This window comes from Phyllostomus hastatus, unplaced genomic scaffold (genome assembly GCF_019186645.2).
Source record: "Phyllostomus hastatus isolate PE091 unplaced genomic scaffold, TTU_PhHast_1.1 phas_contig_402, whole genome shotgun sequence".
Taxonomy (NCBI): Eukaryota; Metazoa; Chordata; class Mammalia; order Chiroptera; family Phyllostomidae; genus Phyllostomus; species Phyllostomus hastatus.
The window spans coordinates 9,558,615-9,846,972 of record NW_025333873.1 but is presented as its reverse complement, the minus strand read 5'-3'; positions in this window follow the sequence as shown (position 1 = coordinate 9,846,972).

Here is a 288,358-nt window from a genome sequence, read left to right as displayed (position 1 = left end):
TTCCATCAAACGAGAGCTCAGAAGCAAGGTGCATTTATGTTGTGGGCAGTCAGGAGCATGGATCCCCCCTGGGGGAATAAGATGGGAAGGGACAGGAGGGGCTCAGGGTCACTGGGGAGGTTCGTCTCCATGATCTGGATCCTGGCTTCCACAGAGATGCCCAGTTTGTGAAAATTCCTTGAGCTGTATCCTTAAGAGCCAGCAGTTTCTCTTAGCACTGTTTTTCAATGTATATCAATAAAATTTATTTAAAAAAGAATAAAAGAACAAGGGCCACTGATCTGAGTCTCTTTTCAGCTGAGAGTTTGAGCCTCAGTTATGGTTTCTGTCATTTTTTTACCTTGGGACTTTGTGTCTTATTTCTCCCTTGTTGGCCAAAAATAGAAGAAACAACCGACAGAATGAGGAGATATACTACTATAAGATGCAGATTCTGTGCAAGGTCTAATCAAAGTGAGGTTTCCAAACAACCAGTGGGGTGTTCTGGTCTCCACGGTTGCACCTCCTCAGTCCCGAAAGCGGGTCCCTAGGGCACCGGCCTCAGTCTCTCTCTCAGCCCTCCAAGCGTTTGCCGGTGGAAGCTCTGTTGCCCAAGTAGCTTGCAGACCTGGATTCCCCATCCAACAGACTGCAGAGGATGTTTTGTGTGTGTGTGTGTGCATGTATATGAATCAACTTTACAGTTTCTAGGTAAATGGAATTTTCAAAGCTGTTGTTGGTCACAGACCTGGATTGTATCAAAAAGTGAGACAGAGCCATTATTCACTGAGTTGCAGCCCTGATGTTTTAGTTAACAGAGTAACCCTGAAATCTCAGCTGCAGAACAGGTAAGACCTAAACGCTCAATATTTCAACTGGATAGTATACTTCTAGCCGCTGTAAAGTCTAAAGGTAACAGGGAGGTGGGCTGCGGGAGAGAGGGCTCTGGTCCTTTCGGTCATCCAGGTGCTGGTGTCTTCAACATGTGGCTTCCAAGGCCACCTTGGACACTGACATGCAACTGTCAGATGTGGAAAACAGGAGGGGAGGGTCGTGTAGTTTTCTGGGCCAATCCTGGCAGTGAAAGCCTCCATGTCTTTCCACTTTTCATTGGCCAGACCTCGTCATATGACCACATGAAACATCAAGCGGGGGATCACAAAGTGTGGTCCCGCTGTGAGCATGGAGGAAGCAAAAGTAATTTGATGAATACCTAGCCTGACTCTGCAATGCGTGGATTTAGCTGCAAGGAGGGAAAACTGCCACGAAGGTGAAAGGTGAGTGGAAAAGCAAAGGTGATCCTCTGCTGGCTGGAATAAGTCACAGGGGAGGTATCAGGAGAGGGAAGACTCTGCCTGGAGGGCCGAAGGGAAATGGAAGCCTTCTTGTAACTCAGAATGGATGTTTTTAAATTAAGAAATATGTATTAGTGTCATGGACTGAAATCAGAGCGCTGGATAAGGGGCAAGGGTGTGTATACCTAAGGGAGCAAGCAGGAGAGGAAGCACGACTTGTTAGATCGTTCTCCCTCTCCAACCTTCTCCTCGTCCTGTTTTCTCCCTCATTTGCAGAGTCACCCGAGCCTGATCCCGCGAGCAGTTTTCCCATCTATATTCATCCGAATTTCTATCAGGTTTTGTCAGGTTCACAGCCTAAATTTTATCCACTTCATTGTATCATTTCATTTCTGCTAATACTGTCCCATTGCTGGATCTCTTTGGCTCTCGAGTGAGTTGTCGCCATAGGTCTCTAATAGATCTTCTCATTACAATCCCTCTACTTTGCTCGAGGCTCCACACATTGTCAAAATAATCTCAGAGTGTCATTATTCAAGCATTTCAATGACTCTCCACTGCCTGCCAAATTAAAATGTAAGCTTCTTAGTTTAACGTTCACAGCTTTTCTCAATCTAGTCCCCAAATGACCTATCCACCCTTATTCCCTGGCAATTTAAAACCCCTGGAAACGCTTGTATTCCAAAACAATTCTAGCTCCTTGTTATTCTCTAGACACTGCTCGAGTCCATTCCTCAGGCTTCCAAGCAGGCCCTTTTGGGCTCCAGGTGGTGACCTCCTCATCAACAATAATACCTGATTCATGTAACACCCCTTCCCAGAGACTCCCAGAACTCCACCAGGAAGAGTTCATTTCAAATATCAATGTTTATCTCTCTTCTGGCACTTAACACTTTACTCTGCATTTTCTTGTTGTCTACCTCCCTGGCTACACTGTGCTGGGAGGCACAGCAGTGTAGTAGAGAAAGCAAGAAGTGAGGAGGCAGGTTAGGTCTGGACTCAAATCCCACCTCTCCACATTACTACTTGTGTTGCCTCAAACTGCCCAAGCTCTCTGGACCGCAGGCCCCTCTTCTGTAAGGTGGGGATGGTAATCTTACCACGTGAGGTGGTCGTGGGGACCAGAAATGTGCACATATCTAAGTGGGACCTGACACCACGTGCCTAATGCATTTCTTCTTCTTCTCTTCCTCCTCTTTCTCCTATGTTTCTTCCTTTCCTCCCCCTCCGCCTCCTCCTTGTATTTTGTCTTATACATAATAAAAGACATCTTAAATATTCAGTAAAGATTTGTTTAATGAATGAACCAGGAAGCTCAGCAGCCTGAGGCTATTAATTTTGTTCTACAATTCATATTTGAATTAATTTTTGCATGTGATATGAGATCTAGATCAGGGGTAACTTTTCTTCTGTATATGCAAAGCCGGGGTTTCCTGCACCATTTATTGAAAAGTCCAGCCTTTCTGCACCCAGTCGACTGTGTCAAAATCCATGATCTATACCAGCGTGGGTTAATTTCTGGGCTCTGTTCCGTTCTACTGATCTATCTGTCTATCCTTAAGCCAAAAGCAGCATTGTCTTGATCGTTGTAAGACCTCTTTGGAGGTCTGCCTCGTGAATTCCAGCTGCACAGACCTCCTCTCAACTTCCCAGATCCGGCTTCTCTCCTTAAAAAAACAGTCCAGTGCCTCCAGAGATCACTCCCCTGACAGCAGCCTGGGAATTTTCTCCAGCTCTTCAGCTGAAAGATTGCAGTGCTCACCTTGTTTGTTTCCTCTGTCTCGGGATCACTCTCCTTTATTGCCTGGTTTCCATGGTCTAAAAACTGTTCCATGTAATTTGTCTGTTTTTTAGTTGCTTCATATTGGAAGGGAAAGCCTATCTCATTACTCTAGTTTGGCCAGGAGCACACGTGTGTATTGATTTTTTTTTAGGTATGTGTTTTTTTTTAATTTATTTTACCAGTTGCTTTAGATATTAAAATTTATTTTACTGGTTGCTTTAGAGAACATAGATCTTTATAGTATCATGGTTAACCTTCAAATAAAATTATGTTTTTTGCTGAATGTTTAAAAAATTACTACTATATATTTCCATTCACTCGTCTGCTCTTTGTGTTCAAATTATCTTACTGATTTTCTCTGTATATGTCACACTACAGTATCTTGGCATTATTTCTATTTTAAACTGTTAATAGCCTATTTCAAGATGCTAACAAAAATGACTTATATGTACCCTTTTTGTGCTCTTTATTTTTTCCTATAAGCATGGAATTTCATTTGTTTTAATTTTCTGTCAATTTGAAGGAAACTTACTTTTTGTGTAAGATTAATTCTTCTTAACTTTGTGTGAGTGAAAATATATATTATTTGCTTTCATTTTTGAAGAATATTCGGATTGGATATAGAAAACTAGATTGACAGGTTTTTTTCAACACTTCCAAATGATTGTTTCACAGTATTTTGGTCTCCACTGTCTCTGATGAGAAGAGAAGGCAGCTGTTATTTATATTGTTATTCATTGGTTATTTACTTGGGGTTCATTTGAGATTTTCTTTTTAGATTGGTTTCACATTTTCTACTTGTGCCTAAGTTTAGTTTTCTTCATATCTGTGCTACTTGGGGGTGACTTTTTGAATAGTTGGGTTGATGTCCCTCAGCAATTTTGGAAAGTTCTTGCCGTGTTATTTTAAAATATTTTTTGCACTATTCTTTCTTCTACTTCTGGTATTTAATTACATACATGTTAGAACTTTTCATATTGTCTCACAGATTTCAAGTGGTCTGGTTTATTTTTAAAAAAATTCTTGTCTTTTGGTCTCATTTTGGTGACTTTATATTGATCTATCTTCAAGTTCACTGGTTCTTTTCTTTGCTGTATGCATTTTAATTTTAAAGTCATACATTGAATTCTTCATTCTGGATACTGTATTTCTCATTCTAGTGTTTCCATTTGATTTTAAAAAATGGATTCTATTTTTCTACTGTAATCACTCAACTCCTGTTGTATACCTTTTCCACTAGAGTCTTTGTCATTTTTATCTTAGATATTTTCAAGTCCCAGGGTGACATTTCAGTATGTGGGCTCTCTGGTTCTGCTTTGACTGTTTCCTTTATTGTCCATGGGCCACATTTTTTTGATTCTTGATGTATCTTATAATTTTTAGTCATATGGCAGGCATCTTATATCAAAAACAGACTGAAGCAAAGAATATTTACTTCCAGAAAAAAAACACACTTTTCTTTCTGTCAGGCTTTTAGATTGAAGACCGAAGTCACTCCGATCTGTCACTGAGCTGAGTCTGGACTTTGTAGCAGCTTAACTTTAATGAAGTTTACTCGCTGCAGGTTTGAGGTGTTCAGAGGGTGGCTGGGGACTTTCTCTTCTGCAAAATTTATGCCTTGGACCAGCCACAGCTCTGGCTATCTTTTGAAGGATTATAACTCAGTTAACAGCCTTCCAAACGGCATAAAAGCTTGATTTCACAGTTTGAATGTAAGCTTTATGAGTTGCTATGGGGTTCTCTTTGTTTTTCTAGACCACTCCTTGTGTTTCTGTGGCTTAAGAGTACGATTTTTCCCCTGCCAGCCTGCCCAAACCTTCTGAAGGCGGCTGCACTCCGTGCATCCTTGAAGTGCCTTGTGTTCCTCCCAGCTGCCTCGCCTCCCCTCAGGAGTTTGGTGTCCGGGAACCTCTACTGCCTCTGATGAATTTCTGTGAACTCTCTTGTCCTACTTCTTGCCTCTGGAGGGTGTCTGCTTTGTACCTGGAGGAGGCCCTTTGACCTCGTGGGTGATCTCACTCAGAGCTCCTGGCCCAACCTGAGGCTTTGGCATACTCCCTCGGAGCACTCGGTGAAGACTTGTTGGGAATATTTGGCAGGTGAATTCAATCTCACTCTGTGCCTGGGGTTTCTCAGAATATTAATCTGTCATCCCAGCCAGTTAAAGTTTCAGCTGGCTTCTCTTCATCCCCAGCTGTGTTCCCTTCCCCGCCACCTCCACTCTGTCAATGAGACAAACAGCTGGGTATCTCTTCCGTTTTATGAAGAACTTGTCGTTTCTTGGAATTTAGTTCATTTGGAAAAAAAAAGATGTTGATTCTCTGGCTTGCTTTGTTTCTTGGGGTGAGAGTAACACTCGCTTATGACATTGTGCATCCTAAATAGCTCGAGAAGATGTATCTGTGATATATTTTGATTTTTCCTTATTTCTTCAGCCTGCCTGGCAGTTTCTGCAGTTACCACATTGCAGAATTATCATGAAGGGGGTGTTCCCCTTCATAACTTTCATGTGATTAAGCAGAACAACTTTTCTCTTCTGTAACACCATTCCCCAAATCCATCTTGATCTTCCTCTGTCCCCTGACCTTAACCAGTTCTTGGGATGGGTAGAATCACGTGGTCCTGGTTGCTCTAGAAATCCCACTAATAACATAACTCATATTCGTGTGGTACCTTTACAGGGATTCACTCTTACTTACTGCTACGCCCTCCAAATCTGGAACAGTATGTACAGAGACCAAACATTTAATAAATATTTGTTGAATGACTATACGATCCTTTAATTGTTCCCAAGGAGCAACAGAAAGGGAAACGAACTCACACTTATTAAATGTCTATTCTGTGTTAGGAACTGTCAAACATGCATGTAAGATTATTTCACTTAACCCATAGAATACCACTGTGATGCATTGTTACTGATGTTTTGAAGACTGGGAAAGTAAGGTCTCAAACCTGCCAATGGCGGCTCAGCTCCATGGGGAACTCAGTTGATCTTGATTCTTCACTTTTTCCACCACCTCTCACCTTGTGTGTCAGAAAATGGCCCTCTGTATGTGAGAGAATGAGGAAAGCACTACCTCTGAGCATCATTTACCCTGAATAATTGAGACATCTTTTTTTGGTTATAATCAAAGTTTAAATGTGGGCAGCAGAGAATAAAAAAGACATGCACAAATTTAGATTCTCTTTATATGTTTGGCGTCCAGGATGAAAATGGACACTTTTTTTCCAATAACAAATTCTGCTATGTAAAAATGTGAATGTACTTGAATGAATAAAAATACTACTAAGGTTCTAATACTATATATTACTTAAAAACTGATTGTTTAGAAAAAGTCCAAGATCAACTCACAATTCCAAACACATCTGTTATCTTTAATTGAAGGTTCTGGTTTTTATTGATCCAACTGAGCAGTATCCCTTGCACTTGAAGTGAATTTAAACTACCAGTTCCTGAATTTGCTACATGTAATGGCTCTTTCATAGAGGTACCATGCATGTTTGCATTAAAGCAATGTTAAATGGTGATCATTTGCATATTTGCAGAAACTGAATTTATTGAAAGTAGATACTTCATATTTGAAATGACTACATAATCCGTAATTCTTTATCAATAAATGCATTTCCCCATTAGCAAAATATATGTAAAACATTTTTAAAAGAATCCCATATATTGGAGTTTTAAAATCAAATCTCCTGATTGCTGATTTTTTCTTTCAAATATTTAAATTAGATTAAATTGATTTCTCTACATTGCTTCCATTTTGAGTACCTGTTTACCCACATTTTTTAGAGATAGCATGCTGAGATCAGGAAGTGCTGAGCAATTCTGGATCTCCATGGGAGGGAAGGGAGATAAGGAGTCACTACCTAGGTGTGGGGCAGTATTTCTTCAAAGGCACCTCCGTCTTAGAATCTGTGCAAAGGAGTTCCATTACCAAAGCATCAAGAGGTTCTTATTACCTGACAGCACCCCTGGAGAGAATCAATATTTATAACAAAATTGGAGGAATATTGTGTAGAACTTATTATTAGGACATATTTTGTTTCCACCAAATTGCTAGTCTGCTTTCTCCCTCCCCACAAAGAAAGTCATGTAATTCACCCTGCTTCTTTGCCTTGATTCTCAGGAAGCTCTGTATCAAATTATGCAGAGAGCTTACCAACATGCCAATTATTGTCTCTCTCACACACACATACCATATTAAAATATGTATGTATATTACATGTATATACATATGCATAATTGAAATATTTGCACATATATGAATGTGTATGTATGAAGAGAGAACACCCTTCATTAGTCAATAGCATGTTTGCCTCCATATTAATATTATACCATATTAATATTTGCCTCATTCCATATTAATATTATGGGGCATCTTTATTGCAAGACATCTTCAACCTTTATAAAGAAGTAGGATATAAATAAATATAGAATACTATATGAAATATACATCAAATAATAATTTAGTAATGGTTGAAAAAGCTCCAAGAGAAGAAACTGAATCTACTTACGGGATTTGGGGATGGAGGTGCTGGTCGAGAGGAGAAGCTAACGATTCAGAAGAGAAAGTACAGTTTATGGAAGCAGACTCCAGGAGACAGACATGTGTGGTTCTAATAGCTGTGTGAATTATGGAAAGCCAGTGAAGTTTTCTGAGCTTCTTGCTTATGCCTCTGTAAAATGGGGTTAATAATACCTATCTCACATGATTGTGATTGGACTCAAATGAGATCATATAAGTGCTTTACGATCTGTAGAATACCGCTCACAGTAGTTTGCTGTTGTGTCCAGGGAGGGACAGAGCAGGAAGGCCGGCAGCTCCTCCAGTTGCCCCATTTCCACCCTGCTGGCTGCGACTTCAGCTGGGCACCTGGGTTGAGGGTCAGGGTCTGGGGGGGTGGAAGATGGCCTTGGTGGGAGGCAGCACTGCGAGACTTCAGTGATGGGCTCCCAGAGGCCGGGTTTTGCCCTCTGTCTTTTTAGAGGGGACTCTGCCATCTTGTCTGCCTCCCAAGTGTAGTTCTTGCTCAGCCAAAGAGTCCATGCCCCCACATCCTTGCTTGAGCTCCCTGTGCTCTGAATAGTTCTTCCTGAAGAGTCAGTGCATTGCTGGTCATCTGTCTTCATTTCCACAGTGCCATGTATCAAACCTCACTGACCCATCCTCATGGAGGTGGGGAGGAGGATTGGGGACCTTGGGTGAACAAAACAGCCTAAAATAACAGAAATAGGAATTATTGTCTACTTTTAAAGCAACTCAGTTTTATTTCTTTCAAATATGCAGACTGCCTAGAACAAGATGAATAGCATTGTCCTTAAGGATCTTCCTTTGGTGAAGAGCCAAATAACATCCATAATTTGCACACTCGTTATAGTTAGGAACAATTAAATGGTTTAAATGCCTGCTCCACCCCCTCATCTTGATTACATTATTAATTTAATCAACTAACATTTTCATCAAAGAATACAAGGTGAACATTAAACCTATAACTTAAATTATATTCAGGGGTCACAAGTACATTTCCAGATGTTTCCCACTTTGTAATAGTATCATATGCTTGCAGATGACAAAGTACTGTATTGTATAACAACCTAGTTTTCCTTCCCAACAACCCTATGAGGTGAACTGGAAAGTTCTCTTATCTTTGTTTCCCAGAGGAAGACATAGAGACTCTAAAGCATTAGGTTACTTATCTAAGGCCACACAGTCAGATCGTCCAGACTTTTCTGATTCTTCTGAGTTTTACTCCGTCCCTGTTAATATTGTGAAAGAACCCAAACAAAACAAATACTGGGCATGCAATGTGGCTCATTTTGTTCATCATTCATTGATTCATTCATTCATTTTTATTTCTACAGACTGCTACTATGCCCAGAAAATAATAAATATCTCAGTAGAGTACTCACTGCATGAATGAAAAGGAGGATAGATGGAAGAATTACTGTATGTAGTGGAGTGAAAATACCTTACCTCTTTTCACATTGTCACTATGTCATACCTGTATACTCTCCAGCAGGGCCAGTAACGTGGGGAAGAACCTTCTCGTATCCATCCTTCCTTCTTCAGGTACCTGTGGAGGGTGCTGGATGACTGTGTGAGGAACTGCCACATTTGAAGTGTTCTGAGGGTCACTTTTCCCTCCCCCCGACCCCACAGTTCTCGTCAGCTGCTTCACTTTTCTAGTGGTTTTTGTTCTTATGGTTAACCTCCTAGGCCATTCATGTCTCCTTCTCTCTCATTTTCTCTTTCCTCCTTTTCTTTTTCTCTCCCTTGTCCTTTTCCATTTACTCTCTCTCTCTCTCTCTTTCTCTCTCCGTCCAGTGGGAACTTATTCAAAGACATGAATACCTTTAGGTATTGCCACAATATCATGATGCAGGTTTAGGTCATTTGAGGAGGAAGACATGATAAGTGTCCCTTGGGCTAAAATCCATTTCCACATGAAATAACCATCTTATTGTTATAATATTTTGGGGATGAGTTTTCCAGATGATTGGCTTAATTTTCTACTCTATGCAGTATTGAGAATTTTTTTTTTACTTATTGCATTATTCTTCTGTATTAAGGACCTTTCTAAGAAGTATCAGATAACTCCAAAATACATTAGCTTTCTCTTAAGCTGAAATTGAGCGAGATTTCTGAGAAGCACCTTAATTAAAGTTATTAAGAGGCAGCTTTGGACTCCATATATAAATTCTGAAACAGTCTCCCTGCTGGGGATCATGTCAGCTTCAGCATGTTTCACAGGCTCTTAACTGGCCTCTAAGCTTCTAATTCTTCGGCCTCCCCATCACCTCATTCCCAAGAATGATTTTTCTAAAACATCAGATTTTATGAAGTTTCTATTTAAAATGTCAGTTGGTTCCTTGTCAACAATGAGGTAATGTTCAAACTGGTTTTTGCTGTACAAGGTCCCTCATGACTTAGCCTGATTGATCTCTTGAGGTACTGCCTGCAGCCCCCTCCCACGCCTCCATTGTCCCCGGGATATACCTTTCCAATGCATTTTTTTTTACACAGATGATTTTTCTTTTCCTGGAGTGCTTCCTCTGCCCTACATGCCCTTCCTTTACCTGACCTAGTGATGAAGGTGGAGAGGCGTGGGTGTATGTGAGAGACATCTCCCAGATTCCAAATCCATCTCCTCCCCAAAGCCTAGGTCTGTTTTGCTCTTCAAAGCAAATCTCTCCATCTCCTTGATATGTTCCTGCACTATGGCCTGGAAAACTCTGTCTTGTATTGCAATCATTGTTTTTTAATGTGTTTGTTTCCTTCCTGGTATGAGTTTATATCGTATTCACCACCTTCTCAGGGTACTGCACTCAGTGCTCGGCACGTACTTTCGGGTCAAGAGTAGGTGGCCACTACGTTGTTGAACTGAACTCTCTCTGTGCTTTGAGTTGAAACGTTCTATGAATGGTAAGACCCCCTCAGTTCTCAGGAGCCAGTCTTTTATGTCACAGCCTATGAGTTCAGTAAGATAGGAATGTTTAAACTTCATTTTCTCACAAGTTAAAAGTTTTGGTTGAGACTGTATTTTGGAAACATGTCACAGAAATGCCAAGAATCAAAGTATTTCTTTTGCATCTATAGAAGATCGTACTCCACAATTACACCTTCTCTTCTGGTGGCCCAGTATCTCAGAGCATGCATTCCTCCCATCCCTGGGGGAGTCCCGAGGGTAGCTTTCGGAGTTTCTATTTTCTTCCTGGTAAATCATTCATTTGGGGCTGTTTTCCCCCATAAAGGAGAGCATTCACCATCTCCTTCACTATGGAACATCTAGGTTGAGTTTAATTTTTCTACAATCACAGATCACATTTCTGGATGTTGTTGATAACTTTTTTTTTCATGTGTATGCAAGGCTGATGACTAACGTCACTAAGTGAGATAACAAGAATTAGGAGTCAGGAGACTTTGGTTGCGGTCCTGTGACTTTGAGCAAGTCATTCATCCTCTCAAAGGTTCAGTTTCACTTGCATAGTGATGTCCCCACCTTGCGGGGTTGTTGGATGGATCGTGCAAGGTGCTGTTTGTGAACGGGCTTCTGGGCCTGCTGAGTAGTTGGTGAAAGAGCCCCTATCCTAGAGATGAGAGGCTGGGAGGCTGGGATAGAAAAGTGAGAAGGTCCTTCCCAGCACTGCCCTTTGAGGAGTTATTGTACGTATCCTGTACTTTCTCCTCATTTGGATCAAGATGCATTTTTATGTATTTAGTGCACATGCGCACATATGTGCCATTCTGTCTGGCACTCAGTCTGATTTCTGCCATGAATCTTTCAGGCACTGGTGGAGCAGGTCCAGAGGTGGAGAATAATATTATTAAGGGCATAAAATAAAACACTAGGCTGGCTAAGAAAAAAATACGATGAAATATAGTCCTATCTATTGATCCCTTGGGGACTCATGACTACAACTTAAAAATTCTGAGTGTGCCTTAAACATTTTTAACCCAGAAATAAAACTTAAGAGTCACAGATCCTTGTACTCTGACTCTGTAGAAGGGGGCAGTGGAATCCCAGGGACAGTTCCCCCAAACTAGTCCAGAACCGCATGGGGAGTTTTGTGCAGTGGATATTGACAAAAATATAACTTTTCTGGTTCCTCTGCTCCCAGCCCCAAAGAACCCTTGGGATAATTTATGCCTGGCGTTCTTGTTTCCAGCACCTAACATCTCAGACCTGCCGTGGTGAACGCCATTTGGAGTGATTCACTGATCATTTCAACCCAAAATGGAGATCACAAATGGAGTCTTCCTACATTCTCAGTATACCCCACCCAAGTGCATCTGCTCCATCAAGGTTATCCTAGCATTAATTATTCATGGACCGAGCACTGACAAATGAATTCTAATTGCGAATAAGTGCAATTGCTGTCGATTGCATAATTTATGATTCCATTTGTTAAACTAAGACGATGGAACTTGATGAAAGGCATTAAGTGGCCCCAAATTAAAGGTAATTTGGGCTCAAAGGCATGGATCTGTGTGCGTGTAACTTGAAGTTGTCGGCTCCTCCGACACCCTCTCCGCACACTGGTGATACGCACACCAGGTAAGCTGTGTTCCTTGGGGCACTGTGTCTGGCGGGGTGTGCACTGGTCTGCACTTCCCGAAGGCCCGAGGTCCGGCCAGTCGTGGTCTCTTTCCCACGTGAGGCTTAGCGGTCCCCATCTTCCTCTGTGGCTCAGGGCCCGTCCTCTGGGTTGTGGCTGCCTGACAGCCTGGCTGAGCAGCTTTGTCCGCATTGCACTCTGAGCTTTGCTGAGCAGTGTGTGGACAGGAGGGCACACTAGGCACACTGGGGAGGTTCACTGGATATGATTTCCTTGAAAATGAGGAAGATGTTTTTCTTTCCATGGGACAGACCCTCCCTCAGACCAGCATCTCTCAGACGTTAAGTGCGGTCTCTGAAATTGCTCGCTGCTCTTCCGACAGCATAACCTGAGATGAAGGCTGCAGTGAAGATGGAATCTTTTGCATAATAAATTTCAAGATAAGGCTGTCAAAGGAAAAAAGTGATTCTGGGGAGATGATTTACAGTGTGTGCACTGAAGTATTTGAGATTCAAAATATGCATCGTGAGAGCCCATTCCAGGGTGTCTGACCTCCCTTTCTTTGAAGAAACAGAGCTGTTATTAGGACACATATTTGGCCTTTGAGTCTCGCAGATTTGTCCTGTAAACATGCAATTTTATCCAATCATGGAGGAAAGGTCTGGGAACAACGAGCATTGATGTGACTGTGTTTGTGTCATGCTCTGTGATGAATTAATGGGCATGATGATGGGTGATGCGGTCATTGACTTCCGACTGCGTGGTGTGTACTGAACTGGGACAGGCAACTGCCCAGACTGGGGGCCATCTTGCCAGCGATCGCAGGGTGGGCAGGTATGCAGAAGTCTGTTCCTTGTCAGGGCGATACACTTAGCAGTTCTCTGACACCCAGGTCAGGCCAGGAGGCATGAGTCCACCAGGAAGTTGGGGGGACGCCAGAGGGGCCAGCACACCTAGGACTGCCTGCGACAGAGGAACACGCTCAGAGGGAAGGCAGTTCGCTTGGGGTTGGGGAGCCCAGGGCCTGTTCCGACTGCTCCCCGTACATCTGTGCGGAGAGATCCCTGCTCCCCATTGCCTGGTTGCTGTTGCTGTGTGCAAAGCAATTCAGGAGGGAAGGGCTCTTGAGAGAAGGGATGCCTGAGAAGAGATTCATGATGGGCTGTGGGGGGGCCTCGGGCAGTGCCTGGGTCAGCCGGGCTGTCCTGTGCTCTCTGGCCAGAGGGCCTACGGGGGTCACAGTGGCCCCACGTCCACGGCCAGTCTCTAGAAAGTCTTGTTTATCTATACATTGTTACTTAGTGCTCAGCACTGGGTGTACCAATGAGAGCTAGGCAGGGTCCTAGTGCTGGGGAAATTCAGTCTCCTGAGTGATGGGGTCCATCTGCCACGTTCCCAGGGTATCAGGCACTTTCAGGTATTCTCACCAATGTCCATGGCCGCCCTCAGGAGAGGTATGCCTGCTCCTTAGATGGAGGGTTGCAGTGGCTTTGCCTACAGCTGGGAAGGGTGAGGCCTGGCCTAATGCCCTGTCTTCTGACTTTGAGCCTAGTGCTTTGAAAAAGGGAAGGGGGAGGAGGATGCAGGTGGTGGAGCCTAAGCTGCCTGTGACGGAGGCCTGTACAAAAGGACAGGGAGGCACAGTCTAGAAGTGGCAATGACGTGAAGCGGTGTCTGAGCTCCGTCCCCAGGAGCAGCGAACCTTGACTGAATTGTCCATCCTCCCCAAGCTTCCGTTTCCTCGCCTGTGAAAGGGGCTGTGACAAAGGCCCCTTTAGTAGAGCTGCCGGGAAGACCAGGCAGGTCATTGAACGTGCTGATGTGGCTCCATGTGGCTCTGGAATATCCCCGCCCCCTTGACTGAGTACCGTCTGGCCACCCTGTCAAGATAATAACACGCACAGAGCTTGTTTCTTTACTTTAAACAATTTCAAAATGCTTCACAGAGTTTCTTAAGAGAAAAAAAAAAGCAGCTAATCTCATCTGGAGGCAGAGAGGGCTAAATGAAGTCATATTGTGTTAGGTCATCCCTGGGGCTAATTAACTGATTGTCCCGCTGGTGGCCTGAGGAGTCAGCTGAGCTTGCAGCTGTGCTCGTCACAGAAGTACTCGGTTCGCGCATTCTGATATTCAGGGGTTCACGTGTTCTAATACTCAGGCTCGTGAGTTGCAGTTTACGTGGTTTTACAGAATTGGATTTTCTCAGAAGCCCAGCAAGGCAGGTGAAATTATGAGTCTCTTTTATTAAGGAGCAAACCAAGGCTCAGGACTAAATATCGTGCCTCAGGGAGCACCCAAGTTCTGCCCAGCTCCCAGAATGCCAGTCTCTCTCAAGGCTAGCCAATCTCCCTTGGACCCCACCCAACACACCATGCTGGGAGCCGAGCGCTCAGTGCTGCGAACCTGCCCTCCTGAGGTTGTCGGCCCCCCTTGGCTTTCATGACACCTGGCCATCCCCATGCGCAGTGCAAGGCGCCTGACAGGCTAGATGACCTTCAGGGTTTCACAGCTTTCCCAGCTCCTCTGGCTTAAGTATCTTGGCGGAGAACAGACATGATCATGACCCGTGTCTTCTCTTCCTTCTCTTCTTTGTGCAACATTTCTAAAAGCTACACCAGGGCTCCTCCAAAATGTGTCCAGGGTATTACTGTTGGTGCTGGCCTCTCAGAGAACTTTCATGAGTAGGGGTACCAGAAATAACTGTGCCTGTAGTGGGATGTAGGCATTTTTCTGGGTTTGGTCCTCTGTGTAGTATAGATTGTTGAACATAGCAACAGTTCTTGTACATTTTGCTCTCAAACTAGAGGTGCTTTTAATTAGACAAAATGACAGGTCTCTTCACATAAGAAACCACTGCTGATGGAACTGATGTGGTGGGTGATGCACTCACTGAACTCCTGGAAGGCTGGGAAGGAGCTGGGGTGCCTGGAAATGCAGCAGACGGGCTCCTGGTAGAGCTCCTCTGAGTCTGTTGTTTCTGACCCCTGAGACATAGGCTTATGGAGATTCAATGTGAGGGTGATGGTGCTCTAACTTCACATAGACTGAACCCTGTGCTTGGATGTGGGAGATGCAAACAAGAATCCACTTGTCCCTCCATGTTCATTCTATAGGGGCAGAGATTGACCTGTGGGCTCAAAGGACCCTGAGCAAGAACACACATCAGGCACGCCCCTCTGCTTGAACATGGTAGCTCTGGTCAGACTCCCCCCTCACCATGTCCCTGCAGCCGCGGTGATAAACCGGGAGCCCTGTTTGATATGCTCCTTCCGCAAACATTTGCTGAACACTTGTGATCCGCACAGGAGGTTGTCTGTCTTGTTGGCATTCCTAGCAGCTGGTAGGCACTGAATCAATACTTGTGAAGCGAGTGAATGAATGAATGAGCGGACAAATGCCAGGCGCTGGGCCAAGCGGAGCCCTGGAGATACAGAAGGAGTGTTGTGTGAAGAAACGAGTTCAGGACCCTGCTGTGGGAGCTTAAAGAAGGTAACGACCAACTCTACCAGAGGTGGGGGAGGATACCAGGGAAATGGGCCTGCAGAAGGGGACACAGAAGTTTACTCTCTCCTAGCACTGCCCCTCTCTCTTTCTCTGACACATGCACTCGGATTGGGCCATTCCACTTGAGCATGGCATTGACCCTACCCTTCCTGGGTTGTCACAATCACCGATAATGTGGTCATCTTTCCATTCATAAACAAGAAAGCCAAAGCTGAGAGAGAGGACTTATCAGTTCTCTAATGTCACCCACCCAGTTAGTGGCAGACATGTCACTCAGAAGGTATTTCTGTTTAAAAAAAATCACAGTTTTACTTAACTATGAGAGGTCTTCACAAGCCATAGCTTTGTGCCCTTGCACAAAACTGAAACCCAGATATTTCTCCACCTCTCACGCCCACCCCGGCTTGGCCTGGGGAGGTGTCTCTACTTTGGGAGGTGGGGCAGGGTGGTGGAGGTGGAGAGCCCTGTTCCTTATTACAGTGTTACTGCCAGGTTTTGCCTTGTCTCAGTCTTCTTACATTTTTGGAAAGCAACATCATCACCTAGAGTCCTTGATGTTCTTCGGTGGCCTGGTCACACCCCTTGCCGGGTATAGTGAGCACTGAGGGTGTGGCTGCTTCGTTAGTGTCCGCAGCGCCCCTGACGCAGCGTAATCAATCCTGATAAAAGCTGCCGTTCGGAGAGTGCTCCCGGGGACTGCTCTGTGGGTGCTCTTTCTACCCATGACCAGTTTGACCACTGCAGTGACCAGGTGTGCAAACCTTCCCTACCTCACCTATGAGAGAGGAAGCTGCCCGCTTCACACAGCTGGTCGGTGGCAGAGGTGAGAGCTGAACTGTGATAGGAAAGTCTGGCTCTTTCTGCTGTACCAACATAGCTTTTGATTGAATACGAGAGAGAGATTTATAACACAGAGGTGGCATGAGCCTAGTGCAAGTCCTTCTAGGCTGCTCTGTCTTTATTGGTTGAATCAAAATGGGCTAAGTGGGCAGTTTGCGTGCCTATGCCTGATGTTGGGTAGATTAACTGCATGTGTAGAACTTAATCTGGCAATATTTTTGTAACATCCCAACACCTGGGGTGCCATAAGTGTGGACAATCCAGTCCCCGTGAACTTAAAAGCTCTGGGGCTTTGAACTTGGGAAACTACTAAAATACCTGGAGCATTCTTCATGAAGGGATTAAAAGATATAACATCAAAGTTATTTTCACATTCTGATTCCACACTTCGGTATCCAATAGACACCTGCGATTACATTAAATTTTAATTCAAGGTCTACTGAGAGCTAATGGGCATCTAAGAACAATATGGAACTTGGGGTGGGGGTGGAGGGGAAGGGATGACAGCAGCATGAAAACTGAACTTGGGTCTGGGGTAAAGAAATTTCTGATATTTTGTCTAGGAAGAGGCATGAGGATGTATATAAAGGAAAGAGACCCAGATGTGAATAAATGAGTTAAAATCACAAGGAAGAATTAGTAGAACTAAGAGCAACTATTCTGGTGTGCAAGGTTGAGAACAATGTAAGGGATCTTGATATATATATTACATAGAAGAAGTGCTCTTCCACTTTTTAAAATTGATATAATTAACATATAACATTATATGAGGTTCAGGTGTACAATGTAGTGATTCAGTTTTGGTACATACGGTGAACTGATCACCACCATAAGTTAACATCCATCCCCACACATACTTACAAATTCTCTTTCTTGCCCTTCTTTCATGGGGCACCTGACACCTGTATCACGGCACAGATGAGAAAAACGGAGCCCTGGCATTTCCGGGAATGGGAGGGGAGGAGGGGCCTGGGTTGTGATGGGCAACCATGCAGCAAGGGTGGGGTGGACGGGAATGCTGGCTCCTGACCCCCCCCCCCCCGCCCGCCCAGGATGTTCCCATGAGGAACAGGAGAGCTCGTATTTAAATTCACATACTAGATAGGATTTTAGGTCAGTTACTTAAAGTCTCTAAGTGTTTCCTCATCCATAAAGTGGGCATCTACCTGTGGCCACTGAATATGCTCTGTGGTCACTCAGGAGTGGGTCACAGAGGAGTTTCCGAATACACTTCCCAGACCTGGAGAATTTCCCTACGTCCTAATTCCCGGAGAAACTCCTTACGCCAGCTCCCTGGGCAGCCCTGGCTCCGCCAGTCAGGTAACTGGTGAGAGACACGAAAGTCAACATGCACTCATCAGAATAAGGGCATCGGGAGGAATGAATTTTCTAGAGACTGTGGTGGCAGTGGCTTTGGGCTTGGAGGTCACGTTGATCCTGCCTCAGCCCAGCATCAGCAGGTCAGGCGACCGTGTGTTGTGCGTTAGGGGCCTGTGGCCAGGGAGACTGCAGCGAGGCCCTGCAGTGTGACTTGGGGTGGGACCCAGCTGCCAAGTCTCCAACTTGACCTTCTGGCATGTCTGGAGATTGAGTGAGTCTCCAGACATTAAATTAAAGAGTTTAATGTATGATAGGTAATATCAAAAAATTAAATTTCACATCTGTTGAAACCACCTAGAATGCACTATTTTAGCAACTGAGAGAGCATTGGCTAATCCACTACCTGTCAGGGTACGGGGGGATAAATTTAGAGAAGGTATGTAAGGCACCTTGTACGGGCTTTTAGATAGCAGGCACTAGACAGATGGTAACTTTTAAAAACAATTTTTATTTTATTTTATTTTTTAGAGAGGGAAGGGAGGGAGAAAGAGAGAGAAACATCGATGTGTGGTTGCTGGGGGTCATGGCCTACAACCCAGGCATGTACCCTGACTGGGAATCGAACCTGTGACACTTTGGTTCGCAGCCCGCGCTCAATCTACAGATGGTAACTCTTAAAGTTCATTTTATTATTATGTCTTTCTGTCAGTGTCACTTGGTATCTCATGTGAAAGTCAAATACAACTGCACGCTTGACGCGCAGACCAGGGATCTGGACCCTGGGTGGTTTTACCTCCAGAGAGTGTTGGGCAATGTTTGGGGACGTTTTTGGTTGGCGCACAGGAAGTGGAGTGCTCCAAACAGTGGGTAGAGGCCAGGGACACGACTGAACATCCTACCCAGGACAGCCCCAGAGCAAAAACTGATTCTGTCCGCTCTCCAGGCAACGCTGCGGAGGATGAGAAACGCTGCTGTAGATGCAGAAGCAGAATGAAACCGGGCCACCACTCTCCACTGTCAGAAGCTACCTACTGTATTTTGCCGAGACAGGTTCTAGAATAGGACATCTCCAGGTGCAAATTTAATCACACAATTTCACAGCCCCGGAAAGAACCCCCAAAGCTGTGGGGGCAGGACATAGAGTCGTATGAGTTTTTGTTTCATTCCTGATGTCCTGGGGAAAGGAATGAGGAAAAAAAAAACAAACTAAAGAATGTCTCATTTTCTGCTTGGTTGAGACGATTTTTGTTTGTTTGTTTGACTTTGCCAACACTGTTTGAATTTCTGGGGTTTTCTGTGCCAGGAAATCTTGGTATTTCCCTCACACGCTATAAATCTATATTATGCCCACATACAATGATATGGAGTTTCTCTGCAGTTATGAACTTTTATTAGTGCACAGAAAATTGAAACATAAAACATCAAGTAGTCTATTTCTTTAAATCACAGATATGAGTTGAATACATTCATATTGTTCTTCAGCTTCAAAATGACTTTGGCTCGTTCCAAACGGCAGATGAACCCACGGGAAGACCATGGAAATGCAGTACGGGTCACGGGTGTGTGCCTCTTTCCCTGAGCCTCGGCTTTCCCTTCCTGAAAGCATATGTGGTTTGCAAACATTTTCGTCCATTCTATGAATAGTGTTGAAGTTTCTTTGTTTTATTTTTAAATTGCAATTGATATACAATATTATATTAGTTTCAGGGGTACAAACACTCCGATCAGACATTTACGTAAGATGTGAGGTGATCACCTGGATAAATCTAGCACCCATCTGACACCATATATAGTTACTACAATATTGGACTGTATTCCCTATGCTGCACTCTACATCCTCATGACTATTCTGTAACTACCGCTTTGTACTTTGAAATCCCTTCACCTTTTTCACTCATCCCCCTAACCCTTCTTCTACCTGACAACCCTCAACATTTCTGTGTCTCTGAGTCTGTTTATTTTGTTTTCTAGATTCTACATATAACTGAAATAATCAGGTACTTGTCTTTCTCTCTCTAACTTATTTCACTTAGTAGAATACTCCCTAGGTACATTCCAGTTGTTGCAGATGGCAAGATTTCATTCTTTTCTTATGGCCGAATCATATTCCATTACATACACAGGCACCGCATCTTCTTTGTCCATTTATCTATTGATGGACACTTAGGGTGCTTCCATATCTTGGCTCTTGGAAATAATGCTGCAATAAACACATGGATGTATAGTCTTTTTGATCTAGTGCTTTGGGTTTCTTCATATAAATAAATACCCAGAAGTGCAATTGCTGGGTTCTTTTTCTTGGTCTTTTGCTATAGCCTTTGTTTTAAAGTCTATTTTGTCTGGTATAAGTATTGCTACCCAGCTTTTTGTTTAGTTTTGTTTTGTTTTCATTTTTATGAAATATCTTTTTCCATCCCTTTACTTTCAGCCCATGTGTGTCTTTTGACCTGAAGTGAGTCTCTTGTAGGCAGCATATGGAAAAATCTTGTTTTGTTATCCATTCAGTCACTGTATGTCTTTAGACTGGGGCATTTAATCCACTTGCATTTAAAGTAATTGTTGGTAGGTATGTATTTGTTGCCATGTTTTTATTCATATTTTAATCTTTTTTCCTTCTTCTTAAAGAAGACCCTTTAACATTTCTTGTAATACTGGTTTGCTTGTGATGAACTCCTTTAACTTTTTTTGTCTGGGGAGCTATTTATTGGTCCTTTGATTCTAAATGATAGCTTTAATGGGTAGAGTAACTTTGGTTGTAGGTTTTTGATTTTTATCACTTTGAATATTTTGTGTCAATCCCTTCTGGCCTGCAAAGTTTCGGTTGAGAAATCAGTCTTATGGGAGCTCCCTTGTAAGTAATTAACTGCTTTCTCTTGCTGCTTTTAAAATTCTCTCTTTGTCTTTAACCTTTGGCATTTTAATTAGGATGTGTCTTGGTGTGGGCCTCTTTGGGTTCATCTTTTTTAAGACTCTCTCTGCTTTCTGGGCTTGTATGTTTATTTCCTTCACCCGGTTAGGGAAGATTTTCATCGTTGTTTTTTTTCAAATAGGTTTTCAATTTCTTGCTCTCTTCTCCTTCCAGCACTCTCATGATGAAAATTTTAGTATGCTTGAAGTTATCCCAGAGGCTCTTTACACTATCCTCATTTTTTAATTTTTGCTGTTCTGATCAAATGCTTTCTGCTTCCATATAATCCAAATTGTTAATTTTATTCTCTGCTTCATCTGCTCTTCTGTTGATTCCCTGTAATTTAGTCTTCATTTTACTTAGTGTACCCATCATTTCTGGCTTGTTCATCTTTATGGCTTCCATGTCCTTTTTTAGGTAGTCAAAGTTCTCACTAAGTTCCCTGAACATGCCCTGGCTGGCATAGCTCAGTGGATTGAGCACGGACTGTGAGCCAAAGCATCGCAGGTTCGATTCCCAGTCAGGGCACATGCCTGGGTTGTAGGCCATGGCCCCCAGCAGCTGCACATTGATGTTTCTCTCTCTCTCTCTCTCTCTCTCTCTCTCTCTCTCTCCTTCCCTTCCCTCTCTAAAAAAATTAAAAAATAAATAAATAAATAAATAATATTTTTTAAAAAATTCCTTGAATATCCTTATAACTGTTGTTTTGAACTCTGTATCTGGTAGTTTGCTGGCTTCCATTTTATTTAGTTCTTTTTCTGGAAATTTCGTCTGTTCTTTCATCTGGGACCTGCTTTTTTTCTCCTCATTTTGGCAGCTTCCCTGAGTTTGTTTCTATGCATTAGATGAAACTTCTACATCTCCCAGGCTTGGCAGAGTGTCCTCATGTAGTAGGTGTCCTGCAGGGCCCAGTGGCATGGCCTCCTGATTCACCCAATCTGGGCACACCAGGTGCATACCCTGTGTGATCTGTGTGCACTGTCCTGTTGTAGTTTGTGCCTTGATTGCTGCTGGCATCATTGGGAGGGGTTGACCCCAGGTGACCTCAGGATGTTCAAGGAACTTGGTGAGAACTTTGACTACCTGAAAAAGGACATGGAAGCCATAAAAATGAACCAGCCAGAAATGATGTATACACTAAGTGAAATGAAGACTAAATGACAGAGAATCAACAGAAGAGTAGATGAAGCAGAGAATCAATTGTAAGGACTGGCTGCAACTATATTTGAGGAGCTGCTGTGCAGGGGCCAACCCATGGAATAGGACTCACTTCAGTGGGTCTTTGGTGTCTGCTGAGTTAGCCCTTTCAGTGTATCACTTGTGGAGGTGTTTAGATTGTAATCTAGTGTGGTTTGAAGCTTTCCACCAGGTGCACTGGCTCTGGAGCCTCCCAGGAAGTGCAAGGTCAGACACCACATGTGACCTGCCAGGGGCCACCCGGCATGAGCCACAGAGCAATCTTCAGATGGCAGTTACTTTTGTTGAGCTTGGAGGTGCCCAAGAGAAGCCAAGCTGTGAACTGAGACTGGATGCTGCTAATGCCAGGCCTGGGCCACTTAGCAGGAAGTATGCAGAGGCCAGATGCTTCTTGTCTGAGAGATTTTAGGAACATTTGAAGCATGAGTCAAGAAAGACCATTTGTATGGAAAAGCCACTAGAAACAGCTCATATGGACTAGCGAGTTGGGTGGGGTGGGGTCTCAGAAAACCACCAGGGTGGTGAAAGTGTTAGCCAGGCTGATGGAAACTCAGATACGATGCCCACCCACCAACTCTGTAGGGGGAAGTCTCAGCCAAGGGAAAGAGGCTTCTGCCAGCAATTCTGTCTGGGACAAAGCTGCCCATTCAGCCCTTGTCTTGAAGCCAGACAATCAGCTCATCTCCTGTGTTCCTGGAGCTTTTTAAGCTGCTTCCCTCATGCTAGAGCTGAGAGTGAGTGAGTCTGAGTAAGTCCGTGTATGGGCCCTTTAAGAGGAATGCCTGGGGCTTCAGCAGCCCTTCGTCTCAGCCACAATGTCCTTTGCATTTTATAGCCATAGTTACAGGGACTTTTCTTTCTCATCCGAACTCTGGGCTGGGGTTCTGAGGTGGGGCCTGGAACTGTTGCTTCACTGTCAATGTACCCTCCCGATTTTTAGCTGCCACACGTAGGTGTGGGACCAGCCTGTTCTGCACCTCCACCCCACCTACCAGTCTGGATGTGGCTTCTTCTGTATATCCTTAGTTGCAGGACTTCTGTATAGCTAGGTTTTAGGCATTCTGGATGATATTTGCTCTGTAATTTAGCTGTAATTTCCATGTGGTGGTGGGAGATTCCAAGTACTGTGTTTACCTACGCTGCCATCTTGACCAGAGCTCTGCTTTAGCTTTCTTGATGGTATAGTTTACCTGATAAAAGTTGAAGTTTTTGGTGTAGTCCAATTGGTCAGTTTTTTTCTCTTTTCACTTACACTTTTCATTTTGTATCAAAGAAATCAATGGCACGTTTCACAACGATTTACTACTATGTTGTCTTCCAAGAGTTTTATATTTTTGGCTCTTACATTTAGGTCTATAATCTACTTGCAGTTGAATTTTGTGTATAGTGTGGGTGGATATTCAGTTGTCTCAGGGCATTTGTGAAGCTTTGATTTGTTTTTGGAAGTTAGGTCAATTTTGCATTCCTATTGTAAGTATAACTGTGTGTGTATGTGTATGTGCGTGTATATGGTTGTGTATGTTTATGTATTGTTGATTTTGGATTGCTATTTTGTTTAGAATTTTCCACCTTTTATCTTTGAGTACGATAGCCTGCATTTCCTCTACATTTATGGGGTGCATAAGGACATTTTGGTCAATGATGGACTGCAGATATGATAATGATCCTATAGGACTATAATGGAGCCGTAAAATCATATTGCCTCGTGACATTACAGTTGTTGTAGTGTCATCGTGCAATACATCACTCATGCATTTGTAGTGATGCTGGCGTGAACGAACCTGTAGCACTGCCAGTCATGTAGGAGTGCAGTGCCTACAATTGCAGTGGTTGTGTACAGCATCAAGGTTTGTGTAAGTACTCTGTGATGTTCACACCACAACATTGTCTAACCATGTGTTTCTCAACATAATCCAACTGCTAAGTGATCCATGACTGTGTTCTAATTTCCTTGTTAGTATTTGATATCAAGGTTATATTGGCCTCATGAAATGAGTTGGAAAGTGTTCCCTCTTGCATTAACCGCTTAAAGAATTTGTGGAAGATTATTGCCCTGGTTGGCATAGCTTAGTGGATTGAGTGCGGGCTGTGAATCAAAGTGTAGCAGGTTCGATTCCCAGTCAGGGTACATGCCTGGGTTGCAGGCCACGACCCCCAGCAACCGCACATTGATGTTTCTCTCTCTCTCTATCTCCCTCCCTTCCCTCTCTAAAAATAAATAAATAAAATCTTAAAAAAAATTTGTGTAAGATTATTTTTATTTATTTCTTCCTTAAGTGTTTGAAAAAAATTCACCAATGAAGCCATCATATCGTGAAATTTTCTTTTAAGCTATATTTTTAGGAATCTTTTAAAATATAAATTCAATTTTTTAAATAGATATAGGATCATTGAGACTTTTTATTTCTTCCTATACCAAGTTGTGTTTTCCTAGGAATTTGCCCATTTCTTCTAAATTTTCAAAATTTTTTCGTATAAAATTATTTTTACTATCCTTTGATCTCTGTAATTTCTGCCCAAACTATAATTCTGTGCCATGTTTCACTTTCATATTGGTTGTGTCTTCTCTCTCTTCTTTTATTGGTCAATCTTGCCAAGTGTTTATCTATTGTATTAGTTTTTTGAAAGAATCATATTTTGGCTTTGTTTATTTTTTATTCTTTTTGTTTTGTATTTGATTAATTTTTGCTATTGTCTGTATTGTTTTTCTCCTCTACTATTTTTGGATTTAATTTCCTATCCCTTCTCTAACTTCTGGAGAGGGATGCTTATATTATTGAATTTGAGCTTTGTGTCCTTTCCAATTATGCAATTAAAGTTTTAAATGTTGGCATCCCACAAGTTTTTACATTTTGCGATTTTCAGTATCATCTATTTCAAAATAGTTTTATGATTGTTTTTGTCATTCATTTGTTGATTCATGATTTTTTTAGCAGTATATCACTTAATTTCCAAAAATCTAGGGTTTGTCTCTCCATGCTTTATTACTGATTTCTACCTCAATGTTGTAACTGTGGAGAGAGCATACACTACGTGGTTTCAGCTTTGACATTGTTGCTGCTTGCTTCACAGATTAGCATAGGGACAATTTTAGTAAAGAGCTCATTGGCATTTATAACAAATGTGTGTACTGCAGGCACTGGGGACAGCTCTGTCAGGTCATTTATGCTAATTGTGTCGTGTAAATCTTCTGTACTTGGCTGATTTCTCTGCTTGCTAATCTGCTCTTAACGCTCAGTCCTTACTTTCAGTAATATAGTTAAAAATTACTGTTTGTTGTTCGAACCACTGTTATTTTGCTCAAAATACTATTTGTTTTATATTTTAAAGTACTATTATATTGTGGGATTCCCCCCCCAACCCCCCTTTTTGGGTAGCTGTACCTAATCTTAATTGCTGCAGGAGCTGTTAACAAGAGGAGTACTGAGAAACATGGTATGTCTGTGGATGAGCACAATTATAAACAACTTCTGCGGACCCCCTGGAGCTACCAGCTTTGGGTGCCTTGATTCTGGTGAGCATTGGTGACACTAAGGTGAGCTGTTACTAGGTTCTGCCTTGGTCTCCCTGATGCCATGAAACTACCACAGAAGCTGAAATATACAACACAATCATTGTTCCTTTGGAAAATTCCGTCTCACAGTATTTTATTCTTTGTCAGATTTTGGGAACACTATGATTAATTTCTGACGGGTAGGTTTAAAGTTAATTTGAAGGGAGAGGAGAAAACAGGATTGGGTGATGTTTTTTTATCATTTCTCCCAAACCACAAAATTGAATACATTGTCTAATGACAGATCATTTCCCTGATTTGTGGAGTGGTTTACTTGAAAATCTTGTGAACATAGAAACTTAAACCCTCTTAGCAATCATTTGAACAAGAAATCACTATGGACAGAAAACAGTTCCTTGGAAATATATATACAATGCGGGGATATAATGTTTGAATACTGGAGATAAAACTGTTCCCCCAAACTCAGACCATCTGGCTGTTGTAAGTATGCAAATTGTCCTCTACAAAACATGTTGTCAGAATAAAGGTATGCCCACCATATTTCACTACACATCAGTATGTGCCCTGGAAGATAATGACCTGAGTAAGTTCACAGGGGGAAAGATAATAAATTGAAGGAAATATCTGAACAGTCTTTCTGTCTAATAGTAACAGAAGACATTATTGCTGTTCAGTTACTTGGGAGAAAAGCCACTTCTGCAGAAATGAATCCTTCCCTCCACCCGCCCCGGTATCACAATGTGGTGGAAAAAGGACTGAATTAGTGGTGGGGAGCTCAGGGTCCCAACTCGCATTCGGCTACTCACCTGCTCTGTGATCTTGAACAAATGACTTCCCCTCTAGGTGTTAGCTCCTCATCTGTAAAAGCCAGGTGCTGCTGTAAACAGAAGTTCAGGCCAACTTAGCTGAGAACCTACATGCTAAAGAGACAATGAAGACGAGGAAGGAGCCCCCAGAACTAAAGTGTTTATCTTTGAGAATGTTTCCCCAGCAGTACGTTTCGTTCCAGAGTTATCAATTTAGTTGAAAACAGATGACATTTTTTAGCGTGGTTTGCCACCTTTCAATCAAATCGTTAGGCTCCAAAAAGTGAGCTTTGTTTATTCCTGTGTCAAAGGGGAAGCTCTTGGGCTGCCATCAAGTGGTCACCGGTGTGGGTTCCCACACTCACTCACTCCCCTTCCGTGGCCTCGCACATCCTCCCCCGTTGCCAACTACGTATCGTGCTGTTTTAGGACGGAGCGGCCCCCCACAACACATTCCCCGGTTCCCACACTGCTCCCACTGGTACTTGGGCAGGCCCCAACAGGGTACTCAAGTGGCACAAGAGCATGTCTGGGCCAGCCACTTAGTGGCTGTAGGTCCCTCTTTTCCTTCAGCACACTTTCCTCAGGGTCACTCGGAACCCCTTTACATCGGAGACCTGACCGCAGTCTCCTAGCCTCCTAGATCTCTGACCTGCTCTTTTTCTCAATACCTGCTTCTGTTTCCCAGATGTCCGGCTCCTGGTCTGCCCACTTCATCCGGTCTATCAGCTCCCTCTTGACTTATTGTCCTTATCTACTCGGTCTTCCCTGGGTTGCTGAGCACTTGAGCTGTTCTAGACAATCAATTGTGAATTGATTGTGAGTCTTATTATTTTGCTGCCCCATCTGAGGACTTCCCTCATTGTCTGCAGACTTTCCCTTTGTTTTCATCAAGAAAAGTGAGATTATCTATGTGATATCCCTCAACTTCACGTTTGTCCCCATAAACTTTATCCATGTTGTCTTGTATCTTGATTTATGTTGACCTTCCTTCCTTGAGCTTAAAGAGAGTTACTCTCTAAGTTTAGCGTTCCTTAAAATAAAATTAGAAATAATGGAAGAAAGGAAAATAAAAAATGGAAAAAACCCCCCCGAAAAGATATTAAGGAGGGTAGAAAGGAAAACTACATTCTTGATTCCAAATTTCCCTGTAGCGACTATCTTGTTCTTCTCGTTTAATTTTACTCAAAACTAAATTATGCTCACTGATACCACTGCCATGGTCATTCATTCAGTTCAGCCATTCTTTCAAACAGCACTGGTGGAGTGCTGGCAGGTGCCAGGCATTGTGCTAAGTGCTAGGAATTCAGAGTTGAATAAGGCACAGTGCTTTCCCCTAAGCTGCTAATAGCTTCAGTAGAGGGGTCAACACAGAGCTATCATCATACAATGGGACCGATGCAGCGATGGAGATGAGTATTGCCCGGGGGTCAGGGAGAGGAGGTGTCGGAGTAGAATGCAGGTGTTGGCCCTTGTCGGTGAGGACACCTTGGGTGAGGAGCAGCTGAATGCTGTCAGGGCACAGTGAGGCACAGGAAATGTTAATTCTCAGGGCTGATGAATTCTTAACTTGAGAAGTGACAGATGAGGGAAGACTTTGTAGACCCAACTAACACATTCACATTTCATATCACTCCCTGGAAACAGAGCAGTGAGCACAGGCATAAAAATTCCTCCTGTGAACAGGGAGCTGTACTGTACCCATCAGAGGGCTTCTGCCTTCCCTCTTGATAGAATTCTTCCGTGAGCCTAGTGGAGCTTGCACACAGGATCTACATGCAGGGAGGCAGGGAGGGCTGTGCGTGTGCCTGGGAATCCGGAGAGGTAGTTGGGGAGGGCACAGAGCTGGTTCACTGGGCTTGGAGGCTGGCAGTCTGAGCAGCTGCATCCCATTCAGCCTCTGGCTGGAGACAGATACAATGCCGGTGATTGGCTTGCCGAGGTCAAGAGGACACATTCCAAGAAACTGGCCAGGGTGGGCTGCATGCAGCTGGACCTGATGGCTATTAGTTTTGAGCAAAAATGCTTCCTCCTCTTCTCTCCTCTCCCTGCCTTCCTCCTCTCCTTCTTCAGTGGGAACTGATCAGAGAAGGTGGCTGGGCTGAGCAGAGCCATGTCAGGCACGGAGGTCAGGGCCCTCTCATCCTGTCAGGTGACCTACTCTCTGGGTCCTACATGAGGACAGTGTGGCAGCCCTGCAGACGTAAGGTCTTGCCAGTGGATGGGGCTTTGGGTGGATTTAAAGAGACATCTTTTCTGGGCTTAAGCTGGGCACCCCCGTGGCCCTCAGGTGTGTGCCCTTGTGCAGGGCTCAGTCTGAGACACGCAGCTTCCTTGTGCCCTCTGGCTTTGTTTCAGACGGCAAATTCCTACCACTGTGACAAGGTGGGGAAGCTCTCCTTCCATTGCTACAACTCCTCCTTAATGCCAGTCTCGGCATTTGCGGTCATACTTTGATGAACACAGACCCGTTTGCCAAAATAGGAATTTGGCTAATTCAGGGCATTGTTTTTTATTTTTATTTTGCTTTTGGTTAAGGCAAGAGTGATGCCTGACATATTTTTCTTCTGCTTAGAGGGTTTTCTACAATTCCACTTGCAGAATGGGGGTCGATGGGAAGAAAGAAAGCATATCCCAGCCTGTGCAGGGAAAATTTCTGCACATCATCGTTAGGACTATATTCCCTGGGGAGATAATTAAAAGTTATGTTGCTTGTGCTTAGGGTTATATTCCAAGTCTGTTGTGGTTTAAAATCTACAATAAATTTGAGATGATTTTATAGTGGTTTGTAAGACCTCACCAGGGGAACGTCCTCCTTTGTAGTGTGACTAGAAGCAAACTGTCTCTTGGGTTGAGAAAGAGCAGTGGAGTCAGTGCTGATTGGCCCACCTGCTGACTGAGGCTTAAAGAGCAATAACCCAACGAGAGACAAAGCAGGAGCAGGAGCACAATGAGAGGACAAGTCAGGGTCCCGCTTGTCCATGTCATAGTCGGGGGGAAACCTTCGTGGCTTCACTTGGGAATCAGCAGCCTAAAATGTGGGGGGAGGTGCACAGCGCAAAAATCACAGTTCAGAGAGTCATAACCATCACCTCCATTTCTGATACATGAGAGAAGAAATGCTTGGACCCCAGTGTCCCCCAACCCAGGGTCAACTGAGGATGGGCAACAACTACTCTAATTTCTACCTATTCCATTTTTGTGCAAGGAATTCAACTATTTCTTTGACCTTTAAGAATTTTTTGAGTACCTATTATTGAGATTACTCCATTCTACTAAGCCAGGAGGAGAGGCTAGAGGATTTAGACAAGCTGATTTTTAGATCTTTAAGCTAGTAATAAAGCCATTTTGCTGTAAAAAGCGGGAAATACACCAAAACCACTCTTTGCTTTTTGCTCCCTGATGGCTAGAAATGTGTAAGCTCCCCATACAACAAAGAAAGAAAGCACAATATGATGCCTGTGATTAATAGTGATGGTGGTGATGTCGTGGCTTGGGAAAAATGAAGAAAAAAAGAAAAAGAACCTGTTAAGCTTTAGATTTATGAAGTACTGAGATCCCCTGTTTAAGCCCTTAGCAACTTGACAGATACCCTGCCGTGCGTACGAGCTATATCTTAGATCACTGTCTAATGAGCATTCATGGGAATTACTAATCAGAGCCTGAGGAGGTCTGAAAAAGCTGATTCTTGCCACCCTGAGAGATGTCCAGAGACTTTTAGGGTCAAATTTCAGGTTGAGATAAAATGCTATATTGTTGTCACTCAGTTTTCTGGGGTGGCCATAGTCTGGCTGTTCATAATAAGGATATCATTCATCATGTTAGTCGGATAAATGCCTGAGTTTGTGCAGCACACGATGGAGCTACACATGGTAGGTAGTCAATATGTTCTGTGGTGTGCTCTCTTTTGTGTGGAAGGAAAGAAATTGTTTTGAAATTGATGGCATGAGTGGCAATTCCTGGAGTAATCAACTACCTGTAAGTTTTATGACAGGTTGAAACTGGTTAGTTGTTTTTTCACTAAAGACTTCTGAAAAAGTATGGCAATGATGTAGACATAGTCATATGTTGTATTTGTATAATACATTGCTTTATAGCTTGTACGTATTTTATTTTATCTAATCTAATTCTTACAATAATCCTATGATATAGTTGCTATTAAATCCACTTTATAGCTGAGGAACTCAGGGAGATGGAGTTAACAGAAGCAACAGAATCAGGAACTTTTTAAAAAAAACTTCTTATCTTGGGTTCCTTGTGCTTCATGGCTATTAGGAGACCCTCATTGTAGTTCCAGAGAAGCTGTTCCTTAGCTGGCTGGCCTCAAGTAAATGACTTTGCCACGTTGACCTTGGTTTCCTAATCTATGCAACCAGGTAGCATACCTTTTTGAACAACCTTAGACTCACCGAAGTAGTCCAAGAAAGTCTAAGGTAGGAAATACATCAGTGTCTCCCCTTTCCAGAAAGGTGGGAAGCATAGAGCCTTCTTAGAACACTTTTCTTCATTTGTTACTATCTTTCTAGAAAGTTACCCCAAGTCCTCTTATGCTTCAACCATCCCTGACTATGCTGCCTTAGAAAGACAGATCTTGGATTCTTAGTTTGGGATTTTCGCTGTCTTTGTTAGAATCCTTCTTCCTCTATGCCTATGGTCATATTTCTGCATTTGAAATCTACCTCTGAACTCACGTCTCTGCCCCATGAAATCATTCTTCTCAGATCCTGGCCTCTACCCAATCCCAAGGGTCTGCCTGGATATCCGACCCTAGACTCCATCAATGTGACCTATTCTTTCACTACTATTACCCTGATTTTCTGGGCCTGATAGACACCTGGTTCTGCAACCAGTTGTTGGCACTGTAGCCATTGGTATTAATAAATTTCAGACCCTCTTCTTAGTGGATGAGTTCAAAGACTTGTATCTCTCTTCAAAATGGTTTTTCCCATTTGAGGACGCCTCAGGAATCTCCAGTGTCAGTGTTATCAGTTAGAATGCATTGTGTCCTGCATGAATAGCTCAGTCTATCTATTTTCCCTCCCTGTCCCACCATGCAGTCGGAACACGTGGAGCTGATGCTGTCTCTTCGGAAAGTCAGGGACAAGGGCGTCTGCACGGAAGTGCCACAGATGGCAAGGGAGGTCCAGGGAAGTCACTGTGGGGAAATTGATTTGTAAACATTCCAGTGATAATGGCTTCCCTTTTGAATGGCTATTCTGGAACCTGTTTCTGTGAATGTGTTCCATCAAATGCCATCTTGATTCACAGAGCACTCTCTAGGCCCCCCGCCACAATGCTCACAAGCAAACAAGCACACCAAGTGGCCTCAAAAATGGGGCCAGGTTTGAGCCTAGACTTTGGCATTTCTCCACATGTGGAAATCCAAAGGAAGGTCTATCGGTGATTTTTGCAATAAACTTGTAATTTTTATTGGTGGAAAAAGAGGCATATCTTCTGTTGATATACTCTCAAGAAATGTTCTCATGTCAGTGTGACCTGAAGAAGCGTGGGCACCCCCTCTCCCAGAGCTGCCATCTCTCCAGAGGGGTGGGCCCTGAGAAGTGCATGTGATCCTGTCTGGACAGGAGCTTTCTGGGACTACAGGGAGCTGCAGTTTAGGGCTGGCCTGATAAGACTGGGTAAGTCCTTAATTCATTTGGGACCCCAGTTTCCTCATGTGTCAAATGGCAGGTGAAGGAAATCGGCACAGGAGATATTCGTGGCTTCTTCCTGCTCTAAACTTGTACAATTTTCTGTGTTTCCTGCTCTCCTTTCCCTGAAAGTGTGACTCTCTGCATCCCGAGATCAGTTCTGTGTGCCTCGCCTCGCTCTGCCAAGTGGGCTGGGAAAAGTCTGTCCCCACCTGGGCACCCACTAAATAAACAGATGGTTGGCCAGGTCCACCTGACATTGAATAATTTCAAGTACAAAACTGTAGCTTCTCTGGGTTCTAAAAAGAGACCAGCAATGAAGACCATCCTTAAGAAGGATGGGCTCAGGATACTACAGATCTATTGTAATTAGATTTGTCTAGTACTTACATTAAATTAGCTCATTAATTACAGATGTTTAATGCTTCACCTTCAAGTGAACTACAAGGTTGAGTGGAGTTCAAGTTTGTCAGTCGCCCAAGAGGGACTGCCCACACTTGTTTACCTTCCCTTCTCTCTCCTTAGGTGACTCCCTTACCCTCTCCAGTGATATCTCGGAATGACTCAGCTCTCACCTCTTGCAGGGTCTCTGCCCCTGCAAAGCACGTGGCAGGGATTGCAGACTTCCCCCGGCAGGTGAGATTGCCATCATGGTTTCCAGGGCTTTGCTCCTGGTCCTTGTAAGCTTCCCATGTCTATCTCCCTCCCTGTCTGCACACTGTGCTCTTTTTTCTGCTCTCTGCACGTGGAGCCTCCTCCCAGCTCCCCACCCCCTCTCCCTTTCTCTCTTATCTCTCTCTCTCTCTCTCTCTCTCATTGCTCACACCCCACATGGATTTCAAGACTGCAAACACTTTTTGTCTGAAGTAAACATCACTGTTGTCGATTTCTGCACACTGAGAAGGCGTTCCTCCCATTATGGAAAAGAGAAAGCTGACTTCAGAAGGATAAGTACCCCCAGGGCCCAGTAGGGGTATTTTTGTCTTGGCACAATTCTGATGACAAGATCAAAGCCATCAGAGTCATCTTATAGTCAGAGTCATGGCCTATTTAAAGAGGAGTGGGCAGTATTGCGGAGGGGTGGCGATCCTGAGGGACTGGCAGCAGTGGGAAGCCATTGCTACTTTCCGTCTGAGGGCTGGGGGAGAGGGACCAGCTACTAATGCAATGCCAAAGAACTGCAACTGCTCATGAGGCCACCCGACAGGGGCTGTGGCTATAGGAAGGGCAGCCACACCCAAACTGGTCCAGCACAGTGGGAACGGGGGAAAATGACCCCAGCTCCCTCTGCTCCCGCTCTCTGCCAGCCTGTTGCTGCCCTTCTCCCACGGCTGAGCCCCACAGGAGGCCAGGAGGCTAGGGGGCCAGAAAAGCATCCTAGAGTTGGCCTCTTAGGCACAGAGCAGGATGAAGAGGACGGAAAATGGGCCTGAGGGTGCCAACAGGGACTATCTAGTACAACCACTTTTGTTGTTAAAACTTAGCTCCTCGTTTTGCTTAGACATTTGACACTTTGCAATATCTAAGATTTCTGAAAACCAATGAGTAATAGGAAGTCTAAAGAGGGTCCTTTTTCTCTTTACTTTTAAAAGAAATCTTTCATGGCTTCCTGCAGAAATAGTTTATTTGATAGTCTTACATTTTAAAGAGGACTTTCTTGGAGAAATCAAAAAGAGAAGTGTATGGAGCTATTGCCAGACTTTTAAATAAATTTCTATGTGTCTGCTGAGAATGCTGTCTTAACAATGATTTATTAGGCCTACCAGAGTGGTTGACTGGAATTATATTTTGTAAAATGCCTTGAGCTCCTTGGAGGAATGTTTCTCCTTGAATGCAAAGTCCTGTGTGTGTAGTGAAATAATGACATGCAGTGTCTTTGATTTCAGAACATGTGCTTATTGTTACAATTCTACATCTCAGATATTCCTATCCCAGAAGTCTCTCTGGAAGAAAAGATGTAGGAGGATTTAGCTGCAGAAATATCAGGAGTGATAGCCCACCCCCAAGAAGGCAATGGTCCTCCTGGCTGTGGTATATTGTCCCCTAATCTTTTCTCTTCTCCTCCTTTCTCCCCTTCTTTCCACATCTCCTACCTCATTCCTTCTCTCTTTGCTTCTTTCTAGATAGAAGGACCAGCTTTTGATAAAAAGAAATTGGTATATGAAGTCAAGCATCCTAGATCTATGCATTTTAATATTTGTTGGGCTATTCCATAGATTTAATTTCATATGAAATAAATTCATTTTCAAGTTGGTGATTTTGATAGCAACAATTCATACCATTAGATTTGTTAAATCTATTTACAATTTTCTTATGGTTTTTGTTTTAATTTGCTTTCCTTGATTTTTCTTTTCCTCAATGACCATCAATCTTTCTTTATCTGGTGGTTCCATGCTGGCTTGTATCTGGTCCCTAGTCCTCTTACTTCCAATGCAAAACTGGGTCTTAAAGTGGCATGTCGAATGTCTTACCTCATATAATATTGGGAGCATTGCAGATGCAATGCTTTAGCTAGCGGCTAGCCAAGGCAAGAAAAGTTTCCACATCTAAGAATTGGGAGGACTAAGATAGTCTTATGACCAGGAAATGGGTTGGTCAATCTAAACTGTGACCAGCAGGGAACCAAAGTGCCAGTTTACAATGTCCTTGCCAGCATTTAAAAATACCACTTGCTCTGGCTCACGTGGCTCAGCGGCTTGAATGCTGGTTTGCAAACCAAAAAGTCACCAGTTCAATTCCTGGTCAGGGTACATGCCTGCGCTGTGGGCCAACTCCCCAGCACGAGAGGCAACCAGTCACTATATCTCTCTCTAGGTGAGAGATATCTCTCTCTGTGTGGGAGACATCTTTCTCCCTTCTCACATTGATGTTTCTCTTCCTCTCTCCCTCTCATCCCATCTCTCTAAAATAAATAAATAAATCTTAAAAAATATAAAAATATAAAACATATTTTATTATAACTTCAAATGTCCAAAGTACCCAAAGCAATCTATAGTTGCAACACAATTCCTATCAAGATTCCAATGATGTATTTCACAGAGCTAGAACAAATATTTCAAAAATTTATACGAAGCCACAAAAGGCCCTGCATAGCAACACAGGACAACAGCCATCCTGTAATCAAAACAGCATGGTAGTGGCATAAACACAGACACATAGATCAATGGAACAGAACAGAGAGCCCAGAAATAAACCCACATCTTTATAGTCAGTTAATATTAGACAGAGGAAGCAATCATCTGCAATAGGCTACAGATAGTTTATTCAATAAATGGTGTTGGGAAAATTGGAAAGATACATGCCGAAAAATGAAACTAGACCACCTTTTTACACCACACACAAGAATAAATTCAAAATGGATCAAAGAGTTAAATAAATGTTAGAGCTGAAACCATAAAAACCATTGAAGAAACATAGGCAGCAAAATCTCAGACATTGCTTGTAGCAATATTTTATCAGATATATCTCCCTAGGCAAGGGAAAAAAGGAAAAAAATAAATAAATGGGATTGCATCAAACTAAAAAAATTTTACACAGCAAAGGAAATCATCAACAAAATAAAAAGACAACCCACAGAATGGGAGAACATATTCACTGATACATCCACAATTTATAAAGAATGTATACAACTCAACCCCGCAAAACCAAACAACCTGATTAAAAAATGAGTAAAGGACCTGAACAGACACTTACCCAAAGGGGACATGCAGATGGCCAATAGACATATGAAAAGAGGCTCAATGTCACTAATCATCATAGGAAAACAAATGAAAACCACAATGAGATATCATCTCACACTGGTTAGAATGGCTAGCATCAGTAAATCAACAAACAAGTGCCAGCAAGGTCGTGGAGAAAGGGGAACCCTTTTGCACTGCTGGTGGGAATGCAGATTGGTGCAGCCACTGTGGAAAGCAGTATGAAGGCACCTCCAAAAATTAAAAATGGATCTGTCTCCTGACCCAGCTATCTTACTTCTGGGAATACAGCTGAGGGAACCTAAAACACTAACTAGAAAGCGCATAAGCCCCCCCTGTGTTCACTGCAGTGTGATTTACAATCACCAAGATGTGGAAGCGGCCCAAGTGTCCATCAGCAGATGAGAGGATAAAACACCTACAGGACATTTACACAATGGAATACTACTTGGCCACAAAAAAGAATATTTTACCCTGTGTTACAGTGTGGATGGACCTGGAGAGCATTATGCTAAGTGAAATGAGCCAGTCAGAGAAAGACAAATACCACATTTCACTCTTACATGGAATCTGACGAACAAACTGAACGAACAAGGAAAATGAGGACAGACTCACAGATGGAGAGCAGGCTGACAGCCGGGGTGGGGGAGTTAGAGGGAGGAGGGATGGGGCAAAATGGGAAAAGGACTCTTGGACATGGGCAACAGTGTGGTGATTGCTGGGGGTAGGGGATTATAAGGGAACTAAGTGGAAATTGAAAGGAAGTAAAGATTAAATAAAAAATAAAGAATAAAAACACCCTTTATTATAACTTCAACATAAATAGGAACAAAGGCATTACACTGAAAGATGTTTTAGTTTAAGAATAAATTGGGTGATAAGGTGAAGGAAGTCTTAAAGTAATTAGATGGTTTATTATGAACTGAAGAAAACTGATATTCTAGGTCCATTGTTTTTTTCTCTCCCAAAGAAAATACAATTGTCAGATACAAAAATGTATTATATTTCTTTTAGGAATTTTGAAGCTATCTTTAACTCTATGGGCTTACAAAGTCTACATATACATGCTCAGTATTTTGCCTTCTGAAATGTGGGAGTTTGATATAGAAGTTCTCCGCCAACCAGAACTTAAGTAGTTTTTGTTTCTATGACATATGTCCAGGAGTTCTTTGGAACTTTGAGTCAGTGAAATAGTTTCAAGTTTTGATACTAAGATATATGGCAATATATACAGTTCCTGAGCACCTTAGGGGGAAGTAATAGAGATTTTTATCCCCCAGTTATAAAACATCCCAGCTGTTGGGTCATTTGGTGTTATTGTGTTTTCAAAACCTAATATATCTCAACAGTATCCCAGTTATTAACTTCTAAATAATGACTGAGTTGGCGACGTTGAGGAGCTATCAACCATGTGCTCTTTACCTGTCCCGGAAGTAAGGCCTCATCAGACTAAGACACATGTACATGAAAACTTTACAGTGGGGCATTTGGGTGAGAGATGCGGGCAGTGGGGGAATAGAGGGGAGATTTTTCAAGACTTTAAGGATACAGTGGCAAAGGTCATGGAAATCACAATTCTATGTTGCATTGACCCAGTGGCATCAAATAATTTTTTCAGCTAATTCTTCGTGTGTTTGATGAATAGAATTTCACTTCTCCCCTCTGCCTACTACTGTCCTCTCCACCTGTTCACGCATATCTATTTGATTCGCAACTTCCCTATTTAGATACAAACAGAAAAGTGATGTTCGTATTGCTTTGGTTACAGTGGTTGTGGCTAATGGCATGCTTTCTATAAATTCAGTTTTCCTGCGTCTTCTTGTACGCTGTATGCTGAGATCTGCTGGCATCTGTACTCCTCTTATTTGACAAGTTGAAGTGCCTTCTCCCCACGTCTTATAAGACGGTATCTGTAAGGCTTAAGAACCAAGATCCTTTTCCAGTAAAAAGGCTACAGATGCACTTGCAGGCGTGCAGGGAAGGCCCAAGGGCTTCTGGAAGGAGTGCTGATGGAAACAAACACTGTCAAGTGAAACTGCACAGGACCAGTTGTACTGGAATCTTAAGTCCCCAGTCGGGCTGTTTTTCTCTATTGCTCCTCTCGAATCCCAGGCTGTTGCGTGGATTCCTTTTTCATGAATTTTCCCTGTGGAATGCTGTCACCTCCAGTGTGATGGCCTAACGTCCCGCTCTGGATCATAATGGACTCTTGTGATTTCCCATCTGCCCAGCCCGCCCAGGGCCTTTGCTTTGATCTCACTGGGCCTGGACTTCATAACGCAGGACAGTGCCGCCCTGTCATCTAGCCCATGCTGGGCAGCTCTCCCTCGGTCCCAGTTTTCTGTTTACTGTGTGCCACTCAGAGGAGGTGTGGTGAGTCTTTGGGCTGGATCTCTTTTGTATTTCCTTGAGAGCATCTCTTTCAGAATTCATCTCTGTTTGATTTCATGACCAAACTGTCCCTTCCTTGTGTACCCTCTGGGATACATATCCATATCTTTCATTGATCCACAGTTCTGCATTTTATCTATGGATCTGCTGGCATAAAATCACGTTTAACTCACTTTGTGTGTGTTGTGTCGGTCTTTATAATCACCGACAGTCCTCTCACAAACTGTTGGTACCACCTGCTCTGTTCCGCTGAACTGGGAGCTCCTGAGAGCAGGCAGGGGTCAGGCTACTCAGCAGTTGCTCTGTGTCACTCGAACTGCCTGGCATATAACAGTCATTTCTGAGTCCCACTTGTGCATCTATATCCACGCTGCTGCTTGCCTTAATAGGAGCCCTGGGAGGGATTTATTTGGCATGCATTTCAGGGGGAGAGAAAAGATCAGAGAGAGGAAGTTATTTTCCACAGAGCCCAAAAATTGGGAAACAGTAGAGCCGGGATTCAAATTCAGGTCTCCTGACTCTGAGCTGACGCTTCTTCCACTCCACAATGCAGATGGGCTTAGAAAGGATTGACCCAGACGTACGGCATTAGAATTCTTCCCCGCAGGAGAAATGTCTTTGTTTAGAAATGTTCTGGACGGACGGGCCTGATTTTAAACCTTTTGGGCTGGGGAGGGGGGTAGGCCCCAGACCAAGAGAAAACTGGGTGCCTGCATGAGACACTGAGCGACATTTGGGTTGGGCGTGGTGGCCCCAAAAGTATGACTATATTCTGCAAGAAGTAGGGAGGCATTACACATACGTGCAACTGAAAAGTCCCCTAAGGGAGGCTGGGCAGGAGGACTTTGAGAGAACAGGAAAGTTTAAACTTTTCTGTCCTAAGTTTAGTATCTGTGTTGTCTGTGATCTCCTAGTCTCAGTCTGGCTGTTGTAGGAAATTTTACTACATACAACTGCGTCAGTGTTTGACTTTGGAGGAATTGGTGAAACGTGGTGATACATTTTGGGTCAGTGGGGCAGAGAGATTGGCTAGAGTGACGGACAGCAGGGGATAGACGAGAACTCAGTGGGGGAAGGCTCAGAAGGACAAGGAGATAGGAATAAGAGGAAGCGTGAGACTGTCACGTCACCCGTGTCTTGGGGAGAGTGCTGAACCTCACCAGGAGGAAGGAGGGCTAGAGGTTAAAGCCAATTTTGTTTAGATGTTCAAAGTCAGGGTGACACCAGTTGACATCTTTGTTCTGATAGAGTGACAGTGGCCCTCCCTCCATTTTTCAGAATGAGGAACTGGGTGGATAATGAAGGGAGCATCGTGGTTTTTGAAAAATAAACAAACAAGCAAGCCCAAAATATATTCTATAATTTGGGGGAGGGAAGGTGTTAGGCAGCTGAAAACTTTCCTGATGATGATATGAATCATCTGTTGAAGAGCAAATTTGCAGCATTAAAATGCACGGTAAGGTTTTATCTGCAGTGCGGGCATATGGAAGCTCTATATGCCTCTTAGCAACTTCCAGGCTCTAGGCTCCTGTGCACAGATGTAATCTCTGAAACAAAACACAGTTATCTTCTAGCGCGACTGTTCATCTGAGTCACAGAGTGGGAAGGGGGCAGAAGGTGAGTGGGTGAGAGACAAGTTCCTGCCTTTGGAGGCCAGCAGAGCATCTTCCCAGGAACTCCTTGTGTTTTCAGCCAACCAGGGTCATGGAGTTTACATCCTGCAGCTGCTGACGAGGGCCCCAGTGCGCAAAGAGCTGCAGCCCCATTCGGTGTAGTGCGAGAGATTCGTGGTGCCTCTCTGTCCTCTCTTTTGCGGGAGCTCTAGTTGTGGGTCCAGGTGATTGGCACTGCAAAGCGTCTAGCGCTTCTGAGAGACATTGCCGTAGAGATCAGATCACGGGTCTAAACCACGGAAGGCAACACGGCTCTTCTACCAGGTCTTGATGTAGCCAGACCAGTGAGTTCTCACTCCCTTTGGAGGGAATGATGCTGCTGGTTCCCCGGCTGCCGTGGCTGCTGCCTTTACTCCCACTCTGACCCGCTACCACCGCTTATCGGAGGCCAGGCACCGTGGCTACAGGCTTCCACACAACAACTCACTGGATCCTCGCCGACACCTGTGGGATGGGCGCCTAGGAGAAAACTGAGATTCAGAAATGTAAGGTATCCATTTCCCGTCTGAGTGGACTGCTCAGGAAAACAAAGGGAAATGAGCATAAAGCTGCAGAGGAAGTACTGAATTATGGCTTTGAGTAAGGGATTTCTCATCAGACAAATGTGAGTGGGAGGCCTGGCTCTGCAGCTTCCCGGCTGTGTGAGGCTGGGCAAGTCACGGACCGCTCTGAGGCTCAGTTTCTCCATCTGGCCAATGGGGATAATAATTATACCTATTCTAGCCCTTCTACACTGCAAGCGATCAAGAACTGCTATCCAATTGTATTGCTATTATTAACAGTTATGATTTTTTTCTGTACCCACATATCAAAAAGGCTTGTCATGTCGTTCCCTGCAGAGTAAAATGGTCTTTAAGGTAATGAATGATTCCCTTTAAAGGTCTCCAAAATTTAAGCAGAAAGTGGCTTTGGAGGACATTGTTTTTTCAGGTTAGGGGTGATGGTGGCAAGTGACCAAATGGCCAGGTCGCAGTCCTACTAAGTTTCACTGTTTTGGTCTCTGACTTTGTGACCAGTGTCATCACTCCACAGCACAGATGAGACTGACTGGAATGTATCATAAAAGGAACATTAATAACTACGGTATCAGTTATCCATGGCCATGTAACTAAATACCCCAAAACTGAGCACTTGAAACCAAATTATTTATTATTGTTTGGGATTTTGTGGATTTTCTGCTGGTGTGTCCTGGGCTCACTCTCATGATTCCAGATGACAAATGGGATTGCTAGATAGACAGTGCAAGATGTGGGCCTTGGTGCTGGCTGTCGTCCTGGGCACTTGGTCCTCTGCTCCCTGGCCCTCCACCCTCCACTAGACTGCACCAGCTTCCTTTCAGCATGGCCTCCTCAGAGCACAGTTCCCAGAGGACAGTCCCCATGGCATAAACACTTATCAAGCCCCCCGCTTGAGTCCTGTTTGTCCATATCTCATTGGATAAATCAAGTCACATGGCCAAGCTCAGCAGAGGTGACTTAGACTCTACCCTTTTATGGGAGAGGCGGCAAAGAATTTGTGGTCATTTTTAATCCATCACAGTTACAAACATAAGACATGATAAATAAAGAGAAGGCACCTATAATATATAATAAGAAAAAATGGAATCTGACTCCTAAGTATGGATTTTGGGTCTTGCCTGGTTCCAAGGGCTTTCAGACCTTGCCCAATCCCACGTCCGGTCTGAGTAAAGCACCACCCACCAGCCCCTGGGCAGGCGAACTTAATGGGCACCTTGCCTGTCCCCTTCCTTTGTGTCTCCTGCCAGGTTGGGAAGGTGCCATCTTACATTCTACACTGTTATCCTCTGGAAACTGGCTGCGGGGCTTCTCTATTCCCGAGACCCTATTCAGGGGACCAGTTTTCCTCTGTAGTACCCCATCCCCCATTCCCAGGTCACCCAGCCTTATAACGTGCTGCTGGGACTAAGGGACATAATGTGATTGACTGATCTCTTAATGCTGTGATAATTTTTGCTGATTGAAATTGCAATGAAATGATTACTTGTTGTTGATCCTGTTAACATTTTGGAGACTACATTCAGCTTTATTTTAATTAATAGAGACATGTAGGTTTTCCTTATAGAAATGGTTTATTATTATACTTGCTATTGCCTATTACGACTTTTAAATTAAAATGATAAACTAGGCATCTTTCCAAATCTCTCTCTGTATATAAGTGGTTATATAAATATCAACATATTTAACACAGTATATGTAACACATATTTCATATTTGTGTAATAGTGCTAAGATGTATTTCTCCAATTCCCTGATAATGAATATTTAGGTTGTTGGCATTTTTAAAATTATAACACACCATGTTGCGATGAATACCTTGTTACATATAACTTAATACACTTATTATGATTACTTCCAGAAGATACATTCCTGGAAATGGGATCACTGGGCCAAAGGATATATACAATTTATAAAACTGATTTCACCAGCTTGTCCATCAAATAATGTTACAGATTTATATTCCCAGCAATTGTGTAAAAGAACAAGAATGCTCCTTTCCTCCTAGCTTCCACGTGCTTTTCTTTAAACCCTAAATTATTTCTTGCCTTGTTTTTCCAAAAGAAGAAGCGAAGAACTAAAAGTTAATTACGTCCAACCCAGGAAAAGAGCAGAACCCTAAACTAAACAACTTCGTTTCCCGACAGCCCGAGCGCAGCCCCGCTGAGACTGTCCCAGCCCCAGACTCCCTGGAGACAGGGGAGAGAAACGTCAGAAAGGCTGTGAAGCCGAAGCCCAGACCCCTCTGCTCTCTGGACTAGCTGTCCCTTCACCGCAGGCCAGGCCTCCCAAAGGGGCGTCCAAGGCCAGACTGTTGACAACCTGTGCTCTGCAGGAGGACCCCTACTCCAGAGGCTGGAAGTTCTCCAAAGGGAACTCGAACCCCTGGTTGTCCTGGGAAGACCATACGGTCCTGGCACAGCCTGCTCTCCTGAGGGGAGTGATCATTTCCAATTAGGCCTAAGCCCTGCCTCAGGCTTTGAGACTGATAGGGCCTGGCAAGGAAAAAGTCCTTATTTGTCCTCTGGCAAGCTGAACAGATATATTCCAGGAACCCACCACGGACACAGCTTTCCCTTCCACTGAAAACCCCCAACTCCCTCATGTGCTCTTTGCTTTCCCCTATTGCTTTCTTTTAGTTACACTTAGAACTGCAGCAGAAAATAATTAAAGGTATTTTGACGTTTGGCAACGCCTTCTGACTAGTGGTAGGAAAGGGCCTTTTATCTCTTTGTGATGCTCTGAGTGTCTGACAAACGTCTGAAGTAACTCCAGGGAGTACTTTGTGAGAGGCTTTGCCTGGGATCTTAATTCCAAGAAAATGCACACACTGGGGCTTCGGGTAGACATTGTAGAGACCCAGCCGTTTTGCTCCTACAGCCCTTATGAAATAGAGTGCGTCTACATTTTCTCTCTGAGACCAGGGAACAGTGCTGTGGGAGCCGCTGGCGTCTCAAGCCTCACCCTGTGGTGACCCTTGGGTAAGGTGACGGCCTTCCAAAATTCTGAATACCAAATGAAATCTTTGTTGCGATAATATCTTATTTCTTCACACTTAAATGCAAAAGGTTTATGACTTTTCATTTTATTATTCATCCATGTCAGAGCAGGGGGTGCCCACAGAAATAAATAAGCCTTCTAATTCAAATTCCTCATTGGGAAAAGCTTCAGCCCAGAGAGGACATGAGTTGCCTAAACTCACATATATCTTCTTGGTACCAGGCTCTGGTCCCAAGGTATGTCCTTGGCCTCCTTTTCCAGGCTCTTTGGTGGATCTGTTTTGAGCCTATTGCTAAGGAACCCCTGGGCACCAGGCAGGTGCTAGTCACTTTATAGTTTATCACATCGAATCCTTAAACAATTCTGTCAGTACCATCATCCTCATTTACAGGTAAGGACAATAGGTTTTGGAGAGGTTTGATAAGTTGCCCAATGTGATGCATCATTTTTTATGGCTTCCATAACAAATGATCACAAACGTACTGTGTCTCAACAAACTTGTATATCTTAAATAAGAAAAATTTATCATCTTACAGTTTAGTAGCTTATATTGAATTTTTCCATGTATAATATGCACCCGTGTATAATGTGCACCCACTTTTTGGCCCAAACTGTCAGGAAAATAATCTTGTGCTTTAATTAGTTAATTAATTAATTAATTACTTTATATTTAGAAACAAAACTAATTCTCATATTCCAGGCCACTATTTTGCATTATGGATATCATGATTGCTTTCTAGAGTTACACTTTTAATGCATAAGCATAAATAAATGAATTAAAAACATTTATATAGATACAGAATTAGTACAACCTATGTATAATGCACATCCTTATTTTTTCCTCAAAAGTTTGGGCAAAAAAGTGCACATTGTACACAGCAAAACACGGTAGGTCTGAAATGGGCTCAAACCCAGATGTGGACAGCACTGAGTTCCTTTCTGAAGGTTCAGGGTGAGGATCAGTTCTTTGGCTTCTCCAGCTTCTAGCGGCCCCCATAGTCCTTGGCTTATGGGCCTCTGTGTTGATCCTCAGAGCCAGCAGCAACGGGCTGAGTCCTCACATCGTATCTCTCGAATGCTTCTTCCTCTATCATCCCCTCGCTCTGTGTCCACAGCCAGGAAGGGGTCTCTGCTTTTAAGGGCTCATGCGCTTAGGTTGGGCTCACTCAGATAGTTTAGGATAATCTCCCCATCCTCAAGGTTAGGAATCCAGTTGTAAATTCGAAAACTTCTGCCATGTAAGGTTAAGAGCCTGCACATGTTGGGAGAAGGGGTATGATTGTTCTGCCTACCACTGCCTACTCTCTGGTCCTCAAGAATGCATATCTATCCCACGTGCAAAATACCTCTGTCCTTTCTCTAAGTCCCCAAAGTCTCAACCCCCCATGGCACGAAAGAAGTTAGTATGTGACCAGGTTAACTGCTGGTTTGCCGCACAGGCTGCCACTTTGCTCTAACATGGGGGCTGTGATTTTCTTACTGATTAGCATAAGCTCTTCAACTTACAGAAAGTTCCACTGGAAGCTCCGTGAAGGCAGGAAGACTGTCTGTTTTGTTAACCATTCTATCCCAGTGGCTATCACGTAGTAAGCACTCAAATATTTGTGAAGCGGAGGAATGTTCAAGAAAACAAGCATCTGAGTAAGCCAATGGCACAGACAAGATGTGGAGCCGTACAAAGTCATTACAGAAATACACATTTGCTGTGCCAGTAGAACCTGTGCTCCTTTCAGTGTGTTTAAGAGCCCCTTGGGACAGGTTGCAAACTTTACTGGAGCCCAGGTTGCCTTTCCAGGTAAACTTACAAAGCTGCCTGTGCTCCACCTGCATTTTAACTGCAGTAAACCCGTGAATCATGTCACTCCAGCCAATGTAATTTTGTCGTAATGTTGATGAGGTGTCCTAGCAACCTAACTCTTGTTCATATCAATCAGCCTATGATAACGTTGGTGTCATTGTACGTCATTTTGCTTCAAGTCAAAGGACTGATCAACGACATGAAGTGAGGACTCACTGTACCAGTCAATGTCTTTTCAGACACCGTGATTCCTGCCAAGATTAACTCCCAGCCAAACATTTATTATTCTTGGTGTACACTGAGTGCACACATCCTGATTATTTTTGTAGATAAATGCTTTTCTTCATTTTCTCCTAATATTCTTTTCTATGATGATTGCTTCAGTGATACAAGTATCACTTTCCCAACAAAGGTACTTTAAAAAAATTTGATTTAGATTAGTACTAGCCAGGGTTTAGGGTAGGAATAGGGATTAACTGTAAATCAACACAAGGGATTTTATTGTAATGATAAAATGCTCTGTTGATTTTGATGATGGTTATACCTCTGAGTAATTTCTCTAATAATATTGAATTATACCCTTAAAGTAGGTGAAATGTATGGTATATACATTATGCCTCAAATTATTAAAAAATAATTTGTCATTCACTCAAAAGCATATGTTTAGTGTTAGAAGCATTTTTTAAAAACAGAGGCAGTCTCTAAACACATCCCTGACAGTAGTAAGACCTAAGGCTCTTCGACTGTGTCTTTGCCTATCAATAAGCAGAGTCGGGCATGGCCACACTTCGTTGCTCCAGAAGTAAACACATCGACTTGTTTGCCTTTTGCAAGAGCAAGTAGAGATTCCCTCTTAGTCTTTACAAAATCCTGATATTTAGTTTAATGTACCTTAAATTTATCAGAATACATGTTGCGATGCAATTCAGAACCATGCACTTTTATGTCCTACCATTCATTTAGAAGCAGTTATTTAACCCCCAGTCCATCAGCAGACTCCTAAAGAGACAAGTCAGTTTCCCATGACAAATAAAGATTAATATGCTGGTGTATACACAGTGGGCAGGTAAACAACAGGAGAAAGGAAGTTCGTGTCAGCTTTTTAGCATCTGTGGACTTAAACATCAATCACAGAAATGCATTTCTGGACATCCAGCATCCGGCAGAAGTAACGCCTGCCTGAGTGTGGTTGGTAGGGAATAATATGGGTGTGATAATTTATAGTTTTAATTTGAACATTTCACCTAAAATGTCATAGGGTATGCTTGAGTGTTATATCATTATGTGACAGAATTACATGCTTATGATTTTGTAATAAAAGATTTTGTAATAAAAAAGGCATTATTTGTGCCAGACCCTGTATATACACAGCATCAAACAGACACGTGTGCACTATTGCAAATATAAAGGGTTTAAAGCAACAAAACTTCATTTGGAAACTGTGTCAGTAACTCACATGCTTAATGGAAGATTTCATGTTCCTCAGACAAAGGAATATTTCATGCTGAGAGAAAGCCTGTCCTACAATTTTAGTCATGGGCTTGGTTTCTACGTCAACCAGGGAGGGGAGCTCTGACCTCAGCTGCATTCCTTGTTCCCTGTTCCCTCGTCCAGTGCTTCTTCCCTGTGAGGCTCAGTGGCACATCTGCTGGTGGTTCTAAATGTGCTGATTCCAAACCTCTGAGTCGGAATCTCCCAGCTGGAGTTCTAGGAATCTCCATTTTTAATGAGAGCTACAGGTAACTGTCATGCACATTAATATCTAAAATATTTGATCTGAGGATCTCAATAATATTTGGAAGATTCAGCATGGACTCTTTAGATTTATTAACATTCCACAAAAAAGTGTTGCAAAGTCGTGTTTCTTCAGCTTTAATGCACATCCAAAAATCACCTGGGGATCTTGTTAAGATGCCGACTCTGATTTTGTAGGTCTGGAGAGAAGCCTGTGTTTCTGCATTCTAACAAGCCCCTTGCTGCTGCTGGTCCATAAACCACACTTTAACTAATAGGGCTTCAAAGTGAATGCACGCCATGCGAGCGGATCAGAACCCCTCCCAGAGGAGAGAGCGGCATGAAAGACAGTCCTGTGCAGATGTACTTCCAATTGGAGAGGGGGAGCAGGGGTGCTTCTGGGCATCTGGGCTGCACGTAGTGGTCTGATGGGAGGTTCTCTTGGGCTGTGGAGAATGGAGTCCAGGGAGGACAGAAAGTCACTGTGGAGAGGGCGGGAGAGGCAGAAGCTGGGGGTTCCCCAAAGGCTGAGGGGTAGCTGCAGAGGACGTTTACAGATCGCCCGCCTGCTACTTCCTCCTAGGTGGGGAGCATGCCACCACAGTGAATTTCATATCCTCAGTTTAATCCTGGATGCATAATGTTTATATTTTCATGGGGCTATACGTGGACGGTGTTTTAAAAAAATTATCTATTTAGCCTTTGGCTGGCGTAGCTCAGTAGACTGAGCGCAGGCTGAGAACCAAAGTGTCGCAGGTTCGATTCCCAGTCAGGGTACCTGCCTGGGTTGCAGGCCATGGCCCCCAGCAACCACACATTGATGTTTCTTTCTCTCTCTCTCTTTCTCCCTCCCTTCCCTCTAAAAGTAAATAAATAAAATCTTTTAAAAAATGATCTATTCAAGTTACATGAAACAGTAACTCTCAAACTGAAATATGCCTAAGAATCACCCAGGCAACTTGTTACTGGACCCTACCCTGTGAGATTCTGTCTCCAGTAGCTCTGGGGTGGGTCCAGGAATCTGGGTTTTCATTAAGCACACCAGGTGTTCATGATGCCGGTGATCTGTTGTCACGCTTGGAGGAAAAGGGGTCTGCAACGACAGAACCATCAGCGTGATTATTTGGCCTTTCCCTGGTTGAAGTTCAGAGCATTATTTGTCCTGCAGGAAAACTGAAATGCAGAGTTGGGTATGTGGAATGACACAGAGTAGAAATGAAGTAAGAGGAAATGAAATAAATAGCATTGATTGTGTCATACTCAGCAGTGCTGTCTGTCTTGGTCAGTTCTTCCTCTTGTACCTTAGTTTACCTGTACAAATTCCCCTACGTAATAGTAACTACTAGGGGTGTGTGTGTGTGTGTGTGTGTGTGTGTGTGTGAATGTGATTTTATCATTCCGCAGTCAGCAAGTTCTTTTCTACACCCATTGTCTCATTTACTCCTCAGAAAAACCTAGTAGGGTAGGCAATCTTATTTGGTCTCATTTCACAGAGGGAGAATCAGACTCAGAGAGACTAAGAAACTTATACAAGATCGTGTAACAGATTGAGTCTGATCTCAGATCCTACTCTGACCACCAATGCAAGGTGCCCTGTGGGCCCTGTCTGCCCGGTTCGACAAGTCCCCCCCTCTCTCCCCCTCACAGCACGTGTTAGTGTGAGTTTTGTGTCCTCAAGGCTGGTTTTGCTGTGCAAAGGGGATTATTTAGCAATAACTCTGGTTTCAGATATTCATACTTAAATGTTTATAGTTACAAATTCCAAACCTAGTTTTTCCTTAACCTTTTAAGTTTATTTACAAATATTATTACACTATTTATATAGTTAGCATATTTAATAATCAGTTTGAGTTTTAACAACTTCAGTAAATTCCCTTGATATTTCAAACTGTATTTAAGGATTTAATATATCTGGTAATATAGCTGGTTTTATTTAGAAGTATATCAGTTCTCTGACTTACAAATAAAAGCTTTGCAAGTACTTAAATAGCGTATACTCTAATAAATTAAAGTTATAAGTATGGTGAATTCAAATTCTCTTAAATATTCCAGTGCTGTAAATAAAAACTGGGAAAGTTTTCAGTTGTAAAAGGTCTAAATTAATTATTCACTTGTGCATTGTAAATGAAAATTGCAAGCCTCATCTGCAAGAAAATAGGTCACCTTTTTAAAAAATATTACAGAATGCTTCTTAAATATAAAAATGTTAAAAATGTCATCTTCTTATACATTTTCATAGTTAATTCTAAGTTTCCTAGGTTGAAGGCTGACTATCTGCTGATTAAACAGTTACATCACCCTAAGCTCATTTAGAAGGTGCCTTTTGAAGTGGTAAGGCTGTACAACAAAATATTTGGCCCCCAAACTGACTGGATTTACTGTTAGTGACAGTACCCAGGCCAGGGCCCTATTTATATCTGTAACAAGGCCTCCATAATTCAGAATTGGTCACACAGCCCTCCTTCCTTATAAAGTATATTTGATTTAATTCTACTGGCCACTCAAGTAAATCTTCATCATCCCTTAGGTGAAATTTTGCATTTTTGGCTGTTAAGGCACTTAAACTTCCTCTAGTCTAATTCAAAAGGTCTTCAAGCATGACCAAATTTAATTCCTCTTATGCCTTCTTTTTAGTATTCAGGCTCAAATGTTTTTTTTTTCTGGGTATTAGAATTATTTTTGACTAATTATTAGTTAACTTTCTTGGCTTTATTTGACTGGCAACCTCAGATTTTAAGATCCTTGTCCAGGGTGTTGGATGCCGACCAATAGAGCAATAGGAACGAGAGAGGCGGAGACGTAAACGTCCCCTGTGTTACCGGGGAAGCCCGATTGCAGAACCAACCTTGGGGCCACGGCTGTGCTCCCCGCCCCCCCCCCCCATTGCCTCTCTCCCCCTCTTCCCAGTCAAGACCTTGGAGCTCGCCATTAGAGGGAGGGCCTGAGAAGCAGAGGTTTGCTCAGCTGCGCTACTGGCTGGTTGCAATAGGGTCGCAGAGCCTCCAGAGCAGGAAAGACAGCAAGGTTACACATGCGCGTTGTTTTTAAGTACTGACTCCGCCAGGCCAGAAACGTGGCACTCACCAGAGAGACACATGTTCCTCCAGACAGGCTGAAAACTTTGCTCTAGACACGACTTCCACTCGTTGAAATAAAGGGACAGGGCGCCACTATCCCTCTACCAGCTCTGAGCATTAAGTAGGAAGAATAGTTATTAAACCCCTTTGCAAATTGGAAAGTTTTACTCAATGATAAGTGACATTGGTTATTGTGTCTAAAGGGACGTGAGTGTTGACGTCGTGTCAGAAAAGTTATCCAGGTTGGACTCTTCACTGGCAAAGAGATATTTACTGTTCTCTGTGCCTTGAGTGACCATTCTGATGCATGGGCATAAACAGAACGGAACAGGAGAGATAAAGACGTTGGATGGACAGGGATGCCTAGTGAATGCAGTAGCAACAAATAGGAGGTATTTGGATTATCAATGACCTTCCCGCTCTAATGATGCAGCTAACGAGAGCTGACTGTGGAAGTTGTGAGTCAGCTGTGCTTTCTCATCTTCAGGATCGCCCTAAAGCAGCGAGACGCCGGGCTCGCCCGTCCGGTCTGACTCTCTGTTAATTGTACGGGGTTGATAGGTCTCTGCAGAGCTGAGTGAGGGCGGTTTTCTTTAGGACTCCGGATCTCAAGTTCCTGGCAAAACGTCTGCATTTTAACTTGCGACTGATCTGCACCAGGCCCCTGACTTGGCCTTCACTAGCACAGAAATGCCACCACCTCTTCGTAATCGCTGGGCCAAGTCGTTTAGCCTCTTTCTCCTGGACGCTCACAACAGCCTCCGAATGGTCTCCCTGCTTCCACTCTAGTGCCCACTGGTAGCCCAGAATGACCAGTTTAGAATGTAAACCAGAACATGTCACTGATCTGCTCAAAACCCTCCAAATCTTTCTCTCCCCAGATTTCAAAACCCTCCTGCAACATGGCTTATACACCCTATGCGCTCTGGTCCCCCTGTCCTCTCCACTGTCATCTCCCACTGTTCTCTTTGCTTACTTTTCCAGCCCTACCTACCTCATGTACGCTTTCTAGAACATTCTGATCTCTTTTGCTCCAGATAGCGCCCTTGCTCAATCCAGAAGGGCATCTAGGTCTCCATTCAAATGTCCCTTCATCAGAATGACCCACTGTATGGGATGGATTGTGCCCCCCCCCGACCCCCCCAATTCATACATTGAAGCCCTAAGCCCCAGGACTGCCAAATGTGACTGTTTTGTGAGATAAGGTCTTTGAAGAGCTAATTAAGTTTCAATGAGGCTGTTGGAATGGGTCCTCATTTGGTTAGACTGATGTCTTTATAAAAAGGGGACTTTGGACAGAGAGACACCAGGGATGCACGTGCACAGAAAAAAGACCACGTGAGGACACAGTGAAAAGGTGGCCATCTGCCGGCTAAGGGGGAGGACTTAGCACAGACCAAGCCTGAAGCACCTTGATCCTGGGCTTCTAGCCTCTCACACTGAGAGAGAACAAATTCCCGTTGTCCAAGCCACCCGGTCAGGGAAGCCTGGAAAAACTAATATATCCACCCTGAGAAGTCCAGCACTAGCCTGCCTCCATTTCCTTAACGTGCTTATAATTTCCTTCATCGTACTTATTCGGCGATGTTATATTATATATGTATTTATTTCCCTCTCCGTTGATCTTCTGCCCCCGTGAAGACAGAAACTCTACCATGCTCATGGTGTGAAGGCCCAGCACAGTGCCCGGCCCACCGCAGGAGCTCGGGAAAGGTTCATTCATGCATGCATGAATGGAAGAAGTTGTTAGGATTTCTTGTCTTCCTGGTCTTTCTCCACCTACTGGTCTTCCATCTCCAGGAAGGCTTCCTTGACTCCCACACAGCTTCCTGACTTTCTGGGTCCCCCATGTCCCCAGGTCTGCCACTGAGAGCTCTGACAGTGGACCTGCCTGTTCGGGCCCTGGTCACACCTTGCTTCATGATGGCTCCATGATGCTGCTTTGTCTGGCATTTATTAGTTTCCTTCAGAAAAAGGAAGGTTTGTCTGAAAAGGCGTTTTGCACTTGGTCTTAAATGCTGTGCATCTATCTCTATACGGATGGCTAAACTTCCTGTTTTGAGCCCTTTTCCTGTCACTTGACTTGGACAGCCTGCCCAATCCTTGTCCTGCCGAGTGAGGCTGAGTGTCCTGAGACAAATGCAGCTAGCGTTTGTCCAGCCAAGGAGACACAAGGCACCAAAGAAAGCACTAATCAATTACTTTGCCTAGCTCCAATGAAAACTTGCAATTTTGATGCTCTCAAGCCTGTGTTCATTCTGATAGCTGAGTGGCGATGCCACACACAGAGCTGGGTCCGCCTGCAGGGCTTGCCAGATTACGGCAATATGGGTGCCCGGGTTATTATCTGTAATGGAAGCATGGGAAAGGGCCAGGAATTTGTGCAAACTCTACAGCTGGCATTCAAGGCCCTCCACACACTGCCTTTGAGCCTGGTCTCCCACATTTCTATGTGCAGCTTCTGTTTCCCTGTCAACAGGGTGGGCTCACTGGGCTTACTGCTTCCTGAGCACACTCTTCACTTTCCCATGCCTGGGTCCTTTACAAGGTAGGTAGCTGGGCGAGGGCACAGATATTAACCTTTGCTTTGGTGATAGACTGCACTTGTCTTATAGAAAAAAATGAAGGACATTTGGTTAATAACAAAAATTAGCTAACAGATATTAAATTCTTACTATGTGCCAGGAGCTATCCTTGGTTTGTAGCATGGGGTAACTTATTCGATTCTTATAATATAGGTGCAAATATTATCTCCAGTTTATGGACGAAGGGACAGGAACAGAGACACCATCTCCACGTCTGCAAGAAACCTCTCCAGGTCTCTCCTGTATGATCTAATTGTGTTGTTCTTTAAACTTCAAAGCAAACATTTGTTTCTCCTTTCCTGTCACACAGCTGTTTTGGTCTTGTAGAGCAGTTATAGATACACTGGTCCAACTCATGCTGCTGGTCTAGGAGCTCCTAAAGAGCAGAGACCATGTCTTAATCGTTTTACCCATCATACTCTGTCTTACTGGACACAAGTGCTTAGGACCTGTTTGCTGCATTGGCTTGAACTGACTTGTTGGCCCTGGAAGCCCTAGGCTTGCTCTTGAGAGTATCCCCAGGATGCACACCTTGCTGCAGAGAAGAGGGCCAGCCTAATTCCAACTCAGCTCCTAGGTCACGATTCCTAGGGATTGGCATTGTTTGGCCCAGGACCAGGGTTCTTTCTCAAATCAGACCCAGCCAGCTGCTCCTGTGTCATTGTCCCTCCTTGGTGATGGAGCAGCTTGGAATGGTTTTAGGAATGCAGTGGAGATAGAACCTATTTGGGAAAATTTGGTTCCTCCCATCTGCTGGAGTCTGGGCTGGAGGTTTTAAATACATCTCCGTATTACTCCATTTTGTCTTCCAGTCTAAGTAAGCAGGACATAACCTGAGTTTTTACTCATATTTAAAGTATAGCCCCCCTGTCTTTGAAGGGTCTTCTTCCTTCTTCTCTACCTCTGATCTTCTCTAACACCAACATGCATGCCACTCACGAGTCATGAGGTACAGATGGGTCTGTGTGGCGGTTACCTTTCTGTGGGCATGTACATTTCATCTCTGAACATTGCCCCAAACTCCCAGAGACCAGCAGTGGAGTCTTAGCTTCCCTCAAGTTCCACAACTGGGCACAGAGGCTGGACACACAGGTAGCTTTGTGACGGACCCACTAATCATCCACCACGTGCTCACAGACACTGTGAGGGTCAGACAGGCACTGTGAGATCAGACAATCAAGCAGATAATGAAGTAAGCCAGGGTGCCCCACAAGTATACCTATGATCAATGAAGGAAACCTCAGGGAAGTATTTGGAGAGGCTAATATCATACCTTAATGGCCACTGTGCAAATCTTCCATAAATTATAAACTGAGGCTTTACAAATGTTAAGTAACCTGTTCACATTGCCCAACTAATAAATTGCAGCATCAAGGTTTAAACTCTGGTCTTTTAAAACCACTTTGGCGTTTCACACCTGTTACTCTTACACGTAATTGTTAGGACTGTGGACCTGAAATCAGCCCTGAGCTCATGCATGGGGGAAGGGCTCAGTGTTCTCAGAGCTCTGTCTTCTCTTCCTAATGGTCCTTTCCCCAGAATGCATCTGCACTAGGTTCCCGTTTCCTTTAGTCCTTGGCTTCGTCAAGGTGCAAAGGCATATGAAATTAATTAAATTGATTCTTATCTTAAAATGGGTCCTGGATAATGTGTTTGGAGTTGCCAAAGGAGCTTCCCCAAAGGCATGTTAATGATATACTAGTTTTCCATTGTTCCCCTTTTTTTTTTCTTTGGATCCCATACCCCAGGCCTTCCATTCCCAAGAACAATCATGTGGCTGTTGTTATCATGGCACAGGAGGAAGCCAAGTGTTCCGTCCTCCCAGAGAGATGGAATCCCCATTAAGCTCTAGAGACAATGCTGTAGGCTCTGTCCTTTGTCTGGGAGCTTCTCAGAGCCAATAGTGGGGCCTTGGTGATGAATTCATTATGACTGTTACCTTCCAGGGTGATTGATGGGAGCCTCGGTTACCGCAGTCACGCACAATGAAAAGAAAATGACAAATCCCAAATAGCTTGTAAACCCAACTTTATTTTATTTTGTGCTAAAGTGCCTTCATATCATTATGTGAGACAATAAAACCTATTGCATGCCCTAATTCAAATCTCTTCTTTATTATAAACATCCTCAGGGGTATTACAGAATTGCTTTGGTGTTCCATGTGTCACCTTCTTTAATTCCTCCGCCTGTAAAATGAGGCTGGGCCTTTATGATCCAGGAATAAAAGATGTGATGAGATGGAAATTATCAAAGCATGGTGACTTGCGGACTTTTCTCTCTAAACTGAAAATACTGGCAAGTCTGGCCTCCAAAGCTTTCCTTTGAAATGTGCTGGGAAGACAAACAGTGCAGTACGTGGCTGGAGACGGTAATAGATTAGCACGGAGAAGTCTAACTGGGCTGATATCGCCCAGCAAAAAGATGGGACACTGAAGAAGAGAACTCAGCTCTCAGGCTAGTTAACAGCTACTTCGTCTTCATCATGCAGCTAAACCCATGTACTGAGGGCACTTTGGAATCCCCACCCAATGGGTCTCCTCCATTCTGCTGAGTCACTGTAGAAGCTTCTTGAATCTAACAATGAGGCAGAACTTCTGGGGACAGAGGCAGAAGTGGTTCAGTGAATTCCTGCCTGAATTCAGGGAAGCCCATAGGCAAGGTCCAACACCTGAGTCTGGGCAAGAAAAGGCAAGTTCACTTTAACTGCCAACCCTTCAGTTCATTCATTTGCTAGTTGCCCTTAAATGACTCCTCATCTTTGTAGGGCTTGGCCATGGGGCTGGTGCCCCGTGCATCCTGAGTCTGGGAGATGTGGGGTTACTGGTTCTGGCTCTGCCATCAATAATAGTGAGACTTGCCCAATCTGAGCATGGACTTTCTTCTAATCAGGATATTGGGCTAGGAGATCTCCAAGGACCCCCCCCCTCCCCTTGACTAAAATGTTGTGATATTCTGACGGAACTCTCTTTGTGACTGTGAGCATTTCATAATAGAGTCCCGCATGGTGAACAGCATTAGAGTGTTCATCACATTAAATATATGAAAGAAGATCCACACTTCCTTCACATTCTTCAGTCATCTGTCCCTCATTCCTTAGCTCCTATCTCCTTCCCTGTTGCATTTGTTTTGAAAATACTCATTCATGTCTATACACCTGTGTTACCCAATTTCATTTGTAAGATCCAGCTTTCTCAAACCTCCATTTTCCTTTCTTCTCACTCTAAACAGGTCTTCTTTGAGCTCAAAAAGGAAATTGGAACCATTGTAAGAGGAAATTGTGTAACTTCTTTCCATCAAATTTCAGAATTCATCTGCATTTGTCCCATCCTTTCCCCTTTATTTCTGTTACAATAGAGGTGCCCTTGCTATTCAGATTGAGGCCTCCATCACTGCTCTGCTGCGCACACCTGGGAAACTTCGCCTCAGGTTATCTTCTTTTTTCTCCTATGTATTTGGCCTTTCCTTCCTGAAATGAATCCTTCCCATCAACATTTCACGGTGCCCAACCTTTTCCCATCTGAACACAAAGCAATACTCCGTAAACACAATCTTTCCCAGGAGCCTACTGTGCCAGCTGATTGGCACACTGTCTCTCTTTGTATCCCCAGACACCTTCTCTAAAGAATCACCTACACTGGTGGCCCTATTTCCTTACTCCTCAAGTACACTTCATCTTATGCCAACCTGCCTTCCGCCTCCACCATTAACCTGGACTGTAACAGGGTGCAGCCGAGAGGGGGGCCCCAAATAGGGATTTGGAGTTGGGTCTAGAACTCAAGGTGTTCAGGAAATATTAGGATGTCCTCACCGCCCTTCCCCCCACCACAGGTGTGGGTTGGGGGAAGGGACACATGGAGCAGGGCCATTGAGAACTGTTTTGCACAGCAACAGCTTGGCAGCTAACCTCTGGCATGGTCATTTAACATATCTATAACCTTTAACTGGTTACATAGATATGTTAAATAGCTGTGGTCATGCTCTGAACCAGGGGAATGGAAGTAACTCCCCCCCAAATACTTAACTGGGGGGCAGGCCCCCGAGTTACAGCACCTGCATGGGAGCTTGGAGATGATTGGCTCCATGATTTGGGGCCACGCCTGCTCAGACTCACGATGGCAGCCCAGTAAAGCTGGAAGGATATGAGAGGGCTAGCGAGTGTAGCTGATGGTGGGAGGAGTCGGAAATGGGGCTGCAGAGGAAGATTGGCGAAGGGATTTAAACCGAGACATGGCAGCCACTGAGGAGAGGGAGAACCACGTGGCTTTGCCAGAGTGGGGACCCCCGCAGCTTTAGAAAGGGGAACCACCACCCAGCCTTAGCAGATATACTGGCAACACAGCTGATGGTGCTGGGAACTGAGAGAGGCCTACCAGCTGAGACGGATTACTGAGAAGAACCGGGGGCTGCCTTAGCCTTGAACTTCTATTTCTTTTCCTGAGATATGATACCCCAGACTGGGCAAAGGGGGAAGGAAGAACTGTGTGTGTTTGTGGGTGTTTTAAGGGACTTTGGGATTTTGATGAAGACATTAGGTCACTACTTTAAGTTTGTACAGCATTAAATAAACATTTCCTTTCCTTTTCACGAATCTCTGGCATTGAGAGACGTCTTTCCTCTGGCGGCAGACATAATGAACCTGGGGGGTTCCTTTCGGGTAACAGTATATTGCCCTCAGCCTGCCTTTGCTCCCCCCTCCCCCGTTGTTCTGTAACAGGACCACCTTTCATTAAATGACTATGCCTCTCCACGTCATTAAAATGAAGGCAGCTGCCACCTACTTCTCTTTCTTCCCACTAGTCACAGTCTCATCTGGCACTCTCTGTCCAGTCTCTTTACCAGTCACCTCACATCTGTTCTTCTCTATGCTCCCCAATCTGTTCTCCATCCTGCAGCCAGGGTTTTGAGGGTATCCACAAAGGTAGGGGTGGCAGATTGGGTGGCTGAGTTGGGTGACAAGAAGCAGAGATTTGCTGCGTGGGTGGCGTCTTGGAGGAGGTTATGGCAGGCCCCCTTACCCTACGAGAAGCCACACGGTTCTCTTTGCCTAAGTGTTTATTTGGCAAAGGGGTTTTTAATTAGTCCAAAGAGCTGGGCAGGACCTCAGTACCCCGAGGCAGTGATCCTGTTCCAGAATGGAGAGAGAGGCAGCGTGCGAGCCCAGAAAAAGCTAGAGCTATCAGAGCCGAGTGTCAGGGCTGAAAGACACCTAGCAGTATATCTGGCTCAGGCCAAAGCAAAGTGGACCGTGTGACTCCCATAGCATGAAAACAGTGGTCCCTTACATATTTTGGTAAAGTTTCTTGTGAGTGGGCCAGCCCGTGCACTGGCACCTGCGTTCGGGTTTTCCAGATGCTGTGTGTGAGCCACATGGCAGAGGGGCAGCCCTCACACTGAAGTGTGCACCAGAATCACACACAAGCTTGTTAACACAGTTTCTGTGTCCACCACCAGGAAATCTGATTTTGAGAATGCAGAGGGGGTTGAGAAATAAATCTGCATTTATTTTTGCTTTTTAAAATTACTATTTTTTAAAAAACTCAAAAGGACAATAAAAAGTAAAAAAAATAAAATTATAATAAAATGCAGATACCATAAAATTTGCCATGCTCACCATAGTTAAGTGTACAATTCAGTGGTGTTAAGTACATTCACACCGCTGTGTAACCACCACCACCATCCAGCTACAGAGTGCTTTTCCTTTTGCAGAGCAAGCACTAAGTACCCCTTAAAAACTAAGTGTCCATTCTCTTCTCCCCCCAGTTTCTGGCAACCGTCAGTCTGCTTTTTGTTTCCATGACTTTGACTTCTAGGTCCCTCATACCAGTGGAATCATAAGTATTTGTCTTTTTGTAAAGGGCTTATTCCACTTAACAACATATCCTCGAGGCTCGCCCATGCTGTAGCCTGTGTCTGAGTTTCCTTCTTTTTTAAGGTTGGATAACATTCCATTGTCATATATATCACATTTTGTTTATCTATTCATCTGTTGATGGACATGTGAGTTACTTCTGCTTTTTGGCTATTGTGAAAAATGCTATGTAAATATCTCTTTGACGTGCTTTAAATTCTTTCTTGGATCTGCATGGTTTACCACCTTCTGAGGTGACTTCGGTGCAGGTGATCCTCAGCCCACACTCGGAGAGTGTGGGTGTGGTGGGAAGCACAGCTGGGATGCAGATTCTGGCCCACATATAAGGCAGTGTGTCCCTAGGCAGTGACCAATCCAGGCATTCCTCAAAAAGGCCTCTTTGAACTAGAGCATTTATTTAATGTTACGTCTCAATATGAAAATGTCAGAACCTATGTTGTAGTCTCAGGGCTAAGCTCTTCAAGGTGATATTTGTCAAAGAGTTGTGAAAAGTGTATTGACACAGAATCAAGGTTCTCTGTTCCACTATACAAGGAAAAAGATATTATTTTACCAACCAAGGATGTGTTAGTCTATGCCAGACATAGGCAGGCATTTTCATACGTCTTCCATGGATCGTCTGTAAGTAGGAGCTCTGTTATTAATTCTCCCATTTTCTGGGGTGGAAATTGAAGCTCAGAGAATGTATATAATTCATGTAATGTCACATAACTGGCTTTGACTAGACTCCTGACTCAGAGCACTCTCTGCTATATTAGAACATAAATGGAATTGGAAAAAAGGCACCTCTGAACCTTACTGCTCAGGAATTCGTAGCTAAAGGAAGTCCGTGGACTTGATCTTTGGGGGCAGTTCTTACCAGTGAAGGCAGGGGCAACCCTGGGAAGGCCTAGCAGAGGCAGAAACAAGAGCTGCTGGGATGGCCGCACTGTAGGCGGGAAGCGTAGGGGACTTTCCAAGGCAGAAGCCGTGAACAAGACGGAGACACAGAGAGACGGCAGTTGGATCCTACCCAGTGCAGAGGGAGGGGCTGGAGTCTTCCTGGGTGGGCAGAGGCCTCCCTGGTCTGGCCTGCAGGCTCTGCCAGTGCAGCTGGGCCGGAGCGCTGGGAGGACGGGCCGGGCAGGTGACAGGGTGCTGTGCTCACTGGGTTTGCCTTTACTCAGCCCTGCCCTTTGTTTTCTGACTTCTCCTCTTCTGTCCTTCCTTGAGACGCAGAATGGGGGACCTTTCAGTCTCCTGCTCTGACCTTCTCTGGGTCTCATTTTCACCTTGGGGCTGTCTCAGAGCAGCCGGTGGAAGGGGCTTCTTCAAAGCTCCTCGCTCTTCAGTGGGGCAACATCCCTTCTGCTTCATGACACGCCACGGACACCTCCAACCTCTTCTGAACTTAGAGTGTGATTGAAGTCCATGGGCTGTAAACTCCAGGAAGTCTTTGGCTGCTTTGCTATAAACACTAGCAACCTTGGCTATTTGAGAAATGGAGAGGAACCAGGCTGTCTCTGCAAGAAGCGTCTCTCCACTCCCGGGTAGTAAAGGGGTAAAAAGGGACAGGGCAACTTCTAGAGAGAAAAGGCCCCTTCCCTCAATAGGAGTGCTTCAGGGGCATGAGATACAGGAAGGGTACCTCCTCTGATCCGTTACCTTGGGGCAGTGTGGAAGGAAGTGTCTGGGCTATATTTTTAGAAATTCAATTATACTTAAAAAAAATGAGGCATTGGAACCCATGTACTTGGACTTGTCCTACTCATCCGAGGAGAGGATTGGCTGCTGTAGGAAGCCCACCTCGCTAAGTGAAGCGCCTATTAAACTCCCAAGTTAAGGCACTTTCCTCCCAAGGTTCCTCTGTCCCTAAGTGCTGCTCAGACCCCTGTGGCCCCTTCCGGTGCCTCTAGAATACTGAGGTGCCAGCGTAGAAACCAGCATTCCTCTGGGCTCCCAGCAGCAGTAGGATTCTCAAAAGACTGCACCGGACCAAAGGGACAAGCCTAGGGAGGCTGACCCAGGTGGAAGGGCATAAAGCAGTATGAATCACACATTATGGGGTCTCAGAACGTCTGACTGTGGCTGGCTGGTAGATGAAGCCCCTGAACTTGTATATCCCACCCTCTGTCTGGTCCCGTTTCCAGGCTTCTGCTCAGAATGGCTGGCCCCATGCTTAGCAAGCTGACCTCTCTGATGCCTCCATGTCTTCATGGTCAAGAACAAGAGGGTGTTTTAGCCCTGCTGCCCTTTCTCTCAGCTGTTGTCAGACATAATCACTGTGTCAGTGGTTAACTCCGCCTTGCACGTGAGACCCCAACCCCATCTAGTGTGTTGCCTGGTCCCTAATATGGAGTAAACAATATCTTAACCCTACAATGACCATAAATAAGGACCACTATTCTAGCATCATTGCACATGCCCTGTGTTAGTAGGGTCCTTCTGACACAAGGACACCGTACCAGAACATTGTGTCAGTTCAGACTACTGAGAGATCAGGTTGAATTTACCTGCAGGCATTTTTGGTTACCTTAAAAACACTTGCTGGATGATGGTAGTAAATGAACTACAGCAAGTGACCTATTTAGATCTGTTTAAATAGACCTTTGAATGAGTTTCAGTCACAAAGATTCTTTTGTTTATAGCAGGAGTGGGAGACAATGCCTTCTTGCAGGTCAGGGTCACAGTTTCTTTCTTTCTTTCTTTCTTTCTTTCTTTCTTTCTTTCTTTCTTTCTTTCTTCCTTCCTTCCTTCCTTCCTTCCTTCCTTCCTTCCTTCCTTCCTTCCTTCCTTCCTTCCTTTCTTTCCTTTCTTTCCTTTCTTTCCTTTCTTTCTTTCCTTTCCTTTCTTTCTTTCTTTCTTTCTTTCTTTCTTTCTTTCTTTCTTTCTTTCTTTCTTTCTTTCTTTCTTTCTTTCTTTTTTTCTTTCTTTGTCACAGTTTCTTGTCTTCATCAGCAAGTAGGGCAGACGTAAGAACAATCAGCTGCTTCCCCAGGCAGGAGACCCCCAGCCTCTCTGAGAATCAGGTTTTCAGCCCAGAGCCAGTGCCTCAGGCCCCATGCCCTGCCCCCAGCCGGTGCTGAGGGCCTTGATAAGCTCTTGACTGAGTCTATTCCCCCTGGGGTGCTGGTACTTTCTGCCAAACAGGAGTGTGGGGGCTGGAAAAGGAACCAAGTACAGGGTCAATAGTCTGGATTCTATTTCTGGATTTTTTTTTTCAGGTAAATTTGGGAAAATGTTCACCTCTTGGAGCTCCAGTTCTGCCATCTGTGTTTTTTAAATGAGAAAAAAAAAACCCCAGTTTGCTAAATCACACTGCTTCTAGGTTCAAATACTTCCTGTAACATCGTTTAAAGTAGTTCACACTACAGTGTCAGTGACTCATCAGTTTATTGCTCCTCCCGTTTTTAAAGGAACCTGAAGTATTCTGATCTCTCCGATTTTCTGAACTGAGAGCCAGGCTCGGCACTTTATAGACATAATCTCATCTCAGGCTCAAAACCGAAGACAGTGACTCTCCATCTTTGCGCACCCCGGACTCCTCTGGAGAACCTGTGGGTGCAGGTGTCTGGGCCCGCCTCCAGAGTTTCTGAGTTGGCAGGGCTGGGCCCGGGCCTGGGGATCTGCATTTCTAACAAGGTCCCAGGGGCTGCTGCTGCTGCTGGTTGGGGCCACACTTAGAGAAGCAACGCTGTGAGGTGTGTGTGTTGTTACCTCACCCATGAGGCCGCTGGGAAATGCACAGTCACTAGGTGGCCGAAGAAGGATTTGCAGCCAGGTTTGCTAAGACTCGTTCAGAGACTTGTTCTTGACCAGCGAGCTATGAGGGCTCCATGGGCCCATGTAGAAATAGAATTCATTCTTATGCTGACTCTGTATCTTGCAAATTTGCAAAGCTCTCCAAATAATTCTGATACTGACACTGTAGCTTTTCTTGCATGTCAACATAAAAAATCCTATTGCTTGCAAATAATGTCTTTTGTTTCTTTTCTCCTAGTTTTTATACCTTTTATTTCTTTCTGTTTCTTGGTTTTTGTTCAGGCACTGACAAGAGGCTAGGGGAGTTCACGGGGCTTCTTCCTAGTCCCACACCTCTCCCCGCTGTCAGATAGTGCTCTGCAGGGACCTTTTTTCCCCTGAAACTCCTGCTGGGGGGATCCTCCCCTCTCACAGTCTGAGGGAATGCGGTAACTGGGCTTGTGAAGCAACCACACCAGCTGAAGTAAGCTTTTACTTCTGGTAGGCCTGTTTCCTTGAACTGAAATGCAGGTTTACTTTTGAATGGTTGAAAAATGTCTTTCATTAAAGGTGATAGTTATACCGGAGGTAGTAATTCTGCTGTATGTATGCATAACACTTACCTAGCCAAACCCTTCTGGGAGGTGCCAAGGTCCCTAACCTGGAAACATCATCTCACAACCTGCCTTCATGGGACTCCTGGGAGCAGCTGCTCTGCAATTCCAGCAGCGGTCAAAGCTCAACACTTCTCCTAAGAAGACCTATCAGGAGAAGATCGAATTAATAAGTGACTGAATTAGTAAGTGGTGAAGGTCTCACAATGTTCCTAATTCTATGATGGCCCCATGATCTTCACAGAATTCACAGGCACTAAAGGTGAAAACCAAAGAAGTAATGAAATGGACAAGCAAACAAAAGAAAAATGGACCCGTAGATACAGAGAACAGACTGACAGCTGTCGGGTGAGGTGGGGGCGCTGGGTGAAAAGGTGAAGGGGTGAAGTAGTACAGGTTGGTGGTTGCAGAGCAGCCACCGACGCGGACTGCAGTGTGGACAAGAGTCAGTAGTGTCGGGAGAACAGGGTAAGGAGCCAGGTGGGTGCTTGGGGCAGCAGGAGCATCTACAGTAAGTACATGGTTTTCCAGCCCCTCTGCTGTACCTCTGAAACTGATGTGGAATGTTATTGAATGAAAATTCTGGTGAGAAAAAAAAACTAAAGGAGGAAGGGTACAGCGTCCTTCTCCACCTTGGGCCTGCTGGTGCTCAGCCTGGCCAGCCCTGGCGCTTGCCTGTGCAATCGGACCGGTGTTTACTTGTTTCCAAATTACACAGTAACGCTGCCCAACTTTTTCTTGTACACCTTCAACTTGTCCCTAGGCCAGTGCCTCTCAAAGTGCTCATTGTTGGTCCACAATGAGATCCATACAGAAGTGAGAGAGCATTCAGAGCCTTTTATAGCAAGTTGGTGTTGTTTTGGCATTTCTACTGTATTTACCAAAAGTATCAGCCCACAGTGGATTAGACGTTTAAAAAATGGTTCTTCAAAAAAAGCTGAAAAGAATAAAAAAATGGTCCTTAATGGTACAGTGTCACGGACATTCAGCCCATTGTTTGGGAGGAAGAGGCAAGGAGGTAGGATCATCACAATTTTACATATTTTCTACCATCCCCTCTGACGGTAGCACTCATGGAAGAATTTGTTCTTGGACTTAAAGGCTCTGTTCCAACTGTACTTTGAGACATGTTCTGTGACTGTCTTTCCCAAGTCAGACTTAATTGTTTCTTTCCTGAGCTGCTGCACTCCTTAAAACTTTATTTGCTATTACATTATTCTGCTTTGTTTTATAGACAGTTGTCTGAATTTCCATCATGTCAGACTGAATGGCCCCCAGGGTAAGGTTCATGTTTGGCTTCTACCCGTTAGGCAGCTTGTGTTAATGGTTTCTCCAACTTCAACACTATGATTCTGCCTATTTTTGTGTGTATCTGTTGGTACATGATACATGGAAGGTACTAAGCAATTCTTGGTGGAATAAATGCATAGGTTTTCTATATTCATTTATCCGACAACTGATTTTGAGTGCTGACTCAGAATCCCTGGGTTAGGAGCCACTCTGGGACCTGGTGAACAAATGCCCGAGATGCCAGGGATGTGACCATCCCATCCCTGTCTTCATGCAGCATACATGCTAGTGGGTAGGAATGAATGAACTCTAAAGTCTGTGTGCAAGGAATATTTGAAGAAATGCAAGTCTCCAAGAGCAGCTAATGTACCTCTCTAGCTTCATCACTGAGGGACAGCTTTCCCTTAGCTCGGCCAGCAAAGCCATCCAAGGACAGTCAGTCTGATTCCATCAGCAAGAACAGATGGAGGAACTGCACTCAGAGCGCTCCAGGCATAGGTACGAGCCCCAGGGTCCGTGGGCCCCATCTGATGTACGAAATGCTGCCTAGTAATCTTGTCACGTTGGCAGTGCTGCTCGGAGATGTCCGTCTCATCGTGTCTCAGCCTCACTGTGGGAACTTACAGAGTGTGCTGCAGAAAAAGACCATTTAAACACTGAAATGGGGGAGGGAGTAAAGCAGTTGCTTACTCCTGAAACCAGGGCCTTTGCTTCAGATTTCAGCCTGTCACTGTCAAGTGCAGAGCCTATGATACCCTGAAATAGAGCTATTATTTCAAAACGTTTCGAAGTGATGGACTAAATTGTTCAAGTAATAGCTTCTATAAGCTGGGCAGTGTTTCAGACTTCACTTTTTTTTTTTTTTTTTAAGGAGCAACACCCTGCATTGGAACAAAATCTTATGTGAAAGCTAAAGTTGTAAAATCAGATTAAAGTATTTATTCACAAGATATTATTTGATATCACAGCCTACAAATGCCAGTCACTGTCTGTCTTGCCTTATCCAATAGTATGGAACAAAAGAGACAGAAGTCTGGTTTTCAAAGAGTTTACATCCAAGTGTGAGGAGGAGACAATAGCAATAGCATCAACCAAAGCCACGTGCCCTGGAGAAAGCTGCGGTGGGAAAGAGAGTTCGGGAGAACCAAGTCTGATGCCATAGGTAGGGTGGTTAGGAAAGGCCTCTTTGATAAGTTAACACTTTAAAAGATCTGGGGCAGGTGAGGGAAGAAGCCTTTGGAATGTCAGGGGGGAAGAGTATTCCAAGCAAGGAAGCAAATACGAAGATCCTGAGGTAGATACGTGCGTGCAGAGCTCCAGGAAGAGCAGGAGGCTAATGGAGCCCATGGACAGGGCCAATAAGGAACAAATGAATCTGGAGAAGAAGTAATTAGTCTGAAGGATGGGCAGGTTATAATTTCAAGCTCTTGCTCTCCGTCGCCCCCCAGATTTTGAGTGACATGTAAAGTTATTGGAGACTTTTGAGCGGAGGACGATGTAACTTGGCTTACATCTTAAATTGTGCCTCAGGAAGCAGCATAACTGTGTATGTGTAGCGACTGTAAGACAGGCAGGGTCTCTGGGTATGAACGCAGGTAGCGTGGGAGATGTGATGATGGACGTTAGGGAATGTCGCTTCTGATTGCTTCTCTTTCTTCAGTGAATGAAGAAGCAGTCATCAGCCAAGAGCAAGCGGCGCAGAGAAGTTGTGGCAGGGGTCAGACAGAGGAGAAGGGAAGACAAGAAATGGCATTTCAGCAGAGTGAGTGGCCTAGGAAAATGAAGAGGCTTGCCAGGCAGCGCAAAGTGCTGGCCATGGACTCATTGTCTGTAATCCTGAATGTCAGAGAAGACCAGTCTCAAGTGTCGTGAATTATTCTCTACCTGCAGCCCAAGTTTGGCTGATGCCCCCTTCACCTGTCAGCCATAGCCCGGTGCCAGGAGGGAGGAAATGGAGCACCCCCTCCACCCCCACTCAGTTCCAGCAGGGATGCTAGAATTGAATGAGGAGGAGATGGCAAGGGAGTGATGATAATGATGAACCATATGAGGTTTGTCCGGAAAAAGTGCAGCCATTGTCAATATAACAAGAACGGTTTGCGCAATGTTGACGTAACCTGGCAGCCCAGGAGAGTGGACTGGCATGCGTATGCATGAACAATGATGACTGGACTGTACTAGTCAGTGGGGGTGGTGGACGCCATTGAATGAGCATGTGCACTGTGTGGGCATTGCATTCAAAATGACTGAGTGAGTAGAGCAGCAAATCTATATCAAATTTTGCACTAAGTTTGAACATTCCTCTATGGAAACTATTTAGATGATTCAGAAGGCTGCGGCTATGAGCTATGAGCATCTGGTGATTGGCAGCTTCATCACGACAGTGCGCCCACTCACGCATCAGGTCTCATGAAGGGTTTTTTTGTAAAACATCAAATCACTCAGGTGACTCAGCCCCGCTACAGCCCAGATTTGGCACCCTGTGATTTCAGCCTTTTCCCCAAACTAAAATCACCTTTGAAAGGGAAGAGATTTCAGACCATTAGTGAGATTCAAGAAAAGAGACCAGCAGCTGATGGTGATTGGGAGAACCGTGTGAGGTCCCAAAGTGCCTACTTTAAAGGGGACTGAGGCATCACTGTCCTGTGTACAGTGTTTCTTGTATCTTCTCCAATAAATATCTCTACTTTTCATATCACACGACTGGATACCTTCTGGACAGACCTCGTAGTATCCAATTCTTGTTGTGGAGGAAAAAAAACTGATCAAGAAAAGGAGCAAAATATTTAATGTTCTCATGGGGTCACCGGATTGTGGAGATTGTTATCAGAGGGGCGTTAAAGGAAGTGAGACAGAAATATATGCAGAGGGCCAGAGAGGGAGCGTGTCTGATAATGAGATTGGGGAGGGGGCTGGAATATTTCAGGTTGAAGGAGCAGCAAAACTTTGAAGCAAGGCATTTAAATGAGCATTTTGGACAAATGCACGCCCTACAAATTCCTTGTGCCCATTGGTCTGAGTTTTCCTCTCCATTGAAATAACCTGGTCCGTCCTTTGTCTCCATGCCTACCTAGCACTCCAAGCACCCACCCCTGTGGGCAGTTACATGCAGCTTTCAATGACGGCACCCACTCTTGTTGAGGGGCCCGACGTCTGGTCTCCACTGTCCACCAACTGCTATTCTGGCTTCTTTGGAGCCCCGCCTCTCTGCCTCTGGGTTCTATAGGGCTCCCAATCTTTGGACCCTTGATTTGTTCATCCTTCTTCTCTGGCTTACCGGACCTCATCTCTTGCTCCCTTCCCAGCTTGAAGGCTCACCTGATCTCTATGACACACAGTTTTGGCTTCACCTGTCAGCCCTGAGCATCTTATCAGGAAGGAGGAAGATAGCGGGGCCTTTTGCCTCCCAAAGTAGTATCATGATATTCCGGAGGGACAAAGACTTGATAACTCAGACCTGATGGAAATATCACAAAAATGAAGCTTTGTGACAATGTAAAAACCTCACATCAAGATAGATGGTAAAAACCAGAAGTATCCATTTGAGGCGGGAACTCTCTCTACCATATTAGCATCATTTTTTCCCCCTCTTAACTAATCTTGACAAATAGTGTCTCTGTCAGGACAACCAGACCAATTCTACCTCATCTCCCCACCCACACCCCAATCACACCCCAAGGAGAGAAATTTGCAGACAGGACTTCCTTCTCGACCTCCTTTCAGATTCTTCCTCGCAAGGCCCCAGTCAGGCCCCAGGTCCTTCAGAAAGCCTTTCAGAAAATTCTTTCCCTTTGTAAACAGCAAGTTGCTTGGTACGATGTGATTGAATGGGCTTCTCTGATGGAAGATTGTCTGCTGAGTTTTACGATGGCCGCGGATGCGGTGCACGCTCCTGGCGCAAGGACCAGCATCCAGAAGAGCCCAGTGCACCGCTGGTACCGGATTCCTTGGCCCCCTCTGTTCTTCCCACTGGAGAGATGGTACCCAGATTCTGCGCAGAAAACCTCGTGGCTCACTGCGATCTATCCTTTGCCGAGGCAGGAGGTGGTTGAGATCACAGATGCTGGAGAAATCTGCCTCATTTCAGCTCTTTGCTCCCCTGCTTAAAAGTCGTGGTTCTATGGTCTAACAGCTAATACTCTTGTGTAGCGTTTTCTCCCCTGTAAAGTGGGGGTGATGACAGTAGTGGGGGTGATAGTGAGGATTAGACGCATAACCTGCTTACAACAGTGTCTGGAATTAAACACTCAGTGTATATCTGCTACTGTGATTAATTTCTCCATTTCTCCTGTGGTCCCTAATCTAGTTCCCTCTGCAGGTCCAGTGGCTTGAAAGGTTTCCCATCCATACTGGTCAAGTTCTCGGTTGCTGTTGTAGAGATCCAGCCCCACGGTCAGTTCAGGCTGCTCAGGGCCCAGTCATGCCCCTGGCTTCACTGTCGGGATTTCAGTATCACCTTGGATATCCCAAGCAATAGGTATAAGAATTATAAATAGACCTTTACGGTTTACAAAAAGTGGTTTCCTGGCTTTATTCCCTGGATCCTCTTTCATTTGGTTGTGGAGATTTGTTCTACTCAACTCCAGCAGCGACGGTTCACGGTGTAATCTACGTGAATGGCACCTGCCGGAGCGCGGCACTGCTCCGCCTTAGCGTGGAGAGCCTGCTCGCGGCTACCCTGCGAGGTCAGTGCTATTATTCTCATTTTAAAAATAAAGAAACCAGGACTTAAGAAGATTTTTTAAAAAATCTAAAATACGACAAAAGCGGTTTTACAATAAGTCCGTGACTGCTTCTTATAGCCTGTGTGTTTTGTCGGTTTCCAGAAAATTACCCTGGAGAGAAGCAAACAATCAATTTCAAACTGTTTGCCTTTATTGCATCTTCTTCTCCACCCCCACACTGAGAAATGGAAAATCCAATAACTAATAAAGAGCAAGGTAAAGTCCCTTTCCTTTGTTGAAAGGATTTATTCATTGGGGTGAACTCCACAAATATTTGTGCAGTGGATGAGGCAGTGAGTCAGCAAATATGGTGCCTCCATACTCAAGGTTCCTTGGAGTTTCCTGCAGGACTTTGACTGGCAGGACGGTCCGGCTGGAGTGGGTCTGCCCGTTGGGAGGAAGGCCCCAGAGGACTCGGCCACCCTCCCAGCACAGGGCTCTGCCCTGATGCTGGCCAGGCTACTGAGGAACGAATGCACACACTGGTTGTGGTTATATGCAGGTGGCCTGTCTGCGTCTCAGGTCCTCTCTCTATCTGTTTGCCAGGACGCATTGGGACATTGACTGGAATTGGAACAATCCACCCAGTATCTATTTTCCAAGAGGAAGGCTGTCAATTGGCACAGAGGCTATCTCTATGTTCAGTACCCCAGCTGTAAAGGACCCTACCCTCCTCTGGCAGTTTGCCGTTGAGTGGGGTCCACCAGGACCTTGGCAGAAGAGACTGTTTCTCATCTTTCCTTGACTTCTGGCCAGCAGCAGGATTCCCTCCGATCCAGGGACCTCAGGGTCTGCCCTAAAACACAGCTACCTGCGTTCTGTACTCTGTGACCTTGTCAAATACTAATTGCTTACAAACAGACAAATAAATAAAAGTTTCTTAGCGGAGCCTCCAACCGCTCCATAATCCATAATCTGATCCCTCCTCCCCAGCCTTCTCTCTCCCCCCTCTCCCATGAACTCCCGTGTGACAGACTGGGGGTAACTCAGCGTTCCCATGTCTATCCTGCTCCAGCTGTTTGCTCTGCTTGCGGTGGGTGCCCAGCCTTCTCTGCCTGCCTCTGGCAATGACTCTTCCTCCCATGCTTGATATGGTCAGAACCAATTCCTCCTTCCTTTTTTTTTTATGTGGATTGGATTCCAATTTAGAAAGCATTACTTTTTATAAATTTTTCATTCTGCTGCATGTTAGAAACCCTCAACTTTAATGTGTTTTCTGATCAGACGTCTATTAGGTCAGGGTATGTGTTTGAAACGTTCTTTTCCACTGGGCTGCAAGTTCCTTGAGGCAGGACCATTGTTTATGTACCTCTGACTTCCCAGTGAGGGTCTGGCCAGGCTTGTTACATGGCTGGCCAAGTTCGATTGGATTTCTAAACCACCTAAACGTAGCTCTTCTCCTGATGACAGGTGAGATTATCTGCATGCATTTATTAGCTGGCTGGTGTCAGGGGACACTGAGGCAATCACTCTCGGTGCTGATCTCTGGCAATGAAGCAGAAGGCAGCTGGATGCTGGAGAAGCACTCTGGCAGCTAGACGGGCTGGTAATCAAGCCCAGCAATGGCAGGAGGGAGTCTCATCAGATCCCGCCCTGTGTCTCTGTCTGGCTTTGCTCCCAGGAGAATGCCTGGGTGGAGGCAACACGGGGAAGCCCATCAATTCAGAATGTGGTCACCAAGTCAGGACAAAGTGGGAGGGGAGGCTTATATCCTCTTGGTTCCTGGGTGGGTTAGTGCTGCAGGCAGAGTGGGATTCATGCGACCCCAGAGAATGCAGATGGAGACAGGGCAATTTCTGCCTGCCGTGGAAAGTTCCAGGTGGGCCTTGTGCCCGTCCCTCACTTAGTTGATCATTTCATCCACCAGTGCGGCTCTGTGACAGTTGCTTTGGAAACTTTCCCTTGAAAATGTCTGGGTTAGGACCAACTGGCCTCAGGTCCTCTAGCTTTCCTGGTCCTGGCTCTCTGACCTCCCCCCCGTTTCCAGGGTCCCCACTCTCTCCCTTTATTCCAGGTAAATACTCTTGGGCTCCTCCATTACAAAAATTTTTTAAAACCTTCCATGGCAGTTTCCTTCTGACTGGGAGAATGGTCTCAAACTAAACAAATGGCATGTGAATGGTTGAGTTCCAGGCATCAGCCATCGGAAGAAGGAAAACGGGACCGGGCAGCCTGGCATTGCCGGTGCCCTTGAGGTCACACCAGGGACTGGCCTCTTCTTCCATCTGTAGGTGCGCAGGTGGCTACCACAGCTGTTGGCACAGTGGTGTAGAGGGTCAATAAATATTTGTTAAACTCAACTCTTAAGTTTCATAAAAATAAACCTGATTGGTAAGCTTTTATAAAACATCTGTTGTTGTCATATCAGCAAGGATTAAAAAACAGGGAAAATCACTCTCTGGCTCAACTACTGAACCAACCGATAAGTCAACACAGGCAGAGAGGAGACAATAATGGCAATAATAAAAATAACATTAATAATTGTAATTCCCATTTTCTGAACAACTACTATTGTGCTAGGAACTTGACATGCTTTTTCACATTCATTTCTCAAAACAACCCTCTGAGATTATTACGATGCCCATTTTACAAATGGCAGAAATGAAACTCAGAGAGTTTTGATAACTTGACCAAAAACACACAAGTAGCAAATGATGGAGCCAAGATCTTAAGTACAGTCTGTTTGACAAAGCTCGCGTTCTTTCTGCGTTAAGCACGGCAAGGCTAAGAAACGAGAGGCTAAAAGAGACACAGATTCTATTTAAGGGTTTTGATGGAAAGGAGCCTGCTGCAGAGTAGGGCTGACCCAAGGGGCCTTTGCGGAGAGTTGGCTTTATACCGGGAACGGGCTTCGTTCTGAATGTTTCTTTGCAGTTCTGTTTATCCTTGGATGTATCCTTCCAATGATGATTAGTTAGGGAACTGCATTCAGCAGTTACTTGAAATAATACATGAAGAGCTCTTTTGGAAGAGCTTTCCGTTCGGAACAAACACAGAGGCTGGCGCGAGGCTGCGTTTTGGTGAATGTTGACTAGATGGAAGGGGAGAGAAATACGCCAGGAGCAGACGGAGCACCTAGACCACCTACATTGTGTCTATGGGTTGAGCTTGCTGTTAGCATTGGTTTTAAACATTTGTAAATCTTTTCGAATTTGAATCTTTCAAGATCTTGCTCCCAGTAATTAGTTATTTCCATTATAATAGGTCACAGCGCAGCCACTCAGGCTCACCCTTGTCTCAAACCTCGTGGCCATCTGGAACCAATCCCGAAGGCTGCTTTGCTCCTGAGGGCCTCAGCAGCTGCCGTATCCCCAGTGCTGGGGAGGAGTTGGTTGACGGTGGAAGTTCATTTATCATCCATTTCACAGATGTGTATGGAGTCCCCATTATGTGTTGGCACTATTCTAAGCTCTATAGTTCAAGGCAAGATGAAGACTGTGCTTGGAGGGAGCTCATATTCCAATGTGTGAGCTAGATAATAAGCGAAGAGCTACACGAATATTTGTTAGGTGGATAGAGGTAAGCACCATGAAAACAGTCAAAAGGTGAGGTGAGGTCAGGGAGTCCATTAAATGGGGGTGCCCGTGAAGTCCTCTCTGAGGAGCTAATATCTGAACTGAGATCCAGTTGGTGAGAAGGAGAGGCCCAGAAAGAGACACAGGGGGCAGTGAGCTGGCAGAAAGCATGGCAAGTAGAAAGGCTCTGAGGTGGAGAAGAGTGTGGTGGCTTTGAGGGACGGAACAGCTGGAGCTGGAGGACAGGCCGGAGAGGTAGGCAGGGTGGAGCCTCGTCAGCCAGGGGAAGGAGGAATCGTGGGTTATTCCAGTTGCAGTGGGGAACCACTGGGCAGTCCGAACAAAGGAGTTCCCTAATCCAAGTTTAAAGATCACACTTGCCTGAGAAATGTCTGCTTCAATCTGATTCTAATTTCAGTAGCATTTACTGACCCTGCATTTTGGGCCAGTCACCACAGTAGGCCATATATATATATTTATATACATTATACATACATGTGTGTGTATTATATATATAATATCTGTCTGTCTATCTGTCCACACCATCTCCGCTCTCCAGCCCAGTATTTGAAGCGAATGCTATCCCTCCTATCTTGAAACGGAAGAACGTGGCACAGACTGTGACTCACTCCAAGCCACAGGAACCTACAGCTTACTTTAGAACCAGGGTTTGAACCAGGATTGGCTCAACGTTCTCTACTATTTCCACTCTGCCATGCTATCTCACCCATAAAATTGTGGGATATAAGGAGTCTTGATTAATACAACTATCTCAACAATGAAAACGCCAAGATATTTCTGCACCAGCTTCCATGCGTCCAGACCTGCCCTGGCCTCAGCCGTGCTGCCCCGTAGAGTGGGCGCCAGGTCTTCTCACTCTGTGGACACTGCAGATGGACGTGCTCTCCGAGGAGGCTGCTCCTGGCCCCCCGGGCCACTGGCAGGCATACCTCATAGTGCACTGCCCTACAGCGGGCGATGGGCCCCCACTCGGGGCTCGTCTGTTGCACAGGGTTCCACAGGATGCTTCAGCACTTGAGCTCGAGCAGCCTGGACTTTGGAGGAGTGACCGTTCCGTGGGTGAACTTGCGTGGAGCCAGTGGATATGTGTTTCTCACTTCTTCCCTCTAGAAACTCTATTCAGAGATTCAGTAGCTTCAGGACATTGCAGAGGCTGTACCAGCTTTGTAAAGTGCTTCCTTGAATTTTCCTTTTGTCTCCTGCTCCTTGGGATTGCACTCCCCTGTAAACTGTTGGTGCTGAACCGTTACCTTCGGCTCTCTCGTCTAAGGCACCCCTTCTCCACACCTGTCACCTTCTTTTAGCTGTTTTCTTCTTACTCTCTTCTCACGGCCAGCCCGGGTCTCTTTCTAGGTGTGCCGAGAAGCTGGTTGTGGCTTGCCAGGCCCAACAAAACCTTCCACCAGATATTGCATCAAATCCTAAACTCCAGTCTCAGAACTGGCACGTGGGTTTTACAGAATTATTAACCAGAAAATGTAGGATGTATGGGTGGGGCACAAGATGTGATGCCCTAACATCTGCTAACTGAAAGCAGAACTTTTTAAAGCACTAAATCCAAGGCACCATTTCTAGCCTCGTGGAGAAGAGGAAGAAACTGATATTAATTGAGCATCTGCTATGTTCAACCATTTCCTCACACCTTTGTTCTCTAGGTGCTCGTCGTCTGCCTCCCATTTGCTGAGTGACAGAGCCCTTGCCTTCAAAGGGCTTTTGGTCTAATGAGCGTGAGGCTGGGCAGTCTTACTGAAGCTTCCCAACCAGGCTTTGCCATTTGTTAGGTGTGTTCTACCCATCATCTCACTGGATCCTGGCAACCATCTGGGGATGGGGGATTGTGTCCATCTGGTGAGAAAACTGAGGCTTGGTGAGATTAAATGGCTTCTCAGAGCCCCTCCACTGAGTGAGGTAGGAACCTAGGTCTCTTCCTCACCCCCAAAGCTGACCTTGCCTGTATGACTTTGCCAGAATGGCCTTCTAGTTCAGACTGTGCCCTCTAGTCACCCATATGTCATCCTGTGCGGCCCCGTCATACGGGGAGTTCGGGATGTGGAACCTCCATTAGAAGTGGGAAGAACACGCTCAAATGCTAGAAGTACAAACCTCAGCATTTAACAATCTCTAACAAAAAAAATGTTTTTGCAAAGTTGGAATTGAGTATTGAGTCCCATCCCCCAAAGGAAAGAAACTGTTAACTTATGATTGCTTGTGGCGAAGGGTTCAGAAATGAGAGTAAAGCTTCCAGAAGGCTGTGCAGGGCCGCTCCCATTCCAGGGGAGGGCAGGCGCATCTGCACTCGCCCCGCAGCCATGCGAACAGCTTCCCCCTTCGCTCAGTCAATGACTTTGCCTCTTCTGGAAAAATTGTTTCCTTTAAACAATATTTAATCAAGTTTTTCACAAGTAAGCCAGAAGGACTTTTAACGTTAGCAAAACAGAAACTTAACCTCAGATACAAAAGGTAAACTGTTAACCAGACACAGAGCTCTGTGGTATTAGAATCTATTAGTATAGAGAAAAAAAAATAAGACATGGAATTACTTTAGCAAAGTTTACTCAGGGACAAAATTCATTTATTTATCAAAAGCAAGTTAATTCACCATCCAAGAGAACTGTTGTTCCTTCCCATTTACGAAATCAGGGCTCCCTTATTAAGCCAGAGTACTCTTCCAGGACAATAATGAAGAATAATGTAGCTCTTTATTTTCTCCGGGGTATGTCTGTGCACAGGTGGCCTTGAAAATAAAACAGTATTTTGGAGTGAATTCAGTCCATTTTTTCCCCCGAACCCAACCCCCATGAATGGGGGCAACACCATGTTCTTCCGCACCCAAGGAGCCCCTCAAGAGACACGGGGCAAACATGCACACACCCTGTGCCTGTGTGCTGACAGCCTGAAAGCGCATGCCCATGCACCCCCCAACTGGTGATGTATTGTGATGATCTCAAGAAATCACTTGGAGACTGCCTGGATGTTACCTTCACTGCTGCTGCAGGATTTTGAGATACCGCCCTTGGCATGGCTGATACTCAGTCTCTACAGCCTGAATGTCAGGAATTTTGCTTCTCCGTGGCCTAAGGCAGTGCAGAGCCTACAATGTCTTCTGTCCTCCAACTTACTCTCCCTTCTCCGAAAGTGGGGCTCAGACGAATGCTACTGAAAAGCATCAGGTTTTGCAGCTGACTACCATTGGCATCAGTGATGCTAGCCAACCGGGCTCCTAGTATTCCAACACAAGACTCCTTTCGTGCTTAAGATCATTGTTTTTTTCCCCCCATTTATGAGCAGCAACCTAAGAAGTGGGGAGAAATAACACAGACATTGGAGCCAGGAGTCCATTAATACAATCTGATACTGCTACTCACTTGCCTACCACACAGTAGGCCATTAATAATACTTCTTAAATGATGAGTGAGTGGATGAATGGATGAGTAAAAGAATTGTCGTAAGGTTTCCGTGGGATAAACAATTTATTATGCGCTTGATATATAGTAAAACTCAGAAAAGTCGGTTTCTTTCTTTTTCTTTAGTTCAACAAATACCCTCGGGCACCAAAAAGGTGCAGACCGTATGCAGACTGCTGGGTTTCCATGATGAACAGGGGTAGCCATGACAACTCATTGACATGATTCCCCAAGAATAGTTGAAATGTTGATAAAGAGGAAATGAATTACGTTAATTAATTCAATACCTGTCCTTTGCCATGACCTTTTTTATCAGATAAAATGAATTATTATTATTTTTGAGAAAGTTCAAACATAGCCTTTGAATTTCTCTGTGTTCAGATTTATATTTCACTCCTGACAAAACATAATTTTCTATTTCTATGAAAATAAAACTAAAAGGTTTTGTTTCATATTGCCTAGTTTTTAAAAATACCATTTAACAACTATTAATTTTCCCTTCAAAATATGTGACTGGTTCTATTCACTTGGTATCATCAGTCCTACAGAATCTACGAATGACTCAGAATAAAACATTTTTACTAATTTCATATTTATTTCTATTGATTTTTAAAAAGAACAGCACTGCCACAACAACTCAAAATTCAATTTTACATAGCCTGGGAGGATGTTGTACTTGAACTGATAGAATGAATGCAAATTACTTTATCAAACATTTACTGAGCAACTGCTACATGCCAGGCCCTGTGCTAGGATTCTGCAAGATCTAGAGACAAGCAAGACATTGCCCTCACTTAACAGAAATCCACAGCCCAGTAAAACACAGAGACAAATCCACAAACATCTGTTATGTGAGACAGAGTAAGGGCCAGCTAAGCCTCATGGGGTATGTGGGGGGAGCAGGGAGGCTGGCAAAGGTGCTTCCTGTGCACCTTTATAAAGCAGAGCTAGAAAGATGTCCACGTGAGTTTTTCCCGGAGAAATAATTTGATCACAGAGGCTACTTTCTTAATAAGAAAGTGAATGATGAATTGATCTTGTCATTTTCCCCCCTAATGTCACATCTACTAGTTAGCAGTTTCAGGTTGCAAAGGGACCGAAAAATCTCATTCAAAGTAGCTTAAGCTAAAGAGACAGTTTATGGCTAATGAAGATGAAAACTCTCCTCGTGGATCTGGCTCCAGCGGTGCCCTCAGAGGCGGTTGTTCTCTGCTGCATGGCTGGGACCCTGGTCGCGATGCCCTATTCCCAGGGCGACTCTCCTCCATGGTCACAAGCTGGTCTCAGGACTTCCTGGCCTTGCACCCCCCTGCCTCCAGCTTCAAGCCCATGACAGTGTCCTTTCCAGAGGACTAAACAAAGTTTTCATGGTGTTGCATGGCTCCGATTGTGTGTTCGAACCATCTCCAAACGAGTTGCTCTGGCCAGGGGAATGAAGTGTGCTGATTGGCTCAGGCCAATAAGGCTCTGCCTTTAGAGCTGGGAATGGGTTCAACTCCAACCACACTACATGGGCTGGGAGTAGGTAAAATTCAAGAGCACTTTACTGAAAGAAGGGCAAGGAGTTTGGGATGGACACTCTATGTAACTAAGCAGACCGATTAATAAAATATGTGTTAGAAGTGATCACAGCAAAAAAGTGATAATTCTTCCAAATTATTTGTAAGTTAATATATGACTGGTATACTCTGCTGTTATTCCCCATCATTGGTTTTCAAAACTAAGGCATCTTCTCCATATGTCAGTTTATTAGACATTTGCTGAGACCTCATGTGGCTGAGAGCTGTGTCGGATGTTTGGGGTGTCACGATGTTTCCACTTTCACTAGCTGTCCCTTGAAATAAACAGGAAAGACAGAAATTTCCAGGGTTTCTACTTTTCTCTTTTTAAAGTATTTCCAGATAATACGAATATCATGTTAAAGATTGGAAAAGAGACTTAGTAAACTAATAAGCACACTGGTATTAGACTGCATGACTTGTCCCTGACATATGAGCTCTTCAAACATAATCAACACGATATCTCCCTTTAATCCAGATGCCAAAGTAATCCCCTTTGAGAAAATAGGTGCATTTGGGGATTTGCTGATATGGTCGATTCTAAATTCCTAGGCATAGTTCTCAGTTACGGCCTCATTTTTCACAACTTCCTGTTGAGACTTAATATTTTAGGCCCAGTGAACTCCTCAGGCCTTGTGTAGATTTTTATGCAATTACACATACTGTTTCCTCTGTCCTACTTTTTGCACACCTTAAGCTGAAGATCTAACTTCAGGTTGTGTGTGAAACCTTCTTGAATTTTCCTGCACAGAGTTAGAAGTTCCCTCCTAGAATCTCCCATACACTGTATAAAGGTCTTTGTTGAGCACTCAGACATTGCATTGTGTGGAATTTTCTTTGCTCATCTCTTACACCTTGAGACTAAGAGCACCTTGGGCCAAAGCAGTGTCTTATTTATTGGTGTCCCTCCAAAAGTAGCTTGGCATATGGCACATAGGCATTAGTTGAGGGTTAAAGAAATGTGAACTAAGGGATTGCCTGAAGATTGCTGCAGCAAAAGAGTCATTTCCAACTATTGCTTTCAGCAGAAATCTATTTTCCCACTTGTTCATCTGGAAAATGCATTTAAGTGAATTTTTACCTATCTAGGGTTATTTTGAGAGTTGCTCAACCATTTAAAAAATAAGCTTGCTGGATCATTGATCTGAATGACTTTCACAAGCACCAGGGCACAGAAGGAACACAATTAGAAGGGTCTAGAAAGATCTGGCTACTGCCTCTACAATAAGCATGCTCTGTAACCTTTCAGTTAATCCCCAGGCATCTCAGTTTTCTCATCTGCAGAATGGGGTTGGAGAAGGAATGGCTTACCTAAGCTAGTTCACATCAGCACAATACCATAGACCGAGTCAAAGAAACCTGAGGGTTATAAGGAATTCTAAGGTCGCCTCTTCCAACTTTCTCCCCAGATACAGAAATCTGTTGATCAGCTGTCCCAGGAGGTGACACCCAGCCTCTGATGGGTGGAGCCTCCTGGGGACAAGGAATTCACTTCCCCTAACACTCCACAGTCCATTGCTGGACAATGATCATGTTAGAACGTTTTCTGCACTGAGCTGAAATCTTCTTCCTCTCTGGGACTCTACTCATTGATCTTGATCAGCCCTCTAGAGTCACGGGAGTAAGTCAATTCCATGTGTGTCCATGACAGCCCTTCAATCACAATGAGGCACCTGTCACAGCTCCCTGGAGCCTCATCTTTAGATTAAACAGTGCAAGCCCCTTCAAGCATTCCTCACAGGTCTCGGAGGCTGATCTCTTCATTACCCTGGCTACAGGCCTTGGGCCGTGTGTCAAGGCCCCTCCGGAAGAGAACAGAATGCAAAGAAGTATCTGGCCCACACAGATCCTGGGAAACCATGGCTGCCCTGGAGCTGGGCACCGCATTTCTTTCCTTACTGTCTAATCACGCAACAATTTTAATTTAGTTTTTTTTTTTTTGGTCATCCTCAGAATCCTATTGGCTCATAGTGTGGTTGTGGTCAGTTGATATTTGAAATACGTTGTAATTTAAAATAAAAATATCTTTAAAAATCCTCTGTCAGTCAAAGTCACCCATTCTACTTATGCAATTTATTTTTAACCCTAAGTGGAAGTGTCTGCATTTATCTATATTGTTCTCAACCCTTAAATACTGCAGCCCTCCCATGAATCACTTTACAAGGCAGCAACCACAAGGGATGACTACTGGTTGAGGTACTGAGCCGGATGGCCCCCGGTGAACCTGTTTAACCTTTCACTCCCTGGCCTCGTCTACTTGGCCAGCTGACAACTCGCTTGGAAACCTACTCAGGCTCTTCCCTGCCTGCTTCCTTCTCCTCCTTCATAGTAGTGGACTCATCACTCTTCATAACCCTTCTTCTCCTTCTCCTCCTCTCCCTCCTCCTCTTCCTCCTCCCCCTTCATCCTCCTCTGCCACCTTCTTCTTCTCCTTCTTCTTCACCTGTGTTTGCAAATAAGAAATAAATCTCATAACCAACCTCAACCTGCAAATCTCCCACTGCCCTAGAAAGCCCTTTACTTCCCTCTTCCTAGAATATGTACTATAGATTCTGTAATGTGGTAGGTGCTCAAAATATATGCTAATTAAAAACTGGATTCAGTGTGAGGACTCTAACAGAAAAAAAAAAGTGAATAACAAATAGTAGCTAAAAGAGGCTCAAACACTGAGTACCACAAACATCAGAGAATGAGACTCTTTCTAGTTCAAGAGAACTTGAAAAAGAGACTTCAGACTCTCAGTTTCTGGGAACTATGTGCTGCTTACAGTTAAATTAGGATAACAAATGACAATTTCAAATGTGAAGCTGCTGAAATAAACTATGTGAGAAAGGATCACATCAAGAATTTTAGAAAGAGAAGCCCCTCTTTGATAAGGTCAAGCTCCTTGCTTTGCTACATCAAGGCCAGTGGAGTGAATGCATTGTTCGAGGTGGTATCACTTTGGTTGGAAGTCCTGGGTGGCGTTCAGCTTCTCCTCTCTCCATAGCCCAGACCTTTCAGAGTAGGTGAACTCAACCTTGCCATTAGATGACTCTGCGCATCTTACATTCTCCAGAGGAAGTGGAACCCCATGTGGTTGTTATGACTGAATGTCTGTGACCTCCCAAAATTCATGTGTTGAAATCCTAACCCCTAATGAAGCTGTATGAGGAGGTGGGGGCATTTGAGAAATAATCAAGCTATGAAGATGGAGGCCTCGTGACTGGGATTAGTGTCTTTATTAGAGGCCCTGTCGAGCTCTCTGGTTTCCACCACGTGAGGGTACAGGGAGAAGACAGCCATATACAAACCAGGAAGGGGGCCCTCACACAACGCAGCTATAGTGACAGCCTAGACGCAGAAGTCCAACCACCAGAGCTGTGAGAAATAAATTTCTCTTGTTTATAAGCCACCCGGTGTATGGTGTGGTTTGTTGTAGCAGCCAGAATCAGCCATGTTGAATGTAAAGATTGCCATCAAACTGTGGATTCAAGTAGCCCACCCTACTGCATTCCTTGTTGTAGCTCTCGGGGAATATTGAGGATTCTTGTCCCTGACGCCACCATACTCATACCTGTATTGTTTTAACTATTAGAGGGATTTATTAACCAAATCTAGAATTAGAAGAAAAAAAGAAGGATGTTTTTAGCTCCTTCTCTCTCCCTCTCTCTCTCTCTCTTATTCTGTAAGGATTTGCTAAGTGCTCACAAGAGTTCAAGAAATGTACTTAGCCCTGGGGCAATCGGGATTAATTAAATAGAATCTCAGAATCATTTTAATGCATAGAAAATCCACTTGCAGATGTACCTGCCAGCTAAGAAATGCAGAGCACCTGTCTGGTCAAAGATGGTAGGAGAGTCACCCTTAGAGGCAGGGATTCTGGGAGGAGGGAGTTTCAAGTTGTGGGCATAAGAATGATTGAAGGATACAGGCAGCCCTATAACTGCTCCAAAGGCTGTCTCCTACATTACTTCTGGAATGTGCTGTCACTAAGTGTGCTATTTCTCAAACGCGTCTCACTCCTGGGCATTGGAACAAATACATGGTTCTTGAATATGATGTCTCAAAGAATTATTTCATAACTTGTCAGCGACAAAATAATTCTGTGCTTTAAAGAATGAGTCGAAAGTGATATAGTGACAGAAACACTTTAAAAACTCCACCAAATAGATTAAAAAAAACTGCACACAAAAAAGTATATTTAGATAGCAAATTTATTGAGGAGCAAGTTGTCGAATATTAAAGGATGCTGAGAGAACACGTTTGCCACATCCTTTGAAACTTGAAAATACAGCTCCCTGTGCTTTATGGAGCTTAAACTATTTGAATGAAAATGAAATATCTCTAGGTTGGAAGTTATATAGCTGCGGTCTGCTTTTATTTTCTTAGGACTACAATTCCGATAGAAAAAGAGGAGATTTGGAAGGCTGGGTTTTTCAGTCTTTCTTTCCTGCTGGGTCGGATGCTGAGAGGAAAACCAAAAGAAAGGACATAGAGCAGTTTTGCCTGAGGGAAGAAAGTAATACTTGAAGTTTGTGACACCTTCTTCTGGAGATTAGTCGTTAATTCCCTTGAGCGTCCCGCCCCCCTACCCCCAGTCTGAGCGAGTAACTCCCTCCAGGGCAGGATTTAAATTACACAACTTCAAAAAAGCGACATGGCCTCTGCTTAAGTCTGCTTGACACACTAAAAATGTCCCTTCGCTAGGACTTCAATGATGACCCTACTGAAATACTTTTGCAATGCTGGGCGATTACATTCTACACAGATGGGACATGAGTCTAAATTTCATTGTTTTTTTGACAATTTGTATGCCTCAAAGACTCAAAGTCTTTTGTAATAGTCTCATATATCTTTTTACAAAAACGAATCAGAAAACTAGTTATTTGGGAATTGTAAAAAAAAGTATAATCTTTAATATAATGTTAAAATATCATTTTCTTTTTTACTACAGAAATAGTGTTATGTCTGATATCACAACTATTTGGCTGTATTCTATTCTTTTCACTTCCATGTTAGCATAAAATTTCCTTCAAGAAAAGGGTCCTATCTCCCTCAAACACCCAACATGGAACATAGAAGGTATTCAGTGAAAATGCATTTACTTAATAAATTAATGCATGGCTATATCTTCACATCTTTTAGCATATTTGCAGTTCAGTGTCCTGAAAAAATGAGCATAACACCTGCCCTGTGTGTTGCTGCCTGCTTTTTGGAAGAGAAGCTGTCGGGCATGACTAGATGCGTGTGAGAGCTTCCTGTCATATCACAGAATCATGTGTTTGCATTCCATAATGTTACCGTGTTTATCATTCTGCCTTTTTGGAAGGCCTTTCTTGTATTCATATAAATGTTGGATTGGAATAATTTAATTTAAAAAGTTTTCTGACATCCCTGGCTGGCGTAGCTCAGTGGATTGAGCGCGGGCTGCAAACCAAAGGTGTCGCAGGTTCAATTCCCAGTCAGGTCACATGCCTGGGTTGCAGGCCATGACCCCCAGCAACCACACATTGATGTTTCTCTCTCTCTCTTTTTCTCCCTCCCTTCCCTCTCTAAAAATAAATAAATAAAATCTTAAAAAAAAGTTTCCTGACAAGGAATTCTGTTTTGGGTGTTACCCTGCATCCTTCATGATTTGCCATAAATCTGTGAGCTCACAGACTAATTCCAAAGGAGAAACCTCCTGGTTCCCTGGATAGAATGAAGCCTTGGGCACAGTCTGATCACTTGTGCCTTAGGGCATGTTTGCTAGAAAGCACAGTCTTACAAGCAGTGAGCTGAACTCACTGTATTCTTGACTTTGGTGTTGAATGAGGATTCTTGCAATCAAGATTATAAAATGAAATAAAGCGTATTTTTGGCAGAATGGCAAATATATCACTCTTTGAAATGACTAGAGCAACAGGTCATGGCTAACATCTTCTTCGTTCAAATTTTTTGTCATGATCCTTTACACTGATTCATTCACTCCCTCATTCACTAATTCATCCCTTCATGCTTTCATTGATGCAAAAAATCCTTCACTAACCGTGCACCAGCACGAGTGTTAGAGTGATGAGTAAGACACCCTGTCTGTAGGCAGCACGCGGCCTCAGGGTGAGGACAATCCCAGGGACATGACAAGGACTCTGTTAGGAGAAAACCCGAGTGAGCAGGAGAGAGACCCAGCTCAGCCTGGGAGAGTCAGGGACAACTTCCTGAAGAAGTGAGGCCTGGTCTTGATTATTATTAAAACAGGAGTTTTGATTGAAATGCTAGGGGTTATTCTCAGAATTGTAGCTACCCCCTCATCTATGATGAGCATTCGTGAATAATGTTGTTGCAGAAATTCTTGCGTGGAAAAAACCCTGTGCTTGTGTGTTCTGCAAAGGACGGTATCTTGGACTCCCACGTGTATTCTCAGGGAATATTATGGACGAGTGGTTCTCTACATGGCTACATATTAGACTTACCTAGTGGGGTTAAAGTGTCCAGGCTGATCAATTGTTTCAGGCCAGGGGTGGCATTTTTAGAAGTTACGCCACATAAACCTGATGTGCACTGGGTTTCAAACCATGGTTACTGATAGAACTGTGGAATGGCCCTGCTGTAGGGCCCTTAGAAATCACTCAATGTCACTTGCATCTCATAGATCAGGAAACAGACCTGGGTTGCAGCTCATGTTCTTTGGAAGGCATTTCTTATGGGTTGAATGGTGCCCTCCCCAAATCTGTATGCTGAAGTCCTACCCCTCAGAACCTCAGAACGTGAGCTTCTTTGGAAATGGGGTCATGCAGGAATAATTAGTTAAAATGAAGTCAGGTGGGTGTACAGTGGGCCCCTGATCCAATATGGCTGGTGTTCTTTTAAAAAGGGGATATTTGAACAGTTGTGCACACAGGGAAAAGGCCGTGTGAAGACTGAAGTCATGCTGTGGCAAGCCGATGCAGCCGGTGTTTGCAGAATTAATGTGCATGTTTGCGTCTGTATGCATGTATGCATGCATTATGGAAGGAAGCTGGAAATCATCTTGACTGAAATCAGAGCCGAAAACTCTGGCTTTGGAAGGGGGTGAGGTTTCCTAACAGCCACACATGAGGTGGGTGGTATTGCTGGCTGTAGCCTTGGTCTGGGATGCGCTGTCTGGTGCATCTCCCCACCCCACCCCCGCAGTTCAAGCTTTGCATCTACTGAGCTGCAAGGGCTTGAACAAGTCTTCCAACAGCCCCGAGCTTTGCATCCTCATCTGAAAAGTGAAGGCGTTTTATTTAGGTGGCAAGATTAATGCCTGTAAAAATACACGCAAAGTTCCAGCTCTGTTATTGTTGCCCGGAAAACATTCAGCATCCAGGTGGACTTCTTTAAGAGTGCTGCGAGAGCAGATGAGGGCGATATTCCAGAAGCTGGGAAGCTGGAAGCAGATACAGAGTTTATGCAGCATAACAATACCCACCGTTTGTTCCTCTAAATAATCTGCCGGTTGAAGTGCTTGCTTATCAACTCCTGAAATTATGAATAACCCATGTTGCGTCAGCAGAAAGGGGGAAAAAAGAACAAAACAAATGTTCAACAAATCTCTAGCCAGTCAATCTAACCATTCAAGCTGGCTGATTTTTCATTTTAATATGTATATTCTTTTTGATTTGTCTCATAAAAATGTAAGCAGAGGTATTCATTCTCTCTCTCTTAAATATTTCCGGAACTAGAATATTTGAAGATGGAGGGGAGGGAAGGAAAAGAGAAGGCGGGCAGGTTACCTTGGAGGTCAGCCTGTGTTCTGGGGAGGATGTCAGGGCAGGCCCAGGAAGGTGCAACTGAGGTACAGACGGGGCCAGGCTTACAAGTGGTCCCAGAGCAACGGATTAGGTCCTGCCCAGAGTGAAGAGGTGCAGATGAGGCCTCTCCATCTGTGCAGGAGTCTCTGGGACTGAAGTCAGAGTTTGCAGGGGCCTAGAGCGCATCTTGAGCAACAACTTCCTTGCACGGACGGACGGGAGTCAGAGCCTGCAGAGGAAAAGGAGGGGAGGGTGCTCGTTGCTCTGCAAACCCCGGAGAAACCCTTCTCGCGCATGTCTTATTCAGGTGTTTTTTTTTTTTTAAGCAAAGCTTATTTTTTTCCCTAAATTTTATTTTTTAATTACAGTTTGCATTCAATATTGTTTTGTATTAATTGCAGGTGTACAGCATAGACCATCACATACTTGACAAAGTGTTCCGCTGATATTTCCCAGTACTCCTCTGGCACCATACATGGTATTACAATATTATTGACTATATTCCCTGCGCTGTGCTTTACATCCCTGTGACTGACTATTTTGTGGCTGCCAGTCTGTACGTCTCAACCCCTTCACCTTTTACAGCCAGCCCACCAGCCCCCTCCCCTGTGTCAACCAGCCGTCATTTCTCTGTACCTGCAAGTCTGTGTCTGTTTTGCTTGTTCGTTTGTTTTGTCCTTCCGATTCTACATAAACTGAAATCGTGGTACTTGTCTTTCTCTGGCTGACTTATTTCACTTAGGACAATTCCCTATAGGTCCATCCACGCTGTCACAATGGGAAGATTCCATTTTTCACTCCTATTTTATAGGGCTGGAAACCTGGGGTGAGATCACTGATGGGAAGGGGCTGTCCCCACCTGTGGGCCCTGAGGGTCTTGACAGCACCTACCTTCTCACCTAATCCCTGACCAGGTGTGAAGGAATCTTCTTAAACTGCGAGTGTTAATGTTCCTCTCTGTGGGTTGATGGAAGTAAAAATAACAGTCTTAACAACTTGGCACTTAATGGAAAGGGGATTTATCATTTAAACAGAGAAGGACACTTGATCCCAAATGTGTTCAACTGACCACTGCCCTCCCCGATCCTCCCCCCACCCCATGCACAAATCTTAATCCCTGCAACTCTGAATGTTACTTTTATGGCAGAAAGAGATGGTGTAAAAGTGACTCTTGTGGATATTGAGATGGGATTACCTGGGTAGGACCTAAATTTAATCACAATGTCCCTATAAGAAGGAGGCAGAGAGAACTTTGACTACAAAAGAAAATGCAATGTGAGGATCAAAACAAGATGCTATACTGCTGGCTACACTGATATAATAGCTTCGGGCCAGCTGATGTCAGGAATGCAGCTCTAGAGGCTGTAAAGACAGAGGAGGATTTTCCCTGGGGGCCTCCAAAGGGAGCTGAGCCCTGCAGACTCTGATTTTGGCCCAGTGAAACTGACTGCAGACTTCTGATCCCGACGACGATAAGAGAATAAATACTGCTTTGTTTTAAATCACCATGTTTGTGATCATTTGTAACAGCAACCATGGGAAACGGACACACCAGAGGACTGCTGTTCACATCAGTGCAGATGCGATTCTTGGGGCAGGGTGGTGTTGTGAGGCTGAGGGCTCTTGGAACATGCCCGCTTCTTGCCATAAGCATGGAGTCAGTGCTAATGTTCAGTGGGTGGCATCTGGGCTGGGCATGGAGAATTGGAGAACAGAAAGCAGTCACTCAGGGGACCCTGGCTGTGGTTTTCACTGGTCGACCTGAGCATGGGTGCCATTGCCCTCCGACTGCTAGCAAGCTGTCTAAGGGCAGGGGCACCCCGTTGTCTGGGTGTGGGTGGCATTTTCAAGGCTGACTGACATCACAGCAAGCAAGGAGTAAAGGAGTTAAGATTTAAAGCATCACCCAATGAAAGAGGAGTGTAGGGGGCAGCTTCTCCCTGTTCTTTATCATTTGTAGTGGAAATTCCCATTAGCTCTTGCCTAGTTAGAGATGAACTTAAAAGGGTTGAGGGCAGGAAGGGGGACCCAGCCCAGGCTTTCTGATGTGCTGGTGCCTGCCGGATGCTGGAAACCTGTGCTGCAGCTTTGCACACTGCCAGAGGTGGTATTCGAACCTGAGTTACCTAACCCCTAGTGTTTTCCTCCTCTGCCATTCCACGTGGCTTCCTACAGGAAGGAACATGCGCAGAGTTAGAGCTGGAACTCAGGTTTCCCTCATCTGAGTCCAGGGTCCTTCCTACCTCCCTAGGCAGCTTTCTTTTGTAAAAAGGAAACCTTTTCAGCATCATGTCCTGCTTATCTGCATCCAGGATATGATTTTTGTTCCATTTAGCAGAAATATCCATTTAAGTCCCCATCAGGCAAAGAATTAAATGTGTTAAAAGCAAAAAGTTCAAAACTTTGCAAAGAGAAGGGATAGATTTTTTTTTTTAAGAATTCTGAGGCCGAGAATGATGCGATAATTTGCTGACCGCTCCTTTGAGCAGTATGCCTGATATCCATCTTCTCGCTAGTCCCTACGGGGCTTTGAGATCAGGTTCCGTTACGTTCATTTGCCAGTAAGGAACACTGAGGTGTGGAGAGGTGAGGCAACTGGCAGGAGCTGCCCCTTGGTTAGGCAGTGGTTCTCAGGGAGTGTGCGTCCTTGGGGGCTTGTTCAAACAGACAGATGGGCCCGGAGGAGCCTCTGGGGACAAGAGGTTTCTCTATGGTGGGGAGGAGTAAGTGCTATGAGGATGCTGAGCATTGCAGCTTGGCCTTGGGATGACGCCTCGAGTTTGTGACTCTGTTTCCTCTCAGTCCCTGGGAGACAGCTGCCCTGTTTCAATGGCAGCTCCCGAGAGCATTCCTCAGTCCTCTGCAGACGCGGGCCTCTGCCTGGGTCACTGACAGGCTTCACAATGGAATGGTGATGCCGCTGGTTTATAAATTGGCACCGTGACTCCCCAAACCCATGGACATTTGAATTTGTGTTGTGTTTCTCATTTCTGTTTGGAAACAAGGAAAGGTTCACTGGATTTCTCTCACTGCCTTATGCACAATTAGAATCTATTATGGGAAAAGAATTCTTATTCATCCTTATAATTGCACGTGATGTATTGCATGAAAAGACCTCATATATCAGAAGGCACATGATCCTGCTACTTCTCCTTTACACAGTTCTCCGTCTCGGCAGGAAATGTTTGGTACGGTGGAAAGGGCCGCGGACCGGGAAGCATTAGACTCAGGATTTATTTTTCACTTAACTTCTATTTTGGTGCCTCTAGATTTCTGTCTTTTTGTCTGTAATACTAACGACAATAACATGCTACCTCTTACTGAGTGATAGTAACGACTGCCTTTTCCTGAGAGACAGTAGAACTGAGTGCCTATGGGGCGCAGACTCTGGAGCCCGGCTGCTTGGGTGAGAACACTGGTCCCTCATTCGTGAGCTGTGACCTTGGGTGAGTCACCCAACTTCTCCAGGTCTTGGGGTCCTTATTTAGAAAGAGAATATGCATTACTTTGTAAATTGAGTTAGAGTTCATGATATATTTGGAATAGTGCCTGGCACATAAAGAAGTGTCCGTTTAAAGACGCTTCTTTTAGAGTCTGTTAAAAAATAAATTACATAAAATACTAGATCCTTTATAACTGCCACAATTACTATAGTAGTAATTAGACTCTACTATGTAATGACTAATAACATGCTAGGCTTAGTTCTTTGTGTGTTCTGTCCTTTGATGCTGATAACAAAACCACGAGGAAATTATTACTAGACCAAATTTTGCACCTGAGGAAGCAGATTCGGAGAGGTTAACCAAGTTTTTCAGCATCACACAACTAGTAAATGAAGAATTACTAGTTTCCAAAATTACTTCAACTTTCTTATGTCAAGCCTTTGTCAGATCTAACGCTCTGGATTTGATTACTGCCAAAGGGGCCTGGCTAGTTGCAGATTTCACCCATCAGACTTGACGTGAGTCCGCCTCTTCCTAAGTCCTTGATTTGCACGGACCCTTGAACCAATGGCCCAATTTTTCCACTCTTCAGGTATCTCAGAGAGAATAGAGAGGCTGCTAACCTACCATACGAGGGCTAGCATGAACATCTGTCCATTTTAGCCTGTGCTGCATCTGTTCTCCTGGTTCTGGGAATAACAGCTTAATTTTCCTTTGGGGAACCTCTCTGTTTCTGGCCCTCAGTCTGTGTGATTCAGATAAAGCTGACTCCACCCACCTGGCCCTGGTCTGGGGCCTTTAACCAACCCCTGATCAAACAGAGTGTGACGTCCCTTTAGCCAGAGGAACCGCTTCAGAATGAGCACGTGCATGCAGGCCCCTGTCTGTATAAACAATTCCATTTTAAAATGCATTGCAAAGGAATGGGCTTGTGTTCGATGCGGCGACATTGATGGAGATTTAGAATGATGAGTAGAGAATAGGTAATGATGTATTTGTTCTTGTGTAATCAGTGCACACGAAGATTCTTTATAAATTCCAGGCACCGTCTATCTATTCTGGGCCAGAACCCTCTCTTTACATCCTTCTTTGTCAGGTGTGCCATTCCGGGCTAACTCCGTACCTTCTCACCGTGAGAAAAAGATAGCAATGCAGCTGTAACAGTGCCTTGGCTCTTCAGAATCTGCTTGTACTGAAACAAACCAGCACTTCTGATCTCTGACGTTTCCTAACTCCATTTATTTAAGGCTGACCCTGCCGGGGCTCCTGACACTGCATTGCCACACATTGCTCTGCTTCTGAGCCCTGTCTCTCCGGCACCCCCTCAAAGGTACTTTGTTGACCGTGGCCACCAATGCAAGTCTCACCCAGGGCATGCCGAAAAATGCCATTGGAAACAGGCTCCTGGCCGTGTTACACTGGCTGTTTGGAATGTTATGATGTAAGTGGGGGATGATGCATCTTCCCACCATGTCTTCTCTTGAACCCCTTAGCTCGCAAGCGCTGCATTCCAAGAGCGTGGTCCCTTTCAGGGTTGATCACACCCTTGCTCACCGCAGACGGCCGCCAGTAGAAAGGACGGGTGGGAACAGTGGGCAGGGCAAGAGCAGGCCCGTTTGCTCAGAGAAAGACTGCTCTTCGTCCTGCCTGGCCTGGGAAATCAACCAGGGCCAGTCTGGAGGGCACGATGTTACCATGTGGATCAAGAAAGGACCTCGACCAAGGGGCTAGCTGGCAGGGCGGAGCAACAGCCTGGAAGCCTTCTGGGGAAATGGGCATGTCCGTCCACAGAGGACTGCCTACCTGGCCCGTGGTGTGGAGCCGGGGGCGGGGGCGGGGGCGGGGGCGGGATGCTGCCTTGGATGTCAGAGTCAGGGGTCAGGGAGCACAGCGGCTGGGAGAGAGGGTAAGTGCTGTTTGCGGCCACTGGAGCTGATACACATTTCAGAGGGCTCGGATTCTGATGGTGGGTGACATTTGAATCTCTAATTCCCGATCTCCCTTTGGACCCGAGTTATTATTTCTGCAGAACCAGAGCACTGTCATTCAGATGATTTGGGCCCTTTCTATTGGTTATTTTAAGCAAGTGATAAATTTACCTCAAATGACTAACAGAAGGGTATGGTGAGTGAGCTCCCGGCTGGAATGGGCCCACGGGCTCATGGTGGGCGGGCCTGCTGTGCTGGTGGGCATGACGAGCATGAATGGGCACATGGGAGTTACGATTTCCAAACAGTAGATTTTTTTTAGGAGAAAATATACAATCTTGTTTTAGTGGTGGCGGGGGAGGTTTGAAGATGTTTTCCTTTGAAATGAGAAGCAGGGCCTGGTTACAAAGACAGGGTGGACTTAGACCTTCATGATGGCAGATGTCAAGTGACATGTGTGTGACATGTGTGTGTTTGTGTGGATACAGTATAAGCATTTGAGACATACCCTCTGACCTGTGTAACAAATAAAACTGACATGTCACTCACGCGCTCAAAAGTCTGACTTTGGCCCTATACAAAAAATGCTGGAAAAATACATACCGGAGGCTAGTTTGTGTGAGGAGGGGTGGTGGGGGCGGGAGGCATCCGTGCGAGTAGGAAACTGGGAATAAGAAAGCAGCCATCAAAGGGGGGAAGAGGGATCTCGTCTACAATACTGTGATCAGCTGACGCAGTGACAGATTGTTACTAGGATTAGTGGGGTGATCACATTGTAAGGGATGGAAATGTCAAATCACTCCATTGTACACCTGAAACTAGTATAACCAATGTAAAATAGTATACCGACTACTGTTACACATAAAACAAACAGTCAGACAAGTTCCCGCACGTCCAGGGCTGTGCTCAGTGGTGTGGGGGACTCAGATTCTAAACAAGGTCTTGAGCCTCAGAGCATCAGGGAGACCTGGAGGGCACAGCGAAGACCCACGGAACATTCGAGACCAGAACTCGAAGCCCCGAGCCCCAGGAAAATGGACGGATACTTGAGCATCCAGAGAAAGGACGCAGTTCCCAAGGAGGAAAACGTGGTATCCTGGAAGCCGTGAGGAGGAGGCTGAACTTTGAGCGTGCTTCAGGCAACACCGTGAGTGTTGAGTTATCAGCAAAATTAACTGGGCGGGGGGCGGGGGCGGGGGAGAAAAACTGAGCATTGTTCAAAATGACTTTTCCTCAGCACAATTACAAGCCACACGATGCCACCCTTTGGCTGAAACTGGGATTGTGGGTATTCTCCGAGAAGAGCGTGAAAGCAGAGGGGATTTGGGCAGCAATGGGCACTGGGAGAATCTACACGGCTATAAAGATACAAGGTGAAAGCAGAGGGGATTTGGGCAGCAATGGGCACTGGGAGAATCTACACGGCTATAAAGATACAAGGTGCACCAGCCCGAGACTGGTGTTTTCACTGGGAATAAGGGACAACATCTCTGCTTGCCCACATCACCTAAGCAGGTTTACAGACCTGTTTTCCTGCACGCAGATACAGATGCAAGGACAAGGCAGCTGCGATGCACTTTTTTCCCCCCCACGGATCGAGGATAGAATTCTAATCGTTAGGGAAGTTTCTGAAGAGCATGGTAATTTGTTATCTTGGCAAATTCTTCAGCGTAAATTTATATCCTTTATCTCCTTAGTCTTTCAACAGCAACCTGCCTGATTACACAAAAGGGTTGAACTGAATAGTATTGATTGCAGATTGATTGGTTTTGGAATATTTCTTGCAAGATTTGAGGATGGCTTTCATTGTAGATACTGACATTCGGGCTACTTGAAAACCGTGAGACAATTCTTGGCAGTGGTAGAAAATCCAAAATGTGACCCCTGGAAGAGGTTTTTGTGTGCTCTTACATACGCACATGTGTGTTAAACGCAAAGATCAAAATTCGAAGTCTTATTATTATATCCAAGTTTTCTACATTCCCAATGCAGACCTTACACAGTAGCCCTGTTATATACAGATAAACATACTGAAAATCTAGTTATAAACAGACATTTCTAATCCTCACTCAGAAAAGACTGCTGAAGCACAATTAATCTTTCCATACCCAAATTGTTCGTTTTTCCTCATTTCCTTCACTCTGAACCTATTCGACCACATCAGGGGCTGGCAGCTACATAGAAACCAAAGCATAGATTGTTTTTTAAAGATTTTATTTATTTATTTTTAGAGAGGGAAGGGAGGGAGATAGAGAGAAAGAGAGAAACATCAATGTGCGGTTGCTGGGGATCATGGCCTGCAACCCAGGCATGTGCCCTGGCTGGGAATTGAGTCTGCATTGCTTTGGTTTGCAGCCCATGCTCAGTCCATTGAGCTACACCAGCCAGGGCTCAAAACATAGATTTTTAATGTTTGGAGATCTTTAAGACATAGTTGCCAATCTCCTGAACAGCAGAGTGATTGAAATTCAGACCTAGTGTGGCACATGGGCAGGGTACATACTGAAATCTGCATGTGAGGCTGTCTCATAAATTCTTCAGTTGGAAAACAAGCTGAAAAAACACCCAGAGAAGTATTTCAACCCCCCAGAATGGCGTTTGTATTCAAAGAGGGCGAACAGAGCAGAGATCTAAAACACTAGACATTGGTCAAAATTTGGGAAGGTGTCTCGGTTTGGAGACACGTCTGGGCTCCCCTTGGTATCTTCCTTCTATCCCTTGCTTTCTCCTTATAAGCAACTGTGAGTATATGAATATTATGGACTTCAATTTTTTTCTTATTTTGGCATTTTATTGGAAAACAGACCTTGAAGATTGTGGGGGTTTTTTTTTGAACATTAAACTCAGCGTAAAGGCGTTTTCTCTCATCCACACCTGAATGGTTCAGTGCTATTGCCCGGTATTTCTGTCTTCTTATACTTAAATATTTCTTCAGTGGCACGTCTTTTAGAGCAAAAAATTACCTCTTTGCAGGTGGGGATGGACGGAGCTCTGGAGTCCTGGCTTTCACAGCAGCGATGCCTGAAGCGGTCGGAGACACGGATTACCTCAACAATAGCTTCAGAAATAATAAATAAGATAGTTCCCTCCCTGCAGAGTCTCTATGAGATTAAAGATCGTATTTGTAAAATGCTGGGCAGAAAGAGATAATGGTAGTTTAAAAAACCCCTCTAATCCAAACTAATATTAACTCAGTTTATTTAACTTGTGTTCAGTAAGCGTTGCTAAGAGACGGCCTCAGAACTCGGTCTGTATCGCAGACCACTTGTCCCTTCCTCCTCTTATTGTAGTTGTTTGGGTCTTCGCATCATCAGCGACTCAGACTGTGGGCCTCCCACAGGCAAAGCCTGTGACTTCACCATCTTAGTAACCTGTGGCTTCTTAGTACATTGTGGCTTCCTGGTGTCCCAACATGTCACCTGCAAAATGCTGGTCCCAAAATATGCTCCTCGGGGGGAAACATGTTCTATGAGCTAGTGAGTTTGGGGAGTGTTGCATACATGCTACACTCTCTCTAAGAGCTTGTCAACTTGTGTTAACTCATTGAACGTGCTGAGAAGCCCTGTAATAAAGAAGCCCCAACTGTTTAACACAGTGTTTCTCCAACTGATTAGACCACGTAGGACCACCTATGCTTCCGAATAACATCTATTGGCTTTGGGAGTGACCTTTCTCTTCAAGACGACTGGCGCAGTGTTTGCGGGACAGGCAGGCAGTAAACGTGGATAGCGTTGTGGTTTATGCATTGATATTATGTTTCGTACATAAAATTTTATATTTAACAGCTATCTAATTCTGTTCATGTTAAATAGGTCTCATATTTCTCATTGGTTTGGGAGTGTCTAAGCTTCTGAAAGAAGGGTTGAGCTCCATATGCTAAATGTGCCCACTGAGAGTCAAATTTTAATTGAAACAGTAACAACCATTGCAAAGACAATGGCAACTTCTGTTCTTTTGAAATGAATTGTGTTGGGTGAAGCTAACTTTGAAAGGTGAGATTCCATTTGGTGCCGCATAAAACTATTAAAGTTAAAACATCCAGCCCTCAGCTCATGAAAGTTAGAGTAGCATCTTTTTTGATGGTTCCTCCTCTTAGGGGAACAATAACAGATGGAGGTATTCCCATAGCTGAGTGATCCAGAAGGCAGGGGCGTAGCGTGAAAGCATGAACACTAAAAACAAACTCAGCTACGACAAAAGTCTTTCCTGAAAGTTTTACACACTTCTCATCCTCATTAGTAGTTCACAGAGAATATAATTGGGCCTCCTCTCGATGACTCAGCAGCAAAGTCCTACTAGCTTCCTCGCCAAAATACAAGTATTTTTGTTCTCAAGAATCTGCAATGAGATGCTTAGAGCTTTTTGCTTCCTGCTCTAAATGCTCCTACACTGCAGTGCTCTTGTTTCCATGTTACCAGCACCTCATCTGCTGCCAGTGTGGCCTCCCCAGAAGCTCTCCCCTCCTTGACATCTATGTCCCAGCAACTGGACCCCTCCCCAGTGACTTTTATTCTGAAGACAGTGGAGAAGTCAGACAAACTGTTTGTTAAATCAGTAGCTGTTTTTCAGCAAGCATTTTATAAGTAAACAAGTTTATGTGAGAACCTGTATAATGGTTTTATATCAGTTACTATTAATGTGTGTTAACACACTAACTTAAGGTAGCACTCACAGGTTGTTTCCTGATAGGTTTAGGGTTCCATAAAATTCTTGTCGCTTTGTGTTTTCTTTGTGATAACTGTTTTCTCACCTCTACTTCATGCGCTTTTGACTTTATTCAGTCAATAAGCAGTTAATCAGTGTTGGCTTGTGTCAGGCCTAGGGACAAATGCTGGGTGTTGGTGGTTTCTGAGGAGGACTCTTCTCCACCAAACGTTTAACCAGCTGGAATTGGGAATCAGGGCTCAGAAGAGCAGTTTAGGCGTTGGTAAACCTAGATTGGAGAGCAGAGCTTCTACCTGCATCCCTAATCTGGCTGCTGCCTCAGCCCCTCCCCAGCTGAACTTAACCTCTCAGCACAGACAGAGCATCTGAGAACTGTAGCTTCCCCCCCTCCCCGATAAGAGGTTACTTTTACCAATTTATGCGATGTGAGGCTAAAGTGATCATAGTTACCAATTGCTGGGCAGCCGCAGTGGGCCCAACGTGGTGCTCAGCCTCGCATACACCATACCTAATTCTCATGGCCCAGGGAGGTATTTTTACAGGGGGAGAAATAGAGGCTGAGAGAGAAATTAGTTACCGAGCTCGGACAGTTAGTCGAAGGGGGAGTTGGATGTAAGTGAGATTTTACAGGGCTCCAACCCGTACGCTCCTCTTCCTCTCAGAGAGTGATCTAAGGTGCAGACTCTGAGGTTTCCCCATTGCTGTCCCCTTTGCACAGACTTCCTCACCCCCACGATGCCGTTGTCCCCCCTTTACTCTTCAGGAGTTGTCTTGTACACACTCGGTCCTTCCGTTGACTAGATGCAGCCACACGATTCCAGCTGCTATTTGCATAAAGACCCACGTCGTTTAGCAGAGTGCCTCCCAGCACACACTCGACTGTTCAGAGACCATTGACCTTCACTGCGTGATAGTGGCAGAGGAACAAATTGGATTGGTTGAAGAAAATAACATCAACAGCCACTAAACAAACAGAGCACCGTACTAGTTGCACAGGAAAGGCAAGAGACAGGAATGACCTTCACTGAGGGCTTCAGGGTGCAGCAGTGGAGAAAGGTAGCAAGAAGTAATTCTTTCCTAGGAGAGACCCACCTTTTGTAGTTACTGTTCTTCCCTGAGTACAGTGATTCCCTTGTGGGAGTGCCTGTCTCATTTCTGTAGCTACTGCTGCTATCTTTTTTAAAAATTACTTTATTGTTCAATTACAGTTGCCTGCATTTCTCCCCACCACTCCCCCCAACCCCAGCCAAACCCCCCTCCCTCCCTGGCTTCCACCCTCCCCCTTGGTTTTGTCCATGTGTCCTTTATAGTAGTTCCTGGAAACCCTTCTCCCCACTGTCCCCTCCCCCCTCCCTCTGGCTATTGTTAGATTGTCCTTAATTTCAATGTCTCTGGTTGTATTTTGTTTGCTCTTTTCTTTTTTGATTATGTTCCAGGTAAAGGTGAGATCATATGCTATCTTTTGATTTTCTCTCCCTTGTTTTTCGAATGGGAAGACAACAGCTTGCTCCAGATGCCGCTGCACTGACGCCCAACTCTGGGTTAGCACTCCCTCTAGTGGCAGCTCCATGACTCTCCCATAATTAGCCTTTATTAATGAGACCTGGTCAAAATCACAGGCGAGTTTATTCCCGTACTGTTGACAAAGTCTTTGTTTTATACTTTTCATGTCCAGGAAAATAGGTTGAAGTTTATATGACATGATTTGTCTTCCAGTTATTTCAGTTTTTACAATTATTAAAGGAATTCCCCATGGGCTATATTAATGTACGTGCATAAAACATTTCCTTAGGTTAAATTCTCAGTTGTTGGAATTGGGAGGACAGAGCACCCCATCTGTTATGGTCAGGGTTGTGTTCCCCAAAACTCATATACTGAAGTCCCAACTTTCCCTTACCTCAGAATGTAACAACATTTAGAGATCATCTTTAGACAGATGATTAGTTAAAATAAAGCCATTAGAGAGGACCCTGAGCCAATACAACGGGTGTCCCCATGTGAAGGGGAAGAGATCAGAGGGACCCACAATTGCAGAGGGGCCACCCTGTGCAGAGGCAGCAGGGGTGGCCACTGGCCAGCCAAGGAGAGAAGCCTCTGGGGAAACCGAACCTGCTGACACCCTGACGTTGGATGTCCAGCCTCCAGAAATGTGAGAAAATAAATCTCTGTCATTTACGCCACCAAGCCTGTGGTATTTTGCTATGGTGGGCCTAGAACACCAATACACGATCTCTTTCACCAGATATCCACTCATGAACTCTAACCTGTCTCTTTATATTAAGTCAAGGTCTCTTTAACAGGGTTTCTGAAGGATCACAACACAGTGTCACTGACATTGATCTTGGTTGTGGTGTATAATTCTTTTAAAGCTTGTTAAATTTGATTGGCTAATACTTTATTAAAAAGTTTTACGTCTCTGTTCATAAGAGATATTAATTTGTAATTGTCTTGTAATGTCTTTGTCTGCTGTTGGTATTAGGGTAACACTGGCTTCAAGGAAGTATTCCACCTGCTTCTAGCATCTCAAAGATATTGTAAAGAGTTGGCATAATATCTTACTTAAATGTTTGGAAGCATTCACCAGTGAACCCATCTGGGCCCGGCGCTTTCTAGTTTGGAAGGTTACCAATTTTTAAAAAATATTTTATTTATTTATTTTTAGAAAGAAGGGAAAGGAGGGAGAAAGAGAGGGAGAGAAATATCAATGTGTGGTTGCCTCTTGTGTGCCCCCTACTGGGGACCTGGCCTGCAACCCAGGCCCGTGCCCTGAGTGGGAATTGAACCAGTGACCCTTTTGTTCCCAGGTCGGCACTCAATCCATTGAGCCACACCAGCCAGGGTAGAAGGTTATCAATTTTTGATTCAATTTCTTTATTATCCATAGGCCTTTTCAGATCATCGATTTCTTCAGAGTTTTGGCAGATTGTGTCTTTCAAAGAATTGGTTCATTTTATCTAGGTTACTACATTCGTGGGCATACCGTTGTTCAAGATTAGGTTTTGATAGAAATTAAGATAATCAAAGTATGGCCTTATCCTGAAGAGGAGGGGAGAAGAGGTAGCCCGGGTTGGTGCGGCAGCCTGGACTCGGTGAGCACTCGCTAAGTGACAGGTAAATCAGTGGGTGTCGAAGGAATTCTCAGTGCAGATATATTCCTAGTCAGCTGTTGGTATTTTCCTTTGCCTACATAAGTGTTACACATTTTTATTTTTATTTATTTTATTGTATTTTTATTGAATGTATTGGCATGACATTGAGTAATAAAATTATATAGGTTTCAGGAGTACCTGGCAACATTTTTAGTTCTGTTTCCTTTCCTTGCTTCAAAATTTAGAAAACTGTCCATTCAGAGAACCGACAGATACACAATTCTGTGTTAGTGGTTTTTCTATCACAGATTTGTATCTGATTATTTACTTCACTGGGAGTTCATTTTAGTGTGTGACAAGAGAAATCATATTTTTTGAGTAGGAAAACTAAACGTTCCTTCATTATTGTCACACATATTGTTAGAGGAATCATTTTTTTTGTCATGTTAGCAAAGTTCTGTGAAACAATATGTTGTCTTTTTGTTATTAAAACTTCAAGTTATTTCTGTAAGCTTTTGATGACCATCTATTATTAACTGAACTGTGTCCCTCTCAAATTTATATCTTGAAGCCTCCACTCCTAACGTGGTGGCATTTGGAGATGCGGCCTTTGGGAAGTTAGGGTTAGATGAGTTATTTAGGTTGGACGCCCTACAATGGGATTAGTATCCTTATAGGAAGAGACACCAGAGAGCTCACCCTCCCCTCTGCCACAGGAGGACACAGCAAGAGGCCCCCCCAGGGCAGGATGAGAAATCTCACCGGAACCAACCATGCTGGCAGTGTGATCTCAAAGTTCCAGCCTGTAGGACCCTGAGAATATAAATCTCTGTCACTTAAGCTACCCACATTTTATAATATTTTGTTATGGCATGTGTTACTTAACTTGGTCCAACAGCAGTCTGTTCTTCTTCTGACCAAAGTACCTCTATTCCCCTTTGGGGAACTCCTACCTCCGTTCATGTCAATTGCCAGGAGCTGACTTCCTCTTTGGCTCTAGGGACGGTCAGGAGCTCAGGATGGGAAAGTGACATTTTGATGCTATTGGACAAAATGTGCCCTTTTGCCTTCAGGGTTGCGAGACTAATAAGAAGCAAATTAGAATTGTAACCCTGGGAAAACTTGGCCAACCCTTGTGGGACCCTGCCTGGGAAGAAAGCTAACATAATGAAAGCTGAACTGAGGGACAGATTTATTTGAGCCCCTGGATTCAGTAATGTGTCTCCTCTTGGACTTTTTCCATTTCAGGAGCCAATAGATTTTTCTATTTAATGGAATCAGTTGCCATTGGCTTTCTGACACCAAACCCCCAAATGCCCTCATTGATATAGTTCAGGTAGATTTGTAAACTCTAATTCATTACAGCTAATTTGATTTCTGTTTAGTTGATGCAGATCCAGAATGTTTGTTTTTGTAGCCACTCTCTGTGATCAGCAGGGATGAATGGCTATGTAGCTTAGGCTGGCTGGATGTCTACTAGGCATTTCAGAACTGACATGGCCAAGGATGGGTTCTTGACTTCCATTCAAAACTGATTCTTTCCTCCAGCATCCCCCATCTTAACAAATGGCATTTGTATTCCACCTAGCTGCTCAAGTATCACCTAAAGGTCATTCTTTATTTTTTTCTCTATTTTCATGTTTCACATCTAATCTATAAGTAAATCCTTGTCAATGTACCTTCAAAGCATGTTACAAACCCTCTTCCTTAAAGTCATCCTCATCTCTTGCTTGCATTTCTGCAAATCCTTCACAATGCTCTTTCTGCTGTGCCGATACAGGAGTATTCTGCAAGATCAACCATAGTGGTCTGTGAATACACCCATCAAAACTGAGGTCACGCCCTGCCCAGACCCCTCCAGTAGCTTCTCATTGTCCCAAAGATAACATCCCGATTCTTTACCCCACCTGCAACGTCTCACATGATGTGACACCTGGATATGTCTTCAAATCTGCCTTACACCTTCCCTGCCTGTTATGTTCATCTGTGTGCTACCTGGCTCTTGAGGGGCTATCCCAAGGTTGTTGTGACACATGAAAACCAAACATCCAAAAGCATGTGTAACTGCTGAGCATTGTCTGTATCCTACCTGATGTCAACTCCGCTGGAGATTTCCAGAGAGCCACGATGATTTATGCAACCTTTCCTAGCTCCCTGGGATCCTCTGTTTTATCTCAATAAACACTTACAATATCTATAGTCAGGCACGGCCATGTCATTTTCATTATTGTCAGGGAAGCCCGATGAAGCTGATGAAGGTTTTAACTTGCCCAGAATGACAATGATTAGTAAACTACCAAGACTGGAACAAAAGTCTCTTGTGTCTGGTGCATGGCTTTTTCTCCTCTTGCTTCCTGGCAATAATTACATTGGAGTCAGAATGACCATCTATGTAAACTTTTATCAGAATAGAAAATGTCAAAACATGAAATAAGGGATTTCTTTCAAGAGCTGCTTGAACCAAGTATATGATGCAGTGCTCATCCATGCGCAAACACTGCCCGCGTTGCAGAGGCAGAAAGAGGCCCGCTCTGTACTGGGGGACAAATGTGTAAGGACTTTTGTTCCAACGAATACGAAATGCAGAAGGCCTCAATAAAGAGATGTGTAAAAATCAGGAGAAGTCAACCATCTTTTTTATTGTGACGATAAATGAATTTTGCAATAGGCTTTTTAGGAATGCGGTTGCAGGGGGTTTGATGGATGCACACCAGCTACATGCCCTGGTACCTCTCTACACACCCAGAGACTTACTGCTTCAAAGCTCAAGTCTTATTTCGGACGAGGGGAGGCGGATCCCAGGAGGCACACACCAGCCAGGTGTTTGTTGCCTTCCCTGCCAGTTACTTGTACCTGCATGCTCCCTGATGAGACCCTCGGTCTGTTTATTTAAAAATGTATATTATGTATATATATATATCCCCAGCAGACCAAGTGCACATTAGTGAGAAAAATGTCTGCAGCTGCCCATTTAGAAAAGCAACTGTTTACCACGGAGGTTAATAAAACTGCACCATAAATTCTCAGTGTAAAATTGTTTCCTTTGTCTTTATCATTGAAAACCCTGGAACGAATGAAAACATTCTGACACCACGTGTATCAAGTTTATTGTGGCCAGAAGTCTTAATCTCGTGAGGCAGTGACATGCGGAAAAACGGGGCCCGTAAAAGATATACTGGCGGACTACGCATGCTAATGGGCCTGCCTTTGGGGGAGTTCTGTGGTTAGAATGAGGAGACAGCCCTTCCAGTCCCCCCCACCCCTACAGAGAAAGGCAGAGGTGGGACAGCCACACAGGCACAGGCCCAGCAGGTGGGCGGCTGCACGCAGGGGAGGCTGCATGCAGGGGATGGAGCAGCTGGGCTGGCAGTGCTCTAGGCAGGGTCATGGTGGGAAAATGATGAAGGAGGCAGGTGAGAGGCTGTCACTAGGTTATAAATCACTAGTCTGCAGGGACTCTGACCTGTCCCTCTCCGTACCTGCCTGCTCCCTCTTGTGTGACAGAGCAGGAAGCCTGGATAGGATGCTTTGATTGGCAGGGGTCTTACAAACCAGTCAAGAAGGTGCTTCTTAAGCTGAGATGCAAAGCTAGTAGTTTAGTGGCCTAGAACTGGACCAGACCTCTTATAGAGCTTACAGTATGGTTCAATGATGTGTGCATTCCTCCCCCTGAAAGCACCTCTCTTAGATCTTATTCCCCTGATTTGGGGTGTCATTAGGTAAATTCTTGAGCAAGAAAGTCTCCAGAGCCAGGAAGAGCCTGGATCAGGAGGCATGTTATCAGGTAAGAAACTGAAGCACAGAATAAATCCCCCTTTTTGATGTCAGGAAGGATTTTAAGTCATGGTTGAGTTAAAATTCAGATCTAGTATCTCCAGCTTGGGGTAAAGGCAAGAGATAGTGATGAAACACAGCAAGGCATGGTGACATTATCACTGTTGCCTAGTGTCATTGTCACCAATGACATTTCCTGGCCCGGGTCATTCCTACGGATGCTCTCAATGCAAGGGACAGGGAGCAGGTTCACAAATGGACACTAAGATTCACAGCCCACCTTGCTTCTCTCCAGTGACCTCAAGTGTAGGTCTTGGGGTCAAAGTAAGAGGGTATGAAGGTTTGAAGGGAGGGATGATCGCATTGGTGGTGGGGCTCACGATGGGTCCTGGGCATCAAGGAGAAGGGTCTTAGAACTTGGTGAAGTGCTTAGAGCTCAGAACTTAGGCTGCTGCTGAAATATGAGGTCTGTCTGGAAAAAGTCCAGCCATTGTTAACATAACAAGAATGGTTTGTGTGACATCCATGTAACCCGGCAGCCAAGGAGAGTGGACTGAAATGTGCATGTGTGAACAATGATGACTTCACTGTACTAGTCAGTGGGGGCAGTAGACAATGTTGAGTGAGCGTGTGTACTGCGTGGCCAATGCATTCAAAATGACCGAAAGAGTGGAATGAATCTGTTTCAGATTTTGCATTAAGCTTGAATATTCCTCCTCAGAAACTATTCAGATGATTCCAAAGGTCTCAGCTATGGGAAACTGGTGATTGGCAGCTTCATCATGACAATGTGCCCATTTATGTATCACGTCTTATGCACAGTTTTTTGGTGAAACATCAAACTACCCAAGTGATTCAGCCTCTCTACTGCCCAGGTTTGGCACCCTGCAACTTCTAGCTTTTTCCACAACTAAAATCACCTTTGAAAGGAAGGGATTTCAGACCATCGATGAGACTCAGGAAAATACAACGGGGCAACTAATTGTGATTGACATAACTGCGTGAGGTCCCATGGTGCCTACTTTGAAGGGGACTGAGGCATCCTTGTCCTGTGTACAATGTTTCTTGTATCTTCTTCAATAAACGTCTCTATTTTTCATAGTACATGGCTGGATGCTTTCTGGACAGACCTCGTATTTCCTTCCTGAGGCTGGAGTAAAGACCTCTCACAGCTAGCCCTAGCCTCAGAGGGAGGGGTGCCTCATTCCCCATCTGATATTTCTGTGGGTTATAGGCATGCTCAGCTCCTCATTCTTCCTTGAGTAGGCCATCACGTTCCAAAGTCAAGTGTTTGTCCATACTGTGACTTCATTTCACTCTTGGGCACATTCCTTCGCTTGGACCCTCCGGACCCCCTCTCCACTCTTCTCCATCCTGACCAGACATCACTGGGTTTTCTTTCCCTTCAGCTTCCAGACGAGTTTGGCCAAGAGCACACCCCCTGCAGGAGATTAGGGGGGGTAGAATAAAGTCAGACTGTGTATTTCTGACTCCTGTCCTACAGTCACCTCAGGCTGGCTTTGTCCCTCCACCAGTGGTCCCTGTTCCTTTCCAGGTGTCCAACAACATATGACTACCTCTCGTTGGGGTTTGGTAATTACACATCCTTTCCAGCCTGTGGTTGGCAGTAGTGCAGCTTTTACAGCCCTGGGTTACTGCGCTCTCACCTGGGTTCTCGGGGCTTCTCTCGCCCACACCTTTGGAAATTGTCCCTTAGCAATAAACTCTCCTGGAATTGCTCCATTTGGAGAGTGCCATCTGTTTCCTTTTGGCAGATTGACGGATACAAATGACCAGTCACTTCCTCCTTTATGGATAAACTTTGACAGGTATTTCAGGTTCCAGCTCAAGTGCTACCTTCTTTCTAGAGCACTTCCTGCCATTCCATTTCACCAGCACACGCAGAATTATTCGGCTAATTCTCTGATGTCTCATGACACGGTTCCCTCCATTATGGTGCTTACATGTTCTATGGGGGTTATTTTTGCATGTCTAGTTTATCCCTCCCTTTTCACACCACACTCAGGGTGCTTCAAGGCAGGCGTATGTCTTACTCACCTTCCTGTTTCTGGTGTTTTGCTTGCTGCCTATTCCTTTTGTGAGTTTGAGAAGGCCAGCCATGGGGAGCTGGGCAAGAGTCACTGTAAGTAACCGTTTACAGGGGGCACCATTTCTTCCTAGAATTGCTGCTTATGAGGTGTAATGTACATAGGGCCCTGCAAGTTGGATTTTCTAACTTGGGTGAGGATCTGGGCATGATGATAGATGTAGAATCAGGGCACCAGAGGAGGTGAGCTTGTCTGATGGGACTTGAAGAAAAATGCTGCTGCAAATTGCATTGTGATTAGTAAACCCAATCAAGTCATGTCGTATCAGCCACTGTGTAAAATGAATCTACTATGTGCTAGGAACTGCACGCACCCTAGTAGGGGGCCATGACTTTCAGATTATAATTTTGAAAACTTGCCAAGAGCTTTGGAGAAAATGCGAGCAGAGGCAAAACACAGTTCCTCTTATGTTGAGCTTCATGCTAATCCTTGCTATCCCCTCACAGGCTTGGGTGATATCCCAGCTCAAGAAGTCAAAAGATCTCTCCCCTTTCCTCCTTCATTCCTTTTCTCATTCTTCTTGGCAGCAGATGTGCACGGCCTAAAATACCAGGGCAAACAGACCCCTTCTTCCTCCCCAGAATTTTCTCATGACAAGTAGACTCGCAAGAAGCCATGTAGGACTCATTCTAAGTTTCTAGGTCATGACTTAACTTGGTCATCATGGAGAATCCAGGACTTGTGTGAACCTCCATAGTACACATGCACCAGCATTTCTTGTCACCACCTCCTTCTGTCTTCTATCAGCCCTGCTCTTCAGGGTCCCCAGTGGACAAGCTGGAGTCCTCCTGGTGACTGCACGTGTCCCAAAGTCCCCTGATGCTGTTCAGGTCACTGCATGCACGAACTCAAAGGAAGCTGGTTCAAGAACAAGGTCAAGAGTCCCCAGAGCAGAGGCAGGAGTCTCTGGTGACTCCTCACCTGCGTGGTGAATGTCTCCATTTGTTCTCTCTGGTTGCTTCTTTGTGAATTCCACTCATCTCTCTTCTTTGAGAGACTTTTTGATTAAAAATGCTGTCAGCAGAGCAATTTGATGTCCAAGAAAGATGCTGTTAGTGAGGCATTTTTCTTTTTGGAGTCATTGGAGTAGAAAATTCTTTTGGTATTGTTTTTTTTTTTCCCCACCATGAATGTGCAGAGGAGGCTGGCAGAATGTGTTAACCTTCCCGTCCCCGTGTGACTTCATCTGCACTGCCCTCGGCCCCTGCACACAGCCCTGCGTCCCAGAGAGGTACGAGGTCCGCACAACAAGGCAGCTGCTGCTGGGTGCCCCAGACGTGGAGAAGCAGGACACCCAGGGGAGAGGTGCCTTGCCCTCCCCCCTGCCATGGGGTGCCTGCTCCACATTCGGTGACTCCGGGGATTGAAAAGGAACAGGGCAACAGCACTTTCTGTGGGGCGACAGGGATGCAGAGGAAAATCGCAGCCTCTAATTCCTTCTTATTTACCACTCGTCTCCATAGCAGTCCTCCTCTGAGCTAATCTAAAGACATGACTATTATTAGTGGGTTTGAAAACCATTTAGTATGAACCTATTATGTGCCTGGCACCAGGTTAAGTACTATGGGAAAAATTCATCAATTACTGTCCTCAAGAAGTTCAGGTCTAATGGGGGAGACAGATGTGCACACCAAGTAAGCACAGGACACTGCAGGAGCCAAAAGGAGGGCCTTCCGAATCTGGGTGTGGCAGGTGCTCCAGTCCCAATCCTACCCACTGACAGCAGGGCCGCCGAGGGGAGAAGGTGGGTGCAGGCAGTTGGGTGGGCAGTTGTCTTATCCTCTTCCTCCGGTGTGAACCACTTAGCGTAGTAAAAGGCTTGTTGTCCAGTGAGATCGTTCCCTGAGGCTGACAAAATGAAAAGCCTCCAGAAGTTTTGAGCTTCAGGAAGGAGGCACTGGGGTGCATAATCTTCTGGCGGGCAGGGACTGCTGTTGGATTGAGTAGAAACTCAGGGATGTAATGACTTTCTTAGTGGCTTTGTGAGTGCAGAGCTGAGTGGTCTGAGTTCAAGCTGGGTGGCCTCTGACCTGTCACTGTGTCCTTGTCTTGGTTCCTTCATCTGTGAAATGAGGGTTCATGCTTGAGGAGCTCCAAGGACTCTTCTACTTCGATATTTTCTCAGTCAATACAATAACATAAAATAAAACAAAAACCTGACCTTTTAGGAAGGCTGCCTGACCGTGCCCAGAGAGGGCAGAGCAGCTCTCCAAAGGGTATGTGGCGTCAAATAAGCTCAAGGTCAGTGTCTCTCACAGTTGAAAGTTTGAAGTTGATAGAACAGTGAAGAAGTTGAATATTCAAGGTTAAAGATCCATTTTCATTAAGGGGGCCCACATCCCTGTTATACTCGAGAGGACTCTTCCCCTCAATGCTTCACGTTTGTGAGTTCTTTGGAACTAAAATTCCAGGAAGAAGAAAAAAGTGGAAAGAAATGACTTCTTGAACAAAACTGAGATCATTTGGGAAATTAATTGTTATAGTTGATCACAAGGAGTCATGAATGGAAATGGTGTCTTGCATCCTTATTCCATCTACCTACTGGACATATGGAATAGTTCAAGGCAGTAAGTGCCTTATCTGGACAAACACAGGGTCACAAAGGCACTCACTTGCTAACCATGACCCTAGTTCAATGGGAAGGACCCCTGTTGATGTTGGGGACGCTGAGGCTCTGAATGGAGGGCCCAGTGCCGCCCTCCAATATTCATCCTCCAAGTGTCTCACCTAAAGTTCAGTCCAGAATTTTCATGTGAATCTTCACTGATATTTAAGGAGCTCTGGAAGAGAAAAAGAGTTGTATCTCAGAGATTATTTTCTTCTTTCTAGATTCAGGCATGTAGAGACATGAGTTTGAAGTTTTGTTGCAAATTAGGTGAAGAATATAGTAAGAAAAAATAGGCAAGACACTGGAAAATATTTTCAATCACAAATTAAAACTTTTGCAGAGTTTGTCCTAGGTGGTAGTTGATTTGTTCAGAGGAAAAGAACATTATCCTTGGAGAGAAAGAGAAGATACATAAGGCAGAGGAGGGCTCCTTGGAAGGAACTGGAGCTCAGGATAGGATTCTAGTCACGAGGAACAAGAAGGTCAAGGCAGAAGACTAGTCCTTACATGCATTGCTTTGGAGCAGAATGGCCAGAAATGCTGAATAAATGAGCTCTTTCCATTGAATTTAAGAGCTAACACCATTGCCTTTGACTGACTCTGTGTTCCCTCCCTGCCTGCCTCTGGTATGGAACCCAGAACCCAGGTCAGGCTGATAGAGAAACCAACTAGTTTCAACCTCCAAGGATCCAAGTCAGGGATCCTGACACATTCAATCCTGTATATTCAGGAAAATGCTGTCTCTCAACACACCCTCTTTTCAACACTTGAGCACTTTGAAAGTCTTTAGAAAAGAATGAAAAGTTGATTGTGCGTATGAACCCACTGAGAGTGCTGCTTCTGGAAGAGTTAGCTGCTTGGCGTTAATGACATTAGTGGGTATGTCGTCTGTCAGGCCCACCAGTATGAAACTGTCATCTGTGCAGGACTGACTCCCCGCTTCCCAAGCTGCCTTAAAAGTGTTGCAGCTTGCAGGCAGGGGCCCATTCTGTGCAGGATGACTGGGGAAATGTGGGATCTCCAGCCAATCTCTCAGGGCCTGCAACAGTTAAATCCATTTCAATTTCAAGTGCAATAATGCATTAAGATGGGAAGAAGGTTTTAGTTCTCAGATCAGGTAGTCATTAGCTAAGCTGTTGTCCATCTGCTAACTGCAAACTTATTGGCTTCTTTTGGGAAATAAAACCAGACAAACAAAAGTTTTAAGGAGAGAGCGTAATAAATTTCATGCGCAGCCAACCGTAACAAACACCATCTGAATTTATAAATAATGAAGAGAATGGCTTTCCCTTGGATTTGATTGCTTTGTCTGCTACCAAACTTCCCCATGAAACAAATAACAATTGACTTCTAGGCTGGTCACCTCTCAGGACACATTGAGAAAGACGACAGGAACGCTAGATGGTGTCAGGAATTTTTTTGGTGCAAAATGAGTCATACTTTATTACTTCTTGAATTTCTCGCATTTATAAAAGTCTCCAAGTAGAGGGAAATGCTGAAACTCTTTCAGGAGGAGAGCATGTGCTGATTCAGAGCAGCTAAGGGACATGCAGGAGAGTAAGTCCTTCACCTGATGCCTTGCTCTGTTGTACTTAGGGCGGGAGGGAGGTGGGTGGTTGGAGGGCTGATGTGTTGATGCTGTTTTATAGCTGTTAGATCTTTGATAAGCCTTCAAGTCTCCTCTCCTCATTGGCAATATTATAAAACGTACTTTCAGGGTTGTTTTGAAAATTAAATAAATGAGCAAAAAGGTACATTGTTAAACTATGATGCTGTAAGAGTATTCTGAAGTTTAAACCCAAGTCTTGTACACATTAGAGTGCCTATATTAAAATTTGAAAGTACACACACGTTTTCTGGAAACCAGGAGTGTCTGGGTCTATCAGGATAATGATTTCAGGAGAAGTTGTCAAGAAAGAGAACACGGCTCATAGGGGAACACAGGTTTCCCCATTTTACTGGATATTTGTTTATTTGTGTTGCACCAAATGACTAAGACAGGAGCCATTATCCACCACTTTTTTCTTTCTTTTTCTGTGATGCGAGGGAGAGAAAGATGATGTGAACTCGGAACAGAAGACCTCTGGCCAAGGCCAAGGGCAGTAGCCATCCTTGCATATCATCTGTCAGGAGTACGGAGACGGGTCCTTACCATGAAGTTGCTGTCAGGTCTCTGTGGTTGTAAGAATTCAGGGAGCGTGACAGGAGCCTGCAAAGGAAAACCTACGGGCGTCGGCAAAATTTGGACTTCAGTTTCCAGGCAATAAAATCAGATTCATTCATTCATTCTTGATATTTGAAATTTGGAGCAACATTTCAAAAACATGTTTTAGACTTGATTGTGCTTAATTGCGCTCCTTTTATTTGGGAGAGGAACCGTGCCGAAGAAGAAGAATGCTGTTGATCTCGAATTTTTCTCTGGTGTGGCTCTTCCTGGGAGTAAAGCCCAATTTACTGAACATATCTCATTATTCCTCATAAAAAAATGGCATCTCCTGTGATTGCCTTTCTCCCAAATGTCTTCTAGAAGAAATAAGATTGGAACCACTTGTGAGAAATTGAAGAATTCAAAGAATTTCCAAGATCAGAATGAAAAGCACTTAGGTCTGATTTTCTGGCAGAAAAGAAAAATCACCAAGGCCTTGTGAGAAGCAGAATCTACTGTTCACCTTCCTCTGAGAGACATGAATTTGCTAAATCGAGATGTGCCAGGGGTGCACTTCAAGAACTATCTTGAAACTGAGCCCAAGCTTGTTTCAAAATTAAACCAGACTTTTCAGTTTCTGACATATGCATATCATTAGCGTCAGGGAATGATTTGGAAGCAGGGTTCTTATTTGCTAAATGAGAAGTTGTTAAATCCATGTAGTAAAAGATGTCAAATAAATTTATCTGGGAGCCAGTAAAAATGGGAATTGAAATCCTTTAGGCACGAGAAATATTTTATTATCCTCACCTTTCCGAAAGGAATTTACGAAAATTATATAATCTTCAAGAATTGTTGCATCACCCTGGGGAATGATCTGTGATCTACTGCAAACTTCCTCTCAAGACCACCCCCCAAAGGTGGTCCCTCCACTTCATTGTGAACATATCCAGTGCCTGCACCTGCAGCGCATTGCTGGGCAGCTTCCAGGTTAAAACTTCTCTTATGGAACCAAAATTTGCCTCAATACAACTTCCATCTACTCTAAATTCCACCTAAAATATATATATATATTTTTTTCTTGCAAATTACAGCCTCTCAATAATGTGGAGACAGGTCCTTTATTCTTTGCAAATCTTGTTTGGAGGAATCTGAAAGGAAATTACATGTTGTTACCTCCAACACTTTGTATTTGTTTGGTACATGTTTGCTGAAGTCTGGAAGTCTGCTTCATCCTAGGGATGATACCTCCGACTTACTGTTTCTTTGAATGGGAGTAGAATGTTGCCACTGACAAATGTGTGTTCTCCGTCAATAGAGGTGTTGAGATGTCTCAACCAGGGATAAAAATCACAATTCCTCTTTCCTCCTGGCTCTTCAATTTTCTAGGAATGTGTATGTATATGTGTGTATATATATATGTACATTATATATATAACTGTATGAATATATAAATATATATTTATACATAAAATTCCAGCTGTCTCGTTCTCCCCAGTACCTATTTATTATCAGAATGGCCATGGAGGTTGCATCTCCAGAAGCCAAGTCCAGATTTTCTCTGATTATCTGGACTCCAGTCAATATTGGCTTTTTTCTCCCCTTTGTACTTGATAGCGATAGAGAGTGCCAATGGAGCAGCCAGTGATGTTATTGATGAGCTTGGACTGATCAATACACAAGTAGCCAAGGCCTGATTTTCTCATTAGCCTCCCATGAACCCAGAAAAAAAAATCAAAACTGTTCTCAGGAAAGACACCGGTTGGAGCAGCTGGGATCGGAAACTTAAGGTCAGTGTGTCATTCCACTATAGACTGTGGTCCTGACTTCCCCTGTTTGGGGCCGGCTGTCTGCGCTGGGGCAGCTGTGCCGAGGGCCTGAGGGTTCACACACTGCGCTGCTTTGTTCAATGAGCACAGTCTCCCTACTGTAATGTGTCTAGTGGGAGAAACCTCCTTCTGTTTAAGGGGTTGGGATAATTTTTTTTCACATTCGGATCTTTTTATTAAAAGAAAAAATTAACCCATGATCTGGAAGGGGCAGAAAAGTTGAATTCTAAATTCAGGGCATAAGCCCTGAACACTGAAGTAGAATGTAGAAGAGGAAGCCCACGCATCTTCTTTCTTAAATCAGATTTATTGAGTTGCAAATCACAGACCAATATGCGCAATGCACTCATTTTACGTGTGCCTTTCTATGAGTTTTGAAAAATGTTTCCACTGTCACAATGAAGAAACAGAACATTTCTATCATGTTAGAAATTTCCTTTGCGTCCCTGGCCAGACAATTCTGATTCCACCATCCTTGGCCTAAGGAAACGCCAGTTGTCTTTTTGTCAACTAATATCATACTTGTCTGTTCTAGAGTTTTATGCAAACAAAAATCACAGCATGTGCGTCCTTTGTGTCTGGCGTCTTTCATTCATGGTAACGTGTTTGAGAGACATCTATGCGGTTGCAGGCATTCTTTTTCTTGCTGGCCATTATTCCATCGACTGGACACATGACATGTTGTTTATCCATTATCTGCTAGTGGGCATTTATGTAAAAGCACTTGAGTGGGTATAGGCTTTCATTTTGCGCTTGGGCAAATACCTGGAAATGGAATCACTGGGCGATATGGTAAATGTTATGTTTAACTTGATAAAAACCTGTCAGCTTGTTCTCCAGTGTGGATGCAGCATTTCTACGTTACTGCCAACGGTGTAGGAAAGTTCCAGTCTCCACACGTCTTTGCCAACACTGGCACCATTAGTCCTCCTGATTTTAACATTCAGACGGGTGGGGAGTAGATACATTTTACTGTGATTTGTACTACTTTGATGACAGATGCCAGTCATAGCTTTGGTATGTATTAGTCATTTATATACTTTTTGTGAAGTATGCAAATCTCTTGTCTATTTTTTATTGGGTGTTTGCCTTTTAAGTTGTGCTTTTACGTGTTATGGACGTAAGTCCTTTTTTGTATGTACATAGTTACAGGTGTGATTACACATGTGAGCCATGTATGCAATATCTCTGTCTCTGTCTCTATTTGTATCTATAAATAGTTTTCAGGAGTGAGTGGCCTACCTTCCCATTCTTAAAAAGGAGTCTTTTGAAAAACAGAAATTTTAAACTTGCTTTTTATGTTCTACGTTTGCCTACTCCAGATTTGCATATACTATAACAAAATAGAAATAAATATATTTATTTATATAAATAAAACATAAATAAATGTTTAACTTATAGCAGTCTACCTTTCATTAATATCCTACCACCCCACTTAAAATATAAAAACTTTAAAGCATCATACTTTCATTTCTCCCTTCCCTTTCCTGTCCTTCTCTTGCTAATTTTTCCTTCCACACATATTATAAATCTAACAATACATTTTTATTAATTTAAAATCAATTATTTCTGAGGGAATTAAAATTTTAAATTTATATTTATATACATGTTTACCATTTCTGGCACTTTTTATTCCTTTTAATAGACCCAAGTCCCCAGCCGGCATCATTTTCTCTTTAATGGAAGAATTACCATTAATTTTTTTTGAGTGCAGATTTTCTGAAGACGGAATAGCTCAGGTTTTGTTTGTCTGAAAGTTTATTTTGCCTGAGCTTTTGAATGTTATTTTCACTGTCAATAGAGCCCAGTTCTTCTACTGTGACCCCAGGCTGGTCTCTTCTGAATGTCCCAAGTTGTCAATGAGTACTTTCTTCTTTGGCTGGTGACTTCTCACCTTGTGCACCATTTGGAAATTGTTCAGCCGGTAGCTCCCGAGTCATACCTTTCTTGGCCATGTGCAATGTAATCCTATAGAAGCACAGCTCAGTATTCAACAAAGACTCAAGGAGACTCCAGTGAGATTTCTGGAGTTCTTTTCTGTTGCATGCACTTCTCTGGAACTTATTCCTGCACTTCCTGCTGCCTCATCTTCCCTGGACTCTAACTTAATCTCTGACTTCTCAACTCAGGAAGATCACCTTGTACTGCTTGGAGTCCCCCTCTGTGCACTGTGGCCCACAGTACATTTCTAGATGGAAATCTGGGGTAATTGTAGGGTTCACCTTGCTCTTTTTACTTTGTGGCTCGTAGAAGTAGCCATATTCACAGTTATATTATGGCTCTATTAAGGTCTGAAATGATACTCCTGTCATATACAACTAGAAAACTGGATGAAATATATAAAACAACTATTTATAAATATTGCAAAATAAGCAAGCAGAGGACTATGCTCCTAGAGAGAAGGAGAATGATACTCTTGCCACTACACCATTGTATTTTTCCAGAACTCTCTATGTCTTAACTTCCTCACCTTCTCAAGTACTAGTGTGCTCATTTGGTTTTTTTTTGGCCAATGGTTGACATTGGACCTTTTCCATAGAATAATGGTTAAAATTTAAGTTTTGAAACCTGAAGATTGAAGATTGGTTCCACGTTTAAAGTATAGTGTGGAATAAGTATATTTGCAAAAAGTCATTGATGTCAAAATGAGGGATTCTCTGGGATAGTTATTAGATTTCTCATTCTTCTCGGTGTCTTTTATAAAGTCATCCATTCTTCTTCTTCTGCCTTTGAATGTCATGATATGTAAATAAGCATTATTATTTTTTTAACCCTGAAAAATAGGAGTTTTAAAATATTATGCCACTGAAAGTCTAAAATAAAATAATTGCTACTTAGAAGGTTAACTGTTTTTTGAAGGTGCCACTTTCCCGTGCACTATGGGCTCCTGGCATTTTTCTTTCTTTACTCTTGTGCCTGGTGAACATTGGAAAGGGGAAAGATAGTACAACATAAACTTCCGAAGAAGTAAGGAAAATTAGGTCTCTGTGAGCACACCAGTGCTCGTTGGATGCTCACACTTCACTGCGGGTTGAGGAAGGGATCTTGATGCGATTTGACCATGTGAGTTTTTTACTTTCCTTTATCAGTGTGTGGATAACATAATCAAAACCCCATATCTAGCTAATTGCTAATCCTGAGGGCCTATCAAAATTCAGATCCTAATGCTTAGGCATCCACACAGTCTTTCTGTACATGTAGGTCATTCTTAAAAGTGTCTCATTTCCTTCTGTGCCCTAGACCCCTGAGAGCCTGGAATGGCTACCCTGTGTTCTCTCAGCTCACGGTGTTTTGGACAGCAGAGCTGCTCCTATGTTTTGCCTTAAAAAGAAAGGGTAATTAACCTAAAATTACTCTGTGTTTGCATTAGATTACTAATTTACATTTACATGTAATCGGTTGAATTACTGAGACTCCATGCATAGCATTTATTCTTGCAGTCACAATAAGTCTTCCCATGTAATAGAAAGCATAGAGAATGTGGCACTTGATTCATTTAGATTTTCTTTGGCTCAGTTTGCTGTGTTCTCAGTGTTGGAAGAGGTCATCAGGAGGCCATGATGGCCGGATGACCTGTGTGTGAGCTGGACCCCGGCAATCGAGGCTCTTCACCCCGCCCCTATCCTTGGAGTGTAGGTGCCGCCCACTGCTCACCCCGCCCATCCACTATCCTTGGAATGTAGGTGGCATTCCCACAGTGCCAGCCATTTTCAAGGACACGGTTTGGAGAGATAACTGTCTTCTGGAATGAATATGTGACTGAAACCAGTTAAGGCCTCACTACAAAATTTTAAGATCCTGGCCGGCGGGTGTGAGGATCAATTTGTCCTGTGTCCCGGAGACAAACCTCATATATGTTTTGTTATTTGTTAAACCTGCCCCCTCCAACCTATCAATTCTTTCTTCCTTCTCTCCTTGCCCTTTGTGTGGGAAAAGCAGTTTCAGATTTTGCCCAGGAAGCTCCCAAGGGTGAGAACCAACACCGAAATAACAACTGTGACCTTATGTCCTTGCATTCTACCGGCACTCACATTTTACAGGGCCCCTTCGGGGCACAGTTTCAACTCACAGAGATGCTTTGTTGCAAGCAATGTGCTTGGCACCTGTAGCACAAAGACTAATAATACAGGGCCTCTGCCCTTTAGAAGTCACCATGAGATTGTATAAATTACGGTATAATAGCTTATAAATGCACTCACACATGCACACACATACCCACACACAGAGGTACACAGGGGGCACACCTATGAGAGGGAAATACATTCTATCAACAGTTGACACCTAATGACCTTGATTACCTTCTCCTAACTTTGATAAGAATCCTGTGAGGCAGGTGCATTAATTACATTCATGTTCAACACTGAATGACAGATATCCCCAAACTAGAGGCTTAAGCTCAATATGTATTTATTTGTTTGCTAGATAAACAAAGCCAGGCAGTAGGAAGCTCAAGCCCCGCATAGTGGTTGTCTGGTCACAGAGGAAGCAGGGTCCTTCTAGCTTTACTCCGTGATGGGATTGCTGGGTTGCCACTCCCAGAGCAGCAAGTTTCACAATGAATGTTGGTGCCTGGAGCGGAGGACAGCTACTCTCCCTTTGAGGAGATGTTTGGAAGTCTTATGCTCAACTCCCACCTTGGTAAGAATTCAGCATCTGCACCAAAACAAGTATTGCCAATGGACCTTCCCGTGAACACCTGCAGGCTTCAGAGTGACGGGTGGGTGCGAGGGGGTAGAAGACCTGGATTCTCCATCAGTTCAATCATTCACTGAAGATGAGACTTGGAGCCCGTCACTCTGTTCTGCGGATGCTAGTCTTCTCACTGAGAGCATTGGTATTCTCATGTCTGAGAGATGCTTTGTAATGGTTAAATGTCAGGGCAAACTCTAAAGTACCACACTAATTAGTTCTAAGTGGAGTTGAAATTTTGGCTACCTGGTCACCATTAGGTAAGTCACACAATGAAATATAAGGTGCTGCTTAATGTTTTCGAAAGCCAGCAGATTGAGTTTTCAGGAATTATAGCTGTAGAGTGTCAACCAATGGTCATTGGTGCCGATTCAAATGCCAACAGGAATCCCCAGTTCGGGGTGTGGCGAAGAAGGAAACTTTATTCAGTGCAGATAGCTTGACTGTGATACGGTACAGCTGCAGAGCAGCCCCACAGTGTTACAGCTCGATTATGAGACAGCACAGCTGTGGAGCAGCATGGCCGTGAGGTAGTCCTCTGGGTAGACAGCTCTGCTCTGCTGTTCCTCTCCGGCCCAGCGAGATGTCTTTGTGTTTCAGCTCCAACCTGGGAGAGAAAATTTTAAGTGGAAAGGGAAAGTATGCGCCCCAAGGGAGAAGGGAGTTGAATTATACATACAGAAGTCCTACTTCTGGTCCCTGACTGGTCTATCCTCATGCAAATGAGAACTCTAAATTCTCAGAGTTCTATTGGTCCAAAAGATATTGTCCTGACTGGTCAGAATGGAACTGATCTGATTGGTTGGTGAAGATGCTGATGGTGATGTAGCTGCATGGCTCTGATTGGATAGAGAAAGTCTGAGCCCTGTTGGATGAAACACACTTCCAGGAAGTCCTTTATAGGGGCAGGCTTTGATGGTAGGAACACAGTGCAAGTAGGCAGTTCAGTGCAGGAGGCACCAGGCTTAGTGCAAGCTTCTGCCTGAATTGCAGTTTGTGTGAGTGGCCCCCGTTTAGAAATAGCTGCTAGGCACCTTTTAAATCTGAGACAAGTTAGCCACAGAAGTCCTTCTTGGAAAGTATCTTCTTTCTAGGAGTCAATAATATCCACTTCTTTAACAATCTGGCAGGTTTGATTCCCCTTTCACTGTAGGGCTCCCATATGTTGTTCATATCAAAGCATGCATTTGGCGGTTGGGGAAGCTTCTTAGAGCAAGTGTTTAGAATGAAAGAGACTGAGAGAACTTGCTTGTGTTTAGAATGAACGAGGCAGAGAGAGCTTCTGGATACCAAGACCACATAACTCCAGAGAAACGCCAGGACTTGCTGACCTGGCCACTCGGTGAGAGCAGAGGCAGAGCCAAGGGCCTTGTGGTGGCGCAGGATTCTCCAGCAGTCATGCCCCCATCCTGCACCCCAAGCTCAGAGTGGTGAGTTTTTATTCGAGCTCTGCTGGGCAATGAGGACTTTAGAGAATGCAACTAGCTATTGGGGGACTTAATGTCCTTTAACAAGGCATAACCATTTCTCCTTGATTTATCAGTTGTTCCTTCAAGGTCATTTTGCATTTTTTTGCTGATTTAATTCTTACCTTTTCTGATAGAGTAAGTTCAAAATAAAGGAAGTGTCAGTGATTCTACTCCACAGGGGAGAAATTGAGGTACAGAAAGTAAGAATGCCTAATTCCTAGGAGGATTCCACAGTTCTGGTTATGCTGCTTAACCTGAACTGGTTCAGGTTCTTAAACAGGTTATTCAGCATTTCTAAGCTTTGGTTTTTTTCTTCTGTAAAGTGTGCCTGACAATAACTACCTCTCAAAGCTACTGTGAGAATTAAACAAAAGCACCAGTGTGGTGCCTAGCACACAGGAATCCTCCATCATTCAATAGTTGTGACTGTTACCATTCAGTCAGGTTAGGGCTGTATTAAGGCACCCAGGAATCCTGATTGAAATCTAATCGTCTTCCTGCTTCATGACAGTGCCCTTCCTGACCACTGGCTGTGACCACAGTCAAAATGTGGTTTGCCATCCACTCCTTCTTTATCTCAGTGGGAGGTAGGGAGAGAGAATCAGGATCTGCCTAGATCATGCATCCTCTGAGATGGTGAGAACTCAGAATGGTAAAAGAAGAAGGGACCTAAGCTGTTGACTCCCCAATCCCTCCATTTCCAGATGGAGAACCCTAGAGACCCAGAGAGTGGAGGGGCCTTCTAGAAATCAACAGCTTTGCTTTTGCCTTAGTGATTTGTTTGGACCTTTTTGGATTGTAGCAAAGCCCAAGTATTTATGGATTTGTCCGTTCTGCCTTGTCTGGTCCTACAAGCAAAGGGCTGCATTTGTCAGAGAAGGAAAGTTAAGCCCAATTATGGCTGTCTGCAGCAGCTGGCACCGTTAGAATTGTAATATACACTTAATAGCGGTTTTATGACTCTCTGTTTGCAGCAGGCTGGCTTCTCCTGCATGCCACTAATGAAATGTGCTAGTCTGGTTCACCATGGGCAGGATGGGTCGATAAGGTGGGGTTCTCTGAAGGAAATAAAGCACTGTTCAAGTGCTTCATATAAAATGTCATCGGTGGTATCTCTATCTTGATTGTTAAAGTTCTCAGCACTGCACAGCTTCACAACCAGAATTATTCTTTGAAATATTGTTTTCGTCTACTAGTCAGGAAATTGGCTTTTGATGGGGAAGGAGTGGAAGGAGGTGTGAGCCTGTAGGAGAGGTTCTGCTGAAAGAGTGCCAGATCGTAGTCCTGAACAGAACCTTGGAGAGCTCTGATACATCTCCATAAATTTTCAGGGAAGTAAAATTCAGGCCTAGACAAAGGAAGATGCGTGGGTTAGGTCCCATAACCAGATGGTGACAAAACTGGGGCCAAGTCTGATTTGGAAGGTAATTTACAGAATTTATATAAAGTTTGTTATTGTTCTTTAGAATCCAAGGGAAGCAGTAGGGAATGAAGTAATGCATTACCTAACAATTTAAATTCAGATGAGTAGCCCTGGCTGGCGTAGCTCAGTGGATTGAGTGCAGGCTGCAAAACAAAGTGTCACAGGTTTGATTCCCAGTCAGGGTACATGCCTGGGTTGCAGGCCATGACGCCCAGAAACTGCACATTGATGTTTCTCTCTCTCTCTCTCTCTATCTCCCTCCCTCCCCTCTCTAAAAATAAATAAATAAAATCTTTAAAAAAAATTCAGATGAGTAAGTACATAAGTAGAAAAACAAAAGAAGGAAAACAAAACAAAACAAACAAACAAAAACCCAAAGCTGCCTGGTGAATGCTTTTGAAGCAAAATACAAGCTACGTTATCAGCTCCTTGAAAATGGGCATTTTTACCCTCATAACATTGAGTTGAACACTTAGAGCATATGCAAATGATTGACCAATCAACTAAAAAGTTTTGAGGTGAGCTAAATCATTTCATTTCTTGAATAACAATTGTCATTTTGGTTACCTGGGCAAGCCCAGAGAGCGAGGGCACTGCCTGCCCGCTTCTCCATATCAGGGCTGCAGGTCAAAGGGCTGGGGACGGTGACCAAGTTCTGCCGTCCCGAGCTGAGAGGTCAGGTCTTCAGGCATGCAGCTCACTTCACTGAGGTGCCCTGCAAAGCGTGGAGTTGGCTTTGAGGGCCCTGGCTGTGTTTCATGTGGTGGGCATAAATCCCTATCTGGTTTTCTGGTTTAGAAGGGCAAACAGGCAAGCTAGCTCTTCCTACTCCAAATGCCCAGAACTGTTACATCTGGACTGTTGCCTGCCTTTCCTCTCCAAAGTAGCCCTGTCCCTAATCTGCCAGATTGTCAGGGCTCTTCCCTTGTCTCCTACTCTGTTGGCTTTTTCCAAACCTTTCAGGAAACCAGCAATCTCAGGTCTCCTCCCAGGCGTGGCTGTTGATCCTTTCGTTTCTTTCAGGGCCACCGTTCTCTGTCTATTGTTGGTAAGTGGCACCAAAGATCCGTGAATTTATCCAATGATTTAGTTGTAAAAGTATTATAAAATTGAGTACCTTCTAGGTGTCTGATTTTGCACATAAGAGTGACACAGTATCTTGGTAGAATCAAAGAATATTTACTGGGGAAATAGCTGGCTGTGGAACTAACCTCAACATCAGGATCAATACTGACGCAGGGATGGGAAGTGATGTGCTTTATGGAAGTGGCCAGCAGACTGCAGCTCAGACCGACAGATTCCAGCCTTCGCCACTTATCTGTGTTTGTGCCAAATGCAAGTGAAGTCATTGGTGTTCGGCCTGTGTTGTAATTCAGCTCTGCTAACTAGACGTGTGCAGGATGAATATTTAAACAGCTCTTACATGCTGTGGATCTGGAATCTGTGGTGTGGGGTTATTGGCAAAAGGTGGAACAGCAGATTGCCTGAAAAGTCCTTGTCCTCCTCGTTTCTGAAAGCTCAACTTCAGCGGCTTTTTTCAAACTTTAGCTTAAATAGCATCATCTCTCTGAAGCCTGTCCTGATTCCCCTGTTAAAGTAACTCCTTCTGTCTTTCAACTCCTGATACATTTCAGTGAGTGTAGTATGTGCAACTTAACACTGTCTTATTATTTTTTAAGATTTTACTTATTTTTAGAGAGGGAAGGGAGGGAGAAAGAGAGAGAGAGAGAAACATCAATGTGCGGTTGCTGGGGGCTGTGGCCTGCAACCCAGGCATGTGCCCTGACTGGGAACTGAACCTGTGATGCTTTGGTTCACAGCCCATGCTCAATCCACTGAGCTACACCCGCCAGGGCTAACACTGTATTATTATTACTATTGACCATATTCTAGTCTTCTATTAAATTTGTAGAAATCCTCAATAGCAGGATAAACATTTAATCCTTTCTGCACCTGACATAGTTCTTGGCACACAGTGGGTATTTGTTAAGTGTTTGTCATGTTCTGATTAAGTAAATCAGTGATTGACTGACTGAGTTCATGAGTGAATTGCACACATAAATGAAGAAACACATGAAAGAGTATGTGCGGGCAATAGGAATGGACTGATGGATACAATGTCTGCAAACCCAGTATTCTTCAGTACTATATAGCTCTTACTCTGTGTGAGACAATTGTGCTTAACACTCCGTATACATGATCTCACTGAGCTCCACAGCATGCACAGTAAGTATTGTCATTCCCACTTTAAAAATGAAGAAACTGAGATTTAGAAAACACTAAGTGTTTTACCCAAAGATTTGGAAACCCAGTGTGTCTGATCATAGGGACTATGTGTGAAGCAGAAAATTAGGAATGGTGTTTACAAGGGTGGAGATAAATGTCTGTGTCTTCTCTTCAGTATTTATCATTTGTGTCTTCTTTCTTTCTTTCTTTCTTTCTTTCTTTCTTTCTTTCTTTCTTTCTTTGTTTCTTTCTTTCTTTCTTTCGAATCTTATAAAACATGACAATTTCATTTTTAAACAATGTTCCAGCACTATGTGGTTATTGTTCCTCAAATGAAACCACAGACACACTTAAGGCTTATTGGCCAATGACCCATTATATTGGCCCAGTGTCGCCTTTGGTGTTTACCTTGGTTGTACTTTACACTGACCATTCTATGCAGTTGAGTATAGTGTTGTCACCATTACGTTAGGGAGTTCCAGAAATGCCCTCTATTTGAGTAAGATATCAGCCTAGGAGATCTAGTGTGGGGAGACCCACATCAGCTCAGCTTGAGAATGATTTCCTCATAGTCCCTGGATTGGGGGCTCTGTAATTATTCTTGATGAACTCTCAGCATGGAAAGCTCTGCCTGCACTTATGGGGGTGTGGTGCTTTTGAGGGTGTCAGGCCATCTGGGTGGGCACAGGGAGTCCTAGAAGAAGGATTCATGAGAACAATGTCTTCCCACCCAGCAGACTCCCCAGCTAGGGGCAAGGACTTTTAATCTGACAGTCACTGGTCCAGAGGACAAGTCATAAATACTGGCTTTCACGTAGTCTCAGGGATACTTCTTTTCTTCCAAACTGACTCTGGGGGTTATCTTATTGTTTCAGGGATGAATCAAAGACACCCAACTAGTCTTCCTCATATGTCTGTAGGTGGCCAAGGGTGCTGTCCATAAGGCTGTTTATTTGCCGTGGGCCCTTTTCTTAGTTATAAACAGATACTAGCCCAGCCACAGTGGGGCCAGGATGTGGGGCCAGGATGTGCAGCCAAGTTCTTGTCAGTCCTCTTTCCCTGGCTTGGTCCCATCCAATGCCCTTTGGCTACTAATCAGAGCCATGCTGTATATGGATAGATTTCCCGAACAACGGACAACCGCCATCCAGCTCTGGAGCATCTGCCCCAGACCCAGATTTCCTGCTGTTATTTCTCAGCCTCCCGGAGGTAAGGAAGAACGGAGACTGTGACCACCTCTCTTCCCACCATCCCACTGCCTTCCGAACCTCCCAGATGGCCTTTCCGGAACCAGCGTTTGCATGAGTTTGTCCTCAGTTCTGGTGCTCTCCATGGCCCCGCAGGCCTGGCTTGCATCAAACCTGTGTGAAGACATTACGAACATCTATGCAGGACAGGTGGCCGAGTGCAGGCCTTTGACATCACCTCTCCTGTTCAGAATGGCAAGGAACGAGCCTCAGCCAAGCTGTCCTGATCAAGAGGTCAGTGGGCATTAGGACGACTTCCTTATGAATCCTTTCCAATGTGTCTGTTTTAGTCCTGGAATGGCTGAGATTTTGGATACGCTCAGACATGTTATATTTAAATGACTGCATCAACAGATGACTACTCACTAATCTCACGGAGCACCTAGACCAGGGCAGTGTCAAGAGCAGTTCAACACTGCTGCCAAAGTAGTCCAGGCTGACCCTGAGAAGGCATGATCCTTGGCTGTGAGTAACTCCTGCCGCTACACAAACACGCCTCAGATCTATTTGTTTCTCTAATCCAATTGGATTCTACTGGGACGTGTTTTCATTCGTACACTTCTATGATTTATGTTTGCAGTGATAAGTCTTCTATAATCCTGAAGCTTAAAGGGCTTCAGCACCCTGGCCTGGGGAAGTCATCAGCCTTGGTGACAGCAGAGTTGGTCCTGGCTTCAGAAACCGTGCTCAGGCCATGGGGCTGCAGATCACGAGGCTGCTGTTCCTCCTCCCTTCCCTCCTCCCTTTCCACATTCTCTCTGGGAAATGGAGGAACAGCATAACCTATTGAATTAAAGCTAATTTTAGTTCCAAAGCCATCAGGAAATAAGATCCTGGGGGAATCTTAAGTAATTTGATTTCAGCTGATTAAGATGTTTAGGTACAATGCATCACATTTATATTTAGAAACATTGTCAAAATTGTAAGCACCCTAGGTATATAGAGTCCTACAAGCTAACTAATTGGTGGTGGGATCTATTTAAAACTTTTGATGACTCAAAATTTCCTTGAAAACTCTTCCAATTCCTTGGTCATAAGGGAAAGGTCTAAGGTCCCTAGGCACATGTGAAATGATCTGTTTGCATGTACTTATTTTTACAGTTTGCTCTTGACGTAGGCCTAGTCTGGTTTCTGAGCCTGTTCTTTGATCTTACTCTAATGTAATGATTTACATTCCCTGTATTTCAAGAAGCATATAGCCATGTACACAGAGTTTATTACCAACCAATCCTGTGTGATAGGGAGTAAAGAGGCCCCCAAGAAAAGATCTTAAAGTTTTCTATTCAAACACTAGTGTCACATTCTGAGATACATAGGCACTTTTCTAATCGCCACTAGTTACTCTTTATGCCCCAAGCCTATCCGAAGACCAGGTCAATATTGGTATCCTCAGGGCGCTTACAGTCTTCTGTGAGATGCCCAATAAATACAGCTCACATTTTTTAAAGTTTTTCCTATGTGTCTGACATCTCATTGAGTGCTGGACATGGGCTATTTCGTTTAACCCTGCCAATTGTCCTAAAAAACAGGAACTATGATTACCCCTGTTTTAAACATGAGAAAGCTGAGGCTTTAAAGGTATTATATAACTTATATATGCAGTATGCTTATATATGATAATATATGCAGTATGTTTTGGAACTGGCATTTGAACCAGGTCAGTGTGACTATGGGGCCCTTGCATGGAACCACCATAGGACACTGCTGTGTGGAAGGATGACATGTAATTTCACAGGGAAGAGGTTGTGCAATGCTTTTTGAGCTCAGCAAGGAGACATCACCTGCCTCTGAGCAGAAGGCTGGGGGAACTGGTGGGAAGGAGCTCACAAGGCACAGGTTATAGGAAAACCCTGTTCCGTGAGAGCTGGACACGAGGGAGAGACGGCAAGGATGGAAGTGAGAGAGAGTCACGCCAGGCAGCGGGGTCAAAGGGAGGTCCATTCAGAGCCCCCACTCCTCTTTCCTAACACACCTCATCCTTACTGGGACATCCTTCCATCTGCTCCCCTTAAGGAAGCATTTGTGTCACCCCAGTGTGGTGCCACGGGTAGGGAGCTTGCCATGAAGACACAAGCTCAACTATCCACTCCATAATTTGCTAGCTTCATTATCTGAAGCATATTACTCCAGACCTATGACTTTTAATGTTATCATGTGTGAAATAGGGATATCAATACTTACCTCATGAGCATATTATGAAAAAGAAAGATTGAAGGAAGCAACGAGTAAGATTTGACCCGCTGAGCTCAGGGCCAGCAATGGATGTGCGTTCACTCAGCGGCAGCTTCTCCCTATCATACTCTGCTCTCGGGGGAAGTTTTGACCTCACTCTTGTATTTTGGTAAATCACATTCTAAAGTAGATTTTCCTTCTCAAAAGGACAGCTGGGCACCAAACCTGACCTTTTTGTGGCTTCTCACCTTCAAGGGATTTCAAATACCAGGGATTTTACTAAGGGTGTTGTTTTTTTTCTGGGGGTGAGGGGTAGGGGGTGGGGGTTATATTTTGATGCCGTGAAATTCAATCCCAAAGCAGGCAGGTTTTCTGCTTATCATTTGGAGCTGGGGCCTTCTCATCTCTGAGACAGTCCTAAGCACTAAAGGGAATAAAGATGGGACAGCTGAGTCCCCACACATATCCTGAAGGAAGCACAACCCAACTCCTGGGCCACAGTCTCTGAACCTGTACTGAAGACTTGACCGTCATGAACATCACCAACGGTAATGGGAAGTTTCCATCTCCCCAGACAGTAATACAGGGCTGAGTGCTACTCAGAAAAAGTGCTTTGAAGTCACGGCATTTCCACAGCCTCCATCCCATCAGCAAGCAAGCAGTCTTGGCTGTGATCAATAGATGTATTTAGAGAACTGGGAGTGGAGACTGCATCCCTTCGGTTATTCACCATAATGCCATTCACAGTTCATTGGCAGCACCTGAAAAGCATCTTGATCATCGTTCTGGTTACTTGAATACGTTTATTTAGTGTTAGAGTCTTTGGCTTTGCCCAAAGACCAGCTCCACACCCCAAAGATCATCACATGTCATTCATCCAGCTAACAGCTTTCTTTCCATTTATTCTTTTTTACCTTCTCCTCTACTGTCTCCTACTTATTCCCACCTTCTCCCTCATCCTTTTTCTTTTTTTGAGAAAGGAAGGGTCAGCATGCTTAAAAATCATTATTTTCTCTATTCAGACTTCAGATCTTTGGTAGGACTTAATGAGATTATCATGGTAGTTCACACTGGCTTAGTTTTCTGATGTGCAAAATAAATTGCTTTTCCTTAAAAACGTTGTGTTCCTTCAGTCTTTTCTTCCGCGGGTACACACTAAGCACCTACTGGGTGCTGCCCAGGATGCAGTTGTATGTATCATGGATTGCAGCCATGCAGGAAGTGTCAACTTATTAACAAAACAGAACAGAAAAAAAATGCAGGGACATCAAAAGGGAATCTAGTCACTTTTTGCTGGATGAGGTACCATTGGAGCGAGGTCTTGAACATGTACTGAAAGTAATAAAACCAACGCTTTGTGCTCAAGATGCAAAGGGGGATGGACAGTTAGAAATCAACCCTATCCCACAACTTAAAGCTGCGGAGCTTGTCTGGACCCCCGAGTGCATGAGGGAAGGTGGTGAAAAGAAAATAAGGGTAGAAGAGGTCGATTTGTGCTACTAGATCCAAGGTGCTAAAAACAAACATGTAAGGGGCAGAGAACCCTCCACCCCCAACGCCATCCCTATGGGTCTCTTCTCCAACCCAGGCCCTCTTTTGGGTGCTCCCTTTGATGTGGTCTGTTGAGGGACAGTTTCTGATGCAGCAACCGCACAGGATCACTCAGTGTCACAGGGTTAGTGGGGAAACCCCCCAGAAGGAGAAATCGCAGAAGGCAGGATGTGGCGTGAGAACCAGGATGATGCCACGTCTTGCCCCCCCCGCCCCACCTCTGGGTTGTAGTCATTTTTAACCACCTGCTATAGAGGGACTTATTTTGTAATAAATAAAAGCTGTGATTAGGAAAAGAGGAACTATGGTAATTTGGGGACATTTTCTGCAAAAAAACAACAACCAAAGGTCAGTTTGGTTATTGTCAGAACATGAATTTCCAATTCATAGTCTGAAATCAAAGATACTATAAACATTGTACGTCTTGTGAATAGTGTTTTGTATTCAAGGTACAGCAAACCATCTTCTAACTAAAAAGGTTTTTTTTATTGACAGACTGTTGATGTTGATTTAATATATCAAACATCAACATAAAAATTCACTGGTAAAACAATGCATCCTAGTGAAATTGTTATTTTTATAAACTATGGTGTACTGGGATACTTTTTCAAAGAATACCTGACATCCATGTGTGTGTGCAGTCAATGCAATGAGCCCAATAAACTCAATCTGAGTTACTTAGCATGGCCAAGAAAGAACAGGCTTAAAAAGTAAAAATATGTACAAAATAGAATGATATGTGTAAATTTCATGCTGCAATTCCTTTCTATGTGTGTTACTGAAGGAAAGTATAGTAAAATCTCTATTAGTATATTATTAATAGCCATTGAGAACCTGTGCATACTCCTAATCTAAAACAGCTCTTTTATTTTGAAACATTATTTGACTTAAAATTTAAAAAAATTCAGACTGCTACTCTTTTCTATTAATCTAAATTGGCAAGGCTTAATACTCCACAGTATTTTCCATTATATCAGGGGTTGTTGAATGAAATAAATAACACTTGTAAATGAATTCAGTTTCACTGTTTACATAGATCAATAACTTGCCTTGACATCTATAAATTCTTTGTTCTGGAACACAGTCAGAAAGGGTGTGTTTCTTTTATTAGTTAAAAGAAATCAGTGGTTACATGACTCAGTGTTTTATACAGGAAAACAATTGAATGAGGTTTGTTTCAGACATTAGTAACAGAGAAAAATGATGGAGTATCACATTACTGATAAGTAGGAATCTAATAAACTAGTTACTAATAGGAATACATTTCACTCGATTGAGAACAAAATCATTACTATCTACTCAACTAATGTAATGTTCATGTGACCTGGAAGTAATATCTCTTTCCCTAAATGAAATATTTTCTCCAAGTGAATTAAGAATGTAACCTAAAAATGTAGATTTTGATTTTAGTTTGGATGTGTATGGATAATAATGACTTCCACTTTGTCACAATGCTAAAATAATCAAGATAAAAGAACAATGACATTTATCCATGAGGTAACTGAGGGAACTTAAATGAATTGACACCTGAAGAAGGAAGGCCCCTTCCTCCATGGGTGGTGAGCTGTGGCAACTTCCCGGGGGGTGACAGCGGGCATGGTTCTGGGTGTGCACTGGCCGAGGAGGGGGCCTGCCAGACTTCTCGTGGTTGAAGGGATGCCAGCTGGATTGTCGCTGATAGTTCAGGCAAGCAAGATAAATGGACTCCTGGAGGATGTCAGACAGAGTGTTTTGTGTGGCCTGAATATGCTCCCTTTTATATTTTGATTTAGCAAAGCAGTAAAGGTAAAATTGTTATCCCAATATATAATCCCAAGGGATGACAGGTCCCAACCAAGTCCAAAATCTAGCCAAGGCAAATGCCATTAGATGTTAACAGTCAAAACTCTTAGCAAAACTCAGTCTCCTCTTTGGTTTGATGTCCTGTCTTCTGGACCAAATGGGGCAACTTGTCTTCCCTTCCCCCAAGCTGAATCTTGAGCACCCAACGGGATGGATCAAGGTGGCCGTTGCTGAAAGTCGAGGTGGCTCTGACAATTTCTTAAAATAAGACAATGCAATTTGCCACATCTATTGATTCTTCTTTCATGACCAGTTTGCCTGATGCATGTGATGCTGCTTCGTGTCATTTTACCAACAGTAGAACTTCTTTCAAAATTGGGGTCCGTTGTCTCAAACCCTGTTGCTCTCTTATCAATGAAGGTTATGTAATATTCTAAATCCTTTGTTGTGCTTTCAATAACCTTCACAGCATCTTCACCAAATGTAGATGTCAGCTCAAAAATCCACTCTCCTGCTCATCCATAAGAAGCAGCTCCTCATCCGTTCAAGTTTGTATCATGAGGCTGCAGCAATTCAGCCACATCTTCAGGCTCCACTTCTAGCCCAGCTCTCTCGCTCTTGCCGCCATGTCTGCAGACTTCCTTCACTGAGGGCTTGAACCCCGCAAAGTCACCCATGGGGTTGGAATCAACTTCCAAACTCCTGTTCACGTTGATATTTTGACTTGTTCCTATGAATCTCCAACATGCTTAATGGCATGTAAACTGATGAATATTTTCCAGGTTTTCAATTTACTTTGCCCAGATTCATCAGAACAATCATTATGTGTGGCAGCTCTAGCCTTGCAAAATGTGTATCTCAAATAATAAAACTTGAAAGTCAAAATTACTCCTTGATCTATGGGCTGCAGAATGGATGTGTTCTCGGGCGTGAAAACAGTGTTAATCTTGTTGTATATCTTCATCAAAACTCTTGGGTGACCAGGTGCATCGTTAATGAGCAGTACTATTTCGAAAGGAATTCTTTTCTTTTTTTCTGAGCAGTAGGTCTCAATAGTGGGCTTAAAATATTAAGTGAGTCATGTCGTAAACAGATGGGCTGTCATCCAGGCTTTCTTGTTCCATTTATCGAGCACAGGCAGAGCAGATTTAGTGTAATTCTTAAGGGCCCTGGGATTTTTAGAATGGTAAATGAGCCTCAGCTTCAACCTAAAGCCCCCAGCTGCACCAGGGCCCTGAGAAGAGAGTCAGCTCCGGGGCCAGGCATTGACCTCTCTCTAGCTGTGAGGAAAGTCCCAGGTGGCTTCTCCTTCCAATATCAGGCTGCTGTGTCTACACTGAAAATCTGCTACTCGATGTAGCCACCTTCATTAATTATCTTAGCTGGGTCATCTGATAAATTCCTGCAGCTCCTACATCAGCACTTGCTGCTTGACCTTGCACTTTTATGTTACAGAAATGGCTTCTTTTCCTCGACCTTATGACCAGCTTCTGCCAGTTTCTTCTACAGCTTCCTTACCTGTCTCAGCTTTGAAAGAATTGAAGAGAATCAGGGCCTCGCTCAGGATTTAGCTTTGCCTTAAGGGAATGTTGTGTCTCGTTTGATCTTCTAGCCAGACCACTAAAACTTTCCACCTATCAGCAAGAAGGCTGATTTGCTTTCTTATCAGGCATCTATTCACTGGAGTAGCCCTTTTAGTTTCTTTCAGGAATTTTTTTCCTTTGCCTTCACAACTTGCAAACTGGTTGGCACGAGAGGCCCAGTTTTCAGCCAATGTCAGCTTTTGTTTGACATGCGTCTTCACCAAGTTTAACCCCTTCTAGCTTTTGCCTTAAGCTGACAGATGTGTGACTCTTCCTTTCATTTGAGGAACAATGAGAGGCCACGGTAGGGTTACGCATTGGGCCACTTTCAGTATTATTTTGTCTGAGGGAGCAGGGAGGCCCGAGGAGAGGGAGAGGGAGAGAGATGAGGGAACAGCTGGTCAGTGGGACAGTCGGAGCGCATACAGCCTCTGTTGATTAAGTTTGCTGTCTTCGTTGGGCACAGTTCATGTCACCTCAAAATAATTACACTAATATCACCAAGATCACCGGAAATGTTTCAAGAGTTTCCAAACTGTGACTCAGAAACACAAAGCGAGCAAATGCTGTTGGAAAAATGATGCCAATAGACTTGCTCAATGCAGGGTCGCCACAAACCTTCAATTTGTGAAAAAGAAAAAAGCAGTTATTTGTGAAGCACAATAAAGCAAAGAACAATAAAATGAGATATGCCCGTATACATATTTTCAAGGATGTGTACTGCAGCATTTTTTATGCTAGTTCCCAATTAGGAACAAACTGAATGACCATCGATTATAGAATGGCTAAATAAATTGTGAAGCAGCCATAGTATGATGTGGCCATTAAAAAAATGAATAAATGAGAGCTCTATCAGAGGACTTGTGTAATTTTTACACTGGGACAGTTGAGTAGGAAAAGAGGCATACAGAAAAGTGTGGCTAATTTCATGCCTTTTTTATAAAACAGTTCATTTTAAAAGTTGTGTATATGTACTGCGCGTAGTGCTCTATCAGGTTATTTTAGTATTGAGAAAACATGGAACAATATCAGGTAAAGATGCAATCCTCTGAAGGATACAGAGCTCAAGCTCAAGGTTTGGCACATGAGACCCAGGTGAAAGCTGGGTTTGACCCTTTCCTATCACTTAGACCCCCTTTTGCTTAGTCACGTTATGGAGTTCTCATTCTCTCGATTTGTTTGTTTATTTACGTTAGCATTTCAATGTGTTAGTATTGAGAGGGTGTTTCAGGGATATAATCTGTCACTCTGCCAGAATAGCAATCTTTTTTAGTTCTTCTTTATTAATAAAGTTTGAAGACATGCCAGCCCTACAGCTGGGTTCATGTTCAGGTTTAGTGAGTCAAGATATCCAAATCTCAATCTCTCCTAACATCTTGCAGTTAAGATGAGGGATGCAGAACCAAGGCCCGAACCTTCATTGACAGCAGTCTATTTCTCCCATGAGACCCAGATATAGGGCATTTTGAAGGGCATCCAATGTCATGGCCACAACTACAGGGTCAGACAGACAGATCTCAGTTTGATTCCTGATTTCCTACTTTTTGTAATAGTGTGAATATTCTCAGGTTATTTCACCTCTTTGCACTTGTAACTCTATTTGCAAAATGGGTATAATCATACCCATGCTTCCTATGAGGATTACTCCCAACTGAAATTATAAAATACCACTGTGTCGGCACAAAGTTACCACTCAAAAGGGTGACTTAGAAGTCTGGTTCTGTCCTTCGGCAGGTCCGCAAGGTGGTATCTTCCTAATATACACGAAGGCCCAGTGGTATAATGAGGCAGTGGCCCTACTTTCCTGCTGAAGAAGAAATATTCTGGATCTACATTTACAGATTTAATTTATGACCTTAGGTACAAGTACCCTCCGCCAATTCTCAGCTTCTCGTGGAACCTCAGGGAGGGAATTTGTGCAATGTCTGTCACGGCCGATCTTTAAGCCCTCTGATCTTCCATTGTACCTGAGGTTGATGGGCATCTTATATATCTGGTGGCCTCATCAGTGGATTATGATCCCTGAACAAGGAAGACAGTTGGTAGTAGGCTTTGCCATGTGGCTTAAATTTGAAAGAATGGTTCTTTCCCTCTTTTGTGAAAAATGGCTGTCGAAATGATTCTACTTGTTACAACATTTCTGGGATGGCTGTCCTCAATGCCTGAGCTGCAGTGATGTGGATAAATAATTTAGTGGCGTATTGACTACTTTCATATCAAAGGATCTGAAGCGATTTTTCAAGGGTATTCCAATGTGGTCTATCCACATCAAAGTGACTATGGAGATGATGTTGTAACAGTGGGTAGACACAGCAAACCTGCATTCTTCCTGCTGTACCTTTCACAGGCAAAAAGTTCTGAATTAGGCATAAACAGGTGAATTGGATAATATGTTCCTCGGCAAATTGCTTTTTATACTTCACTTTAAATAAACGTAATTTTTAGTCAAAGAAATTTTCCAGGTGGAAAGATTGTATTTATGAAATAGAGAAAGGTAATAACCCGTTCTTGCGCTGCTTGGAGGATGATTAAAAACAGTTAACATTTCATTGTATTTTGGTCTTATAGGTTGTAATGTTATGTGTGTGTTGATCTGTGAATAATTTTCCTTCCTTTGTCATTTTGTTGAGTTAACGGAGGCCCCTACCCTGTCAACCCAGTTTTATTAAAAATAATCATTATGGAGCACACAGCGTGCACCAAATGCTGGGGAGAGGAGTGGAGGAGACCTTGTCCTGTCCCTAAAGGAGGTGGATAGGAGGGTCAGGGAGCCTGATGAGCAACTCAGAGATGGAAGAGACTAAACATAGAGGAAGGAAGACAGCTGGGGCTTCGCAAGGTGATGATATTTAAACTCATCATAAAGGGCAGCCAAGACAAAGGCGAGGGGAACGCTATCTCAAGAAGAAATAGCAGGCATGAAAACAAAGAAGCATATGAGACCTCAATGAGTTTAGGGAATTAAAGGCCATAGTTCAACTTGGTTAAAATTAGGGATGCAGCTCAAAGACAAACCAATAATGGACAAACCTATTTAGGTTTGCTTTGTAAGGCAAGCTTAGCATTTGTTATTTTCATTTCCTGTGTCACAAGGAGCCAGCAGCAGCATGGCATGATGAGATTCCTGTTTCAGAAAGACTCTTACAGCTCTATGGCCGACTGCTGGGAGGATTTCAAGGGATTTAAATAAGATTTTAAAACTGCAAAGCACTGCACAGATGTTGTTTGGGGTGGTATGAGAGACCAGGGAGGGCAGATTTCTCCGTGGTCTCCCCCTGGCAGGAGCTGGGAGTCGGTGTTGGGTCCCACAGAGGTGGACGGAGACCACACAGGACCTGACATGTAGAGTGTAGCTCACGGTGCTGGAGGAAGACTGTCGGGTTCTTCCAAGCACTATTCCTTAGGCGACTTTGTGTGGCATGCTGTAATCAGGGGTGTCCAACCCGTGGCCCGTGGGCCGCAGGCGGCCCAGCATGGCTATGAACGTGGCCCCACACAAAATCATAAATTTACTTAAAGCACTGAGGTTTTTTTGTGTGGTTACATGTTACAATGTATTTAATGTGTGGCTCAAGACAATTCTTCTTCCAGTGTGACCTAGAGATGCCAAAAGGTTGGACACCCTGCAGATGGATGGTCATAACCAATTTGAGCGTCAAAATTAACATTAATTTAGAGGGACAGAAGGAAAAGTGCTTCCTTATGGTAGGACTGTGTAGTCCTAGTAAAGCACTAATCAATGTGGACAGAATGATGGAGATCAAAAAATCGTTATTTGTAAACAAAATAATCAATCAGGCAAGACTCATTAATTGATGCTAAAACTACTTGGTAACTGTTTGATAAAGAACAGTATGTTTATAGAATCTGAAAATACCTCTTAAAATTACTACTAATTATGAAAAGAAGATGGTAACTTTAGAGAGGAGAAACCGGGGGACACTACCCTCCCCAGCTGACGAAGGATAACATCACCACCACTGGGAGAGACCGACAGCTTATACCTCCTGATGCCATGGACTGGGAAGGCCACAGCCTCACTTATGTAGTACTCCTGTCAAAAATGCAGTTCTGAAGCACCGAACAAATGTCAGGTGGGTGACATCCCACTAAATAAAAGGCCGGTTCTCTTTTTAAAATATCAAGGTGATGACAGAGGGTCTGAGGAATTGTTTCAGAGCAAAAACTTAAGAGTGTGCATACCAAATGCAATGTGTGATCGTGGAATGAATCCTGGACTGGAAAAAATATTCATAAATAACTTTATTGGGACAAATGGATAAATTAATATGAGCTATATACTTTTTTATTTTGGTAACTGCATTGTGATTTTGTTAGAAACTCTCCTTATTGTTAGGACATGTATTTTGTTGGATTTAAGAGTAAATGTTGCTCTGGCTGGTGTGGCTCAATTGGTTGGGCACTGTCCCTGCAAACTGAAAGATCTCTGGTTTGATTCCTGGTCAGGACAAAGGCTTGGCTGCAGGTCTGGTAGTCAGTGTGGGCACGTGCAGGGGGCAACCAGTCAGTGTTTCTCTCTCACATCAGTGTTTCTTTCCTTCCTTTTCTGTCTCCTTTCCCTTCTCTCTAGAATCAATAAAGGAAAAAAATTAAGACTAAATGTTATATGATGTTTGTGCAAACATAGAAAGAATAATTAAATACAAAAATATTAAGAATAGCTAATGCTGAGGATGTAAAAGAAATTTTTGTACTATTTTTGCAATGTTTTTAAAGTGCTTTTTCTTATACATTTCCTAGATGTTTGGAAATAGATAAATACAAAAAGGTGCAAAATAAAGTTATAATAAACTCCACATCCCTCCAAAGAGCTCCAATCCACCGTTGGTGTGCATGCCACGGGGGGAGCAGCATGAGGGCACGCAGCGTGAGGCTGTGTGTGCCACTCACAGGTGGTGTCACTCCTGCTGGGTCTGCTCACTCTTCCCGAGTCCGGGTCTCCTCTTGGGGCAGAGGAGATAGGAACTCCTACCCCACTTACCCCACAGAGCTATTGTGGGGACCGATTTAAAATGTACACATGAGGCGTTCTTAAACAGGGTAGCAAACTAAACAATATGTCATTATTGTTCATTGCGATGGCATAGATAAAACGTGGTAATACTTGCTCATTTAAACCAATACTCCTTCACAACTATATACGTATATTTAAAGAAGCAAAATAAGCAAGAAAGGCTAAAACCAAGAAATAAGTTATTTTTAAAATAGGTAAGTTTTGTCTTAGAGCTAAACCCTCATACCCCACAGTTCATCAAAGACCTTTATTCTGATTGAAGGTAGAGAAGAAAATGTCACTGCACAGGCTCCATCCTTAAATTTGAAGGCGATCTGACATAACCCGTTCGTTGTACCCGTGTGGACGGGTATGAGTGTGTGTGTGTGGTGTGTGCGTGCAGCGGTTAGGAGGATGTTGGGTGGTCTCTTGTTGGAACTCAGCAGGGTGAAGTGAGGATGGCAGAGGATAGTTCCAGAAGAAGGGCGATCAGCCAGGGCACTTTTTTGTCACATTCCAAATGCCATAGGATTGTAACGCTTCTGTCTGGCGTGTGTGTGCTGGACGGAGGGCGGTGACATTGGGGGAAATAAAGGCAAGTTCAGCTCTATCTAGATTATTGTTAGTAATATGCTTCTACCCTTATAGAATAACTGGTGGAAAATGGCAAATTGAGACTATTATTCCTGCGGCTCAGAGATGATTCCCTGGATGTCTGTTAGATACTTTAAAACATGTATGTCCTGCCTCAATGCATCATTCACTAGCCCGGCTGCCAATCCCAAACCTGTTCTCGTTAAGGAGTGGCTCGTCCCAAGGAATGGAGCTGTGGCTGAGAATTATTAATACATTATTGTCTAGCTGCAGTGTCTAGGAACTGTGATACATGTTTTATAAAGATATGTTCATTTAATTCAGTTAATCATTCAGAAGATATTATTATCCCCATCTCACAGATAAGGGCCCTAACACTTAGGAATAGTATGTAACGTTTCAGCTCTTCAGCCACGGCCAAGAGGATATGCTGACTCCAAAATCTATGCTCTTCGATGCCATTTGTTCTTCACAAATCTACATGGCAGATTTCAAGGAAAAAAATCCCCATCCCATAATAGGGTTATTTGAATATATTGTTCAGTTAATATAGCAGCTTTTCTTCTGAATGTAGGAATTCAAATCACTATTCCAAGGGTACTGTAATCTTATCTAAAAATATAGGAAGTGTTTTCCATAACAATTATTTAAAAATGGTATACTAAGGTGCCTTGTGATGATCATTATATGGTAATTGCATAATTTTATAAAGTAATTAAATGGTATGACCCTCAAATGCTGGTCTCATTGTGGAATTCTTTATCACTTGTGATTTTGTTGTAATGAGAGTGAAAAAATAGTTGCTGACAGCCTTAATGAACTTATTTTTAGAATCCCTAATAGATTAACACTAATGGCCTCATCAATCCGCTTGAGTGTCCTTGGCATTTATAGTTCTCGCCGATGGGCGCTGTTTATAACTTCAGCCAGAGCTGCTTTCACGTCTTAAGTGCGAGGAGTTATTCGTGTTGAAAATATGTAAGATGTGGAGCATAATTTCAAATGTATAAATTAATTTTTTTACATTGCTTGTCATTTTATTCTTAATCATAAATAAAATAATTATGGCAGAGATATGAATGTGAATAAGAAACACTTGCCCTTTAAAGCCCATTTATAGGAGAAGGTAGCGATTTATCCTTTAAATCCAGAGACATTGCTGCCAAGAAATCGCTTGCAATGGTTTACTTTTACTGAGCACAATGGTCCATTGTACCTTCCTTTACTATCTCGGCCATCAGCACTAGTGAGTTAGGGTTAAATATGTTCTCAATTCGAATAATGGTCTGCAATGTTAGCAGTGATCTGTGGACCTACCTGGGGAAACGTGCCACTGTCCTTTGGCAAGGTAAAGCAAGAGCAATAGTGTGGACAAAATCCTGACGTTAATTAAACTCGCTGGAGTTCCCCAAGTCCTTGGGGCTCTGAGACTGACTTGTCAGCTCTGGCTGCTGCTCAGTGCTTTCTTCTCGCTATCTGCTGTCCTTTAAGAGCTGGCTCCAAACACCGTTTCTTACCTCAAAGCTTTATTTTTAGTTTTAAATTGCTGCTGTCAAAGGGAATCTACAGATCAATAATGTTGACCACCAAAATTTTTTAAAAATTAAAATAATCAAATAAAAATAAAATTAAAATCTTCCTTGGCTTTGGAGTCGACATCTCTTAGGAAATCCTGTTGTGTATTTACTCTAAACCCCTAGGCTGTCTGTATAAAGCCTGGTATTTCATATTTGGTCAACTAGAGAGCATGGATAGCTAGCTAATTTAATGAAATATGTTTTTTTGCCTACTACATAAGACTATGCTTTTGAATTTGTTATGACAAATAAATACAATTGTTTTCCTGAGGCTGTCCCTGGATGACAACCCTCACCATTTTAACACCCACAGTGGTGGTCAGTAGTGATATTCCCCACGTTTCTAGTTCTCTCTCAGTCCACATAGGCTTGCTAGGATAGCTCTTCTTTGTCTAACTTTTTTCTTTCTTTCTTTTTCTTTCTTTCTTTCTTTCTTTCTTTCTTTCTTTCTTTCTTTCTTTCTTTCTTTCTTTCTTTCTTTCTTTCTTTCTTTCTTTCTTTCTTTCTTTCTTTCTTTCCTTTCTTCCCTTCCTTCTTCCCTTCCTTCCTTCCTTCCTTCCTTCCTTCCTTCCTTCCTTCCTTCCTTCCTTCCTTCCTTCCTTCTCTCTCTCCTTCTCTCCCTCCTTCTCTCTTTCTTTCCTTCTTTATCTATCTATCCTTATTATCTCATTTAGCCATCTGCTACTTTATGAAAGTAGTATATTTACAGGGTCAAACATGTATATGAAGACATATAAATAAAAGACTTCTGCCACATTTTGACCTGTCTCAAAGTGTACTTTTTTCCAGAAATAAATACTTTATTTATGTATTGAGTTCTTCTGGAGTTTCTGCATTATTTTAGATAATATTCAGATGTAGTCATTAGCACATTAACTATAGGCACGGATTATTGACTTCCTGATGAGGATTTTATTCATTGCAGTAGTCTTTATATAATGTATAATCCTTATATATTTATATCAATATTTTTAGTTTCTGTTAGTTAATTCTGTATTTTAATATTTTAAAAATTCTGTTGCTTGCCTGTTCCATCAGTTGTTGATAGTAACCCTTGACCGCTCACCTGGTGAAATGTAGATATCTCTTCTCCCCTCTTCTCTTCGACTTTAAAATTTTTAACCTTTACATTTTTATTTATAACCTTAATTAAGTCTCCTTTCTGTGCTTTGTCTAGAGGGCCATTCTAAAAGTTTAAGATCAATAAAATGCATTTATTTTATTGACTAAGTAAAAGTGTTCACTGCAGAGTCTAAGTCTGTGATTTAATTTGTTTCTCCTATAACAGTTTATTTTCGCCTTGTTGTTTCCAATGGCATTAAAAACATCTAGCATTGTTTACCTTTTTGAGAATATAATATTTTCCCCAACATCACAGTCATTCTGTCAGATCTAGGGACTCCCCCTTGGCAGGAGGCCTGCACTGTAATGACTCCTTCCTAAGCCTGTCTCCTTTCGTTTCCGCTCTCCTGGGTTGGGCTGTGAATTTCATGCTTGAATCTGCATTCTTTCACTTCCTTGATTTACTTTCTCATTTCACTGGAGCATATATTTAAGCAACGCTCTAATAAAGAATTTGTAAGAGGAGCATTTTCTGAACTCTTTCATGTTTAAAAAAATGTCTATTCTGAACTCACTTTTGATTCATACGTACATTGTCTAGGATGAAATTCTAGATTGAAAGTCACTTTTCTTTAAGGATGTAAAACTAATTGCTGTGATAAATCAGATGCTAGAGGGATGATTCTTTATATTCTGCAAGCTATTTGTTCTTCTTTCTATGCCCATACCCCCCCCAAGTTTTACAGTCTTCTCTTTCTCCTTGGGATTCTGATATTTCATAAGCATATCTGAGCATGAATTTTGTCTTGAAAATCTTTCTAAGTACTTTGTGGGTAGCTTTAATTTGCTTTGTTCATTTTTGCAAATTCGATTCTATCAGTATTTGTTAACTTCCTTTCATTCATTTTCTATGTCCATCATTTCTTAAATACGGATACTCTTGGTTTAAATGTTTGTCTTTGATCATTTTTGCTTATTGGTTGGTCCCTTTGTTCTTCATTTGAGATTTCTTTGCTTTATATACATGTTTCTATGGAATATTTTTTCACTTGGCAAATATTTTAGTTTTAAATAAAAAATGTTGACTTTTTATTACAGTGATTTATCATTGCTTTTTTATCTTACAGATACAGTGGCTTCTGAAATTACATGTAGAGTGGCTCTTTTGTGCCACCCTATAGGGAACCACTCACTCCTCCACTCTCTGCACTCAGCCCCTCATGGGAATGGGAATTATACGGTCCCCTCTGCAGACACCCTGAGTCCAATAACTGACCCGTGGAGGTGGAGAGTAGAGTGTGATTGGGATGTATAAACAGCTGGCCTCTTGGCTTTAATTCTACAAACACCCAAGGGACAATCCCAGCTATGGGGCACCCCCTGGGACTGCCTGGGTTGCTGTTACGATTGAACACGTGTCCACTTCTCCTTACCCGCGCCTGCTTCCCTGTGGCCTGACTCCCTTCACTGGGAGCGTGCAAATCTCTCTGTCTGTTTCCCATGGAGCCCGGCCTAAGACATAATGTGAGGGCACTCATTTGAAGGTGTTTTTCATGTTTCTGTTCTCTGACTTCTATGTCTCCTTCAGTCACTTATTTATCACGTGTGTGTGTGTGTGTGTGTGTGTGTGTGTGTGTGTAAAGTATCTAAATTCTGGAGCACTATCATGCATACCATATTCTCTCTAGCTGGTTTGTTCACCAGTTACCCACAAAAGATTTAAAAAATGTGTTTTAACTGTTTTGATTCTTTTCAATGACCGTTTATATTCAATATTATTTTGTGTTTGTTTCAGGTGTATAGAATAGAGGTTGGACAGCCAAATACTTGACAAAGTGCTCCCCCTGTTTCCAGTACTCACCTGGCACCACACGCAGTTTTCACAGTATTATTGACTATACTTCCTTTGCTGTACTTGACATCCCCAGGGCTATTTTGTGGCTGCCAGTGGGGAAAGAGGTTGGGAGACTGGGTGAAAAAGATTTTTTTTTGCCTTGGGGTAAACATCTGGCTGTTTTGCATTCTGTGCTTATTAGGGGGTTTAGGCTGGCGGTGGGAGGCATACCGCCTAGCGGTTAGACTGTCATACACTATACATAGTATCTCCCCCTTGGTATTTCCAGTGCCTGGCACAGAACCTGCTGACACATTCACTGCTGGTCTCTAGGCTGTGTCTTGTGCTGCTCCGTTCTTTCAGCAAATATGCTTAAGATGCTTTCTGTGTTCCAGAAATGTATTAAAGTACCTCCTTGTTGGTGTTTCCCCATTCTTTTAGATATAGTTGTTGACTTATATCTTTTTATCCTTTACATATTCAGCATGATCCTAAGAGGGACAGCATGCTCTGTGTTCTCTCTTGAACCCAGAGTCTTCTGCTTGACTCTGCCTTTCAGTGGGATAGCCGTGCTACTCATTGTCCTTCAGGTAGTTGGATTTCAATTCTGTATGGTGACATAAAGACCCCAGACTTTCCCAAATTCCATGGTGGTCATTTAATATCTATAGGGGGACTTGAGACCAGGTAAATTATAACCACTTAACTGTGTTGCCCAATATTATTCTGGGCACAGAGGATGTAGCAGTAAACCCCAAAGAAACATGTATATCCTAATATACTAACAGTCTAGTGGTGGCAGACAGATAAGAAATAAGAGCGCAAATAAATTAATAACGTAATTTCAGGTAGTGCTAAGAGCAATGAAGAAAATAAGCAGTTAGTGGACGACCAATGACTGGGAAAGAGGGTGTGGTGGAGGCTTCTCTCATGACCCCTCCAGGGTCTGCCCCGGGGACTTACATTCAAGGTTCTCAAGACCGCGGGTAATGCCCTCCTAGAGTGTGGACAGTTCCAGCAGCGTGCTGCTCATGAGGGGAAGGGACATCACTGTCATGATTAAGTTTAAGAAACTGTAACCTCTGTCTGGCTAGCTGTCTTCCTCTACCGCCTTGGTGCAGTGAGCTGCCATCTTGGAGATGTCCGTGTGAGGAGGAACTGAGGGGGTCTTGGACTCACAGCAGTGAGGACCAGGGGCCTTGGTCTAGCAACCCTCAGGGAGCAAATTCTGCCAACAATGCAAGTGAGACTGGAAACAGATCCTTTCTGAGCTGAACTTCCTGCGACTTCAGCCAACAACTTATCATAGAGAAACTCTGAAGCAGTGGTTAAGCCTGCCTGGGTCCTGACCCACCGAAACTGAGATAATAAACATGTTGTTTTAACTCCCAGGTCTATGGTAATATTGTTAAGCAGTGGTAACATTATTGAGTTATTTATTTATACGCTTAAATCTTATAGGTGTCTCTTTTAAGTTGATTACAACTGCATGTACCTCATTTTCCATTAAGAGCCTACTGGTATACAACTGAGTTTGCAGCCTCTTTGTGGTAATCATTGATTTTTATTATCTGAATTGGATCCTTGGAATGCTTTAAAATATCAGGTACCTCATTCATTAGTGCTAAATTATGTCAGTTGCTAAGAAAACCAGCTTTAATGAAGCCTTTTTTTTCCATTTCCACATTTGTTAGCTTCTCTTTCAGAGTTACAAGATTATTCTTGGAGCATTATCATTAATAATGTTTAAATGAGCTAAGATGTAATACCTTGTCATACACCAATTTTTCTTTAAGGCATTTAAGACTTACTGGGGTTCTTGATCTACAGAAAAGCCCATGCTTACAGAAATAGTAACAGTGCTTATGTATCAAAAGATAATACAGGGGGTCTATTCTGGTAGAGCCCCTACGAGGGGCTCTATGTGCGGCTTGCGTGTGACAGGTGGAGGTGGGTTTGTAGATGTTCTCATCTAAACATCTTTGGTACCACTTTCTACAGTGAATTCTAGGTAACATGCTGCCTGATAGCTTCCAGGCACAACTCCTAGCAGAAAATCTTCCGTGGAAAATTACCGGGCCTGCATCTGCTCCGTCGTATAAGCAGAGATGGCTCTGCAAGCTGGCCTGCAGGGGGATGGGAAATAGTCTTCTGGGAGGATGGGAAGGGTGATAAACAGGAGCAGCAAGACCATACATACCCTGGGAGGGAGGAAGGGGGGAGAGACAGGCCAGGCAAAATGTTATTTTAGCCAAAAGTTTTTTTTGTATTGCCCGCTCAATTCTTCTCTCCTTGGGGACCATCCAAAACTAAAATACAGAGCTGGTATTTGCTCTCCCTGTACTCTCACCTCTATTGGGATTCTCTATCCAAAAGCAAAGGTTCCTTTTTCCTACAGAGCTGCACCTTCCCCCTTTATAGATTGTCAAAAGCCAAAGTCATAACACCAACCATTATCACTTAAATAGGAAAAGTTTATTTTAAATACAAAATGTATTTGTTAAAAAATATTTTTCATGTATATGTTAGACTGAAAAAAAAAGGATTTTAGCTGCTACCTCCTGACATCCATTGTGTTTCCACTTTTGTCACAGCTGTGTGACCTACCTACCTACCTGGGTGCAGCACCTGGCCCCCAGACAGCACCTGCAGAAGGACGTACAAGATGGACACTTTCTTCGTGGGATGGCACATGGTTTCAGGTCTCCAAGCAGCGTTTGCCAGGCTTATATTTTCTGTAGAATTAAAACTTATCACTCAGAATGTATTCTACATTATCATTCCTTCTCTAGTCACCAGTTAGCAAAGATAGTTGTTTAATGCAGGTTGCTGCCCAGTCTAGAGGCAGCAAGAAAGCCCCAGGGTTGGCTGCTGCCTTGGGAACCTTATTTGGTATGAGAGACAGGATGGAATGAACAAGATACCTGGAGGCTGAAATTGCATGTGTCATCTCAGAAGCTGAGGCTTATGAAACAGTTTATCACTGTTGACACAAATATACGAAGACCCTTTTACCGCTGCAAAGGGCACGGTGTCCCTGCCATCTTGGATAGTCAGCAAATGGCAAGTATAAGTTTGCATGATGTGTCTGTGGAAGTCTGAGTGCATATGTCTGATGAGGCTACAAAGTAGTCCTATGAACTGCTCCTTTGAGAACATTAGAGACCACCTATAACAGTGTGTGACCTTCTTACGGATTTAAAGTTAACTAGAGACTTCCTCAGAAGATACATCATGTCTATTCCCTTAGATTCTTCTATGTGATGCTCACAAACTTCTCTTTATATAGATAGATGATAGATGATAGATAGATAGCTAGATAACATATAATTGATGATATATGAGGTCTGTCCAGAAAAAGTCCAGCCATTGTTAATACAATGAGAACAGTTTGCGCAACATCGATGTCACCTGGCAGCCAAGGAGAGTGGACTGGAATGTGCATGTGTGAACAATGACAACTCCACTGTACTAGTCAGTGGGGGTGGTAGATGCCCTTGAGTGAGCATGTGTACTCTGTCATTGTCTCATTTAAAATGACTGAGTGAGCAGAGCAATGAATCTGCATCAGATTTTGTGTTAAACTTGAACATTCCTCTGTGGAAACCGTTCGGATGATCAGAAGGATGTAGTTATGGGCAACTGGTGACTGGCAGCTTCATCACGACAGCTTGCCGTCTAATGTGTCATGTCATGGGCAGAGTTTTTTTGGCAAAACATCAAATCACCCAGGTGACACAGCCCCTCTACAGCCCAGATTTTTTTACAAAGGTCCCCAGCTAGTGGAATGATTCACCTCACAACACACCTTAGGCCAAGCCTTGAGGCCAGAGGCACCTACTGGAGGAGGGGAATCTTCCATCCTTATTTCCCTGTACGAAGCAACTGAGTCACCCTCGCACTCCTCAAACCCTTTCACCTCCTCACGGGTGGTATACTGCATATACCTTTCAGTACAAGTGGCCGAAGCCATAAGAATGAGCCAGCAGTGACCCAGGTTGCCGTGTGAACAGATGTGCGAGAACCGCACCAGGGCAGAACATTGCAAAACGGATCTAGACCATTAAAAGGCTTCTGAGCAGGCAATACCATTGTAGAGGAAAGAAGGCGATTTCTTTAATGGAGTTGCTTTGTCAGCTTTTTTATCAGCATAAAAATAAAGCAGTTGGACCAAACTGACAAATTGGCAGAGGCTAATGGTGCAGAAAATCAGAACAGAAACACCAGAAGGCTTTAGTTATTGGTAAAAAAATATATTTTTTATATATGTGTGTGTGTCTATATGTATATGTATATACACATACATACATATAGTACAAGTATATAATACAAATATATATGTTTCAAATATATAGTACAAAATAACCCACCGTCTAGGGAGGAAGTAACAACACTATTATTTTCTAACCATTTGTCATGGTTCTGTTGGTAAGAGGCCTAGGAAATAGACTTCTAGTTCTTATGCTTCCAACATGCATTGTGACCTTAATCAGAAGTGCACCATAAACTGCATTAAATCATCTCATAATCACATTTAGAAGCTAAGGGAAACTGGGCCCCCATGGTTTCTTTCTTTTTTTTTTTTTGAAGTTTTGTCATTTAAAAAATTTATTTATTTTACAACAGAGAGAGGGGAAGGGAAGGAGAAAGAGAGGGATGGAAACATCAATATGTGGCTGCCTCTCATATGTCCCCCGCTGGGGACCTGGCCTGCAACCCAGGCATGTGCCCTGACTGGGAACTGAACCAGTGATCCTTGGTTTGCAGGCTGGCGCTCAATCCACTGAACTACACCAGCTAGGGCCACAGTTTCTAAAATACATGCTAACAAAAACAGTCAGCATTTTTCATACCATATGCTTATGAATGTTAGTCTGCAGGGAAGCAATTAAAACGATGGAATTGTTAGAACGCAGACATACGGGATGAAACAGGGCAACTTATCTTGTCACTGCAGTGCTTTTTCAGTACATCTGTTAGGGAGCTGGCATACAGAATTATTCATTCCAATAAAGGCTATCTTAATTATGAATACCGAAAGCCAACACGAGCACGTAAAGCTTTTGCTTTGGTCATGGCATTATTTAGAGTACTAAATGGAAGGAGAGACTACTGCCTCCAGAATTACATGAAATACTAGTCATATTAAACATCAAAAATATAATCACTACAGCAAATTGTTAATCAGGCTAGGTCTTGGGTTTGCTCACCTATCACCCTGGGAAAGAATAACAATAACATTCTACAAAATTCACAGGATTTCTACTTAAAAAAACATTTTAAAAGTGCATGCAAAATCATGTTGGGAAGCATAATGCCTTGAACTAGTGTGTATTGTTTTTATTGTTACTGATGAAAAGAAAATATGTAGTTAGTAAAACATATGCAATTATCAAAAAAAAGTTGCTATGGTTTTGAGCCTTTTTTCATATTTAAATTGGGGATAAGGTGAACTAGGTATCTTCCAAAATCTGTTCCTATGCAAACACCCAGACTTTACAAGTTTTGGTTTTGTCATCTTTGCGGCCTGGGGTAGGGCTGCAGAGTTGGAATTTAATTTGCATGTGAATTCAGGGTACTAAGGGTTGCTGAGGGCTGTTAAGGCATTCTGCTAAGGTAGGGCCTCCAAGCCTTCCCTCAGAGAAAGACAGAGAAGCGGGCCACCTCGTGTTCAGCAGACCTGAATGCAAACACATCTATCAGAGTGTGGAGAGCTCGTAGGGTCAGCCTGTAGGGCACCTGCTCGGGAGGGTGGCTCAGGAGCTTGGGATCATCCTGGATAAGAATCAAAAGATGCTAAACACCTAGATGAAGCCCTGGCCACATCAGGGGGCTGGAAAACAGATAATACAATGAATACAGATTAATAGGAGCTGAGGCATTGCCAAACTGGTACAATGAGAGGGTCCAAATTCCCTGAGGTCAGAGCAGAATTATAACTGGAAAAGACACCGGCGTTCGGGCTGCCTGTCACTACCAAATCCAATAAGCAATGACAGTGATTGAATCTTTCATGAGCACTTTATTCAGATGGCCGGCGATCTAAGAAGATGGCGGGTTTATACCCTAAGAAACCACCTTCCCTTCCCTTTCCTGGCCAGATCTTTTATAAGGGGGTGGGGGAGGACGAACAAAGTGCAGTGAGGGCTTTGAGATTCAGAAGCTGCAACATTCCTGTCCTGAGAAGTTAGCTGTTTCCAAGGGGGAAGCTGCTGTCCCTGGAACAAAGGTTCGGATGTCCCCAGGTGGTAATCTTCTATCAGTGCTCCAGGAGATCAGCTGTTTTCCCCAGGGGCCAGGATGGGCCTTATCTACAGTTTCTGAAACAAAAGCTTAACATACACATTACTTTCTAGACTTACAGCTTTTTACCTTAAGCTAAAATTTTCCACGTCTTGAGTCCCCTATCAGAATGATCTTCTTCCTGCCCAGAGAACCAGGCAGTTTTATCATGTACTAAACATCTTATTTCAGATTCATTTATTCTCCTGGGCAGCAAAGTAGAAATATAAAATAGCCTCACTTTGGAACTGTGAGAGTAAAAAACTACGCAACACACCTTTGGTTTTCCATAAATCTGGAAGGTACCCCTACGGAACCTGGTCCTTCTTGGCTTCCCTGAGGCAGCCTGACATGGTGATTAAGAAACCAGAAGCAGTAGGCCAAAGGGTCTATTGGGTCTATGAACTCATCTGGAAGGTCTTAGCGTGCTGTTGAAAAATACTTTTAGAGGTGAGCGTTTCAAAATAAACTGGCTGACAATTTGGGTATGGAAAAAAATGGAAAGGGCTTCAAAGTTCCTTTCACGTTTTCCAATGACCCACCCCCCACGCCCCAAGTAGCACTGTACAAGAGTTTATATCGGTGTGGATTTGTGTTTGGTGATGTAGACTCTGAAAACACATTGCCTATCTGGATCCCAGCCTGCCATCTTCTGGCTGAACAACCATGGGCAAGTTACTTAACCATTCTGAGCTTCGGTTTTTCCTATTGGACTGGGGGTAAGCTGTAATTAGACCTACTTCATAGAACCTGGTGGGGATTAATTCAGAGGCTCTTTTAATAGTGCTCAACACATAGTTACCCCTTGGGAAAGTTAACTTTTGCAAGAGTAAAGAGCTTTTCAAGATAAAAATGGTGAAGATCAGCTCAGCCTGTTCAAGAGACTGGTCCAGAAAATCCAGCTGCAAAGTTAATAGGGAACTATCTCCCCAGGTCAAGCAGCTGCTATTAAATCCCATATGACTGCCTCGTCGAGTGGTTACGTCTTCCTTACGTATTATGCCCCAGACTCTCTCCGCCGTTCCCATGTATTACCAGGGATATTCAACTGCGAAATCACCTTCACCTCGGGACCTAATTCTCAGTGAATCCCTGCTTTTTCTAATACAGACTCAGAGAAAGCAACCAAGCTATAGAACCAGACTCTATTGCCGTTAGGTTTTCCTCCAAGTCCTTCATCAGGAACGCAAACGTTACAAAGGATGCCTTCTTTCTTTTTCTTTTCAAGTGGCATTGCGTGTTCCTTTGGATGGCCCTCCTTCAATGCACTGAATCGATAAATGAATCCAGTAGATTTGTGCCTGGTGCTCTTCACCTGATAAGACTTTGGTACCGTGGTTGTTGTAGTGGCAGTAGAAATAGCAGGTATAAGATGGTTGGGGTGCTGGAGATGTTGTTGCATGTATTCCAAGACATTTCATTAATTGATCACTTACATAAGTCTAAGAAGATTTTGTGTGTATGAGTTACGTGTGTGTAGGCACACAGGGACAAGGGTGGAGAAAATCATAGATTTTTGTTAATGGACCTAACTTTCATGTTACTTTGCCAAACTTAGGCACTCATAAGAAGAAATTAGCCATTTACAGTCTGACAACTGGTGAGCAAGTTCATTACAGAGAACAAACTCTTGTCAGAGAAAATGAGAACGACTGAAAGGTGGGGTTTTTTTAAGGGAAGGGCTATAGAGGTGAAAATAGCATCATATCAAGCAAAATGTGTTTGCAGAGCTTCTGCCCTGGCTCAGTGTTGGGGAATGGAGATGAATGGAGATCCTTACAGCCTTGATCTCTGCTGTAAGGATCTCATGGGACGGCTGTGGAGACAGGCTCACGCCACAGAAAGCCTCCGTGACTATGGGGAAACCTATGCAACCAACTGCTAAGACATAGGTCAATGTGACCTTTGTATGGAGACATTGGCAGCTTTTCCCCAAAAGTAATATTGGTAGTCCATGCAGAAAAATCAATGTTCCCATCTTGATATGAAATGAGTTCACCTGTCAACAGAAGGAGGTAGAAAGAAGAGTGGGAACAAAGAGGCAGTATGTAATTTCCTATTTGTGAGTCCTCTTACATTTGGGAGAAACACAACATGCTACCTTCTGTAGATAAAACATGTCATAGCATGTTGCAAGAGGTGAAACAATGAGATAAGGTGCCAAGAAAGGCTTTGGGAAGAGACAGGCCCTACAATGGTTTTGAATGATGGGTAGACCGGGGCGGGCATTCTGGACTAGGGGAGAGTATGAAGAACAGCAGTATGAGACCAGGCATGTAACAGTGCAATTTCTCTAATTAGTAATAATCCCTCTTTGGAAAAGTGGGAAAACAACATCTTAAATGAAGTCTTGGTCAATTTTTTTAAAAGCCCAGGTCTACCTTCATTTCTACACCTGAAGCAGATTTCTATTGGAATTTTCTGTGATGATGGAAATATTTTATATCTGTGCTATCCAATATGGTAATGATGAGCCATGGAGGTATAGCTAATGGGCCAAGGGAACTGAATTTTGACTTTTTGATTAATTCTGATTTAAGTTTATACAGGCACATATGGCTAGTGGCTACCATACTGGACAACACGGAAAGGTCTGGCTGGTTTCTGGATTCTTTGGCAGGATGCTACTTTATTAATGATCCATACTGATGATCCTTTCATTGAAAGCAGCATCCAGGAATAATAGGTCATCTTTATAAATCATGCCTACCGTTTCAAGAGGAATTAAAGGCAACACAAGCTGCCAAATTCAGAATCCTTTGAGCTGCCTGTTTCCCGTTCCTGACCTCTGCTGCATCTGAAGATAATTATCTGGTAAAACAACTAAGCAAACAAAACAAAACAAAACAAACTAACAAGCAAAACACTTTAGAAACAGGGATTGATTTGCCTGGATGGTATCAGTTTACATAGGTAATGATTTGGGCATTTATTTCTTCTTTCAAGTCTCAGGATCTAAATCCATTTTAGCAATTGAATGATTTATTATTCAATGGAATGATTTATTATTAGGTTTTCATACCGTCAATAATTCAGTCGCTGAAATGATTATTTATTAAAAGAAGTATTCAAGGTATGCATTTGGAAAATCTTAATCCTGTCATTGCTTGACTAAATTCTAATGTTCTGTTTTGGTTTAAATTGGAACACACTTGATTTTTTCATATTCATTGAGTTGTCTACTATTTTTTGGGTGGTGGGGAGAGGAATGAATTGAATCATGACCCATGTTCGGAGGGCCATGCAAAGCGCCCAGCTGGCACTGGTGTTACAAGAGGCATTATGATTTGATATGAAAACAATCCAGATGGGCCTGGCTTGCTAAACTTTCCCACTCCCCTCTGAGGGTGCGGCCTTGCTCCTTTCTTTGTAAATGTGGTACTGATTTTTAATTTTAACCCCACACACCTGAATAAATGAATGAGCAGTAGGACCCACCTTGTAGCTTTCCTTTGGGCCTAGTCTTCCAAGCCAATTACAATATCCATCACCAGGACCGAAGATCCTTCTTGTCTTTGCTTGGGAAGTAACTTGATGGGAAGTATTTTTTCTCTGAAAAGATTTCCTTTAGTAAAGATAAGGAGCGTGTTATGCAAACAACAAAAACAAAAAAGCAAATACTGATCCATTATTGATTTTGATCTGTCTTCCCTGGGAATAAAATAAGGCAGAGTCTTAGCTGGCCAAATAAGGCTCTTAGCAGAATCCTCTCAAGAGATGGTACAAGACTGATAACTAGAAAACTAGAAGGTTTCTCAATTGCCAGGTGTATTAATAAAAGCTGGTGTTTCCTTTGCTCTTAGCAAAAGCGGAGTCTTATAAAAATTTCTGTTTTGTGTTCTTAAAAAAGATCTTCTGCAACACAAGGTTTTGTTTGTTTTATTTTTCAAAGCTGTTTAGTTTTATGTGGGAAGTAAAGAGACATGTTAGAAATGACACCCTCTCAAGTAATCGATAATCTTGTCGGGCAAGACGGTTTATTTGTCAGATGCTGGTTCTGCTTCCACATTTGTTCTGTGAGTTTTTATCAAATTTCATTTTAATAAGTGTCTCTTTTCCTGGGTTATATTTGCCAGAGCTATATATTTACTTTTGCTTGTTATTTTTCAAAGAACAAATTCTTGGGTTTTCAAACATAAACTTTAATATTCTATTTTTTTGTGAAAAGGAAAGGAACTATTTATTCAAAAGTTATAGAGGTTTAAAGTAATGGCAGAATGTCGCTGTTATATTCTCAAAGTCCCTTAAAACACCCCCCCCCCGCCCCCACACACACACAGTCCTTCCTTCCCCCTTTGCCCAGTCAGGCCAGTCAGAGGTACCACATAGTAATCCGTGTTCAACTGGGCAGCTCTCCCACAGTTCCCGGCACCGTCAGCTGTGTCACTGCTGTTCCAGTCCTTAATCCAAAACCACATGGCACCTCCTCACACCAGGCAGCAAGAGTCCTTTCACCTCTATTCTTACCGCAAGGTTTCACATTGTCCTCTCTCATTGTCCTGCATTGCCCCCATCCCTAGCCCTGCACTGTCTCTCCCGCATTTCTCCAAACTGCTAAGAGAGCGCTCTACGTGTCCCGCTACATCTGGCTTTCCTGCTTCCTAAGCCGTGTGGTTCGAACCCCCAAAACCATGTGGTTCATACCCTAATATTTTAATTTCTTAACTGTACCTTATTTAAAATGTTTTCATTGCTGTTTCTCTTAGGGTTTTACTTATTTATTTACTGATTCTTAGATTTAACAAGTAGCTTCTCTTTTCTTCCTTCTTTTCTTTCCTCCTTCTCTCCCTCCCTCCTTCTTTTCTCTCTCACTGTTTCCAATATGTTTACCTATAAGTATAGCTTATGTTCTAACCTTTAAATCTGGATGAGTGATATTATTTGTTTTATTTTTCTAAATTATTTATCATTCTATTGAATTTCTTCATTAGCCTAGTATAACTTAGAGGGATATTTTAATATTTCTCTGCACTTGGATTTTTAATTTAAACTTTGATGGCATTGTTAGAATGTGTTCTCTACAATATCTGTCTTTTGGAGTTTATTGAGATCTCTTTGCTTTCCAGTTAGTATTCAATCAATTTTTATAAATATTCCATGGACACTTGGAAAGGATGTTATATTTTTTGTAAAGTACAGCATTCAATAGGTACCTATTGACTAAATCTCATTTTATACTTCATTATTGATGGCCATGTTATGCATTGTGAATAGCATGTAAAATTCTTCCTCAATATTGTACTTTAGTTATTTTTTCTTAAAATTCTAAAGAGCTACTTTATAGATTTCAAAACTACACTATTTTTCACATAGCTTATGATTCATATCTTTGTTATAAATTGAACCAGTGATAAGTAGTAATTTGTTATCTCTGCTCTGTTGCTTTATATCCTAAATTCTATTGAAACTTGTTTACCACTACTGACTTTCTTATACATGCTTTTGCACATCTAAACTTGTATTTCATCTTTCATAAATTTCAAGTGTCTCTTATAAGCAATGTAATTTTTAATTAAATGCAACATATTAGATTTTTAAAATAGACTGCACTTAAATTATTATAAGTACTGACATGTTTGCAAAAACAACAACAAAATAGCCAACAAAGCAAACACAGATGCATTATTGATTATGATCTGTCTTCCCTGGGAATAAAGTCAGGTAGGGTCTTAGGTGACCAAACAAGGCCCTTAGCAGAAGATGCTCTGATCATTTTGCCCTTACTTTCTGATCTTCAGGTTTTCTTTTCAGTTCTTGTGTTTCTTGATCATTGTATTATCTCCTTTGGTTTTAGTTCTTTTAATAATTTGAATGGTGGAATCATATTGCAAACTTAAAAATTATGGTGTTTTAGGTTTCTAAAAAATAAGTGTATAAACTTCCTTTTCAAAATAAGGAGGATATAAATAAAAGTAGTGACCCGAGTCTCTTTTTTTATCTTTTAAGAAGACCATTGGCATAACTAGTAAAGATCTCCATTATCCTACATCAACTTGTTTTACTTCTCATGTTGCCGTTTAAACTGTGACTCTCAGACTTCCCAGACGGATTTCTCCAACGGCTCATGCTTCATCAAAACTATAGTGTGTGTTACACTGAAGAGCTGAGAGAGTGGTCAAGGTCACTCAGCTGGTTGATAGTGGAGGTGCAATCAGAACCACCTCCTGATCATACTGAATATTTTCTTTATATCTTAGGACAGAAATGATTAAAACTCTCAAGGTCAAAGACAGCCTCTGGAAGATGACATAAAGCAACAGATGAATAATTTTTGCTTTAACAGATTTGATAGATATCATAATAAACATCCCTAATGTCTTTGGAGAAAGGGTAATCCTTTGATTTTAGAGAAGCATGAAAAGACACACATTTGTCAATGACAGATGACAAAGAATTCAGCCTTGCTATAATTAATATTTTTATTTTTATTGAGTTATAATTGATATATTATTATTATTCTTCAGTTTTCCACTTCTGAACATGATATAACTGGCTCAACCCTGGAGTGAAAATGTGAAAACATACTATTGCTTTTTAATCTGATTTTTTAGACACTGACTTTCTCTTTAGTCTTTGGAAAACCATAAACAGTCTCATAGAGAGAAACCCTGATGTAGGAAGCACATGATTTTTTAAATATATATATATATTTTTAAAGATTTTATTTATTTATTTTTTGACAGAGGGGAAAGGAGGGAGGAAGAGAGGGAGAGAAACATCAATGTGTGGTTGCTTCTTGTGGGCTGCCCCCTGGGGACCTGGCCTGCAACCCAGGCATGTGCCCTGACTGGGAATCGAACCAACAGCCCTTTGGTTTGCAGGTGGGCACTCAGTCCACTGAGCCACACCAGCTGGTGCATGATTTTAATATTTTCATCGTGTTGTATTGATTCATTGTAGATTAAGAGAACCACCTTTTCTGTTGTCAAACAATGCAAACTTCTAGAAACTTACCTCTGCTGATACACCGTGGCTGGAGGCCTGAGGGAAACTTTGGGACTCTGTCTGTGCCAGTTCTCAGCGCATCTGGAAGCCTGACCTTGCACACTGCAACCTGCCTCACTGTTAGAAAATGATTTTTTTTTTTTGCTCTGGGAATCTTTGGATAAAAGATACCTATTTTTGCTTTGCTTTTCTTATAAAACTATAAATGCTTTGAAAGGCATTTTTTTTCCTGATGTTTCTAAAATCACTTCCATCTATTGATTTTTCAGAATGCCCTTGCATTATTTCTTCATGGTCTAGAAGAACAAGGGATTTTCCCAGTGTTCCGCAGTGAGTTAGAGGGAGAGTTAAGAGGGAATTGTGAGTCTCTATGACAATTAGTTTCATTTTTGAATCCCCCCTTGGGGTACTTTATTACTTCATTATACAACTTCAATGTCTGGAAGCCCTTTTTATCACTTTGAGATCATCACCTTTTCTTAAGAGCGTAAGAAGTTACAGTTTTCTTCTGGAAACTATACAGACACAGTATGGAAAATTCTCGTACTTCTTTTGGAATACTCCACATCTGTGTGTTTTAAATGTTCTTGGAAAGCTGCAACATGCTCTAAGGCATGGCGTCTCACAATAATGGTTAGTTTTCTTTTTGTTGCCTGCTTGGATAATAATAATAACTTTCCTAATTTCAAAATAGGAAAAATTCACTTGTACGTTGGTAGGTCTCTCAATCATTCCACTATTATCTCCTGCGTGTCTTTCTCAGATTGCCCCTTGCAGACATGCGTCAGAGTGAGGTGTCTCGAAGGCTGATGTTTACTTAGTGCACTGATGGGCATTCTTAGATATGTACCACCTTATTTGAGAGGAGAGAGGAATGAAATCTTGAAGGTTGTATTTGCCAGACTCTGAAACAATCATAATTCTACTGTCAGATCAAGTGTGTTTAAAGATCACGTCAACCAGACAGCTGCCTCATGTTTTGCCTTACTGTGGAGTGCTTTGATGTCATCTATGAACAGCCTGGATATTCAGTCTTTGCTTCTCGGAGTGTCTCTATGGTTTGATGCAACAGAGTACAGGTTGCCCAGGTTGTAGTTTGGGCCCATACTTGACATCCCAGTTACAAAGAGCAAAAGACACGCTCAGATTGGTTTCAGAGAGGTAGTACAAGGTAGAGGTCATAGCACAGATTGAATTAGATCCTTGTTTTTGTTTTTTAACTTTTTTATTATCTTTACTCTTAAGGGCTCCCCACCTTTTAATGGGTATATTTATACCATTTAAATTTAAATGAATACATGAGGGCTTTGTTCAACCATTTCGTTACTTGTTTTCTTGTTGTTCCCTCCATTTCTTATTTCTCTGTTTCTTTTTTCTTCTCTTACGGTAGTTACTTGAACATTTTTCAGGATTCCACTTGGATGTGTTTGTAGTGTTGTTGTGTGCATTGCTTTGTATAGTCTTCTTAGTGGTTGCTGTTGGTATGACAACATACGTGTGTGAGTTACTACAGTCTGCTGGCATCAGTATTCTCCTGCGTTGATTCTAGCATAGACACCTTTCATTTAGGCCCCTTTGCCATACCCACTATTGAAACATCATTGTCTTGAATTTTGGATGGGCTGAATGTTTGTGCCCCCCAGAGTTCATATGTGAACCCCTCTCTCCCAGTGTGGCTGGATGTGGAGAGAGAGCCCCTAAGGAGGTCATTAAGGCTGAATGAGTTGGTGAGGGTGCGGCTTTGATCAGGTGGGATTAGTGTCCTTATAGGAGGAGGCAGGAGAGAGCTCTGTCTCTCTTTCTCCTTCCCTATCCAACACCTGTGCCCTGGCCACCCTTGCAAGCACACCCAAGAAAAGGCCATGTGAGCCCGTGACAAGAAGGGGGCCACCTGCAAGCCAGAAAGAGAGTCTTTACCAGAAAGTCTACTGAAAACGTGATCTTAGACTTTCCAGCCTCCAGAACTGCGAGAAAATATGTTTGTTTAAGCCACTCAGTCTATGGGATTTTGTCATGGCAGTGCAAGCTGATGGATACAGATGGTGATAAGAGTAATTTTTGTTTCAATTCTCAAATAAGATTTAGAAAATTCAGCAGGAGAAACAGTCTATCGTAGTCTATTATTCTTGGCTAATAATTATTAGCCATATTTTGGGTCTTTTCATTGTTATATTTTTTCTTCTTAATGTTCTAAGATTTTAATCTTTTATTATTTTCTTTCTGTTTAAAGAATTTTCCTTTGCCATTCTTTAAGAGTAGGTCTGTTAAGTAACAAATTCTCATACCTTTCCTTCATTTGAAAATATTTTTATTTTCCCTTCATTTCTAAAGAATAGCTTTGCAAATTATGAAATTTTAAAATTATGAAATTAACAGTTCTTTGCTTTAGCACTTGGAAAACATCGTACCACTTCTCTTTGTCCTTCGTTGTTCAGATGAGAAATCTCTGTAATTCAAACTGATATTTCTGGCTTCTTTCAATATTGTCTCTGTTTTTATTTTTCAGAAGTAAAATTATAATGTTCCTTGGCATGGATTTATTTGGCTTTACCTCCTTGAGGTCCTCTTAACTTTCTAAAATATGTAGATTTATGTCTTTCTCCAAACTTGGGAAATGTTCAGCCATTATTCCTCAAACATGAGACTAATGGTATGAAATTGCCTGTATTAGACATATCTTGGTTCAAATTCTATTTAGGCCTCTTCATAGCCAAATTATGTAGACAATCTGCTTCAGGTTTATCTGTTTGTTTATGTGCTTATATAAAATGAATATTGGGCCCCTGTTGCTCTGATTGGCATCCCCCATTCTCCTGACCTTATTTATATACATGGGCACATGCTATTTTCTTCGGGGAACTGCTCTTTCTTCGCTGTGTTTGCTGGGGTTCCCAACCATAATGTTATTGCTACTCTTACCACACTCCACATGGATTGAATTTTGCTTACCCTAGGACATAAACTACAGGAGGCATTAGCATTAGCTTGTTCAGCCTCCTCCATGAGACTTTAATTATTATTTGTTGCATATATAAATAAATAATGAGTGAAATCCCTTAATATTTCTTTCCTAGTGTAGTGAAGGTGTCAAAATACTTAAAGATTTGTAATGCAAGTGAGCAACACGCTCTGTGATGAAAAACAGGAATTTATGGCATTAGCAATCTAGTTTTTTGTCTCTTTATTTCTTGCTCTTTATTTCTCCCTCTTCCCCTGGGTGCGTCTATTTTACTCTGTGTGTTGTCTAAATTGTCTGGTGTTTTTCTCCCTAAGTCCCCGAGCTTCCTCATTTCTCCTCTTTCTCTCCTATAGTCTCTTTTACTTGCATCTGCTTGGATTCCTAATTCTGTACTTTATTCCTACTTATTTTCTGATTTTAAGCTCTCTTTTTGCTTCTTATCTGTCTTTCCAGTGCATCATTATCAATTCTGTATCAGATAACAATGAATGAGACTCTAACTTATTTATATTTATTAGTGTTTTGTATTTATTCCATATTTATTTGCTATCCCTTGGAATAAAGACCTATCTTTCCAAGAGGGCAAAAAGTGAAAAATTAGGAAATTATAATAAATAACAATAAAAATGATTTAATAAGATATATGTTTCTTTTCCTAACTGAAAGAAGAGTCATTTAATCTGTTAAATTTAATATGTAAACTAAAATATACTATATAATCTATTTAAATATTTAAATATATTTAAATTAAACACTAAAACCTAATATATTTAAATAAGGAAGATATAATTTTTACTCATCTCCAAATCTTGGTTAACTTTGCTTTTCTTAAAGGCTTTTCATTAGAAAAAAACCCTCCCAGTCCATCTTGTAAATATGGGCCTATAATGTCTTTCATTAAGCTAAAGCCACAAACAGTGACTGTGACAAACAGATCTGATGACAGTCGTGTTGATTGATCCCCATATGCCAGAACATCTGGTTTTAGGAAACTGAATGGAAAACAATTCTAGTTCAGCATCTAGGGCGGGGGTGTCAAACTCATTTTCACTGGGGGCCATATCTGCCTTGTGGTTACCTTCAAAGGGCCAAATGTAACTTTAGGACTGTATAAGTGTAACTACTACTCTTTAACTAGGAGCAAGGAGCTTGGCACTGCCTCTGGGTAGAAACAAGGTGCCAGGCCAGATAAAACAAGGTGGAGGGCCTCATTCTGCCTGCGGGCCTTGTGTTTGCCACCTGTGATCTAGGGTGTTCATTGACTGGTGAATAGAGGCTATGTATGTTAGTCAGGATTGTCCAGTGAAAGAGCACATCATGACCATGACCAGTCATCTGGCTGTGTGGACAGATCTATTCTCTGGGTAGAGAATGACCCCTCATTCAGCCCACTCTCCAGACCTCAGTTCTTCCCCTGCCGATCGACAGCTACAGAACCTGGCACAATGGATTGGAACAGTCCCTGTGTCTCTGCCTGAGGGATGTCAGGTGACGTGGCTACACTCCTACCTCCCAGGCGCTGTCACCAACAGCCCTAGACGATCCCCTGGGCCATTTTCCCTCTCTTTGCCTTTTCTCCCCTCTGCTAAACCATCCCGTGCTCAGTGCTCTGTCCCTCTGCTCTAAATCACAGGCCCAGGGGAAGATGATCTTTTTCTTATCATGGAGCGACACATCATCTCTCCTAAGAAGATTTTCAGCCTGGAATCTTGGCTTACATTGCAAGTGAACAGACCTGTTCCCTGGGGCCCTGCAATACTAGATGCTCTCAATTTCTGCTCCTCCTGCCACACCATGTCTCGTCTCTGACTGTGTGTGCCCTGGGCTTGCAAACATTTCATTGGACAGCTTGCTGGAGTATTTTTCTCATCCTTAGATTACCCTATAAATATTGACATTGGACAAGATCTTTCTAACTACTTAAGTGGCATTTTGTTGGTATACACAAAGGGTGAATAAATCTACATCTATTAGACAATGATTTATCAGCCTAATTGGCCTCAAACCCATCAACTTCTGTGTTGTTTTTGTTGGTAAAGCTTAATACTTGCAAGGATAAGTTATTTCTTCCAAACTTGGGTTCTCCTGGGACAGTTTGTAAAACTGGATTCACAGACTGCAAATGTGCTTTATTTCCTTCCATAGCGAGGAAGAAAGGCAGAGATTTCCAGCATTGAACAATAATTCTATTGCGCGAAACCTGTGTGTGAGTTATGGGCAATCTATTACCATGATTGCTCAATTAATGAAGCCAATTAATGCACACTGTGCTCTGTAGTAGCATCAGCAGGAACTAAATGAGCCTTTTGGGGGATGTTTATGAGTTTTGTCGATTTCAGAAAAAAGAGTTGATTGGTAACTGTAGCTGTTTGTGGGAAAGCGTTTGCGCCCAAATAGGACTGAACCATGAGAATGAACAGATGCTCTTTCTCCTTCTTAGTGCCGGGAATATGATGCAATATCATCACTTTCCTACCAGGAAAGTCTAAACCATAGTCAAAAGAAGTCGTCCGAGGCCTGCCACAGCGCGCCACAGCCGCAGGCCGGTGTTCCCTCCCCAGCAGCTTGCAGTCATCGGTGTCTCAGACGCCTCGCCCTGATCGGAGTGGGCATCTCGTGCGGCCTGTGTGTCTTATGCGAGGCCTGCAGGTACAATGAGATGTCTCCCAGGGTCTGCTGTGTAACCCAGGCTTAACCACTCATGTTTTCAGTGAGACCAATACAGAGGTTTGTACAAAAATTGTATTCATTTGACTATTAAAAGAACATTGCCAGCACAATATATAAATCACAAACCCAAGAAAATTTACTGTGCGTAATTATTGTGAAGCCGATTTCTGCCCTCACGCCAGTGAGGAGTGAGGTTTTATGTGCGCTCTGCCGCTTTTCTCTGTCGGGAGACCGGGCTGCGGAGAGAGCTTGGAGGGAAGAGAGCTGCGCGGTGGCTGTAAACTTACTTGCTAACATAGCTGTACTAATTTATTCTGCTCAGGGCCATGGATTTGGAGCTAGAGAAATCAACCAGGTCCGTGCTAGAAGAAATGGGATTTAGAAACATTGGAGACAGTTAGAAATCTTGAAATTTTGAAGACAGAGAAAGGGGAAAGTACACATTTGTATTAACAAATATTTTAGGTATACTATATATGATTAATGTGTCTATATAAATATGTCTGTGTACATATACTCACATACTGTCAAAAATATAGATGTGATGGGTAGACAGACCATACAAAAACATTCTCTCTAGGAGGCCTAAAAACTCTGACCCTGTGAGGGCAGCTCTTACCCTCCCCCTCTATAGTGTCTCTGAGGTCCTTAGTTCAGGGGTCCTTGCAGTGCTTTTTGAACCCAAGCCATGTGCCCACGCATGCCCACCCCCTCGCAGGGCTGACACGGCTTTGGTAATCATGATCTGAAATCAATGTCAGACTTCCTGGGTGATCTAAAGTGCCTCCTTTTTTGAAATGGTTGGAAAGAACTCTGCCACGATGTTTTAAAAAGAAATTTTACTTTTCTTTATCATTAACAAATAGGCGTAAATACTAAAGCCCCCATTTTATGAGAAAGATGCTATTATCGCCATTTCATCTGGGCACGCAGAGATTGATGGAATAGCATTGTTAACAGCCAAGGTGTTCAGTGGATGAACATTATCATTTCATCGGTGGAGCCTGAGCGAGCTAAGAGAGGCAGAGAGATCATTAGGATGACTTAATCCATTGTTCCTTTCGCAGAGCAGGAAAAGGAGTTCTCAGAGGCAGAAGTGACTCCACCGTGGGCTCCCTGGGGTGTGCACTGGAGCCGGGGAGAGAACTCGGGGCTGGTGACCATTGGCCCACAGTCTTTGCTCCGAGACCAGGCAGTGTCTTGGAACAGAGTGACAACAGGTCACTGAAGTGTGGGCAGTTGTGAAATCCCAGACTGCTGATGTTCTGCCCGTGTTCCCGAGGCAGCCTGGGCCCAGAAGAGGAGGAGGAAGTCAGGGAGTTGCTTATATTTTTCCGGGTTAGAGTGCCTGGTCACTTGGACCCTTCTCTCTCTCTGGGTCCCTTTGTCTAACTGATGCCTGATGATGCCTCCCAGAGTGAGACGTGAGTGGGTTAGCTCCAGGGTAAGAAACGGGATGTGTGTAAAAGCATGTTAAGGGAAGGACATAGAAAGTGGAAGCATTTTAGGGACATAGCGAACCCCTTTTCTCACCTCTCACCCCTCCATGGCTTACTGTCGCCTTTGCCTACCTTAACTTCAAAGCACCCAGTGAGAAGGCGCGAGTGCTAGATGCTGGACACAGTGTCCCCTAACACTCCCACCCCCACCCAGCCCCAAGGAGCCCAGGACTTTCCTCTGTGATGCAGCAGGGCCTCCTTTCTCTCCCTGTGCTCAGCTTGGGCATCCAGACTGACACACACTCCCTTCTGGAACTTTCTAGGTGGAGTATGTGAAAAGCAAAGCATATTTTTTCTCTTCTTTGAGCTCTTCAGTCTTTGAGCATGTGATAGGAGTTTGGCAGGGGCAAAGGTGAGGGTTGTGGAGGTGGGAAGGTAGAGAGAGGTGAAGTGACAGCTGTCACACAAGGTGAGGAAACAGCAGCACCAAGGTTCCCAGGGATCCTCAGAAGAACTAGAGAAGACGCTGCCCTTGTCTTTCCCTGTCTGTGACTCCACGTCCCAGACTCATTAGCACTCTCGTCTCTTCAGAGACTCTCTCTGTGGTCCATCTACAGCTTTCCTCCTTTACTGAGCTTTGTTTACATGCACATTTTTCATTCCTAAGCTAAGTGGTTATTTGTCCACATGTTCTTGTTTCGTTTCTGTCTGTTTTTTTCCATACTTTTTTGTTCTATTTAAGGAAAGAGTCTAAACATTTGTTTCATAGTATTCATTAGATTATCCCATACAATTTACTGTCTCGTAAATAATGTTCCAAATGTTGATGCTATCTTTCCTATATTTAATTTTTCTAAATTTTTATTTATAAACTAATTATGAGCAGGATTCAAAACTTTATTTTTTTATCTCCCTCATGCTCGGTGCTCACTGCTCACCATCTAGCAATTTTGTTTGCCTCCACTGGGTCCCTGCACGTAGGTCAGACTTAGGTAATCGAGTGCTGTGTCGGTGACGTGGGGATCACAGCCTGAGTGGCAGGTGTGGTTCATTCCTGCTCACCAGGCAGCTTGCGCAAAGGTACAGCCTCACCTGTGTTTGACAGTAGTTTTCAACACCTACTTTTAATGGTGGGGGGCACTGAGCAATGCCTGGTTTTAAGCAGTGGCACTGACTCAGGTCCTGACTCCTTTGTGGAACAGGTTAGAACACTAATATCATCAATTTTTGAACCCACGCCAGCCTTTACAAGGGTGTGAGTTCAGCTTTGAAATGTCCCCACGTGGTCCCACTGATACTCAGGGAACCTTGTACAGATTGAATTTCTTCTCGGGCCTCTGGGAAGACTTTCTCGCTTGCTATTTCCCATCTCTCCCATCATACTACACACTCTTTGGTTTAGTAGTTTTATCTTGACCTTATCTTGGTTCCTCTTGGACCTGGGGGATGAAAATATGTACCTTCTGCATCTTCATTACTGAGAGAGGTAGAAAGAGAAAGGGATCCACGTATTGTGGATATTGAACCTTTTCGCCTTGACCCTTGTCTTGTCAGATGGTGGTCCTGGTCACTGTGGCCACTCCACAGTTGGCCCATTGCTGCTCAGTACACAGCTCTCTCTCAGCCTGGTTCCCCTTCCACCAGCTGGCCTTCTTGGTGTATTTAATTTCACAGATGGACACACACTGAATAGCTCTTGACAATAGTTATTGAATGTATATCCAACATTTTCTCCTCTTATACGTTGTATTATTTGGATTTTCAAATCATTTATATGGTTCATAAGAAATCACAAACATCATGGGAGAGAAGAAATAGTTCAAACTCCCTATCTTTTTTTGGACTTGGTTTTAACTGAAACTGATACATCTGTAAAAGCAAATACTAGCTTATTAACAGACAAAGGTGTGTAATTTATTTCCAGTAAAACAGAGACAGCAGATGAGCTTTGTAAGGCATACGTTTTACCTTGCAGTTCCACGCCATGTGTAATGTAAGTGCTTTCACAGGAAGTGGCTCCGAGGAGTTAGGACCTGACCACAGGGAAGCAGTCCATCATTCCTAGTAGGCGTGTGTGCCAACCTTGCCCATGATGGAAGAGCAGCAATCCCCAGGTTACAGACCGGCCACAGAAGTGTGAGCGCCTGCCTGTGCAGGAGTCCGTGGTCACAGAGGGAGCTGGGGGCAGCAGGAACGGGCTGGAGAGATGCAGAAAGAGTTCTCAGGTTGGTCCCTAGGGTTCATACTTCTTGTTAAGGATAAAGAATCTCACCACTGAGGATCTTGCTAAAGTCATGTCATTCTTTTTTCTCTTAGGAAAGATATATTATTTTAATTAACATGTCCCCATAGAAACTTAGATGAGTCCATCTAAAACGGGTCACTCACTCTGTCTTTCTGGATTTCATGTCAATTCTCCTTTTAAAAAAATGAATCTACACACTAATTTTCTATTTCCTCTCATCTGTTACCAGAAGCTCATAGACAACATATAGCTATCAATCATAGTTACTAAAAATTTACTCTTCTCGTCTCATGGGATATATTCATGGGTATGTGTATATGATTGTGTTTCTAGATTCACATTATCCTTATTTCTGTGTTTCTCCTCTAGATGAGGAGAGAAGTAACATGCTTTGCAGACATTGATTACCAGCCCAAAACTTACAGGACAGTGAATTCGAACCTCTAAAATGATCAACAGTCTTGAACCATCACCTGTCATTTTCAAGCAACTTCTCTGCGGGCTGGATAGAAATAGGTTCACTTATATGACTTTGCATCCCTCTGTCTTGTAGCAGAATAGCCCTTACAGAAAAGTCTATGAATAAAGTCCAAGTCCGTGCATCGAGTCTGCTTAGTGACCCTACGGGGGAGCTGGAGCACCTGCGGGTGGGCCTCGTTAGGCTGTAAGCCTCTTTGCTAGCAAACTCTGCTGGCTGCTTTTGTAATGCATGGTATAACACAGAAACAAAACAAATGCACAGCCACTGAAAAAAAATGTTTCTAAACCCATTCTTTCAAGGGAAATAATCTTTACTCTCTGACTAAAATATTATGTGGAAGAAACACCAAAGAAATAAATTCTGTAAAATTACCACAATGCTTTGATTCCTAACTAATAACCTGAGAAACAAAACAGGAAAGTTCATTCATCTGTGTTCCAAAGCGATTTATACTGTAATAGCCAATTATCTTCAGCCTCACTTTTTAGTTTTGCTCTCAGCAACTATACTGGGTGCTAGATTTCGAGAACTATAAAATTCGGCATGAATAATAACATTGTTTTACTTGGTGAGGATGGGTGATAAACCCCTCTGAGTTTGCCACAGACCTGCTGGCTCATTGGCTTTTTAAATTCTGCACGGTAAAATGAATTCGTTGTTTTCCGCACCTGCAGCATTCTGCTGTCACCTTGGCTGTGCTCTAGTATTTAAAAATTTAAACTCCTCTGGTGAATAGCTGATTTTGACCTTTCTTTTAATGGAAGATGTATTCTATTTCTGATTTTGCTTGAGCAGCAGCAGCTTCTAATACAAATGAGTGCACGCCTTATAAAATGTCACTAATAAACTCCCTGTCATTTAGCATCCGAGTAAGATGTCACACAAGAAATCACTTTAATGCTTCAACAAATATCACCAAATGAAAACCTAGATTAAAAATAACTAAATTTATTATTATCTTGCTAAATTAGAGTGAGTGGTGTGTGTGTGTAGGGGGATTTATTGATGTGAATTAAATTGTTGAGCCCAGGCCATTATTTTGCATATTAGGGAAGATGGTTATTACAATTAATCTTTTTTTCTACATACAGGCAACAGCAAGAAAGGTGGCATGAGCCCAGGAAATTAGGTATCATTATGCAAATCAGTAAGTGCTATATTGGAGGCCAGAAATCTAGGTTTTAGCTCCATCCTAGCTTCTTGCTTCCTGTGTGATCTTCAGCGAATCATCGTTTCTGAACCCTTATTTAGTTTAGGGATGTCAGCACCCTCTCTATCTTCTTGGTTTTTCATGTGAGGTGATGTCCTTGGATCTGTGAACTGCTATATAAATATGAAGTGAAGTTAAAGTTGAATTGGATTATCTCTGGTCAAAGAGGAAGTCCATAACCAAATCACTGTTTAGATCAATGGAATCTATCATCTATGGGTATTTTAATTCTTCATGTCACTTAAGGAATAACAACAACAGATAGAAATTATTTGAGACATATGTTTTGCTGACTCTGAGGCTGGTTGCTGGTAACAATTAAGAATCAGAGTTCCTGATCACTCTCTGAAGTGCTCCAGCATTGTGCTTGGGAGGGGGGCTTCACACACGTTATTTCTGTTTCTCACCAAATCTCTGAAAGCTACCGCCACTGTGCAGTTAGCAGATACGCAGGTAAGTCAACAAAGGCTGTGTATACAGTTGGTGCCAAGCGGAGCCAGAATTCACACCTGGCCAGGAGAGCAATCCTGTTGATGTGTCAAGCATCTGACAAAGTCCTAAAAATAGAATGTTGCTGCTAGATAACTAAACATTGCTGGACTTCGGAGACATCCATGAACAGGCCACCATCCTGAGGGTGAAGAAGGGTGCCTCTCTCTGGGAGAATGGCCGTTAGCAGCTGTGAGAAATGTCAGTGTCCCTTCAAGTTCTCTTACCTTAAGCTTTGTGTCTCAAGAGCCAATATCATCCAGACACTATCCTTCCCTTCCCTTTCCCATTCCCTCTAGGACCCCTGCCTCCACTTACCTTTTAATTGAAATAAACTGATTTTGTTACATTTGCAAAGGAAAAGCTCACATTTTTATGATGACTAATTTTTATGCATGAAGTTGTTCATTTGTGCTCAGTTCTTTGAAGTTTATAGCCACACGCAAGGAGAGAAGTGGGCTGCATGTAAAGAAAAACTGCTGTCAGCATAATATATTTGGGGCATATTTCTAGCTGACAGGTTGTTTGAATTCTAAGGTGACTTAAGCACTATCTAGCGAAATTGCTTTTTTTTTTTCCTTGGTTGGGAGAAGGAGGTACAAAGAGAGGAAGTGACCCCTATCCGTGGTCACACAGCCGACTGTGCAGGTTCCAGAGGCACCCAGATATTTAACACATTATCTTTCTCAGGCTCTTATTTCCTTTGCTTTAACCAAGTCTCTCAGCACAGCAGCAACTGTTTTACTTGCCATAGGGGGAGTGATAGGTTGACTCCAATCCCCAACTGCCATTGTTTGCGATGGGGGCCACACGCTGACACCTCTCCCGACACACAAGCCTTGTCAGCTTTAGAGGACCACCGAAGTCTCTTCCAGGGGTTTCCTGTGCTCACAATGAAGGTTTCATTTACTAGAACCAGAATTACATCAAACAAAATATGTAATTTCTTTCAATTATATGGATCAATCAGTGTACATTTCAGAGTTGAGAAGGCCAAGAGTTGTTGAGCAACCCACTGCACTATCTCTTTTGATCCTCCCAACAAATATGTGTCCAGTATTGTTACTCATATTTATGATGTATGTGTGTGTGTATATATAGATATGTACACACGTATTAGTATAAAATATTTTCACAAGCTGTCAGTCTGTCAGTATGTGTATACATGGGAAAGTGAGGGCTTAAAGTAACTTTCTCAAGGTCACACTACTAGCAGGAGATTCAGTCCCACTTATAATTTCAAATCTCATTGCTTTTCTATCCATAGAAGAGGAAATATGCCAAAAAAAAGAGGAAAGGTTGCATCTGCATAGCCAAAAATAATCATGCAATTTTACCAAAATCAAAAAGAAGTGCATTTTTATAGGAAACGGAGGAGAGATATTACTGGGAAAAGTCGCTTAGTAGCCGCTCTATTTAGTTGTTTAAAATACTTTGCTTTATAACATTTATACATTTATATATAAAAGCTGTGTTTTCTCAAAATGACCGTGACCCAGTTTAGGATACCCCTTGAGACCAGGAAGTTATGAGCCAGGCTCAGTGGCAGTCTGTCTGCTTTTGCCAACCTTTATTCAAACTGGAGGGTAATTTCTGGAATGGTGGTTTTTCTGTTGTTGTTGTTTTATTACAGTTGTTCCAACCCCACCCTCCTGCCCCTTTGCTCTCCCCTACCCTGCCTACGCTTCCACTCCCGCAGTCAATGCCCACCCTATTGTCCATGTCCGTGGGTCCTTTATAAGAATGCTGGGGTTCTGATGTCTTTGAAGCTCAAAAAGTTTCTTGTCCTCAAGACTGTACTTTTATAAAGGCAAAGAGAAATGATTCAAACTAAACTTTCAGAATTCACACTGCATAAATGCAGACAGTGTTGTTTTGGGATGAATGAAAAATGAATACAATACTAAGATAAAATAAAGGGAACCGGCTCTAGGGTGGTCCATCAAAATAATTATACATAAAAGCTCATGAGACAAATATAGGCCATGTAAAAGTAAATTCTGTTAGAATGCCTGATCAATATCTTTGAAGCAGTTGCATAATAGCTGTTAGGAAATTAGGTGGCAGCTTATGCATGTTTTATGAGGCCTATATATCACCATGTCCAGGCATGCACACATATTTAGGAATGAGTAACAGGCCAAGCATTCATTCATTTTTATTTTACTTAATACAAGTGTAGATGTGACCCCCAAATGCACTTCATACTTCTCCAATGTGCTCTTCCCCCAAATTTCATTGCCTGTAGAAAATCACCCTCATCCTTCAAGGTCTCAGCCATAGCCTTATCTGTGGTAGGCCATCGATGATTATTCCTGATTCAATTAGAAAAGAAAACTTTTAAAATTTGCACATATCTAGTACTCTTGATGAAGATCTGGCTTTCGGATTATCCAATTTTATGAACCACGACAGATCTCTTCAGTGTAAGCTGTATGGCTATGGAGCTGTCTGTTAAAAATACAGTAAACGCTAACTCCATGGGAAGTAGGGGTCCTTGTCCTGACTCCTCACTGACTCTCTGTCCAACTTCTAGTTAGGTGTGTTACCTTTCTGATTCCCAGAGCAGAAACTTAGTGAGTCACTCTGCAGCACACTTAGCTACTTGTCCTTCTAACTGGACTGTGGTCGTAGGCATCATTGTGCTATTTTTACATCCAATACCTTCCAGTACTGTATGTACACTGAAGGAAATAAGATAAATGAATTGAGTTGAATTTTCCTCAGGTGGAGAGTGTAAATAATAATCCTTGCTCTGTGTCCTGCATATTTTGTCATGTGGCAAATCATTGCATGCCAAGATATTTTAGGGGAAGTATCCTGTAAAGCATTAAGCAAATAGATTTAGACCTGTTTCATCCCAAGATTACCTAAATGTGACTTAGGTAAGGGTAGGCTGGGTAGGTCAGTTGGTTAGAGCATTGTCCCAATATGCCAAGGTTGGACCCTGGTCTGAGCACATACAAGAATCAACTAATGAATGCATAAATAAGTGGAACAATAAATCAAGGTCTCTCTATTTTCCTTCCTCCCTCCCTCTCTCTCTCTCTCTCTTTAAAAATCAATCAATAAAACAATTTTATAAAGAAACTGAAGGAAAATAAATCCCTTGTAAACTGAAAAACAGCAACTGGAATACCACGTCCAGAATCTGAATGCTGAAACCTCACATACCGCAGCAATATCCCTGCAGCAATATTGGAGAATGGGCCTCTCATATATTTTTCTGCTTTCTTCTGTAGCTGACTATAGTTGATTCATAAATCTGGAAAACTGATGGTCTTATTTAGGATCAAGGCCATGACATTGTTCTATGTTATACCATTTTATATCACAGGGACTCAATACTTTATTGACATTGTTGCTTGAGCTTTACCAAAAGTTAGTGATTCAAGCAAGAAGATGTTCCACTTCTTTGGAAGACAGACACAGTAAAATGAATTGATTTGCCAATAGTAAAGAACTTCTTGGTATCAGCCAAGATGAAAGCTTTTGTGGCTCAGTTCTCAGCCGCCATCATGATTCCTTCCCACCACAGTGCCTTGGACCACCATAAGATACTGGGAGACATGGCTCATGTCACACGGACCCTTAAGGTCTATAGGAGCCAATTTCTGGCACCCATGTTTGACTTCTCATCATTGACCTGTGGCTAAAGCTGTTAAATCATATCCTCTGTCTCTTGAGTTTCTGTTTAATGTCTTGGTTTACTTCCAGCAGAGCACTCAAGATAGATGATCAGCTATTAAGCAGATATGACCTTCCTAGCCCGAGGCAGCTGAGCAACATGAAGTTAAACCATCTCTCAGCAGGTCATTAGCTGTGGTTATCACTACCAAGATTTCCAAAGACCTTTATTCCCAGGGCCTTCCTTAGCAGGAGTGTTTGGTGCTTTGGATTCTCAAGAAATGTAGGCTATTTTATGGGGTGGGGTGGGGTTTTCAAGAAAACTACATTGAAGATATCTTCCTAGAAAAGTCTCCAGCCATTGCAGTCTCCATTTTGTTCTTTCATTTTTTCGCAAAGTCTTTAAATTATTATGCTACTATCAGCAATAAAATTTCTTCCCCATCCCTCTCCACAACATGACAGATGGTGAATAAATAATTTTTTGGATATTTTTACATTCTGTGACTCATTTTCAAGCTAAGTATAGTTTTATCCAGATGTTCATGACTCTGATCTAGAATGGATAGCAAGTAACATTTAGCAAGCCACTCACGGCCTTCTAACCACCAATTTTTCCACATGACCATGGCACGCATAAAGACTTTAAAATTAAATTATGTTTTCCTATCTTGAAGTATGTACAAAATAGTTTATTTGCATGCATTCATGGCAGACATTGATTGATGTGAGGTCTAGGTAGAGCACATGCTATCTCATGTATCAGTAGGTTAACAGTGTTTTTAAAAATAGATATTTGTAATGGATCTATTCAGAAACATACTTGCAAAACTAACAGAATATGTGAGATAAAGCTATCCCCCTTTGTAGCAGTCAAGGTTGCATCACTGTTGTGCGTGTCGATATAGTAAATTTATTGAGGTGTGACTGTGATTTTTCTTACTCCTTCCTGTTTCCCAGTAGAGTCATAGGCACAAAGTAGATTCTGTTTCATGACCTTTTCAATAAATAAATAAATATTTAACACCAAATGCATGTGAATCAGTTGTTTGGGTTCTTCATAAGCAGGTATCCATAGTATAAAATGCATTTGATTTTCAGTAATTCAGAGCGTAGATGCCGTTATGCCCGATGTTTACAACGTGTTGTGTGCTTTGGTTATTTCATCTCACTCTGATTACGGAACCTCAAAGAATTATATGTTAGAAGCTGAATGCTGACGAGTAGTCTATGTTCTAGGAACGGCACAAGCGTAGGATAAGATTCAATGCCTACTTTTACAGTTCTTACCATTTGCACTGAGGGACTACGTGAGGAGCAGATCAATGCCTTTGCAGTTTCAGGCCTGGCACCGGGAGGAGCATTCTGCACGGGAGCTATCACTGTTTGGGCCTCCAGGATTTTGCTGCTAGAACAGGGAAGCCTCTTTGTCGTTAGTCAACATAAACGTGAGGTTGAGGGAGAGAGCAGCCTCACTTCTGAGGTGGGTCAGCTGAGAGAAGGGCCAAAAGTTGGTTCTGGATCTTTTAGGGCACCAGCCCCCATCGATTCTTCTCAAAGACCATGATGATTCACTATAATAAACTGATCTGGAACAAACACTAGGATCCCAGTTACAAACCCATGACATCTGTACCTAATACTTTGATGCAGTACATATCTTTTCCATATGGTTCCTCCACCTCAGCCCTGGGGAAGCCGCTGTCCTTCACTTTCACTGGCCACCCAGACCTCCTCAGTTCCTGGGGAGAGGGCTCTCTCCCCTCTGAAGCAAGCAGGCAGAATGAAATGCAAGCCTCTTCCTTGGCTTTCTTCTTTCTGCCCAAAGTGATACACCTGTAGGGAGTTTCTTCAAAGGGTTTACTCTTGTGGGAAAACACATAGTAAAGAATTATAAAACCAAGGAAGTGCATCACCAAGTTCTTCCCAAGGGCTTACTGAGTTCTGCTGGTCCTTTTTTCACACCTGACACCTTCTGGGAGATCAATGTTGGCTTTGATTCTCTTGGGAGTAAGATTCTCTACTACCTTCTCCAGACCCTGGGCCTCTTTCAGGTGACCTTTAGGAAGCCTATGGTGGACCCTTTAGACCCTAAAAACATTTTATCTAATCCTGAAGTTAAAGTACAGACAGAATGATGTTAATGAGCCTTGTTTTATGAAGGGCATAATCAAAGGAGAGGGACCCAGATATTAACAGGAAATAAACTTCATCTGAACAACATTTATTGGAAGTCTACTGTACGTCAAAAACTGGTTTGGTGATAGCTGGGTGAATGAGACAAGGCCTTCGTCTCTAGGAATTTTAGTATTACAGGGAATGTGAAAAAATGTATTCATGTAAGCAGTTGGAGTCATGTGGCTTGGAGAATAAGAGTCTGGGAGTTAGCGGGGGAAGGGGAGCTTGGTGGCTGTCTTTGAGTAATGTCAGAGCAGTTTTGGACAAAATAGTGTGCTCGTGGTACCAAGGGCTGGAACTAGGACCAGTGATTCAAAGGAGCAGAGGAATTTTGTTTCCGCTTAATATCATGAAAGAACTTTCTGATAATCAGAGCTGCCTGACTTTGGATCTGGCCTCTCAGTATGGTGGAAGAGAGGTAGTCATTCATTCACTGGGACAGTAGAGGGGTCACATGGGTAGCAGGGGCACCTTGAGGCATTTAAGCTCCTTGGGCTGTGTGTCCTACCACTTTCTGTCTTGGGGTTTTAGAGCTATGGGATCTGAGTGGGCAACTCCTAAACCTCAAAGCTCATTTCTCACCAACGATCTCTATCCCGCTCTATTCGCATTAATGCCTGCCTTTAGAAAGCAGGACTCTGATTAAGCAATGTAAAAGCATTTCTAGAAATGACTTTTTTTCCAGCTTCCCTTTATGAGGCTACCCTGTTTCTTTTGGCTGTTCAGTATTCAGCCTTTGGATTCAGTGTATTTCGCAATGTTCCAATCATGATTTCTTTACTACTGTTAAATTACCCCTAATCCCAAGACTTTGCTAGATAGAACATTGATAAATATCTTTACTGAAAAGCTATATTCTCTAGCCTTAGAGAATAAGCTATATTCTCTAAATGATTTTGTAAAGCTAGTTTTATTACAAGTCAGGACTTGAGTCTCTAGTAAATCTAAATGCTCACTCTTTTCTCACCACTGCTTACAGTTTTGCTGATTATACTTTGGAACTGTATAATTGTGTGATTAATCTTGACAATACCAGAATGCATGTTTTTAAAAGTAATTTTCTTAGCAAAATACTACATATCTTATTCTTTTTACTGTAATTGGTATTCATGGTCTCTTAGTTTATAGGTATAAGCCCTGCCAGGGTTGGCCTATATCGGTGCTGTATGTTATTAAAATGGGTTAATTTTTCATATATATCTTCTGTTCAATTTCTCATTGAATGAGGCATTGTAAATTCTTCTGTCAAGAAATACAAATAATGTGATAATACAAAACTCCTCTCAGTTGGGATGGTTATCCACCATCAACAATGGTTCATTCTTTATGGAGAGGCATAATTCTTCTCAAACTGACCAAGAAGGAGCTGAGGCCCAAACCTTTGATACCCTCATTGATTTCACAAGCAAACTGTTTGTGATCATTCACCTAAGAATCATGTCTGGGGAGGGACCTAAAGTCAAATTTACCTACAGATAGTTTTTGTAACTGTGTACTACTTACTTAAGGACCATCCTTTTTGTCTAACACAAATGTGGACAAATGAAAGGATGAATGAGTTCATCAGAATGAGTAAGGGCAGAACGATATATACAAATAATATATACTGACATGGGCAAACTGCAACAAAAAGATGTACATCGACCTGGGTATCTGATGCTCCCCCTGAACTCACACACATAGGCCATGTTCTGCCGTCTACACATGGGATGCTGCTCTGTAGGAAGACATTCAACTACTCAATGATAAAAATGTTCAGTGCAAATAATGAAGCATTAGCCCTAAATGAACGACAGCCATTGGGCTATGCTAGGTTAACTAAGAAAGGGTCTTGCTGTTAAGGAGCTCATGGTTTCATGGGATAGACATGTAACTGAGCATAATTAATTTTAATACAATGTTCTTGCAAGTGCCAGCAAATTGCTTTATGTGTCTAAGGAAGCCATCACCACCACATCCTGTGGGAAATAGTGGCCAGTAAGGAAAGACTCCCAGAGAAGGGAGATCTGAGCTTTGACTTGGAGGATAGAGAGGACTATGCCTTTAGAAAAAGGTGAAGGGCACTCAGTCAGGACTGAGATCAGCAGGTGCAGAGGCAGGAGGTTGGAATGGGCCTGGCATTTGCAGGAACCAACATTAAGCCCACTGGGGCTGGGACAGAGCCATGGTCCTACCCTGGGATCTAATCCATGCGCACTGAAATGTGCCTGGAGGCTGTGGTGGAGAGAAGCATCACGGGACTGCTTTCCACAAGGCTTCTCTGAGGGCCAGATAAAGGGCATATTGGAGGATAAGAGTGAGGAATATTTTAAGCACAGTGCCAGGAAAATGGAAATAAGGAGGTTGATTTGAAAGGGATACCCAGGAATGGAATCAATAGAATATTGTAACTGACAGATTTGAGGCATAAAGGAGAAAGAGTGGAAAATTAATTTTGGAACAGGTAGATTATTGGGACACTAATGAAAATCATGAATGTACAATGAGCAAGACTGGTGAGCAGCAGGTGATACCTGTAGTTTGGGGCATGTTGCGGTTGAATTGCTTGTGGCGTTCAGGCAGAGGTAATGAGCTGAAAGTACAGAGAGCCCCCACATAGCCCCCACCCTCCCACCCAACCTCTTCATTATCAACATCCCCCACCAAGGTGGGACGTTTGTTACAATCAATGAGCCTACATGGTCACATTATCACCCAAAGTCCACAGTTCACATTAGAGCTTATACTTGGTGTTGCACATTCTATGGGTTTAGAAAAATGTATAATGACACGTGCCACCATTTTCGCATCACACAGAATCGAAAAACTGCCTTCAAAATCCTCTGTGCTCTGCTTACTTATCCTTCTGTCCCCCTTAGCCCCTGGCAACTGATCTTTTTAATGTTTTGCCTTTTCTAAAATGTCATGTAGTTAGAATCATACAGTGTGTAGCCTTTTCAGATTAGCTTCTTTTACTCAGTGATAATGCATTTAAGTTTCCTCCATGTCTTGTATTGGCTCAATAGCTCTCATTAATTTTAACACTGAATAATATTCTGTTGTCTATCTGTCGGGTTTCACAGTAATTATAAGTACAGTAACTGTGAAATTACTAATTTTCCCTTTGTATGTTCTGTTCGTTAGGCACAAGTCACTAAATCCTGCCCCATTAAGGGAGGAAAATTAAGCCCTAGTCACCAGGGATTTTTCCAAACTCTAAACAGTAAAGGTCAGTACAGTTATTAATAATAATAAAATGTATTTTCTTTCTTATTATTGCTGTCACTATCACTGCTTTTTTCCAATGAAGATCTAACAAATGTATTGGTTACTAAGAAGACATCATTAAAAAAATCTTAAAGAATTCAGGAGCTCAGACCAAGACATACTTTTCTGCCAGTTGCTTGAAGCTCCTCAGAAGGAACATTTCCTTGAACATTTGATGCTATTTGTGTTGACTATATATCAATTAGTGGACATTGAACAGAATGACAGTTCTATAGTCCGCTATGTGAGCTCAGTCTAAAGCTAAACATTTTCACTATGTCAACTTCTTTTCAAACTTACCAGCTGAAGGTCAAATTGTATGCTAACAGGCTAACCTGGATAATATGCCTGGAAGCACCTTAACTAGGAGATGCTGAACCCTAATATATGAATGAACTAATATATGAACTCTAATACATGAATGAAAACAACCCCCTAGTGAAGACTGCATAGATTAACTGGATTCTAATGTGAATGTTTATTCAGTTTCACAAGAGTACATGTTTATAGAATAAATGTTTTATGATCTGTGACATATGTTCAAGCCAAAAATTGGAGTAATAAAAACTTAATTTCAAGCTGGATATAAATAAAACTATGCACAAATTTCTAAAGCAAAATAACCTAACCATATGGCTTCTGGGCACCATATATGATGTATAATGTATGTACCCTCTCTCTGTTTGTAAATGTTGGCTTTATTTTTCTCCCTAGTTCTTCCTTCCCTTCCTTCTTAACAATATTTGACATATTGCAATGTGCTGGAATTCCACTGAAGAAGCAGCCAAACCTTCCAAACTAGCTTGAATGAATGTGCTGTGTTCAACCATAAAGAACACATTTTGCCTGTGAGTCCACTGTTTACAAGGTTCAGTGGGAGAAGCAGCAGGAAAAGATGGGAACACCTATGAGGCAAGGACAGAATGGCTCTTCTTTGTATGTCCTACTGGGCTCACAGGGCCACCTCTTCCAGGACCGAGAGTAAGAAATCATCTAGCCAGAGAGTCACAGGCCCAGGGCAGAAGTTGGCTGAGCCATCAGCCCTTCCCTCCCAAAGCATCTACGGCTGACAGCTTCTCACATCCAATGAGAAGCAGACAATCCAGCATGAGTTGAAAAGCCAGTTTGAAGGCAAGTCCATCTTGCCTTGCATTCTGTGATTCTTGACCCTCTGAAGTACAACAGCTAGTCTAGTCCCTCTTATCTCATTTTGCTAATTACACATTTTAAGCTAAATAGTAATAAACACTTCCCTCTAAACACAAGAATTTAATCTTAAGTGTGCTATCCACTAATCTGGTCAACCCTTAACATCATTAGAAAAATATAAATAATCTGTATTGAGATCCACTTTTTACTATCAAAGCTGCTGCTCAGAAGTTACTGTGAACTAGTACAAAGACTATGAAACTTGAAATTAAATAACCTGGCTTGAGTAGTGGCATCTTGTCACCTGCACGAAGGTTAAAAATGAAACAAAACGGGAGATTGTGTTTGTCCCGGACCAAGTGGACTAAGCTGGGTTGCACTGGGAAAGGAAAAGAACATGCAAAGACATGAAGCAGACAAATGCTGGACAATGCCTGTGGAGGGAAGGAGAAAGCATTAAAAATTACATATTGCCAGCTTTGAAAGTATGCGCAACGCCATGTGAAAAAGTTTGTGATGTCACTGTAGGGCATGGGAGGTCACTAGAGGTTTCTGGGTAAGATAAGCTGTGATGCCATTCATGTGTTAGGTGGGTGATGTTGGAGAAGTGTGAGTCTCCGTCGGACCAGCCGAGACAAGGCTGTTTCCATGGCCCACATGTGGGAGGATGCCCAGAGGGAACGAGAAGGTGAAACAGATGGGAAATCTGCAAAATCTGTGATATGCGCAGATGTTCCCATTGCCCCTGGGTGAAATAGAGTGACAGCGGGTTGCAGAGTGTGGGGACAGCCAAGACACAGTGGAGGGGTGGGATGGCTGGGGCTGACAGCAGAGCAGATATGAAGGAGAGTTCTCGGTCTGTGACTGGGGCAGCCAGGGTGTGAGTGTGGGTGGAAAATGGGAAGTTTCAGCTTTGGAGAGAAAAATGAGAAAACAGAAATCAGTTGCAAACAAAAGTGTTTTGAATTTTCCTCATTTATAAGAGGGCTGGGAAGGGTGCTTGCTCTTCCCTCCTCCTGCATCTGCGGGAGGAAGGGGCTGGTCTGGATGGCCTCTCAGGACCTTCCTGGCTTCGGCAGCCAGATGCCCTATTTTTCAGAGCGTCCTATGAGCTCACACTGCTCTCTGAGGCCCTCAAGGGCTCCAAGAACTTTTGGCTGCTGTTGGATGATTTGAAACTCAGTTATGAGCTCCCGCAAGTGTTCTTTGAGGCCAAAAATATTCACACACTAGGAAAAAAAAAAGCTACATGAAGGGAGAACAACCTCCCACTTTGGGGAATGTAATGAGAAAACTTGAACATTTTTAGCTAACAGCTTTTTATGGGCTATGAATAAGTAAACACGGAGTGAAATAAGAGAGTTCAAGCATGTGCTTCATTGGAGAGAGATGTTGTTTCGTGGGCCGAGCAGTGCCAGCCCACTTGTTCCTTCAGAAGGGCAAGGTGGGCTCGTTTGCCTCTGGATTCACGTCTGACGGAGACCTGCTGTGGTCCAGATTACACCACTGGATCTTTGATTCATTTGTGCATCCACATATCAATCATTTCCTAAACATCTACGTTACGCTGGGCTCCCTGCAAAGTCCCCAAACACAGATAGGCACGCACAGCTTAGAACTTTGGAGAGTTCCCAATTTCGCGGGTGAGATAGGCTGACGTGTAATTAATTACGGATGCCATCTGGTTGGTCTGATACTGGAGACACTGGCGTGTCAGCTCCCATCTTTCCGGCATTCTCGTAGAAGGGTGACTGAGCACCTCGGGTCCACGGGGATTTTTCTGGGCTGGGAAATAACATAGAACACCCGAAACACCTTGCGTGTCTACAGAGTGTGCAACTGTGCTGTAAATAATCATTTCACAAGTGAGCGGCTAAAATAGAGAGGTTAGATGTCTTTCCTCAGGTTATAATAAGTAGAAAAACCTTGATATGACCTTGATGTCTAGCTCCAAAGTACAAGTATTTTTCTCCTATGCTGCATGGCTTGGAGATGCGCTCTTCAACTCTTGCTATACACAGCCCGTGCAGCAAGGAGGGAGGCATTCAGGGCCCCACGTGGCTGAGGGGCTACTCCAACATCTCCTATTTACTCCGTGGTTTCTCTGTGCCCTTTCACGTCCACATGGGTAGACCAGTCATCCATAGTCACGGAAGGGCCGCTCCGTGCAAGATGGTTCTCACTGGGCAGTGTCTGTCTTTCAGAACTGTTTCATTGGGCAGCTTGAGCTCTTTGAAGACTTTCCCAGGACCAAAAATTCAAGAAAATCCAACCTGGTGGGGTTATAAGACCAAAGAAGATGGTCAGGAGCAGCCTCCCTGCTGTTGTTAACCATCCACATCAACCTGGGCACTCGGGGTGAAGCCAGGCGTCTGTCTCTGTGCCGGCTCCCGGTGTTGCATCGGCCCAGGCAGGCTCATGAAGGAACCCTTGGGAACCTGGAGGGCCTGGGTGCTGAGCACTTTTGTAGCAAAACTGTCAGCTCAGTGTAATTTTGATTTGAAATCCCCACTCCTGTGTCTGCGTCTTCTCCCTCCACTGTTTCCCACAGGTCAGTGGCTTTGTGTTCTTCCTTCCTTCCTTCCCTGTCTCAATGCTCCTCACAGAAGGCTCTGCAGAGAATGTCTTGTAGCCGGTTCAGCAGAAAGAGCATAGGTTTTGGGGGTGGGCAGGCCTGGCTCACAGTGTGACAGGCAGGGAGCTGAACCTCCCTGAGCCTCATTTCCTCACCTGTGACACTGGAGTCATGGCCCTTATCTTGAGAAATGGGTGATTTTAATAACGTTAGGTTGGTAGATTGCCTGGCACAGTCTCCGTGATATTATAGTTTGGTCTATGGATGGCAATTTTCCAGCCAGTATTGCTATCCACTGTGAATTAGTAAGCAGTTGAAATGCTTCTCACATGATATATTCAGCTTTAATTTTTTTTTATCTTTGTAAGGAATGTTTTGTTCTCAGGACTATTATCATCACCTTGGACAGTCCTAGGAACAATTGTTTTGGCCAGGTGTCCCTTTCGCTTGCTCTTGAAATATACAGATACTCAAGGAAGTGTTTGCTTGTGCCCAGACCAAGTACCCCTCCAGCGTAATACTCCGCGCTCACCTCCTAAGTAGCCTAAGCACATTGCTGGCCTCTAAGCTGTTTCTCTTGCTCTTCCCCTCTGCCGCCACCCCTCAGCAGCAAGATCATTGCTGCCTGGTTCTGCTCTGATGGGCAGCCCTCTAGTGGGCATAGGGTAGAGAGCGGGAAGGCCGAGAAAAGGCCCTTTTCAGGACTTAATTACAACTATGTGATGATTAAAGATGGTGTGACCCCTGGAGTATTGAGCTATTTGAAGGTAGATACACAAAATAAAAATGAAAATAAAGCACAAAATCCCAATCACTTCATCCATGCAGTAAGCCTTTCAGTGTCCATCGCCATGCTAGGAACTGGAAGGAACAAGTCAGATACACTCCTGCCCCTGAGAAACTCCTGGTCTTTTGCAGGAGGTAGGTAAGTGCAAGGACATCCATAGTACGCTGTAGTGAGTGTTAGGGGAGAGTTCTGCAGAGCGCATCAGTGAATGTGCAGGAGAAGGCGTTCTAATCCAGACTTCCCCCAAAGAGGCCAGGCCTGTGCCAGGTCAAGTGGCAGTCAGCCAGGCTGTCACAGGATGTCCCGGGGAGAGGAAGAGCACCACAAAACTCAGGAAGGCAGGATGTTTGTCACTGTCTGGGACTCAGGGTCCCTGTTGCTGAGTGACAAGAGCTGGCCCTGGAGGCAAGCAAGGCTAGGTTCCACAGACTCCTATGTGCCAGGATGAAGAGTTTGGATTTTATTCTGAATAGGAGAGCGTGCTATTTAAAGGTTTTGAGTAATTTATTGCCACCTTCGTTCTTTTATTTGGCAGTGCATATTGAACACTTGCCATGAGATGTAGAACGGAAGACAAAAAGCAAGAACTCTGCATTCAAACTGCCTGGGTTCAAATCTTGTTTGTGCTGCTTGCATGCACTTTGGCCATGGACCAGTTTTGTTTTGTTTGTTTTGTTTGTTTTTAAATCTCTCATTGCCCCAGCTGCTTCATTGATAAACTGGGGACACTATTAGCACCTACTTGACAGGATTAAGAGACTCACACAGTACGATGGTCATTGGTAACCATGCACAGGAAGATACTGGTGTTTGAATAATTCTCCTGCGCGTGCTGTATGCACGTCATCCGGTTTTACTGTTTCGCAGATGATCTCAGATGATCACATACAGGTTCTAAAAGCTCACAGATCAAAGCAGTAGCATAAATCCCATTGGCAGTCAAAGGAAAAAGGCATTTTAGAAATGGACACTTACCGTTGTTCTGAATGATGCCTTTGAGGGTTACCCTTCTCATTAGCCAAGAACTTTTCTGCTTGGGCTTCCATTGGGCCATTTTTGGAACCATGGCCTTGAAAGGTAGGGGAGGCTGAGGCTGATGGAAGAGTTCAATAAAAGTCAAGAAGGTCAGTGAGCTACATTGTAAACATGCCCCTAAAGTTAGCACATTCATATGGATTAAACTCATGATGTCTGAATGTTCTGAAGATAGCTTCAGAAACAGTCTAACCCCCTAGTCTTAGGACTCCTAATCAGGTGTCTTTTCCATCATAATATGCTTCTTAATCTACAAAATGTCACACGAAGCCATCTGCAAGATCAGCCCATTGGAGGGTGGACATGACATTTTTATGTATCTCCTATTGTTAAGCACAGTTGATATTATAACTTTCTTTGTTAATTTGTTTAAAACATGGAAACCACCTTTTGGCAAAAAAAAAGATAAAAAGAACATTTGTTGTGACTTATCAGGAAAAGTTAATTTTCTCACATTTATGTTATTTCCCTTAAAGGTACGAGCTCCTCAGGAGTAAAGTGATTACATTTAAATTTGCCATCTGATGTCATGAAATACTTCATGGAGTGTCCCAGAAACAATCAAATAATTTGTTTTTTTCTCAATTATGGCTGGGATTTATTAGTTGGCAATGCCTCTAAGAAACAAATAACCCCCTCAAAGGAAATAGAGGCTGGACTTTAAAATGTCATCATTGAAAAGAAATTTTTTCTATGACATCTGGACTATAGCCTAGTGAAGCAGGTGAGTCTCTTGCCCTGTTATTTTCAGAGTATGAACTCACGTTGTAGAAGAAGAAGACAAATAAAATCATCCTAAGACGGTTGTGTTTGGTATGTTATGGCTCTCACGTTGGCCAATATGCCAATGGACAGGTCTGTCAGCCAAAACCTGTCCATCGAAGCAGCCAATCAGAGCTGCCCTTGGGCCCAGCTTGCTTCGGTTTCTGGAGTTACCAGAAACGAGCGAAGAGGGTGCTGGCGAAGAGGACGGGTTCTGCAGTGAGAGAGCCTGGTACCAGGGCCCAGCCCAGCCACACACGAGCCAGGAAAAGATACGTATTTTCTCTCTGCCTCAGTTTACTCAGCTGTGACATAATGATGATAAGGGTTGTTACATGGATTGAGATAATATATTTAAATATTCAGAACAGTTTCTGGAACATAGGATGCACTCAGTAAATGTCAGCTATTATAGGTTCACATTAAGTATATAAACATAATCTTAAATTGTGTGGGTGTGAGAGTTACTGTAGCTCAGATCTCCCATGTCACAAATGAGAAAATTGAGGCATAGAAGAAGGAGGCAATTTGTTTAATGTAACATAATTAACTGATGCTCAGTGGGAAGTCTGCTGACTGACCCCCGTTATAGAATTATTTTTACTTTGCAAGATTTTTCTTCTATTTATTCTGAATAAGAAAATGGAGTAAAGAAAAAAAATCAAGTTAATACAGGTGTACCTTTGATCTTCAGATTTTATAAAAGTTTTTAAAAGTGAATTTGATTGCTTTTTAAAACTACTATCTGTTATTCTACGTAGGTGAGTTTAAACATTAAAATTAAATGAACAGTCTTAAACGTATTGTTTTGGAACTCATTAAAAGCGTAATTTAATAACTTGTGTAATATTTAAGGCCCTGGAGCAAGCTTTTTGCAGTGCTTCGGCTGAACCATCTGCCAACTTGACGAATGATCCCTTTCTGCCCACAGACCTGCGTTCCTGCAGGTAGAGAACAGGCCCCGCTCTGTGGGGTGAAATCTGATGTGTGGCACATCGAGGCGGTGAGCAATACTGCTGCGTGGCGATTGACTCCAGCTAATGGCCCCTTTATCAACAATCTGGCAGTGCCAGCAGCTCGCATCCTCTCTCGGGTCTGAACAGCACCTGCGCTGTGGACCCGCCTCCTTCTCAAGCAGACGCCACTCAGCATGTGGCAGCTCTGGCTTGGGGTCAGCAAAGTTATGCCGTTGAAGCTTTCTGTCTTTATCTGTATGTTCCTGTCTACATACAAACTTCCTGGTGTTTACATTGTCTAAGCTTTTAGAAATTCCTCTAGTGTCTGTCTTCTAACTGTTGAGTCGTTAATCTTTCAAGTGGATATAGTTGTTTATCTTAGAGATCTTCCCAACCTGGTGGAGGTGGAAGAACTAAGAACTAGAATTTAACAGACAGGCCTCAATTTCCATCTTTGAACAATGAAATTCAATGAAATTCAAACTCAATTCAGGTGTTATTGAATACCTACTATGTGCTAGGCAACTTACTGATCTCTGTCAATGGAGATACAAGAATGAATATAAAACAGTCCTTGATCTCAGAAAGTTCACAATGTGGTAGGAGCCATGGGCCCCTGGATTGTGATCAAGCTAAAAGCAGCAGCGGTGATGGCCTCCATGGTCCGATGGGAACCTGAGGTGGATGGCTTGACCCCGAGTGGATGGGAAACAAGGAGAGGATTCCTGGGGGCGGTGGCGCCTGGCTTGAGTTCTGAGGGGTGAGTGGACGTTTCATTGACAAACCAAAGATGGGGAGGACCAGAGGAAACAATGTGATAAGAGGGAGAGAGACTAGAAAGAAAACAGGGAGATCCGAAAGGCAGTTCAAGATTTCTGAAGCCAGAGTGTGTGGGGGATGGTGAAAGGTGTGGCTGGAGCACGCGGTCTTGTTTGCCACCGGAGGATGCTTGGGCTTTACCTGGAAGGTGACAGGCATTCCCATGCAGTGGTGAAGACAGGAGTGGCATGACCACAGCACAGTTTAGAAAGATCCCTGGTATCCGTGTGAGGAATTGATTAGTAGAGTGACTAGCATGGTGATAGGACGAATATTTAGGCTAATATTATCTCTGGGGCCTGAACTTCAGTGGAAAAATGGGGATAAAGTGAAGTATGATGGTTCAAAGGTATTTAGTTGATAGAATCAATGGACTTTGATTGCCTGTTGCGTAAAGACAGAGAAACAGGGAGGGAAAACTCGAGGAGGCCCCCAGGGCCTCCAGGGTCCTTGCAGATAAGCAATGAGGTGGATAAAGGGTCCAGTTTCTGAATAAGAAACATAGGAAAAAAAGGAGCAGGAAGAGAAGAAGGAGGAAGAGAAAGAAGAGGAAGAGGAGGGGGAGAAGATGGAGGGAGAAGAGGAGATGAAGGAGAAAGAAGAAGAGGTCATGAAGGAGGAAGAAGGCTGAGTTTGGGGAAAAATAGTGAGTTCAGGTTTAAACATGATGAATTTGCTAGCTGAGATGACGTCTAGTAGGCGTATATGGTATGAGACATGGGGGAGGTGGGAATCACTGCATGAGAGTCACTGGCACAGACATGATGAGTAAGCGTGAAGTCATGCTGGGAGGTGTAAGAGGGAGTGGGAAGAAAGATACTGCTAAACCTCAGGTGTTAGAATGAAGAAGCCCCTGGGACCTGTTTAACACAAAGACATTCTGAAATAAAGGGAGCTATTTCATTTATGAATAGAAGAATCAGGGAAACTATAAAAATATTGGAATGATTATATAGTAAACATAACCATTTTTGCAGAATAACTGAGAGCCTTTTTCCTAAACCTAAAATGAGGCTGCTTGGTAAAGGTTGCAATATTAGGTCTTATATATGGAAACACTTTTTCAAAACAGCTTTATTGAGGTATAGCTGATATACAAAACTGTATACATTTAATGTGTAAAATTTAGTAAGTTTGAATGTATGCAAACACCTGTTAATGTCATCACCAAGATCAAGGTCATAGACATACCCAACGCCTCCCCAAGTTCCCTTGTGTCCCTCTGTTTTTGGTGCTGTGGTAAGGATACTTAAGATGAGGTCTAGCTTCTGAACATGTTTAGAAGTGCACAGCATCATGTTGTTAACTGCAGGCACTGTGCTGTACAGCAAAACTCTAGAACTTACTCATTTAGCGTAACTGGAGCTTTATGCCCATTGAACAACTACACCCTGTTTCCTCCACCTGCAGACTCCTGGCAGCCACTCTTTTCTCCTCTGCTCCTGTGAGTTTGCTGTTACAAGTGCCTTGCTAAGTGGACTCATACAGTACTTGTCTTTCTGTGAGTGGCTTCTTTCACACTCTTCCATGTATTCAGAGTGGCCCAACAAAACTACCCTGTGAAGTCGTCAACTCTCTGTTGATGGAATTGCTTTACACAAAGAGGGATGACTGTTTACCCAGGGAGAGGTAGAGCAGTGAGTCCTACCCTTTGCTGCTTCCAAACCACCTCAGGATCTTCAATAAGAAGTTCAAATTCCAAATCTCTACTCTACAGCTACTGAACTAGGAATCTTCATGTGTGTGTTTTTAAGTAATTTTTCCATGGTGTTATTTATATTGCCAGTTTTGCACAAGTTCATGGAATGACGTCAAATATTACTAGTTAGGAAATGTTCTTGTGGTTTTGTTTTTTTTTAAGATTTTATTCATTTATTTTTAGAGAGGGAAGGGAGGGAGAGAGAGAGAGAGAAACATCAATGTGCGGTTGCTGGGGGTTATGGCCTGCAACCCAGGCATGTACCCTGGCTGAGAATCGAACCTGCGACACTTTGGTTCACAGCCCAATCCACTGAGCTACACCAGCCAGGGTTGTTCTTATGTTTTGAGTACATATTTGTGAGTTTGTATGTGTGTGCATTTCACTCATACACGTGTGTGTGTAGGTAAGTCATGAAATAATTCCAACCCTTCCAAAGGAAAGCACTATTCTGGCCCTGAGTTTTAAGCCAGGCTTCCTTGGTGTGTTCACACGGTGCGGTTTTGCTAGGTTGAGCAGTGGTATACCTGGCCGCACACAAGTAGGCACACTGTGCTGCTGAGGGCTGTCGGGAGGTAAGATGAACTTTTGCACATCACCTCCATGTCTCTGGGGATGCCACTGCTCTGCTTCCCCTGATTTTTCAATAATTAAGCATCTGTTTCCATGTCAACTGCCCCTACCCAGGGGTAGACCAGGTGGCCCAAATGCCTCTTCTGAAGTCCACATCTTTCTCCATGCGGCTTCTCCAGCCGAGATCCTCTTACGTACATCACAGCATCTGCTCTAACAAGATCATCTCATGCTGAAGTCCCTTTTCTGGGCTCTTAGAGTCATGCTTATTATAGCACAGGCCTCAGATCTCGTATCTTCTCTAGTCACCTCCAGTACAGGCCCCTAGAACAGAGCATCTCATCCATCTTCTTCTGTAGTATTTATAATACTTGGCATGGTAACTTCTATGAATTACTTCTATGAATTACTTGTTGGCTGATTTTTAAAACTTTCTGTACCTGACAAATAATATATTGCAATTGGTTCCTTTCTTTTGTAAAAATGATAGAACTTACTATTACTCATTGATCTTGCAAACTTAGGGACATTTGCTTGTATTTCCAATGGGAGGTTGGGTCCAACGAAATAAATTGGAAACTGCATATAAAAATGAATAATCTATTTTTTATTGAATACACATTTTCACGTTAAACATCTTTAATACTTAACATGCATTCCTGCTAGCTACAGAAATCAACATGGTTTATGGATTCAATTAAAAAGCTTTCATTGAAAGGAAATCTATTTTTAATTTTCGTTTTCATCATTTAAATATTTAAAGATGTTGCCTTTGTTCTCCAGACTTCGTTTAATCATACCGGGTACATATACATAGGGATTTTTGAAAGAATGGACATTTTTATTAACAGGATATTCCAAAAAAACGCATTTTTTCAACTTAGGAAATGCATTGCCTGACTTCTAGTTTCACTTTTGAATTTCATCAGAAGTATAAGCGAGTCCTATGTTAATAAGCCCGTGAGGAATCCCTGTTATTGCCGGAATAGATAGTAATTTCAAAATGCCGTGACATTTAGCATTTTGTGACCTGAATGGGACACCTGCTTCAGCTCTTGCTTCTGCTCAGCCCAGCTCTGGTGTCTGTCATTTTCCACTCTCTCAAGTGCTTAAATTAACCTGCAAGAATTCGCTTCAACTGCACTGGGCTCTGCAGGGGGTGGTCTCTCAGTGGAATGTATCCAGTATCTGAACTTCTAGCCTGTTGAGGAGCCTGGGATGACTCTGCGTGGGCCTCATAGGGAGTTGGGTTCCAAATTCAGCTTTCCCTTTATTAGTTGCATGATTTGAATAGTTTACCTAAGTTCTTTGAGATTTTATTTCCTCATTTAAAATAATGTCTACTCTGCGGAGTTGATGTGTGGTTCAGGGAACACACGTCTGGCTCATATAAGGTCCTTGGTAAATGGTCACTGTTGGCAATGTTGCCAACGTCTTGTGAGAATGGGAACCCTGGAATAAGGAGATGCTGCATGGCTACCAGGGGGAACCTCAATTTGTCCTTCACAGACTATTTTCTTTCCTTGTTTTTAAGGCTAAGTGCCCATCTTGCATCTAAGTCTTGTACCTAAGGGACATCTCGCTAGCCACCTGCGTGCATGCTTAAAGCACAGATGTATTGGGATTCTGAAAGCCTGTGAACAGTGAGATCACGATGCTGTTCTACTACGGACTCGCCTTTGCTCCCAAGAAAGGACAATCTGTGCAAAGAGATATCCTGGGCTGCAGATCGCTGTGGCCTCTTTCCAGCCCCTGCCTATAACAGGCTCTCAGAGCCTGGGCTGTTTCCACACTCTGAGCAGGCCAGCCATGCATTTGGGGTTGACGGGGGATGACTAGGACATCCAGGCAGGGGGTGACTTCAAGGGTGCTGGGAAAGGTCCTCAGTCATGTTTTTGAAACTACCCTGTCCCCTCTTCCGTCACCTTTGAAAGAGAGAACGGGGCTTTTCTTTCCCAGTTGGAAGGATGCAAATATTTCCATCCAAGAGGAACTTACCTCTACTCCGCCTTTTTTTTTTTCCTTTTAGGCCTGTGGTTCTCCTAAGGAGGGAGATTGTTATTCAAAAGACATTTCTCCTGTCTTCGGAATAGCAGTCAGAAGGCAGCCACCTTTGGCAGCCTCCTTTCCAGAGCAAACCATTTTCCGTAGTCCCTTATTTTTAAAATTCACTTCATTCACAGAATGAGCATGTATTAAATGCCCACTATATGGTATCTGATTATGTAATCAGGTATAAAATGTAAAATCAGATATGTGAATCTGATTTTATGCCAATCCCACAAAGATCCTCTTGGATAAGGGGGATAAGCTACATTTTTATACCTAAGAGCACATTCACTACAAAGTTTTGAGAAACATGGGCAAGGCTATAAAATGAGAAATAGAACAAAATTGAGATTTAAAACCAAATTTGTGTGACTTCAAAGTCCATGTTCTTTGCGTTAAATAATGATGCTATTTGCTTTAAGGAAAAAAATAAGAACCTCTGCATGTTCTCTCCTCCAGCCCAACATTATAATGACTTGCAGTTTTGAAAATTGCCTAAGTGACAAGCACATCTCCAAACAGAGTATCTATTGTTATGCTTTTTAAGTTAAATTACTGGGATCATTGATTATTACCATTTGTCTAGTTTTGATGTTTTTTATTTATCAATATCCATGGAAAGTTTGGAAATATAGAAGGAAGAAAAAGATTTCGGAAGCATATGCAGTAGAAAGAGTGAAAGCTTGGGTTGGCCAAAAAGTTCCTTTGTTTTTTTTTTTAGGTAAGATGGCTCTAGTAGCACTTAGTTGTCTTTAACTTCATTTGAAACAATTTTGTTAGACTGTATTGTGACAGCTGTCATATCAGCGTGCATTTAAAAAAATCAGAATCAATGAATTTTTGCATAACCATTTTAATATTGAAGATGGAAGAAAATAAGCATCATTTTTGGCACATTATGCCTTATTATTTCCAGAAAGGTAAAAACACAACTGAAACACACACAAAAAATGATTTGTACAGTGTCTGGAGAAAGTGCTGTGACTGATTGGACATGTTAAAAGTGATTTGTGGGGGCATTGCCTGAGGGAGTGAGGGGTGCTGGATGGAGGGGGGAAATCAGGACAACTGTAATAGCATAATCAATAGAATATAATTTGAAAAATAAAAATAAAATGTTTTAAATGTATAGTATAAAAAATAAATAAATGAAAGTGGTTTGCAAAGTTTTGTGCTGGAGATTTCTCACTGGACGATGCTCCACGGTTGAGTAGGCCAGTTGAAGTCGATAGCGAGCAAATCGAGACATTAATTGAGAACAATCAACATTATACCACACTGAGACAGCTGACATACTCAAAATATCCAAATCAATAAAATTATTGCTGAAAATGAAGTGTCTTTTATTTTCCAGAAAAAAAAACAATATGGATTTTGTGGCCAACCCAATAGATATGCATCCATTTTGGTCATTGGCGCCTTGACCACAAGCAGGTTGTCTGATCCATTGAAGTTTCAAGTTCTTTGTATGTACGATGGGTACAGTGGCAAATATCTTACATGATTGTTGTAAAAATTAAGCTAGTAAAGGGATGCGATGTCACAAAATCTGACACATTGAGTCTGGTATTAAACAATGGACATTGTTAGAAATATTACTATCTTATTATCGATATAATAGCTTAAATATGTTTAATGTATATAGAGAAATAATAATCAAATATTATCCAAAAATCCTCCTATTTCCCATCAAATTGTGTCTTGTCTACCACCATATTCTCAGTCCTTCACCCGATACCCAGTACCTAAGAGGTGCTGAGTTGGTTGAATTGAATTAAGGCTGAAGTGGAGATTTAAGACATCTAGGTTCACGACCTTGGGCTTCACTAGACTGTCATCTATTTCAAATGCAGAAAATAAAACTTGGGGGCTAGATATTCTGGAAGGTTTTTAACATTCCAAGATGGTACATTCAGAAGTCCTAAAAGGAAATTTATGGGGCATTGTGGTTTGAGCATTAATGAAGAAGTATTAAAGCCAAGTAAGAGAATTTGGAATATCAGGTAAAATCAAATTTTCCTATGTTTGCTTAATCTATTTAATAGCAAGGGAAAACATGATGACTTTTCAAGATTGAATTTGAGGTCACCAACCACATAACAAAACCAACCATCTGATCAATGTATAACAGAGTGCAGGTAATGCATGCTGCTGAAAGCGACAACCCAAGATGCTGAGGAAGGGTGTTCAATTCATTAGCCATCTAATGAGTTGTGTGGAGATGTGGGAAGGAGGAGTTAGCCAGCCAGCCCACAGGCCTGAGCTGGGTTTTGGCGACTCAGGAATGAATGGAGATCTGTAGTATCCTCATGTTTATTGTCTTCTAATTATGTATCATGCTGCAGAGTTTTATTCTTGATTGCACTTCTCATTGTTCTCTATGTATATGTACATATTATTTTTTCCTTATTCTGTTGTGTGTTCTTTGAGATCAGGGACGATGTGATCTGTCATATATATTCTTCACACTTCTAGTGCCATCACGAGACTGAAAACTTTAAAATGGGCATAACCTTCCTTATCGTGTAGAATTTTTCTGTTTGAATAAGTAAAACAGCTCAGTGTCTGGCAGCTCAGGGAATAAACTTACTGTTGTTATTATTATTTACTAAAATTATTAGTGAGCTAACGAGATAACAAGGGTTGACCCCCTTCACTAAGTTATCCTTCTTAAAGATCTTAACAGAATAACAGGAATTAGAGAGACACACAATGAAGGTGATCACAAAGCATCAGCTCCACTAAGGCCGTCTTCCTGTCTCTCCTCGTCCCCAGTGCTTTAAGCCCTGGGGCTCTCTCAGCTTTGAACAGATTTGGGAACTAAAAGCCCCTGGTTTGCCTCCTCCCAAAGAAAGGCTCCTTTTTCTCCCTCATTTGAATGACTGCTGTTGCGCGTGGGTCACCGGCCAGCAGTGACCACGGAACGCTGTGGATGGCTCGACGATAAACACGCGAGAAAAAACGACACATGCACAGAGACAGACTAGTTTCTGTGGGGAAGTAGGGACGAAATGGCCACCCCCCTAGTGGGGAGCGCGCTGATTTACCGTCCATACCTGCTTTTATTAGGCTCATGCTGCATAATAATTCAGGTAAAGTACAGTACTCATTAGGGGAAGTAAGGAATCATAGAAAACAAAGAACTCTGCCGGTCTATTGAGTTGGGGGTCAAAGAGCTGTAAGACTGAGGAACAAACTAACTTCCTCCTAAGACCCTTCTCATTCAACTGAGAGCATTCTAAACAAAGAAGGTTTCATAGTAATTTACATATTCTTTCTTAGGCCTGATCACCCCGGGAAATCCGCACTTCTCAGTACTGAGCTGTATCACCCTGTCATTGTTTCAGGCTTAGGTGGAGCAAGGGAACTAGGTAACCGAGAGATAAGGAGATTTTCTCCCAGACGCTGAGAACTCAGGCTATGTCAAAGCCGAGGAGCGAGGGTCCATCACCCCCTTTTTGCTGCAGCCCCCCAAGTCCTTCTTTTGGGGGGCCTCCCAAAAGTGATCGTGCCTGGCTTAGGTCATTCCCCCGTGGGGAATCTTACCCGTCTTTGGCTAACCGACCAAGCTTTTGGGGGGTTCAGTCATGAATAAAGCAGCAGAAGCAGCATTCCTGCCAGGGAGATAAGCTTTTGTCTCCTTGCTGGCTTACAGTTCCAAGGGCGTTCCCTTAGCCTTAGCTAGGTGGGGGTTTCAGCTTCTGATACCAGTCAGGGGGGTTCCCAACAGACTGCAACAATTGGACCTTCTTACTTTATTTCTTAATGAAGACAGTGTTTTCTAGTGAATGAAGCTTCTCGTAAAACAGAACTGTAGTTACCCCTCTGCTGTCTCACCCGTACTCCTCACGGGACGAGGTGAGAACTCAACAACTGCTTTCTGCCCCAGAGATGTTCCCTAGAAACCACGGGTGCTGGGTTGTTCCCCCTCTGTGTGCCCGGGACTTGGGTGTGGACCAAAAGAACTTTGGGGCAAAAAGCAAAACACAGAGTCTGGCAGCAGTAGGGCCCGCTTGAGTGTGGTTGGTAGAGTAATAGTAGGGGCGTAATAATTTACAGTTTTAATTTGAACATGGCACCTAAAGTGTCATGTGCCTGAGTGTAATATTGTTGTTACAGAATGACATGCTTATGATTTTGTAATAAAAGATTTTTATATAATAAAAAGGGGGCATTGTTTGTGCTGAGCCTCGTGTTTAGTACAGGCCTGCCTGTAAGCCACTTAAGTGACACTTTAACTCAACTCTAACAAAGCACGGGGAATGCAATTTTGTGAACCTTGTCATTTATTCTAGAATCTGCATGTTTAAGCACTTAGATAAAACTATGTAATGGAGATGTACATAAAAAAGAGAGGTTGAAAGACCATAAAAGACTGTTTTGTTTTTTTAAAAAAAAAGCAATAGAGAAATAATGAAAAATTATGGGAAGAGAATGCTTTCTCTTCCATTACCCTTCCTCATTTTATTGTAACTTTATGCTCACGTTACACAAAGAATTGTGGGAAATTTGTTTTCCAAGTAGGTGTCCTACCTTTCACAAAGCATATATTCCTTTGTCTAGTATTTTTGATGCCATGGCAACAGGAGGCCCTTCTGTCGTCTAGACACTTGCAGGAGAATGCATTTCTCTTTTAAAACAGTGAAATTCTGCTTGGGGACTGGTCCGGTCTCAAGGAAACCGATCCTTGCTTCACCCAGACGGTCTCTGTGTTACAGCAGAACACTCAGCACTCTGTCGGATATTGCCCCATTTCTCTCTGCGGCGCAAGCCTGGGGAGCAGAGCCATTTTCAGCTAACTCTTCCCTGGAGGCTGTATCTGTAAATGGAAAGGAGAAAGGAGTAAGACGCACTGAGCTCTAATGGAAAGGTTTCCCCTTACAAAACTTAGAATGGGGGCTGAGGCATATAAATGATTCAGCGGAGGTTAATACCCCGAGGCTCGGAGGCCGCTCGGAGCTGGAGTCCCTTTGGAATAAATAAGTCTGCTCCTGCCCTTCCACAATGTCACCCTCCTGAGTGATTTCGGTTTGTTCCTTTGGCACAGACTCAAGTTTGATGCGCAGCCAGTAAACTCAGTGGAAGGCATAATGGGATAATGGGGGGGGGGTCTATAGGCATTCGGGGTGTTTGTCGTTTCTGAGTGGAATAATACTCTCCAAGACTTGCTTATTGAAATCTTTTTAAATGTTCATTTTCTGCTTTATAGAGAATCTGGTATACATTCTCCAGGTTACGATCTGGTGGAACCTTGCTGTAAACATTACTTCTCATCATGCAGGAGCTCTGCAGGCAGTATTTTGAAGGTTGTTGCGACTCACAAACTCCTTGTGTGGCTGTCTGTCTCGGCAACTTCAAGAGCTAAGACCTTTTTGATCCCCGTATACTTAGCCCACAGCCTGCTCCACGGTCAGCACTGTTCCCTGTGATGGGTAATTGGGTGGGAGCTTCCAGCCAACATTAAGGCAAAATCTTTCTTAATTGTCACTGTGATTTGTTTTTCCTGTGTCCAATGTTCCATCCTGTAGCCCCGAGTTCTAATCAAGCTGTTCAGTTGTAAGAAGAATGATCTCCTTCAGACACCCCAAATTGGAAAACTACGTGAATTATCCCCAAAACAGCAGTCAGCAGAAACCACAGCAATTTCAGGGGCCAGCTTACCTCCCTGAGGGGCCACTTGCTTTTGGTTTCTAAGAGTATCTCTGCTTTTCACTGTGAACCAATTTAGTTCTCTTCTCTCTACTGACTAGTGTCCTCTCCTTAGATTTTTTGCATCCTTATACTTTCTCTCTGCTTTTATCCTGACTTTACTCTTGGCATCTTTTCTGTTTCTGACTCCACCACCAGCTGAAGACTTCTCAACAATTTCATTGCATGAATTTCTGATAAAACCTCCACGTATACTTTTCGTGCCAGGCCTCGTGTTTCTAAGTAGTTGATGAACTTCCATCCTCGAGTTAGGTGTCCATCCTTAGGTCAATCAGTCATGGTTGGGTGGTAGAGCGCAAGTCTGTGGCTACCCAGGCCCATCCAGTCACTCTCTATCATTTGGCATGGACGCAGGTGCCCAGTTCCCTGGGAAGGACCAATACACAGTGAGCAATCTGAAGCACAGCACATCATTTGATGCAGGCTTGAAATACCCTTGTTGTGAATCTGGCCTCTTGAGCGTTAGTTTCCTCATCTGTAAGCAGGGCAGTGACGAACAATATCTCAAGGCTCCTTTAAGAATTACGAATAGAAATGGGTGGCATGATGTTCCCCATTTTTAAGCCAGGACTGTATGATTAGTTACAATAGTAGTGTAATTAGTAATAACAGTTGTATAATTTTAGTATGATTAGTTGTAGTCATAACTAGAGTGTTCTGGAAGTGAAAGTTGTAGTATTGGTGATAGGAAATAAGAATAGCAGAAATAGGTGAAGAGTATTTAGTTAGCAGTGGAATTCTGGCCAGGAAAAAAAAAAGCTGTGTCTTCTTTAGCCTTTGCTGACTCCCTGCCTCAAAGAACTGGCTAGAAGTCCAATTCTTGAGGAGCAGCTCTGCAAGAAATAAAAATAAAATTAGCGAAATTAAGAGGGACGGATAATTGATTTATGAGTCAGGGCATGGTCTGGCTTCGGGCTGGCTGGACGTTGTGGATGAAACGATGTCATTAGAATTCTGTAGAGACTTTTCATCTCTTGGCTGCCTTTCCCTGTAAGTTGATTTTCTCCTCAAGCAGACCTTCCTGATAGAGTGGGACCGACGACTATTGACATAAATCTAGCTTTATTATGTCTTTCCAGCTAGCAATCCTAGAGGAAAGGGCATGTCTCTTACCCACCACGCTGGCAGACACCCAGTGGAAAATGTTCGGCTGGATGCTGGAGCCACCTATGGGATCTCGGTTACTGGGGCCAGGTGTAGGGGTGCCGTGAGGTACTCTGGCCTGATAAAGGTCCCTCTCCAGGTCTGGAAGTGGCTTGGGAGAGCCCTTGTCCCACATGAATCACATAGAGTAAAATGGAAGTGAGTTAGATCCTCAATCGCAACAGAAAAATAGGAGCAGAAAAGAAACAAATGTCTCCTCCACAGTCCCCACAAGATGATTGTTGGTGTTTGGTTGTAAGGCTTAATGAAATGATACATTAAAAATACTGAGTGAAGTGGCTGGCTCATGAATCGTATGTAATTAGTAGTTATCTCTCCCCTCTTTTTCCTATTGCATCTCCCATTCTTATGGGGTATTCGGCTCCACTCCCACTTTTTAAAAATCTGTTTTTCCTGGTACAAATTAGATGACCACTTGGCATTGATTTCAAATATCAGATGCCTGTGGGTTGGATTCTGAAAGGCTCCTCGTTTAACCCTAGAACGCTGGGACTTGAAGCTTTGCTGTTAGTGGCTGACACATTGACCCGCCTTGGGCACGTGGCCCTGAATCTCAAGGTCACCCCCAGCTCCTCTTTCTCACTGGCTCCTGCCCCGCTCTCAAATGACTTCTCAGATTTCCTTGTTTTCCTCCCTGTCCTATACATGTTATGGATTCCCTCCACACACTCCCGGGGCTAACACCCAAGTTCAGGCCCTCATTTTTTAAAATTGAGGTAGAATTCACTTAACTTAAAATTAAACAGTTTCAGATGTACAGTTCAGTGGCATTCAGTTGTGCGGCTGTCATCTCTATCTACGTTAAAACCATTTCCATCACCCCCGAAAGGAAACTCCGTGCCCATCAGCAGTCACTCCCCATGCCTTCCTCCCCCAGCCTCAGGAAACTGCTATTCTGCCTCCTGTCTCTGTGGGTTTATTTATTCTGGATGTTTTGTATACATGGAATCCTACAGTATGTGGCCTTTTGTATCTGGCTTCTTACATGTGGCGTAATGTTTTCAAGGTTCACTCATGCTGAAGCATGTGAGTCTTTAATTCCTTTTTATGTCTGAGTTCTACGGCTGCACGTTTTGTTTATCTGTCCATCGATCGGTGGGCATTGGTGAGCCTCTCATGGTTTTCACCCTAACTTTGAGGATAGCTGGAGCCTCCTGCTGGGCTGCTGCATTGCTCAGCTTCAGAAAGCAGCAGTCACTTAGTATGCTGTGTGAACGGTACCCGCTAGAGTCCAACAACACAGGCCTCTGCTCCGGACTGGAACCTTATCTCAGACACATACTGATAGTGTGAGCCATCTATTTCCCGAAAAAGCCCATCTTCGATCATGTTATCCTGCACTCAAAATCCTTTGATGATCCCCTTTTACTTATACATATATAAGAATAGTAATAGATACAGTCTATTAAGTCTAGATATGTGCCAGGCATTTTCAGTAACTTTACATGAGTGTGTTATTTAATTTGCACAACAAATACATGAGTATTCTTCCTCCCATTCTTTAAATGAGGAAACTGAGTCATAGCAGAAGGACTTATCCTAAGTCACACAGCAGGAAAGTGTCGGAACCAGGATAGCAATCCTGTGGTAGACAGACTCTAAGGTCATCCCCCAAGGGTCTCCACCTGCTGGGGTTCATGCCTTTGCATAAAACTCTCTCCACGTGTGCTCACTGGAGCTGTGACTTGCTTTTAAGCAACCGAATAAGGCAAAAGGTGATGGGATGCCTCTTCTATGATTACCTTATGTTGTGCAAGTCTTTGCTTAGGAGATGCCCTTGCTGGATGGTGAAATAATTGGGCATATAGAAGAGGCACACGTGACAAAAATCTTTACACATTCCCTAGGAGTAAAGGGTGCTCTCTTTTATCAAGCCAGAAAAATTCAGGGACCCTCAGGTATGCAGCCACCAAGAAATGAATTCTGCCCAAAACATGGATGGATGGAGAAGCACATTCATCCTCGGCCAAGCCTCCAGTAGAACACACAGCCTGGAGGACAGCTCTGTGACTGCAGGTCTGTGTGGCCCTGCAGGGGACCCCGCTCAGGCTTGTGCAGACTCTAGACCCACGGAAACCTGAGAAATACATGTGTGTTGTTTTCAGCCCCGAAGGTCACGGTAATTTATTTCACAGGAATAGAAACCGAATACAGACTTTGGTTCCTGGAAGTGGGGTGCTGCTGCAGCAAACACCTGAAAACATGTTTGTGGCTTTGGAAATGGGTGGTGGGCAGAGGCTGGAAGGGTGTTGAGGCTTATGATGGAAAAAAACAAAAGTGCTTTGAACAAACCGTTAGTAGAAACCTGGACTTGAAGCGTGCTGCTGGCGATGATTCGGCAGGAAGTGAGGGACGTGTTTTGTCAGCTGGAGAAAGAAGCGTACTTGTCAGGTAGTGGCAGGAAACAGCAGAACTGTCTCCTTCACTAATGTGGAAGCAGAATTTGTAAGTGATAAACCTGGCTCTATATCTGGGGAGGTTTACATGACCCTTGCAATATTATCTTGAACCATTAGCCTACGTTTTCCACAGTGAGGTTCTATCTACCATCTCAGTGTGCTCTAGGCACGTGCGTGCCAAACTTTAGTTTCCCAATTTCCATCTGCATGTTCCTGCCTCTGCACTTTGGTCTAATGGTTTCTTAACATTTACTTGTCCAACCACAGTGTTTTCCCCTTACTGCATGTCTCCCCAACCTTCAAAGCCCAAGTCAACAAGCTTCCTCATGACTTGTGTGCTTACCTACAATTATCCTTTGCCTCTTCTGTGTATTCTTTTTCTCAATACCTCTGCTGGGGTCAGAGTTTTGTGCTTATGTGTTGACTGTGCCTACAAGATCATAACCTTCTTTTGTGTGTGTACCCTTCTTTTTGTTTCTATTTTATTTTTTCTATCACCATAACCCCCCATACCCTCTTCTACCTCCACCCACACACCTGCCCCACGCAACTCCCTTCTTAAAAATGTTTTTAAGTCATTGTATTAAAGTATAATTGGCATATGGACATTTAAAGTGTACAATTTGACAAGTTTTGACATATGTATACAGATGTGAAATCAACACAGTAATGAAGAGAATGAACATATTCGTCACCCCCAGATGTTTCCTTGTGCCCCTTTGTACTGGAGCTCTCCACCCTCCTCCCCTGCTTTCTTCCTCAGGCCATTGGTCAGTGACTATTTGTCACTAGAGATTAGTTTGAATTTCCCGGAATTTTGTTTAAAAAGTGCAATAATACAGTATGTACTCTTTACTCTGGCTTTCCCCCTCGGCGTGATTATGTTGGGATTTACCCATGTTGTTGTATGTACCGACAGCTTGTTCTTTTCATTGTTGAGTGGTATTCCATTGGCTGGGTGCACCACTGTTTGTGTACGCATTCACGTGTCGGGGGATAAGTGGGCTTGTTTCAGGGACCCTCGGGTTGTTTCCAGTTTTAGTCCACTACACACAGAGCTGCTGTGAGTGAGTTTTTATGTGCATGACTTTGTATAGATACTTGTTTTCCTTTCTTTGGGGTAAATTCTTAGGAATGGAAAGTCTAGATCACATGGTAGGTATGTGTTTAATTTTTTTTCATTTTTAATGGTTTATTTTTATTATATTTTCTTCCATTAGGTATTTATCCCCCCATACCCTTTTCCACCTCTACCTATCCCCCTCCCCTATATGTTATACTGTTTTCCAAGTTGATTTTACCTTTTGTGCATTTCTGCCATCCGCGTATAAGAGCTGCATTTCCTCCATATCCTCGTCAACATTTACTATGCTCAGCCTTCCATCCCAGCCATTCTAATAGCTGTGCAATAAAATCTCACTGTGGTCTTAATTATCCCCCAAACTCATGAAGCTGAACATCTTAATGTGCTTAATTTTCATTCATCTATCTTCTTTAGTAAAATGTCTATTTAATTCTTTTGCCCACTTTTAAGAGTGGACTGTTTGTGTTGTTATTATTAATGTTGGATGTGCTTTATGTATCCTGGGTACAAAGCATATATCAGATATGTGCTTTGAAAATATTTTCTTTCAGCCCATGGTTTGCCTATTAATCTTCATAATGGTGTCTTTTCAAAACCAGGATTGCTTATTTTTTAATTTTAAACTGTCTTTCATAGCCTTATGGCCACTGTCCAAAAATTCATTGCTTCATATATTTTTTTGGTCTGTTTGGTGGTTTCCAGCAAGAAAGTGAATCCACCCTGTGTAACTCCATCTTGGTCAGAATTAGAAGTTCTCAATCATAAGATTGCTGGGGGTAGAGAATGGGTCTTTTATTATCTAGTTCTCTCCCATATGTACTAAATTATCTTATATATGATAATTGTCCAAAATAAATGTTAGTTGAGTATTAGAATTTTCATATAACGTGAACACTAAAATACATCTCCCGTCTCCATTTGTGTTTGTATCTATAGCAACTTTGTCTGGAAAGCAGAGTGCAGTGAAATGAAAGTTTGGTTCAGCTCAAAGCTCAGAGTAACTGGAATTTAGTTAACTGAGGCTTTGGTGATTACCCTCAAGGCAGACTTTTATGGTTACAAGCATTTTGGTTTTCTGTTTTGTAATTAGTGGATGAATATCATTGTTTGACTGCATAAATATGAATGATGAACTTGGCCTTCATGGAAGCTGGTATTGCTGGTAATAAACGTGGCTCTCGAATAAGCCTGAGCACTTTTTCTTTTGTCAATAGTTTTCTGTTTCTAATTTCTTAACGCTTCAATAGGAGAAATCCAAGGAGAGTCTTAACCTTTTTACTTTGTAAAATATATAAAGGTTCAACCACATGGAACTATTTCCTGAATTGAATTAGTTTGTTGTCGTGGAGCACATGTTTAAGATTCTAAGGAGCATGTCTAAACCAATCATTTATTTTTATTATTGGGATTAAGAGTAGAAGCTTTAACTCTGTTTTTTTTTTACATTTTGATTTATAATTTGTCATAGTGGCATTTAAAAAGTAAGGGTTTTGCTCTTTGATATTTCAGAATTTTTAAGCACTTTTAAATATTTTCCCAATTCATTTTTACAGATCTCTACCTTCTATTAGTTTGTTTGTTTTATAATTCTTATTTAAACCTGAAGAGTACATTCTAAGTATGATGATGGTGGTGGTGATGATGATGATTAATAGGATTATGGTAGGAGATCCTAACCTCTGATTGAATTTTAATTTTTAGAATTTATTTTGGAAGAAGTGAAATAGAGCATGAGGTGTACTTCAGTGGCATTGATTAACTACCAGAAGTTCAAAAACATACATAAAATTAAATTGTGGCAGTCAAAGGAAGCTAGTAAATTACTTGGCATTTTCTTTTGTGTGTGAATTGGTATTTATTTGCTGAATAGTACTTTAACGCTTACTCTGAGTCAACCATGCTAGATGTTGAGTTGACAGTATTAAAACAAAAACCAAAAAACCTTTACCTTTGCCTTTTAAGGCTTACAATCTAGTTTAGGTGTGCTTAATTTCAGATCAAAAGTGCGTTTCAGCCCTGGCTGGGTGGTTCTGTTGGTTGGGGCATTATCCTGCACACCAAAAAGTAAACGGCGGTGGGTTTGATCCTCGGTCAGGGCACGGAACTGGGTTGCAGGTTTGGTCCCCAGGCTGGATGTGTGTGGAAGGCAAGATTGGTCTCTCTCTCTCTCTCTCTCTCTCTCTCTCTCTCTCTCTCTCTCTCTCTCTCGTTAATAAATAAATCTTCGGGTGAGGATTAAAAAATAAGTATAGAGAGGAAACCCATTCCACTTGTATTCCAATGATCTGAACACCTCAGAACGTCAGAGCAGCAGTAGAATTGTCTTTATTTTTATTTTTATTTTTGGAAGAAAGTACAGATGAAAATGTCCCTAAGACATGAGACATGCCCTCACAAAATCTGTACAATTACGTGATAAATTGTTATATAATGTCACCAAAAAAGGTTTGATCATTTGGGTGATCACTTAAGATGCCAGAATTGGTCAAGGGCCAAAAAAAATTATATGCATTACACTTTGTGTTTCTTTGTGCACTTGTTCAGCAAAATAAAATGTCATCTGTGAAAACTGAAAGAAAAGACCAACCTTGTTTGCATTACTAAAACTACAGTGGAAAATATACAGATGTTCCTTTTAAGGAATTGATTCAATAAGTTATAGTACTGCTATTCAGTGAAATAATCCACAGGCATTAAAAGGCTGTTGCAAGCCTATAAATGTTGACTTTAAAGAAGTTAAAAATACTTTAAACGAAAAAGAACAATCATAAAATTTATGCAAACATGTTTCTCTTTGGGCATTTTATACAAATGCCTGGACAGCGGCTACTTTTCATGGGACTGAGCGTGGAAGCCAGGGAGGTTTACTTGGTGCCTCCCTCTGCAGTTTGATGAGTTTTACAATGAGCACATACTATTTTTGCAATAACAATTTGAAAACCCCATTATCCTCTAAGGAAAAAAACATGCACGTTCCTTTGGCATTTTCTGCATTCTGAGACAAAGTACAGAACAAAGTGGAGAGATCTCTTTAATACTCTGCCCAAGTGTTTACCAATTTTATTGGAGACAGAAGCCACATAAATATTTACCAGCTAAACTCTTATACTCGTATTATGGAGAAACAGACTATCTTATATATGACTCATGTGGAATTGTCTAAAGCATAAAATAAAAATGCAGGCCTCCCGTGTAACCCACAAAGAAATGAAAAGCCACGGGACTGTATCTTTATTGTGATTTTGGAAAAGTGGCGTTATTGTGGGAAATGAGAAGCTATTCTACAGCTGCAGTTTAATTTAGTGTCTCTAAAGTAGTAATGAAGTTCACTGAGAAATCTGTTAGATGTTTTTAAGTTTAAATCTCATATAGAATTTTACTGATATATTAACGTAGACAGATGAGTCATTTAAAATGAAGAAAAAAACTTTTCCTGTTTATGTGGTAATTCTGCATATAATTGGTGAGGCAGAGTTTATGAATATCCACTTTCTTCAATTAAACATTGTTCTGGGTTTGCTGGTGTGGCTCAGTGGATTGAGGGCCGGACTGTGAACCAAAGGATTGCTGGTTTGATTCCCAGTCAGGACACATGCCTGGGTTGCTGGGGGCCAGGTCCCCAGTAAGGGGTGTGTGAGAGGCAACCACACGTTGATGTTTCTCTCCCTCTCTTTCTCCCTCCCTTCCCTTCTCTAAAAATAAATAAATAAAATCTTTTAAAAAATTGTTCTGGATTCGAGTATGGCTAATTAAAACTTTGGAAGTTGTCTTTTTAATTAAGTATATTGGTGTAACTGGTTAGTATTTTATAAATTTCAGGTGTACAACTGTGTCACACCACATTTGCACACTGCCTTGTGCGTTCACCTCCCAAAGTCCTGTCCTCTCCTACCACCATTGTAGCTGACCCCTTTAACCTCTTCGTCCTTCCCCCAAACCCCGTCCCCACTGGTAACTATCATTCTGTTGTTTTATTGGTTGGATGCTTTTTGCTTCATATCCCACATATGAGTGAAACCCTGTGGTTCTTGTCCTTTTTTATCTGACTTATCTCACTGAGCACGATACTCTCGGGATGTACCCACGTTGTCACGAATGGCAGTGTTTCGCCTTTTCTTATGGCTGAGTAGTAGTCCTTGTATAGGGCGGGGCAAAAGTAGGGTACCAGTTGTTCCTACGGAACATATTATAATCATCAATAAAGAACACAAGAACAAACTCTGTGTTTCATGTACTCACAACAGTAAACCTACTTTCACCCCACGCTGTATGTGTACCACATCTTTATTGAAGAAGAGCACTTCCGGTGTTTCCATGTCTTGGCTATTGTAAATAATGCAGCAGTGAACACAGAAGTACATATATCTTTATAAAGAAGCGTTTTCAAATTTTTCAGATAAATACCCAGAAGGGGGACTGACATGGTGGCTCTCTTCTGAATTTTTTGAGGAAACTCCATCCTCTTTTCCGCAGTAGTTGCACCAATTTACTTTCCAGCCAGCAGTGAATTGGGGGATCCTTTTCCTCCACATGCTCGCCCATGTGTGTTATTTCTTGTCTCACTGATCATAGCTTGTCAACAGGTGTGTGTTGGCATTCCATTGTGGTTTCGATTTGCATTTCTCTTACAACTAGTGATACTGAGCATCTGTAAGCTGCTCTGAAGGAAATCTGACTCAGTGCTCTTAATGTCTACACAGTTCCTCCCATGATTCTCGGTTTACCTCTATGCTGAAGGGATTTGGTTTGCTCCAATTTCATTGGAACAGATGAAGTTTCCTTTCAAGGATCACATAAAAAGATCACAGTCAATGACTTGACAAAATTTGCTTTTGCATTTGCTTTTTGACGAACCCATGAATTTATTTTAACAATATGAAAAAGTGAATCGCATTGCTTATTGGCTGTATTTATTTACCTTCTTTCTTGAGATTGACCTCGGTTTGAGATGAAAAGAGAGCATGAACTGATCCTGCAGTTTGCCTATTATCTCCTACTAATCCCCTAAGCTTACCTCTTCTCTAGCACCAGCTACACTGAGATGTACACAGTCTAATAAAGACACTTCATGGACTAGGGAAATTCTGTATGACTGAGTCTGAATAATAACTACCATTTATCTGGCCTCCTCTGCATACTGGGCTCTCTTTACATTACTTTATTGCAACCTCACAGCTACTTTAGGTAGGTGTCATTATACCAGTTTTACAGAGGAGGACATTGAGATTCAGGCTTGAGTTTCTTGTTCCAGATATAGTGGTGAGTAAATTACAATTTTCTCCCAGTTCCGATGATTCCATACTCAAGTCTTCCCCTCTGTCATGGTGCCTGCAGAATCATAAGGTCCTATTTAAAGCACTGCTTGCCCTCTGTATTCAACTTTTGAGTATCAAGGGGAGACCAACTAACAACCGCAGGGGTTTTAAATAAATCACATGGCCTTCTGCCATCGTAACCTGGAATGACCCCTGGCAGATAAATGTCACATCTGCATCAATCCAAACTCAACGTAAAGACACAACTGGGGCGGTTTACAATGTAGACCCTGCCAGGCAGTCTCTGTGGCGGCATTTATTTTCACCTGCATCAGCTACTGTCCTTAAATCAAGAATGTGTTCTTGGACTGTCGATGAAAGGTTGGTTGTTAAATTTTACTGATCTACCAAGTTAGAAGTCAAGAAGAACAAACATGACTTAAAAAGGTTGTAAATTTAAGTCAAGGAACATGTGTAAGGGACCCAAGGACAAAGACAATGTGGGGGGTGGGGGTGGGTAGGGCAGGGGGAGTAATAGGCGGGAAATGGTGACAACTGTAATTGAACAACAATGAACATTTTTTAAAGAAATTTGTTAATTTTCTACTACTACCACATTCTCCATGAACACTGGACTTAAATTTCCTTTCTGTTCTAGAGACAAATTCAAAATTTGTGTTGTATGATGAGAGCATTTAAGTCCACAGATTCTGTTATACTGAAAGAAGATTCAAGCATTCACCTGATGCTTGATTACATGGACAGATGAATTCTCTTTTGTTGCTTAAGTTAATTCAAAATAGACATTGACAAAATAACAATATCCTTTCATTATAAAAACTCTCCACAAATTATATAGAAGGAACATGCCTCAACACAATGAAGGCCATATAGGACAAGCCCACAGCTAAGATCAGACTCAGTGGTGAAAGCTGAAAGCTTTTCCTTGACCCTCAAAAATAAGACAAAGGTGCCCACTCTTAGCACTCCTCTTCAACATAGTAATGGAAGCCCTAGCCAGAGAAAGCAGGAAATAAAAAGAAATAAAAGGCAAAATTTTATTCAAATCAGACAGGAGAAAGTAAAATGGCCTCTATTTAAATCTATTACCTTATATATAGGAAATCCTAAAGACTCCACACACACATCAGACATACAGAGTTATAGTTAATCAATAATTTCAGTAAAGTTGTAGCATACAAAATTAATAGACAAAATCAGTTGTGTTTCTATACTTTAACAACAAAATAGCTGAATAATAAATAAATAAATAAAACAGTACCATTGACAGTAGCATCAACACAATAAAACATTAGGAATAAATTTAACCAAGGGTGTCAAAGATCTGTATATTGAAAACTATAAGACTTTGATAAAGAAATTGAAGAAAACATATGACACTGGAAAAATATTACGTGTTCATGGATCAGAAGAACAAATATTGTTAAAATGTCCATACTAACCAAAGCCATCTATAGATTCAATGCAAGCTCAAGGAAAATTTCAATAGCATTGAAATTTTCAATAGCATTGAAATTTTATGGTAATAAAAATAACAATCCTAAAATTTGTATGGAGCCACAATAGACCCTGAGTAGCTAAAGCAGCCCTGAGCAAAAGACAAACTTGAGAAAGAACAAAGGTGGAGGTATCATACTTCCTGATTTCAAAGTATATTACAAAGCTATAGTAATCAAAACAGCATGGTACTGGCATAAAAACAGACATATGTCCCAATGGTGTAGAATGGAGAACCTAGATGTAAGTCCTCACCTTTATGGACAACTGATATTTGAAAAGGCAGCCAAGGGACTTAGTGGGAAAAAGATAGTATCTTCAATAAATGGTGTAGGGAAAACCAGTTAATCACATGCAAAATAATAAAATTGGACCCCTGTCTTACAACAGTTTAAAAAATTAATTCAAAATGGACTACAGACTTTAAAAAAATGAGACCCAAAACTATAAAATTCTAGAAAAAAAGTAGTAAAAATATTTGTGACATTGGTCTTGGCAACATTTTTTTTGATATGATACCAAAAGCACAAGCAACAAAAGCAAAAATAAACAACTCACTAGCAAACAACAGACAAACAAACAAGCACAGAATTTGTTTTAAAAAAGGTGAAACAATTTGAATGGACATTTTCCAAAGAAGACGTACAAACAGCCATACAAAGAAGACATACAAAAAGGTACATGAAAAGATATTCAACACCACTAATCATTAGAAAACTGCAAATCCAGGTCACAATGGTCACAATGAAATATCACCTCACACCTGTTAGAATGGCTCAGACCGTTTGAGTAGCTCTTATTACCCTTTCTCTAGCCCATCTCCTTTAGTCCATCCTGCACTCAGAAACAGCAGTCTTTCCAACGTGCCAATCAAACCATGTCACCTTCTTCTTTAGAACCTCAACTCAGAATGCATCCCGGAGAATGCACCCAAACCTTGCTATAGGATGGTCGTACTGATGTACCTCTCTCCTGTCCGTCCCACCTTAGCTCCGGGGCATCCCGAACCTGCTGACCTTGCTGCACTTTTCTGCCCATACCATCCACACCCCTGGTTTTCTTTGTTCTTTCTTTTCAAGAATCTCCCATTTGAGGGGCCTCCTGTTTCATGTATACTCCACCTGTATGCTTCCCTCCAACACAGGCCTCCACTCCTTATCTAAACGCAGCACAGGCCCTGCTTTTCTAAGAAGGTTTCCCTAAGTGCTCACCCACTCCCGCATGCAGCCCACATCCCAAGAGAGGAAAGGATTTTCAGACAAGGAGAGGGAAAAACCCAAGGGGCAGTAAATAAGGGTGACACAGAAGGGCGGGGAAGCCAGAAAGTAAAATGAAACTTGGGGAATGAAACAGAGTGGAGGAGAAGAAAAACTAGGCATAGCTTCTATTGTCTTCTTTGGTTTTATCCAGTTGGAGAAATAACTGACCTCAGAACAACAACAACAACAAAAAAAACTCCTTTCTGTTGCCATGCTGCCTTATTACAGCTCTTGTCCTGCCTCCTAGACCCGTGAGCAATTTGGAGACTGGGGCTTCTTCAGCCATAGCTCTGTATTAGCAGTGTCTGTTGCACGGTCAGCTCTATAAATATGTCTTGACTGAATGGATAAACTAAGAGCCATCAGAGATCAGAGAGGAAAGTATCAACTCTGTTTAGGAAGAGGCAGGGGATGTTCGTGGAAAGTTTCTTAGGGGTGAAAACTTTTCAGCAGAAATTTGGAGGATTAGTTAAGAGTTTCCTACATGTGCATTGGACACTTGGGAATGGAAGTAGGGATGCAATTATAATAAATGTTCCCATTTTGGGGTGCTACCCTGATGCAGGTGCTCTTCAAAGAACTGTGCATGAATGTGCTCATGAGCCCTTACCACATACCAGGGTGAGGTACGAGATCTGTCTAGAAGAAGTCCAGCCATTGTCAATACAATGAGAACGGTTTAGACAACATCGATGTAACCTGAAGCCAAGGGGAGTGGACTGGAATGCACATGCGTGAACAATGACAGCTTCACTGTACTAGTCAGCGAGGGCAGTAGTTGCCATTGAGTGAGCATGTGTACTGTGTGGCTGTCGCATTCAAAATGACTGAGCGAGTAGAGCAACGAATCAGCATCAGATTTTGCATTAAGCTTGAACGTTCCTCCATGGAAACTATTCGATGACTCAGAAGGCCGCAGCTATGGGCAACTGGTGACTGGCAGCTTCATCACAACAATGCACCAACTCATGCATCACATCTCATGCAGAGCTTTTTGGTGAAACATCAAATCACCCAGGGGACTCAGCCCCCCTACAACCCAGATTTGGCTCCCTGTAACTTCTGGCTTTTCCAAAAGCCAAAGTCACCTTTGAGAGAGAAGAGATTCCAGATCATCAGTGAGAGTCAGGAAAATATGATGCAGCAGCTGATGGCAATTGGGAGAAATGTGTGAGGTCCCAAGGTGCCCACTTTGAAGGGCACTGAGACATCATTGTCCTGTGTACAATGTTTCTTGTATCTTCCTCAATAAATGTCTCTAGCCCTGGCTGGTGTGGCTCAGTGGCTGAGTACCTGAGTGGCCTGTGAATCAGAGGGTTACTGGTTTGATTCCTAGTCTAGGGCACATGCCTGGGTTTGGGGCCAGGTCCTCAGTAGGGGGTGTGCAAGAGTCAACCACACATTGATATTTCTCTCTTTTTCCCTCTCTGTTCCCCCTCTAAAAAATAAATAAATAAATTTTTTTAAAAAATAAAAATGTAAGAAGTCTGTTTTTCAAAGCACGTGGCTGGATTCTTTCTGGACAGGCCTCATCGATGTTTCATTGTGGTTATCATTTCATAGACTAGGTTCCCTAATGTCCCCGAGAGCACACAGCTGGAAAGGAGGCCTCTGATCCTGGCAGTTGCGTCGGAGCCTACACTTTATTCCATGTCTCTCTTCTGCCCTTTCAGGAAGGAAGACGTTCTGTGCAGATAAAAACCTGAAGGGGTGGCAGGCTGGGGTGACAGCGAGTTTATCATGAAAGAAATCAGACGGAGAGCAAAAGAGACGTCTGGTTTTTTTTAGACCAGTGTTATTCCTAACACTCTGCTGGCTTCAGCATAGAAAACGATATTTAAAAATCAATCAGAGACCCAGGCCAATAGTGATGATATGAGCAGCGTGATTGATATTATTTACTCCTGCTAGGTTAAAATTTTCCCTAGGAAGCAAAATCTATAAAGGCAACAGGAGCCCTGAGATAAAGCTACGTGGATCCTTCCAGATAGTAAAATGGATATTATAAATGACTTCTTCCTCTGTGAAAAGGGAAGGCTCTTTCCTGTCGATGTAGCATGCTTAGGAAAGGCCGGGATCACAGGAGTCATGATATCAGATTAAAGTCACCTGGTCCCAACTTTCATCGCCCCTCCTGTGCCCTTCCAGGGGCCACAAAACCAAGCCTAAACTGAAGACATCTGGGGGAAGTGTTTGGAAAGGGTGAGCAGAGCACAGCTGGCTTTCCCGAGTCCTGTAGAGCCCCTGATGGGGAGAGCCCTGGCGGGAACCTGACAGCGGTCCCCAGGCTTCTTCCTAGGGCCACACTCGTCAGCTCGCTGCACCGGCTCTCCCTGCAACTCCCCTCCCAATGGTCCCTCCACTCCACTTTGCTCACCCACTGCCGACCCTCCGCTCCCAAGCCTTCTCTTCCACTCAAGCATCACTGCATGACCTTGGACAAGTCAACTCATTTCTCTGAGTCACAGTCACCCTTCTGCGGTGAGGGGTACCGGAGGCTTGCATGGGGGCGGCGGCCAAGGGAAGGTGGAGTGGTCACATTGGAGTTACCGAGATGGTGGAACTGATAGAAGATCGGGTTAGCAAACTGAACGCCTGGAAGCTCAGGCACATTATCAGAAAATGCAAGAACATCAAGCTCTGGACGGTCTGCATCTGCATGGGGGTTTAGCTGCCTGATGGAGGCCCACAGTCGCGTCAGCTGCCCGGGGCCCCCTGTCCTACAGGCGGATCCTCAGCGGCTTCGCCTGTGTTGTGCTGGGCAGGCTCGCCGGGCCCCTCTGATGAAAGCGGGCGCTGTCCGTCGGCTACGCCCTTTACCTGGGAGGCCCACCGCTTCCTCCAGGTGGGTCTGCCTGGCCCTGCTCTGGCCGTTTTCTGTTGGCGCCACAGTGGAAGTCGCAGAGGGCTGTCATGTTTCCTTTAGTCACTGGGGTGCACCTCGTTGCCTTGGCTTCCTGAGCATCCTTCGGGGCCGCAGAATCATCCCTGTTCCACGGCTAATGCTGGAAACATCCCTCCCTGTGCCAAGTCTACCCAGTGCCTTCCCAGCGTGTGTGGTCCCTGCAGCCAGACGACGAAGGGGGAGGTGGTTGGCACAGGGAAATACGTCAAGTTAACTTCAGAGGGGATGTGAACAGTTGGTGGAGGATCAGGGCCCGCGTTTCAAGGCCTCTGCTCGTTCCGTTAGGCCGAGTTATGGTGCCTGAGTGAAATCTTTACAGTCAGCCTCCAGCACACCAGGCGGATGAATCTATGCACTTATTAGGCTCACATTCATATGTGTACTGAGCACATGTTATGTTTGTAAACGCGTGTGTACACATGTGCACAGGCACATTGATGTCTAAAGTCACCTCTGTGAGGGCAGAGACCACGTTTGTGTGTTTGTCTCAGCTATTGTTGCTCCCTAACCGAGCACAGACCTGGCACTAATACTGTGAAATTAATTACAGGATAGACTGTATCACCCACCTTCCTTAGAGTTCTAAGTCATTTTTTCTATGGACCTAAAGGGAATTACATGGATGACAAATGCCGCGTCCAGGGCTGTACTAATGCTGGAATCACTCTGTGCATGCCTTGCCACTTCACAACCCCCCACCGTAGTGTCAGCCTAAGGGGGACCCTCACACCGGGGCCCCCTGAGTCCACCTAGCTTGATTCCTCTCTCTCCCTCCAAGCCCCTAGATGCCGAGTGCTGACCTGCTGCTCTGAATCACAGATAATCTGATATGCTTCAGGCAGCATTCTTTCCCATTGTTCTGTTTGAAGGAAAAAGGTCACAGGTCCTCAGCTGTCAGTCACCCTGCGACAACCCTCTGTCAGCCTCTGCCTGTTAGTTACTCCCAGAGCCCGTGGCATTTATTCAGATTGGGTTCCTAAAATGTCACAGAGACCAATAACTGGAAATGTATGCTTGCTTCAGCCATAAGGAGAACTGTGTTTGGTGCAGGTACAATCTGGGGACAGGCCACACCCGACCCGCAGAGACCCTGGGCAATCTCAAGAAGTCCTTGAGACCAGGGTAGGGACCCTCTCGGAAGGCTCCCTGGGTGAGATTCACAGTCCTGAGTTCATGATCGATTGTGTGGTTTGCTAAGTGGCAGGGAGAGGAGACACAGCATTGGCCTAGAGGGCAGGGAGTTTTGGCTCCAGCCTGAGACTGTCCCTTGGGTGCCTCCAGCAAGGCCCTCACTCCTCTGCGCCTCCAATTCCCTGTACAAAATGAGGCTGCTATCCTCTAAAATCCCATTCAGGTATGACATCCTCCTTTTGGTTCCGAAGGACCTAGAGGCGTGATCAAAAAGAAAGCAGTCCTCTTACGGAACATGACAGTGTGGGAATAGGGGTTCGGGATGGCATGGGGGCTTGATTAGGCTACAGACCTTGAAAGAGTCCACCTCATTGCCCACAGGGCTCCGCATTAAAGTAGCTGGGGGAAGACTGTTTCCCCACAGACTGAGCCCTGCAACACCAGGATCACACGGAAGCCACTTGTCTCCCAGAGCACGGCGCCGCTGCCAGCACCGGCTGAGAGACTGCTGTGCTCCTGTCCGCTGTTGCGGGGAGAGCCGACAGCTCGAGTTCCCAGAGTAAAGGCCAGGGCAGGAGGAGGACGTGTGGAGCATTCGCAAGCAGATCCTTCGGACAGGGGGATCCTCCCGGGCTGTGGCATCCGGGATTCCAGTGGGGTACCAGGCTGCACCCAGCCAGCCCCGACACAGTCCTCCTGGTGGTCCTACTCCCCCCGGTCCCACCACTGCGAGCGCAGAGCCCAGTGGCTCCACAACTGGAGACTTATTTCTTGAAACTGTTGTGCAAAAACAAAAAATTATCAAATGTCTTTCTTAGTTTAAAACTATTAGGAGCCTTTTATTCCCAGAATGTATCCCAGCTAAGATCCGTGAGGTCTCCTAATCTCTTTGAACGCAACATCTAGGTCATATTTCGTCCCAGAAATATGGCTGACACTTCCTTAGACTCTTTATTACTGCTTCCCAGCTATTGCTCGTTTGCCTTGCCTAAGCCCCGCCCTTTGACCCTGTCGCCCACCAGCAGCAGCAGCAGCAGCAGCAGCAGCATCACTAGCTTCTACCTCCCCAATCATTTTTTTTACATTTATTTTTAATTTAATTTAATTTAAATTGTTGTTCAAGTACAGTTTTCTGTCTTTTACTCCCATCCCAGCCCACCCCCAGCCTTCCCCACCTCCCTCCCATTCCCCGCCCCCCACTAGTTTGTGTCCATGGGTCCTTTACCGGCATCTGTTTTTTTCCAGACTGTAGTCATTGGACTTGCTTCCTGTTTGTCCCTTATATTCTTCCTTCCATTGTCCCTCTTCTTCTGCCTTTCTTAGATTGCGTACATTTTATAATTTTATTTCATGTTCCTTGTTGCATGCTAGCTACAATGCTGGTTGTGTTGTTTTAGTCATTGTTTTAGAGTTTGTAATATACATGTAATTTACATCTTGAACCTTCACGTCACACTGTACCACTTCCCTTATTGTATAAAAACCTTAGAACAGCCTAGTTCCTTGTTTTCCTCCTGATCTTTGTACTATTTAGTGCCATACATTTCACTTATACATAGAATATACATGAAAACATACGGATTGCTTTTGCTCAAGTAATTGACTGTTGTATTTTACATATATTTAATAATTAGAAAATACTATTTATATTTACTCATGTAGTTGCCACATCTAGTAATTTTCACTCCTTTGTGCAGAAGCAAATTTTCATTCAAAATTATTTTCCTTTTGCTTGGAAGACTTTTTAAAAAGTGTTTCATTTAAAATTACTTCCCTTTTGCTTGGAAGACTTTTTTTAAAAAAATGTTATCTTTTTAAAAAACATAGCTATGCTGGTAATTGCTACTTTTACTTTTGGATGGATGGTAGGTCTTTATTTTGCCTCCCTTATTTTTGGAAGATATTTTCACTGGGTAAAGAGTTCTAGGTGTTTCTGTTCAGAATTTCAATGATGCTGCTCCACTGTTTTCTAGCTTTGTTTCCAACAGGAAATATGCTGTAATATTTATTTCACTTCTCTAGGATGGTTTTCTCTAAGCATCACTGAAGACAGTCTGTCAGCTGGCTGGGGCTCTGCCCTGGGCTGGAGGTACAACCTGGATCTCAGGTAGAACGTGGTCATGGTCAGGCCAAACTCGAGGGTAAGAGGCCGGCATCTGGTGGGCAGCTCCCTGTCTACTGTGCTGTCAGAAAGAAGAAAGGTGTAGTCTAGGGTCCCCACACAGGGGTAGAAGACCTCTGTTACTCAAAACATTTAATTCAATGTCTTAAGACCTTTCCATCAGGTGTATTTCCTTATTGTAGGTATCGACTTGCTACTTTATGTATGCTGGGGGGCAGGGCGGGGAACGCAGGTAACGTTTTGTGTGGTTGTCCATGGAGTGACCTTTAAATGTTCCTTCTGCCTTTTTCTCTTCAACTCGTTACTTCTGACTCTCAACGTGTTATTGACTCGGAACATCGTGCCGCTCTGGGCAGACTGGCTGCTGCTTCCTCTCACGGGCGGACAGTGCCCTGACCTTCCCCACCCGTGTCATCTGCCAACCCGCCCCTATCTGCGATTTCCCATCAGAATCTTCACAACCACTTCTCAATGGCATTTCTGTCTCCCAGGTCCTTCTCTTTGACACTATCAGTTTATTCTTTGTTTCCCCCCTTATTTCATGTGATCTCAGGCAGAGGGAGACAACTTCACATGTCTATTCTTTCACTTTACGTTCAAGAGACCCCTACCACATTCCTAAGTTTTCTTCTTCAAAAGAGTAAATAAGGTTCAGAGACATTATGAGATGAGTCCAACACGCCGCACTAGCTGCTGATGAAGTCGGGGCCAGGTCCTCCCGCCACATCGTTGGCCGTCAGTGGGCGGCGGGATATGGGCTCACCGAGCACGGATACCGTATTAGCGCTGCTCTGCTCGCGGAGCGCAGCGCCGCTTCTGGCTCGCCAGTGTATCTCCCTTCTTGCCGGCGACCTCACGCAGATTAACTTCTCACTGATAAATGAATAATCCTCATAGGCTAAATGAACTTCAAGACCCTTTTCAACCGTAAATATCAGTGATCTGTCGATTCTGTTTGAGAACTGAATTAATTGTTTTTATAGAGGACATTTTCTGTTTTCTCAATCCACTTCGATGGCAGATAAATTTTGTTGTATGTGGCATGCACAGACTTTGAAAAATCTACTCTTAAAAAAATAGCACATTTCCTTAACTTTGACGTTTTTACGAATAATGGGTACTGTGGTCGTTGGTGGTTAACTTTCTAGCTATGCTATGAGATTTAGGAAGCATGGGATAGCCAGAAATCAACCAATCAATTACACAGGCAAAAAAACAAAGCCTCTGCCATGCCCCAAATCCAATTTTGGGCACTGAAGTTGCAAAGCTGTGTAAGATATATCTCCTGCCCTAAAGGAGTACTTCATTGAGATATATGCAATGATTCTTACAACATGAAATTCTAAAAAAGATCGAACTTGCTTTGAACCACAACATTGGGAAGACACTAACAATACTTTCTCCTGGGTGACCTGTCCCTCTGGAATAGTCAAAACCCGCGAGAGTCCTTGGGCTCACCGTACCCACTTCGGAAAGGAGTGGGACTTGGGCTGCTTTCTCCGGGCGCATTCCCAGAGCAAGGGCAGACTGAAGAGGGGGTGCTGGGAGGCTCCCGGCAGCTGATTTGGGACACCGGACGTTGCTGTCTGTGTTCAAGATTTGCTGCATTTTAAACCATGGTGAAGCACACCTATTTCTACTGTTTTTTTTTGTTTTGTTTTGTTTTGTTTTATTTTGTTTTTTGAGTAGACTTAAAATAACTGATGGAAGTGTTACAGGGTGCAGCCAAGAGGGGGGGACCCCAAATGGGCATTTGAAATTGGGTCCAGAACTTAAGGTGTCCAGGAGATTTTAAGATGTCTCCACCTCCCCCCACCCCCCAGGGTGTGCATTGGGGGAAGGGACAAATGGAGCAGGGCCATTGAGAGCTGTTTTGCACAGCAACAGCCTTGCAGCTAAGCTCTGGAGTGGTCATTTAACATATCTATAGCCTTTGGCTGGTCGCTTAGATATGTTAAATAGCTGTGGCCGTGCCCTGAGCCAGGGGAATGGAAGTAACTTCCCTACCAAGACGTAACTGGAGGCAGGTTCCCCGAGTTACAGCGCCTGCATGGGAGCTTAGAGATGATTGACTCCAGGACATGGGGCCACGCCTGCCCAGATTCATGATGGCAGTCCAGTAAAGCTGGAAGGATACGAGTTCTGGCAAGTGAAGCCGAGTGTGGGAGGAGAACCATGCGCAGCCCTGAGAAGGAGAGAAGAACCATGCGGCAGCCCTGAGAGGGAGAACCATGTGGCTGTGGAAGTGCAGAGAAGATCACAGCTATTGGAGAGGGAGAACCACGCGGCCTTGACAGAGTGGAGACTCCCGCAGCCCTGAGAGGGAGGACCACGCGGCCTGGACAGAGTGGGGACTCTCCCTTCCCGCAGCCCTGAGAGAGAGAGAACCACACGTGCCTTTGCCTGAGTGGGGACCCCCACAGCTTTAGGAGGGGGAACCACCACCTGGTTTTAGCAGAGATTCCGGCGACTCAGTTGAGGGTGCCGGGAACCCAAGGAGGTCTCCCAGTCGAGATGGAGTACTAACTGGGAAGACCAGAGGACTGCCTGAGCCATGGACTTCTATTTCCTTTCCTGAGATACGGTACTGGGCAAAGGGGGAAGGAAGGAAGGACTATGTCTGTTTGTGGGTGTTTTAAGGGACTTTAGGATTTTTGATAAAGACATTAGGTCACTACTTGAAGTTTGTATAGCATTAAATAAACATTTCCTTTCCTTTTCACGAATCTCTGGCATTGAGAGATGTCTTTCCTTGGGCGGCGGACATAACGGACCCAGGGCCTTCTTTCAATAATAGTATATTGTCCCAGGCTCCCCTTGTTTGTTCTGTAACAGAAGGACACAGAGCATATTTTGGACTTTAGGTGTTAACTCTTGGACTCCATGCAACTATAGTTAGAAAGAATATGTTGACATCTTATTCATGCTGTGTAACAGGAAGGGAATGAAGTTTCAGATCAGAGCGATCCCTCTCTTATTTGAACTTCCCATAATGAATCAATTATAAGAATGTGTTTGTAATTGAGCACAATAAACCAGGGTGCTCGGACTTCATTTCACCCTCTCTTCTTAATCAGAAATACCTTCTCTCCTGGTCAAAAGCCCATTCCTCCAAAAAGTGCTCGTGACTGCACTGTGCTGAGGGCATAGCTGTGGGGCCGGTTACATGTGGCTTTCTGTGGTTGCGTGCGTTCTTACAATGAACATCATAAGCATTTGCATTTTAATATGTACAATGAATCTCAATAAAATGTTTCCCGTCTATTTAAAGGTCATTTCCTCCAGTCACGATCTCTTTAGAAAGACCTATGTTATGGCAGTGATAGCCTTGAAAGGTCTTCTGGAGGATAATCATGTCAACTTAATTACAGAAGAAGACCAGTTAGCCCACAGGAGCCCAGCACCGAAGTCTGAGAGCAGAAAGAAGTGTCCTGTGTCCCGACTTGCTGCAGTGATGAGAAGGGGACAGAAAGAATTTGCTCTTTTTTTTTTTTTTGAGAATTTTGGGAGGCTTTGCTTTCTGTTCAGCAAATGCAGGGAAGTAACTAACAGTCCATTTGCAAAAAGCTCTGCTATCCATCATATTGCAATGAAACAGAAAATCTTAACTATGCTACAATTAAGGAAGGCCCCTAATCTCATATTATAATCTCTGAAAAGTATGTGTCAGGTGCAGTTTTATTTCTCTAAAATTGAGACTGATGTGAAGTTGACAAAGAATACCCTCTTTTAAGATCAAAGGTGAAATTAGTGTGGAAAAGGAAGAGGATTCATGAAGCTTCCTGCTAATATCTCCATTCTTGGAAGTAATAAGATTGGAGTATAAATAGGCCACATCAGAGAAGGGAACACTTTTTCAGTTCGTTCCAGTTCCGTGGATTAGCGGAGATGGTAGAGCAAGAAGAGATACTGCATGGCCATACTTGACCACTGTCCTCTCCGGTCCAGCTTCCAAATGGGAAAGATGGTGCATGGACATGAGCCAACTTTTCATCACTGAGCCCGATTCCGGAGGAATTCTACACCTATCCACCAAGCAGGAGCAGGAGATGATGTGTTGCTTCCCAACTTCTCACCCAAGTGGGCAATCACCCACGACTATGAGATGAAACCCAAGACTGGGCACTCCCCATCACTCTGAGAATAAAGTAGATGCTGAAAAAAAAATAGTGAAGATGTGTCTGCATTTACAGAGAAACTCAGTAGCAGAATTCCACGGTTGGATATTCTCCAAGCCCTAGCAATCTTTCTCAGATAAATTTTTCACCCAACAGTCAACTTTTGGCCTCATATCTAAAGGAGGAGACTCTAGTGTAGGGGTGTCCAAACTTTTGGCGTCTCTGGGCCACACTGGCAGAAGAGGGGTTGTCTTGGGCCACACACTAAATACACAAGTACTAATGAAAACTGATGAACAAAAAAAAAAGTTTGTGCATAATTTTCATGATATCTGCCACCACAGATAAACAAAAAAAAAAAGTTCCCTTAATAACCCTAATTATGCAGCAGCCCGTTCAATAATCTTTTAAAATCGTCAAGCAGGTCCCAAGTTTGTGATTACTAATACAGGAAGTATACATATCTAAGTAATAAAAAGTCATTGAGTTTTTAAAATATTTTTATTATAAGTGTAAAATAAAAGAGGGCAACGTAAAACGAGTGGGATGTTTGACATTGTATTTGAGAAACTAATGCATCAATACCTGGTTTGATAGGAGTAGTTGTAATCCTCAGTGAGTTCTCAAGGTGGTCATCGGATATTTTGCTTCTAATTTTACTCTTACTGTGTTTCATTCTTGAAAATAGTTGCTCACACATGTAGGTGCTGCCAGAGAGCGATGACATAAACAGGTGTGATTGTGCATGCATGCATACAAATAGTGAGTGTGTGTGTACATTTATTTTATGTGACATTGCAACATGTAAGCACAAAACAATCTCATAACATTTTAAATGAATGTATGATTTTGTGTCGGGCCGCATTCGTAGCCATCCTGGGCCACATGCGGCCCCTGGGCCTGGGTTGGACACCCCTGCTCTAGTGATTTTTTGAGTAAATAAGAAAGAGAGTCAAGGCTATCCAACCTAGGATCCAAGATGACCGAGAAGTAGGCATCCTATACTCTTTTGAGGAAAGTAGCCAGCTGAGTGCTAATTGCCACAAAGATAATAAAGCAGAAATGCATCAGCCTGTGATATATGCTTAATTCTAAAATAACAAAAATATTAAAAAGGACCATAATGCAATGCAATAATGCCATAAGTGGGAACTGATTTACCTTCCTGCCATAGACAAAAAGACATTTGAAAATACCATTGCTTTTAGACATGGGGAAACAGACAGTGGAGGAATGTCATCCTTAAAAGGGTTGCACTTTCTGGATGACCGCGCAAGGACTGGGTTCCAGGCAGGATATGTGTTCTCTCAGGGAATAAGACAAAAGAATGGAGTTTGGGGGAAAGTAGAGAAGAGGAAGTTATGCAGATAAGAATTTCTAGAAACCTACAAAGGCATCCCCTGGGGCCTTTCACTGAATACCAACTAGTGCTCGTGTAAATTGAAACTCCACGTGTGACATATAAGGTTGATTCAAAATAGAAAATCTGTTCATGTGATTTGCCATCTGTATTCGCTTGCAATTGCTGAGGAAATACATTACCACAGATTTACTGGATTCAGCTAATACGAAGTTATCATTTTATAGTTCGGAAGGTCAGAAGTCTGACGCTGAACTCGCTGGGCTAGAATAAAGTGCCAGCGGCGGGGGAGAACTGCTTTCCTTGCTCGCCCAGTTGTTGGCAGATCCAGGACTCTCTGGCTATGGTGCTGCTGTCTCTGTTTTCTTGTTGCTCCCAGCTTCCTTGCATTTTTGGCTCCTGGTTCCCTTTCTTCAGTTTCAGAGTCAGCAGCAGTAGGTCAGATCCTTTCTCCTTCTTTTGCATTGGTAAGCATCGTGTGATTACACTCGGCCAGGTCCTGCCATCCAGTGTGATCTCCCCACCTCAAGATCTGTTGGATGAATACATCCTGCAATTGCTCTTCTCTCAGTCTTTTTTTGTCAGTGGTTCGCATGGTGGGCCTTTGGGATTCGTCCCCGCATTTGCAAAATTAGAGAGTTTGGGTGAGATCATGTCAAGGAGCCTTCTAGCTTTGATGTTTAGGATTCTCCTTATTTGCTCTTTCTTCTTAAAAGCAAATAAACATGTTATTGCTCCTTCATTGTGTCCACTCTCCTAGCTCATGTTCTGAGAACATACTTTTGTTTTATGTGATTAATCTGCTAGGCTCCTTGCAAAATGGATGTAGGCATACTTGATCACCAGTGGGCCAGTGAGGCGAGATGTATGCTTCTAATTTCTCTTCTAAGATTATTACGTATTCGATGGTCCCTAAGTTAGCGAGCCTTCCCTAAACGGTGGGCACCCACTGAAGAGGGAGGGAAAAACTGCTATCAGACTAAAGGGGTCCGTTTGCCTGAGTATATGAAAGCCCAGTAAGTCATAAACAGGATTTTGCAGCAGAGAAAGTCAAGGTTTATTTTTAGGACGTGGCCCACGCCCAGAGACACAGGTGAGCTAATGCTCAAAGACCTGGCCCCTTGTTGGCTGCCAGGGATGGATTTTACAGGGGAAGACCGTCCATCATGGTGACTAAGGGAGTGAGGGTCAAGGTCAGGGTCATGGTCGACTGAATGGCTGGTGCTAGGGCAGCAGGTACTTGTGCATCTGGTCCGGGTGCCGCCCATGGTGTTGCTCTGTCTCGTTTTGCCGCTTTTCTGGGCCTGGGGCTGAAGCACAACTGAGGCCTGGATGTGCTCTCTAGACTGACCCAGACTCTGCCTCTGTGGTCAGGAGACCCCAGGCCTTGTTCCTAGACGATGTGACGCTGAGCAGAAATTCGTTGTCCTGAGGGCCCACTGCGGAGGCAGTGGCCGTGTGAGGGGGAAGGGGGCAGGCGAGTCAGGGGGCTGGAGGAGGCCAGCTTGAATCAGAAGGAAAGGAAGGAGAAAAGAAACTGAAGAAACAAAGTTTCCCCACCATGGCAAAACCTGTTGTTCTTTCCTTCTTTCTCAAGGTCATCTGGAGTCACGACTGTGGTCTGGCTTTGCTTCCCAGTGGCCGTGGAGCAGTGAGCGGAAGAGGAGCGAAGGATGGGTGGAGAAGCCCGTGGAGGCTGCAGCCTCACCTCGAAGGTAAGCACGTAGCCCCTGGGATTTCGAGGTTTCGGGGTCTAAGACGCTGGGGTGGGAGAGCTGGAATGCATCCCAGGTTTGAGCTCCCTCGTAATACCAGGAGTCAGTGTTCTCAGTGGTTGTAAATGTTTCTTTTACTAATTATTTATAATCTGCACTTCAGCCTAAGGACCTCATCGATTCTAGTCTCCAGCGGCAAAGTTCTCTGAAACCAAAGTGCCCTAAGGCTGTCTGAGGGGGGAAAAAAAAAAAAAAAAATCCCTGGCTGTGTCTCCGGGATCATGATGTGGGCTATGCTGCCCTCTGCTGTTGGCTGGGGGCAACACTTCACCTGCGAAGGTGTCAGCCCCCAGGCGTATCTCCAGGGAAGGCCTGGAAGGGTCAGGAGGAGAAGGCTGGCTCTTGCTCAGGACCCTGGCATGAGTCGTGTAGCCTTGAACATCCTCACCAGGCACGACTAGGAATTTCTGAAAAGTTCCAGGGACTTACAGATATTAGGTAAGAAGTTTTAGTTAACACAAGAATACATTCCCAAGGAGAAAGTGCCACCCAGTTTTAAAATGTTATTCCAGCCCTGGCTGGCATAGCTCAGTGGATTGAGTGAGGGCTGCGAACTAAAGCATCGCAGGTTCGATTCCCAGTCAGGGCATATGCCTGGGTTGCAGTCCACGGCCCCCAGCAACCACACATTGATGTTTCTCTTTCTTTCTCTTTCTCCCTCCCTTCCCTCTCTAAAAAATAAATAAATAAAATCTTTTAAAAAATGTTATTCCAATATGGTCATTAGTAGTTTATATATTTATATTTATATTTATACTTATATTTATATATTTATATTTATTTACATTTATATTTATATTTAGCTTATATGTGATATATATTTATTATATAACACAATATAACATAACATGTAATATAGTATAATGTATAATGCATAATATAATATAATATTCAATATAATATAGAATATGTATATTATATATGAGTTTATATATTATATATAAATGATGATATATATTTAAATATAAACTACTAATGTGTATGTGTATATATACACACACTACTATATATATATATGTAAACTACTGTATGCATATATAAAAACTGTCACTGTCCCACCCTTTTCTCCTTGGCCCACTTCTTAGATCCTTTCCTGATACCAGCTCTCTTGAACGATTACCCGTAACCACCCTGAGACAGAAAACGGCTTGCAGAAAGTTGATCATTGGTTACTTCCCAGAGATAGGTCAGCAGAGATGAGAGGTGGGCAGCACTGGGCGGACAGAGAGGGTGAGCAACAGTGCAGCTCCCACTCAGGCCTCGGGCAATGTTCTGGGAGGTCTGAGCCCGAGACGCTTTCCAGAATTGTTCAAGGTGAGACAAGGGGGATGGGGCCTTGCATCTCTCTGTTGGCCAGTTATTGGCCATGGGCTACCTCCCTGCGAGGGACAATGGAGTTCCCCAAAGCTGAGGGCCATCCCTGTTGGGGTCACCATTATAAGTTACCAGCAGCCGATGTTCCCAGAGGCTGAGACCAAGGCTCCTTGGCCCTGGAGAGGGGGTCGGCTCACTGAGGATGGCCTGGTTAGGGGATGGCAGCATCTGGGAACTCCCTGATTCCAGTGTGAGGGCTGAATGTTCTCTGCACAGACTTGGTGTTTTCTGAGTTGAGCCTGAAGAAGTGGGGGCCTCTGCCCAGCAGCTACTAGAGAGGAAGGGAAGCAGAGTGGAGGGACTTAAAGGGGCAGAGGCAGAACACCGCCGAGCAATCTCTGCAACAGGAAGATTCTGACGTTCAGGTAACAACCGTGAAGGGCAACAGCAAGCTGTGCAGTTGGTGAGATTCAGTGGAATCAAAGAGACCCATAATCAGTCTTGGAGACTGTCCATGTCCCCGATTTTGTGGCTGATTAGCTGTGGCGAGGTGCTTAATCTCTGAGCCCTTCAGTTTACTCACCTATGCTCATGGGAAAATGTAATAGTACCTTCACCATATCATTGCAATGAAAATAGTATATAGAAGAGACCCACTGACAGCTGGAACCCTGAATGGTTACAGCCTCAGTCTTAGGGATGAGGGATAAATGAATCTCACTATGTATACAAACACAAAGATCTATCTACCTATCTATCTATCATATCTTTACTGATCTATCTTTGTGTGCATACTTATATTTGTATATGCATTTGCATATGAATATCTATATTCATCTGTGTCTGTGTTGACATGTATATGAGTAGCTCTCCATTGAAAGTGATTTACACCCAACAGCCCACCCGAGAGGGTATTTGACAATGTCTGCAGACATATGAGGCTGTCGTAGTCTCCGGGGTGGGGGTGGGGCTGCTGTTGGCATCCGGTGGGTAGAGGCCAGGGCTGCTGCTAACCATCCTGCAACAGATAGGATTGTTCCCCATGAGAAAATGATCTGGCCTCAGATATCAATAGTGTTAATGCTGAGAAACTGATCTATTCACATATATATATATATATGATATCCAGTTTTTCACTGTGCATGACCCAGAGAAAGAAAACAATGTCAATATGTATCTGCAATAGTTCTTATTCTGATGACACCAGGGTGAGGGATACCTCCAGGCTTCTACTGCCTATACACTCGCCCATTCTTCCTGTTCCAATGCGGTGAGTCCGGCTCGTCCTACAGTCATCTGGCGACAAGCGTGGCCATGTCCCACAACCCAGCTAATGAAGTGTCAGTAGAGGTATTCCCATCGAGCTGATGTTTTTCCTGATAAAAAGGAAGAGACGGAAATAATACAAGCTTTCCCTTCTCATTGTGCTTTTGGTGGCTCTCTTGGTGGAACGAGTAGACAGAAGAGCCATGAGGTCCTGGAAACCCTGAAGAGCATACCAAACACCTTGTCTTTCTGAAATTCATAGAATAGACCAAGAATAGTGAAATATACATTATTTTAAAAAGCCTATAACACATGAACGAAGAAAGATCATATGCAAATATAAATTAATTTATAAAGATGCAAACATCCTGTGTATTTTCTCTGACTTCAGTGGCCAGGTGGGGCAATAACGGGGGTAACGGGGTGAGGGAGAATTGTTTGGGTCCCAAAGTGCGGTCTCCTTCGCGTTCTGCCTCAGGGAATCCCTTAAGGAGGTACATGCAATGACTAGTAACTGCCACCAGGGGGAAGTATTTGCTCGTGAAAGCTATCACTTGAGCAATCCCTAACAGATGCAGCGATTGCCCTGGGTTATCCCACAGAATGGGAACTGAAGTATTTCCATGCAGTAAATATAATCTGAAAGGCCCTGTTGTGGCATTGCTCAATATTAGGGCTCCGGTTCAGCTACAGGATGACCACACGAGCACCCCTCACCTGCTGTTTTTCGCTGAGCTGCGGTATTTCCGGTATTTCCTGGTGACTTGACCTGGGACATCTGGCCTGGGCTCAGAGGTTTAGGTCTCTGTGTCTCCCTCGTTCGCTGGCTCAGGGAATGTCTTCCCTCCTCCCTCCGCAGGGGGCAGCACCATCCAGTTACTGTCGGGGGAAACACCAAAGGAGACGGCTTTGCACATTAGGGCAGCCTGTTAATGAATCTCCTGACTTTTGGACTGTTTTTTTTTTTTTGTAATGAATCTCCATGACCAACTTCAGACTTTCTGATTTAGTCCTCCTATCTCAGCTTTTAGGGAGTAGTTCGGACTTGGGTTCAAATTTCAACTCTGCTGTTGACAAGCTGCATGAACTTCGGTAAATTTCGTCACCCTGACTTTGGGTTTATTCATCTGAAAACCAGAGCTGCCGTGAAGAGCAACTCAGAACAGTAACCTCAGGGCACTGGGCACATAGTAAGGGCCCAAGAAGTGAGTTTCCTTCTTTCTTGTAGCTGTTTTCGAAACCAGCCAGCCCTCCGGTAACGTGCCCGGCCCGGTGTGGTGCTTCTGGGTGTTTGCCTGTTGCTCACGCCGCCCGCGAGGGGAGCCTGCGCCGGAGCATCGCTCCCCACCTGCAAATGTTCTAGTGCCGCCAACTCCGTAACTTCTGCCCCCGTGTTATCCAACTGCACTGCTTTTTGCTTGGTGTTCTAAAAGTTAGCCATTTTTTAAAAACATACATTTATTTTAAAAGGAAAACATCTCTCTCTCTCTTCTGTAAATGGAAAACTAGCATCTCTTGCAATAACTATAAGGTCAGCATAAAAATGAACATTCAAATAAATCACGTCACTAAATAGTGTAATGACAAATTATATATATATACACACACATACATATATATATATTTATAACAAAATAATCCTGACACTTTTCAGTAAAGCTTATGAGTACTAGGTAACTTCAATAAGTCACTTTAATATATATATATATGATTAGTGACTTCAATAATGACAACAAGCCACAAATACAGGGTAGGCCAAAAACAGTTTAGTTTTTCATGTGGAAAATAATACAATAACTAACAAATAATAATACAAGCACAAGCTCCGTGTTTTGTGTACTTATAACCGTAAGCCTGCCTTTGCCCACACTGTACACTTAGAGTGCTAACCGAATGTATGTAGGAAGTTTATCCTCATTATTTCATTGTTCTTGAAAACTAACTTGATCTCCCTCTACATGCTCCTCTCTGGGAGTCCTCTCTTCCTGTGCCTGCCACTAACTCATTAAGATCCTCACTGTCCCTCAGCTTTTATGAGGATGACCCAGGATGAAAAATACCTTCCATGTTTCCCCAGATGTAATACTGGGTTGGCTGGAGAGTCCATTTAGTTTTTTCTGTAAAATAAAAGGCACATTTTTCATTTTCACCAATAACTTCATTGATTTGGATGTTTTGAGTAGGTCAACTACCTCTTGCTATTGGCTTCTAGTGGGCAGAGGCCAGGGGTGCTGCTAAACATCTTCCAAAGCATAAGACAGCCCCACAGCAAAGAATTATTCGGCCAAAATATCAAGAAACTTTGCAACCCACTTTTGACACATTTGATCAGTCACAGCAACTTCTCCATACACTGAACAAATCTTTTTTTGCTTTTCAATTATGTTTTTACCTTTCTTGAAATACTAAAGCATAATATGCCAAAAATGTGTATCTTCCATCTTCAATATCAAAATGGATAGACAAAAATTCACCAGTCTTGATAAGTTTTTTTAAATGCACGCTGATATGACAGCTGTCACAATGCAATCTAACAAAATTGTTTCCAATGAAGTTAAAGAGAACTCAGCACTCCTAGAGCTATTGTACAGAAAAAACTAAAGAACTTTTTGGCCTACCCAATACTTCCCCTAATTTTCTCATCAACCTGCAGAGTATTCTAAAGAGAATAATATCATTCTGAAGTTTGACTGTTGCATGTTTCTGAGGTTGAGGGGATGGAGGCCAACAATGCTTTTATTTATCCCATGACTGAAAACTAGCAAACCGCTGACCATCAGGATGCAGCTACTTTGGCTGCATATCCATGGTTAGGCAAGGGACTGTTGCGTTGGAAGAAGTCCATTCTAAACATTTAAACTCTTTTATTTTGAAATAATCGTCAGCACACATGTAGTTGCAAGGGACAGTAGGGAGAGGTCCTGGCTCAGTGGGTGTGTTTTCATTTCACATTTTGGGGACCACTGCCTGTTACCCCGGTGTGACTGGAGAACAGGTCACTGCCATTAGCTGGACCTTGGGAGCTGCCCCGCTCGCAGACTGCAGACCCCAAAGACCCCAGTGGAAGGGTAATGTGCACACTGAGTTGTTCGTATGTGAAGACCAGTACGTGACGTCTTTTTTGTTTACTTGTTTGTTCTGGATGATTTGAAACACTGAGTATCCATGAAGGTGTTGAAAGACAGAGAACCTTTAAGATGAGAGTGTGCTTGTCCCATCATGGGACACTCTGTGAAGCATCTTTGGAAACATTTTTGGAAATGAATGGATGAGACAGCGAATCTGTGACCAGGAGGGAAGGACCAGAGGACTCCAGTGCCCCACCGACAACCAGGTGACCTGGTGGGGGGAAGACCTGGGTGGAGAGGAACCTCGATTCCATGTAGTTATACGGGAAATATTTGGTTTCCAATCTATCTTAATTTTGTCCAAAAGGGCTTTCTAGGGAGAGTCATAATTCAATTGTACTAAAACCAACTAAGAGTTGACTCGGAGTGGAAAACATAAGCCATAGAGAATGTGTTTCTCTAACTCAAAATTTATTTTTCCTCTGAAGCCTACGGATTATAAATCAAGAATTAAACTCGGGTCAGTAAATCCAAGCACATACACCCAAACCTGAGAGTTAGCACAACCGAAACAGAAGCTTGAAAGGTAAACCTGCATAAATCACGTCTCTAAATCAAAGAGGGAAACGGCGATCGTTCTCGTCCTACAGAGCGAGACAACGGAGCTCTGCAGAGCCCTCTATGCAGATAGAAGTTCTGGTTTTCATAGAGCTTGATGTATTTATGCACGGAGGAAGCACTGCCTGAAATTAGGCACGAAGAATGAAATACTGCGGTGCCCACGCCGGAGAAGGCGCCCGGCGCGCACTTTCACGGTTGGGTCGTTAACGTGCTGGAGAAAACCCTGTGTGAGCTCGCACTCAGCGGCTCTCTGCCAGGGGGCGGCTGGGGGAGAAAGGCTGTCAGAACCTGTCAGAGACGTTAGTCCAGGCGGCCGCCCCGCGGTGGAGAAGGGAGAGCTCTCCCGCGGCTTGGGGTGAGGCCACTACTCCTGCAGACTCCCCCCGCCCCCTCACCCGAGGGGTCTGGGCACTGGCTGTGCTTGGTGTAGGTTCCCCGCTTGGCTCCGGGACGCTGCAGTCCCAAGGTTTTAGTGCTTCGGAATGTTAGCGTCACCTTTCTAATGTAATTTTCCCTCATTTTAGAAAATTTCTTAAATCTAATTTGCCGCCCTGCGTTTTCACAATCCCCTTATTAAGACAGCCAGACCCTCCAATCATTCCGGTTTATTGATTACATGTTAAAGCCCACGTGCCCAGAGAACTCTAGTTTGTTTTGGTGAAAGGGCACTGGGCGAGCCAACAGCGTCGCTTAGCTGACTGGCTTTAATTGGAGTGACATTAAGGAAAAGGCTGCATGTTTTCCTGTTAACGCACGGTAGGACGCAGGCTCCCTCGCCAATCTCCCGTGTTGCATTTAACGTCTGAGCCTGAGCAGATCTATGCCCCGAAGTGCTTCTAATTGAAAATAGAAAACCTTGTGGACCATGTTTGGGTGGACCCGTGCACCACCCAGAGCTCACCGGTGGGTGCTGCTGGGTTCTTTCTCCGGAGGTCATGGCGCGTGTACCTGCTGGGTAACATCAGTGCATGCAGTACAGGCAGTAATCTCTTGCAGTACTTGGAAACCCATTGCAGCTGGTTCGTGATTCTTCTTGGACTGAGTGGCTTGTTTCGAGGAAAGTATTCAGAAAGTGCTACAGGAACGTTCCGGAATTGCCTGCACTGACATCCACTCTAGAGACACCTGCCTCACGGAGTATGGGAAGGAAATGTTTGTTACCTTTTTTGGTCAGTCCACAGGTATTTAACAAATGCCCTCCAGCACCAGCCCGTGTTGCAGGAGCTGAAGATACAGAACTGAACAGAGCAGGCAAGAAGTTCAACCCCGAATCTCCTTAACCGAGTCGCTCAACCTGCCGTTCTTGTTAATTATTTAACAAGAGTTAAATCCTTACCTTATATCCTTACATTATATCCTTACATTATAATCCTTACATTATAATCCTTACCTTAAATGGTTCTTAGGGCACCTTCTCAACCCAAATTCCACCTGGTCCTTATATTTGTTGAAATTTTATCTAAGAGATGTGCAAAGTTAGGGTTAGGGTTAGGTTTATGTCACAGGCAGGGAACAAATACTTTATAATTCAGAAAAGTGATTAAAATGCACAAATGTAATGCCTCTACACTGGGAGGATAACTGTATAAATTCTGACCTTATGTGGGCAGAGGCTTGGGAAGAATCGGCAGGAAGAGGAAGGTGCTAGGATAGGGCTGTGGTCTCTACGTGTGCCCAGCAGCACCGCACCTCTGGGAGACTCCCTAAAATGCACATTCCCAGGCACCCCTCTGACCTCCAGAGCCAGAAACTCTGGGGCTGGAGCCACTCACCCTAGACTCACCCTAGTCACCCTGGGGTGATTCCGACTCATCCTGGAGTTTGAGGACCACTGGTGGAGAGAGACACCAAAGGTTCTTCCACTTAAAAATCTTTTTAGGGTGTGTTATAAATACAGTTATTTTACACAGCTTGCAGAGTTCCTGAGATGAAAGAGACCCAAATATTATTCAAGGAAGCTCTATACAGGCAAAACCGAACTGTTGATCAGGCTGGTAATTAGGATGTTTTTGGTTTAAGAAGTTGCTCTCTCTGAATCAGCACAGCCTGGCTCCCAGAGTCATCGGCCGACAGTGGCCTAGGGGTCCAGGCCTTGCTCTGTGTGTTGTGCCTGCCTTTTCGGGCTGGCAAAACCCAGCGTTGTCTCAGGCGGATCAAGGCTGTAGCTCTGAAACCTGGTCTCCTGCCCACTTGCTGATGGAATTAGAGCCCATTACAGAGGGCCACTGAAAGGATCAATCAGCTAGCTCGATTTCGTACAACGACTTCCATGTGCTGGGCGCTCCGCCTGGTGCTGCAGGACAGGAGGGGGTGGCTGGGGAAAGGCGCCTGGGACCCAGAAGTCAGACTTTTGTCTGGGAACAAAAAGTGCTCACCTGCATGGCCTTTGTGCAGCTGGGGATGAATGCCCATTCAAAGACCAGAAGCTGTGCAATGGCCGGGGGCAATCAGAGACAGCTTCTCATTGGCCACACAGCTGGGCCAGGAGAGGTAGGAATAATTCCCGAAACACGGAGGTGGATGGGGCGTGTCTGGGTGAGAGTTCCGCCTGCATAATTTAGCAGTGGAGAGGAGGTCGAGATGGCCGCCTGAGCCAGAGGGAAATGGACCTCGGGTAGTAAGTATCCCACAGACAAGGCAGACCTCTTTGTCGGGTTTCCAGCGGGAGTGCGCTGAGTTGAAGATGGAGGTTTAAGATCTCGAGTTAAAAATAATTGTCTTTATTTTCCTCCTTTGCCGCACTGAGTTCATCTCGTTTTCCTACAGCAGGGTGAGTCACTCAGGCTGTGAAATGGGCCCATTTGTCAGTAAAGGGGAAAAGGTGACAACAGCTAAGCAAACACAGAGCAGCAGGCAGCCCAGCCGGAACCTGGCCCCGGAGTGGGAATGTGCACGTGTACCACTTGCAGATGAAAAATGCTCTCCGTGGGCCATCCGTCATCATCATCGCGTCCATGGAGACGGCTCCCCCACCTAGGGCATATTTCTCCTGGGGATGTGGTGATGGCCAGCCCTCTCTGGACAGCCCCTGGTGATGGATGGCCCTGGCTCTGCGCCCCTGCCGTGTTACTGAGCAGCACGGCTGGGAGGCGGCGTGGAGGGCAGGGAGCCCTCGCTGTCCAGCCGGCCGCAGAGAAGTGGGGGCAGAGCCTCCCCATCACGGTGAAAGTTCTTGCCTGTCTCGCCTTCCCCGGGGAGCTCCAGCAAGGTAGAAACAGCTTTCTCACCGTGTTACCTTTGGTGCCAGCCCCAAGCCGGGGACACATTTGTCTCTCAGTTGATGTTTGTGGAACAAATGGATGAATCTAACAGCACATGGGTTTTTCTTCCCTCTTCGTTCTGTGCTTAAATCAGAAGCTTTAGGAACCGGAAGTGTCCTCAGACACCATTTAGTTCCAACACTTGATGTGGAAATGGAGAAACTGAGGACCAGAGAGGAAAAATAGCCTGCCTGCATAAAATCTCTAATAAATCAGCAGACATTATAAATTCGTATTATGCTATCTTGGCTCCTATGATACATAGACTACTAAAGGACTTTTTCAAGGGGAAGCTGCAATTAGAATGGCCCCTTTCCTGTTTCTGTGTGAGCATCACTTTACCAGTGAGGCCTCCTGTGACCATCCTGTTGAGGACAACCTTCCTCTCCCTCTCCGCTCCCCGACTCAGCCGACAACCGGGCACCCCGTACCTTTCTCCCCGATTTGTTCTACCTCAGTTTCCTCTACAGCACTCATCACTATCTGATATTCCAGATAGTTTGTGTTTTTATATCTCTTTTGTTTGCCCTAGCTCCCAAGAATGTATTCTTCACAAAGGTGGAGGTGCTAGCCATTTTAATCTGTTCTGTCTCTTACTTACAATATATCCGGTACATAGCAGACCCTCAGTACACACTCGCTGAACGAATAAAGAAGTAACAATTTTGGGGGATGCAAACCACTGTCTGAGAATCTTGGTCAATTATGGCTCATTTCTCTGCATGATGCAGTGATTATTCTATGACATTGGTTCTTAGAGACCCAGGAGACTCTGCCTACAATCTCTCCTGCTGTAGGTTTTCAGGATGGCATGAGGGCCGGGGTCTGGCCAGCCTCTGGATGAGCCCAGGTAGGACGCGGCACACTAACTTGGTGTGCCTGTCTCTGCTACTTGGCTGAGAGAACCTTGAGGACAGACCGGTGTGGTTCTCCTTGCTGAACCCCCAGCACTTTGCCCAGAGCCTGGTGAACTGTAGACCAGGGTGGCCAACCAGAAGTGACGCAGTGACGGAAGTGCTGATGGTGGTGGTGACTGAAGCCGTAGCCACTGGCCACATGTCAGCACTTGAAATGTGACCAGGGTGACCCGTGAACTGAATTTTTAATTTTATTCCATTTCAATTAGTTCTAAGTGTGAGCAGCCACATGGGACTAAAGGCTCCTGGACTGAACAGAGGGGGGTGCTAGATTGTCAGTGTACTGACCGAGTGAATAACTCGGAGTTGCAGTGAATAACTGCAACTGGTGTAATCGAAGAAGTCCATCGTGACCCCAATACATTCAATGAAAAAATAAATTAAAAAAACAAAAATAAATTAAAAAGACAGCAACAACAATTAGTCAAAAATGGGAATTGTTGATTATTTAAAATCATTGCTTTTTGGCAATCCAAGCATGTACTTAATGTTTTTTCTTTTGGCATAATCAGTAAACAGGAATCAGAATGGCATTTATGTTGTTTAATATGACACAGTAGGGTATTTCCCACAACCTTGAATATTCTTCTGGAGCAGGATCCCCATGAATACTGAGTATTGCATTTCTTTGAGGGTACCATCACTTACATAATCACTTAGTTGTGTGTTGCTAGACATACACATTAATGTCTCTGTTTTGCTAATACAAACAAAAGTATGATAAATACTCTAAATTTTTCTGTATACTCTTGATTCTTTACTTTGGCTGGAATCATGCAAGTGGATCAAAGGATGTGAATATCACATCGTTACAAACTCCTGTGATGAAATTGTCACATGGGTTTTTCATGTGACGGTTCCTGTGTGCATTGGCACGTTGAAGCTATTGCATGGCCCCTTCTTAAACACGGTTTCTTCAGGGTTTGGGCAGAGGTTCTTCTCCCCGCTCTTGGGATTGAATCAATGCTACTGTGCTACAAGAAGTTTAAAATGACAGGGACTTAAATGAGATAGAGGAATATTTCCTTCTCGTGTAAAAATCTTAAAATAACAAGGGAGCCCTACCGACCTATCAGTGTGGCTTCTAAGATTGCCCTAATTAATCATGGATGGCCACCAAAATCGGAAACAGCAGAGAGGGAGAGAGAAGTCAGAGTGAGAATCCCTAGGCGATGACCTGGAAGTTGTGCACATCACTTCCTCTTTCTTCTGAAAATCAGCCTGTGGCCTCATCTGACAGCAGGAAAAACAGCTGTCAAGGCCTGTTAATCGTATGTCCTGAATATGATTATACCAACTGATTATACCTCACATCTTTTCACCTGTCTCTACCCTTACTCCCATTGTCTTCTTTCTGGCCTGACATCTCTTACTTAGGTTAGAGTGACAACCTTCTAATTACTGTATTTTGCTGTGTATAATGAGCACCCACATTTCTGGCTCAAACTTTCAGGAAAAAAAACCCCCTTTCATCTTAATTCTTTAATGCAATTTTTATTTATAGTATATATAAAACTCATTATTGTATTTCAGGGTATTATTCTGCATATATGTATTGTTATTGCTTTCTAGAGTTGCATTTTTAATGCATAAGCATAAACAAAAAATTAAAAACATTTATACAGGTATGGAATTAATACTACCCATATAATAGGTAGTATAATGAGCATCCTTATTTTTCCCTCAGAATTTTGGGCAAAAAAGTGTGCATTATTCACAGCAAAATACAGTAATTAGCATTCTCAGTCTTGTCCTCTTCTGAGCTATCCTCTATGCATGCAGCCAGAGTGGTCCCTTTGAAATATAGATCTGGTCACGCCACTCTTCTGCTTAAAATTTTAATGGTGAAATACTGACTTCAGAGAGAAGAAATGTAAAAAGCCAAGTACCTTGGAATGACACCCAAGGCCTTTTTTTTTGGCCCTGCCCAAGTCTCCAGCCACGTATTGCTCAGATGTCTGGGAGGCAGCCATGTTGGCTCCTACTTGGTTTTTCAAGAGTGGAAGAAATGGGAGATAAAAACTCAGTCTTTGACAGCTACCTTCTCTGGGATATGACGTGAGAAAACACGTGTGTTTTCTATCCCTCTAACCAACAAAACTCAGCGTTTGTCCTTTCTTCAAACCTCTTTGAAGCCTGTGGTTTCCCAAGGCTTCCAGAAGCCAGCTTTTTATTCTGGGGGACTTCTTGAGATACCAGAGATTATCTGTTGGGAAACACATGTCCCATCAGAGTTTGCTCCTGAGGTCCGCTTGCAGGGCTGACATGTCCCGTGATGTGCTCTCACAAAAAAACAGTAAAATTTTATGTATACTGCTTTTTTACAAGCAGGCCTCTGGTATTATTTCAAACAAAGAGAGGCTCCTAAGGGACCAGCGTAGAAGATATTTCTCGCTGCGCACTTAAGTGATTCTGAGTAAATAACTGTCTCTGGGCTTCAGGTTCCTCGTATGTGAAATCAGGATGTTCGATTAGGGTGATCTCTGAGGTCCATTCCAGCATCATAAGGAGATGGATTCACTCATTCAATAGTCATTTTTGAGCTCCCACTACGTGGCCGGAGCCATTCTGTGTCAGGATATTGTGTTGAAAAAAGATGGACAAAGAACCTGCTCCCATGAAAATTATATTCTAGGTGGGAGCACTGTGGTCACACAGACACATGTACAGGCAAATAATATAAAATCAGTTAGACAGTGTCGGCTGCTGTGTAGAGACTTATTAGAGGATGGTGCGATGAACGTGAAAGGTTGTTTCCGAGTGACGGGTAGGCTGGGAGTCAGCCACACCAGGTCAGGCAGAAAGTGTTCCAACCAAGGAAACCATCAAGAGCTCTGAGCTTGACGTGCTTTATGAAATGACACAGACCCGGGCACTGAGGGGAGGTCAAAAGTGGTCTTAGAGGGCATAAAGGAGTTGAGCTGGGGCCAGACCATGTTGGATAGTTAGAGCAGAGTAAGCGATTCGTGGTATTGAAAGTCCCCGAAAGAGTTTAAATTTAGGAGAGACAGACCCCTATTTAAGTTTCGAAAACATCACCCTTGGAACTGCACAGAGGGTGCATTATGACAAGAGTGGCAGTCAGTGCAAGGGAGGGCTGGTAGGAGGTTTTTAGAGTTGTCCCGGAGAGAGATGGCGGGGGACGGGTTAGAACGGGCATGAACAAACAAGAAACATGCTCATGGAGTGGTTGCAGAGAATGAGGAAAAGAAAGGTCTGGATATCAACTAGATACGGTAGGGTCATTCTCTGAGATAACAACTAGGGTTAGGAGACTATGATAGAGGTTTGTTTTGTTTCTGCTTTTGGCACATGTAGACTTTGAGATACTCATTATACATATAAGTGTAGGTGTCAGGTAGGTAGTTGAGAGCGGTCATTGCTGGAGATGTAAGTTTGAAAACCACCAGCAAATGGGTAGTTTTGCAAGCTGTAGGCTGGACGAGATCAACCAGGCAGGCTGCTTAGGTAGAGAAAAGAGCAGGTTCCTTGGCGTGGAGGCCACCCTTCATCTCAAGATTTGGTGAAGGAGAATGATCCAGCAAAAGACACTGACATGGAACAAAGAATGAGGTGGAAGACAAAAAGGTGGTTTCCCTGAGCAAGAGAGGGAAGCGTTTCAAAAAGGAGTTCATTTCTTCTGAGCGCTTCGGAGCGGTCAAGTAACACGACACCTGGGAAGGTGCTATTGGATCTGATAACACAGACGTCACGTCCCTGGTGACTTGGGCAAAAGCAACCTGCACGGTATGGTGGGGCAGCAGACCAGTCCGAGGAGGCTGATGCTACAAAATTCGGTGAGAAAGAAGGTGGAGAATGCAGTTAAGTAAAATGGTTGTGAATCAGAGCAGTGGGGTGGGGATACAGAGGTGAAAGACAGCTTGAATTTTTTTTTAAAGATTTTATTTATTTATTTTTAGAGAGGGAAGGGCGGGGAGAGAGAGAGAGAGAGAGAGAGAGAAACATCAATGTGCGGTTGCTGGGGGTCATGGCCTGCAACCCAGTCATGTACCCTGGCTAGGAATCGAACCTGGGACACTTTGGTTCCCAGCCCGCGCTCAATCCACTGAGCTATGCCAGCCAGGGCTTTTTTTTTTTTTTTTTTTTGGAAATTTTTTTGAAGATGGGAGAAATTGCAGTATGATTAGAAGAATGAGGATGATACTGTAGAGAAGAGAAATTCATGGTTCAATAATTGCAGAAAAGGCATCAGTTTGGCAAGTGGGGATGAGATCCAGTACACAAGTGAGAGTGTTTCCCTTGCATGGGAACAGGCACGCTTCTTCTACAGTGGCGGGAGTACCACCAGGAAAGCAGGAGGATTCGGAGTTGTCATATGCCTGAGTTCACCTCGAGTAACATTCATCTCCAGTGAATATGGGACAGGTCGTGGACAAGAAAGGGGAGATGGGGAAGCAGGGCGACTAGCAATAGGGTTAAGGGCAGCCCATCTGAGCAACAGGGAAATTAAAGGGCCTTATCATCACTTCTCATTACTTTATTTGTGAAGATCAACAATGTATTCAGGTCCCATTCATATACTGCATTTGATTACCCAAATTACAATCCAGCAAGACAGCTGTTACCTCCACTTGACAGAAATGCATGCTCAGTGTGGTTACATAATAGTAAGATCTTGCATTTCTTCAAAGTCCTTCCTTTTTTTGAAGCCTCACTACCAAAGGAGGTGCTGGCAAGGGGAGGGTTAACAGTGCGTTTGTGGGTTCAGTTCAGCAGGCATCTCTGACCACCTATTGTGTGTCAGGTTTCCGACTTCCAAGGCACACTTTATACCTCCTGTGACACCTTCCCTCCACCTGTTTCGAATCACTCTCCTTGAAGAATCTTGGCTCTAGAAGCACAGCAGTGACTAAAGTGCAGTACCTCTTCACAGAGAGCAGGCAGAAATGTGTGCTATGACCACAGTGAGCCCAGGGAGTGGTGGCCAGAGCCTTGGGGGGAGGTCAGTGAGGTTTCCCAGAGGAGAGGTAGCTAAGCTCTAGGCAGTAAGGATGCTTTGCCTGTCCATCTCCCCTTCTGTGTCACTCCCATATAGCAGCTGAGCACCAGCCCTTGTTGGTCTTCCTCTCTGGAGTCCATACCCCACCCTCCACGACCTTGTGAAAAGCTAAGGCAATCACCATACTCCAATCATCTCAGCTTCCAATGGAACTCCAAACACAAATTCTTTAGCTCGGCGTGACATCCAAGGCCGTCCATCATTTCTCCCCTTCCCACCTGTCTCACCTGACTATTTCCTTCACCATTACACCTGTCTCCCCACACTGCCCCCTACCACCCTCTTCTATACAATCCAAACTCCAGCTGGGACTTCCTGCACCTTCTGCATTCCACCAAATAGTCCCTAGCTTTTGGCCAGTTTCCCATATTGCTCCTCAATCCAGAAGCCCAGTTCATCCCGGTTCCCACCTGGTGCCCATCTCCTTGTTTTTCAGGACTCCGTTCAGGTGGTACGTTTTCCTGGGGAGTCTTTCCTTGCTGGTACTACCCCCTCTACTCCTTTCCCACACCCCTCTCTCGCCTCTGCTCTGCTGAGCTCCCACAGGACTCACCACCTCTGCCTAAAACTCTAACACACGGCATTGACATTGTTTGCATGTCAGTAACCCTCATTGTACTGCCAATTGCTTGATGCCAGAGATGTGTCTCATTGATTGCCCAGAACAATACCCAGCCTATAGCAGGAGCTCTACACACGTTTTAAAAAATAAAGAATAAGTGAACAAATTCATGCGTACTAGTTCTTCTAAACTTGCTTTGCGTTCTTAGCCTCTATGTCCATGACAATTCTGTTCCATCTGCTCCTTTTTCCTTATCCATCCTTTTCCAAGTCCACTTAGCAAACTCTGATTCTCCCGGAGACCTGGAGACTTGGTAACACACCGGTACAAAGCTTTTTGGTCGAGCAGGTCTCTTAAAGCCGACGCCACCTTATTATAAGCTAATTATCCCTGGGTCATTTGGTTTGGGGATCCTGGGAGAAAGCAGGCTTTATTAGGCAGTTTTGAACACTGAGTTTCAGTCTGTTTGGGCTACTGTTGCAGAAGCAGTTTAGATGTGCATTCCAGAAGGTCAAGGATGTTTTAAGTGTCAGTACCTACTTCCCTTCCCCCCACCAATCACTCCCTGGAGAATATTCTATTTTACAAAGCATTTTTTAAAAACAAACCTACACTTCTGGACCAATTCATCTGCAATTTGCTATACTTCATAGGGCTCAAAGCCCCCGCGTGCTTAAACTACTAGGAAAGATTTCTGGACACATCAATAAAAGTATCCTAATGAACAACAGCTGCAAAGAACATGTCTTTAAATAAATTGATTCCAAATTTTCCTGCATGTTTCTGTGATTTTGCTTTTTTTTTAAATGGGCACCACTGACTTTAAACTTAGCTATCTAAAAAAAAAAAAAAGCCGAAGGAAAAAAATCCTACATTGTTTCAAAAAATTTTGTTGTCTTGCTTTTCTTCACCATTCTTTGTTTGAAAAGGTTAATGTGCGCTCACACCGATTACCTCACTTCTGCTTGTAATAGCTCTTTGAAGCAAAAGGAGGCCAGCAGTGATCTTTCCCATTTCGAATATGGTACAGAAGGTTGACAGACTTGCCCGGACTGGGGATCAGGATTAGAACTCAGATCTCCTGACTTCAAAATTACGTTCAGACCCTGGGCTCCACTGTCTTTTGAAGCAAAACCAAAAATACTGTTCTCACCAGGAGAGAACCCAGATGATGAGACTGTCTGAGCTGTGACTCGATTAGGCTCCCCGAACTTTCCCATCTAACATATATGAGTAACATGGGGTCAGAGTTCATGTTCAATTATAAAGCGAAATGAGATCTGAGTTTTTCCCTCTAAGGTGTAAAACTTACCAATTTATTAATACTGAAAAAAATGGATCTCGATGACTGATGAGCAGAAATCACATGGACACTTTCAGGTGGAATTGAACTTTGTAAAGAACGAACTTGTTTCACTGCTCATCAGCAAGTAAAGAAATGTCCCTTGGAAGAGGGTTGTGGTAGACACTCCCATCTCAGGTTTTAATAGCACAACAGATGGTCATCTCTTTTCTTACACAGGAGGCTGGAAATCAAAATTTGGCTTTGCAGCTGCGTGATTTCCCCTCTGATCTACTGCTCTGGCCATCTGGGTTTCCTGTGGATTGCGTTCAATCAGCAATGTTGGGGTAGTAAATAGTTCACCGCCATCCAGCTCCCCTCTCTTATTCTTACCGAATAAAAAGGAGCAAGAGTGGGGTCAATTCCTTTCCTAAAAGTACTTTTCCTGTCCCCTTGCGCACATTGTCCTTGCCATGTGAAAAGGCAGTTGGTGCCATTGTCTTGCTGGAGTGAAGACACATGCAGAGTAGTGGGAAGCGGGAGAGCGGGAGGGAAGGGTTGAATCGGGACCCAGAAATGGGGGGCTAGCACAACATGGAAAGCTGTTCCCAATTTGAAAAGTGAGTTGACGTCTGTTACTCTGGTATGCAGTGAAACATGGTTTTCATCTAAGACATAACAAGAGCTACAAGCACTTTACACTGTGCATGAAGAGCTGCATCTTCAAGGGCACATCTTTTCACACAGAGCACACGCGGGGTCCTCCATTCGATACGACTTTTGAACATTTTGTTATTACAGTAGACGAAATAGCCACCAGTCATGTCAAATCCTAAACAAATTGGCGAAACACCTTTGTAGAGATGACTGTTCGGGCTATATTGCCATTGCTTGTTTTAAAAAAAAATCTGTTTCCATAAATAGAAAATTTCTGTTCGAACTGAGTGTGGAACTGGACTATATCACGGGCTCGGCATTAAATAGAGGAGCTAGCTTCCATGACATGCAAATGACCCAAAGGAACCCTGGGATTAAGGAGGATGAAGATTTCGAGGTGAAATGAAAGGGAGGTAGAAGCAAGGAGCTTGTCCTGGATATTTTCTGTGGCTTAGGAAAAGTACTTAGGTGATTGATGGTCATGAAGTCCAATGGAAAAGGGACTCAAGATGCCCGCCCAGGGCTGTTCTGCTCCCAAAGGGTCCATTCACATCGCATGTTACATAAATGGTACCCCTAGACTTGTATAAATGTATAAATGTAGTGTTGCTGTTGTGCAGAATGATAAAATTTTAGACATTTCTTGTGTGGAATAAGGAAGATCTGTTTATGAACATTTTTTTTCTTTTATCTCTGCAATATTTCACTTTAAAATTTCTTCCTAGTCTTTCTCTGGTAATTCTTTCTTCAAATGTCCCCCTTTTCCCTCCAGCTTTACCGAGTTATAATTGATGACCATTCCTTAAATAACAGTGTTCTCTTGGATCCCTTGATAGATGATTCACTTATCCTTTGTCATGCGTATTCCTTCTGTATAATCTCACCTCCACGGCCAGTTTTCACTACTACCTGTATACCTATGATCTCAGTGGTGACCTCCAGACCTGCCTCTCTGCAGAGCTCCAGCTGTGTGACTCCATCTACTTCCTTGATAGCAAACTCTACCTGAATGTTCTTTGGGCCCTACCCTCAATATTCCCTAAATTGAACGAATGGCCAATCCATTAACCCTATTGTTTATCTAACTCCCCGGTGAATGGCTCCCATCGTATTAGCATAGTCTAAAGCTTCAGACTAAAAGCCCATTGAGCCTAGGAAGCTGCACATGCCCATGACCCCCACACCACATCCCTGGCAGGTGCCTCAGTTCAAACCTGCATTAGGTCTAGCCTAGTCTAACTGCCTGGAGTTGTCCATCCTACTTAGAACTTCTACATTGAAGCACTGTGCTAATGGCTGGCACGTGGCTGGCATTCAATCATTGCTGTTGAACCAATGACTAAATGATGTCTGCATTGCGTGAGTGCTTTTGATGACTTCCCAACCGAGAGTATTTACTGGTGATTAGAAAATGTTTGTTCAACGTTTGTTTATTTAGCACCTGAGTAAATATATTCCCTCTTAGACCTCTGTGTATTATAGACCTCAACACAGATGATGCAAACATATATAAGAATTGCTTCATGTTAAATATATAATTCATGATAAGATTAAAAGTGAAAAACATAATGACTAAGAAGATCAGTCATTTGAATGAAAAATAAGACTTGGTTTTTGGCACCAATAGAGACAAACCAATCCAGAGATGAGAGATTCGTGGAGTTCAGAGTAGCCAAGGCAGGCTGTACGGAGGAGGCAGGACTTAAAGAAAACATGGAGTTATTAGAGGAGTGGTAGCCGGAACAGGAGGGCGCTTCGTAGGAAGTTGCCTGAGCAGGAGCCTAAAGGCAAATGGGATGCATGGCAGGCACCGTTAGGAAAACAGGTCAATGGCAACATGTGTTGAGAGGATAAAACTAATGGTATTTGGGGGAGGGGCACTAGGGTAAAGCAAAGTAAAAGAACTGTGGTGTTAGACATGTTTCGCTTCGAATCCAAGCCCTGTACTTGTTACCTGGTGACTGACAACCTCCCTGAACTCTCTGAGCTTCTGTTTCCTTATCTAGAAAATGAGGGTAATAATGTCCATGAGGATTAAATGTGAGGATGTACCTAGGTCCTAAGATACTTGTCATCTGACAAGTCCTCTGGCTCCATCAAAGGCCTGGCCCAATGGCTCCTGGGCATGGGTGCCGCAAGACCAGCGGGCTTGGGCAAATGTTATTTAAAGATCACCTTTTGTCACAGCATGATTCTGATGTCTCTCATGGTTGATTCTGAGTAGAGATTACATGCTTGAGCCTCCTCGTCCTCAAAGCACAGAATCCTGGCATGTCAGAGGTTATCAAGTCCAGCTAGGAAGGATGGTATGCTGTAAAAGGAACCAACTTTGAATTCAAACAAAACTGCATTGAAATCCTTGCTTAGTACTTTCAACTCCGGTGACCCTGGGTGACTTTTTTCCCCCTCTGTGTCTTCACTGATAAGACTGCAGTGATACGATGATCATCACACAACTCGCATGAGGAATGAATGAGGCAGCCCGCGGGGCAGTGGCTTGCACAATGCCTGGCATTCTGCAGACGCCCGGAAGCATTTGTGTCTTCTCTTCTGCATGTGCAGACCCTGCTGGAGCCAGTCCCCTGGGAGATCTTCAGTCCAGCTCACCCCGAAGCAGGCTGGGTGCTCACTCAGCAGCCGCCTACCCCTTCTGCAGAGCCCAGTCACCACCTGCCTAACTCCCGGGATGCTGGGGGAAAACAGAGGGGAGCCCTTTCAGATGCCGCCTTTGCAAATGTGATTATGTTTCTTTCTTTTTTTAAGATTTTATTTACTTATTTTTAGAGAGGGAATGGGAGAGAGAGAGAGAGAGAGAGAGAGAGAGAGAGAGAGATATCAATGTGCGGTTGTTGGGGGTCATGGCCTGCAACCCAGGCATGTGCCCTGACTGGGAATCGAACCTGTGACACTTTGGTTCGCAGCCCGAGCTCAATCCACTGAGCTATGCCAGCCAGGGCTAATTATGTTTCTTAAATGCAGTGGAGATCACAAACCTGCTGGTGCCTACCAGCCTTTGTGAACAGGTGTAAAACAGAGATGAAACAGCTTTTTCTGGAGGCTTCTCTCTGGCTGACAAAAAAAGGCAAGTCCACCAATGAAGACCATTCCCAGCGTAAGAGTGGAAAATAGACGAGAGTGTTTTATTTAATTGAACAATACCGGCCTTTGAACATTATGAAAACCATATTTTATAGGGGAAATAAGAAGCTGATTCAAGCAATTTCCCACGTTAAACCCGAGAAAAGGTGCGTTCTGAAGGTGAGGTGCGGCCTGACCAGGGACCGTGGACGAGCAGGAAGGATGTAATGGGCTCGTGCGTGTGTGTTTCTCTTCGGCAAATGGGTGACTCCGAAGGATGAGTGAGCGAAGGAAGAAGTCTAGAGGCTCATCCAGAAGGCGGCAGAGCGAAGGCTGAGAGGCCGTCTCCGTGCAGTCTGAAGGCCTCAGGGCCGTTCTCCCTGTATTTGTGTTTGTCTCGTGGGCAATGACGGGCAAACTTCCAGGAGAAATGGATATGAGAAATGTGCGTGAGGAAAGGACATTCCACGTGTTCTGAGGATTCAAAGTATATTAGATGAAGTTTCACTTCTCTTTATCACTGTTTTCTTTCATGATGTTAGTACTTATATGAAAAAAACAAACATAGCCCTGGCTGGCGTAGCTCAGTGGATTGAGCGTGGGCTGTGAACCAAAGTGTTGCAGGTTTGATTCCCAGTCAGGGCACGTGCCTGGGTTGCGGGCCATGGCCCCCAGCAACTGCACATTGATGTTTCTCTCTCTCCCTCCCTCCCTCCCTCCCTTTCCTCTTTAAAAATAAATAAATAAAATCTTTAAAAAAAAAACCCCAAAACCGAACAACTAGCTATAAAACAATAGCGACCAACCAAAAGAGGAATCTGGAGTTATGATAAGACAATGTCTTCTCTTTTTGCTAACAAACACCAATAAAATCTATATCCCATCACTTATTACTGATTCTTTAGATATTTATTCTGTAGAATGCTGTGCCAGCAATCACTCCTGTTTGCTGTACCGTGTGAGTCAGGGGGTGATTACTGCCGGGAGGGTGGAGCTGACTCTCACCGGCTCACAGCAGGGACGCGCACACCTTCTCCTAGCTCGCCGTTCAGGAATGTCGCCTTGGTGACTTGGACCTGGCCACCGTGAGAGCATTTACACCGTGAAAACCGGCAAACACTACCAATCAAGGCTCGGTTTCCAGAATGCTGGTTGTTACACAGTTACCATCCTCAAAAACATAAGAGACAACAAGTGTTACTATGGGAACTGATTGTTGGAAGATGGGGAGCATTTAGTGATGCCTGAGGACAGGGACATGGGCTGTACTGACCTAAGTCTGAAGGTCACCCATCCTGGAAACCACCGCCACTAACACTAGGACTTGCTTCTGTTTACTGAGTGCATAAAATATACCAAGCACAGTTTTAAGCATTTTGTACCAGGTATTGTGTATAACTTAATCCTCAGAGCAATTTTATGAGGTCGTTACGACTCTTCTATGCTAAAGTGGAAACTGAGGCGTCCAAGGGTGACAAGTTATACAGTTTACAGATGGGAATAAATGTTCACTATCAATATTATTGAACTTATTGGTACTAGCTGAGTCATCTTCACTATGCCAATTAACTTTGATAAAATGGGGATGAAATGCCTCCAGCCTTTAGGGCTAAAATAAAAGGAGACGTGAAAAGTGCCTGACTCACAAGAGGCACAACGTGTCTGCGTCGTCTGCCCCTCCGTTGGAGCACGCCTGGGCGGGACACTTTTGCAGTGGCTGCCACTGGCCATGCTATTCCTCATGGAGGCCCTGGCCTTTCTGTAAAAAAGAGCAGAGAGGAAGCCACAGAAAATCATCACAATAACTTGATGGTGCAAGGAGAGAGAAAGAGAGCCTCCAAGAATCAGCTACTGAAGCTGCCTGCAGGCCTTACACTTGCCAGCTCCTTCACCCCAGGGTGTCCCGTCTGCACGGTGAAGGTCACCTGGCTGCCAGCACATCAGAAGGAGCCTCCTCTCTGAGTCCTTTGCCAGTTACCAGTTTGTTGCCTGTAGGCTCCAAACTCACCCTCCGCTGTCTCTCTTGTGAAAATACGGAGAGATGCTTTTTCTCTTGCTGGCTAGCATCATGTTAAGCTTGGTAAGACACTGCAAGCAGAAGGGACTTCCCTTCCTGGTGCTGGTGTGTTCTCTCCGCAGCCTCCTGCGTTATGCCTAGCTCCTGCAATACGCACATGTCCCCAGTGCTTGCCACTCACAGTGCACGGATTCTTCCAGAATACAACATGCACAGATTTTCCAGCACCTGGCTCCGCCAGTGCGCCCGCAGCCAGCAGGACTCAGCTGACAACTGCTTGCCCTGGAAGCCTAGAAAGCAGATGGGTATGCACCACAACTGTGAGCCATGACCGTGACCTCCAACAAGTATGGATCTTTGCCCTGGGGCTGTGGGTAGGAGGCTCTTCCTCATTTCAATCCTAAGGCTAGTGGTTTCTTCTTTTGTCTTTTATCCCTGTATTCTCTTGAGTTCTCTTTACTTCTTATTAGCTAATTCTTCATTTTTTCAATCTCTTTTTATAGCTACTAATTCTTTACATTAAATGTTCCCTGTTGAAATTCCACTGCCTTGCAATGGGATCTGACTGACGTAGGCTCTTGTTACTGCCCTTCCATAGTGTTCAAAGAGGCTTTAGGACCAAATCCCAGGCCAGTAGCAAAGACTATAGACTGAAAGCAAAGACACGAAGCCAGTTAATCCAAGGCATTACTAGAAGTTTCTATGACTCCCTCAGTCCACTGACATTCCATCTTCTTGAAGAGAAGGAGTAAATTGAGCTCTGTTTCTCAGGATGATTAAAATGTTCTTTGCCCAATTTATGCTTCAACACTAACTTAGCTTGATTTGCCTACTTGTTAGAAGGGAGGAGGTTAGTTTTACAGACCAGGAAACTTCCTACACAAAAACTTAGTGGCCTGAGGGTATTAAGGCACCCTCTGTGGGCTGCAGAATTCCAGCTGGCTGAGTCTTTTGGCCATTGAGAAAATCTGGCTTTGCATTTCAGTAAAATGTTGAAATTAAATTACTTTTAGCTAAGCTTGAAGTTGGAAAATTTTATCATACAGAGTGAGTAAATCATTGTGAAATGTCCTAAGTACCTCCGAGTTTTCATTTCTATGGCACTGAAATAATCCATATAGGTTTTCCTGGCTCTTGCAGGAGTGAATATGCCAATGTACTCTGATTAAATCATTGGAAAATGTAGGAAAAATTCCTCCTTTTGGAAATAATTCTATTGGGTCAGATTCTCATCATAAGAAATCTATAGGGATTTCATACTTAAGAAAGCAAAACAAAAAGTGAAAAATTATTTTACTCTTTCTTTAGGTTATAAGTACATCATCCTATATGATCTCGAGGAGTGATTAATTACAGAGAAAATATTTTAGACTCATGTTTCTAAATATGCATATCAATGTAAAACACTGAGTCATTGTTGGAGGAGTATGTGTGGTGGTAACTCAGGGCAACTAACATTTGATGATGATCTTTTCTCTTCAAATTGAAAGACTGGAGTATAATTTAAGCTTTGGAAAGTTAGAATTCCAGCTCTCTGTCATTATATGACATTTTTCTCTGCAAAGTATATTTAATTAGCAAATGTTCAAAGTTTGTCACATGGCATGGTAGGCTTCTCCCTGCACCCATCACATTCTCTCAGTGCAAGATTGTCTGCTCTGGAATTAAAAAAAGGACTCTCTAAAGCCACATTACCACTAATAAGAATACTGTTAAACAACATAAAGCACTTGCAGCCTAAAGTTCAGGGTAAGCGTGTTTTAGTGCAGGAACATGGCATTGCAAACCTCAGAAAGACCTAGAAACCAGCAGGATCCAACGAGTTATAAAGTCATTAAGAAAATGTTAGGTTCTATCCAGTATCTTCTGCTTATGAAGAAGAAAACATGTGTAGAACGTTTTTAGAAAAATTTAAATTTGAAATAATGTATTTTTAAAAAATTTGAGTGCTTAAAAAGATGAACTCTCACCTACTCAACACAACTCACTTCCTGATGGGTTTCTGATACCTGAGATTTTCACGATTAATTTGAATAGGCCACTCCACTCCATTTGTCAGTGTTAATATGCCAAAATAGCTACTGGTTTTTGAATATCTACTGTACAATGAGTTCTTTACACATACTTTCTCAGTAAACACAATTCCTGTTTTGCTGCAGTGGATGCTGAGGCCCAGGGAAGTTAAGAAATTCCCCCCAAAGCATATAGCTGGTAAATGGTAAAAGTGGAACTTGACATAGAATTATCTAGGAAATATGCACATTTACACTATTCCATGTTGTTTTTTTCTTGGTTCTGTGGCTAATGGGATCTTTTGGGAACCTGCTGAGTAACTTGGCATTATGGGGGAATTTGCTTATTTTAGGGAGGAAAAAGTATTTAAGTTTCAAAGCAGTGGCATTGAACTGGACACATTTTTTTTCTTTTTAAAATTATATTTATTGTTCACACAATTCCACTTGTCCCCACTTTTTCCCCTTTGCCCGCCTCTACCTGGCAACCTCCACCCCAGGCAATCCCCACACCAGTTGTCTGTGACCGTGGGTCACGCAGGTATGTTCTTTGCCTAATCCCTTCACCTTCTTTCGGCCATGGGCTGAAAACAGTTTTAATTACCACCCCTCTTTATTTAGCTTCTTTTACAATTAGCTTGTCTAGTTTGGTAATCACACAAATGTCTAGTCTGTACCAGAGAAATTGAGCAAACCTCTCTCTCTCTCTCTCCCTCTTTTTAAAGGGGTGTTCTCAGTTCATCATTTAAGAAAACATAACACATGTTTTTGTTTCAAGTCAAAAATGTTCATATTTCAAGATGTATTGAGTTTTCTAATGTAGCTTTGAGCCCTTCTTGAAACAGTCACTGCCTAGAAGCCTGAATAAATGTTAATGCAACTTCCAAGCCGGTCTCGCCCTGCTGGGGAGGCACTTTGGCACCAGGAGAATTTGGCGCAGCCGGTTTCAGCGCAGGCCCAGCTCAGGAAGTCGATCAGCTTAGAAAGATGAAACATCTCAAAGTGTAAATTATTAGTGCAGTTGCAGCTCGATGTGTTACATGTGTAGAAACGCGTAAACACATTTGTTCAAAGGGTTCACCATCAGCTGCCACCTCGGACAGTGTAAAAACTTATGTGTCGTTACATAAATACATGAGTCACCTTTTATAAAATATAATTTTTCATGTAAGCAAACTATTGATGAATGTTGAGTCTAAGACATTTTCTCCTTGGCTGTGGTAAAATTTTCTGCAAATGATAAGGAAGAACATTTTTAAATGAAATAATCTCAAGAGGATAACCTGTCACCGAGGGGAGGGAAGCCAAGGGTCCCAGCATCCCTCATTCCCATGTCCTGACGCAAGCGCATTTGCCAGAGAGCTTTCACCATCTGAGGTGAGTCATGGGGCTTGAAAGCAGCCTCCAGTTTGGGAAAAGAAAGGCAGTTTCCTCCTGATGTCCTCGGAATCTGACGCGGCAAAGTGGCCGGTGCTTTGAGAATGTCCCTCTGCGGATCTTATTCCAGGTGACTCATGTTTCTGCCTCCTGCAAAACAGGCGATTAGCTACGAGCATTAGTGGAATTAAGAACGATGAGAAAATCCTGTTGTTTTTCAAAATCTTTCTAACAGGGTCCTTTCTGGAACTCCAAGGCCGTCCAACGAACACCACGCAAACACCGATGACAAACACAGCTCTAACCAAAAGCAGTCCTGCCCTCCTCCTGACCTCTACCCCCTTCTACCACCTTGTACACTTAACCCTGTTGGACAGTATGTTTTACATTACGTATTTGGTCACAATAGATACCATGAAATGAATAACGAACTCTGCATATGTGTGGTACCATTTATACAACATGCAAGTATATGTATAATATTTTAGAGAAAAATAGAGTTCCCTCTTACTGACTTGTAGGAGTAGCTATGATATATTGCCAGGTAGAAAAAGTAATTTGCTAACTAATATGTATGGCATAATTATATTTTAATAAGCAACCAGGACTACTTGAATATATCTGTAAACATGGGGGTGGTAGAGAGGTGATTTATGTTGCTTTTGTATACAGTGTCACTTGTTTCAACAGCCACCAAATTACTATCATAATTTTAAAAACTAAATAAAGAAAACCTGAAAAAATTTTTGGTAAGGCCACATTACATAGGATGAGCACTGTCTTTTGTATCTGGTGAATGTGTTTCCCCAGTTTGATTTATGCCTTTGTGAGATGGCATTATTATCTTAAATTATTAATATTGTGTTACTATGTATTATATTACTATATGTAATATATTACATTACACATGTGCATACACACACATATAATGCATAAACTACTTTTATATTTTTAAAATTTCAGTTTTTTTCTCTTTAAAATGAAACAAGGAATCGAGGACATTTATACAACGACTCAAATGAAGAACCTTTGTGATCATTATTCTTATCGCAGGCTGATTATAGTTATAACCCAAATTTCTTCTCATTTTTTTCAATATTCAAGCCTTCTGGTAGTGTTCTTAAACCAACAACATGCCTAGACCATATGGTTGGCTTTGGCCAATAAGTAGCAAACAACCCAAGAAATTCAGTTCAAGTCACTTTATTAGTAAGAACAAGTATCACAAAACTGCTATAACAAATAATACCAAGATCTCAGAGGCTTAAAATAATAGAATTGTTTTCCTGGCTGATTGTAATAGTCTAGTGTTTGTTGACTACAGTTTCTGTTCCACGAAGTCATTTTGGGACCCGATATCTTCCGTCGTATACAACGATTCCACACCATCATCCACACTTGGCCTCTAAAATCCCTGTGGCAAAACAGAAGTGAGACAGAAGCTTTTGCAAAGCTCTTGACCATCTCAGTCTCAAAGTGACATACTTCTACTCACATTCCATAGTCAAACCCTAATAATATGTCTAATTTTTTTCTACATTAGAGCCAGGAAGTATGATTTATCTATGTGTCCAGAAGGAGAAGCATGATTGGTTACCACCTATCCAATCTCCATAACAACTTTTAAAGATACTTTTTTATTCTGAAACCTGAATGTATCAAATGTGCACTTAAATATAACAGAGAATTAACAGATTGAAGTCAGTGGTTCTCAAAGAATTTGAAGTGACCTGAAAGTCCACTTTGACCAGAGTAGATGCAGCCAGAAAGTCAGCATATAGTCCTATCTTCAATCTGGTGCATTAAGAAATTTGAGCATATCAATGGCCTTTTCTGGAGTTCAGATTCCTTTCTTATACTGGAAATAAGGAATTAATCAATTTCCAATTTTACAAAGAGATCCACAAATTGTTCTAGGAATGTTCTGGGATGGTGTTGGTGACTGAGAAAGGACTGAGACAGGACCTCAGTTTGGCTCTGTGACCTTCCAGATCACTTTCTCACATATCTCCTGACGCCCTGGGCAAAAATTCAATATTCTGGTTTATTAAGAACAGATTTTTTTCCTTTCCATACATATTTCTTTCTAACTTCAAAGCCATAAAGAAAGAGACATAAGCACTATATATATATATATATATATATATATATATATATATATATATATATACACACAAATAACATGTTCTTCATTTCATTCATTCAGCATTCACATAGTATTTCTTAGCGACTCTGTTTAATTTATGTGCCTTTTATTGAGAATCTACTTTGTGACAGCCCTATATTCAGGAATGGGAGTACAGATAAAGAAGCTGTCAATCTGCCAGTGAAGAAGTTAGAGTCGAACCCACCTATTCATTGGTTTCACAAAGGTTTAATGAGCTTCTACTTATGAATCAAGCACTGCTCTTGTGAAACTGGTCAGAGGAGACAGTTAAGAAAATAGACACATCAATCATATTTATAAAACAGTGATGGGAAGCTGATTCGTTAGGGGAGGAGTCTCTTTGGTACGTGCATTAAAAAAGGAAGACACCCATGCCAAGTTCTATAGCCAGGGGGATCCTCCCATAAAAAGACAATTTCTGAATGGTCTGGGCAAGTTCAAGAATGGAAAAGTGGCCAGGGAGTCTGAACACTCATGGCTGAGGGAAGCAGGGCAAGATGGATGTTTCAGGGGAAGGGATTCTCCCACTCACCCAATCACTGCTCCCCATCCTCTTAGCTCCCTTCCTCTTGGGCACCTGAATGCTCTCAGCTAAAGATGGGTAAGCATTTTTCAGATAGTGTCAGTTTGCTAGGTCTGTGTGATGGTGAATCTTATTATCAGCTTGACTGGGCTGAGGGATGCCCAGGTTGAACAATTATTTTTTGCCTGTGTCTGTAAAAGAACTTCAGGAAGAGCTTAGCATTTGAATCAGAATGAGTAAAGAAAATAGCTCTCACCAATGCCAGTGGGTATCATCCAATCTGCTGAAGGCTGGAATACAGCAGCAAGGTGAAGGAGGAGAGAAATACTCCCTCTGCTTGAGCCGAGACATCCATCTTCCCCTGTCCTCAGCTAGCCGTGCTCCTGGCTCTCAGGCTTTTGGATGCAAACCATTGGCCTCTCCCTCCATTCTTTCATGTTAGACCTTTGGAGTCAGACTGAAATACACCACTGGCTTTTCTGTTTTTCCAGCTGGTAGACAGCAGGTCACGTGATTTAGCCTTCAAAAACATGTGAGCCAATTCCTTTAATAACTCTCCTCTTAGGCATCCATCCACCCATCCATCCATCCATCCATCCAGTCATCCATCCATCCGTATACCTATCCATCCATCTACCTATCCATCCATCTGCCTGTCTACTACTGATTTTATTTGTATGGAGAGCTCTGACTGATACAGGCTCCCATAAGAAAATACCATGGGCTAGAAGACTTGTAGCAAGAGAAATTCATTTTCTCACAGATCTTGAGACCAAGGTGTAAGTTGGTTTGATTATTTTCTCTCTCCTAGCCTTGCGAGGTGGCCACTTTCTCCCTGTGTCCTCACACATGGTCATTCTGCTGTCTGTGTCCTCTGTGTCCAAATTTCCTCTTAGAAGGACACCAGTCATATTGGACTATGGAATACCAGTATGGCCTCATTTTACTTTAATTACTTCGTTAAAAGCTCTATCTCCATATATAGTCAGGGTGTTAGGTCCTGGGTGTTAGGACTTCAACATAAGAATTCAGCTACATACCTTAAATAAAATGTGCCTATTGAGAGAAGGCAGATTATTTCCTATTATAACATGGAGCATTTAGTTAAGGGCTGAATCATCAAGCATCACAAAATTAGGGGTTTAAGAGACATAAGAAACCATTGAAAGTTCATCAGACCTTTAAAAATAGATCAATCTGGTTGCCGTGTAGAGAATGAATTGTCCAACTACATCAAGCAATGTAGGTAGCTTGAATTAGGATCGTCACAGAGGAGATGGCATGAGATGTCCAGATTCAGGATCTGTTCTGAGAGAGAACCAGCAGAACCAGATGATGGGTTAGATGCAGGGGTTAGTAGGAACAAGGGCTGGAGAAGGGGACCAATGGCTTGAGCCACTGGGTGGCGGGGGTGGGTCCTGCATGGGTTTTCTCTAGCTATGTGCCCTCCCGGAAGTGACTTCATCTTTCTGAGTCTCTATTTCCTCACTGGCAACGTGGAGCTAATATTATTTTCTTCATAAATTAGTGTTAGGGTCAAATTACATGAGGTCTGGAAAATGGCTTCCAGAGGGCATGGCACACTGTAAATAGTCAGTGGATGTTATTGGCAGGTGTCACAGCCCTACCAAGGCAAAGATATGTTCACAAAGCAGCTGGACAGTACCTGCTTAAATGGCTGAATGACAGGCACTGGTGAGGGTTGCCCTTCCCATGTTTGAAAGAGAAAAAAAAAGGAAATCAGTGTAGACCATGATGAGAAAGCATTTCTTGGTAGGGTGGATGTCCAGGCGAATGTTGAGGTGGATGTTGAGGTGAATGTTGGGGTGTGTATAGAAGACTTGATCAAGACCTCACTTCACTGAAAAATAAGAAGCCCTAAAATTTTAGCTGGCTTGTCTGGACTTAGGAAGAACCTATGTGCCCTACATGAGATAATCCCAAATCTGCCATTCCCTAGCAGACCTCAGGCTTGGGAAACAGGCTCTCTAACACGTGGACTGTCTTACACATAAAGTGAAGACTATAATAGTTAGTCTCTAACCTGGAGACAGTTATTCAATAAAACATTTAGGTCATTAAGTTTGAAAATTTTAAGGTTACCTGAAAGATAAACAAGTGTTGCAAATTAGTGTTTATAAAGTAAATCATATGTAACAATTTATTCATTTCTTAAGCACTGCTAATGATTTATTTACATTTTTGAAAGATATTAAAAAGACCCAGAGGAAGATCACCATATTAATGCCTCCAAATATCACATCATTATGGCTGATGGACACTGTCTATAATTTTAACTACTGTATAATTATCTAGTCACCTGAAAGCCATTATTTAAAATAATAATATTAATCACAAATATTTAAAAATATTCCATAATGAAGTAATTGAATAAGGACCCACAACTCTAAAAGAATTAAACTTTATGTACTGCACACATCAACCAGCCATTTACTTTGGTTCTCTGTCCCCTTGACAGATGATTTGATTTTAGCTTCTCCAACACCTCTCAAACTTGAGGTGAACCAAACTTGAGGGAGGATCTGTGAGTGTGAGTCTGCTGTCTCTGAATGCTAACCAGTGCCCAGTCCCCTTTTCCTCACCTGGCCTGGGGAGAGTGTCAGCAGCCTCTGAAAGCAGCGCTGCAGCTTCTAAGTTCCAAGTTCACAGCAGGGGTCTCCCTCCATTCAGTCCCCGTTGGTCCCAGGCCAAGTGTGAGCTGGAGCTTCTGGGCACCAGGGTGAGGCAGAAACATGTAATATGAACCAGACTGGAGGTCAAGTCTTATTTTCCTCTGACTACATACTTGCTGCGCCCTTGGAAACTGCTGCAGGGAGGGTTCACTCCCTCACCTAATCATTGCCCCCCGCCCCTCTCAGCCCAGGTCCCCATGGAGACCTGAATGCTCCTGGCTGAAGCTGGAAAAACATTTTTCACACCTTAAATAAAATGTGCAGATTGAAGGTGGAAGGATTATTTTCCATTACAATATGAAACATTCTGGCCCCTTTCCCAGGGTTTATAATAGCCTTTGGAAAGGGCCTCCCCCCACCTCACACCCCACCCAAGCGTAGTCCTAGAAGTCATGTAGAAATGAACTGGGAAGTCTGGACTGCAGAGTTGTGATGGAGGGAGAGCCTGTGCCGACAGCAAGTTTGGCCCATTTGGTCCTGTTACTGCCGGGGCCAATATTACAAAGAGCTATTCACATCTACAGAGTTCATGCCCGTGTCCCCTCATTCAGAGCCTCACAGGGCATGGATGAGGTCTGTCCGGGAAAAGTCCAGCCATTGTCAGTATAAGGAGAACAGTTTGCGCAACATCGATGTAACCTGGCAGCCAAGGAGAGTGGACTGGAATGTGTATGCATGAACACAATGATGACTTCACTGTACTAGTCAGTGGGGGCAGTAAAGGCCATTGAGTGAGCTTGTATACAGTGTGGCCCTCTCATTCAAAATGACTGAACAAGTAGAGCAATGGATCTGTATCAAATTTTGCATTAGGCTTGAACATTCCTCTGTGGAAACTATTTGGATGATTCAGAAGGCTGCAGCTATGGGTAACTGGTGATTGGCAGCTTGATCGGGACAATGTGCCTGGTCATGCATCACATCTCACACAGAGCTTTTTGGTGAAACATCAAATTGCCCAGGTGACTCAACCCCCCTACAGCCCAGATTTGGTGCCCAGTGACTTCTGGTTTTTTCCAAAACTAAAATTACCTTGAAAGGGAAGAGATTTCAGATCATCAATGAGATTCAGGAAAATATGATGCAGCAGCTGATGGCAATTGGGAGAAATGTGTAAGGTCCCAAGGTGCCTACTTTGAAGGGCACTCAGGCATCATTGTCCTGTGTACAATGTTTCTTATATCTTGTATCATCTTCAATAAATGTCTCTATTTTTCATGTCCTATGGCTGGATACTATCTAGACAGACCTTGTATGTCAATTGAAGTTTAACTTTAGGATCCTGGAAATCTCAAAGATAGCTAAACACAACAATAAAAAGGTCTTCATCCATTGATCCTGTCCCTTTAATTATCCTTGATACCAGTTAAATTCAATTCCCCTATAAACTAACTGCAGTAATAAACAGCCCAAGTCCCTGTGGATTAAAACTCCACATGTTTATTTTTTGCTCACACCATGGTAAGATGGCTGTGTTCTAAGCATCCCTTCAACACATGGTTTAGGGACCCAGGATCATTTCATCTTCCAGGACCTTGGAGTCTTCTACCATATCTGAAGGACCTTAAGTGGGACTTTAGGAGCCAGGCATGGAAGGGTTGTGTACACCTTACCACACCCACACTCCACTGACCAGAACTCTGTCACGTGGCCCATCAATGTCTGAACTGCCTGCAGAACTTACTCTAATGCCTGCCCAAGGAGAGGGAACTCATAGACCCTGGTGAGCATATTCTCCGCTGTATCTAACTAAAAGTAAAAGTCTTAGTTTGGCTTGCCATCAGTGAGAACAGAAGGTCTTGGGGAAAGGAGCCTGTGGACCTGGGGAGAGAGAAGGAAGCACTGTTGGAGGACTTCCTCATGTTCTCTTCTCTGTTCCCTGTCAAATCTAGAACGTATTATCCTCCATTGTAGTTGAATAATATTTACCCATTGATGACCCCTCAAACGTGAGCATTGAGACTGTGTCCTACTAAATTTTGGAATCTCCAGCATCTACCACAGGACTTGGGTTATACTTTGATGCTATATTCATTTTCTATGCTGAATAACCAAAGATAACAAACTTAGTGACTTAGAACAATATCTATTCTTATTTCTCAATTTCTATGGGTCAAGTCAAGGTATGGCTGAACTGGAGTCTCTGGGCTCTTAACAGCCTCAACTAATGCGTGGGTCAGGCTGGATCTCGTCTGAAGAATCAATGGGAGAAGACTCTGCTTCTGAACCCACTCATAATATTGTTGGCTAAATTCATCTCCTATGGTTGTAGGACTGTGGTCCAGGCAGCCGGGGGCCAACCGCAGCTCCGAGAGGCCATCTGCAAACCCCTGGCATGCGGCCTTCTCTGCAGAGCCTCTCGCAAGACTGTACATCAGTTTACTTCTTTAGCTGCAGTAAGGGGGAATATTTTCAGGGTCAGTCTTCTAGCAAGATAGACTCTTATATAACATGGCATAATCATGTCAGTAACATCTCATCATCTCTACCACATTCTGCTGGTTAGAAGCAAGTCACAGGTCCCACCTATACTCAAGAGGAGGACATTGCATAAGGCTGAGGATATCAGGAGGCAAGAATCCTGGAGGCCTCCTTAACATCTGTTTTCTATAGGATCTGCTTCCCAATGCGAAGAGTAGATGGATGGCTAGATGAGGAGGAAAGGACCACAAGGAAAGAGGCTGGCCACGAAGCAAGATGTACTTTGCTCTTGTTCTTATCATTTATAAAATGACAGTAATGCTACTCACCTCACTGGACTATCAGGAAATTTCACATAGAACATGTAGATAACATATTTAACAAAATGCTAGCAAAAGGAGTGCCCCACAAGTCTTCCTTGCCTCTAATTGGCTGATGGTAAGTGATTTTCTCATGCTGGGTCTCAGTTACCTCTGCTAACGAGCAGCTGAGCTCCCGAGGAGGCCTGGTAGGTCATTGCCAGCTAGGAAACTCATGTACTGCACAATGATGATTTCACCCAATAGTGATTTGTAAACATTCTCCTCATAAAAATAAGAACTTGCAAAAATAAACTGAAGGCAAAAGATAAGGGACTCCCCTCCTTTTGCTGAACCATGGACTTAAGGGCAAAGAGTACATGTCTCCTTGGTCATCTACTTGGAGACACTTTGGAAGGAAAAGATGAAAATATCAGCCATTTAAAATTTTGTATGAATCAATCAGAGATTAGAATTAGGTCTTCATGTATTATTGTCTTATTGCTGCCTTTTTAACTGGTTGCTTCTTTGGGAAGAAACTTGGGTATTTTTTTTTCTGGTTCATTGTTAATGAAACACAAAGTGTTTAGCAACAACTCTAGGTCCATAGAAACTGGAAAGAATTTCTAACTCTTTTCAAATAAAGAAATAGAAGCTTGCTTGTCTGAATAATTTGCCTAAGTAGGAATCAGTTACTGTAGTTCATTGGGGAGCAGAGGGGGGAAAGGAAAAAACTAGGATTAAGTTACCATTTGGACTGATAACCATGCTTGCTGAGGATGCTCTGTATTTGCTGGGCTTCCATCTATGAACTTCTCTCCATCCAGCCCTCTTCTGGGATTCTCTTTCTCACACTCAGAAATTCCTGCTCCTTCCTCCACTCTATTCCTTACTGCCTAGCACACCCAGGGAAATCAAAGGGAATGGTAAAAAAAAATGCCATTCAATCTAAGATTGTTTCCCTCTTTTCCTTTCTCAAAATGAGGTGCCTGAATGTTCAGAAAAACATAGCCAACCCTCTGAATGGACTCTCCTGGGAGCATACTGTGTCTAATGAGACCACTATAAACACTTCTGGGGGTGTTCTGAAGTATTCTGACTCCAATCAGAATACCCTAACTCTCTTTGGTTGAGAATATGTGTATTGGCACAGCTTTGCCTTGAATTCTAAATGCCTACTCCCTCTGGGAACGCGCATGGACAATTCTTGAGGCTGCAGGGGTAGCAGGCGTGCACATGCGTGTGGGAGTTTCCTTAAATTCTGTGCCCAGGTGCCTCCCTCCCCCCACCCTTATCCCAGCCCTCCAGAAGGGCAGGAAGCTCCTCACTGAGAGCTTGATTGAACTGGGCATAAAGATTGCATGTTCACTTCCTTGGGTTGCCATAACAAGTTATCACATAGGCGGCTAAAAGGAAAGAAATTTATTGTCTCCGTGCTGGAGGCCAGAAGTGCAAAACCAAGGAGTCAGCAGGGCCAGGCTTTATTCAAAGGTTCTACAAGGTAATCCTTTCCAGTTTTTCCAACTTCTAGGTGGCTTCTGGTGGCTCCAGATTTTCCTTGGTTTGTGGCAATATAAACCCAACTTCGGTTTCTGTCCTCACATGACCTCCTCTGTCTCCACGTTCTCCTCTTCTTATAAGGACACTTGTCTTTGGATTTAGGGTCCACCCAGATGATTCAGGATGATGTCATCTTTGGATTCTTAATCAAATCACATCTGTAAGCCTCTTTTTACAAATAAAGTCATGGTTACGAGTTAAAGGTGAACATACTTTGGGGGAGTCACCATTCAACCTACTACGGATTGGAATCAAGTAGTTGAACTCCAGAAACCCAGACCATGAGATAACTTGTGTTGAGTTATTGGCTGGACAAACGTTTGCTGAGTACTCATTCCGTCCCTGAGGCTCCTGGCTCCAAGTTAGACAAGGATGATGACGACAGAGCTGAAATGCACATGGTTCTGTCCCACCATCCCCAAAGAGGAGCAGAACAAACGAAAACATGCCCATCTCTCTCTATCAGAGAACTTCCAATCAACTGGGAAAGCCTAAGATGGTTTAGCAGAATGTTTGAGTCGGGGCAACGAGCACTAATAAAGGTGCCCAGTGCTGGTTTTAAGAATAAGGTGGCTGATGGAGTTTAAAGGACTCAATCCAGTGTTCAAGGAGCTCCAGTTCACCGATTCCTTGGTAAGATGTTTATCTTATAAAATATTGTTACTTAAGAAAAAAAGAGGAGGATTCAACCGAAGGAAAAGTATGACATAAAATTACATGTGAGGTGGCAAAACAATCCCAAGTGGCTGAAGTTAGTGAAAAACTGAGATTTTTGCTGAATACCCTCTGGTATTCTCTCTCCAAGTTTGGAAACTCTATCCCTGGTCTGTTCTTTGCCACTGACTTGGTGAAATAAGGCAGTTTCTTATGGAAGCTTTCTGTGTCTCCTTCAGCGAACTCAGGTTGGGCCGACCTCTGAAAGATCTCACAGACACACGTCTTCCTCTTCCTTCTGTCTCTCTCCCCCTGGCTCTGCCTCTGTGTCTACGTCTCTTATGCATTGCAGAGAGATCCCTCCCACAGGTAGCTTCCAAACTCTTATCTACAGAAATAAGAAGCAAACAACAAACGTAAGAGTGAGGAGCATCATCTGGAAGAGTATACTGTGTCTCACTGAAGGACACCAGACTGGAATGCTTCCATCCTGGCCTTCTAAACACACGGCCAGCTTTCTTCCACGGCCACCACCATGGCATTTTATGGTGCTTTTGGTTCTGTCTACTTATGACCGAAAGAGGTCCTCTCCGCAGCTCTTTTTTGCTCTTTTTTTTGTCACTGCATCCCTGAAACCACCGAGATTTGTGAGCGATGGACCTCGGGAGACTGTGCCGGGGTAGCCTGGGTCAGACAGACTCTCTGCTCTCTGTATGAAGTAATCCTATCTGCGTGTGCTCGGGTTTTTAAGTTGATGTCCATTAATCATGGCTCCGGTTCCCTTAGACATTCCAGAACCGATCCATCCCCCTTTCCCCCCCGAGCAACAATCCATGTAGACCCCCAAATAGGTTATTTATTCCTGAACTGACTTGATCTGGCATCACCCGGCCTTCTCTAACCTCCTGCGTATGAAAGAGAGAAACGAATGACTTGGGCAACATCAAAGTGTTGTTTTACTTTCCATCTAGTCATTAACTTTAAATGTTCCCAAACTAATAGTCCAAGACATTGTAAAGAGGTAATAAGTTCAAAGGAACATGAAACATAAAGCAGAACTCCAGAGTCATTTGAAAGTATTTTCTCTAAATGTGTGCAAGCTTTCAAGGCTGCTAGGCGAAAGGACCTGGATCGGCATTTTGGCGAGCGCTGAAAAGAAATGTCCCCAGGTGGAGCGTGTAAGCGGGTTGCCAGGCCGACCTCTTTGAGAGCAGAAGCATGTCTTCCGAGGGTCCTGCCGTCCCAGAGAATGCTGCCCAGAGCTGGCTCGTTCTTCCTTCAATTAAAGGCCAATTTGTCTCTTTCTGAAATCTCTCTTGGCGTGTTTGGATCTGGGTGCTCTGGGCCACTTAGGGAAGGCCGGTCTACTGCTCTGCAAAATAGGGTGTCTCTCCGTACGAGAAAATTACCAACAGATTAAGTTACATAAACGGAAGATCCAAGTCCCCATTATAAGATCTGTATCCATTGAGTTAAACAGAGTGAGGGTTGAGTGGTCAGACCTCTGCCTATTGCTCTGAGACATCAGAGCTAAAAGGCTGCTTGTATGTGTCTGTGTGTGTGTGGTGCGGGTGTGGGGGGTGCTGGGGAGGGGGTAGACAAGGCAGAGACCAGTCAGGGAATGGAGTTTGCCTTGAGCAGTTTTGCCTACGAAGCTGTCCATGGAGATGAGGTGCTTTTGCTCTGCTCACACCTTCAGGTACTCATAGGCTCGAATTGCACAGGACAACTGGATTGTGTACTCTCGCATCCCGGGCAGAGACTCGCAACCTAAAGAGAGCATAGGTTACATTTACCTCAAATGAAAAGCCATGAAATTCCAGGCTTCTAATGGTTATATCTTTCTTTTACGTATTTTCTTCTTCTCTTCCTTTGCATGCAGACTTTTATATATCCTCATAATCACAAGAAGCCAACTACATCTTATTCCACTTATTTTTCACTTAACATTGTGCCACAGGCATTTAAATCCTGCTGTGTAGTTTTCATGAGTGTTTTAACGACCTCTTAAGTTTCCATTGAATGTATGTCCTAGAAGTGTCTTAACAACCCGTTTAGCTGGATATTTGAATGGTTTTCAACCTTTTCACTATGAATGACAACTCAGCAGTAAACATTTTTGAGCGTGACTACTTTTCTTTTTTCAATGAAGTGTGTTGTAAAGATGGAACCCTTCTAATAGGATTGTCAGGTGGCAGCCTGTAACTATTTTTATGGCTCCTGGTAGTGGTGTGTATGTTGCCTTGCAGAGAACTTTGTTCAGTTGCAGTGTTTACCTGCCCTTTTTTTGGGCACTGTTACACCACACCCACACCTGCACTGGCAGAGAGGGGAGTATTAGGCATCCCGGAGAAATCAAACTCTAGTAGGCACAAACCAGAACCTCAAATTATGACGCATTTAACTCAGCCCAATTGAAAATGATGTGTCGATACAACCTAAAATGCATCTTGCTTTTATTAGGTTTTTATTATCACTGTCTTTCTTAAAAATATTATATTATAAAAGAATAAGATTGGACTGATATTTTGGAGTAATTCTTTCTGATTACTCTTTCAAGAATATATTTTAAGGACAAAAATAGAATCGAATGGAACATGCTGGGTTTCAATCTTCTATTTTTCACTAAATAATATAATATAAACAGCGGTAATAAACAGTTGTTTATGAAATATTTTCATAAAATCAATTCTAAATTTTTCACATGGCTATTTAAATTTGTCATATAAACACATCAAATATCCTGTGGTTACTCATGTAACTATTTAAACATTTTATTTATCCCAAGTAATACTGCGGTGATAATTACCACTCTAGTAGATATATCTTAGTACAAAACTGTCACTCTATCCTAGAGATAATTTTTAAGGTAGAGCTTCTGGATTAAGGTGTAAGCAGATTTCTAAGGCTTGAGATGAACATTCACAAATGTGGTCCTGAAAAAGTGGATGAATCAACTATTTTTCTGGATGCTCATCAACAGGGAACAACAGCTTTTAAAAACAATCACTTAAAATTTGATGAAGAAACATGATGTTCCTTGATTTTCATCTGCATTCTTTGATTACTAGTGAATTCAGCCATCTGCTTCCTTCCTTATGTAAACATTTTAATACTGTGTGTGTGTTTTACATGGGTACTCCAGTCCTTTGCCAGGTTGTTGTGAGCATTTGGTGCCCCACTTAGTGCGGGTATTGGGGCACCCCATGCCTTCTGGCCTTTTCCCTTCTAGGATCCTGACCCTGAACCCCCCCAACGGCTCTGTGACTCTCCTCTGGCTTATTGCATTGAGTTAATGCTGGGTTTGAGGCCGAGGAGGCAGGAAATTCTGAGCTTAGACTGCGGAGTGACACAAAGCACCCATAGGAAGTGCCAAGAGATGAGCCCTGAAAATAAACGTGTGCTAGATCACGGGAGAACTTCAACACCAGAAAGGTCTGTTTTTTTGGTTAGCACAAAGGGGGCCATTGAGGAGCTGTGAGTGGGAGAAAAACGAGAAAGACGTGAATTATCGAGTTTCCAGCAGGTGGCGCCATTGTAACATGTCTTCTGTCTGAGAGTTTCTCCTGGCAACCTGAGCTTTGCAGGTAAAGTCCAGGTGCGAAAATGGACCTTTTTTGAAGCATTCAGATTAGAATGGTCAAGATCATTCTAGTGAACTAGATTAGAATGTATTTTCCTAAAAGCTGAAAGAACTCTTACACGGTAGCTCTGTCCTTCTTTATATTATTAGTTTCTGCCCAGAGCCTGTTTTTGTTCACCTGTATCTAGCACCACCTGGAAGTCCTGGCACTTGGATGAAAAGGGTTTGTTCAGGGCAGACGGCCAGTGCTGGAGTCTACAGAGCTGGAATAAGGCCCGAGTTTCCTGGACCAGGTTAGTGGCTTCATATATGTTAGGCTGTTTCTTCAAAAATCAAATGCTATTTCTGACAAATTATTATTGGCCTATTTAATGAAGACTATAGTAGTAACTTTCGCATCTGCAGTTATGAAAATGTCGCTGGTGAGGGGAATGCTACACTGAACAATTCACTAAATTATGGTTAATTTCCTCATTATTACCAGTCTCGTAGTGATAACTACATATGATTAGATATTCATTTTCCTCCATTAAATTCTTTCTACAAATTAAATGGTAATGACAGAATATCGATTATTGGGTATCTTGAGATAGATGAGAAAATTCAAGAATCTCTCCACTCTCCTGGGAAGTATTTTAAAATTTTTATTACCTCTTGTCATTTGATTCAATTTATTGGAAACATCTCCACTTACGTTAAACAAACAAAAGATTCAGTGAAAAATATGAGAGTGGAAATGTTTTCCACTGAAATCTCAGTGGCTCCGCTCTGAAAGACAGCGCGGCACATGTTTGTAGTTGGGAATCTGGCAGCAAGGAGCTCGAGTGCTGATGGTCAAGATGTTCTGGTTCAGAAGTTAGAAAATAAATAATTCCTCAGAGGAAGGATTCTTCAGCTCTGGGCAGCTGATACGGCAATAAAATAAATAGGCAGTAAAACACACTTCCTGTTTTGAGAGTTCACATTTCATATTGGCAAAGCGCATCTCTTAAATTCAATCTCATGCTTCCATAAATAAACCTGGCACCTTTTTAAACACTTTTCCATCTGCTTCAGAATGAGGAGTGCATTATTGAATACACCTCAGGGAGTCCCCAAAATGGGAAAAGACTACTTGTGAGGAGCACACCAGTGCGGTTGGCCTTGGCCCAGAGAAGCCATTGGAAGATTGTTTGAGTTCAGAGCATTGTAACAAGACTCTGATGATGTTTCCCCGCCCTTTTTGCTTCCACTGGAGGTTATCGAGGTCAGAGCTCTGCACCAGGAGGAGCCAGCAATGATCTTGGTAGTCGGGCAGGGGCTGGCAGGTTGGCAGGATTCTTTTCTGTAATACGTGGGGTGGTTCTCACCCAGCTCCCGATACCTTGTTCCAACAAATTGATCCAGCTTCTTACGATGGATAGAAAAGCCTATCATCCACCTTCATTGGAGCTCAGAGGAAGGGGTGCGCTGTACAGGCCATAGGGGAATTCAGGGGCCTCCTAGAGTTCTCAGTGATCAACTCTGTGTCCATGTACTCAGTGGTGAAAAGCATGGGAAGGTGTCATAGACAGATAATCCAAGTCCTGCTTTTTGCTATTAGCTGCACCGCCATCTCCAGGTAGGGAGCTAATTGTATCTTCAGAGCATTGGAACCAGAGTCATTTTGCACAGTGATGGCATCAAATAAACAAGCCGCCAATGTTAGCTATACCTATTGTTTGATTTTGCCAGATAACCTTTTTTGTGTGTGTGAGCTAAGGACCAGGGACAGACCATGCCTGGCTGAGGTGGCTGGGAAAGGAAGTTATCATTCGACATTTACCTTTACTATCCAAGGCAATCGTTAAATATTGAATACTTTCCCAAATGTTTCCTTTACATTCTCTAATAGAACCCTTGCCGAAAACATCAAAGGAGATTTTAATATTTCTATCTTACCAATGAACAGAAGATCAAAAATGCTAACAAATGTTATCAAACCTAAAATACCACTGGGCGTTCCTATCTCATGTACTACCGCCAAAGGAAATAAAGATCTGAACTGATAATAACTGTAACACTCCACCCATTGCCAGGATCTCCAAGATTCTAAAAAGAGAGGACAACTGTGCCTTTAAAACTGATGAAATGTATATTAAGGCGCTTGTCCGACCGCACACATGGTTAATGGCAGAACCAGCATCTGAATGCAGGGATCTCGGGTGACTCTCAGGTCTGTCTCTGAGTCGAGGCCTGTTTGCTCCTCAGCCGGCTCCCATACCCAGAGCCAGGCCCCCAGCGGCTCTGCCCTCCTCTGGCAGCCCTGCTTGTTGCTCTGGGAGGGCCCCGACGTCCTTCCAACTTGCAGTACAGCTCGCCCCACGCCTCTCTGAGCTTCCAGAACATGGAAGGCCACACAGATTCAAGCTGGGCTCCAGAGCGCTGGTGGCTGGGCACTTCGGGGGTGAGGGGAAGGCCGAAGCTGCCGAGTGCTTAATTGGTGCTGACTGAAGTCGTTGAAGGATGGTGAGTGTCCAACAAATGATTTCATTGTTGCACTATTGTTATCAGCTTGCGGCCTGCGGTTAGATCGGGCTGTGATCCCGTGGGTTTTCGGCGCCGTAGGATCCCTTATCTTCCCGCGGATCCTATCTTTCTCCTTGAGGATCTGGTGCTGTAAATGCTCCCAGATCCCGCTTGACTCCCAGCATTTCAGCTCAGCTCGAGGTTTCCTCCTTTGGCTTTCGTTCTTCTGTGGACTCCGTTGCTTCAGCTCCCTCAAGACTCATAAAATGGCACAAAGAGAATTAGAACTCGGCCTGCAGATTCCAAAATGAGCTGTTTCAAGAAAAAGGAATGGAAGTCTTTATTAACGCAAAATGCTGGCGGTACAGAAACAGAGTAAGTTGGACTCTTGCATTTCCTCTAACTCTTACAAAGTTTGCTAAAGTTGAAAAGTGAGTATGAAATGATACGTCCTTATAGAGGAAATACGACTAGATTCAATCTAACTTCCTGTTCTACCAACTGGCGTGCACCATCCCCTTGGCAACCCGGTTCTCCTCGCTGAGCCTCAGTTTCCCCGGGGAGTTTCACTGGATCTGATTTCGAATCCTTCTCGGCCCTGACATTCTGACTCTCAGACCTCTCTCTCCTTACTAGTTTGGGCACCGTTATTATGTATTGCATCTTGTCTCTGTCGTCATAAACCAAAATGCCCTGAGAATCACAGTATTTTTACACCTTTCACGCTGTCACTAAAATTTTGAAGCAGCCCGAAATCTTTTCTCAGATGGTGTGCCCTGACATTTGCTCCAGAAAGCCTGGTCACTGTGTTCTCCCCAGGTGGCCACTGAGCAGCTTTCCATCCATGCTCGTCACAGCCTTGACAAGTGTCCTGCCCCAGCTGCTTGAGAACAGGAACCGCTGGTTAACCCCCCATCGGAGCTCTCCAGGCCAGGCAGGACCTCTGGGGGGAGGGGTGGGGGCCATCTTCCCAGGCGCTTCCCGCACAGCTGGCCTCTGAGCCAATGTCTTCATTCCTCTGGGACCCCACTGCTCCCCGCACACAGTTCGAGTCCCCGGGGCGTGCGGTTGTTCATTTCACACCGTGGTTTCCCCAACCAGGCCGAGAGCTGCTTTCGGGCCTAGAACACGCGTGACGTATCTGGATCCAGGGACTCCGACGCAGTGCCTGGCATTGCGAGGCAGGAATTCAGGAGTGCCTAAAGCTGAGGTTTTCTGTGGGGGCAAGGAGAGGAAGGGGCTTCCTCAGGGGAGGTATGACAGGGCCCCCGCTGTGGACAGGAGGAAGGGGACCTCGACCCTATTGTCTGGCTTTCTCCTTCCTCTCGTTGGGTCCTGGTGTATGCGCATGCGTGTGTTAACTTGACTGTGAGGTTTACCTGGCAGCTTTGCCTCCAGGTTCTGTGAGTGTGCGTGGGGCGCTACTCTGGAATTCACTACGCCACATGGTGTTGATGGTGCAGCTCAGTATTCACGAAGTACTGACATCGTGCTTCCTGGGAAGGAAGCATCACTCTCTTTGAGAAGCTGCAGCCAAGGTTCTTTCTTTATAGCCCCCAGATCCCCCTTCGTGTCCCTTCCATTTACTTCTGGAATGATGCTCCAATGACCCCACTGCCTCCCTCTTTGATTTCTGAGATTGACTTGTTCAGTTTCTCCTTTAGCTCTTCTCTGAAGATAAAGAATCCCCTCATTTTATCATTATAGTAGTCCCCCCCGTATCCACCGGGGATACGTTCCAGGAGTTCCAATGGATGCCTGAAAGCGCAGATAGTACCGAATCCTGTATGTGCTGTGTTTTTCCTATATATACTTACCTAGGATAAAGTTTAATTTATAAACTGGGTGCAGTGAGAGACTAAAAACAATAACTAATAATAAAATAGAAGAATTTAAACAATATGCTATAATAAAAGCTATGTAAAAGTGGTCTCTCTTTCTCTCTCAAAATATCTTATGGTACTGCGCTCGCGATACAATGCCTCCATGGTGAGATGCCTTGAGGGGAATGACGTAGGTGTTGTGACATAGTGTTAGGTTGCTGTTGACCTTCTGATGAGGGATCAGAAGGAGGATCATCTACTCCAGGCAATAATCCTGGATCATGGAGCTGTGACCATGTCGATGGTTGGATGTCAGGAGCAGATAGTATTGATGGTTGGGGAAATTTATTTTCAGATCGTGGTTGACCATGGATAACTGAAACCACAGAAAGTGAAACCCCAGAAAAAAGGGACTACCATATCTTTAAAAGCTCTTTTCTGATTAAACTTGGTTATTTCAGTAGTTAAGTCATCTTGGCATTTTTACCATTTATCCATGTTGCAAGTTCTTTTGATTTGTTACCAGGCTTTGTGGGGCACCTGTCCGCTTGTTCTCCACCTCAGTGGAGGGATCCAAGAGCATCTGCACATCTCTTTCTGCGTGTGCCAAGTCGGAGACAACTCTCCGGTGCCCTGCCAGCCACACGCAGTGAGGCTGGTCAGCCTCCGTGAGCCTTCCTCGGACCTTCGCACTTCCAGATGGGAGCTCTGCAAAGGGCGGAGAGAGGGAGCCTCCCGGAGGGGGTTCGGATCCTCTGAGGCCCAGAGCTAGGGCGAGTCTGGGGGCCCGAGGTGCATCTCGGGGCATTGGACGTAACACATGTATCATGCCAGCATCTGTCTCATTCTCTGAGCAAGCCCCATCCACAGCCTGTAACATACAGACAGCAACAGCCCTTTTGATCCAAGAACTGCATCAAATCAGTGCGACCCTTTGAGGAAGATATGTGACCTGGGCCAAGTGAAGCCAGATGACTTTTTTTTTTATTACTGGAGCATAAAGCAATATTAAGTGATTTCATGAGTTGTAGCCAGAACATCTGTTATTAAACATTAGAAATCTGATTTATTCTGTTCTAGCAAAATGGCATTCAGCGCTCCCTTCATGTCATGCCTTGTGTTTGGGGCAAGAAGGTGTTATTTGCCGGTTGTCTTTCAGAGCACACCATCCTTTGTGCATGTCACGTGGCTGCTCTTCTGATCTCTGAGACATGAGGACGCTCTCAGGGACAATTTCCCCGTCCAGGAAGGTGACGGACAGGCAGGGGTATGTGACATGCTCTGCTGCTTCACTGGGCAGGCCGCAGACTCAGCGCCACAGCCAGGAAGACAGCCAGGCTGCCACAGGTGGGCAGGGTGACATGAAGAAGGAAAGGGAAAGGATCAAACGTAGCACCCTGATGGCTGTAAAAGCCACCCAGAGCTGAAAAGCGGGTGGCTCTTGGTATCAGGGGTCAGCTCCTTCCAATCAGCCATTTCTGCCTTCAGCTACCACTTCCGCAGCCTTGTAGGCCATTGTTCTATTCCACATGCAAGAATCCCCAGACTTTGGGGAAAATTCCTACTCTCAAGTTCTTCATCCAGCACAGAGGATGGAGCATTTCTCTGAAATATGTGTGCCCCTGATTTTCGGAACATCGACATTTTACCTAGATCAGTGTAATGAATGGGCCTCATGGGTAGGGTCTCAGACTTTAGTTACCTGGTAAGTGTGGGTGGTGAGCACTGGGACGGGCAAAAGAGGTAAAGGAGGAAAGTCTTTTGGAATACAGAGGCTTTCCAGAATAACCAGAAGTCACCCCCTCATCATGCATTTTATCCCTTCATTCCAGAATTCCTTCATTGACATTTCCATTCACTAATCACTCTATTTTTCAAATGTTTACCTGTGCCAGCCACTGTTCTAAGCGCTGAGAGATGGGTGAAAAAATTCAAAGAGGGGGCGACTCACTAACTCGGAAAGTCGACAGTTTGATAAGAACAGTGAGACACGGGCAAAAACTCCAAAGTAGAAAGTTATGAGTCAGGAGAGCATCACAGATAAAGAGTGTGGAAAGTTAAAGGGGAAAGAAAGAAAATGCCCACTGGAAGTTTCCAGAAAAGGTTTCATGAAGGATAGATATGGAATTTGGGCTTGGCTTTCAAGAAGGACAGGAAGTTGACAGCGAGGAGAGGAAGAGGCTGTTGTGGAAGAAGGTGGTGGTCTGAAAGAAGGCATGGGAATAGGGCGGCAGGAGGCGTGTTGCTGGCAAACCCTCCACGACCCAAAACACAGTCCGTGCAGTGGAATAAAGGAAGACACGGGTGGGGGACAGGCTGAGGCCGTATCGTGAAGGTCTTTAAGTGCAAAGTGGCAAAGGCTTATTGAGTGGCTGAAGGACTGTGAGCACGTGAGCAGAGCTGCAATCTGGGAAGATTAATCTAGAACCGTGAGTAAACAGAGTGAGGACCCCGGAAAAAAATGCAGGTGAGAGACAATGTAAACCTACAGTAGAGGAGCTGGCGTGGAGAAGGCCAGACCGCAGAGATTTACAACGGAGGAGCTGGTGAGGTTAAGCTGATAAGGGGAAGTATGGGTTTTAGCACTGGACAGGCTCTGGGGGGAACCTCATGCTTTCCCTCACCATCAGAACGTCCTGCGGTCAGGCCACAGCTTCTCTGGCCTCTTCCTCCCTCCTCAGCAGTGAGCCCACGCACGTGTGATGGAACGCACAGTGGAGGGGGAGGGCTCACCTCGCCCTTCCCGGGTTCTGGCACGGCTCTGATGAGATAATACATGTGGAAACACCTCATTAAGTCTGAGAAACCCTCAGAAGCTCGCTGTGGTTATTTCAGTTACTACCTGAGTGCGTGGGACCCACAGAGGGGAAGGATTTCCGATGCACCTCAGGTTTTTGAACCCGGGTGACTCTGAAGGTGGAGGATCACGTGCTGGAAAATGAGGGACGTGGGGGGGAGGAGGTGACTACTCAGCCGGTGCCTCAAAATAAACTCCAGATGGATCAAGTATTTAACCATAAATTTAAAACCACTGGAGATGTTTTATAATGCAGCAGTCAAGAAATTCTATCTAAGAATTCCAGGGAGGCTAGAAACCAAGGAAAATATTAATAAATGTGGCTGCATCCAAAGTCACAATTTCTATTTAACACAAAATAATAAATAAGATTGGAAGAAAAATAGCCTACTGGAGAGAAACCAGTTTGCCAATCACATGGCTGACATGAGTTGATTTCTGAATACAGATGCAGTCTTACAGGGCAATTAAAAATACAGATGAGGAGCGAAATAAAAAAATAACAAAGAATGTGAATGAGTAATTCATAAAAGAAATAGAAACAATCAATATGCAAAGAAAACCAATTAAATCTTTATCAAACACATTCAAATAAAATAAGGCATTTCATAATTGTGTACCCACTACATTCAATTAGACTCAAAAAGCTGTTTTAATGAAGGATTAGGAAATGATTACTCCTATGTACTGTTGAGGTGAGGATAAAATATAAAATATGACAGTCTTTCTGGTATTTAATTTGGTAATTGGTATATAAAAATGATATATCCTTTGATCTATCAAACACATTTCTGGGAATTTACCCTAAGAAGATAAATACACAAATGTGAAAATATAGATAAATAAAGATATTTATTACACTATTGTTTAAATTGGAAAGAAATAATACATTGTGCTATAACTGTAATTTTTTTAGCTACTAAAACTGAAGACCTAGACCTTTAATTATTGAAGTTGTTACTTTTTTTTTCTTTTTTGTGCCCATAGGAGGTAAGTGGACATTAACTAAACTTATAGTGGAGGTCATTTCATGGTATATGGAAGTAAAGTCATCATGCCATACACCTTATACAGTGCTGTAGGTCAGTCACATCTCGATAAAACTGAAAAAGCTGGTAACAGCACATTATTGCATGAAGATATGTAGTATTATCATATATCTGAATATATTCATATATATATATTCTTCTATACAAGGTAAATCTAGAGAAATGGTCACCAAAATGTTGCCAGTGCCTTTCTCTGGATCATAAGATTTCTGGTGCATTTTTCTTCATTGTTTCGATTTTTAAACTTGGGGCATTTTTGCCAAAACAATTCCATTTTCAAATGATATGTACAAAATAAATTAAGATAAGGATAAGGAAGAGAACGGAGGGAGAGAGGAGGGAAGAAGAGACGGGAGGTGTACTAAAATGCACCTGTGGCATTGTAATTTATGGCAGTGACCGCGTGATGACACAGAGAGGTCAATGGCATTGAAAGAAGAGCTTATTACTCAGAATTTTTGACACAAGGGGGCACATGAGGAAGCACCAGGATTGGTCGGGGAGCAGAAGCACCAATAAGGAGGGAGCATGGCCGGGAGAAGCACTTCCTGGGTTTTCTGTGGTCAGGGCAGGCAGGGAGGGATGGGGCAGGTGGGGAGCGGGGCAGGGGGACTGTTGATGATTGGTTAGTAGAATAATGATGTTGGGCTCTGGGGTAAATGAGTGGTCTCCAGCTGTTGGTACTGGCCCCGGGTTCATTTAGGGCAGGGGGAGTGTTGGTTTGGTGTGTGAGTCAGTAAAGGAGCAGGCTGGGGGTCTGGACTCAGGACTCGGGGGTTTGCATGTGGAAGTCTTGTTTTCAGGCAAGGTTTTTTATTATCTCTAGAAATTAGCTAGGCCTGGGAGAAGCAGATTCTCCCCTACCAGAGAAGTCACCCAAGTTGTCAAAATATCATAAAATTAAAAACACGATCAATGGAGGGAGGGAGTAGTTACCAGGGCAAAACCCTGAGAGACGGAGGTGATGGGTAAGTGGAGGGGCTTGTTGTGGTCTGAAGGCAGGCTGTGCTTCCTCCGAGGGTGAGAAGGGCATCTAAGTAACTGCACAGACTTCTGCTATATGAAGAGAGAGGCAGAAGGAACTCATTCTCGAATGGCCTCAATCTTAGCAAAAGAGGAGTCCAAGTTACACTTAGAAAATGCCTGGGGTGCAGTTTGGGAAAGAATCGAAAAGAATTGAGTTGGTGGTAAACAGCTTTTGGAGAAAAGACATCATGTGACTGTCTAGGTGTGAGGAAAAGAAGAGCCGATAGGGTCCAGCTGGGGGGATGGTCAGGCACCGAAAAAAAAGGATACGTTTGACTCAAGGTTACAGACATGCATATTTGTTAACAATGGACTAGGCCCTCAGACTTTTTCAGCCTTATTCTTAAATTCCAAATTCTTGAAAAAGGTTTATGTGTCAGGAATTGGCCTCCTTGGCGTCTAGCCAAGGTGATGCAAGGACTATGGCTGTTACAAAGACTGCTGTCCACCATCATGGTTAGCTCTTGGAGCATGTGAGAGGCATCCTGGGTCTTCCGTCTCTCTGTCATTGTTAGCACGGAGGTCCACACCTCTACACACTGACCCCTACCCTACATTATCACATTAGGAAATGGTTAATAGTAACCCCCCCTCCCACTCCTAGGCATGGCATGGGAAAAGGGTTAAAAAAACAAGCAAAGGAACCTCATTGTCTATCCCATTCCCAAGACTTGATATTCTGAACATTTTCACAGATCTGTCTGCTTAAGTCCTTCTTTTTAGTGAAATTTAAGAGCAACCCTATGACCGGCCCCTACATGAGACTCAGACAGACAGGAAATACGTTTGTGAATGAGTGAGTCAATGAATGAATGAATGGTTTCATTATTTTAAGAGAGCTTTACCACGTGCAGTGCAGTACAGAAGATGACCTAGTTATCAGTGCTTTCTCACTTCACGCTTGGTTTAGTAACTGATGTCGCCAAATGCTTGAATGAGGACAGCTGAAGGGGAGAAACATATACCAGCCCCCAGATGCCAACCGGTTCCACACGACAGAGGCTGGCTGTGGGAGGCGATAAATGTGTCCTGCTGACCTCAGGCTGAACAGTGCCAATGTGGACATATTCAGAAAGCCAGGAGGCCAACGTGGTCATTTCTTTGGGTCTTGCCTTCTTTCCTCCCAACCAAGATACATTCTTGACTCTTGATTTGGAGGCTATTTACAGTGTATCCCAGGGAGCCAGCCCATGGCATTAACTCCCCTTTGGAAATACTAGAATTTGTCTCCTCGGGGGGTCAGAAAGATTGTTTGTTAGTTTAAAAATGTCATGTGTTTGTCATGATTGCTCAGGACTCACCTGTCCTCCATGGCCGTCTCCCCCTGGAATGGAAGGTGTCCATGGGGAGGGCGAAGGCAGGGCCATTGTCTACTGGGCATGCTGACTCTTCTCTGGAGGTGGGGCAGCCCAGACGAGAAGCAATAACATGGCAGGGACGGCCTGCAGTGCACCTGATGCTTTGTGCTAAGAAAGGAAGTCAGAGAAGAAAAGAAAAACTCATTAGGGGGGAGGGGTTTATACACAAGCCAATATTTCCCAAGGCATCTCTGGTTGATTCTTTGAAATCAAAGGGCAGGAAAAGCACGCAGGTGTTGGACACACCTGCAGATACCTGAAACAGAGGTTCTGAAAGGTCCGGCCCAGTTCATCAACTGTTATGTTGTCCAGGTACCAACTTAGACCTTCACTCTGTATGAAAAACAGTTCTTGTTTGAATCACACACATAATTCCCTCTTTTTCCCTCCAGTCACACATTCTTTCTGGACAGTCTTGTTTATCCTCGTAGCCTGTACACCACGTGTAGGATGATAAAACCCAATCTGTAACCTGTAGATCGAATCCCCTTTCAGAGCTCTAATCCCTTCTGCAGAGCTGGCTGTACCTGATGACCTCAGAGGCACCTCAGGCACAACGTTCCCAAACCATCCTGTCCTGGTCTCCCAAAGGCCGCATCTGTTCCTTCCTGGTATCTTAGTCAATGGCCATCACGCCCAGTCTTGTGAAGTTCAAACGTATCTGCCTCACTACCAGAGTTACTGCCCTAAGGATTTGACACATATCAGGCTTCTTTCGAACCAAGTAAAATACACATCCCAGCTTGAAATGATCAGCTTACTGAAGTCACAGAACTATGCAGACTCTTTATCTTATTGGTATCCTCTGAGGCATTTGAAGCCTTTGGCCATTGCCTCCTTCCTGGAACTCCTTCTTTCATTCCTGTAACCTCCTATTACTTTAGTCATTTTCTTTGTCAGTTCCTTGTTTTGGCTCTCCTTCCTCCTTCTCTTTAGTGATGCTATTTCCTAATAAATAGTTTATATAATCTCCCTTATCACTCTCTATTAGAGTGCCTAAGAAACATCTGAGAGTTACTTATTTAGTAGATCTGGGATTTATATTTTTTTAATATTGGTATTTTTAGCTCTCCATTCTAAGGGGTCTTTGTAAAACTATTTTTTATACAATTTGTGTGATACACAAATGCAAGGTGGTACCATGTTTATAAATAGTATGTATACTATAATGTGTCCGGAACCTGTACTTCTCCTGGCAGGATCGAGGGGCAGATGCAGGCCAGTTATTCACCAAACCTACTTCCTCTACTTCTAAAACATTCAACTCCCCTGTAGTTTCCTGTGGCTGTGTATTTGAGCTCCAGCCTATGAGCAGAAGTAATGTCCCCACAAAAGCCTTCCATTTGTACTTCTCCATGTTCTTTTCCTTCTTCAGCTAGCTGAGTCCATACCCATGGACAACTTGGAAAGCATGTATTAAAAATAGCAGAGAATTCTGTCATCCTGAATCCTTAACAAATGGCATAGAGGACGGCTTCCCTGCTGACCTGTTCACCCCTCCCAGTACAGTTCCGTACCCAAGAAACACTTCTACTGTTCCAAGTCATTGGAATTTGGGGGCTATTTGTTATAGCAGCTGACATTTCACTAACTAATACAGTTATATAAAAGGTAATGGTAAATTAGCCATTTTCATGGTGTTTCTCAAGAGCATCTGGTTACTTTGATCGCCCATGGCTTGTGGCTTCCTAGTCACTGTGACATTGCTTAGCCCAAGACAGTGTTAACTTTTCTTGTGGTACGGATACTTTTGGCAGCCTGGTAAAGCCTGTGGATACCGTCTAGAAGAAAATCTTTTTAAAAGCTTAAAATAAACCAAATACAGAAGAAACATGTTACAAATTTTATTGAAACAGTTACCCTTTATACATAAAATTTATTATAGTTATTAACATGTTGAAGAGCAAAACAACACATTAAAGTTGTAAGCAAGTTAGAAGTCGTTTTTGCTTTTTACAGACATATGAATATTAATCCTAGCTAGTGTTGTTTGTCTTGGATATTGAAGCGCATGTGGGGTTGTCTTTGTCAAGGCCACCCACGTGTCATGTTGGACATTCAATCAACTTGGATTTTCTGTTTTGATAGTTACAAATGTAGAAATCCCAATTCACAAAGATAAATTTACGAATTTGGAATGAAAGCTTCCATAGATAGTGTTACAAGGGGCAGTCTTCTCCCAAGAAATACCAAAATGCCCCAAGGATTTTTTGAGTTAGATACTAATGCATGAAGATTTTAGTTTTGTGATCAATGAGGTCATACTTGGCTAGATCAATATCTCTGATACAGTTTATTATCAGACAATGTTCAGTAACACACAATGAAAAAGACTCATCCCCTTCTGCATGTTGACCCACAAACAACTGTACATCGAGGATGTTTTGTAGATATCTGGGTAAGCAGTAGTTGGTGGCTGAATTATAATGGCCTTGGGTTGCCTGACACTCATCTGGCAACATTACACAAGAAGACAGTGATTATGTGTGATCCAATAATGACCAGGGTTTAAGAGAATTTTGAAATATCTGCAACAACTGTAAGGCACTAGGTAATATCTGATTTCTATTGGTGAAAAGTCACAAGTACTGCTAATACTCCCATGGCTTACTACCCACATTCATAATGAAAAGAAATGCTAACTTTCAGCTAAAGTTATTAAAAACAAAGGTGTTTTTTTTAAAACCTCAACCAAGTTTGAGAACCCACTGAATTTTGTCCATGATCCCCTTGGCGAGAAGTAGAGACTTTCAGGTAGAAAGCCGTATTTCAGCCCTAGATACGATTGTTCAGGGACAGTGAGCTTTCTTCTTGTCAAAGGTGCAGGTTGTACATGTGGATGGAACCTTTATGTGCGTGGCCAAGCATATGTCCTGACATGGAAAAGCAACTCATTCCTTCCCTTCTTCCAACTCCAATGGCTTCTTTTACTTTTTTCCCATGCCCTTTACCCCGTGGCAGAGACCCCACCAAAGGGATACATAGCCGGGACCGACGCTTTGGGTCAGGCCACACCCACTCTAGTCTTTCCTGACTTCGAGCAAGCACCAGCCTTCCCCTTCACTCATGGTCGGTTCAGTGGTGGGCCTGGGGGGCCTTCTGCAAGTTTCTTTCTAGCCCATTTCTTCCCTGAAATCAGTCTTGTCATCTCATAATTTTGCATGATAATCATATAAAAATAGAGGCTTCTATTTTAGAGGGAGGTAGAGTTAACTATAGAGACATAGAAAACATACAAATAAGCACAGGTGCCCATCGTGTTCACCCTCCCTTAGTTAGGACGTCACCCTAAGCGTTCGGTTTGGCACACTCACACGTGCACCCGCACTGGGAGTGCTTGGGCCTTACCAACAAATCATGCTGCTCATGCACGACATCCCCCTAGCTCAGCTATTGTAAACATGTTTCATCTCAGGGCACACATAAACTAATTACTGAAATTCTGCGGCACACCAAAAATGTATTTTTTTGTTGGTGTGACCAAAAAAAGGTTGAATTTTGATTCATTCACACTGGATGGCTATTGTTGTGTTGGCTGTTGTCGTGTTTTATTTGACAGTCTAAGGGGGAAAGAGGTCAGTGCCTCCTGACTAAATAGTCAGGTATTAAATGTGTTAAAGATTCTTGCAGCAAGCCAGCTGAAAATTACTGCCCTGGATTATGAGCTTCAAGAGGAATGGAACTGAGTTTAGACAGCCATGAATCTCTGGTACCTGGCAAAATGGGTGGCCCAGAGCATGGACCCGATTAAGGTTCAGTAAAGTGAACTAAAGTCTGAGAGTGCAGGGATGATTTTAAAATACCTCGGGCAGATACGTATCTAAAACAATTGGCACAGTTTGTTTGCCATAGGATTGGCTGAATGTAATATACTTTTTCAGGAATCTTGCAGCCCTGGGAGAGTCCCTTATACTTTCTTCAGCTTGCTTACCCCGTTGGTAAAACAAGGGTACTGGTATCTACCCTTTCCACTTATGAGGATGACATGAGTTCACACATGAAAAGAGTTTGGGGAGTAATGCTTGGCCCATACACATTAGGGATGGCAAATGTCAGCTTTATAATTATTACCAGAATTAGTAGTATTCACAGTAGTAATTTCATCACTATAAGAAATGCCAAGGAGTTTTGGAATGCTCAGAATTTAATCCCTTGCCATAAATTCTAGATCTTATTGCTTATTTAACTCTCGTGTCTGATTTTCAGTTTGCTTTGTCCTCCACCTTCATTGCCAGCCAGTCAGCTATAACTCTGAGTTACTCCCTACCCCTAAAGTTTCCCTTCTTGACTTTGTAATTGACTGTGAACTTGAAATCAAAAGCATGCAAGGCTATTTGAATTGTGTACAAAATTGTATTAAATAGATAGGTCTGTGTATCTCATAAATGCGTCTATTTTCCTGATGGACTTTTATGATAACTATATCGGGATATCAAGAAAGTTTTCTTTTCTGGGTAAATGGATATGTCCACCTAGTAAGTGAGCTATGGCGGTAGGTTTACATGTGTACTAACATCACCTTCTTTTTATTTCCTTTCCCATAATTATTTTTTCCCATCCATAACCCATAAGGCAACAGAGTCTCCCAGAGAGCCACAGGGTAATGGTTGGAACACAGTAAACTGAGTGAATTTCAGGGCCAGTGGCTACTTTAATATTCTGATTTATATATGTGACCAATTCCAAGTCTCAGGTATATTTAGAGAAGAGCAGATTGCCTAGACACCACAAAGGCATTTATTCTCATGCTTTAGATTCCAACTAATAAAACAAAGGACGATATTTCTTCTTGTCAACGCACGGGCATGCCTAACCCGATGGCTAGCTCCTGCTGGTGGCAGAGGCAGGGCTGGGCCAGCCCCACGGGTGGAGCGGAGTACAGCTCCTGTTTCACTGGGGGAGCGAATACCAGAATGCTCTGCTCTGCAGGTGGCTGTGTCATCCGTGATGTATTCCTTGCCGTCTGACCAGTTGGTGATGTGAAGTTTATAAATCTAATCCTATGGTGGAGACAAGTTAGATGGGAGGTTTGGTGTTTAGGAAGAATGTACCTATGGGGCTTTTAAAGAGAATGGTATTGAGTTGTTAGTGTCACAGTTTTATGGTTCTGGATAGTCCATCCTGGTTGGAAAACACTTCAAGATTTATGGTAACATCAGGCTAAAGAGTGGTGCATGTTTAACTAGCTCACATGTCGCCTTTCAGCTGAAGGGGAATTATCATGGTTCCTACTGCTTTGGCTGGGTCCATCCCCCTCTGGCTTCTTGAACAGGGCTGTGTCTTGGAATGGAGGCCTTCCCAGCATGAGGCTTGGCCTTAAGGCACATCAGTACCAGGGCCAAACAAGCAGCAGATCCCATGGCAACACAGCCCCTACTTCTGGGAAGTATGGTGCAATGGGAAGTTCAAGGGACAGTGAGTGAAAAATACTGAGTTCAGGACTCAGCTCCACCCCTGAGCTAACCATGTGACTCACCTTGAGGAAATGCCAGGACCCCTCTGGGCATCGGGGTGGCCACCGTGGGTGTGTGGGACTGACATCTCCTTCCAGGAGAAAACTCCCTGTGAGGATTGCTGATTAGCTGACACCTTCAGCTGCAGCAGAGTCAGGATCCACCGCAGCCTTCTCACCCAGCCCACCCTCTTCCCGGGATGCTCAGACACAACTGAGCGCGGCAGGGTACAGAGCAGGGCTGTGCTGCTCAGCACAGAACTCCTCTATCGGACGGTAAGCATGCTGGGGCTCCCCCTTGCCCGGCCAGCACGCTCAGAGCTACGCTGGAGCCTGAGGCATTTCCCATACCTTCCTCCTTTGTCCCCTCTCCTCCTGGTCAGGTGTCAGACCTGCCTCCCACTCTGCAGAAACTCCTCCTCCTCCTCTTCCCCTTTCTCCTCTCAGGAGTTTCCTCCATAAATCTCTTGCACGGCAGTTTTCCTTTTGGTGTCTGTTTCTCAGAGGACCTGACCTAACACACTTAGGGTGTGGTCACGTGTTACATCTTGCCTACACTGTACACCTCCCCCTTCTTATAGGAATGCGCTCCCCACATAAAACCAATCCCCTTATTGGAGAACTGCTCTTCTCCAACTCCAAACGTGAGGCTACAGTAGACCGGAAGGTAGTTCCCTGCCACCTTATTCTGGTGCCTCTGACAGGTCAGATTACTGTGCTCAGCGTGGGTCAGGTGAACATGTGGCCAAAACAGTCCAATCAGAGTCCTCCCCTGAGATGTGGTACACTGACACTTACAGAGTGTCTCTCCCACCTAGTAGAGGTGAACTAAAGGTGTGAACCAAACCTGAAGCCACACACCTGACCACAGAGAGGGGGCTGGGACCAGGAAGCCCACAGTTGGAAAAGAGCAGTCTTGGGGTTCCGTCCTCAACGGGAGGCTCTCAGAGCTGCTCTCCTTCCTGCTGCTTTTCATTAGGATCTGAAATCTGTGGGAGAATTCTTCTACTCTGTCCCTGTCTTTTAGTTTTTTTTTAACTCTGGTTGGCTGGATTGGGTTCTGTCACTTACACTGGAAATCACTTTCAACAACAGAATCAGTTTCTAACAAAGCGATGCTAGAAAGCCGTGCAATAAACTGAGGTTGACCCCACGTCAGACACAGAGCGATATGAGCGTGGTAGAAAATGTCAGCACAGTGCCCGACACGGAACCATCCATCAGTCAATATTTGTTGCGATGAAACTGTAGAAACACAAGAGAATGAGGGAGTCCGGGTCCAGGAATAAGGGTAGAATTTGCAAAAAGGCATAACAGTGCCTAGCACGCTGTAAGCACTCAGTGACTATTTTGTTGGACTAAATGAAGAATGTAAAAATATAAAAATGCCTGGCTTCTCTACAAGTCTGCTTCACTAGGTTATCCGAGCTTCCTAATGACAGGTCAGCAGGAGGCCTTCCTGGGAAGGGCGTTCCTCTGAGACTGTGACCCACCTCCTGCTTCCAGCTCACCGGCCGGGGGAGCTGCAGAGAGAAGGGCTAACGAGGAAAGGGGCCTGAAGGGACTCAGAGCAGGTAACGAGACAAAGAGTCATATGGGAGGAAAGAGCAGGGCGTCCGGCAGCTGTCGGTGACCTTGTTTACTATCCCAGTGACAGGAGCCTCCACCCAGGGCCACACAGAGACCCACGGGTTCTCCAGGCAAACCCATCATTGGCTTCCTACTAAAGCAGTGTTTTACAAATATTTGTCCGACACTTATTTAATGGGGGTAAGTTGGTGTCAGGAAGGAATTTTGTTGCTATTGATAATTTCCAGGCCTGGCTGGCCACTGCCTGGTTGGACCAGCCAGACGTGCCAAACGTATTTACACATGATCAATATGTCAGCAGTCCCACGGGAAGGGCAGGAGGCACCACATTTACGACTTCCTGGGTCTTAGCTTATCTTCCAGGTAGGAGATGTGATGCTAAACTGTGGGTCAGTGGGGCCCTGCTCATACCAAGCAGTAATGACTGGAGAGGGGGTCTGGGGGAAATACTTCGCAAACTAGTGGCCAGAAGGAAAGTTAGCGCAGAGGAAGGGGTGGCCTGGGGGGGATGTGGTCAGGACATGTGTACGATCTTTGATATCTATGATAGCTCCATTCCTGCTTATGCCTCCATCACTGATCATTGAGCCTCTTATCCAGTTTGCAATGAAATATCCCCAGAAAACTGCCTTTATTTCTAATCAAGGAGTAAACAGATACCACCTAAAACTTGGCCCTGAACCCATAAGTACTTTAAGTATGTTTTTTTTTACATTCATGAAGGCAAGTCATTAAAATACGTGGGGGCTCAAATTATGGTAGTCAATAATAATCATGTAAGTAAGAATGGGAGCAGGGTGCACGCGACAGTGCAGTGATGAAGCTGGCTCATGTGACCGGGAGATCACACTGTGACGTGGGTCCCAGAGACCTCATCATGGGCGCCAGGGGAGGTGCGGGAGAGGCTCTTCCAGGCCAGCGGGAGGGTCTTCTGGGTGAGGAGCTCATGCGTAGCAGCAACCCCTGCGCTGACACACTGAGCGGCATCCCAGGTGCCGTCTCGGAACCCACGGGCACGTCTACCCCAGGAGCGTATTTTTGTAACAGTTTTCAATGGAGACATGGCGGTTTGCTTGGGAAGTGACAATGTCTTGACACAGAGTTGTAAGAGGACAGTCACACATGAGGGACCTTTGGGGAACACTGTGTTCCAGAGTAACCTGCTGGGTGGTCTCCTTCGTCGCTGTTGTGTTTGACTTGCCTGGCGTCACCAGGCTCAGGTCTGAGAGCTGCCTTTCCTGTCCCGGCACGTGCTTTCTATTTCCGCTGTCATGACGGTGAAAGCGTGCCCGCCCCACCTCGGAGACTGCCCTGGGGCCATAGCCGCCTCTGTCTGACCTTCTGTACGCCGCCTTACCTCACGACCTGGCATCTAACTCACTCACGAGCCTTTCATGACCTCACACCCCTTTGTGTCTCTTCTTCTCCACCAAGAGAAAATTCACGTCCTTTTCCCATAATAAATGCCATTGACAGTTCATTAGTGGAGCTTCAATGAACAGCATCTGAGACACAAAAATGATATACACAGGGCCTGCTGGCCCTTGTCCGAAGGAGCTCACATTCTGGCGGGCTTAGACAGGGGTACACAAAAGCAGTCAAAGGTAGAGAGAATGCAGAAGGGTCAGAAAGTCCTAATGAGGGAGATGGCATGGAGTTTGGCAATGACTGGCAAGTGAGGTTTTGATACATGGGAAGGTGGGGACCGCCATGGATGCTGAGAGGCCAGCATGAGCAGGTGCATTGGAGGTGTGGCCAACGAACGGGGGAACTAAAACCCACAGACCGTAGCTAGGGAAATAAGACCGCCATTAGCGGACCTCTCCCTGACTGCGGCATGATTTCACGGCGGTCCCTGCAGGGCGGATGTCTCTTTCCGACTTTTCTGCCCCCGTATTCTGTGGGGTAGAGAGCTGGCGCCCTTTCCTGCTCTCTGGGGTAGAGACAGGAGCCTAGCAGGTGCTCGGCAAAGGCCTGATCCGAGAGTGGGTGTCCAGTCTGCAGAACGGGCTTTGTCCAGCAAGTATGCGACGACTCCTCTAGGCACTGTTCTTCTAGGAGGTGGTCCCAGCCTCAGAAGGGGCGGGCCGACTGTGGTACGAAACTGGAGGGGACGGCCTCACAGCTGCCCCCGTGTGTCGGCCAGCTGACTTGGAGGGAGCGCGCTCTGCTTCTCAGTTCACTTTTCGGCTGCGCCCGAGGAACCGGAGCTCGGTGGGTGGAATCACATTTGCATGTGGAGCTTCGCCAGCTCCAAGGGTTCCTCACCCAAGCCAGTCCAGACCTATGCTAATGCATGCAGCATGAGTGGGCCCTGATTCTTCTGCTCTTCTTTTAAGAATAGATTCTTTTTTAAGCTTTATTTTTTTAATTACAATCGACATACTGTATTATATCAGTTGTAGGTGTGCCGCCTGCTGGTTAGACATCTACATAATTTACAAAGTAATACCTCCACTAAGTCAAGAGACCACCTGGCACCATCTCCAGTAGGTTCTTGAAATCCCTTTCCGGACTTCCAGGCAGTGTGAGCTGTGAGCTTGGAAGGAAACCATCTTATTTCTTTGCTCTGGAAAAATTTGCCCTTCTTTGAATAAATAATCAAGGGGGATTGTGCAGACAGCTCTGTCCTCTGATTAAAAATGGCCTCTGACTCAGGCAGAAAAAAATCCTTACAACTTTACATCATGTATTTCAGTCACTTGATATTGTTGTTACTGACACATAATAAGTAATAAATACACGCTGACTCAGTGATTGCTTCACTGGTGGACAGGGAAGCTGTTCTTGGGTTTGCTTTGCTTCACTTTCAGAGCCACTCCTGCGGGGCACACGCCCCTGGTGCCCATCCTGATAAGGGGGCCACTTCTAAGTGCTCTGAGGTCCCTCTGTCTGTCACCCACATCCCCTCTATTGCTAGGGGGGCGGGGGATACTGTATTCCTTGCTGTCCACTCTGACTAGAGTGGTATTTGCTTTGTCCCTTCCAAAGAGTTATGTTTCAGTCAGCCGGTTTTCTGGGTTTTGGCAGGTCCCGTTTGATATTTCTCTGTTACAAACTAGTGACTCACAACGCAGCATCTCCTGATTTAAAATTAGCCCAGCAGATTGGATTAGTTAAAGCGAAGAGTCCTGGGAAAGCAAAGCCAGTCCTTCACGGTCAGTGACAGCCTCTACAGCCGGGGCGTCCTTGGCGAACCTGAAACAAGGGGCAGAGGGGCCTAGAAAACGGAGGGCGTTCAATCCGTGCGCAGCTGGGCGCTGCAGCCTGAGTGGGATGAGTGACTGTGCCCTGGGAGCCTCTGTGGGAAGGACACTGTGCTCGTCAAAGTCGTCTTGGATTATGCAGTAGTGACAAAGGAACCCCAGAAATCCCAGGGTTCACGACGGCAAAGGTATGTTCCTCTGCTCACCTGTCACGCCCAACACCGGTCTGAGGGGGACTCTGGTCAGCCCAGGGACCCCGGTGCTCAGAGGCTCCCTTCCCAGGTCTTTGTGGAAGTGAAGAAGAGAAACTAGATAATTTCTCTGCTCCAGCCGATGTGTGACCATTTCTACTTCTGCTCAAATTTCCTCGGTCAGAAGCAGTCACGTGGCCCTCCTCAGTTGAAAGGAGGATAAATGCAGGTCCCTGTGCTCCCTGCAGAAGAGGGCCAAGTGTCAGTCAGCCCGAGCAACGTGCATGCTCACCCTCTGCCCTCTGGCCGTCAAGTGATTGCTTCACGTTCGTTCCCACACAGACAGCACTCATCCTACTGCCCACAGTACAAAACCCAAAGTCTCACGGATCCATCACAAGTATGTCAACATCCGGGACATCAGCGGCATGAATGGCAGTTTCTGCCTTCGTTTGGGGCACTTTTTCCTCTTGATTTAAAGACTCAAGAGAGGCAATACTAAAAAGGCAATATGCATGTAATCGAGTAGGAACAGATGAACATATAAATACTGCTGCGAAAGGACAGTGAATACATGGACAATTCTGAGATTCAATTAAGGGAATGATCCTGGGGCCCCTGGCCTGAGGAGGGACCACACTCACTATGTGGGCGCTGCTTTTCCCTCTGCACAGGGAGCTTCCTCGTTCTTTGTTCGCTTTGTCCCCTGGACCACACTCTGAGAGGGTCTTCCTTTTTCCATGTTTACCCTCTTGGCCACTTCTGCTATGGGTGCCGGGTGACAGACCCTCTGTGTGAGCTGAGTGGCTTTCTCAGAGTTCTTGTGTTACTTCTGCATTTCCACTGGCCCAGTCTTCCTGGAGCTCACCTCTTTTTTCCAATAGTCTACCAAGTGCTGCCACTATTAACACGCTGTTAATATCCTCCTTCCTTACCCCTCCTCCCAGAGCCATCACTTCATTAAGTCCGTGATCTGCTTCTCGCATCACTATTGGCTAATATTTCACCAACCGTTTTTCACTGCATGTCGTGAATCATCATTTGCACTATCTCCAATATCCATACCCTCAGGGGTCTCTTTCTGCCATCTGATGTGTAAACCAAGGCTGCATATTTGAACTTTTTTAGCTGAGCCTCACTCTTGGTACCAGATTTATAGTAATCACATTAGATTACGTTATGCTGCAATAATTAATTAATCTATATTTTAGGAGCTTAATATATCAAATGTGTGTTTCTCTGCTCATGCTCGTAACTCACTATTTATTTAATACAGTACATACTATATAACCCAAGTCACACTGTGTCAGCGTGCCTGGATGTAGGTGGGCATGAGGGAAAACAGCTAATGTTTGTGGAGCATCTGACCTGCTTTGGACCAATGGTTACATACCTTAAAGATGGTAAGTAATTTACTCTGAGTCACCCAGCCAGAATTTGAATCCAGTCCTGTCCAATTCCAAAATTCATGCCTGTTGTATTTCCTTTCGTCCTTTCAAATTCCAACAATTGCATTTTTAGAATGCTTGGCGCAGGAGAGAGGGCACTCCACAAAAGTGCCTCCAGGACTTCCTGTTCTGGAGAGTCATGCGCACACAAGTCACCTGGGACCTTATTCAAATACAAACTTCGGTTTCTGGGGCGAAGCCTGAAGTCTTGCTTTTCTGAGAAAGTCTCGGATGATGCTGATGCTGCTGGTCCGTGAACCACTCTTCAGATAGAAGGTCCTAGAGTATTTTCATAATAATCAAGGGTAACCTTGCGGGAGACCTTTGCAGGCATGAACAGTTATCCACAACAACGATGTATTTGAATATACATATTCATTCTCTGGGTCTCCCTGAAAGGGACTAGTCTGTACAAATGACACCTCTTGAGTTGTCCCTTGCAAAATTTGCATGGTAGTGTGTGGCCCCTTGGCCTGAAGGCACACTGAAGTTGCCCCCTGTATGATATGTGACCAGTATTTTTTAAGCTTACATATGTTTTCTAGTGCAATTGCTGGTAATGCTTTTCCTGTATTTATTTATTTATTAGACATTGGCACATTCTTGGAAAGAGAGTCTAGGTAGTTCCAGAGTGTAGAGTAAGCTACCCCTCACCTCTTCTCATTTAACTGCCCCGGGCTGACTTCCGAGGCCACAGCGCCACGGGCGTACTGGTCTCTGTGGTACAGCATTTCCTCCTTGTGCTCTGGTCCAAATACTGAAACAAGAAAGGATGCTTTGCAATTGTCATTTCTTATGTTGAGGAACCACCCTCCCCCCACTTGGTGTGGGCTGGTGCGACATTCACCATGCCCTCTCCCCTGCCTCCCCCCCTGTGGGAGCGGCCCAGGGCCGCCAGCGGGCACACACCGCCCTTCGGCAAGGATAAGCACACCACTCCGACAGAGTAAGTCAGCGTCAGCAGTGAGAGCTGATTCACTTTCTCTGGGACACAAGCTCACTCTTTTGTTCAAAATTCCCGAGCAATAAAAATTTTGCAAGTCTGGGGCTTACTAGGGCTATCATCTTCACACACATGAAGAAACACATCGTTGGGTAAAGTAAAAAATAAATTAGGTACACAAATGCATAAATGCAAAATAAAAAAAGAAATCAAAGCTCCAAGTATAGTCATAGAAACGATTTTGTTAAGGACTCCGGGTCCCGACGTGCCGCCAGCCCCGTCCCTGGATTTCCTGTTGTGCCGAGTTGCATTTCCGTCTCCTGTTCCCAGGAGGGTCACAGCTCACGGCCTCTGCTCCTTCCCAGTAGCACAGCGATATTCCCCTGGGAGATTTAAACAAGGCTTTGCGGAGGGTGCAGGGATAACCATAGGGAAATAAACAAAGGGCAATATTTCATTAGAGAGTCTAGCATATATATCATATGTTCTTCATATTTATCCTACAATCACCGACAACTCCAACAACTCCTTGACCAAAATCCACACCCCAGAGGACGGCGGTCAGCCCTCCATCAGAGAACCCCAAAGACTCTTCCAAAAACTAGACCTGAACTACCTCTCTGGCCTTGTATCCTGGCCCCATCCTGCCGCCCCTCCAGGCACCTACTTGCCCTGATCACCTGTAATTCCCCACACTCACTGAGAGCTTCCAAGCTTCTGTATCTCGGCCCATGCTGTCTGGTGACCAAGATCCTCTCCCTGACGGATCACTAGACAGACTCCTCTGTGCCCTTTCCTGACTATCCCACAACCTTGCCTATGAAAACGTGGGCAAAACACTCATATAGTTTCCAGCCACTCAAAGGCACATCTAGAAGGTAACCCTAACCCTGATTAAAATGCCTGTCTGAGAAACCCAAAAACTATAAAAAAATGGGCACTTGGTCTGGCTCTGTGGAAGGGAGGACCCTAACTTGAATGAGCATCCCCTGGCAAACCCAGGCAGATTTCACATGAACCAATCCCTCTTTCCTGCTTTTTGTAAATTTTTGTTTTCTTGACTCTACTGAGCCTCTTCTCACTGCCCACCCTACCCCTTATTGTCTCTTTAAAACCCCCAGTCATCTCGGCACAAATGGAAGTTGAGTTCCGTTCACCTGGACTTTTTCCCTATTGCAATAACATCTTATCTGATTCAAATCTGTCCTCACCCCTTTACCTAATGTCCGGAACCTCTTACCTCATCTTGGCAATCCCTTCCTTCCCCCCTTCCCTTTTCTAACTTTAAAATCCCATCATCCTACAGACACAGCTTAACGATTTTATGTCACGTTCCCCAAATCTCTGGCCTGTACCTTTCCCTGCATTCCTACAAGATCTACAGGCTGGATCTTGTTCCTTCTGCTCCGGCTGTGTTTCACGAGGGTTTGTTTTGCCTGCTGCACTGATCAATAAGCTCGTCGGGAACAAAGACTACATGTGGTTCTCTTGGGCCCAAAAGCATAGCTTCGATCTCTCTTTTTGTTTTTAGCGCCAGAATTACTGCCTTTAGCAGCGTGATTCACAGCTTCACAGCAAAATAATTTGGCCAGTTCTCTAGGCTGCTGCCTCTGGACCTTTGATGATAGCAGAAATATAAACTCATTAATGCCTTAATGTGGCCAGAAGCTATGATCTCTCCTCTTCCAAGGCTGATTGATTCCCCCTAATGGTCTTTCAATAAAGGAAAGCTGAGAAGGCAGAGGTGGTGGCCAGGGTCTCTCTCTGACACACTGTGCTGCCCTGGAAGGCCCACAGGTGGGCTCACGGACATGGAAAGTGTTACCGCATTTTTGTCCGGATCGGCCAAAAGCCCTTCACGTAAAGCATGTATATTTAAACACAACACATGCCGCATCATTGCGACCCACTGTGCCCTCAGGTTCGCACGACACACCAAGCCGTTCATACACAGATACTGACACACAATGAGTATTGTGCATGCATACATACTGGGGGTGGAGAAAACTGTGGTGTTTTTGAGACACATTTTCAATATTTTTTTAAGAAGGATGTGACTGCTATAGTCAATGAGTTATGTAAAAGAAATATTACAATAGAATATAATCACAAATGTGTCTTTTTATCCTTAATCCCTTCTGGTCTACCCCAAATCCTTACCCTTCAACCTGTATTATCCCCCATGAGTGCTTGAAATTAATTTGAATTCTACCTTTAGTATTTCATTCATACTGTTTACTCAAATGTGTTCCTCAATTCTGAACTCCTCACAAACAAATCTGATATTGAGGGCTGTCTCCAAAATATCCTAGGTTTAGAAATTCCTGAGAATCTCAGTGTGTAGGAATTCTTATGGTATACTTTAACTATTCATTTAAATGCTTCATGAAGTTCTCAAGTTATAACAATTTAGCCGTAAGGCCCCGAGGTTAGGACTCTGTCTTATGTATACACACTGGGTGCTTAATATAGTACTGCAGACATACTAGTTGCTGAGGACATCTAAAGGACAAGCCATGTAGGGGAGAGAGACATACAGTGTGACCTCCCTCTCTGTCATGGAGTGTAATTCTCTGGCCCTCAGCCATAGGGCCTTTCTTCTTCAGACACCCTCTTGGAGAATGGGTTATTAAAGCCATAAACCCAAGACCATAAATAACTTACTCAAGTCCCAATAAATCTGTATTTCATATGAAGCATGTTATTTTTGACAACAGGCCCAATTCCTTTGGAAATCACGTAGTTAGAAAGAAGGGAGGTGCCTTCCACAGAATGACATAATGGTTTCAAATAAGGCTCTTGTCAGTCCTCACTCAAAATACAACGCGTTAGCCAATCAGATACCACAGTCTTGGTGGCTTCAGCCCTCATAACTGAAAGCTCATTTTCTTTCTCTCTCTTGGGACTGGAAGTTCCACTGTCCAAAAGCCATTAGTCTTAAAGATTTCATTTTCATCATCAGCAGAGGATTTTTTTTTTAAATTTCATTTTAGCCCTGAATAAGATTGAGATAAATCAGGCTTCTTTTTCTTCTTCCTCCTCTATTTCTTCCTCCTTTTCTTCCTCCTTTTCTTCCTCCTCCTCCCCTCCTCCTCCCCTTTCTCCTCCTCCTCTTCCTCCTCTTCCTTCTCCTCCTCCTCCTCTTCCTCCTTCTTCTGTGGGACTCCCCGGCCCCGGTGACTCTATAATGGTGAATATGGTGAGGGAGGGCAGACACTAAACAGGGCTATGTTTCCCATAACAAAGGAATGCAGGTACATTTGATGTGTCTAGCATAGAAGCACTTTGATGACCAAAGCCCAGAGAATTGAGCTAAGTCTGGGAGAGTGCATGGGCTTTCTAAATGGACCAACTGATATCACTGTTACCATTAGTCAACTTATCTCTGGGAGCAATTCACTGGACTTTGATACTGGAGTGAGTTTTATGCAGTTTGTCTTTGGAAAATGATTGTGAAATAACAACTCCATAATCAATAGAAACGTTTAAATGTTCCTAACCTAATTTATTTTGAAGTATCACAGACCATTCCATTCATTCATTCATTCATTGATTTAACAAGTATTTATTGAGTAGATACTTCACAATGTCATGTGTGGGGGCTACAGACCCATTGATTAGAGCTGCCCTTTTGGTATGCAGGGCTGTGGGCCAATCCTTTTCCATATAAACCACTCAAGTCACCAATCTCAGCATGTCAGTGGCATCTGGAAACGCAATCTCATGCCATTCCCTGAAAGATGCACTGTGCTGGTTCCGTGTGAGCTATTTTCTCCCCACATTCCCTCCCAAAGATCTAGAACCAGGTAGCCCCAGGACAACTTCATGCACCTGAATGGAACTGCTGGCCCAAGCTGGCTTTGATACTGGAGGGAGACTTAGAAAATTCCAGGAAACCACTCCAAAGTGGGGGGCTGTCTGATATGCAGGGCTGGGGCACGCACCCACCCCCGTGCGTACTTCTAGAGTGGTGTTGACATTGGTGACCAGGTCACGGTCCCAGCTCTCAGCGGGATCTCCTATTGTGTAGAATATTCTAACTCTGTATGCTGAGTAACTTCATAAATGCACTCAAGTAGTACATATGCCTTGACAATGACAGAGGCATGGTGGGGTGGAAAATCAGTAGAGAAAATAGTCACTGTTTTTAGTGACCACTACTCTTTAGACTAATCTAAAGAGAAGTAAGTAGAAATATACTTAAGTGGTTATGAATTTGGCAATGTATGGTCCTGGGATATTGTTTAAAAATGATTTCAAGAATTCTTTAGTTTGATTTATCATACTAATCAGGTGTCGATAGAAACTTCAGCATTTGGAACTGACAATGTGAAATAGATCACACTGGAAATAAGATATTTGGATGAAAAGAAAATTACATTTGCATTCTAGTTCGGTATACCTCTTACCAGCTATATGATGCTGGAAGAAGTAAGCTCCTTAAGCCTCAGTTTCCTTATCTATGAAATGGGGGAAATAATATTTATTTCACTGGGTTGTACTGAGGATTAAATTACAGATTTTTCTGCAAAGCCAGGCTCATGGCATGTCAGATTTCTTTGGTTTTAGAGTAAGAGTGATTATAGAACATATATAAAAAGGAATACTTTCAAAAAAGAAGTCCAGGCTAGGAAAAGAGGTTTTCCCAGGAGCTTATTACTTGTAGGTATGATCTCAAAAATGTTATGTTCTGGGCCCTGCAGTAAAGATCAGCCCATACCAAACAGGATGGGCTTCTAGGCTGAGACACCCATTTCCTAAGTGTATTTTGGGATATAAGTGTCTTTATGAGCCTCCAGACTTCCTCAGTGTCTTAGTTTAGGCTGTGTTTGGACTGAAGGTGTAGTCCTCCCTCAAAATTCACACGTTGAAGTCCTAACCCTCGATGTGATGGTATCGGGAGGTGGACCTTTGGGGGGTGATTAGGTCACAAGAATGGAGCCCTCATGAATGGGATTGGTGCCCATATAAGGGGCATAGAATTTGCTCTTTCTTTCTGATCTCCGCCATATGAGGACACAACTAACAGGCAGCTGTCTAAAAACCAGGGGGTAGGTTCTCACCAGACCCTGGATCTGCCTGCACCTTGATTCTGAACGTCTCAGACTCCAGAAATGTGAGAAATAAATGTTTGCTGTTAAAGCCACCCCACTCTCTATAGCAACTTGTTACAGCACCCAGAGCTAAGCCATCATAACCTCATTTTAGCTCAAAAGCACTCAGTGTCTAAGTACAGACTCAGACCCACAGGAACGAAGTTTCCTGGGAACCCGAGGGGTCAGATGAAGGCTGAGCCCATTGGGTTTATTTCAGGAGCTGTCAGCAAAGCTTCCTCAGCACCTGTCTGTGCAAAGGCTGTGTGGGCACTGAGCCATGCTCGAGGCCTCACTTCACCCAGACTGCCCCAGTGACCCAACCTGCTGCCATCCCTGATTCTTGGAGCACAGCACAGCCTAAGTTTGGGGTGGGGCTGGGGAGAAAGGGCTGGGAGCTACCGTTGGAAATCAGGGCTCTGGGTCGGGGTTGGAGTGGGGAGAAGGAGCAGAGAGGGCAGACCAAAACCATCAAGATGGGAAAAGGGATTGCTTGTCAGCATAGGAGAAGCTAAATGGACTCAGGCGTGCTCCAGGAGATTGGAGGGGGCATGGGGGCCCTCGTGGAGAAAGGAGAGTCTCTGGAGATAATATTCCTACTCCAGAGTTTGCTTCAAGGCCCTGTGTTGCCCCAGACTGTCCCTCGGCAGAAAAGTAGGACGGAGCCCTCTTTTTAGCACTTCTTAGTTTTGTAGTAGGAAGCCCGCAAGCAAAGGACTAGGAAATTAGAAGAAATATTTTTGCACACTTGTATAGAAGGGGCCACTGTTTTGGAATAGAAACATCCTGTAATAATAAGTCCTCACAGAGAAACAGATGGAAGGAGATAAGTATCAGGCTCTTGCCTCCAATTCTGTCAGCCAAGAGAGAAGGAAATCGGAGCTGCTAGTTGTGGAGGCTTCCTCCCATGCTGGCCAGCGCAAGTTTCTGTGGTTGAGTTACTTGCCTTTGTATCAGCGACCCTCCATTTGCTAGGGTACAAATACGTTGAAAGAGAAAACCCCTTTAAAAGAAAACAAAGGAAATGATCATTTTTATTGAATAGCTCCGCCGGACTGATTTGCATTTCGTGTTCATGCAGGCCTCGAGGAAGGGATTCGGAGCATCCCTGTTTTTTACCAGGAGCAGTCTGAGTGCTGGCGTGACATATCTCGTATCATACAAATTTTAAGGGCCTGGCTCACAATGGCTGGATGTCTGGATACATGTTCACCACCGGTACGACACAACCTTTCAGGCTGTGGACTCACAGTTTCCAAATAAAAAGACACAAGGAAAGGAAAAAGGATATAAGTCTGTCGATAAAGCCTCAAGGTGGACCCAGATCATCAAAGCCCATGACCATAACCAAGTCTGGTGTCAACTCATCGGCTATGGGAAGTGCCAGGACCCATGAGGCAACCTGGGGCCCTGCCCCTGTCACTGGGCCTCCTTGGCGGTAACTTCAGTGTCATTAAGAGCCACTCCTGTGGTAGAGCTGGCGTTTTAGCCAACTAAAAGCTGAGGGATGGCCAAACCCTTTATGGGGTCTTTGAGCTCTAAGTCTCTGTGGTCCTGTGGCTGCGTGTGTGTGCACACTTGTGGTGGTAGGCCAGCTGGAGTTAGTTAATAGGTCTGACTATTTTTTTAGAGGGTGCAGTGTAAGAGCTCTGTGTTCAGAATACGGCCTTCAAGGAACACCGACGCTGGGAGTATGAATGACTAAAGGATGATAAAAACAAGCGTGAGAGAAGACACTTACTAATTCCCAGGACTACCAAGTAGCATAAGCCGTATTGGGTTTGTTGTCCACACTTACGTTGTGATTGAGGAGGTGATGGCTGGGCCTCTGTTAGAGACCTGGGACCACGAGGACAGAGGCCACACCCCGGAAACTGTGGAGCAACGTCTGGGATGGAGTCTGGGTGCTACGGGATTGTGGCAGTGGAGGGCCAGCCCTGGACTGCCCCAGGCTCTTTCCCATCCCCCGCCCACCACTCACCCTCCAACTAGTCTCTCTACAGCCCCACCCAGTGCTTGTCTCCCATCTCCCTATCACACGAAATCCAGTCTTCTGTCTGTCGTTTTGCCTGGCTGCCCCTAACAAGCCGTGCTGTCCCCGAAGTTTGGAATTGTCGAGGCTAAACACCTGTCATGTCTAACAAGGTGCCTGCTCTACATTCATGTTTGTTGAACAAGTAAATACATGAGTAAATAACTGAGTTAAAGAAAGCTTTGTTATGATAATAGAGGCACAATAGCAGGAGAGGTGTCCTAGTGAATCCTGTCCAGGACAGCTGCAAAGAGCAGAACATTTTGGGTAAATGTGGGCCAAACGCATGAGTTAAGGGGCCTTCTATCCTCAAGCCAATCCTCCCCTCCGGCCCCGTGAATAGACAGCCAGCCAGAGATGGATGGCGACACTGACTCATTCTGGAATGCGAGGCTTTGGGAAGGCCAGTCAGGGACTGGGGACTGGTGAACGATGAGGGGAAGACACCTGCCACAGCTGCTACGTCTTCCCTCTTCCCCCCGCCACTCCGGCCAGGGCCGGCCCACCCCTCCCTGCATCCCGCCCTCTCCGGCCATGACTGCGGGGCTCACAAGCACCCTCCTTCCTTCCAAACTCCGAAAGTCCTGGATGAGGCTCTGTTGTGCCTCCCTTCCATGCATCCCCCAAGGGCCTTAGTCAGCCTGTGTAGGCGTTGTTTATCTTCCCATCCATCTCTCAATCCAGGACTCAGTCTGTTAAGTGATACAGGATGGTGGAGAGGCTGCGGCTGCAGTCGGAGTGTTTTCTTTCCTTCACACCTCTTTTCCCTTAACCTTTGGTCTCTTTGGCCTCTTCCTCCAAGTTTCTTGCCATAGACCTCTCATCATGTGTCTCTCTTTCCCTGGCGGCTCCCTGAGAGTCTTGAGCTGTGAAAACGTCTTTGGTGGGTCTCTAGAGGGCTGACTGTTCCTCCTCTCCTGTTACTAAGACAACTGAGGTGCAAGA